The sequence below is a fragment of the Carettochelys insculpta genome, chromosome 13 (assembly GCF_033958435.1).
Source record: "Carettochelys insculpta isolate YL-2023 chromosome 13, ASM3395843v1, whole genome shotgun sequence".
NCBI classification, from domain to species: domain Eukaryota; kingdom Metazoa; phylum Chordata; order Testudines; family Carettochelyidae; genus Carettochelys; species Carettochelys insculpta.
In genome coordinates this window covers 28,333,604-28,597,559 of record NC_134149.1, presented here as the reverse complement: position 1 = coordinate 28,597,559, position 263,956 = coordinate 28,333,604, and the positions used below count along the sequence as shown (strand labels likewise).

The following is a 263,956-nucleotide window of genomic DNA, read 5'->3' as shown; positions in this document are numbered from 1 at the left end:
CGTATCCAGCTAGTTGTGCGCCCGCCGTAGCGTAGCTCCCTCTGAGTTGTATTTGCCTAGTTTATTGGTAAGATCAGGCGCCTCAGGAAAGTGTAGCCAGACCACGTCCCCCACTTCTCCCTTAGCCACAGGGCTTGCTGTCCTCTCAAAGAGCCCATCTTCCCACAGCGTCCAGGACCACGTCTTCCAGAGTGAAGGAAGAGAACAGGCAGTCCTCATCAAGGAGTCCAGACACCTGCTGCCCACTCTCAGCATCGGGCAGCCAGAGATTTAGGCAAAATCCAAACCTTGGAGGTGCATTCCTGCATCACCTTGGCTAATAACTTTTGATGCACCTAACTATTGCCCTAATTTACACTAAAGGCCATTTCTGGACTACAGTCGTATATAAACAATGAGAAGTCCTGTGCCACAGTATAGACTAACAGATTTATAGGAGCGTAAGCTTTCATGGGCAAAGACCGGCTTCCTCAGATGCAGAGAGTGGACATTCCAGAGGCACATATAAAATACAGGCACGTGAAGATGAGGGAGTACCAATGAAGAGGAAGGCCAGAGTTAATGAGGTCAATTCAGTCAGGGAGGATTCTAGCTGCTGGTGAGGAGGTGTGAACACCAAGGCTAGGGCCACACTTGGCCAAATTGAAGAATACTAATGAGGTGCTGAAATGAATATTCAGCATCTCATTAGCATGACGGCTGCAGCGCTTCAAAAGTGCTGCTTTTGATGGCGCATGTCTCGGCTACACGGGGCTCCATTTTAAAATGACCCCCTCACATTCTGAAATTGCCTTATTCCTGTCAGCACCTCATTAGTATTCATCAATTTGGCCATTAGCATGGCCATTTCAAAGTTTTGGCCAAGTGTGGCCACAGCCCAAGAGAGGAGAAACTGCTTTGGTAGTTGGCCAACCATTCCGAGTCTTTGTTCAATCCTTAATTGATGGTTTCAAATTTGCAAATGAATTGTAGCTCTGCAGTTTCTCTTTGGAGTCTGTTTTTGAAGTGTTTTTGTTATAGGAGGGCTACTTTTAAATCTGCTATTGAGTGTCCAGGGAGATTGAAGTGTTCTCCTACAGGTTTTTGTATATTACTATTCCTGATTTCGTGTGCATTTATTCTTTCACGTAAGAGTTAGTCCTGTTTGCCCAATCTATATGGCAGAAGGGCATTTCTGGCACAAGATAACATATATTATATTAGATGGGCAGCTGAATGATCATGTGGCTGATGTGGTTAGCTCCTGTGATGGTGGTGCTGATGTAGATGTGCAGGCAGAGTTGGCACCAAGGTTTGCTGCAGGGATTGGTTCCTGAGTTAGAATTATTATGGTGTGGTATATAGTTGCTGGTGAAAATTCTCCTGTCCCCAGCCATGGGGAGGTGAGGGTACACATCTGTCTGTGGGGGCGGGGCAATGGGGCCGCACATCTGTACACAGGGGGGAGATGTCTGTAGGCAAGGACTGGCCTGCCTCACAAGGTCACTCTCACAGACCTGGGGAGGCAGGCCAGTCAACAACTGAAAGCAAGTTCTCACCAGCAATTATATACCAATCCATATTTCTACTCCGTGCATCTGACAAAGTGTTGTTGCCCACAAAAGCTTATGCTCCAATAAATCTGTTAGTCTATTAGGTGCCTGATGACTTCTGATTTTTCTGGATACAGACTAACATGGCTACCCCTCTGATACTCGATACTCATATGTATGTTATTAAGTGCCACTACTGGATTAAAAAAAAAGACCTAGTTTCAAGCACACACACTCATACCTTCCTGCACTCAGTATGCACAAGCAAACTCACACAGGTAAAGAGTTCCATAGGCAAAGCAGAGGAAGCCCAGACATAGTGGGTTTGAGTGTCTGGCTGCAGATGATGGAGTACCAGCTTTGGGCCAAAGAAACAAGCTCCAGCTGGTGGGATTGTATCATAATGCTGGTTTTGTAGCAAATTAGCTGATAGTGGACTTTTAGTGCTGCACCTGCCAGCTTCTTGACACTCGCTGGCAGTGTGACACTCATCACTCCAGAGCCTGGAAGAGAAAAGTTTTTCACAGTGCATAACTAGTGAAAGGGTGCAGGAAATTCTCAACTATCATTGTGAGGCGACTGCCAGGATGGGGATGTTGGGCTGCACTTTCACAACTGCTGGATGTGATTCTGGGGACAGACCCAGCCACTTCACACAAAAAAAAGTCTAAATTCCTCCATAAACACTGCTCTGCAGTCCCCTTGCAGCAGCAAGGAGGACAGAACACGGGATGAGGTGGTGGATAAGGAAGAGGTGGATGAAAGCGGTCCGCAGGCCAGTGGAGAAGCTGATCCTGGAAACAGTCAGGAGCTATTTTAAACTTTGGAGCCTGTCCCTTTATCCCAGGAGGTTTTGGAGCCAAACTGTAATGCTGGAGAGGGCACTTGCAGTGCGTATGCTTTTTAATACTGCTAATAACATGGTGCAAGCATGGTGGGGTGGATCTATGAGCATTTCCCCTAGAACAGCTTGTTGATATTTCTGGGATGGAGCACTGATCCTGTTTGGACATCTCAATAAAGGTCTCAGATAAGTATTCTTTGGCTGTGTCTACATATGCCACTTCTTCTGGAAGCAGCATGCTATTGAGCTGTCTGGAAGATGCTAATGAGGCACGGAGGTAAATTTTCCGTGCCTCATTAGCCTATGGGCACATGGTTCAGAGTCCAGAAGAAGCTCTTCCAGACTCCAAAATACACATGCAGATGCGTGGCCCACAGGGATCTTCCAGAAGGAAACCCTCCTTCTGGAAGCCCCTTCTTCCTCAAAAGAGTGAGAGGGGACCAAGTGGGAGCCTGTAATCCAACCCTGATTTAAAAGGCACTGGCATACAGCAAGAACATTTCTCAGTGGTAGCCTTGATTTCACAGGGATTTTAAACACCCTACACTTGGAATCAGTGTGAGAACTTTAAGGGGACATGCACAATGTTGCTTTGCTCTCTCCCCATCCCACTAGCTCTGTATGGCAAAACAGAGTGTACTAATATATGCAGTGACTCATGATATTTGCCATGCTTGTTCTAGATTGCCAAAAGAGACATCAGCCTTCTCAGAGTAAGAAGAAGGGATAAGGAATGTACGCTTGTTCTGTGTTGATACAAGGCTGAGAAATTTGCAAGAAATGCTCTGTGGTGCCATGATTCCAGATTACTTACTGGTAGCTTGGCATGGCAAAGTGCCTTATCATGGAAGCATGTCACTTTTTTCTAGGTACCTAGCACTAAGAAACAATCTTGTTGCATGACTGTCCCTTTGTCATAGCAAGGGTGATTGGATATCACACAGCCCTCACCCCCAATCCCTTGGGGCTGGTGATTGATCCAGAGCTTGTCTGGGCTCATACATGGGGGTGAGTTACACTGAACCAAACTGCTTGCAGCAGTATGCAAATAGAAGGTTTGGAAAATGCAAATATACGCTCATTTGCATATCCACTCCCCAGGAGAGGCTGCTGTCATCAGAAAAAAAAGCAGTGTAAACCTGGTTCTGCCAGCAACACCCCGCCTTTGTCAGAAGCCTTATTCCTGATTTTTTCCAGGCATAAGAGGCTGCCGACAAAGGGGGTGTTTCACTGACAGAACCACGTTTACACAGCTTTTTTTGTGCCGGTGGCAGCATTTACCGGTGAGCGAATATGCAAATGAGCACCCAGTTGCAGACTCCTGCCGTTGGTTTGGATCAGTGTAACCATAGCCAGGGCTACAGTTATTTTTCAATCAATTTTTCCTAGGTACCTAGCTCTGAGAAACCCACAGCCACTTGTGGCACATTTTTGTCCCTTTAAACATTGGCGCAGAAACCCAGAATGCAACAGGACTGCCGGAACTGCAGGTACAGTTGAAGTCAGCACATTTAATGGGAGCACACTGCGTTGACTTTCTGAGCAAGTGTGTACATTCACTATCAACTTTATAAAATTTAGTGCTATAAAGACAACTTTAATAAATTCAATTTTATTCATGGTATACACATACTACTGCGCTTGGCAGCAGCATTAAGATTAAAATGGGGTGGAAAGAACTAGGGACACCAGCCAGGGAGAGGTTACAGAAGCTGAGATGAGAGAACCAAAGAATGGATGAGAATTTCAGCAGGAGGAATGGAAAAGAAAGTGAGGATTTTTCAGATGTTGCTGAGGAAGAAACAACAGGAGCTGCACCTAGTAAGTGCTTAATTTTTAAAGGCATCCCAGTGTGAGAGTATATTTTAAATTAATAGAATTGCGCCTAATCAAAAATACACAGCTACTTGCATATTTACCAAAAAGTTAAAAGGCTCTCATCCTTAAGCTACTGAGTTATATGAATGCAATTTATACACAATTAAATAGCAGTACAAGACATATCAGTACCAATAAAACAATCACCCTCTGGAAAAAATACATCAGGCAAATGAACAAAGTTTTGTATAAACAGTTTTCAGATGATACAATGGCAATCTAAACAATTGCACTACAAAGGAATTAATTCTCTTTCTTTACAGCCATCCCTAGGGCCTCTAAGCAAACAGCTGCTCTGTGGAGTTTTTGGCAATCACTTAACACCAAAGTTCAAGAGAACACATATCACAGGTTCTCTAGCTGTTCTTTTACATTCTAAGAGCTGTATGTTAATTATTATAATTTCTTATTATTAATCAATAGTTTATATATTACCATCCAGTACCATGCTGATTTACTAGGACTCTAGAAACTGTGACTTATTTATTAAGATTGCAGGTATACTCAAAGCCCCAATGCAAATAAAAGCCCCATTGTGAATGGATCTGTGCAAATACATCTGAAGAAACATTCCCTGACATACATCCTCCAATCTCCTTGAATCAAAACTGTTCCTTTTATAAACTAGAGGGTAGAAACTACACCAGTTATTTCTGTTTAACTTCTAAATTCCTCAGACCATGTCTCTTGGCTAAAAGAGTTTACAGGCTACACAGGCAGTACCTGTACCACTTGTTTGTGGAATTTCAAGTATCTACAAACTTTCAAGTGGGCAAGGTCCTGATCCAATCAGCGGTGCAGAGCCCCAGATAAAGTGGTTGTGACCCTTCATTGTAAATGCTGCATAGTCAGCGTAGTCTCAACAGATTCAGAGTAACTCCAAAATTCTTCACAACACTGTACACTAGACCTTTTTTGTGGACAAATAAAATAAATATGGTGGTTTTAGTTCATGAGTTTTTGAGATCACATCATACTATTCCAAACAAAACCACCAATAACAGCAACCTTGGAAGGCTTTCCTAAAACATGAAAGTCCTCTCTGTTTCAAGTTTCAGGGGGTTAGCCCCAGCCTTAGGACAAGACAAGCATCATCTGATGAAGCGAGTCTCTGCCCACGAAAGCTTATGCTCCAAAATATCTGTTAGTCTATAAGGTGCCACAGGTCTTCTGGGGTCAGCAAGTCTTCCTGAATTGTCAGAATGGGTCCCTGTCTGGAAAAAAGTTGGGACCTGCTGATCTATTCCCATGTTACTTATCTACAATCCATGCTATTTTTGTTTTCGTGGTGAAACAGTCATTGAAGTGCTTACTTATCCTCCTCACTGCAACCCAAAACCACATCAAAACAAGGGAATCAGTATTTCCATTCTGGGGGGGAAGTAAATATTTCATGCTGCCCCCAAAGTAACATCTATTTGACCTACGCAACATGCTCAGAGCTCTTTGATTTCTCTGGGCTGCTAATTCTGTGTATATACATATGGGGTCTTCATGTTAGCTTATTTCCCTCCCTTCATTATTTACTATCTAGTTGATAACAAACACAGACACAAAATAAAGGAAAATTAAATAACTGCATTCAGTTTTAGTTTATGTTATATTGGCCATGTCTACACTAGCCCCAAATTTGAAATGGCCATGCAAATGGCCATTTCAAAGTTTACTAATGAAGCGCTGAAATACATATTCAGCGCTTCATTAGCATGCGGGCGGCCGCGGCACTTCGAAATTGACACGCCTAGCCGCCGCGCGGCTCATCCCAGCCGTGACTACACATGCATGCTACTTCGAAGTAGCGGCACTAACTTCGAAATAGCGCCCGTCACGGCTACACGCGTCGGGCGCTATTTTGAAGTTAACTTCGACGTTAGGCGGCGAGACGTCGAAGCCGTTAACCCCAGGAGGGGATAGGAATAGCGCCCTACTTCGACGTTCAACGTCGAAGTAGGGACCGTGTAGTCGTTGTGCGTTCCGCAACGTCGAAATTGCGGGGTCCTCCATGGCGGCCATCAGCTGAGGGGTTGAGAGATGCTCTCTCTGTGTGTGCAGGCCGCAGGTAGAGGCTAGGCGAAGGGAGAGCTGGAAGGCAGCCAGCCTGAGGAGGGGGAAAGCTACACCCCAGAGGGGCACCCCTTGGGATCTTCTCCCCAGGACAGGTTGGAAGGACTGTCTCTTCTGACAGCTCATGCTGTCACTCCTGGGAGAAACTGGGCATCTGTGGCCTAAGAAACCTCTCCTGTCAGACCCTGCGGAGTGAAGCGAGAGTCGCTCCCACCAGGGGACGGGATGCAGCGCAGGGGGACCCCTGAACCCCATCCATCACAGCAGCATCTGACGGGGATGGGGAACCTGCAGCACAGGGCTGGGGGGACAAAGGCCATGGCTCGGGGCCCACACTAACGCCTGTCTCCATTCTTCTTCCCCCCCTCCTCTCCTGTGTCCCGCAGCTGCACCATCGGAAGGACCGGAAGAGAGCGCTGGCGAGGCATCAGTGGTCCCGGAGACCCCTCCGGGGCCATCGCTCCAGGCAAGCCCCTCGGCCGAGGACCGACCGGCCCCACGGTGGGCTAGACGGCGGACCCTGCCCCACCACCAGCCAACGGCGACGGACCCCCAGCTGCTGGCCATCCACCATCGGCAGCTGGAGGTCGCGGAGCAGCACCTGCAGGTGGAGCAACGCCACCTGCACCTGCAGGAGCAGGCGCTGGCCTGGCGCCAAGAGGCATGGGGGGCCTACATGGAGACTTTCAACCGCCTGGTGGACTACCTGGCCCCTCATGCCGCGCTGGCCGCCGCAGCGCCCGCCCTGCCTGCTCCACCCGCCGCACCGCCAGCTGCTCCGCACGTCGCCGTCCCGTCCGCCGTCACCGCGCCACCCACCACCGAGGGCCGGAGCGCTGAGGGACCCCTGGAGCCAGCCGAGACTCGCCCCCAGCCAGCCCCGGACAGGGCTGCAGCCGCGGCGGGGCTCCCGGCCGCCCACGCCCAATGCCGGACTTTAGGGGCGAGGGGCCCGGGACGTGCCCCCGCCCCTTGTATATAGTTGTGACATTAATTTGTGCCCCATGTTTGCCCCGTCCCCCCCATGTAAATAGTTCTCCCCTTTATCATCCCTGGTTTTCTTTTTATTACTGAACAAACTTTTTTATTACTATTGTTTTATTTGTACACATTACTTTTGTTCCACACGTTGTATATAGTTTGTTCTTGTTTTATTTATAGTTAAAAAAAAAGTTCTAAAAGAAAAAGCAGTTTAAGTTCAGCCACACGTGCGTGCTGTCATTTGTCCAGGAAAAGTGGGAGGGGGGTGCGGTTGGGTGCTCTATGGTGTGGGCGTTGGGGCAGGGAGTGTTGTGGAGGAAGGGGTGGGCAGTGGGGGGCCTGGCAGAGTTCACCCCGTGGCCTCATCATCGAAGTGGGCCCGCAGGGCCTCCCAGACCCAGGTCCGTTCGGGGTCCACCTGCCGACTGGGGGCAGCGGGTGGCTGCACGTCAGCCCTGCCGGCCTCCACAGCCCAGCCCTGGAAAAAGGCCTCCCCCTTGCTCTCCACCAAATTGTGCAGGGCGCAGCAGGCACCCACAATCAGGGGGATGTTGTTGGGGCCCGCATCCAGGCGGGTCAGGAGACATCTCCAGCATCCTTTCAGGCGGCCAAATGAGCGCTCCACCACCTTGCGCGCGTGGTTCAGGGGCTGGTTGAAGCGCTCCTGGCTAGCGGAGAGCTGGCCCGTGTACGGGTGCATGAGCCAGGGCTGGAGGGGGTATGCCGCATCTGCGATGACGCAGAGGGGCATGGTGGTGTCCCCCACAGGGATCTCCCGCTGGGGGATGTAGGTCCCCGCCTCCAGCCGGCGGCACAGGCCCGAGTTCCGGAAAACCCGGGCGTCATGGGTGCTGCTAGGCTAGCCCACATAAATGTCCTGGAAACGGCACCGGCTGTCCACCAAGGCCTGGAGGACCACAGAACGGTAGCCCTTGCGATTGATGTAGCGTCCTCCACTGTGATGCGGGATGCGGATGGGGATGTGAGTCCCATCCAGAGCCACGAAGCAATTGGGGAAGCCCAGCGTGGCAAAGGCCACAATGGTGGCATCTGGGTCCCCCAGCCTCACGAGCCTGTGCAGGAGCATGGCATTGATGGCACGCACAACCTGCAGGGAAAGCATATGGGAGAGCACCAATGAGGGGTGAGCAGTGTGTGCGTGGCCCTGCCCTCCCCTCCCCTCCCCTCCCCTGCCCTCCTCTGCCTGGGCCCACCTCCCCTGCCCTGCCCTCCCCCCGTGGGTTCTCTTACCTCCATGAGGACAGCCCCGACGGCGGCCTTGCCAACACCAAACTGCTGTTCCACGGATCGGTAGCTGTCTGGAGTGGCCAGCTTCCAATCAGCGATGCCGACCCGTTTCTCCACAGGGAGGGCACGCCGCATGGCAGTGTCCTGGTGCCTGAGTGCGGGGGTGAGCCACTGGCACAGCTCCATAAATGTCTGCCGGCTCATCCTGAAGTTCCTGAGCCAGCGGTCATCATCCCACTCAAGCACCAGCCGCTCCCACCAGTCGGTGCTGGTGGGGTAGCTCCACAGCCGCCGGCGTGCTGCAGGGTTGGGGGTTGAGCCCTGCTGCCCTGGGGGCAGCTCCTCCTCCGGTGTAGCAAGGAGGTGCTCAGCTGCCTCCCGCATGGCATGGATCAGGGCAAGCCCTGCTCCTGCCGGGAGGGCTGGGTGGACCTCTGGCTGCTGCTGCTGCTGCTGCTGCTGCTGAGGGTCCATGCCTGCGTCGCCCGGGGTCTGTGTGCCTATGGCTCCTCAGACCGCGTGCTGTGCAGGCTGTGTGTGTCTGGGAGGGGCCCTTTAAGGGAGCGGCTAGCTGGTGCCCCGGAAGCGCTAGTCCGCCCTGTGACCCTGTCTGCAGCTGTGCCTGGCATCCCTATTTCGATGTGTGCTACTTTGGCGTGTAGACGTTCCCTCGCAGCGCCTACGTCAATGTTGTGCTGCGCAACGTCAAAGTTGAACATCGACGTTGCCAGCCCTGGAGGACGTGTAGATGTTATTCATCGAAATAGCCTATTTCGATGTTGCTACATCGAAATAAGCTATTTCGATATAGGCTTCACGTGTAGACGTAGCCCCTGATGGGGCTTCTTTTCGAAAGGACCCCGCCTACTTCGAAGTCCCCTTATTACCCCTACTTCGAAGTCCCCTTATTCCCTAGATGAGGACTTCGAAGTAGGGGGAATAAGGGGACTTCGAAGTAGGCGGGGTCCTTTCGAAAAGGAGCCCCGTTGGGATGAGCCGTGCGGCAGCTAGGCGCGTCAATTTCGAAGTGCCGCGGCCGCCCGCATGCTAATAAAGCGCTGAATATGTATTTCAGCGCTTCATTAGTAAACTTCGAAATCGAAGTTTGGGGCTAGTGTAGACACGGCCATTTAGGTATATAATCATAAACCAAGGGCTTTATCTTATTTCCATAAATTATAATTATATTTATATTTTTATTTTACATTATATAGTTATAGCTCTTCAGCATTATAGTGGCAACACTCCCATTGCCTTCTGTGGGAGCAGGAGTGGTTTTAAGCGTGCCTTGGATCTTAATGTAAATATTTTATTCTTCCGTATGGTTTGGTGTGTGAATCTACATGTCCGATTTCCATGGCAACTTAGGTGTTTAGCTCTCAGTGACTTCAAAGGCAGTTAAGTGCCTAAGTAGGTTTGTAACTCTAGACGAGCCTCAGAGAAGAATTTTGCTTCTAGTGAGAGAAAAAAAAATCTTCCCTTTTCCAAAGCTGGTGTGGTGATGGTCTCTGAGCACAGACCAGTTACACTACTTCTCTATGTAAGAAACAGCTATATTATGATCTAGAAACTAAATGTTTGATTGAACACTAATGGATTTCATCTTGTACAAAATATTAGGCTCCCTTCCCTGCACTGCTATCTACATTTCATGGAACTGGAGCAAATAAATCAGGAAGTGCTTGTGCCCCCATAATCCTTTGTGTGGCTATGGAAGACAGCTCACAGCATGTTTTTATAGGAAGATGGGAACCATAAAGAACAGAGAGCTAGCTTTCAATTTATGTTTCCTTGTCTCGAATAATTTTGCAATCATGGATCAAAATGATTACATAGCCCTGTTTACAGTGGATCTGAATTTGACTCTTTAAAATATAAAGCTGCATTTAGATGTGACATAAAACCAAGAGAGTACCATAAAAATATCTACTTGTGTTACCTGAGCTAGTGTGAATTTATATAACAAGTTTACTGTGCCAAATTCATCTCTCCACTGAAGGCAGTGATACCTTCCCTGAAGCTATGTCTACACGACGAGCACCATTTCGTAATATGGCAGTATTGGGGGATACGTCCTGAAATAGCTGCCTGCGTCTAAGAAACATGCCCATTGTCTTGAAACACTTTTTGAGATAACAGGAGTGCTATTCCAGCATCCTTGTATGCTTCATCACAGGAGGAGTACAGGGATGCCTCAAAATAGTGCTTTCTTTCGGCATGTAGTGCTGTTTAGACACATGCCAAAATAGCCTATTTCAAAATCTATTCAAAGTAAGTTACACAACTTGCATAGTGCAAATTGCATAGTGTATTTTGAGCTTAGGCTGTTGTGTAAACATAGCCTAAGAGTTTTAAGGGGGAGGCCAATATCAGACACTTTTGCAAAAGTCGGTCACTTCTAAACAGAAGGAAATTCTTACTTTGGAAATACAGCAGATCACAGGAGAAAAAATGTTGGAGAAATCACTTTTTGTGGCTTTTGTGACAATTCCATTTTCTTCTCAAAACAAGTTAATTCCAAACACTGATGAGAACTGCATTGACCCAGTCTGAATACTTTAGATAATTAGGAATTTATTACATAAATCAGATCAAATTAATTTTCAAATCAGTTTTGAGATGCCCCTTCTACTGTTTCAGACCTCTACAAATATGTTGGTTCTCTCAGCAGCAGCTGTCACTTCTGAGCAAACTCTGCTGGCGTCGGGGCAGAACTCAGGGAATGCAGAACATGCTGGCATGATAGAGAATTTTAAAGTATGTTCAAATTTTATTAAACTTTAATAAACTGGAGTCACTGGTGAAAACAGCTAATATGGAAAGCTAACAGAAATGCTGAGGTACGCTAATGTAGTTCCTTTGACGTTGATGGCCCCATGCTAATTTATACGTCTCTCTCTAACTGTAACAAAGCAAAAGGATCTTTGTACTGTTATTATAAGCAGGCAGGTTAATAGATGAGGTAAGCAGAATGAAGTTTTCCTCTATTGTAAATCTTTTAAAGGGATTATAGAGAAAGGTTAAAGGTTTTTCACACCTCAAGGTGAAAATCAGGCCACAGTATCTAGTTTGGAGCAAAATTAAATTCTGAATAGTTGATATCAGAAATTTGTGAAGTAATTCTTCGACTCTACTCTGAGCTGAATGATTAGGCATCATCTGGAGTATTGTGTCCAGTTCAGGGTGCCACATTTCAGGAAAGAGGCAAAGAAAGTGGAGAAGGTCCATCGATAATCAACAAAAATGACTGAAGTTCTAGAAAACATGACCTATGAGAGAAGACTAAAAGAAATGGGTTTGTTTAGTTTGGAAAAGAGAAGACTAAGAGGGGGCATAGTAACAGGACCTAGGGTGGCTGTGAAATCTCCATCGGAGATATTTGCAAGCAGGTCAGACAAACGTCTGGGGGACAATGTAGATGGTGCTTGGTCCTGCTGTGGATGCAGGGGTCAGGACTTGACCTCTGGAGTTCACTTCCAGTTCTAGTGTTCTATAATTATTTGTTTCCATGATCACAAGAGCAATGTTTCCCAAAGTTTGGTACAAGTACCACTGGTGGTATGGAAAAGGCTTTCAAGGGGTACGCGGCAGAAAATAAATTACTCAAAATCAGAAGATAAGTACTGGGAAAAGGAGTATGCCAATAAGGCCGAAGTCCCGAAAGGGGTGTGTGAATGTTTTAAGTTTGGGAAACACTGAAGTAGAGGAAGAACATCATAACTAAACAGAGACACCTACTGGACCAGTTAGAGACCTTCACAAACATCTAGGGAAAGAACACAGTTCCGAATATATTTTGAGGGAACACTTTCATTCAAAATATAAAATCTAGGTAACATACTCTTAAAAGGTGATGAGTTTTCATTGCAACAAGTATCAAACCATCACCATGCTAGCTCGGATCAACTTCAGTCCATCCCAAGTTCCTGCAAACAGTTATGTGAATTTTCAGTGTGCTGCACGAGATTTCAGCTAGGCAGCTAGCACTAAACGTGAATTGCAAAGACTTTAATAAAGAAAAGAAAGACAAATAAAATCCCACACATTTATTAGACTGGGCATGCCAAGGTAAAAATTACTAAGACATTTAAAATATATTCAGAAAGTACTTCCTCCTTTACTTACTTACCAAGAACTGAGTTCATCCTTGATGCAATCACAATGGGAGGTAATTTGTCCAGTATTCGGTATGGACATTCTTTTGCCTTCCAGGCCAACAGCTGGGCACGTTTTATCCTTGGATGTCCAGGAAGGAAAAGCAGTTGTTCACCCTTGCTGTTCACCTCTAATGGTAATAGGAGTAACATGACTGCATATAGTAACTGTGGTGAAAATTCATATGCCTTATTATTAATGTAAGCTCATGAGCTTCAGATGTGCTGATAATGTTGTTTTGCAGGGTAGCCACTTTCACTCCAGGTACGCCAACTTGAGAGCATATGATTGGCCCATAACAGAATACAGGCCAAACTGCTTCCATGTATAATTGCACCATAGCTGAATTTGGTACTAAACTATGACTGATTATATTTTTTAAAAAATGAAAAAATAATCTATTTCTGTATTACTTGCCTGACAAGATACAGGTTCAAGAATTTGTGCGTATCCTTCATCCCTCCTCTGACAATATTCAGTGTACTGTTTTTGTAATTGTGGTGTTACTAATTGCTGTAAGTTCAAAGACTTCTTTTAATTCTATTTAAAATGTATAAATTATTAGGAGCAAAGTGAATATTGCAAATTCTACAAATATTTGTTCTATATGTACACGATTTATTCCAAATGTTTGTTCCCCTTTTGGCTTCAATCTCCACAAAATATGCAGATTAGTTTACTAACAGGAATTGTAGATTGGTTATGGCATTCGTGATCAACTACAGTAGCTAAAGATGACATCTTCTATAGTTACTGAAGAGGGTTGGGTGGGGGTTAAGTGGGGGGTGGAGAGAGGGGTTTAAGAAACCAAGGCACTAGTTGAGGGAACTCTCAGATTGCTGCTTAAAGCATGGTTCGTTCTGTCTATGGCTGCATACTATATGAAATCAGAGTGCAAAAGTGGGAGCATGGTTTGGAGGACTAATCAGACCCACTCAAGGACTCAGTAAGAAAACCCAGTATAAACGTTTGTAAGGAATTTGAAGTTTATTTTGAATGGTTGTGTTATATATATTGGCTTATAATTTAAGTTTAAATATTTTATTATGAGCAGATACGTGTACGAGGCACAGCTCAGTTTTGTAACTGAAGTAATTCTTTTAAATAAATGAAAAATGCATATGCTTTATTTCAATGATTGTATTTTTTCAAAAATGAAGGAAAATAAAGGCTGGACTGAGGGTTCAAGGGTCAGGAGGGAAAGAGGATGGGTAATTTAGGTCAGAGGCTTGGGAATTGTAGGTGGCACAGATGTCAATGCAGGTGAAAAGTGGTTCAGGATTCAGGGCAGGGGGCTCAGTGGGAATGGAAGGTGGTACTGCTGGGGTGGTGGCTCCTCCCAGCAGGCCAGGGCAGTCCTCCTGACCATTGGCTCCTCCTGAGAGGCCAGGACTGCACATCCCAGATGGTGGCTCACCACCCTCCAAGAGGAGAGGATCTGGAGTTGGGCATTTGCTGCTGCTGACCTCCCTACCTCCAGCTGCTCCATGAGGCATGATTAGGGCAGTGGCACCCTCACGCTGCAGCCTGTGGGTTGACCCCAGCTTCCAGCTGCCCCCCAATTGGCTTAGGGGGGCTACTGGTCTCCACTGACCCCCTCTGTCCTGCAGCCTTGTGGGGGTACTCTAAAGGGCTGGCCAAGCTCCTGGGGTTGCACCCACAACCTGCAGGCTGTCAGAGGGGCAAGGTTCCAATGGCTGCCCCCACCCTCTTCTCCCCACAACATTCAGGCTGCCTGGGGAGGGAGGAGGGCTAGGCTCCAGTTGCTCCCCATGGCCTGCAGGCTATGTGCAGTGGGCCAAGACCCAAAGGGCAGCCCCTCTCCAGTGGCCTCTCCACAGGCTGCAGGTCATTGCGGGGCCAGGCTTCAGGGGCTGCCCCCAACATCAAGCAGCATCCCCTAAGGCCTGTAGGCTGTCTTGGAGGTGAGCCAGCCTCCAGGGGCTGCCTCTGCCTTCCAACAGCAATCCACATCCGACAAGCTACCTCAGTGGGGCAAGACTGAGTGCTGCCACATCCTCCAGAGCCCCTGCCCCCCATGGCCGCAGGCTGTTTATGCAGGGTAAGGCTCTGGGGGCTGTCCTCAGCCTGTCTGAGAAGCCACACTTATGGCCTGCAGGGTATTTGACAGAGGGTGAGACCCTCTCTGCCAATGCCCCACTGCCCAGCCTGCAGGCTCTCCATGATGGAGGCAGGCTCTGGGTTTGGAGGAGGTGGGTATGACAGGGCAGTTGCCCTACACTGATACAGAAAGGGTTAAAACAGCTCTGGGAGAGGTGCTAGGTGCCAACTGCAGGGAGGACTGTGGTGGCCACTCAGAGCACAGGAGCTCTGTATAAAAGAGATGCTGACCAGACTTAACACACTCTTAATTCAGCTCTGAAGGGAAAAGGACACAACTACGTGTTAGAGTAGTGCATCATGGACAGACCGGTGCTGGGGAAAAGTCAGGGTGAGCCAACGGAGCTCTAGCCAGGCAAGACCTAGCCTGCAGGGCTTGAGACAACGCCTTAGTATAACAGGGCAGCTCCTCGTCAATGATGAACAGCCATTTCAGAGTGTAGTTTGCCTCTGAGGTTAAATTTAGCCCTGAGGCTAAATGAAGACTGGCAGTGGATCACTAAGGCAAGGAACGCATAGGGGAGCTTGGGATTCCCTGGGAGGACCAGAGACTGTGGGACACTGTGGCAGGGCAGTAGCCTGAGGGAAGAGTTCCATGGTTAGGAAGGGACATGGGTCCAGATCTAAGGTGGAGAACAAACAAATAAGCAACAGTGGGTGAGATGCTGGCCAGAAGAGGGTGCCCCACACACTAGAAAAGTTAATTCACGTGTGACCAGCAGGAGGCACCATGGCAGTGAGTCATGCCCATTACACGGGCTACTTACCTTGTATTTGTGGCGGGCAAGAGGGTGAAGCCCCAGCCCTGCTGGCCACACTGTTGGTGCCCAGTGACCACGCTCAGTATTGTGTCCTTCTTGTCTGTGCTCCTTCCTTTCTGTGTTCTAGAAAACAGCCCCTACCCAGCACTTCCCTTTTTCTAGGTACAACCAAACGCTGGCCTTAAGTTAAGATAAGAGGAAGCTGAATACCAAATTTGGTGGCCCTAGGACTTATGATTTAGAAGTTCTTGAACAAATGGATTCACAGAAATACATTTAGAAAAAGAAAGCAACAGGATTTTTTGGCTACAATTATCAATGAGGAAAAACCATGATGCATTGCAGCACAGAGCTTAATAAATGCAGGAAAATTTTGGTTTGGAAGGTCTCTGCTTGCTGCTTAAAGCATGTGTCTCCTTTGTGTTTATGTCCTCAAATGACAGGAATTATCAGGGAAACAATTTGTTATGAGCCACTATCAGCAAATATTCACCAAAAGGGAACGATGAATTCATAAACACAAGGATCCTGATTTTCAGAGATAAGATCATCTATTCTGGGAACAGCAATATGCTATGCCCAACTAATGACTAATCAACACAGCTCAGATTTTGACTACTTATAATGAACTGTCAAAAAAAGCAGTCTTGCAGCACTTTAAAGATTAACAACATTTATTAGGTGATGAACTTTTGTGGGACAGACCGACTTCGTCAGATCATAGCCTTACCAGAACAGACTCAGTATATGAAGCACAGAGGTCCAAAAATGTTATCAAGGTTGGCAAATCAGATAGAAGAGCAGAAAGAGGTGGGTGATGAGTGGGGAAGTTAAGTGTTAGGTGAAACATCCAAGTATGTGAAAGAGTCCTTACAGAGAGAATGTTCAGAATTATTCATATTCAAATTCAACACATTAACACTTGGTATGAACAGGGACAGCAATTACCTGACCCATTATGAGGACTCTTACACATACTGTGGATCACTTTCTCCACTGTGTCTGAGGTCTTCCTTTTTTGCATTTTCCTTGTGGGTTTCATGTGAGAACTTGACGGACTATGGTAGGTGATGGTTTTCTGAGAGTGTGGCCTAACCATCCCCACTTTCTTCTTTTAATTTGAATGTCAAGTGGTTCTTGTCCTGCTCTGCTCAAAAGCTCCTCACGTGTGACCACATTTTGCCATTTGCTGCAAAGGACGTATCTCAGGCATCTGTTTATGAATGTCTGTAGTTTGAGATTTGAAGACTTCTTAGTATATCAGGTCTCGCATCCATATAAAAATACACTTTTCACATTTGTGTTGAAGATCGACAGTTTTGTCTTTGCAGATATTATTTGTGATCTCCATATGGGAGAAAGAGTTTTGAATGCAGCTGTTGCTTTCTCTGTCCTGGCATCGATATCCTTGTCTGTTTTTCTGTCTCTGCTCATAACATTCTCCAAGCAGGTGAACTGCTTCACATCTTCCAGGTCATCCCCTTCCAGTGTGATGGTGTTATTGTTGGACTAGTTGATCCTCATTGTCTTGATCTTTCCCCGTTAATGCTCAGTCCAGTCACTGAGGCAGTTTTGTCTTGCATTCTGACCATGCTTTCATGTGGGTGTGAAAGGAGGGCGACAGCATCAGCAAAAATGTCCTCTAGCTGTTTGAAAAACAACCACTGAATGTGCCGTTGATGGCCATCTGTCGTCCTACTCATAATCCAGTCCATTGTGATCAATAACAGGCAATATGACAAAAGGCACCCTTGTCACACTCCTGAGAGCATGCTGAAGGATTCTGTCAAGACATTGTTATGAACAACTTGGCATGTCAAGGGTTTGTACACTGAATGGATCAGGTTAATAATTTTTGATGGGATGCCAAGGTATTGCAGCAGTTTCCACAAAGCATCTCTATCAACACTGCTGAAGGCTTTTTTTAAGTCTATGAGGTTATATACAGTGGGGAGTTCCACTCAAGTAACTGTTCTACGGTCACTCTGAGAGTTGCTATTTGGTCAGTACAAGATTTCTCGTTTTGGAAGCTGGCCTGTTCTTCCCTGAGCTGTCTATCAATTTCTGTCTTCATTATTTTCAAGACAATTCTATTCAACACTTTTCCTGGAATAGACAGTAATGTGATGCCCCTCCAGTTTTTGTATTCCTTCAGGTTGCCTTTCTTTGGAAGCTTGATAAGGCAGCCATGTTTCCAGTCTTGTGGGATCTCCTCAATGTTCCAAATTTTCCCATACATACATCACGTCTCACTAATTACCTTGATAGCTTCCGCTGGGATGTTGTCTGGGCCAGCTGCTTTTCTGCTTTTCAAATGGGCAATGGCTTTTCTGATTTCTTTTTTGTAGGTCTGTTGCTGTTAATTTGCAGAGGTGTATTTGCAGGAGGTAACTCTGGAGGTTTCATTTGGGCAGGGCAGTTCAGCAGCTCTTCAAAGTGTTTCTTCCATCTATTGAGCTGCTCGCTTGAGTTTGTTAGCAGACGCCCCTTCTTGTCCTGTACTGGCTGATCCACTGTATACTGTGACCCAGCTAGCTTCCTTGTGATGTCATACAGCTCTTTGAAGTTTCTCCGTCATGCAGCTTGTTCTGTTATTGTGCAAGGTTTTCCACAAAGTTCCTCCTGTCCTGTTTTACAGCCTTTTTACCTTCTCTGCTGGCTTCTGAATGAAGTCTCCGAGTTTCCGCCTTAGCTGCTCTTATTTTGCTGTTGTTTACTGTTCTTTTTTGTCCTTTTGTTCCTTCACTTTTCTGAGTTTCAGCTGTGATCAATTCTTTGTGATGCTTTGTCCTCCTTTCCAATGTTTTATCTCAGCTCTCTTTCCAGGCTGTTTTGGTGTGTTCCCAAGTTTGTTCCAAAGTGGCATCTTTTGGGATGAAGTTTGTCAGAAGTGCATAACTGTTGGACAACTCCACTTGGAAACTGGCTCTTGTCTCTATATCCTTCAGCTACTGTGTTGAATCTCAATCCCAGCTTGGTCACTTTTGCAGTGTACCCCTTGAGCTTAAACTTGTTTTAGTATGACCAAATGGTGGTAGTCTGAACCTTCATCTGCTCCTCTTCTAGCACAGGTGTCTTGCATCGATCTTCAAAAAGAACTGCTGATGCAGATGTGATCAATTTGGTTTTCTGATTGGTGGTCCAGTGAAAGCCAAGTGACCTTTTGGATCCTTTTGTGTGGAAAAACATTACCACCTATCACTAATCGGTTGAAGGAACAAAGGTGACTGAAGCAATCTCAATTTTCATTCATGTTGCCTAGGCCTTCTTTTCCCAAGGTCTGTTCTCTGCCTGTATTTATGCTTCCAATTTTTGCGATTAAAGTCACCCATCAAAATATAGATATCCTTTTTTGCTTTCTGGTTCACATCACTTTATAGTTTCTCACAAAAGTCTGTTTTACATTCCTCAGTTGCTTCTTTGGTTGGTGAATAACATTGCACAATTAGTACCTTCTGCACTTTGGTGTTGAATCTGCCTGTGACGATGCGTGATGATGACGCATGCAGTCCACTCCATTAAAGCAGCAGATGTGTCTCTTGATAACATCAAGCCCACCCCTTCTGTGTGTGGTGCACCCTCTTCTTCATATCCTGAATAAGGTAGCTGCCCAGATTGTGTCCATCTTGGCTCTCACAAGCCCGAAAGTGGAAATTTGTACTGTTTCGTCCCCGCTGCAATCTGTGCTATCTTCCCTGCTTGATACATGAGCTGAACGTTCCATGTACCAAAGTATGTGGTAGTCCTGGGTGAGAGAAGGGTCATCTGCGTGGCACCTTCCTTTCGGCTTTCCCTACCACACTTCATGCTCAGTCCATGTGGATTGCCAACTCCTCCCAAGACTTTTATAGTTCTTAGGTTTGTCTGTAGATGTTTCTGTAACTTTTGGTTTTTACAGATAAGGTTGTTAACCCTAAACCAAGCCCTTTTACTTTGGAGACAGGCGATCCAAATTTGTCTGGTTTCTACCCTTTAACCTTTTCAGTGTGGGTGACCCTTCCAGGAGCTGTAGCTCCCACTGGCATAGCTCTCTGGGTCACTGAGACACTGAAGTTACATGACAAGGAATGGACCATGGGGTGGAGGAGGAGAGGTATAATTATGAAAATAAATGATTTAGAATATGTATTTGTTCTGCTCTACAAATGGTAGACTATGACATATACAATGAATGTATAAATTACGGTGAATGTAGACAAAAGATTCCCAATACAGTAAATGTGAAATATACTTAGCAAGTTATTTCTTACGATTTATAATATTTTAAGACTAGTCTCAGAGGGGTAGCCATGTTTGTAGCTTCACAAATAACAAACACTCATGTAGCACCTTAGAGACTAACACATTTATTCAGTGATGAGCTTTCATGGGTAAGACTAGTTCACCTTACTGAATGAGTGGAAAGGCATTTTCAATGTTAACTCCAGCATGAAGAGGCTGGCCAGCCTTGTCATCTATCCATCCCAGTTCCTTGACTTTATCACATAGTCCTTTTCACTTGTCAAACTACTCTCCTGATATTTCTACTTCATGGGCATTGACAAATTCTCTGATGCATTCATCCTCTTTCCCCTTAACCACTACATTCTTCTACATAGCTCAGTTTGCTTGGACTACCCACCATTTTGTGATTTTTTTTCAGTTGCTCCCTCCTGCTTAAGAGCCTATCACCAAGCACAGCATTTTCCTTGTCCTCATTTGCTCTCCACTCCAGGGGTGAAACTAACAAACTTTCTGACTGGTACAAATCATTGCTTGTGCACTGTTCTTAAAATAGGGGTTACAAAAAACCATGGTCTGATGTTATTTACTAAAGACTGTCTGGTATTCACATGCATTGTGGCTCCTGAAGTATTGATGTTGCAACTGAATTTGCAATGATTGCTCTTCTTGCTATTTGGGTTGCAGAGCCTTGCTCTACGTCCATAGAGGCTGCTATTTCCCTGATAATAGGTGACAAGTGACATCAGCTCAGATTGGGAGAAACTAATTCTGCACTGCCACCAAAGAGAAAGTATGGAAAGTTTCCATACAGTTTTTAGGTAAATTTCATTGTGTTCTGAACTGGTAAGGGCTTGTTTAGAATTATCTGTTTACAGAATATAGCTGATCTATGTTTCCTTTTCCTTCGAGAATGGCAGCTAGCTAGTAGGCTGGGAGAGAGAGCAGCAGGAGGAAGTGAAGTGCAGCAGGCTGGGAGAGGGTGGTGGGGTGTGGCAGAGCAGGCTGTCACATGGCTGTGACTTCCACTGCTGCAGTGAATGTGGGAGTGACAATCCCCACTGCTGCCCAGTACCCAGGCTGCCCTGGGCCCCATTGGTTCAATCCATTGGATGGTTGAGATGGCCACCATGCAGCCCCTCAAAGCATGGGGGCTGGGACAGCTGCCCTGACCCATCCCAAGGACAGGATGACTTGGCTTCTGTCACTAGTATCTCCCATTAGGTATCTTAGCTGGCTCCCTCCCAGAAACCTGTGAGTGCCGTGTCCCTTTCCGGTATGCCTCACAACAGTCCTAGGCTACCCCTTCTATGGATGATTCTGTTTTGTATGTTTCAATGAAACATTTAAAACTTTATTAGCTGCTTTCAAAAATTCTCCCTTATTCAAACAGCCACATTTATCAATGTTAGTATTTACCCCACATTGGCTACGTCTACAGTGGCACAAAACTTCGAAATGGCCATGCAGCTGGCCAAATCACAGATTACTAATGAGGTGCTGAAATGCATATTCAGTGCCTCATTAGCATGCCGTCGGCCACGGCTCTTTGAAATTGCTGCCTTTTGCTCTGGCGTGGCTCGTCGGGGGGGGGGGTCCTTTTCGAAAGGACCCCGCCAACTTTGAAATGAGGTGATAGGAATAAGGGGACTTTGAAGTTGGCGGGGTCCTTTTGAAAAGGACGCCCCCTCTGGATGAGCCACACAGGAGCGAAAAGCAGCAATTTCGAAGAACTGTGGCTGGCAGCATGCTAATGAGGCACTGAATATGCATTTCAGCGCCCCATTAGTATTTTTGATTTGGCCATTTGCATGGCCATTTTGAAGTTTTGTGCCAGTGTAGACATGGCCATTTAGTTATAATATGCTAGCTGTATTTTAAAATACATAGATAACACAAACACAATGTAGGAATATCTGTTTCTCAAACCCTTTGCAATTCATCTTTAAATGTCCTTTTTCAGTTAGCGAAGTTGATACCTCTCATTTTATTTTATCAATGAAAATGATACAAGAAGGAATTTCTAAAGGAATTTCACTTTAACTTCTAAAAATATGTCTGACAAGTTCCTAACTGCACCCAACACATGAATATTCTATATTAACCACACGGATAAAGAGGAACAGATCACAAAATTAAAAGCTAGTTGTAGGCAGAGCTTGTCTTAACGGAGGTTTTAAACCAGATCAAATTGTTAATCCAGTTTGAAAACATTTGCGTACACATGATGCATCGCATCATTGTACAATAAGTACAGCTACAATTTAGTCAAAGGTACTTTTAGTAAAGATCATAGGAAATAAAGCAAAAAAGTCATTGCCCATAATCTGTCCATGACTTATTTTATCAATAATTCTAATTAAATCTTGGATGGTGGGTGCTGCTGAGGGACAAGAGGGCCAGTGCTAGTGGCATCAGTTGCTGGGGGCCACCAGGCAATGGCAGCTTCTACTGCCCTAAGCCTGCTGCCAGGAATGCCAACAGTGGCTGGTTCATCCACCTCGGACTGCTGCTCTGGTGATCACTGGGGCCAGCTGCTTGGGACCCCACTCCCCACCAACCAGCAGCTGGTGGTGGGGCCATCCCAGCAGTTGGCTGAGGAACCACTCCAGCAACTGCCATTGTGGCTATTGCTGGAGCCACATTACTAGCTGGCCATGGGATCAGCTACACTGACCATTGTAGAAGACAGAGGTTGTGGAAAATCACAGAATCTGTGATTTTCGTGACAGACACTGAGCCCTAGCAATAGCTCAGCATTTATTACAAACTCTGGAGTCCTCTTGCAAAGTGGTTTGCTGAAAAATGAATTAGTTTGGTCTACTGATCATGGGGACACAATTGCTGTACAACACTTTTTCTATGCTTCGAATGGCTGTTTCATGGTGCTTAACAGTTTGATCTAACTACCTGTGTGCCCTCCCATGCTCTAGGATGACGTCTCTACACCCCTTTAAAACTCACTCAGAGCCACATATTCTCATTTACTTCAAGATCTCAGTGCATCATACTTGCAGTATGACCAAAATTGCACCCTAAAAGCCCTACAACATACTTCTAGCAGCCACTTAGAGCACAGGTAAGAGTCTTCACCTGGGGAGAAGCATCAGTTCATGGACCTCTTGTGGACAGCCACCAGAATCAAGGTCTTTTTGTGCATATTACAAAGTGGATGATGCCCATGAAGGGTCACAGCAGCTTGGAATATCTCAGACCTGCTGCTCTTTCGACAAATCCCATGGAGCACCTACACACAAAATGCATTCTTTCGCTATTTAATTGGAAGAATGCAGCACTTTTCCCGACAGCCCTCTTCCTCTCCCAGATAATCTTTCACCAACAGATTATTTTGGGAAAAAACGTGTGTAGGGGCCCCAAGTGTCCTTTTTTCAAAAGAGCACTCCTCATGGCACCCAATTTTTCAGTCCTTGGCACTGTCTTTCAAAAGAGCGGGGGCTGTGTGGATGCTGTCTATTAAAAGAGCCGACCGATTTTCTTCAATCTGATTTTTTGTGTGTGGACATGCTCTTTTCAAATAAGTTTTTCGGAAGAGAGCTTCCAGAAGAACTTCTTTCAAAGGATTGGTGTAGTATAGACACCGCTCCAATGATCTGTAATGTGATACATGTTTACTACAGGATGTTCACAAATTTTTTACATATTCTATTTGCTCACACTTTACATGTGCATGTTTGTATCTCCCTGACTTTCACTTCCTAATTGTGTCTCTCTCTGGAAGGCAGTAGCTGTCATCTGCTTCTGCCTAATACAGTAAGTATATGGAGACAACAATTATGTTGTTTCAAACAACTACACTGCTTTCTTGCATTTTCAGTATCATGTTTTTTAGGTTCACTGTTACACTCATACTTTGTTCCCTCTTTCAATTGCTTCAGTGACTGGAAATGAACCTGTGTCAATGTCTCTTAAAACTGATGTTTGTTTTCGTTCAAATGAAAGCACCTCTTCTAGATTTTAATAATCACCTCTTCTAGAAGCGAGAGTGCTGTGTTTTCCTTTCCCTGTAACCTTCCAAACTGTTTGCGGACCCTGATCAAAGCCACTTCCAGCCACTGTGTATACTTCATTAAATGAAAGAGGAAACCACAACATAGATTTTTGGGCAGCAATCACTAATATTATTAATATTATAATTTAAAAAAACTGTAACTTTTCAATTTGTTTAAAACTTATTTTCTATGATCATTTTAATTTAGTTTTTATTTTTTTCCACACACCCCCACCCCTGAAATATCCTTGCAGATCCCAGGTTGGAAACCACTATACCAAGATATTGCATACAGTTGCAATGTCTCTTCACCCACCACTGCTTCTCTCTAATATACAAAGATGGGCATAGCAACTACCAATCAATGCTCTCACCCCTGCACTTTGCAAGTAGGCTCAAGGAAACCTATGAGCTTACACTGCTTGACTGGTATCAGAGAGGCAGCCGTGTTATTCTGTAGCTTCGAGAACAACAAGAAGTCTTGTGACACCTTATAGACTAACAGATATTTTGGAGCATACGCTTTCATGGGCAAAGACCCGCTTCAACAGATGCATGAGTGTGGGGGGTGGTGGTTTCAGAGGGGTATTTAAAAAATGGGGTCCCAGAAAAAGGGAGGGCCAGAGCTGACAAGGTCTATTCAGCAAGGTGGAAATGGCCCATTATCAAAAGTAGTTATCAAAAGAGGAAAAAAACAAGTCAGATCAGACAGGGGAATATGAGCCATTGTCAGAATCCAATGGGGAGATCTTAACACCCAGAGCAGAGAAGCTGCCTTTGTAAGCTGTGAGCCACTCCCAGTCTCTGTTTAATCCTTGGTTAATGGACTCAAATTTGCAAATATATTGCAGCTCAGAGATTTCTCTCTCCATTTGATTTCTGAAATGTCTTTGTTTCAAGACTGCCACCCTTAAATCTGCTACTGAGTGTCCAGGGAGATTGAAGCGTTCTCCCAAGGGCTTCTGTACCTTACCATTCCTGATGTCTGATTTATGTCCATTTATTCTTTTACGTAGACTGTCCGGTTTGGCCAATGTAAATTGCAGTGAGGCATTGCTGGCACAAGATGGCATATATTATGTTAGTAGATGTGCAGGTAAAGTCGCCCCTGATGGTATGGGTGATGTTAGGTCCTGTGATGATGTCACTTGAATGCCTGACTGCTTACTTTGCTATGCCGTCCATTGCCTTGAGAGGTGGCTTTTGATTGTTTACAGCTATCATTATAATCAAGGAATATTTGTTGTTTTTGTTTAGTTTGAAAGAAGAATGCTTAGCATATCCATCTGCATTAATGAGGTCTGTGATTGTCTGTAGATCAAAGACCCATTTGATGACAGCCATTAACACATCCCAGCACCACAATATATGGTAGAAGTATCAGGGAAAAGTAATTTCCTAGTGATTATTAAAATCAATTTGTTCCATGAACATTTTCAGAAGAACCAAAATATTTTTGTAAAATAGCAAGGTGGAAAGCGTAGTAAATATAATGGAAAAACGAGCTATGGAATTAATCAAATGTTTTATAATTACCAAAATACTCAACTACACAAAGATATTCACAGGAGGCTTGTATGACCTTAGGTCCCAGTTTAAAATTATTAGTTTGTTCACAAGCTACCCCAGATGGGCTTCTGTGGAAGTCAGGAGCCTAAAGGCCTTTGAGGACCCAAGCCGGCTTGCTTTTACAAGTGAAGGAGGATAGGGTGGAGGAGCAGAAACTCTGAAGTGCTGTCAATTAGCTACTGTGGCATCATCAGTGGAACTTGCTCTTCCACAGCAGCAATCTGCAGGACTTACCTTAAACACCTGGCCATATCATTCCAGAGGTGTGCTTGTAACATGCAGTCCAAATTTCAGTACAGTAGACCTCTGACTCACACGATTTCAACTGGCACATTTCTTGGAATAATGTGAGTCAAGAACAATAATTACTGTCCGGCTGCTGCACCCTTGCAGCACGCCCCAGCCACCCCTCCTGCTCTGCCCTGCTGCTCCCCTGGCCCCCTTGTGTTCGCTGCTACCCATCTGAAAACTTCAGCGGCTCAGCTGGTGCAGCAAAGATGGTGGCTGCTCCATGCAGCCCCTGGCTGGCATGACAGTGCTGCTCGCTGTGCTCACCCTGCTGCTCTCACTGCCCCAGTCCTGCTTTGCAGCTCCATGTGCCCCCCCCCCAGCTTGTAGGGCCACTCATTCTGCTACTCTTGCTATCCCAGTCCCACAGACCAGAGCAGCGACAGCAGCAGGATGAACGCCATGAGCAGGGCTACTGCTCCAGCCAGCAAGCACCCAAAGCTGTGGACAAGGGCGGCAAGACCAGCAGGGTGAGAGTTGCCAGTAGCACCGCCGCACAAGCTGGCAGGCACACAGAGCCGCCACCATCTCTGCTGCGGCTACCAAGCCCCTCTGTCATTTGCATCCCCAGCCTGGGGAGACCTGAAGGTGGCAGGGTGCCCTGCTCCCTTGGCTAGCTCTTTGCCTCTCCCCTGTCCCAACTTACACAAAATTTGACTTATGTGTGGTTGCCCAGGAATGCAACCTGGGCATAAGTTGGGGTTGTACTGTAGTTCAGATTTTAGATGTGTATGGGTCACCAATTGGACAAATTCCTGGTCATTTCATCATGAGACACTTTTAATTAACGTTTAATCTTTAATTCCCGAGACTCCAGCAACATTCACACTGATCCATTACATCCCTATGCAGAATAAATGTTTTATGTGCCCTGAGGCATGTGCCAACATGCACCAACCACAGAAGGCAAAAACCTAGCTGTGAGTCCTCTGCTAATCATCTGGGCAGCACCTGAATCTCTTCTGAGTACCTACACACAGTTTACAGAGAACACTGGACCCTTGGACAACCTTGTAGGGTGGGCAACCCTAGAAGAGGAGTCTGTGAACTGCTTTAAGTCTTGTGGCACCTTATAGACTAACATATTTTGGAGCATAAGCTGATGAAGTGGGTCTTTGCCCACAAAAGCTTATGGTCCAAAATATCTGTTAAGTCTATAACATGCCACAAGACTTCTTGTTCTCAAAGCTACAGACTAACACGGCTACCTCTCTAATACTCGTGAACTGCTTTGGATCCTTAAGGACGAAGCTGCTACCATGCGCTCCAACCTTAGAGAAAGGCGTAGAAAGAGTTTGCATTTGTCAAAGAAAGTGACTGCTGGAGTCAGAGAGGATGCAGGAGACTTGCCACCTCAACTATGGATATTTACTGACTTAACAGCCATTATCTTGTGATTCAGAAAACAACCACCCCTACCACACGCACACCCCTTGGTCATGCAACTGGCACCAGCCCTGGCCTGGGAAGGATTCAGCAGAGCTGCAGGGGGAGGCCGGTATAGCACACCGGGGCTACATACACATTCACCCAGCACTGACATGGCCGGGCAGTGCTTTCCAACAGGTGGGCCGGGACCAGGGACTCTACCCCAGAGGGCACCGTGTGCAAAGCCACAGGCCGCCCGCGGCGGCGCCGCACCGACTCTGACGGGCAGGCCGTGCTGGGTGGTGCAGAATGGCGGGGGGCCCTGCCAAGTGGGGGGGGGCGCAGCCCTCAAACCCGACAGCACGAGGCCGCCCGCCGGCTCCGTTGCCTCACCAAGCCCTCGCGGGGGCGGGCGCCCGGCGGGGCGGGAAGGCGCAGCCGGCGAGGCAGCCATGTTGCTGGGCGCAGGGACGAGCAGTCCTGCTGCCCGCGTAACTTTGAGGGAAGTTTCTGTCACGGCCTCTGGGAGACCTGGGTGGGGAGGCGGGAAGGGGACCCGCAGCGGCTGCCCAGCGCAAGGCGCGCGGCCGGGAGCCCCCTCCCGCTGCCCGGGGGCCCGTCTGTCCGCAGCAAGCGCCCCGTCAGGCCACCACTGCGCTACCTCCCCCGCCGGGCTGGGGCCGAGCGGGCGGGCGCCTTATTCAGCGAGCGCTTTAGGCCGGCTCTTCTGCGCAGACAGCGTAAAGCCAGCAGCTTCCCCCTGCGTGCGCGGCGAGTCTGTCTCGGGCTCCGACTCCAGCCCCGCCTCCTTGGCTTTGGCCTGAGTCTCTCATTGGCCAGCTGGTGCGTCACTCTCAGGCTGGACCCATCTCGCGCTCCCCATTCATGCAGTTTGGTTGCGTGTTGGTGTATTTTACTGTTTGCAATAAAGAGGGGGGGATTTTTTTTTGTTCAGTTTCTGCTGCAATTAACTCTGGGTCCCTTATAATTTTTGGCATTTTTGCAGAACGGTTGAAACAGGTTTTTTTTGTTTTGTGATTGCATTTATTTTTAATATATCTCTATTTTGCAATCAACTTACTAAGGTGCAACTATGCCCAAAAGAAAGGTAAGTACGAAAATAGGCGGGGGGAGAGAAATGGAGAACGAAGGGGAGAGATTAGAGCATTTGCAAAAATATCTATAATTTATGCGTGTGTATGTAGAGTTTTTGCATATTAATTTTTTGTGCATGTCCTAAAGTGGAGCTGGATCTGGAGAGCGATGATTAAAATGTGCGGTCGGGCTCATCTGTGGGAGCAGGGGAACCTCAGAGTTCACTTTGGGCTGTTTTGTTTGCAAGGAGAAGGCTAAGCAGTGTCTCCATGCTGGATTACAAACAGCCATAGTGCTGCTGCTGCCCCTATGGAGAATACAGGCAGGCAGAGCGAGCCACGGCAGGCTGTGCTTCTCCAGGCGCCCCGAAAAGCTCACGGTTGAAGAGCCAGAACCTTCACATTAATTGCCGGGGGCATTTTAGTGTTGATTGGGTCATTGCCTGGGTGGATTTGAGTCTAAACGGCGCCTCTTTCTCCTGCGTTTGCCTTTGTTCTCCCTTTTTTTTCTCCCACTTCTTGTCATACCAGATGGTTGTGCAATGGTAATTTGGAGCCATTAGGCGGCGCAGAGTTTGAAACTGTCCTTGAAAGGAAGAGAGGCTGGGATTCACAACCAGAATTAGTAACTTTGGCTCTGCTCGGCGGCTGCTGTCTTTGCTAGCTCGCGTCTCTTCAGCAAGCTCAGGGTAGTCTGCAAAGGGGCAGCTTGTCTCCTAACGTTGCGAAAGCTAAAATGCAGCTGCCTAGTAGAGGCTAGTGCCACTTTGTCTGTGCGTGCACGTTAGGGGTCAAACACTTGATTAACTCAGCATCTCCTCGTAATTTATCTATGTGGAGTGCTTGCATTTTGAAGGTTTTCTCATTAAGTCAGTGACGGCACGGGCATGTCCTATGAGAAGTACAGTTGCAGGTTGCTAGGGACTCTTATTTTCCTAGGTGTGATGGAATTGGGTGTAGCTTGTGCAATATCTGAACGCCTTCCTCCCTCCCACTTATCTTGAGGGCACTAAAGCAGGTCCCCACCCGTCCGCCGCTGGTTCGTCCCCCTCATATAAGTGGGATGCCTCTGGGCTTAGATAATAGAGTATTGTCCTTGCATGGGTCTAACAACGACCTTGTTGTTGCAGGTAATTTGGCGGGAACTTTTTAAATGTGGGGACGCTTTTACGCAATGACGTGTAACAAAAGTGGGAGACAAAGGGATTGTGGGAGTTGTAGTTTTTTGTGTCTAGGAATGTTAAAGCGAGCTTAGGTTCCTGCACTGAGCTCTCTTGTGAGCACAGCTGCACGTTTATAACTTCGGGAAAGGAGAAGTTACACTACTTTGCAAACCTTATTTGTTGTCGGGGTGTGAGTAAAAAGTGCACAACGTAGAAGAGCAATGAAAAGAACAGGTAATATGAGAAATTACAAGGTTATCAAACCAAGAAGAGGTATTTTAACTGGTGAATTAAGACATGAAGACAAAATTGAGTGTCATAGATTTGGAATTTGTTAGTATGCTTTTTAGAAGGTTTCCCCATGCTGCATGCAGACTTGTTTAGAGAAAATGGCATGTTGTTGTTTTGTATTTTCCAACCTCATGCTGAAAATAGGTCTGACATCAATTCAGTTTTTACAGATTTTCTTATTATAGTCACTATTCTGATAATTCTCTAATGCTTGTTTGCTAGTATTTGGCATAATTTCCTCTTATGATAAAGAATGCAAAAATTTTATATTTTGCTCTTTTTTAAATACAGGCTGCAGCTGAAGGCGAGGTGAAGGAGGAGGTAGGTTTGTTAATAAAATATAATAAAGTGAATTTCTCTTAGAACTTGTGCAGAGGTAAACAGTTTAAAAAAGTTGCTACCTGAGAACCTCCACTTCAATAGAGGAGGAGGGTTGAGCAAACACACACAGCCAAAGATCATCAGTTTCAGGCTAAATGTGGGGCATAGGCTACAGGCCTGGAGGCTGCTCCCCTTAGTAAGGGCGTTACTCTTTATCTGGTTTTGGTGAAAGTGGATGGGGGAAATGGTGAAAGAAATATCAGTTCTGTTTTTTAAATAAAATGGCAAACCCATTACATCCATAGTTGTATAAATTATCTTGCTATTTGATGCAACCATTATTGAAGCATTAAAATAAAGTATATTATAATTGAAACTGTAGGCTCTTTCTTCAAATTTTAGTAACACATTTTTCTCTTCTGCAGCCAAAGAGAAGGTCAGCTAGATTATCAGCTGTGAGTATCTTTTTTTATTTTACTTAAAGCTGAATCTGTAATGTATGTGGTTATGACAATGCAGGAAGATTGAGTAGGAAGAATCTCATGGTGACGAGCAGCATAAAGCTGTATAGGTAGATGTGTTCATACTTGATTTAAAAGTAAAGCTCGTACTCTATGCTCTCTTGGTTTGTGTACCAATATACTACATAATATATTTGTTGATTTTACATATAAAGCCACTATGCTAGTTTGACACAAAACCCATCCCATGCAGGAATGGCTGGATCCTGCATGCCTCATTCACATGTGTAGTTTCATAGATTTCAGCAGCCCAACTCTTGGGAACAAGCACTGCAGATCTGTCATGCAAGATCTGAAAATTCTAAAGACAGCATACAGTTTGAAGACAGGAGCATCAATGCCAAAGTATTCTATAAACCTTGTGTTGTACGTGTTCTGTGTCTGGGAGTCTTCTTTCACATCCAGAACCCTCAAAGGATTGGGATCAATTTATGCTACCAAGGAAGTTACTACAGGAAACAAAGTAAATGCACACTGCCAAATATGTGAAAAGTTGCCTCTCATTTTGGTGAAACAGAAGGTATCTATACATACGGGAAACCTGCAAAGGACAGGGCCATCTCAGACAGCACGAGACTTGAGAAAAGTTTAGTGTCCATTTCCACATCATCTGGTTCTTTACTTAAGATGCTGCCACATGTGCTGTCCCTACACATGTACTTGTTAGAATATTTTAGTGATACCCATTGCCACATATTACCTTTGTCCCCTCAGGTATCTGGATGAAGTGACACATACTAATGCGTATGGTCATATTAATTTCTGGCTCTTTATATTACACAGGGGAGCACTTTTAATTAATATTTTTAGTTTGTTTTAACTCTAGTATACAGAGTATGTATATTGAGGTTGTTAATAAGACACTGTACTGCCCTTCAGATTCCGTATTTCTTATTTTACTATATGCTTTTTGTACAGAAACCTGCTCCACCTAAACCGGAGCCAAAGCCCAAAAAGGCAGCACCTAAGGTAAATATTTAAGTCATTTTTAATACAGCACTTTTCTTTTTCAGAATGTATAGGAATGAAGTACATAGTCAATTGGCTTTTTGATTTTTTTTTTTTAATGAGATTATGCATTTTGCCCATTTTAGAGGAATTTCCATCAGTAGCTTACAAATTACAGGTGGCAAAGAGCCATGAATGTTCTTTTTCACCCTACCACCAGTGCAGGAACATTCCCTGGGGTAAAGTCTCAAGTAATTTGTCTGAGGAAATTTTAAACAAATTGTGATGTTTTATTATGGCTTGCCTAGGGGGACTATTCAAAGCATCCTTTTCCTAACAATATGTGTGGATTAGAGACCAGAGACCCATAACCGTAGGCAGCACTGGCAGCGATGCCTATATGTGAGCATATTTTTGCATATGTGGGAGCAACGGGGGCGTGCCTGGGGGGAGCGCTTCTCTGCAGCATGCAGAACTGCACAGACACACCTGCACAGTCCACCCAGGAGCTGTGCCACGTAGGTGTCTCCCTCCCTTTGACCCCGTGCTTCCTCCTACTCTTGTGCCACCCACCCTGTTCCCTGGCAGCACCCTTCTACACACTGAACGTCTCATTTTTGGCCCCATATAATCTGGTTCTGGGTCTCCAGGGGTGCGTCTACACTAGGCACTTATGTTGAAGTTAACTTCAAAGTTAGGCCCGACTCCAAAGTAGCCAACAGAGAGCGTCCCGTACACACATTTTCCCATACTTCAAAGTTAACTTCCAAGTAAGGGAGCTCAACTTCGAAGTCTTTACTCCATTCCCGGTAAGGGTGTGTGTAGACGCTCAACTTCAAAGTTATATTTGTAGCATAGACACAGCCCAGAAGAGTCAGTTTGATCCTATGTGTAAGCTCTGAGCTTCAGCCCCTCTCTCTGTGGGGCTGGAGCTTCCAGAGGGTGAAGTGAGGTCCTTTTGTTTTCCCCCCTTCTCACTTGGGGGCCAGGTTAGTGAGGGTTGTTTGTTTATTTTCCTTCCCACTTGTGTGTCGTCCTGACTGAATCTTTTCATGAGTCAATGGCCCCTGACCAGAAAATATTTTCCATACCAATATAGTGGCTAATCTACATGGAAGATGAGAGCTTACTGCTACCACAAGTTATCCTTTTATCTGTTTTATGGGTCTAAAGGCCCTGGGTTCGGGCTCTGTTGCTGACTCACGATGCACCTAGGGATTTTTTTGTACGAAAAGCTGTTAATAGAATGTTAGTTGCAAAATTAATCCTTCAACAATTAGGAAATATCACAAGTAAAATTGACTGTCCACATGTTGTTGTGTGCTCTCCCACTACATAGCATCATTATGCGGTTTGAAATCAAATGATCAAGTGCTATTTTTTAATCCCAGAGCAATGCCTCATTCACTGCATAGGGAAGGAAGTCAGGGGCTGCAAGGAAAAAGAGAACGTTCCCTTGTGTGTAAGGCACTGGACTTGAACCGAGAGGAGCAGGGTTTTATTTGTGGCGCTCTCAGGGACTCCTGAGAGATGCTGGGTGAGGCTATTAGTATTTACACACCTGAGGATGCGTGTAGGGTTTACAGGCTGCTAGAATTCTGGCACTGTCCAATATTAAGTGCTCCATTTTGCGTCCTTAACATTCTCTTAAGAGCTTTCTATTTCGTGCTCATCCTCTTAAATATATCCATATGAAACAAAATAGGGCTAGAAAAAAAACACATGATGTATTAATCAGCTGCTGTTGCCATCTGTGTGCCTCACATCCATTTGGGAAAAATTAGGAAAATGATATTGACCCCTCCTCCCAAGCAACAAACTGGGGGACAGAATCTGGGCATGAAAAACTCCTTCCCTGGTGCAGCTTTCCCAGAATTATGCTTAGAGAGAGAGAGAGAGCTATCACACGTGGGTGTTGCACAGTGGCCAGTAATTTTGTTCTCAGAAGCCAGGGATTGTCCCTAATGTCATGGAACCCAGGCCATGGCTTTTTGTGCAGAAGTCCAATCGGATTCCCTGACGTCATGGCCCCATAAAAGTTGTGCTACCAAGGAATCCCCAACCATTGGCTACTTCTAGAACCTCTTAAGGTAATGCTCTTTCAGTAAAGTGGTGGCTGTGGAGTGGTTAATGGTGCTTCATTGGTTTCCTATGAGTGAGAGACAGGAATGGAGTCCCTTCTTCAGCCATTGATCTCTAATCCTATGGAAAGGACTCCACAAGGAAGATGTTATGAAGGGAGGTCACCACTTCCATTCCTTTGTTGGAAAGTGCTGGAAGTGAAAGATACCACAAAGGGGGCCAGTAATACCCCTGTTTCTAGGCATTTCTTCTGGCTCATCCATAATTAAGGTCTCCTGAGGCTTTATACCAATGATCCCATTTGAGCGAGTTTTGTCATGTTAGGTACAAAGTAATTGCCATATACTATTAGCTAAAGGTGTTGGAAAAATCGGTATAGCTGTAGCTATGTCAGTTCCAGGCTACTAGAAAGACAAGGTGGATGGGGTAATTGGAACAATAAAAGGTATTCCCTCACTCACTTTGTCTCTTGAAGAAGTTAAGTACAGTTTTATGAATTGCAGTCCCTGAAACCACAACATCTTTTAAAGGATATGTTTTGAAGAGTAATTTTCTGAGTATTCGTGCTTCCTCTGCTTTTGTAGTGGAAGCAGGCACTAGCATTTGTGTAATAAATTTCAGCACTCAGGTGCAAATCCTTGGAATTTGGAGTCAGTGGGCATCTTGGTATTGCTTTTGTGAAGCTGTGGTTCAATCCAAAAGAATAGAAGGCTTTCAGAGGGCAAATGATACACAGTAATCCCTCAAGTTATGTGAGGTTGCATTCCTATGCACCCTCGCATAACCTGAATTTCGCACAAGTTGGGGGCATCTTTTTTCCCTGGCGGAACGCACGTTCTGCAGTCGGGGAAGCAGCAGGAACACTGGAGGTCCTTGTGAAAGGTAAGTCCTAGGGTTGGGTGGGGCGGGCAGCTGGGGAGAGTTAAGCCTGGCAGTGGGTTGGGGCTGTGGTAGCAGCGGCAGAGGGGTTAAGCATGGGGTGGGTTAGGGCTGCAGGGAGGTAGGGGGTTGGTGAGCCGCAGCCGCCTGCAGGGGTTTGAACTGGGGCAGTAAGGGGTTGAGCTGCAGCCATGTGCAGGGTTTGAACTAGGGCTGGGAGCAGGGTGGCTGCGGGGTGGCAGACTGAGCCAGAGCCACGTGCATGGGATTGAACCTAGGGCTGGGGATGGTAAGACAGAGCTGCGTGCAGATTGGGCCGGTGGGGGGTTGAGCAGGATTCTGAGTTGCACTTAACTCACGTTAATGCGAGTTAAGCGCAACTCAAAGTTGCACATTTCAAGGAATACCTCTGCCGCATTCTTCGATGACTTCAGCTTTCCTGTGCCTCACTCTTCTAATTAATATTGAGAGAATCTCCACAGAATTCTAGTATTTCCTTTGATTATGCATGCTCTTAGATGATCCTTTGTTAATATCTTGGCAGATAGTTCAACAGTCAAAACGCAAGCTCACCAACATTTTTTAGCTAATTTAATAAAATGTGTGTTTGAAATAGGAATTTTTTTAACCCCAGACATAACTTCATTTGCCCTTGTCCCTCTAGACCAGAGTATCCCAAAGTGTGGCCCGCAGCCCAGTACTGGTCCTTGGAAAAGAAAAATATCGGTCCTTAGAATATATACAAATTATCACTGTGTACTATTATTATTGTGAATAAATAATGTGATTTTTTTTTTCATTTTTTTCATATTAATTTATTTTTTTGGGCTGCAAAAAAGGTACTGAAAAAAACGCGTCCCAACTATATAAACTTTGGGAAATCCTGGTCTAGACTATCCTGTCTTTGATATAGCAGTGGCAATGAATAAAGGAAAAGGGATTTCCTGATAGAAATTTTCATCTGGTACACGTCTCTTTTGTTAATTGTATTTCCAACAAGTAGTAGTAAGTTATACAAGTTTTAGACTTGAAAATATTGATGCTTTAGTCAAATCTCTAGTTTTGTGTGCATCTGTTGTACATCTTTGTTCACATGATTATTTTAACAGAAAGAGAAGGCCGCAAATGATAAAAAGGAGGACAAAAAGGCAGCAGCGAAAGGGAAGAAGGGAGCCAAAGGCAAAGATGAAACTAAGCAAGATGATGCTAAAGAAGAAAACCACTCTGAAAATGGAGATACCAAAACTAATGAGGTACCTTAACTGCAGTGAATAGATTAAAAATCATAGTCACATACAGCTGTTTTTCATTGCAGCTGCAGAGACAAAGGATTCCTTTTAACTATGCCACCCTCTGAAAGATAATTGATATCTATTCTGTAAGGGCTGGCTGGAGTAACTGCCCTTTCAGGAAGCAATGAGAGAACTTTTCCTTCAAACACACATTTGCTCTATGGCCTCATGCTTTCCTGTCTCCCACGGGGGCAGGGAAGAACCAGAAGACCTAGATGGTTGCAACTCCCCTCATGGGTTCCCTATTTGACCCTGCACTGGGCTTTGTGCATGGTATGGGCATATTCTGTGTAGCCTCTCTGAATCCTGTTACATTGGTTCCATTCTGTGGGGCCTACTGCCCATGCTGGGGGTGGGGGTGGGGTTGGGGGGCTCAGGTTTATTTCTCTGCAGCAATTTACCCTGGGCTGGTGATGGTGAAGGAGGGGCCATGGAATATATATCATCTGTGAGTGTTTGTTCTCCCTCCTCCTTTCCCATTGCACTGCTTCTAGTATACAAGCTTTCAGTGCAAAAAAACTTTCTCTTTAGGTGTTGAACATCCTTGTATTGTTCAATACCTTTTAAGAAAATGACTTCATGATTCAATAGCCTGTATGACAAAGTGCATATTGGATCAGTATGTGCAGAAGTGTCTCTCAAAGGCAGTGGGTAGTTTTTAAAGGGGGTAGTGGTAGAATCTGTTGGTAGCTAGGTTTGTGCTGCAATACAGAGATTTTTAAAAACCAGCAAAGAACTATATTTGTAAAGCTTAGACAACAAGGAAGCAGATCATTGCAGGTCTACATACAGTTAACTCATATCTGGTGTTCTGTCATCTGGAACCCTCCAATAAGTGGTATTTTAACCTTAAGTAACTTTTTGTTATGTCTTCTATAAGTTCAATATACTGAAAGTAAATACAAATAATACAGCAAATACAGTGTAAGTTTACAGTGTACAGTACTGCTGTTGGTAAATAAAGTACTCTGCATATAATTTTGTTTGTTTTTTAATATCTAATCTTGTTGTTTTTTTTTTTAGTGTAATGCAGTGCTAAGTGTTCCTCTCTATTATACAGAATATTTGAATATGTGGCAACCTCCCAGGGCTGCCGGATAAGAAAAAAATTACTGTATATATTTCTGACCTATAGAAATGAAGTCTTTTTTGTTCTGTCACCAGCCAATGGTTGATATGAATTTCAAAAATATTCCACATCTCCATCTGTTTGGATTTACCTTAATATAGCAGTGTTAACATCAGTCCTATTTTAAAATTTGGAGCATTTGTTAATGATGACCAAGATTCCATTGTGTTCACACACCCTGAGTAGTTTTGTAATCCTTCCTAGTTAAATTGTTCTGCACGCTGACCTGTTCAGCAGGCAGGTCAGAATGTGGCTTTCCTAGAGTGAAAATGTAATATTTCTGTTCTTCCCAAACACTTTTAGGCACCAGCTGCTGAAGCATCCGATGATAAGGAAGCCAAGTCCGAGTAATGTTAATCTTGCCCTATATCTCCATCATCTGGTATCCATACCTCCATGCTGTATTGTTAACAGAGAGGAATATTTTTATCAACTATTTTATAAATGCAGGTTTTTTTAGCATGAATTTAATTATGGAACATCTTCATCTCGGTTACTTGGGAATAAAATCCCTAACAAAACAAAAAAAAAATCATTGTTTTTAAATTTTGTGATTGTAATAGTTTGTATGGTACATGGAAAGAATAAGTGGTGGTAGCTTTCAACTTCTGTCAGTGTGTCCCTTTTTTGTGTAAGTCATGCTTACAGACTTCAGATTTTAATTTTACCCTTGTATGTGTTGTACGATTTCTTAAAGTGGGGAGGTCTCAAAACAAATAACTGCGTTAAACATTCCAGTGGTTCTGTGGGTTGCTTTTATAAAGAAGGTGAGATATTTTCATGAAAATCCTAAGAGCTGAAAATCTGTTTCCCAAATGTAAATTTATTTTGTCAGTTTTGGAAAAAAAAAATAAAGTGTAATCATGTTTTTAAATGAAACACAAACATTTCTTTTAAAAGGTCAGGTTGGTTGTATGTACCCACTGTTAGGAATTTTGCTGGATTTATCTTAATAAAAAAGACTCCTCAAAAGTTGATTGTGGTTTGTTGCTCGTGCTGTAAACTTGTATAGCTGGAGAAGTAATAAGCCTCGTAAAGTATTGTGCTACTGACTACCTTTATCTTGAAAAACGTGTAGGTGATGAGCTTGAATTCACAATCTGATCAGTGCTTGTGCCTCTAAGCTATATTCTCCAGCTATGTAGACAAACACTACTTCCTGGCCCATATCCTCAGTTGGTGAAGCTGATATAGTTACACTGGTTTTATGGAGCTTTGGTGTAAATCACCATATCTGGTTCTATATCTTCAAGTGAAGATTTATGTCCTAGTTCACAAATACTAATTCTTGTGAGCTATTTCCATCATTTAAGCAAAAAGATGGTATACTTGGCATTATTAAAATATAAGGGGTAACAGTTTTAGAAGTTAAGGATGGTTAATCTTCCCAGATATAAAGAGGAGAAGCTAGTTAACTTAGACCTACCTATCCCTTCTGGATGTTTTCTCAGTTTCTTCTTGCTGTAAGATTATTACACAAGCATCTGCATAGAAGCTTAAAGGGCTTAAATCAAACTTTCAACTGAAGAAATTGCTTTCTGTAGTGTTAGTTAAAATTATAAACTTTCAGAATTCTTGTTTGTAATTTACTTATTTTAAAATGTATTGTGTGCTCATGCAAATATTTTATAAGCCCTTTTACTCTCTTCTAATAGGAGGCACACCGGTTCAAAAGTGTTTTCTATTAATGCAACACTTCCTGATCAGTATCAGCCTCATTAAAATGGAAAACAGTATGTAGGCTCAGGGCAAGGGTTTGTATGGAGAAATAATAGTTTTCTACGTAATATCAATGACATTTTAAATTTTCCTCTCAAAGTCTCATTTTATTTAAAAGCCTCATTTCACATTGTTGGCAAAATGACTGGCAGTGCATAATCTAAAACCTTTACTGTGTGAGACAATCTAGCAACAAGAAACATGAAATACTGTGTTTGTGTTGGTTTTTTTTTCTTCCAAATACAAGAAACAGCTTGATATGATACATTTTAGTACAAGCCTTTGAAAAGGCTAGGTGTGGTATAGGAAGCTTCAGCCGAGAAAGACACAAATAAAGCACGCAGCTTATGACAGTAGAATATGTTCTTCACTTTCTGCTAGATTTAGGGGTGGGGAGGACAAAATGAGGATTGTGAACGTTGCCCTTAGTATGCATAGTCGAAACTGCTTATGAACAGATGTGCATTTTAGGTGTGTTCATTAAATAACTAAACTGCTGCACACCAAACAGGGTCTTGATGTTTACATGACAAGCCTGTTTTACTACATGATATATAAATTGTAGAACTTGTTGGCATTTCCCTACTTTCTCCTCATCATCCTTGTACTTAAGGTCCCCTTTTACATTACTACTGTACCCCAATGCCAACTTAGAAGTGGTACACGGGGAAATGGGGCTTGTGATATTTTAAGATCATTTGAACAATTTATTAAAGGTATTTGCCTCTACTGTATCATTAAATTCTCATTACCCAGGAAGACTGACTGACCAGAGAATGAGTGAGATTGTGACACCAACAAAATTATAGACAGGTTCAATTTATTTGTGTTGCCAGGTCACTTGTAACAGTCAGTGCTGTAGACAGAACTTAACTTTGTCCTGTGTGTCATTTCAAATCCTGAAATGTTAAGGATTTTAACTCCTGTATCTAATTATTATTATTTAGTTTGTATTGCACTATTGTCCAAAGGAACTTTACCACACATAGTCTTGACCCTTGCACCAAAGAGCTTTCTAATTGTGTACAAATGTCTTAAAAGAATGGTACCTGGTACTTAAATTCATTAAGTTTCAAGATGAATAGTTGAAATTTCCCCAGCTCACCTTCCAACATTAGTATTTTATTATCTTCCCAATTTTACAGAGGATTCTGAATGTTTTAGAACCTGATCATTTTTCCCATAGGAAAAACTCTCAAGAGAAACTAAAAACACAAGTATTTTAATGCAGCTGGTCTACCACGTTGTTGCCTCAGGTTTTTCTAATGGCACAGGGGAAGAAGCTCACATCTCAGCTGATAGGAGTTTGGACCAATGAGTGACAAAATATTTCCCATTCATTACTGGATAATTTCCAGTTGCTTAGTGAAGGGATATTACTGGAGTTAGTTTACGAAGATCCAAAAGACAACCCTATCTTGATTTTAGTTCAGAAGAACCTATACTACTGGGTACCTATCACATCTCTGGGAAGCCATAAATACACAAAAACCTGACACCACAGGAGTTACCAAATGTCAATCAAAGCTATAGTTCTTCTTCCCTCCACCCTACCACACCTCACCTGGTGATTAGACATGTGACTGATAGGGCTTTAAACAGCAACACCTCACTGGATCCACTCACCACCACACAAATGCCCAGCGAAACAGATGGCCTTTTCATTGTGCACCTGCCAATATATATAGACTCTTCTGGAGCTGACTGAGGAAAGAATGCCGCAAAGGAAAGGAACCTTACAGGGAATGCCTAGTCACCTGTAACCCTAAAGCAGATCCAGCTCAACCATTTTTGCTGATCTCAAATGGAAACTGTAAGACGTAGGAAGGGGGTGAAGATTCCATGCGCCTTAGAGATCAGAAGGTTAGTGCTGAAAGGCGACATAGTGAACTCTTCTAAATTTAAAAAAAAAATCACTTAATGTTTGCCTAAAATGGTGCTGTCTCATTATTTAGACATTTGGGTGAATCACAGAAGCTATAATGTCATGTGGAGGAAATTTAAATAAGCTACTGATTATGCTTTTTGATTTCAAGGAATTGTTTTAGTGATAACGAGTTTGCAAAGTTATTTCAAATTAGTATTTTGTAACTGGCACCCCCATAAACAGCTATGGGGTACATGATCAATACGAGGTAACATAACAGGTTGACATAATAAAAATAAGAGTTCTTTTTGTCATTGAAAGTACATGTTTAAATTTAAGAAGAGATAATCAGAAGATAAGTCCTTATAATTATGCAAATGAAAAATGCTTTCTGAATTTAGCCTATTTTTGAATGAGTAAAATTCTACCACAATTCTAGGAAGCCTATTCTTTGAATGAACCCATGTAACTCTTGTAGGACAAGATCCAAAGACTCCATTCCAAATGGAAAGACTCCCATTGATTTCAGTGGACTTTGGAGCAGGCCCATAATTCCATAAGAGGAATTATTCATTTGTTCTCATGCACATTTAGAAAAAAGTAATACACTACCAAGTATATGAAATATACCCCACAAAGATTATATCTTTAAATTTGAGTTAAAGATATCTGGACTGGATTTGCTAGGAATACAAGATGATTCTTCAAACCAAAACACAAACTTCTCTCTTCACATTTAACCTCTATTTGCTTACAGTGAAGTGCTTTCAAGTCTTGTGATCTAAATAATTGTAGGCATAAATAATTCAGTATTTGCATCCTAGCTTAGAGCCCATTCATATGTCAGGATGTATATGTGCTAGTTATGGTCATTCTATGACAAGTCATATTTTTGCATTTCAATATTCAGACTGTTACAGCGCAATTGTGTGTGTTTGGTATTGTACATTTCCTCCTCTTTGGTGCCAATGTAAGAGTTGTTCTTGGTTCTATAGTAATTGCAAGCATCAGATTCCATGTTTCCAACAAATAAAAAAAATTGCTTGAGAATTTTTACAGAAAAATCTACTTGTGTGTTATTCATGGCTTTGCTATGGAAACTTACACTCTGAGGAGTTGCACAAAGAATACAGATTAATTTTCTCCTAATACATTCTCAACACTGGTAGGTTGAGCCATTTAGATACCGGTTGACTGATTTGAAAAGCAACCACCATTTTGACATCAAGAGCTTTTTCAATTGTTTATGGAATACACAGATCTGGTCCAAAGAAGCAGAAAAATCTTTAAATGGACAACTGGATGGATAGGCATTTTTTATTAGCTGGAAAAGGCTATTGGCAATTAATTCAAGTATGACGGCTCAGCAGGATGCAAGAAGACAATCATTACCTTTTATTGTGATTTTTATCGTTTTTTTTTTTAAACAGTCTTATTTCTGTATGTGTAGAGTACTGTTTAAGTTTGCAATACCAAGAGTGTGAACAATGTGATGTTGCCTCTTTATCATTTGTTATGAAAGTCACAGAGTTGCTAGAAATAATTGAACGTGTGGAAGTTCTGTTATTAAAAATTGTAATGAATGGATGCATGAGGCTACAGACAGTGATCATTCTGAAGCGATGTGGTTATGTTAGCCAGCAGGCTACATTTAAAGTCAGTAATTGGCAGCAATTTACAATGATAAAGTGCCGTTACAGCAACTGAATTTTATACAAGATGTATACAAAAGTAAGTGGGGACTTGGATTTTAAAATGAAACAATAAATGCAGAATAGCAGAAAGTAATATTTTATATATTAATAGTTTAGTTGAAATGGCTTGAGGCATGGTTTGAGAAGAATCAGTTCCTTTTAAACACCAAAACTGGCTGCTTATTGTTGTTTTCATTTAATAAACATAAAAATATTTGAAACAAGGTTGAGATTTAAAGGAAACCTCTGAGTTAAGGCTGCATCACCTGTTTTGTAAATTCTCTTTTGTCTAGGGACTGTAGCATATCTGCATTGTGACTACAAGCTTGTAGAGACGGTATGTGAAGATGAAGAGGTGTCAGTTGAGGTCTACAGAGACAACATTACAGTGTCAAGATGGTGGCCAACTGCTTCCAATTCAAGTCAAAATGAAATCCTGTCAGCACAAATCTAGAGGAAAAAATATATCAAGAGGACAATGCAAGTCTGTAGAGAGTATTAATCATTCAGATTCCCCATCTTATTTTTAGGGAGATCCATCACATGGTTTAGTTTAATAATAATTTTCAGAGCAATGAGGAAAAATTACAGTATCTGTATTTTGGCTTTAAAAAATAATATGAATGTTGATGTAACTGCAGTGTCCTAGTGAATTTACTTCATAGTGATATGATCGTATGGTAGCAGAAAGATTACCTGGGAATTTCCATTCTGAACCTTCCCTAAAAATATTATTTTTAACATAGGTTTCCTTGGTCCCTTTGGAGGCATGCAGCCAGAATGCTACAGAGGGTAGGTGTTGTGCCTCAGCACTGCTCAGAGCTATGGAGGTGGTGTTTTAAAAACAGGAAAAAGGACCACACATTGTCTTCCTGGTGTCTGTTGTTTGGCGACTTCCACAACTCTGCCAAGGGACTAGTTAAGAGAGTAGGGTATGAGCTTCGCGCAAGAGACCAGGTCCATACATTGTGAAATAGATGTCTAACAAGAGTCGTCCTTTTTTACTACAGATTGTACTTCTAATCTGGAACTCTCAACAGCACCCGCTGTAATCCAGCATGATTATAGTTAGCTGGATGACCACTTAACACAGGTGTGGCCAAGTTTCCTATGATCCCATAAGGTTTGTTTACAGCCACCAATCCTGTCTTTGTCTTCTGTGCTCTTATTTAGTTGTAGTTTATTCCTAAATGTCTTTCTAGAGCTCAGTAAGCAGTGAAAATGTTGGTAATGTGCTAAACAATATTGACCTCCCATAGTCCGACAAATTCTCTTTTCCAGCACCAGTCCTGAGGGTGCTGGATAAGAGAGGTTCAACATGTGTAAAAGTCAATTGTAATAACACGCAAGGGATTCTCATGGTGCTTCAGTAACCTTTCATTGAAGTCTTACGGGATGTGTGTTCACTCAGACCATGAGCAGAAAGAAAAATGATTGATTAAAAAAAAGCAGAAAACAAGGACTGCTTTGGGGACAAGCTATATCCTTTGGGTATATTGCCCTCTGCGTGAAAAGACTGCACAGGAGCCAGGAAATTAGACTAGCCTAATGTTGCCTCCTATGGAGGTGCTTAGGCTGTGGACTTGAAACCTGCAGGAGGATTGAGACCAACAAGACTATTCTACAGATCTTGGGACATTTGCTTTCTCTCCAGGAGCCCCACACCTTCATGAGAGTATCATGCCACTATGGTCTTCCTGCTAGCTGTTGTCCTAACCCCCTGAAAGAGAGAGGTGATCAGATCACAACAAGGTAGTTGGGTGGATGAAAGATGCATCAGTATCTTACCCTATGGTAATGCCCTGGGTTTGAAGCGTGGAGTAAGTACAATGTGAAGAAGAGTGTCAGTCTCAGCTGAGCCCCTACAGTCCTGGCCCCATTACCCTACACAACAGTGGACCTTGACCTTACAAAACTGGCAGAATTATGCAGTATGTTGTTCAACCCCTTCTAGATCCGTTTATAGTTCTTCTCATCTGCTAGAAATGGAAGATGACAATATGGCACTTCAGGAAGAGAGCCTACAAGAATTAGTTACTGATTTTCCACTGAGCATTGAATGCTATAGGTGGGTAAGCTACTTTAAGCAGTTAGTGTGCCATGGATATTCAGAGGTGCAAGTGATGGTCTGCATTTATGGCTCGGATAACGTTTGACAAATACGTAGTAAAAAAAAAACCAAAAATCACAAGTTAGAAAGTTGTGCTGCAAAAGAATAGAAATCAAGGTGAAACATTACTTACCTGCAGCCCCACCCTGAAGCAAGGGCTGGGCGTCCAAACTGCTTGTGAAACCACTGCCCCGCTCCAAGCCGAGGGACCGGGCCTGTAAGCAGCTGCTTGGCCACTGCCCGGCCCTGGACTGAGGGCTGGACTTCCCAAAACAGCTTGTATGACTACTGCCCTGCCCTGAGTAACGGGCAGGCCTCTGACAGTTTGGCTGACAGCGGCCCCGCCCTGAACTGTAGGCGGTGCTCTCCAGCTGCTGGCCAACCGCCAGCCGGCCCTTAAAGGGGACAAAGCCCTCGGACAGCTAGACCCGGAGGGCAAGCTGTGTTGGCCCGTGCCGCCCAAAGGGGGCGCTGCCGTAGCACAGGGCCTTACACTTGCCTTTTATGATTGTATAGCCCAGGGGTCAGCAACCTTTCTGAGGCGGAGTGTCGCAAGTTAATCTTTCAACCTCTGCACAGTCCCAGTGCGGGTGATACTTTTCGAAGGCACTAGTAGTCCTACGTATAACAGCTTCATTAATGATGAAATAAAGATGCAGAGCTTTCCCGTTTCAGTCATCAAATCTCCACCTGGCCAGGCTTTTAAATATATAAAAATGTCTGGGATTTTAATACAGGGTTGAACCTCTCTTACCCCAGTGGATTAGCAGGCTCCCACAGCCTCCCCTCCCAGGTGACTCTGGCACCTTCTTCTGGGGTGTGCAGACCCAAAACCCCATTACGCTGCTCTACCACCAACCCTTCCTTATTGACTGCTTGGCTCTCCAGACCCAGGTGCTGGCCTGCCATCTGTTTTGGCCAAACTAGAAGCACCCATTCACACACAGGGCTGCTGGACTTGCTTCCTTTGAAGGGGCCAGCCACTCTGATATATATATGGTTTCACACCAAAGCCCTGATCCTGAAAACGTTTATGCACATGCCTAACTTTAGGAGGGAGGTCAGTGAGGCTACTCACTTGGTTAAAATAAAACACAAGTGTCAGCACATGTGGGCTCAAGGTTGTGAAGGATATTTATTGTAACTGAACCAAAAAAAGATGAGCCAAATCTCAGCTCTCACTCCCTGGCAGCCTGGTGGAGTAAAGCCGCTGCCGGGCTGGGGTGCGGAGCTTGGACTGGATACAACTAGGACCACCACCCAGAGCTGAAGCTGAAGCTCAAAGGGGAGGGAGGTGAGAGGCCCCCCCTGCCTGAGGCTGAAGCCCTGGAGCTTTGGTCTTCAAACCACGCCCCCTTCAGGGCAGTAGGCTCAGACTTTGATTTTGGTCCCTCACCTGGGGCAGCCGGGCTCAGGCTTCAGTCCCCACTCCTGGGGTTCAGTATTTTTGCTTCCAGAAGGGGGCACCATGCAACAAAGTTTGAAACCCCCTGGTCCAACGCATCACCTGGAAAGGCTCCAGTCTGGCTCTGCAGACAGCAGTGATGGCACCTCCACCATGGCCCTCAGGAGACTGATCCAGGGATCCCTCATCAGTGTTCCTGTAAGCTGAGCACTTGGGTGGCCACCCAGGAGAGACTGAGCTGTCACCCAGCTGATTAGCAGAATGCCCGTGGCCACCAATAGCCGGCAACATGTTTTTGTTGGTGGTGCACATCTGCTCATGCCTCAGAGCGCAGGACAAAATTTATTCTGCACATGGATGGGAAAAAAGTAGGGGCATCACTGGTCCTCACATGTGCTGATGTTTGTGCACCACAATGAATGCCTCTGGCACTGAGGACAGCCTTGGAGACCATGGCCTCCCACCTCGCACCGGCGTCAATGCCCACACTTGATGACCCAACTCATGGTGCGCTCTGGCAGACCCCTTAGAGGGTTCTCAGCTCTTTACCCTCTTTGGGGACTGGCCCCATTCATTCCTCTTTTTCTTGCAAGGCACCGGGGACTGACTTCTGTGTTGTCCTGTAGCGCTAGGCACCGACACCTGGTCCCGACTTTGGGAGCTTTCTGATGGTACTGATGGTGCCAGAGTGCTCTGCACTGATGATGCACTGCTCTGAGCTCCCACAGGGGAGATGTCCAGGCACAAGACCACTTCCAGCAGCAGGACTTTGAAACGTTATGCTCTATCCTTTGGAGTCCTAGGCTTAAAGGCCGTACAGATGGGGCAATGTTCACGAGGGCGTGTCTCACCGAGGCAACTCGAACAAGTCTTGTGTGGGTCACTTCTGGGCATCCGTTTGCCACATTTTGAGCAGGTTTTGAAAGCTGGAAAGCCAGGCATCCCCTGGCACCGAATTGCCCGAGAGGTGTTAAAATCCCGCCTTGGCTTTCTGACAACTAACAGAAACTATTTACAAGTGATAAGAACCATTTACAACCATTAACTATTTACAACTATTTACAACCATTAACAATTACTAATTCACAGGTAATGGCTACCAGCCCAACTATGAGAAAAGAGAGAGCTCCAGCAGCTGACAGCGAGGTGGAAAGGAACTGAGTGGGGGGTGGGTCAGGCGGTGCATATATTCATTGCCGTACAGGCACCACTCCAGGGGGTGCTGCACCAACCCTATGGCTACTGGCTAGGGCAAAAATCTTCCAGCAATTGGGCATGCACCAGCGCACACCCAAATTGGAATGCACACGAGCAATCACTCGAAGAAGAATCACATATGCCTGCCTGTGCCTAACTGCATCACAGCCCAGGCCAATGGAGACTGCTCCTCATAATGGGACAGGCCTGTAGACATGTTATGTGCCTTGCTGGGTGAGGACACTTGCTCCTTTCTCACGGCTAGGCTGGGACAGAGGGAAATTACCAAGGAGACCCAAGCACTGTGGGGGTGGGGGACATTAAACAGACCCTCTGGAAGCTTGGGCGAGAGGCAGGAAGGAGGCTGCAGATGGCCATGTGAGAGGAACTGGGCTGTTGAGGAGTGTGGGGGCCAGGAAGCCTCAACCAGTCCAGGCAGGCAGCCCCCAGCAGCCAGCGATGCGGAGCCCGGGCAGACCTCAGGACAGCCCCCAGCCAGTCCTGAGTGCAGAGCCACCAGTGGCATGGGGTGCACAGCCCTGGCTGGTCCCAAGAGGACAGCCCCGGTGGCCCAGGGTGCAGAACCCCAGCCAGCCTGGGCAGGCAGCCCCCCAGCAGCCAGGGGTGGGGAGCACCTGCAGGCCCCAGGAGGCTAGCTCCTGGCCAGCCCCAGAGCGGCGAGCTCCAGCTGACCCTGGGGCACAGAGTCCCAGCCAGCAGCACCGTGGAGCCCTGGCTGGGCCAGGTGGGCAGGCACCGCCGGCTTCAACAGGGAGACTGAAGTGAGCTGCATGGGGGGAAGGAGAGGCAGGCCTGAGCTCCCAATGTGTGCCAAGGGAAGTGGCTTTGTGTGCCACTGTTGGCATGCGTGCTGGGGGTGGCCAACCCCTGGTACAGCCAAATAAAGAAATGTTTAGTGCATCCTACTCAGGTGTGTACGTTCATCAAAAACGTAAGTACTGCACATGTTGAGTTCATGACTGTTTTGACTGTCGAGAGGGAGGGAGGTGGGACAGAGAGAGAATACTACAGTCCAGTGGTTAGGGCACTTATTTGGGAGCAGTCACGCTTTCACTATTTATCCACAGTGAAATAGCTTCAACCTATAGGTTCCCAACACACATCATTTAGTCTTACTTCTTTTACTCTTGAACTCCATATTACATCTTTTCTTGACAGATAAACTAATCACGAAATTATAAACTAATGGCAACTTAGGTATAAATGATCATGACTTGATCACATTTATAATGTGCAAACAGACTCAACTTCAGACTTGGTGTTTTAAAAGGTCTGGTTTCACAAACCTGAAAACCATTATAATACAAATCAACTGAATTTAATCCGAAAAACGTTAATTATAAAAGGTGGCTAGTTTAAGAGCACTTCACTAGATGCCTCAAAAGACACAGCTGAGGAAGAAATCAAGCCTGTTTTTTTTTAAAAAAGACCTAATTTAGTAAGGAAGCGAAGGTAGCCGTAAAATAAATAAACAAAAATCGAAAATGGAAGAAAGTTGACGCTAAGAGCAGTGAATATAAATCAAATGCTAGAAATTACAGATAATTGATAATGGATGCAAAAGAACACAAGGAGAACTGCACTGCGAACAGAGTTAAGAACAATAAGGACTTTTCTTAAGAATGGGAATAGAGAATGACAGTTAAACCAAGGTTTGCACAGCTCTTATATTTCATTTCCCTGACAGATTGTAAAATACTTGGATTGTAAGTTCTTGTGGCAGAAAATATCGTTTTGTTCTGTGTTTATATATTACCTTTTACAATAAGGAGATGCGGCAATACAAATAATAATAGTTAAAGGGGAAAGGAATGTATTAGTGCGTTTTAGAAGCTACAACTGATCACTGGAAACTTGGAAATTGTTGAACGTTGCACATTCCTTGACCTGTCAGTATGAGGTGCACAGATCTCATAGGTCACAGTCAATAGAGTTTAACAATCTTTTGATACATTTGGACCTTTATGTTATCTGATGTTCACTAAAATAAAGCAAGGCAAAACAGAAGTGGATCATGACCAAACTTGCGATTTACACAGTTAGCAGTGGGAATTCCCACAACTGTCTTCTTTATGCCACGGTTATGTACGAAGAGGAGGACAACAATACACTGTCTCTCTCAAAGGTTCTCTCTGAATATAAGGCTTCTGGAGTGACATGTAACCATCCAGTCAACACTGACTGGTGTCGTCCCTTTCCCAGAAGAATTGGTTTGAAGTAAAGTTGCCAAAAATATTCATCTAAGTGTGGGGGTCTCAGCGCCGCAGTGGCTGGCTGTGGCTCCGCAGGCCGAAATGGTTCACAAGTTTGGTTATCTCCACTATAAATCTTTACAGTTTAATTTATGATCTTGCCTCTAGGTGGTGTTCATGTCTGAGTATTCTGGTATAACTGTAGCGTAACTTTCCCCTTGATAATAACGTAGGTCAGTGTTTCCCAAACTTAAAACCTTCACGTACCCCTTTTGGGACTTTGGCCTTATTGGCGTACCCCCTCTCCCAGTGCTTACCCACTGCTTTTCTCCTGAGTTTTAGTAATTTATATTCTGCGGGCACCGTTGAAATCCTTTCGCAGACCACTGGTGGTACAGATACCCCACTTAAAAAATAAATCAATCATCACAGATGGCGTCAGTTAACAGCTGCCTCTAGGCTGATTCTTGGGTGTGAAAGAAGTTTCTTACAATAACTCTGGCACCAGTGCGACCCCACAGGTAACCGCAGCAGAGCGGGAGCACTAGTGTAGAAAGGTCACAGGTGTATTTACCACCATATCATCTGACCCATCCCAATCATGGTAGATAAAACAATGGTAAACACACCCAGGTTCCATCTCCAGTGGCACTGAAACCACTGTAGTTGCACTGATGCTCGGGGATGCCAGTTATAAGGGGGCTAGATGGGTCTGTAGCCTCCTGAAGTTTGACCCCTGTTTTCCATACCTGAGATGTGCTTAAAGCATGTCCTAGCCCCAGAGACAGCTCTTAACTGCAACAAAGATTGTGCTGGTCCAAGCCTTGCCTTTGGGCAGCGGGGTTGTTTAGAAACAGAGGGAGGCAGGGTGAATAAGATAAAATCATTCAAGGATTGGTAGGTGATCATGAAAACACTGGCAGGTACTCCAGGTAAAAGACAGAAAAAAAAGAGTTGTCTGCATTGGGACCAGTGCTGTTCAACTTATTCATAAATGGGCTTAAAAAGGGGTAAATAGTGAGGTGGCAAAATCTGCAGATCATATAAAATTATTCAAAAGAGTGAAGTCCAAAGCTGACTGCAAAGAGTTACCAATGGAGCTCATAAAACTTGGTGACTGGGTAACACCAAAGCAGGTGGAATTCAGTGGTGATAAATGCAAAGTAATGTACATGGAAAAATATAATCCCAACTATACATACAAAAATTATGTTAAACAGGTTACCACTCAAAAAAGTAATCTTGGAATAATTGTGGATAGTTCCCTGAAAATATCTGCTCAACATGCAGTGGTAATCTAAAAAGCTAACAGAGTATTGGGAATCATTAGGAAAAGAATGGATAATACAGAAAATGTCACGTTGCCTCTATGTCACGTCATGGCATGCCTGCATCTTAAATACCGCATGCAGATCTGGTCGCTCTGCCTAAATAAAGATATATTGGCTTTGGAAAATGTACCAAGAAAGATAACAGAAATGATTAGGGGAAAAGAGCAGCTTCCATACGAGGAGAGATTAAAAAAACTGGAACTCTTCAGCTTGGAAGCGAAATTACTGAGCGCGGGGGGTTATGTTAGAGGCCTAGAAAATCATGAATGGTATAGAAAAATTGAACAAGGAAATATTTACTCCTTCATTAACATAACACAAGAAGGTCACCCAATTACCTTTATAGGCAGCTGATTCAAAACAAATAAATTATTTCTTCACTGTCAACATGTGGAACTCTTTACTAAGGGGTGGTGGAAAGACCCTAGCAATAATAGGGTTCTGATAAGTTCAAGGAAGTTAGGTCCATCAATGGCTACTAGCTAGAATGGGCAGAGAGGGTGTCCATAGCCTCTGTTTGGCAGAAGCTGGGAATGGGCAACAGAAGATGGAGCCTTGATCACTGCCTCTGATGTTCATTCCTTCAGAAGCACAGGACATTGGTCACTGTAGGACAACAGGATACGGGGCTAAATGGACTCTTTCTCTTAAGCCAGTATCGCCAGTCTGAACCCAGATGTATCTTCCCCTGCTGTAACCCACTAGGCTCCAATCCCCTTCCAGAGCTGAGATAGACTCCAGGAGCCCTGACAATCTCAATCTCTCTCTCTTTGTCTCTCTCCACACAGAGTTAGTAACAAAGTAAGAATATACACTCAAATTTTAAGCCTAACCAGTGTCCCTTAAGTGATCTGCCACAAAATGTCAGAACGTGTTAATATTAGCCCTGAGTTAGTCTAATATTTAACTCTTTTGTATACATAAGAATTAGATTAGATGCAGCATCCCTGTCAACTAATTGCTAAGTTATCTGCCAAAAAACTAGAGCTTTCAAGTGCCTTAGTAGCTCCTGGAAAGATGGAGGGGGCAGATGGGGTTAATTCCCCCCACATTTGCTGCTGAAGTTCTTGTCCTCAGTCTGGTCACCCCATGCCCTCATTCTGTCGCCCACCACGGCAGCATGCCCAGGTCCCCTCTCTGGCAAATCTGAAATGGTGCCTTTGCTGATGCTAGAAAAGCTGTGGAGATTTCTCTGTAATCAGGGTCACTGAGTGTTTCTACTGCATGAACAGAAGCAAAATACAACTTGGGTGCTTTCCTGCAGATGGCACATGTCATTCTGAAGTGCCAGCACTTCTCTGGAATGTTTTATGCCTCAAAGGAAGACCAGTGCATTTCACTGCTCCAAAGAAGCTGTGTTAAAAACACGGTGAAGAGCGAAATGGTCACACCACATTCTGTATATGATCTGTCCTGCCTTTACTGGTTTTGCTTGTGCCTTTGAATTTTAAGGCCTCTCAGCAGAACCTGTGATCTGTCTGCACTAAACACCTACTACCAGTATAATCAGCAAGGTGCTCCAGGCAAGGCATTTCCACAATGTATCCTCAACCTTTAAATTTAATTTCTTCTTTGATCCATCTGAGTCTGAGTCTGCTGACTAGTGGGGATCCTTATCAGCTTCATCTAGGAGTGGACTAGGAATGGGCAGCAGGTTTTTTTTTTTTTTTTTTTTTTTAAAAAAGATCTGTTTGTATTTACAAATCCAAAGCGGACAGCAGGCAAGGAGAGTTCTGCAGATTGGGATAATCTGAATGATCTCTTTATGTTTTAATGTACAACTGCTTTAAGGCAAGAACTTTCTAAATCCAACTACACACAGTTACACTGAAAGTTGGGCAGTCATCCTTCCTCCCTGCTCTGAGGCTACTGGGTGTGACAACTAGCTTCCATTGCACTTAAAGAAGGTAACAATTAAATGCCCCTTTGATAAGCAATAGTGGAACACCACCATCCAAGGACTAGACCGCATGCCAATCTTGGCAGTGGCTAGGCCATTCAGTCCACTCGGTTTCAAATGGGTCTGATGCTGGGGCAGGAGATTGGTTTGATTGTTTGAGTGGGAGACAAGCAGCAGAAACACCAGAAAGTCAAGGGCATTGTCAGAGATTACTTGTAGCATCATTCTGAGGAAAGCTAAGAGAACTTTTGAATAAAGCACTGCCTGGAAAGAGGCTTTGGACTGTGATAAAATAAATTGTTTCTTAGGCTGCATCTACACAGCCCCCTCCCTTCTGGAAGAGGCATGGTAATGAGCACAGGGGAATATTCAAATGAGGTGTGGATTTAAATATCTTGTGCCTCATTTGCATAGTCCCACAAAATTTCACTTCTGGAAGAGCCCATTGTGGAAGCTACAAAGCCATGTAGACAGGACCTTTCCAGAAAGGGAGGTTCCTTCCAGGAGGGCCCCGTCTACATGGCTCTGTAGCTTCTGGAATGGGCTCTTCTGGAAGCGAAATCTCATGGGACTATGCAAATGAGGTGTGAGATATTTAAATCCATGCCTCATTTGAATATTCCCCTTTGCTCACTACCATGCCCCTTTTGGAAGGGAGGGGACTTTGTAGACACAGCCTTACTGTTTGAAACAGATCTATTCTTTTTTGTAAATACATAGGATTGTATAAAAACCCACCCACACCATCAATTTCTCCTCTAAATAGAAGCCGCCAGCAAGGCCCTGAATTTTGGCTAGTTATTCCGTTTAAAGGGGGTAATGATGTAAATGAAATCCTGCCTCCATTCAGTCAATGGAAGTTTTGCCATTGATTTCTGTATTGTCCAGATTTCACACACTATGTAAAAGCTAGATTGCTGTGTAAGTGAAAATGATTAATAAACCAAAAATTAATAGTTCAATTTTCTTGAAAGACTATTAGGTAGCCTTGCTAGGAATTCACTAAAATCGGTAACTTAGCATAGAACCTGCACGTGAACTTCACAGTGTACAGAGGGTCTATGTACTATATTTATAATCCTGCCTGCAATACCACAGTATTATTAATGTCACCTCAGCCCTAGTTGTTAAGGGACAGTATTGCAATTCCACCATCATTCCATTTTTCCAGAGGTTTGTAATTCAGCTGCTGAAGTTTTCTACAGCTTGAACTCAAAGGTACATATTCTAGCACTGCATCACCTAAAAAAAAAATTATTAAAAAACACAAGGGAGGGGACTGGGTATCGCAGATAAATGGCATCGGAACAGGAGTGCCTGAACAGCAAGTCTTTTGTTCAGTTTGGTAGTATCTGAAAATTGCTCTCCTCTGATGATTGTGCAATGGTCTGTATCAAATCAGTTAATGATCTCAGTCCAGGTATCCACATGGAAACAACCACTGCATCAACTTACACTTATTGAAGCCCTTGGTAGACTTAGCAGAGAAGTAAAGGAACAAATTAACATGAAGACTAAAATACTCTTCCATCGTAGAGCTGGGGGCCCTCCAGTTCCAGACTGAAATACATCTGCTGGGTGGGACTGGGAAGTGACAACTGACAGCGAGTGGGGAAGTTTGCTCTATTGCTACCTACACAATAATTGCTACACACAGATACAAAGAGGACTTCATACTCCAGAGCTGTCTGTCATTCTGTTCTCTTCCAGGACAACCAAATTAATTAAAAAATTAAAATAACAAACAGTCCCTTCCCCCACCCCCTCCCGCAGTATGCTAATTTAAATGCTACATAGCTTCACGTTACAAGAGAGAATTTATTTGCACGTTGATTCCTGAGAAGTCTGTCCTATGGAGTTTCACACTGAGATGAAGCTTTACATCAAATGCAGAAGAGCCAGGTGCGACAAGTCCCTTGTCAGCACCCCCACCCCCCGGGGTCTTGAGATTCCTGGTGGACTCTAGCATGCCTCAGACTCATGGTTGCCCTTGCACTGCCTTGGGTCATTCCAAGGCAAGGGTCCCTGCTTACCGAGCCATTCTCATCACAGGCAAGTCCCAAGTGAGGCGGCAAAGCCCCCTTCAGTAGGTTCAGATATGCCTGTCCTTCCAGTATGGTGGTGCTCCAGGGGAAGAATGGGGGAAGCCCAGGCCTGCCCACAACTCTGGGTTCTGGCCCAGTCACCCTAAGTGGGAGACATCGGGCGGGGCTTTACCCCTGCTCCCAACACAGGTTATCAATTAGCCGTAACTCTTTATTGAGCCCAGCATAACATGAAGGCTTTGTCTACACTCGCATTCCTCTTTCAAAAGAGACATGCAAATGAGGGAAATCAAAAATGCAAATGAGGTGTAGATTTACATAACTGACGCCTTGAAAGAGCTTCTTTTGAAAGAAGAAAAGCTGTGTAGACGCGTCTCTTTCGAAAGTAAATCCCATCTTTGAAGGAACCCTTCTTCCAGTTTTTATGGGAAGAAGGTTTCTTTTGAAAATGGAGTTTACTTTCGAAAGAGCTGTGTCTACACCACTCTTATTCTTTTGAAATAAACTCTTTCTAAAGAAGAATATGAAAATGAGGCATCAGTTATGTAAATGTAAATCTGCACCTCATTTGCATTTTTGATTTCCTTCATTTGCATGCCTCTTTTGAAAAAGGAATGCAAGTGTAGACACAGCCAATATGTTTGTCAAAGATTATGACAGCACTGGAATAAGAGTAACATTACTCAGGTAACCTCTGCTTTGAAGTTTTATTCTTTAGCTGGATTAAATGAACAGTGAATTTCACAGGTGATTTCACTGCATCTTATGTCACTGAAGAGCATATTCACACTATCACAAAAGAATACTAATAAAGAAGTGGGTCTGTCCCATGAAAGCTCACCTAATAAACCATTTTGCTAGTCTTTAAAGTGCTACTTGACTGCTTTTTGTTATCACAAAAGAGAAAGCAGTTCTTTTAGTTGAAACCTTACCCCAACTGAAGTCAATGGAAAAACATCTCAATGAAGCCAGGATTTCACCCGTTGCTACATTGTATGGCATACCTTTGCTGGAAACAGCATACAGCATTCATAAAAACCATTCCTAGCTGACTGGAATGTGGAGGGCCTGTTTTCATGCTAAGCAAGCGCACGGTCCTCTGTGTACCACTCCTGCAGCATATTGTCCACAATTTTTGAATATCTAGAACTAGCTGGGCTGAGCTGCCTTTCATCTTATAGTCTAATTGCTTTAACAATGTCCAACTACAGTTGTAGGTGAAGACAAACACAATGGGCTGATAGATTTCTTTGTTCTTTTGGGCCCCACTCCTGATTGTCAGCTGTAATTACCACCAAGATAAGCCAGAAACCCTGATCCTGTATGAGTAAGAGCTCTATACAGATATCAGCATTTAAACTTTTATAATGTCAGTCACCATCACCACTTTAATCAGTGTTTTATGGACTAGGAAGGATCACAATAACTGATAATCATGGAATCATTGTAACATTTATTTAATCTTTTACTTTTATGTACCTCACTTCTATTCTAGGGTGTATATAAAAGAGGCTTCTTTACTATATTGATAAGTCAGGGTGGCCAAACAAGGGCTATAATACAGATAAATATAATAAAATATATAAATATATTTTAGGGAGTTTGTATGTTTAGTGGATTAAGAACTCCTCCTAAACAGTATACGCCTCCTAGGACCACCACATTTGATAGATAGATTCCTTTTATCATAACTTAAAGCAACATATGTGTTTGGTTGTGCCAGGATAATGAGATGTGCCTAGAACGGGACTGCTTCTCATTAAACCATACAGAAAATAGACACATTCACCAAATCAAGTATAGTCCTCAAAATTGACATAACCGAGTGAATATTGAAAGAGACTGAACCAAAATAAGCCAGAAAATAGGATGGACCTGGAATAGGATTGTTTCTCAACAAACCTTTAAGAAAAGAGATAAAATAGAGAAATTTGGAGTAGTGCTCTGTTTTGGCCCAGCTAAATCAATATCTAACATTTGAAAACTTGAAGAAAATGCTATTGAAAACCACACTGACTGTAGACATTTTTTTGTTGAAACATAGCAAGTGATAAAGTTTACAGGTATGAAAAAAAAAAATACATTTTATGGAATTCCCATTTAAAAACTTACCAAAAAAATGAAACGGACAAATTTCAACAATCCCTTTTACTAAGAAACCCCAAATAAAAATTCATAAATGTAACACTGTATTTTTGAAAAATACAATCATTTACATTAAACATGTACATTTTCCTTCTATTAAAAAAACTTAATTGAGTTAATGACCTGATCAATGCCGGGTAAGTCTGCTCGTCAAGCTTAATAAAGAAAGACTGTTCACAACTTCCCAATGGCAAGCAATATTTCCCCAACTTGCCCAATTAATTGCCCCTATCCCCAGAAAAGGCCTGGAAAAGGTAACGTTCTGGAGTTCACCAAACAAGCTGGTAGATGATAATGTTAAGGACAAAAATACAGATCCCCACAAAACTTGATTCAGCAACCATTTGAAGTCAATGGAAACCCATCCAGCCATTTATTTCAAGGAGCTTTGAGTCAGGCTCCAAGGTATTTTAAAAATATCTGCTGCATAATGAACATTGAACATATATACAGTGTATGACTCTCAACTGCAGCTGCCTGTTTAAATGAAACAAGCACTGTTCTTTCAGAGGAACTATTTATTTGAGACTGGTGGGATTACGCCCTCACACACATCTCTTTTGTGATATCAACAAAAACCTTGGCAGTAACTAGGCAGCTGGTGTGCTGTGACCTCTACTTACCTTGCCAATCAGTACTGACATTCCAATCTTACTCTTCCCCTCTTTGTGGTACCTACCTTTCGTCTCTTGACCTGGATTAAAATGCCATCTTTTTGTTCTGTGTTTGTACAGCACTCAGCAAGGTGGAGACCTGGTCCATGGCAGGGGCCCTAAGTGCTTCTGTAATACAAGTAATAAATAGCCATAATAAATAATTTGCCACAGCAACCAAAAAACTGCCAGTAAGAAAACCTCAAACACTGTATCTTGTAGGAGGTGAGGTGGGTTCTGGCTTTCTGGTTCTCACTTCACTGTTTACTTTCAACGTTGCTCTCTATTCACTTCTTGTCACTCACCATTTTATTACTAGCACTGATAGGAAGCAAAATTCCTATTGGCTCTCATTTGAAATACCACAAAATAAGGGCTACTTTAATTATCTCAACAGAAATATGTAAGGTACAGCAACATCTACCACCTTGAGCCAAGTTTTTATTTGTCTCCTGTTGAGATTTAGAACACTTCCCACTAAACCAGCATTTCTGCAGCGGTAGCACAGACTGTACATAGCACACATAGGAATTTCCTTGCAACATTTAATTGTGTTTCATGGTCACACATTACCACAGATGACTTCCTGTGTTTTATCATAGGTTCAGATTGTCAGAAATAACCAAAAAATCCTCAGACAGCCATGGAACATTTTCTCCCACTGTCTGTTTGTTCAGTTGCAAGATTCAGTAAGCGCCTTTTGGAATGACACACAGCCTCTTACTTGGCAGCTAGAGATCACATGACTTTTTGGGCACCTTGTATAGTACATGTGCAACTTAGCTACACCAAAAAGACACATCTATTGGTTATACAGTATTATTGTTAAGGACTTTCTATTGGCCTGCATGAGGAGCGGTTCCTTTAAATGGGTATGAGATGGACAGGTGAATAAACACTACTTCAGTTCTGTGAATATTACTGCAATTTACACCTTCAAAGTACTGCATAAACATTAATTAATGAATACACTTAAGAGCCAAGAGAACCAACACCTCCCTGTCTGCTATGGGATAAAACAGTAATGGCTTCACTTCTGTTTCACTCTTGTCACAGCAATAGTCCTGCAACACACTTCGCTTCCTACAAGGAAGCCCCCTCTGGTAGCAGCTGCTAGTCCAAAGAACATAAACATAAGCATCTTCCACCTACTGATCTACCAGAGGGTCTTTCTGGGAGCCAGTCTGTACCCAACCGCCAGCTGCACCGGACTGACCAAGGACCAAATGGCTTAATTCAATTACCAGACACAGCTGGGGAAGGGTTAGGTGATTTCCATGGAGTAATGGCAGAGCTCGGTGATGTCCTGTTTGTGACTTGCCTGAAGGGAAAAGGTTGTAGGTCCTTGGGTTGTAAGCTAACCTTCAGGCAAGCAGTCTGGATATAGACAGGAAATAAGGATTTCAGTTTGGGGAGAACTTGATTTGAGGCAAAGTCTCTGGGAAAGTAGCTCTGAGGGTCAGCGGTTTGGATATTTGATAATCACTAGCCAGACTGAGCCTAATTTGCTTCAAAGGGCCAGCCAGCCTGTGACAGATATACCAGAGCTAAGTATTACTCCATCAATTAACAGATGCATAATATGAGGGAGGGTGGGATTTTCTAAAGCACCTGTCTTGTGAGCACAAGGCCCATTGTTGGTCACTTTATAAGAGGAAATGGACTTTCAGTGGGACTGGTGCTCCGAAGTCATTTAGGTACTTCTGAAAATCTCACCCTAAATGACTTGCCCACGGCAGAGAATCAGTAGCAGAGCAGAGATGAGAACGGAGGAGTTCCTGTTTGCACCACCACACTTACTCCTCTAAATCACACTCCATGCTCCTCTCTTGGCTGTTGATAACCTGGCCTCTGCTTTGTCGCTTAACCGTAAATTTGCAGGATGAATGAAAGACTTTGCCAGGCTCAGGGAAAGGTGCGTGAGGGGGCCTCAGGCAGAAGGAGCCAGGCCAGGGGCTAGCTTCCCCAGCCAGCCCTTCAGTGCTGTCTAGGGCTCCAAAGCCAATTTAAAGGACCCCATTCTCTGGCCATGCACACTACTGCCGTAACAGTGGCCGTGGCCAGAGGCTCTGTGTCCTTCTAAACTGCTGGGCCCAGGGACAGCTGCTCCCTTTTCTCCCCCCTCAGAGGACCCACACCTTTGTCATTTCTCAGATTATAGCAACACAATACTCCTGGGCACGAAGCTTTCAGCTCTTTGGAAACTCCAACTGGTACAGAACGCTGTAGCACATCTCAGCAGCATAGGCTGCTGCGAACACATCATCCCCATCCTCTGCTCAACACCTGTGTTCTCCATAGAATTGTGAATCAAGGTCAAGATCCCAGGCCTGGCTCCACAAAGCTTCTCAGGCACTTAACCGCCATACTGGTTTTCGCTGACACTGTGAGCAGGGCTCCCTCTAATTTTTTTCATCCATGGGTGAAATAAATTTTGTTATGTGCACCAAGGCACGTGCAGACACCCACCCCCAAGAGAAACACAGGCTGCTCTGCCAATCAGCTGGCTGGCACCTGAATCTCTCCTGGGTGGCTGCCCAAGCACTCAGCTTACATGGAACACTGACTGTGAGCCACAAAACTGCTGCATGGATGCTGCCCGTCCCCTCTGTAGCTGGACCCCCCCCCACATGGCCGCCAGCTTGCTGGAAGGGGGGGTGGGGAGCCCACAATGGTTAGTCTGGTCCTGGAGGCACTGTAAAGTCCCCATGCAGCTGGGCCCACTGTGTTCTGGGACATCCACGTCGCTTGGCCTGGGGCATATTGGTGGCTGCTCACGGTGAGGGCTGGGCCTTAGGGGCTGCACTGCATGAGTGACTCACTGTCCCTGCTCCTTGCTTTCCTTACAGCGGGACCTACACTGAGTGATGGCTGACCCAGCCCCACCCTGGCACTGGAGTGAGTCAGCCCCAGGGTGGCACCAGGGTGAGCCGACACCCCACCAGTGAGAGAGTGGGCCTGTGGCCAGAGGGGAAATTGCAGGGCAGAGGACAACATCCAGAGAGCCCACTGTTGCCCTCTGGAGGCTGACTGACCTCCTCAAGCGAGGACTGTGGGACAATCAGGAGCAGAGGTCCTGGGACTGGGAGTGGCGATCATGGGCCTGGGACCAACTGATAACCTACTTTGATGCCACCACCAGCGTCTAGTGGAACCTGTTGGCCCAGCCACCCGTGGCTGTTGCCCCTACTCCCCCTGCTGCTGCTGATCCCCCCCAGCCCTGCCCTGCCCCCGCTTGTCATCCTGCAGAGCATGTTCAACCTGCTGCAGTGGGTCATGGCCACAGCTGGCCCTCACCCCCACCATACCTGACCTCCCTAGTCCCCAGGCCCCACCTGTTCCTCCTGCTGCACCAGACCCCACTGCAGCTCCATGGCCTCCATACTGCCACATACTACCAGCTCCAACCCAGCCCTGACAGGCACCCTGACCCCATGGTGGGAGGGGACCCCAAGTATGATGTCTCTTGGGGTCCTGCTCCCCTGCGGGGTCAAGGCCCCACATCCCTTCCATGGATTGATGCCCCTCCACACCCTGTACCTAGCCCTGCCCCACTGTGCATATTTCACTGGTCTTGCACCTTGTAAACAGTATTTTTCTTACAACATTTATTTTCAAATACTTGGTCTTGGTTCAGGCAAAAAGCTGTTTGCTCACTATCCCCACATTCCTCTTTATTGAGGAAGGGTCAGGGAGGGGTGAGCGGGCAACAAGAGGGTCCATGTTGGGTACAGGGTAGGGCTGCAGGCCTTACCCCCCCCACTGGGGGTGCCATGGGGAAAGTCATTGGGGACCATGGAAGAATCTCTCCCTCAGGGTCTCCTGGATCTGCAGCTCACCCCTATGGGCTTGGCAGATGGGAGCTGTTCTGGCTGGCCATAGCCATGGCCAGCTTCCGCACCCCATCCTGGGAGGAACATCTCCCCCTTCCCCTCCACAATGCTGTGGAGAGCACAACATGCAGCCACAACGTTGGCGATGTTGTACTCCCCCATGCCCAAGTGGGTGAGGAGGCACCTGAAGCATGCCTTGAGGTGTCTGAAGGTGCACTTGGCCTGCATACGTGCACGGTTGAGACAAACATTAAACAGTTTTTTGGCTTGGGTCCAGCTACCTGGTGTAGGGCTTCATAAGCTAGGGCATGAGGGGGTAGGCGGCATCCCCCACAATGTACAGTGGCATTGTGCATGTCCTTGACTGCCAGCTCCCAGCGGGGCATGAAGATGCCCACCTCCGTCCTCTGGCACTGGCTGGAGTTGTGGAATACCTGCATATCATGTGCCTGGACTGAACACCTCACATACATGTTGAGAAACTCTCCATAGTGGTCAACCAGGGCCTACAGCACCATTGAGAAGTATCCCTTCCAGTTTATATATGTGGCCACACTATGCTCCAGGGCATGGATGGGGATGTGGGGCCTACTGAGATCTCTGAAGCAGGTGGGGAACTCCACACTGGCAAATCTGGCCACAGTTCCTTCCATATCTGCGGCTGGATGGTGTTGATGGCTCTCACAACCTGCAAGGGGAGGGGACCAAACACACGTCGTGGGTGACAAGCTTCCAGAGGGAAATGGTGACCCACTTCTCCAGAGGGATGGCAGGCTGCAGCTGGGTGTCCTGTCTCCAGAGGCAGGGTCAAGCCATGCACAGAGCTCCAGAAAGATGTCCTTCTGCACGCGGAAATTCTGGAGTTACTGCCGGTCACCCCACTGCCCCATGAAGAGCTGGTCCCACCAGTCAGAACTGATGCTGTGCCTCCAGATCCACCTGAGGACCCAGGGGGGTGAGTGCAGGTAGGCCTGTACAGCAGCAAGGGAGTGCTCCTTGAAGGTGATGTCTGCGTAGTCCTCCCTGGGGAGGAGGAGGATGGCTGGGAGGAGGTTTGGCAGAAGCTGAAGCACCTCTGGATGGGGTCAGTGCAAGCCCAGGGGCTCCTCTGGCATTACGGCTATCTGACAAGCACTGTCTCTCTCTCAGAAAGCATGTATGCCCTGCTGTAGCAGCTGTGCTGTCCCTTGTGGACAATAGGCAAGCCTCAGAATGGGCAGGAAATATGCTTTGGGGGGCCCTTTAAGGATATGAGTTGTCAGGGCTCCCGAAAGCAATTGCTGGCCATGCAACCCTGTCTGACAGCATTCGGGGGTCAATCTGTCAAGAGAGCAGCTCGGCACTCTGGGCTCAATCTGTCAACAGACATTTTGTCAGAAGATATCAATGGATCACTCTGGTGTCTATCTCCCTAGGAGCAATTTACAAACCAAGGGAAGATGAGTGTTCACCTCCCCGTCTCACGTGTAGGGCCCAGTCTAGTATACACTCTTAAAAGCCACCTAACTCCACACAAAATAGGAGACAGCCCTCCCTTTTAGCCCCAGCAGGTTAGGGCACTCAACCAGGATGCATCAGATCACCATTTCAGGTCTCCTCTCAACCTCATGAGTTTAAACTGTAGTTTTGTAGGAGACCCCAACATCTTAACGCACTATTGCCTTTTCTGTTAACTTGTTAACTTGACTTTTATCGCTATCTACAGATACCAATCTGAATCCCTCTTAGTACTGCTGTTTCCTTTACTGTGTGTGAACTACTTTGTCTCAGTACAAGAAAGCTCACAGTAAGTGGCACGGGGTATTGTGCCTCTGTGAAAATTATAAATCTCAAGCCATATATATGTTTTTAAAAAGTCTCCCTTCCCACTAAGCCTCCAAAAACAAGGGACTTCACTACGTGTCTTTCTAACGCACAGCTACAACATGACAGATATATAAGTGAGTTGCTCAACATGTAGGGCTCTACTAAATTCACAGACTATTTTGGTCAATTTCACAATAACTGGATTTGAAAAAAATTGTGAATTTCACAATTACAGTTTCTTCACTGACATTTCAGTGTTATAATTGTAGGGGTCATGACCCAAAAATAAGTTGGTGGGGTATGGCTCGCAAGATTATTGTGTGTAGGAGGCTGCAGTACTGCCACCCTTACTTCTGCACTGCTGCTGGCAGCTTTGCAGTCTTCAGAGGTGGGCAGCTGGAAAGCAGCAGCTGCTGGCCTGGAGCCCATCTCTGAAGGCAGAGCCACAGCCAGGAGCGTATAAGGAAACAGGACATGGTATGGCATTGCCACCCTTACCTCTGTGCGTCTGCCTGAAGAGCTGGGCCCTGAGCAGCCATCATTCTCTGGTCTCACAGCCTGGAAGGCAGCAGCACAGAAGTAAGGGTGAAATGGTACAACACTGCCATCCTTACATCTGTGCTGCTGATGGCATGCTGTTGCATTCAGAGCTGGGCACCTGATCAACAGCCACCACCCTCCAGCCACTGAGCTCTGAGGGCAGCACAGAAGTAAGGGTGGCAATACCAGGATCCTCTCTAAAATAACCTGCTTCTGGCTGTGGGGCCATGCAGTCTTCCACACAAAGGGCAAGTCGTGAAAGCAACCGTTTATCAGTGAGAACTGGATGGTGAGATTAAGGTCACAGCAGTACACAGGAGTTGCTTGCCTTGACACATAGGTGCCCTGCCCTCACCTGAGTATCCTGGGAATCAAGTCTTCATTTGTCCTCCCCTCACTAGCTCTAGAACTTCACCAACAGAGATTATGCGTCTTATTAGTGGAATTCTTGGGCCATTAATTAGCCTTGTTAGACTCCTTTGCTATTTAACCACCAGCCTCTCTTAAGCTTGCAGTCTGTGAGCAGTTGCCAGTGTTTTTTAAATAAATAATTGTTCTGTCTGTCTGCCTGTCTCTCTCTCTCTGCTTCTCTCCACCTCCACCTCCTGGTTTCTGGGAGGGGTCCTGTATGCGTTCTGTCAGTGATCACAACACTTACTGGTTTCCTGATTTGTTTCCTGGCTCTTTTTCTAGTATTTTGCCTCCTTCTTACTGGAAAGTGTTTATTTAGTCATCTGTTCTCCATCAACCTTTATGGCCTCTGAGGCATAACGCTCAGTTAATTATTTTGGTAAACGCTAATGTTCCTGTCAATATATTACCCAAGCCAATTTTTGGAGGCCAGTCTTTCCTGGCGTAGGCCTGATAGATTTTGTGCTTTAAATAGTTCTTGTAATTCATCCCATCTTGTGCAACGTTTGCTTTATTGTTTTGTTTTTCTTAGCATTTTTATCACTGTCCCCAATTTACAATGGCCCTAAACTCACTCAGCATTTGGATTTCTGCTACTCTCAGTGAACTGCATTATTCCAATATGAGAAAGCTCATAGGGGCTACATCTACACTAGCCCCAAATTTCGAAATGGCCACGCAAATGGCCATTTCGAAGTTTACTAATGAAGTGCTGAAATGCACATTCAGCACTTCATTAGCATGCAGGTGGCCACGGCACTTCGAAATTGACGTGACTCGCTGCCGCGCGGCTCGTCCCGACAGGCTCCTTTTCGAAAGGACCCCACCTACTTCGATGCCCCCTTATTCCCATGAGCAGATGGGAATAAGGGGACTTCGAAGTAGGCGGGGTCCTTTCAAAAAGAAGCCCCGTCGGGACGAGCCACGTGACAGTGAGCCGTGTCAATTTCGAAGTGCTGCAGCCGCCCGCATGCTAATGAAGTGCTGAATATGCATTTCAGCGCTTCATTAGTAAACTTTGAAATGGTCATTTGCATGGCCATTTCAAAGTTTGGGGCTAGTGTAGACACGGCCAGTAAGTGGCAGTGCAGAGACAAACTACATCAGCCTGGAGGGATTGTAGCACATTGATACACACTGGACGGGAGGGCTAAGAGCAGCTATACTAGCTTGTACCAGCACTTATGCTCAGGACTGTGCAAGGATGGCCATTGTACTTGGCCCTTGCAAGTGTGTAGGGGGGAAGGAGCCACCCGTAATCCAACCATCATTTGAACATCTAACAAGGGCCAGTAAAAACCCTGCTCTATATTTTCTTCCCTGTTGAGCTCTTGCACCCCAGGCTATATTATAATTTTTACAAGTAATCTTTCTTACCAGTTCTCCCATCTGCTTATAAAGAGTGTCTGTTTCAAAACTTTTTGCTGCTGCTCTACAAATTGCTGTCATCTTTGCCCCTCCGTCCTTGTTACATGCTGGTTTGCATTAAGGCCGAATGAAAATTTTCCATCATAATTTGCTCTTTAGTCAGAAAATTGAGCTTTCATTAAAAAATACTTTTTTTTTTTAACTGGAAGTGTTTTCACTCTTCAGAGAAATTCAGTTTGTTCAGTTGAAAATTTCCAGGGAAACAGCCCCTCTCCATCCCGTGCCTAGCTCTAGATTATGTTCTCTCAGCTGATATTCTGGTGAGCCTATTGGTCAGATATAGGGCACCCCACCAGTCTGAAATGAGTCTCCTTCAGAGAGAGTATCAGTGCCAGAGGAACTGACAAATCTTCTGCCTGCATCTTTTTAGTCACATATCCAAGTTCCTACTCTGCCATTGTGATTCTTGGCCATGAGGATTTACGACACTGATATCACCCTTTAAGGTCTACTCTGTGGCTATCCATGTGTCTTGCTGCAGCGAGGCAGGTAGTGACCCCTGGTGCTGCCCCTTGCCAAGCCCCTCTCCCAGGTAACCCCCTGTGATGCCCTGGGACCCATCCATAGGATGGTTCCAGGCAGCTGCTGTGGGAGCCCCAAAGTGTGGGGACTGGGGTGGCCATCCCAAGCCGTCTGATGGACAGAGTGGCTCTGTCCTTATGATAAACATCCACAGAAACAATAAAAAAGGACACATGTAAAGATATCCCACCTCATTTTGCGATCAGACCCTGTTTTTGAGTGGGACAGTGGAGTTCCACTGGTGGGGACGGTATCTCAAAGAATTAGGAAGTTTGTGTTTGCTACTGTGGAGTCAAAGGCATTCACTTAGCTTTCTCTAGCTAGCCAAGCACTTGTGCAGCCTATGGCCTTACACTCCGCTGGGGAGAAAAACCAAAATCAAAGAAACCAAGAAATGCAAATGCTATTTCAAACCATTTCACTTCTTACCCAGCTGTGAAGCTGTGCCTTTAACTTTAGGTACTACATTTGAAAACATAAGTACTTATGAACAGGCACCTTGACGTCATGCTCCCTCTGCTACCATTGAGGCTGGACATTAATAGGAACTAACAGATCTAGAGTCAAGAACAACGAGTGCGTTACTGCATGTTGTATGTGTAACATCCTTGAGCTGTTGCACAGTTCAGATTCAGACACAAGATTCACTGTCAGTGCTGGGAGCAACACTAAGCTGAGGGGGAAACACTGTTTTTATCTCTCTCACCTGGCTGGGAAGGAGTATGGGGTTTTCATCCCCCTCTCACACAAATACGCACACCTCTGCCTGGCAGGGGTCAAGCTTGGAAACTCAGCCTGGGGCAGACTATGCTGCTCAGCTACTGCTAAATCCTGGCTTGCTGTATCAGCTGCTGGCTCTGGAGCCCAAACTGCAGCTTGTTCAGAGTTTCATTTCAGAGTTATGGACAACCACCATTCCCAAGGCGTCCGTAACACCAATGTTCCACTGTCCACCACATGCCAAACCTCTATTGCTTCCCTATTCACTGACTGCATTTTACACCCCACTTGCCCAGGTGTCGGTAACCAGTGAACAAAGCACAGAAGAGAACAGCAAAAAATCATGTGCAGGACTGTGGATGCAATGGAAGGAATGACAAGAGGAGTTTGAAGGGGAAAGGACTGGAACTTTATCACAGGAAGGGTGCTTATTAATGAGGGGTGATCTGCCTGGTCAAACCTCCTTGCCAGCAATTGGACTTTGTCTGCGGCCTCCTATCGTGCTCTGGGAGCTGCTGTTTCCTCTTTCTGTCTCAGCCCTCTGGCCAGCTCACTAAGGCTATGGCTACCCTATAGTTGCCATTTTGGGATACAAGTGTATCCTGCAACACCAACCACAAGGCTAAACACCATGCTCAAAATAATAGTGCTATTTCAAGCACGGAGTCCTGGTTCTGGCACCCCTCGTTGTATGAGGGGTAGCGGAAACTTTGCAATAGCTGCTTATTTCGAAATCGGTGCTGTATGGATGGCACCAAGTTTGAGATAAGTTAGTTCAAGTTACGGCTATGGTGTAGTTGTAGCTTAAGTCTTTCCCCCTTCCTAAGCAGAAATCTTTCTGAGTCTCTCTGGACAAGCAGTATTCAACAGTCCTTATGCTCACTATGCTGACTCAGCCAGTCCGCTGCGTCTGTGATATCATTCAGCAGTGGCTGAAAGGGGAACCCAAGCCTGTTCTTTACTCTGGGTTCTAGTCTAGGGCCCTTTACCAAGCAATCATAGTTGCACAGCTTCCCTCACTTCATTGCTCTTACCCCTACACTATAACCTATTGTTGCCATTCCATTCCATTTCTGCCTACTAGGCCCATTCTTCCCAGTCAGACCCCTCTCCTCAGGTCTCAGGGATTCCTCGCCCACCTTCCCTCATAGAAGGTAACCACCACTCTTCAACCATCCTCTGTGGCTGTTCTCTTGTGTTTATGTAAACCCCACCTGGTTCCACACAGGTGCACTTACTTCCAGTTAGCAACATCCTCACAGCCTACATCTCACCCTGGCTGCTGCTTAATTGGGCCTGCCTGTCCTATTTCAACTTCTCAGAGTTAGCTGCCAGGTGCCACCCCAATGTCATGGACCAGAAGGAACAGTGAAGAACTGTGGTGACCTCAGACCCCATATCAATGAGAAATAGTGGAGAAGTTGCATAGGTGTCAATAATTATGCATGGTGTAAGGCAGAATCAAGCCTTGAGGATTTGTATCATGGAAGAAATCACGTGAAGATAGGGCTAAAGGAGGGTATTTTCTTTCCTTTGCTTTTTTGCAGTTAAAATGATACACCTGTTTAGCACTAAAAGAGGAAGCTGTAATTTCTCATCTGAGATTCAGGGATCTAACCTCCCTCATACGCCTCCCTTCCCTTTCAGCGTTCACCCAGAATGTAATGAAAGGGCAGAACAGAGGAAGAAGTGAGAGAAGCTGTGTTTAGTTCCCTTTGGCTTTTCATGTTGGACTCTTTTGAGACTTCCTCCATGGGGGTGGAAAACGCTGTGGTGCTGCTTGGTGCAGTTAGGTGGGGCTAATGCTCCTTAACTAAGGCTTTTATTGGTTGATCTGGTTGTACAAGTTGAACCACATCAATTAGCATTCTGGAAAAACAAGGTGCTTAATAAGGGTGCTTTATGACTCTGTTAGGAAGGAAAATGCAGAGATTTGGCAGATCCTATCATGGATATCATGTGACTCCAACAGATGCTGTTGTTGCAGTGGCAAGAAGGAAGCCAAGGAAATGTTGAGCCAGCAGAGTCAGTTAGCTGTTGCTTTGAATTTGGTTAATTCTTAGACATACTTTGACATGAGTGCACTGAAGGTTTCTGGGCATGCTCACAAGGGAAAACGGTCAGTAGCAAAGGGTCTGCATAATTATTTGCCCAGCAGCCTTAAGCTATAGTCCTTCACTATAGCCTGAAGAACAGCTGTACAAGCTGCCAGCCTGTGAGGTTCACGCCTGGCAAAGGGCCTGTCTCTTGCTATCCAAGCCAGTGATAATTGCATAGGTTTGTGTAGCTAAGCAGTGTGAGAACAGAAAGCTAGTTAGGGGAATAGTAACAGTGTCATACATTCCCTCTGCCTAATTCTCATTGTGTTGCATTTTGAATGTAATTATATGCTGTACTCTAACTGTAAAGAACAATAACCTTCCCCGTAGGGCCTCCCTCCACACAGGGGACAAGAATCTGAGTTTCTCCATGGGTAGATTCCTTCATGTTCTTTCCTCAGGTCTGTGTAGTTTGCTCTTCACGTGTTAGAAATGGGGACAGGAGGGAGCTGGCCTCCAAAACCAACAGATGTCAGGGTCTGTGCTCATGCCAATTACATGCCCCCCAATCCACTTCAGTCTACTGTAGCAGGACTCCTTGGAGAAGTTGTGCTGCCTTGTGTTCCTCAAACAGTCACTCACCCTTGGTATCCCTCTCAGTGGAATTTCCACACTGGAGAAGGGAAAACAGGTGTCAAATCAGCAAAACATTTATGCAGTAAACCCTTGAGTTACATGGGGGTTGCATTTCTGCAATCCCCACATAACTCACATTTTCATGCAAGTTGAGGGGAGACTGGAACCAGGCTACTACTTGGTTCATGGCTCCCCTGTGCTTGCAGGAGCCGCAAAACTGAGCAGCACAGTAGGGGTGGTCAGTTTCCTGTCTCCCAGAGTGGCAGGGAGCTGGGAACCAGGAGGCAGACTGGTTCCCTTCTTCCCACTGCTTGCCAGATCAGGAAACTGACCAGTTGGCTCCCAGCTCCCCTCCACTTGCAGAGGGAAAACTGAGCAGGGCAGCAGGCATGCTCAGTTTCCTGGCTCTAGCTCCCTGGTCCTCTTCACTCTTTGGAGCCAGGAAACTAACAAGGGCTACTGCCCTACTCAGTTTCCCAGCTCAGCAAGCGGAGGGGAGGTGGGAGCCAGGCTGCTGATCTGGTGACCAGGAAACTGCTCCTGTCAGAGGCGGCAAGAGTCAGGCTGCTACCCCGATGGGAGCAGTTTCCCCACTACTGTCAGGGACGGCAGTCATGTTAATCCGAGATGCGCAACTTGATTGTGTGTATCTTGAAGGCTTACTGTGCACAGGATAACCTGTAAGCATGGAAGTCTACAAGGCTATTTGTGCTTCAGATTAAACGGGAGTCTAAGTACCTCACTGACCTCAGACCCTAAAGCTGATATTGCTCTATTCATCTTAGAACCTAATATGGCCCCACACCCCCACTGCTATACCTGAGTGCCTCGCAATCTTCAATGTATTATCCTCACAAGAGCTGATGAGAAAGGGCATTGTTACTGCTATTTTACAGATGGGGAATGGATGTAAAACAGACTAAGTGACTAGCCCACAACATCACAGAAAATTTATGTCAAAGCAGGGAGCTGGGTTTTCCAAATGCCAAGCAATCACTCCAACCACTACACCGTGCTCCCTATCGATTTCCTCTGGGAAGAGAGAGCCGCTCTCAGTCTCATCCTCTTGCACACAGTGAAATCCAATGCCCACTGACACATCTTGTAGGAACTTCTATGGGAGGGGTGTTTTGTCACATAGATCCTGCTGGGTTTTCATCTTTTCTGACTTCAGAGGAGGAGGGGAAAATTTGGTTTGATTAGACAAGTTTATAGTGAATTACCACTGCAAAACCCAGTTTCAGTGCAGCTGGGCAGGGGATGGGGAAAGTCTCCTTACATTTCTTGTCCCTATGAGGAAACGTTTTGTTGTGAAAGTAGAATTTCTGGTCTTTCACCCATGCTGTTACAACAAAAATGAATGAGGCTGCAGTACTGTGAGCATGTTGGGGAAAACCAAAGTGCGGAAGCTTAAATAAGCAAATCTCCCCGTGATGGTATAATGTCTATGTCAGAGGGAAGTTTTCACCGATAGACCTAGTGAGGGGAACCACAGCTACTGTGGCATTGGCTGGAAGTAGAGGAAAGCAGATATAAGTTGACCATCCACCCCATTTTGGCCAGGACAGCCCCGTATTTTGAGTTTAAGTAAGGTGTCCTGATTTATTTTAACAAAGGGGCTAATTGCCCTGTATTTTCATGGGAAAGCGGCTGCCGCCCCTTTCCTGGCTCCCCACTGGTCAGGGGAGCCAGGAGCTGGACTGACATGGCTGCTGCTTGGCTCCCTGTGGTTGGGGGAGACAGAAGCCAGACTGGCATCACTGCGCTTGGCTCCCAGCCACTCAGGGGAGCCAGGAGGAGCACCAACAGGGCTGCCACCCCTTTCTTGGCTCCCCAGTCCTACAGGTGCACCACCAGCATCCTCAGAGGTAGAGGGATACCTTTGAAACCTGTAATTAGCTGGCATGGTTACCTCTTAGCGATCACAGACATCACTTGTCTCCAGCAGGTGAACAGGTGCCTCCAAACTAACATCAACAGCTGCTGGCTAAGCTACTGATACTAGGGCAAATATCTCAGGGGAGCACTGCAGCACCAGGTCACTGGGCTACCCCAGGGTTATGCTTATCATTCCTAGCTGATTATTTAAAAAAAATGAATCCTGCAACAACTATCCTGTTTGTAACGCAGAAAAGTGCTGGCACATAACCAAAATACTGAAAACTTCAGGATCCATTACCTCCTACGGCTGACAATGTTATCATCTAAATATGAGTAAACATATACCCGCATGTATACAACTTAACAGTGACTTTGTTCTTTGACCTGCATGTTTTATGTTTAATGATTTGTTTGCAAACAAAACAGACACCCAGATTTATGTATAAATCATCCATATTTTCTATGTATGTTATACAGCTGTTGTGTATGAATGTGTATCTGTCTGGGCATTCTATGCCATTCAACCAGAAAGATTTTTAATTTAATGAATTTACTATCTCTTCTTTAGTCTACATATCTTATAATGCTTATTTGCATACCACAGTTCCTCTCTTCACCCCTCAACAATGTGATAACAGTATACAAAAACCTCAGTATTGCCATGACAGGAAATATGTAATGAGAATACATTAATGCATAAAGTTGACAGTGGCAGATTTTGGTTATATGGCATAGCATGCATGATTTCTCTTTCACTCTGTGAGACTGGCTGAACAGATAAACAATGGAACACATAGCCACTTTAATTGTTACCCGATAAAAGAGTTTTAAGCTTTGTTTCAGTAAAACCAAGAACTGCACTATAGAACTGTAAGCTCAACTCCATTTTAGTGATCACTTACACTAGAAAGCTTATGAGTTTTATCAAAAATTGGGATGATTTTACAGTCTCAGTTTTTATTCATTAAAGCATTGGCTGACAAAACCCATTACATCATTCATTTGGAAGAGAAATTCTCTGCAGCTGCTTGTGTTGTGTGATGGGTTTTGTTTAAAAAATAAGACTGATCTTTGGTTTCTTTCTTGCAGGGCAATTTTCCTTTAAATTGCTGAAAACTGTATGCTAAAAGGCTTAAAAGGAAGTGAAAAGGAAAAGGGCAGCACACAGCAGTTTTACCCATTCATTTTTTTATTTCCCTTCCAAAAAGACCTAGGGAGAAAAATAACCCCATTACCCCGCATAGCCAGTGAATCTGGTGAAGCATGAAAAGCAAAGCACAGTGTCATGGCAATGGCAGATGGCACAAAGAAGGAGGGGAGGGGTCAAGCTTGGAAACATTTGTTCAATTTCTGACCTCAGAATAGACCACAGTATTAATTGGCTGAGTAATTAAATTGGAGGTACGGAAAACACTTACTTTTTGTGAATGAGGAGAGGCACCACACTATCAGTTTTTACAGAGAAAAGCCACAGAGAACTGGAGTGTCAGTGCTTCACATCCTGTTTCCTTTCCTTAAATATCCCTGGCTTTGTGCACATGAATGGTCTGCACTTGAGGCAGAGGGGTTTTTATTGTGCCAGCCAGTCCAAATGCTTTTCATAGCACATGGCTGATACAGCCACACATCTGATTCTGAGATATCTTTTTAATTACACCCAAGAACTCCTGCCCTCTTGGGGAACAACCAAACGAAAAAAGGCAATTTTGTTCTATAAATGAACACAGGCTTTATATTATGGAATAACAGACTACAGCAAAGGAATTGTGATGACATGAAAATAGGTAGTGTCTGGCTTCTATAGTTGACATTAGAACATGTTAAAAATTAACATGTTACAGTTCTAAAGCATTTAGCTTTGCTACGGTTTCTAGCTTTTTAATGTATTTGCTTAAATCACCCTCAGTTTTAGCCCTCTTTTCTGATCATCCTGTCACGCAGAACACATCCATTTTTGAGCTAGTTCCCACTGGTTTTGATAGGAACAGAGAGATAGCTGCGCTAGTCTATATACTATCAAAACAAAAAAGTAGTCCAGTAGCACTTTAAAGACCAACAAAATAATTTATTAGGTGATGAGTTTTTGTGGGACAGCCCAATGAAATTTGATAGGAAATTGAATGATTTGAACTAAATTTTTGGTTGCCTTTGCACTAGTTAGAGACCCCTCTTCCACATACCTAACTGTAATTTGCTGTTGATTATTAATTATTATTTCAATAGCCCTCACAGGCTTCACTCAGGATTAGTGCTAAGCACTGTACTAACATATGAAGACATGAGGCAGGTCCTCAACTGGTATGAACTGGGAAGCAATGATGACAGACACCTGCTGAGGATCTGACCTATAGACTGTGCCCTGAAAAAATTCTCCTGTTTTAAACACCTCACTTTTGATTGCCAGCAGACTGAAAAGTTATAATATCTAATCCAGCCAGGAAAATCCAAGTGTCCCTCAGCTCAAACATCTTTGCTGGCAGCAGACTCACAGACACTTACAGAGTGCTTCCTCTAATTTTTCCATCCATGGGCATAATAAACTTTATATGCACCTAGGCATGTGCAAATGTGCACCGCCCATGATGCCTGCTGTGAGTGTTCTGCTAATCAGCTGGGCAGCACTTCAGTCTTTCCTGGGTGGCTGCCCAAATGCTCATCTTACAGGGAACGTTAGTTACAGTGGTACCCTAGCTGACCTGTACCCTACCTGTAATCCACTGCAGCCCAGAGAATGACTGGGACTTTGCTCCTTTGGTGTATTTAGCCTGGCAATACCTTTTCTTTCTTCTTGGACAGAAAGAAAATAGGCAAAAAAATGTCAGTGCTTTCCCATGACGGAGCAGTGTGGGTGTGTCTGTGATAGCCCACATTGCTTCTACCTTCCCTAGATATTGCTCTTACTCTCTTTACAATGGCTATGTCTACACGTGCCCCAAACTTCGAAATGGCCATGCAAATGGCCATTTCGAAGTTTACTAATGAAGCGCTGAAATGCATATTCAGCGCTTCATTAGCATGCGGGCGGCAGCGGCGCTTCGAAATTGACGAGCCTTGCCGCCGCGCGTCGTGTCCAGACGGGGCTCCTTTTCGAAAGGGCCCCGCCTACTTCGAAGTACCCTTATTCCCATGAGCTCATGGGAATAAGGGGACTTCGAAGTAGGCGGGGTCCTTTCGAAAAGGAGTCCCGTCTGGACGCGCCGCGCGGCGGCAAGGAGCGTCAATTTCGAAGCGCGGCTGCCGCCCGCATGCTAATGAAGCGCTGAATATGCATTTCAGCGCTTCATTAGTAAACTTCGAAATGGCCATTTGCATGGCCATTTCGAAGTTTGGGGCACGTGTAGACACAGCCAATGCCTGCAAGGTCACACAAGTCAAAACCAGCAGTTCACCTCTATTTCTGAAGGTGCCTTGTAACAGGGCACAACACCTTGAAGAGAAGGCATCCACCCGGCTTTTTAAAAAATGAACCACATCTTATAAAATAAAATGAATTTGCCAAATACTCCCATAATTCAAAAGTCATGAGCACAGCACTAACATGCAACATACAGAAGAATGTTACAATTCCATATATCCTATATAACACTGAAAAACCTATGCTGTAAGAATGCTAAAGTTGCAAAGTCAAGCACTCAGAAGTAAGGGTATGCCAGAATTGTTGCGTTGTGCATGTGTAATTGAACTCCCTTGTGCATATGCATTATGATAATTACATCATTACATGATACTTTTTTTTCCTAAGACTCCAGTCTCATTCTACAGGACTCACATTGATTTCACCTTTGAAGATCTGAACCTTACAACCCAGTCCTGAAAGATGCAGAATGTGTTTTGTTGCCATTAAGCTGAACGGCTATTGAAAGTGCTAAGAATCTTATTCAGTACACACTTAATGAGTTAGAGAAGCTATTTACAATTTTTGTTTTCTCATTGTTCAGTGTGTGGCTCTAGGCCATATTTACTGCACACTATTCCAACCCTGCTGTGAATACAGAATTAATTTCCTTATGGGCTTTTTTATGGTGCTCTTCATTATAATATGACTTGAGTGCTTCCAAACATTACTGAATATACCTTCAAAACACCACTGCTTTTATTCCTGTTTTACAGATGTGGAAAGGAGGCATATAGTGGACATCTTTGAAATTAAACCCTAATCTCTGACTTCAGGTGCCCAATTTGAGGTGGCTAGGACCTAATCTTTCAGAATATTTTGCTTTATATTGCAACATCAGTTGCAGCTCTGAAGGCACAGCCTTAGAGTCTCAAACTGGCCGCCCTTTTAACAGTGAACATAGAGCCTCCTGTGAACAGCCTCCTTACTTTCCCAAGGATTGCAAGGGAATTCTATGCCAAAGGAAGGAACGGAATCCAGCTAATTAGGACAGCATTTCACTGCTTTAATCCTGAGACCATCCATTCTCTTTTTGCAGTCCCCTGCCTCTTTCATTACACATCCTCCAACCCTGGCAAGAAATGACACAGCGCTTCTATGGACACAAGCCTCCTTCACTGCACCCTCCTGATTCATCCTTTACTTTGTCTGTCATGTTCTGAGACACAGCAACTGCCATGATTACGTTAAAAAGAAAAGGGACTAGTTCTGCAAATTTCCAATTTAGTCCACCGCTAATCAGAATATGTAAGATTGTCATACAGCATACAACAGTACCACATCTGAATTATACTGTAACCCTTCTATTAATGCCAGGTGACTGTCAGAAGCGCCAGGTCCAGTTCCTAGAGGATTTCATCAATAATGCAAACAAACCACCTCAAGCCCCCACCCAGTGACCTGGGACAATCTCCCCCTACCTGATGGGTGTCTGTAAAGGCAGTTCTTCCCCTCTCACAAGCACTGAGTCTGAGATAGAAACAGCTTGTTTAATAACAGTAGCCTACCATACGTTTACACAGCCACACATGCAGTATTCCTAAACAAAGGAAAGGAAAACCCCATTAAGCAAGGCACTGTCCTCCGAGCCTGAGACAAGTCTCTTGCTTAGAGCTCTTTATCTGCATACCCCCCACTAATCAAGTGTAGCTCCGCCTCAACTCTCCACTCACAGTGCAGTCTGGTCCATACCAACCCAGACTTCACAGGTACATCAGCATGGTGACTCTTGTCACACGGGAACAGCATCACTTGCCGGCCGCCCCTTGCCCGCTGTGCTCTGCTGGCTGCTTGCCTGCTGCACTCTGCCAGCCACCTTGCTGCTTTGTGGGTTTGGCTCTGGGCAAAACCCTGTGATTTCAGCTCTCCACGGCTTCAGCTGCCAGCGATTTCAGCTCTTAATGGCTTCACCTCTGGGCCTAGCCACAAGAATCTCAGTATCTTCTCACAGAATAACTACAGACACCAGCATTGGTCTGGGTTTTAGCTCTGTCTTTGAACAGTGGAAGGGAGGCATGGTTTGAGACTTATGGCTGCAGGGCCTGAAGGCTCCTAGCTAGTTCAACCAGCACTATTTCCCCTCTTCTGCTCCACAATGCTCAGCTAAGGGGAGCCCTGTGTGATCCACATTTTACACTTAAGTTGTAACTTTACAACAACACTTTGTCTACAATACACGTAATACCTGCTACCCAACAGGTCTCGCAAATAAAGCAACTATTTATACAGACCACCCTGAAACTTTTCCCCTTCCATGTAAGCAATCTGTAAGGAACATATTCCTCAAATTCCTGCTTCTACATTCCTCACATCTTATTCTCAACAGTAATTTAGTCTTCTTAAGGCTCCTCGCCTTTGGTTTAGTTTCAGTTTTTTGAGCTGTGTGTGGAACGTCCACACACACGCGAAATGCATTTTGCTGACAGTTTATCAACAAAACTCAGCGCTTTCGCCAGCAGTATTCTGCCTCTCAACCATGAGACATTACACTGCTGTCAACAAGAAAGCTGTGCGGGGCCTTCTGGGGGGTCCTTCTCTCAACAGATGAGGCATCCAGGGCAGTCCTGTCTGCTGTGCTTCTGGGTGCCTATTTTGTTGAGAGAGTGTCTGGGCAGTCCAGCTGCTCTGTTGACAGAGCCGAGAGCTCTTCTGATTAGCTTTTGTGTATGGCCACAATCTCTCGACAGAAGTTTTGTTGGGAAATCTCTGACAGTGACTTTTGTCAACAGAGTGCTGCACTGTAACTGTAGCCTGGTTGTATTCAGTTTTTATCCCATCTCGAAAGCCAGAACCACTAAAAATGAAAGCTCTTCTGTTGTTCTCAACTAAACCACTTGACTCCAGGAGCTGGGGCTTTCACACCAGATAGCAAAAGACCTAATTCTGAGAATGGGCCACATCACACACCCTCTTGAAACAGTAGTGTTGGAATCTCCCAAAAGTTTGTGGGGAGTGGGATAGGGGAGGGACTGGAATTCAGCATCTTACAAGAATATTCCTTGTCCCAGGACATTAAACAAAATGCCCTGCCCAAATATAAAAGATAGTCCGTTAGGCTACATCTACACAGAGCTGTGCTGCTGGTAGCATGATGCAAAGGAGGGGTCTCAAAAATGCAAACGGCCACTTCTTTGCATATTTATGCAGCTAATTTGCATAGTCATATCAGATCGCCCTGCTGGCAGAAAACAAGCTGTGTAGGTGTGGATCTGCCAGTGAAACCGCACCCTTTGTCAGCAGCCCTTTTATCCCTGATTTGTTCCAGGCATAAGGGGCTGCTAACAAATGGTTTTTTTGCCAGCAGAACCACGTCTACATGGCTAGTTTTCTGCTGGCAGCAGCCTCTGCCCGCAGGGCAATCTCGCATGACTATGCAAATCAGCCATGCGACTATGCAAAGGGGGAGCCATTTGCATTTTTGAAACCACTCCTTTCCATCATGCTGCTGGTAGCATGGCTTTCTAAGGGTTTTAGAAAACCAAAATGGAGGTTAAAAGACTACATTCGATTAAAGATGAGAGGGATGCAAATTCTCCATCTCATTGTTTTCGAGGATTTCAAAATGACCTAAATACCAGAGGAACATATTTTAAAATTGCTTGATCTTGCCTCCAAAGATTTATTAGTTATCAAAGGCCCCAAACCACCCCTTCCACTGAGGCCCTGTCCCCTCACTAACACTTGTTCACACTGCCACCCCCATTGTTCACACTTACGGCTGGTAAAAGGTGACAGCCCCCGGCTCCTTGTGTTCTGGTGCTTCTGAACTGACACAACCATTATCAGATCATGTCCCACACACTGTTGCCACCATGACTGCAGACCTGAGAAACAGCTGTTAGGTAAAGGAACCACAGACAAAATTATCACGTGTAATGGGAAAGGAGATATACAGTTAGTTGAACAGAGTTAGAAGGATTGATGGATTTTCAAGAAAGAGATTTATTCTTTAAGGATGGTGGGGACACATGGAATTAATGGCAGGTGAGGAAAATATTAATTTGGAGGACATCTTGGGGCAAGAACATCTTACTATTTTTTCCAGGGAATGGCTCGCTCTGAAAGTAAAAGATTCAGGGATCCACTTGTTATGCTGCCAGAAAAGAGTGGTGTTCAAAAAAAAATGTGTCTAGTCTTATTTACATAATTGCACCTGTTACTGTTACTGCTGGAAATTCCTGCCGGGTGTTACAGCTGCTGAACTAGCATGATTGTGCACTTTGATGAAAGCATATGAAAATCCTGCTCCTCTGAACACAAGCCGTGAACACTTATCCCTCTACTGTTTGTCATTTATAGCCCCCAACCCCCAAATGATTGCCTTTATGCAAGTTAATGTCCGGTTGTTTGGCTTGAACTAGAGATAGCTCTGGACCGCTCAACACCTGCAGTGCACTGTGTACGTGTCTTTATCTTAATTGTTTATCAAAGGATAAATCCAACAGATTTCAACGTACCTGGAGTATCCTTCAGCATATCAGAATGATCAGGAAATCAAATCCACACAGCTCTCTCTTCCATTTAGAACACCCAGCAAATCTTGTTTAAAGCCTGAATGGATTTATTTGGAACAGAAACTTACCACAGAGTAATCTTGGTTTCTACTGTACCATACCATGCATGCTGTTTACAGGGTGCATTTTAGCTACAAACATATACCCCTGAAAATCGGAGCACAGAAATGTAGAATAAAATAAACTTCCCTTCTGAGTATTTGATTCACAAGGTGTGGTACACTCACTTCAGCACTGACCCATCAAAGTAAGTTAGTATACGCTTAATGTTCAGCATATGCATCATCCCACTGAAGTTGATGGCAGCATGGTGATTAGTGTAATTAGAGCTAGTACAAGCCAAATGTAGCACTGCTCAGTGCTCCATCAGACAGGTTGTGTTTTTGGTGGATGGGTGAGTGGAGAGTTTCAGGAATGGGGGAGGGTATGTGTCTGAGCAGCGGTAAATGCGTGGTTGTGTAGCTGGTGTAGCAGGGAAGGATTTGGTTTCTTTGACCATGGGATTCTGTTTTGTGAACAGGGATTGCTGAGAAGAGACAGGATCCACCTCACTAAAAGAGGAAAGAGCATCTTCGCGGGCAGGCTTGCAAACCTAGTGAGGAGGGCTTTAAACTAGGTTTGTCAGGGGAAGGTGACACAAGCCTGGAGGTAAGTGGGGAAGGAGGAGGGAACAATCAAGTGGGTTTCCTGAGTGAAGAGGAGAAAGTGGGCCAATCGGCCCCTTCTCTAAGATGCTTGTACACTAATGCCAGAAGCCTGGGAAACAAACAGGAAGAATTAGAGGTCCTGGCACAGTCACACAAGTATGAGGTGATTGGAATAACGGACACTTGGTGGGACGATTTGCATAACAGGAGCACGGTCATGGAAGGTTATAAATTGTTTAGGAAGGACAGACAGGGGAGAAAAGGAGGAGGAGTTGCGCTCTATGTGAGGGAGCAGTATGATTGCTAAGAGCTCCAGTATGAGGAAGGAGAAAATCCAGTTGAGTGTCTTTGGGTTAAGTTTAGAGGTGGAAGTAACAGAGGTGATGTTGTAGTTGGTGTCTGTTATAGACCACCAGATCAGGGAGAGGAGATAGATGAGGCTTTCTTTAGGCAGCTTAGTGAAGCTTCCAAATCACAGGCCCTGGTTCTCATGGGAGACTTTAATCATCCGGACATTTGTTGGGAGACCAGTACATCAGCACACAGACAATCCAGGAAGTTTTTGGAGAATGTTGGGGATAACTTCTTGGTACAAGTGCTGAAGGAACCGACCAGGGGCCGTGCACAACTTGACCTGCTGCTCACAAACAGGGAAGAACTAGTAGAAGAAATAGAAGTGGGAGGGAACTTGGGCTGCAGCGACCAGATCGTAGATTTCAGGATCTGGACAAAAGGAAGAAGGGTGAGCAGTAACATACAGACCCTTGATTTCAGAAGAGCAGACTTTGACTCCCTAAGAGACTGGATGAGCAGGATCCCTTGGGAAACGAAGATGAAGGGGAAAAGAGTTGAAGAGAACTGGAAGTATTTTAAAGAAGTCTTACTGAAGGCACAGGAACAAACAATCCCACTGAGTAGTAAGAAATGCAAACATGGTAGGCAACCAGCTTGGCTTAACAGGGAAATCCTTAGTCAGCTTAAATTAAAAAAGGATGCATACAAGATATGGAAACTTGGACAGTTGACTAAGGAGGAGTATAAACATATGGCTGGAGAATGCCAGGCAGTAATCAAGAAAGCGAAAGCACAACTGGAACTGCGGCTGGCCAGGGATGTGAAGAGTAACAAGAAGGGTTTCTACAGGCATGTGAACAATAAACGGGTTATCAGAGGTGGTGTGGGGCCATTACTGGATGAGGGAGGTAACCTAGTGACAGATGGCTAGGAAAATGACAGATGATGCAGGAAAAGCTGAAGTACTCAATGCTTTTTTTGCCTCAGTCTTCATGGACATAGTCAACTTTCCCATGATGGTCCTAGACGATGCAGTATGGGAAGGTGGAGGGCAGCCATCAGTGCGGAAGGAACAAGTTCTGAGCTATCTAGAAAAACTAGATGTGCACAAGTCCATGGGTCTGGATTTAATGCACCCCAGGGTACTGAGGGAATTGGCAGAGGTCATTGCCGAACCTTTGGCCATTATCCTTGAAGACTCTTGGAGATCGGGGGAGATACCAGATGACTGGAAGAAGGCAAACGTAGTGCCCATCTTTAAAAAAGGAAAGAAAGACAATCCAGAGAACTATAGACCCGTCAGCCTTTCCTCAATCCCTGGGAAAATAATGGAGGGAATCCTCAAGGAATCCATTTTGGAGCAACTGGAAGAGGGGAAAGTGATCAAAAGTAGCCAACATGGATTCACCAGGTGCAAGTCCTGCCTGACCAATCTGATTAGCTTCTGTGATGAGGTAACAAGCTCTGCGGACATGGGGAAGTCAGTGGATGTGATATACCCTGACTTCAGCAAGGCTTTTGATACGGTCTCCCACAACATTCTTGTCCATAAGTTAAGGAAATATGGATTGGATCCTTGGACTATAAGATGGATAGAAAGCTGGCTTGATGGTCGGGCCCAATGGGTAGTGGTCAATGGCTCAATATCTGGATGGCGGTCAGTTTCAAGCGGAGTGCCGCAAGGCTCGGTTCTGGGGCCGGTGTTATTCAACATCTTTATTAATGACCTGGATGAGGGACTGGATTGTACCCTCAGCAAGTTTGCAGATGACACAAAACTAGGGGGAGAGGTAGATACGTTGGAGGGTAGAGACAGAATCCAGAGGGACCTGGATAAATTGGAAGACTGGGCCAAAAGAAATCTGATGCGGTTCAATAAGGAGAAGTGTAGAGTCCTGCACCTGGGGTGGAAGAATCCCAAGCGTTGTTACAGGCTGGGGACCGACTGGCTCAGCAGCAGTATGATGGAAAGGGACATAGGGGTTATGGTGGATGAAAGGCTGGGTATGAGTAAACAGTGTGCCCTTGTAGCCAAGAAGGCTAACAGCATAGTAGGGTGCATTAGGAGGAGCATTTGGAGCAGATCTAGAGAAGTAGTTATTCCTCTTTATTCGGCACTGGTGAGGCCACATCTGGAATATTGTGTCCAGTTTTGGGCCCCCCAGTATAAAAAGATGTGGATTTGCTGGAGCAGGTTCAGCAAAGGGCAACAAAAATGATTAAAGGGACTGGAGCACAAGACCTATGAGGATAGGCTGAGGGACTTGGGCTTGTTTAGTTTACAGTAGAGAAGACTTAGAGGTGATTTAATAGCAGCCTTCCACTGCCTGAAGGGGAGCTCTAAAAAGGAGGGTGAGAAACTGTTCTCAGTGATGTCAGATGGCCAAACAAGGAGTAATGGTCAGAAGTTGAAGAGGGAAAGCTGTAGGTTAGATATTAGGAAAAACTACTTCACCAGGCTGGTGGTGAAGCACTGGAATGCACTGTCTAGAAAGGTGGTGGATTCTCCATCCCTTGCGGTTTTTAAGTTCCAGCTGGACACGGTCCTGGCTGGGATGACTTAGTGGGGGGTGATCCTGCTTGAAGCAGGGGGCTGGACTAGATGACCTCCTGAGGTCCCTTCCAGCCCTGTGATTCTGTGATTCTGTGTTTGAACATAAAACAATATCTGTTGCAGGCTAGGATTATGATACTGCATGAGCTCCCTAACAACCAGATCTCTGATTTAGACGACAAAGGTGCAATCCTGTGAAATGCTGGGCACTTTCAACTTAATTGGAGTATGGTGTGTTTGTAGGATCCAGATCCTCAAAGGTGAAATCAACGCCTAGGTGCCTAAAAACGTTTAAAGAGCTGATCTTATGTTATCAGTTGTGCTATGAATTTGCCCATCTACACGCACTTTGCTAGCAACAGAGGAAATGACCACTTGAAAGAGTTGAGTGCTCTCTCATTCAGCAGTAATTATTTCCCTCTCGTCTATTACCAGCTTGAACTGCAGGTATTCTCTCTCAAACTCAGACTTTAAGACCAGAACGGATCATCATGATCATGTTGTCTGACCTCTTGCATATTGCTTCACGCACCCAGTCCTGTAACCTATGGCTGACTTACTGACCTATCACAGAAGTCCTCAAATCATGATGTAGACTTCATGTTACAGACAAACTGACATTTATGCTATAGGTTGGGCTTCTATAAACTGGACTTCCCTTGTCAGACAACATCCCTGGTTTGGGATCCATGGATACCCCAGGACTGGCGTGCTCTTTGGAAAAGCCTGGGCCCCCATGCTCAGTAATACCTCCCCCAGTCTTCCAGAGCTTTCAGAGCACTGCAAACAGCACCTTTGCAGCATCCAAGCTCAGGGAAGGGAAGGGAGGAACAGGGACTGAGGATGGGTGTGCTTAGGGGACGAGGCAGGCTGTTGAGGCGGAGCCAGGAGCAGCCCCACAGCTCTGGGGCTCCACTGCTTCTCTCTAGCTTGACAACTCACCATTGAGTATGATCCATTGTAGTGTCTTCTTTAACCCATTCCTTATCCACCCTTCAATTCTCATCTTAATCCCGATCTTCTCCAATTTAAACCCTTTTTGAATTCCAAACAGATTGGACCTCCTACATTGTTTTTGTCATAAACAGAATCTGTGATCTACTCAAAGAAAGATCAGGCTGGTCTGGCACAACCTACCTTTTGTAACAGTGTTGGACTTTATCCCAATTACTGCTCCCCTTTGTGTCCTCAGCTACTTTTAATAATTTTTCTATGATCTTGCGTACAACGGAGGTGAAACAGTCTGTAGTTTTCTGGATCACTTTTCCCCAACACTTCTTGGAAATATTACATTAACCATCCTCCAGTCACAGGGTATGATCTCCAAATTTACAGATTCATTTAAAATCCCTGCTATAGGGTGTGCAGTTTCTTGGTCTAGTTCCTTAATATTTTCATATAGAAATTATCTGGGCCCCAAATGGTCCCATTAAGCTATTGGAGTTTGGCTTCCACCTCCGATATATTGATTTCTACTTCCATAGTGTAATTCCCATTAGTCCTACCCCTAAAATCCTCATGGACTTTATTAAAAACAGTGGCAAGATATTCATTTTGGTATTGGGTTATGCCTAGACCAACTTTAACCTTAACATTTAATAGTCTCACTTCTTTCTTGGTTTTAATTTCCCTGCAATGGTTCTGATAGCTGTCAGTTTCTCTCTCCAAGAGGTAGCACTCCTTGTTGACCCTTCCCATCTTACATTCCTTGTTGGCTTTCCACTTAACAACCTGTGTGAAAGGGTGCTCTACTCGCTGCTGGAGAGCACTTCTTCCTGGCACTTCTGGAGATTATTAGCTCTGGCTACGTCTACACTATGAAATAAAGTTGAATTTGTTACGCCAACTTTGTAACACTGGGTTTTATAAAGTCAGAGTTGTTTTCACACCTTCCCATAAAGTCTACTTGGTGTATGCCCACTAAATCACCAAAGTTCAATTGTTGCTGCAATGTGTTGTGGGAACCTATTACACAGTTTCCTCAGCCCCATGGCATTCTGGGTTTTCTTGCTGGTGCATTATGGGAAAAAATGCCCCGCCAGTGGCTGTGGGTGTGTGATGTCATTTTCCAGAATACATTGCCTTTATTCCCCTCCCGTTAAAAACAAACAGCTATTTTTCTGATGTCTGTTTCCCTGATGAGAGAAATTGTTTGATTCATCCACAATACGAAGAAAAAGAAGGAATTCGCAGGGGAAAGAAAACCTAACAGTTAGTGGGCTTCAGAGGCTGAATCACCCTTAAGAAATGAGCTCAGGGAGCACACAGCTGACTGTACCATGTCAACAGGTTGTTCAACTACTTTTTCTTTGGTGAAAACACACCACACAGGCCACTGCTGGGACTGTAGCTCCTCTGAGCCATGCGCTTTGGGAAGAGAGAGTACTGGCATGTGTTGCCTCTGAGGGGCCAGCCCCCAAAAACTCAGCTGACACAGGCCAACTGAGTAAACTGTTGACATGGTTTAATCAGTTGTGTGCCCAGAAGCCTGGGGCGGGGAGGGACAACCCAGAAAATAACTGCTGCCCTCTAAGGGGCCAGCCCCCAAAAATATTTGCTGCTGGGGCACAGCCCCCTGGCACTTCGTGAGCCGCGCCGGGAAAATGTAGAGTAGAGAATTAGCTTCTCTCAAGAAAGAAGCCTTCACCCCACACAGGGCAGGACATGCTGATGTCTGGAAATCCTGCCCACACTGCACAGCTGCCACATCGTGTGTTGGGGCAGGGGCTAGCCACACGGTGTGCAGGGGGCAGGAGCTAGCTATGTGGTGTGGTAGGGTGGAGGGCTAACCTGCCAGCTGCTTGGCACCTGTGGGGGGAAGGGAGGCTGCCCCGTACAACCACAAACCACAGAAATGAAGTTTCTTGGCCTCTCCTGCTAAATCACCAGGGTGGCCAGAAAGAAAATGAATTCAAACAGCTGGGCTTCCTGTTTCCTACTTCCTACACACCTGGGGAGCAGCGGAGGTGAAAGCAGTCAGAACGGACACATTCTGGGTATTGTGGGATACTTCTGGAGGCCAATAAAATCAATTTAAAGTAATGCTCTTTCCACAATAGCATTAATTCAACATTTTAAATTCCAACTTGATGTTACACTGCATCAGAGGGTTGAGGTGAGAAAGTTGACCTTAGCACCCCTTAAAATCAACCTACTGGTATCTGAGGTGAAGACTGTTACAATGTGAAATCCAGGTAAGTGCCTTAAAATTTACTTACGCTGTAGTGTAGACATAGCCTGTGTCAGGGTGACACCCCTTCCTGCAGTTGCCACTCAGGGTGCAGCCTCTTACTCCAAGAGCTGCTGCTTCTGCCTCTTCATGACTTAGCTTTCCAGCCAGGTCACAAAGTGGCCTTCCCTTCCAGGATAGTCTTTTAGAGGCTCTTGCCACTTGCAGCACAGGGCAGCCCTGAAGCCCATTGCCCTGACTCATCCCATTCATTGCCCCAGTGGTGCTACTTCCCCAGTAGCTGGTTGGGAAAGCTAGGTCTGCTCTCTTGTCCAGCTTCCAACTCTGAAACCCTCCACCCAGCAGCCAATATCTATTGCCTCCTTGACCTCACTGGTACTTTCCATGACCCTTTTCTATCTGGATGAGGGGCTGGCTTCTCCCCACTACTGGGTCTAGCAACACCCCATCTCCCAGAGACTAGTTATAGACTATGTGCTTCTGTAGCCTCTGAACACATCTTCTTTTTCCCAGAAAGTGACTGCAGATTGCCTCCCTCTTGTGCTATCAGTTTCCTTCCTTCTAGAAATCCTGCCCACTTCAGTCAGCAGATTACTCCAGTCATCTGATCATCTTCATCTGTGGCCTGATAATTGTCTCCCTTCTTAGCACACATTAACCCTTTCAGGGCAAGGGTGGGGCATTAGGTTATTAAACTTCCAATGGCACAAAACGAAATACCATTGACCTGCCCCCACACCTATGCTGAGGCCCCATCCACCCCCATCTCTCCCTCACTTTCCCCAGACTGAGCCAAGGGCTTGCAGTGTGCAAGGGGATGAGGGCTCCAGACGGGAGTGCAAGCTCTGGGATGGGGCTAGGACTGAAGAGACTGAAGTGCAGGAAGGGGTGTGGGCTCTGAGAGGGAATTTGCCCCAGTCCTGAGCTTCCTCCTGCGCTCAAAGTGTTGAGTAGGGATGGGGTAGGGCAGGGGACGAGGCATTTGGAATGCAGAAGTTCTGGGCAGGAGCCAAGTGGTTGAGGTTGTGGAAAGGTACTTATGGTTGGCACAGAGGGTAGGGGTGTGGGAAAGACTGCAGGGTCTGGGTAGTGCTTACTTAAGGCATTTCCGAGGAAATAGCTAGCAAGTTCCGACAGCTCCTAAGTGGGGGACAAGGGAGGCTCCATGCACTGCCCTTAGCCACAGGCACTGCTTCCACAACTCCCATTGGTTGCAGTTCCTGGCAAATGGGAACTGCAAAACTAATGCTCAGGGCTGGGCCAGTGTGCCAAGCCTCCCTGATCCCCCATAGACTAGGGATCTACTGGCCACTTCCTTCGAGCTGTGTGGTGCCAGAGAAAGAGGGAAGCCTGCCTGAGCCCTGCTGCACTGCTGATGGCACTTTTAATGGCCTGGCCTTTGACTTGATGGCTGAACACCTCATCCCAATCTGTTTGAGATTCTTGCTCAATCACATTCATCTACACCACTTCCCTTTTTTTTTCCTCCTTGATTGGATGGAGGGTTCAGAAAGGTTCTGCAGCTTTGACTCATTCAGACCCTTGAATTCTTCAGTCCTGTCCACTTCCCTGACTCCCTTAATATTTAAAAGTTTTGCCCTTCACATCTGTCAGAACTGTGATTTTATTCTAGCTACTAGTAGCATACCGCTTTTGTACAGTATTTTCCTAATTCTGAAATGAATACATTTTAAATTCTGTCCTGAGCAGTATTTATTTGTTCTTATTAAAAGAGAACAAAGACAAGAGAGAAAAGAAATAAAGAAAGAGAGAGCTAAATGAATAATAACTGAACAAACTGAATTTAATATAGCAAATGGAAGGGTAATGTATGGGCAAGTCTTTGGTATTTGTAAAGCTGCATATATCTCCTGCTAATGTTATTAGTCTGATTTATTACAGTTGCTAAAATTAAGAATGTTAGTAAGTTAACTCAGCTGAGTGGGCTCTTTCTTTTCCAGCTGAATAATACCCACCCTCCTACCAACCCGGCGATAAACCCATTGAGTATACAAAAGAGATTTAACACAAGATTGTGAGCATAATTGAAGGCTAATGGCAAACATAAAAGTGTAAAAATTGCACCATCTTTACAGCATGAAAAAGTGGGTGAGAAATGCATCAAATAAAATCTTTCAACAATTATTTTATAACAAACGAAAGAGAAAGCTAAAGGACATTAGAGCTGTCAACGTGAATCTTATGTTCAGCGTTATCCCTGGGGATGCAATGAGGAGAGATTAGCTGTACTTTGTGGTGAACATGGGCAGAATCTATTATCTGAAATGTCCATGAATAAAGAAAGAAAAGAGGCTGATGGGTTCAGACGACAGGTAAGTGGATGGCCTCTGAAACACTCCTGTGCCTCTAATGCCTTTCCTGTTATGATTCTCTCCCTTCTTGCACCAAAAAAAGCACAATTTTGGTTTCAGTGTTTTGTGATGTAATGCCATTACCCTCACTTCTGAATTTCTTGGTCTGTGAATTTTTAATGACTTTTTTTAAGGGAGTGAGACACTCATAGCATCAAATGCCCAATAAGCATTATAGGCTAAAGTGCATTTTCTGTACATCCTTGTATAACTGGTCCAGGAGACACTCATTGTACTCTGTGTGGGGAAGTAATTTGCTAAAGCTTGCTTGATGATGATGATGATGATGGTGTGTACTTCCCTGGCACATAACCAGTAGCTCCCCATGCGTCCCACAGACCTGGGAAACCCTGCTCTGCCTCCTACTGCCTGCATTCATGAGTTAGGGCTTTGCACAATCTAGACCTATAAACACAGTAGTTGACTGTATTACTCCTCCCACTAAACACAATGGCTGCTTTGGTTATCATTTCTCAGAGGCTGAAATTAGAAAAATTCCTTGATGCAATCTGACATGCTCCTTTTTTCAACATATAAAAATCTAAGACAAAAGGTGAGTTGCTCAAGATCAAACCATAAATCAGCAGACTGAGGCTCAGAACCCAGAGTCTTCATTCCAGTGCCATTAAGCATAAGAACATAAGAATGGCCATTACTGGGTCAGACTAAAGGTCCCTCTAGCCCAGCATCCCATCTGCCAATAGTGGCCAGTGCCAAGTGCCCCAGAGCGTGTGGACTGAAGACAATGATCAAGTGACTTGTCTCCTGCTATCCATCTCCAGCCTCTGACAAACAGAGGCCAGGGACACCATTCCTACCCCGCTGACTAACAGCCTTTTACAGACCTAACCTCCATGAATTTATCTTCACAGCTTCCTCTGGCAAGGAGTTCCACAGGTTGACTGTGTGCTGCGTGAAAAAAGAACTTTTATTAGTTTTAAACCTTCTACCCATTAATTTCATTTGGTGTCCTCTTGTTCTTATATTATTGGAACAAGTAAATGACTTTTCTTTATTCACCCTCTCCACACCACTCATGATTTTATATACATCTATCATATCCCCGCTCAGTCTCTTTTCTAAACTGAAAAGTCCCAGTTTCTTTAGCCTCTCCTCATATGAGACCTGTTACAAACCCCTAGTCATTTTAGTTGCCCTTTTCTGAACCTTTTCTCATGCCAAAATATCTTTTTTGAGGTGAGGAGACCACATCTGTACACAGTATTCAAGATGGGGGCGTACCATAATTTTATAAAGGGGCAGTAAAATATTCTTTGTCTTATTTTCTATCCTTTTTTAAATAATTCCTCACATCGTATTTGCTTTTTTGACTGCTGCTGCACGCTGTGTGGATGTTTTCAGAGAACTATCCACTTTCCTGATTAGCTGTAGCTAAATTAGCCCCCATCATATGGAATGTATACTTGGGATTATTTTTTCCAATGTGCATTACTTTACATTTATCCACATTAAATTTCATTTGCCATTTTGTTGCCCAAACACTGAGTTTGGTGAGATCCTTTTGAAGTTCTTCACAGTCTGCTTTCGTCTTGACTATTTTGAACAGTTTAGTATCATTCGCAAGCTCTCCCACCTTGCTACTTACCCCTTTCTCTAGACCATTTATGAATAAGTTCAATAGGACTGGTCCTAGGACTGACTCTTGGGGAACACCACTCGTTACCCATCTCCATTCAGAAAATTTACCATTTATTCCTAACATTTGTTTCCCTTCTTTTAACCAGTTTTCAATCCATGAAAGAATCTTCCCTCTTATCCCATGACAACCTAATTTACACAAGATTCTTTGGTGAGGGATTTTGTCAAAGGCTTTCTGGAAATCTAAGTATACTATATCTAATGGATCCCCCTTGTCTGCATGTTTGTCAACCCCTTCAAAGAATTCTAATAGATTAGTAAGACATGATTTCCCTTTACAGAAACCATGTTGACTTTTGCCCAGCAAACTGTGCTCCTCTATGTGTCTGACAATTTTATTCTTTATTACTGTTTCAATTAATTTGCCCGGTACTGACGTTAGACTTACAGGTCTGTAATTGCCAGGGTCGCCTTTTTAAATATTGGTGTTATGTTGGCTGTCTTCCAGTTCTTGGGTACAGAAGCTGATTTAAAGGACAGGTTACAAATCACAGTTAATAATTCTGTAACTTCACATCTGAATTCTTTCAGAACCCTTAGGTGAATACCATCTGGTCCCGGTGATTTGCTACTGTTAAATTTTTCCCTTTGTTCCAAAGCCTCCTCTAATGACACTTCAATCCAGGACAGTTCCTCAGATTCATCACCCACAAAGGACAGTGCAGGTTTGAGAATCTCCCTAACATCCTCAGCCATGAAGACTGAAGCAAAGAAATCATTTAGTCTCTCTGCAAATGTCTTTATCATCCTTGATTGCTTCTTTTGTATCTCGATTGTCTACGGGCCCCACTGGCTGTTTAGCAGGCTTCCTGTTTCTAATGTACTTAAACACATTTTGCTATTGCTTTTTGAGTTTTTGGCTAGCTGTTCCTCAAAATCTTTTTTGGCTTTTCTTATTACATTTTTACACTTAATTTGGCAGTGTTTATGTTCCTTCTTATTTACCGCACTAGGACTGGACTTCCACTGTGTAAAAGATGCCTTTTTATCTCTCATTGTTTTTTTTTTACATGGTTGTTAAGTCACAGTGTCTCTTTTTTAGGTCTCTTACTGTGTTTTTTAATTTGGGGTATACATTTAAGTTGAGCCTCTATTATGGTGTCCTTGAAAATTTTCTATGTAGCTTACAGGGATTTTACTCTAGTCACCGTACCTTTTAATTCCTGTTTAACTAACCTCCTCATTTTTGTGTAATTCCACTTTTTGAAATTAAATGCCAGATAGCTGGACGGCTGAGGTGTTCTTTCCACCACAGGAATATTAAATGTTATTACATTATCATCACTATTCCCAACCAGTCCTGTAATAGTTACCTTCTAGACCAGATCCTGTGGATCACTCAGTACTAAATCGAGAACTGCCTCTCCTGTGGTGTGTTCCTGTACTAGCTGTTCCAAGAAGCAGTCATTTAAGGCATTGAGAAAATTTACCTCTGCCTCTCATCCTGAGGTGACATGCGCCCAGTCAATATGGGGTAATTGAAATCCCCTATTATTATTATTGAGTTTTTTATTTTGATCGCCATTCTAATATCTCCCTTAACATTTGAAAGTCACTCTCACTGTCCTGGTCAGGTGGTCGATAATATATCCCTACTGCTATATTCTTTTCAGAAAATGGAATTACTATCCATAATGATTCTATGGAAAATGTTGATTCATTTAAGATTTTTACTTCATTTGATTCTACATTATCTTTCACATACAGTACCACTCCACCACTCGCATGACCTATTCTGTCCTTCTGATATATTTTATATCCCAGTATGATTGTGTCCCACTGATAGTCCTTGTTCCACCAGGTTTCTGTGATGCCTATTATGTCAATCTTCTACTTTAATATGAGGTACTCTAGTTCACCCATCTTATTAGTTAGACTTCTAGCATTTGTGTAGAAGCACTTTAAAAAATTGCCACTGTTTATTTGTCTGCCCTTCCCTCATGTATTAGATTCTTTTATATGTGAGTGTTTCCTGTCTGATCTGGTGCATATTATATCATCTCCCCTCTTCTCTTTCTGACTAAAACCTAAAGAATCTCCATCAATCTACTCTCCTCTAAGAGAAGACTCTGTCCGATCCATGCGCTCCTCTTCACCGATCGGCTTTCCCCCAGCTCTTAGTTTAAAAACTGCTCTATGACCTTTTTAATGTTTACTGCCAGAAGTCTGGATACACCTTGGTTTAGGTGGAGCCCATCCTTCCTGTACAGACTCCCCCTATCTGAAAAGTGTCCCTAGTTCCTAATAAAACTAAACCCCTCCTCCCTATACCATCGTCTCATCCACTCATTGAGACTCTGAAGTTCTGCCTCCCTACCTGGCCCTGTGTGTGGAACAGGAAGCATTTCCAAGAATGCCACCGTAGCCATCCTGGATTTCAGTCTCTTTCTTAGCAGCCTAAATTTGGCCTCCAGGACGTCTCCTACCCCTCCCTACGTCACTGGCACCTACATGTACCATGACCACCAGCTACTCTCCAGCACTACACATAGTCTACCTAGATGCCTCAAGAGATCTGCAACCTTCACACCAGGCAGGCAAGTTGCCATAGGGTTCTCTTGGTCATCACAAATCCAACTATCTATGTTTCTAATTATTGAATCACCCACTACTAACACCTGCCTCTTCCTAACAACTGGCGTTTCCTCCCCCAGAGAGATATCCTCAGTGCAAGAGGATACCATAACGTCCTTTGGAAGGAGGGTCCCACCTATGGGATGATTTCCCTCTGCTTAAATTGACTGCTTTCTTCCGCTGAGCATTTCACCCTCCTTAACAGTGTGGAGGCTGTCAGACTGGAGGTGGGACAGTACTACAGTGTCCTGGAAAGCTTCACCAACAAATCTCTTTGCCTCCCTTAGCTCCTCCAGTTCAGCCAGCTGGCCTCCAAAGCCTGAACTTGGTCTCTGAGGGTCAGGAGCTCCTTGCACCGGGTGCACACACACACCACCTGTCCACAGGTGATCATGTGTTACCCTCAACGCAATAAACAGGATAGCCCCCACTTTGCTGCTGGGCTTCTGCCTGCATTTTCTCCTAAGAATAAATCTGATTATATACAGGGCTTTTATTTAAATGTTTCAGATATAGTTTTACAAAATTTTACATCTAAAGGTGGTCAGAAGTAACTAGCGCCCTCTAAACTCCCCTCTCAAAACTCCCTCTTGTTTGCAAATGCCCTGGTCACTTGCTAGCAGGGTTTATAAAGCTCTGGCTTTCCTGATAGTCCCTCCCTCTGGCTACAGCTCGACCAATGAGCAGAGAGTTTTTGATTTCAAATCCTAATAAAGGCTCACACCTTCCAACTGCCAGCCTGAGCACATGACCTTTCAAATAAACAAACAAACAAACACAGCTAAGCACTCAAAACTCCATACAAACAAACAAACTCAATCCCTGAACCCCCACACGAACACCCACACACTCCAGACAGCCACTTACCCCAAGATGCTGTAAATTACTCCCTCCTTCACCAGAAGAGTTCCTCTCAAAACTCCCTCTTGTTCACAATGCTCTTTCTAACTGCACTTAGGGAACAAAACATCTTTTATGGGCAAAAAACTGGATTTAAAGCAAGATGTTCCAAAGTGTGTGAAATTCAGATGCATATGCACAAACACAAACACAAGCTTGCATGCATCAGTATACCAATATAGGCTCAGTCTGGAGTGAGTCTATTTGAAATATGGCCCTAGTTTATTCATGTTTAGGTAACTCAGTTTTTGCATATACTCAATGACTAGGACAACATATGTTGGCACAAATCTTCACTTAAAATGATCTCTTGTGAGGAAAGTTACATTGATGTATTAGCACATGGTGTCCCACGCTGGGGGGGAGGGGAGAAATTCCGGGGGGAGGGCGCAAGCTGACCCAGTCCCCCCCTCATCATTCTCCCAACCCCAAGAAAGAGCTGGCCCCTGCCATTTCACGTGGGAAGCCTGGTACAGCCGCTATAAAAAGCAGGCAGCCGGCAAAGGCCCACGTGGAGCTAGCTGCCTCCTGCAAAGGTGTGAGTGTGGGCTAGCGGGGGAAAGAAGAGGATGGGGTTAGATGGGTGGCTGGCGGTGCTTGGCTTTGGCAAAAGGAGGGGCTTGTCTGGGTGGCTCACAGGCGGCTGAGGTGGCTAGCCCGTGGCTCGGGAGGGCGGCTGGCCCTGGCAGTGCTAGGGCTTGGACAGGAAGCTTGGGCTGCTGGTCTCAGCATGGGGGCTTGGGTGGCTGGCCCCAGCAGCATGGGGCTCAGGCAGGCAGCTCAGGCAGTGGCTGGTGGGCAGGCGGCTGGTCCCGGCAGCATGGAGGCTTGGGCAGCTGGGCTTAGCAGTGCGGGGCTCGGGTGGCTGGCCCTGGCAGCCTTGGGGCTTGGATGGGTGGCTAGGGTGGCTGGCCCATGGCTGGTGGGTGGGCAGCTAGCCCCAGCAGCGTGGGGGCTCAGGTGGGCAGCTGGCCCCAGGAGCATGGGGGGCTCAGGCGGGCAGCTTGTGTGGCTCACTTGTGGCTGGCAGGTGGGCAGTTTGGGTGGCTGGTGGGCAGCCAGGCAGCTGGCCCCAGCAGCACGGGGGCTCGGGCAGACAGCCCTTGCAGCACTGGGGCTTGGGTAGGTGGTTGTCCCTGGCAGCACAGGGACTTGGGCAGCTGGCCCACAGCTTGGGTGGGCATCTCCGGCAGTGTGGGGCTTGGGTGGGCAGCCCTTGCAACATAGGGCTTGGGCAGCTTGCCAGCTTGGGCTGCGCCAGGCACCCACAAGGTGGGGCCTGTGCTATTAGCCTGGATGGTCCCTAATCAGTCTCCTAGGATTTCCCATCTTATGAAGAAAATGCAGCACCATCTTTCACATTAAAGTCATTTGCTTGTGCTGTTAAATTACATTTTTTAATAAATTTTGGGCCAAGAAAAGCCATTGTGCTTATTTTTAATTTTAAATATATTTGTCAATATTTTGTGTTTATTTTAATTTATGAATTTTTGTTAAAATGGGAGTTGGATGATGGTAAAGAAGAGATGGGGGGGGTCTGAGGGTTTTTCAACAATCAAAAGGAGGTGTGTGATGCCGAAAAGTTTTTGAACCACTGTATTAGAGACTGAAACAGGAGAAAATTTGCTAGTGCCCGATGTAAGGCAGGGAATCAAATGGGTCTCTGTGCATTGAGATCTCAACATGTGTAAAACAACATGTTCCATTGACGTCAATGGGACAATGGTGCTTTATACAACCTGAGAATCTCTACATGGAAACTTTTAAAATATTTTTAAATAAATCCAAACCTACCCTGTTATTTGATTCAGATTTTTATTACTAGATTCTGGGTGTTCAGTGACCCCTGTGGAATGTGCTAGCGGCCTTGATTCAGTACTTAGTCTATATCACAAAACTTGCATTAACTCTTTGTTAACTATTTGTTAAAACCTGCACTAACTCTTTGTTAACTAACTATTTTGTTAGCACTGAGACCAAGAATCGGGTGGATGAAGAGACTAAATTATTTCATCTGAGACACAGCCTTCCTCCACCAGTTCAGAGCCAAGGCAATTTTGTGAAGTGCGTGGGGGGGGGGTGGGCGGGGGGGTGATCATTGTGCACATTTCTCTAGTACATATTTGCCATGCAGAAAAAAGCACTGTTCCTCTCAGTACTAGATTCTCGCTCTCACCCATGCCTTTAGTTATCTATTCACTTCCCTTTCTAGTTATCAAATAAAATAACCACTAAAGTTCTTCTATTTTGGGGGTTGCAATTTACAAGAATTGTTGCTACATTACCTCTGATTTCCCCCTGCACCTCCACCAGTCTTTGTGATGAACTTACCTAATTTTCTTCTGGAGCTCCTCTTCTGACTGTGTATTTTCTGACAGGGACAAACCCTTTGTACAGCACATACCAACCGTCAGGTAGCATCCAGTAAAAATTTGGCACTTCCTTAAAAGGAGTTTATGTAGAGCTCAATTTGTGCATCAAAGGCAGCCAAACTAATTAGCAAAACTGAGAGCAATACTAAGATCTCCTGCAAATGCAGAAGAAAATCAGAGTGTTTTTTAAAGTAGGAGAAATATTACAGATAGTTTGCACGATTACTATTATTGATGCTATACTTAACTGATATTAATACTAGGAGTTAGGTACAGTAAGTATTGACCAAATATGGCCATGCTGCCTGGGGATGGGAAATTAGAGAGGAAACAGCATAAACTAGAGGGTCATGCATTTTGTTGCTTACATAGGCCGAGCTGTATTTCCAGTGAGAGCAGTATATTATCCTGTGTAGGCAGCAGTGGGGTGGAGCATGGGGGAGGGGGGAGGGGGAGGAAATCCAGAGAGATCACTTTCCCTACAGCAGCAAATGGGCATTCTAGGGACTTGATTTTTCACTCTTATATCAGTGGAATTCAGCCTTTTCTGATTCTCCAATTTTCATCAACATCAATACAATTACATCCACTGATATTTAAAACATTCTTTGCAATTTCGTAATTGATTGGCTTTGGCCTTCAAAAGTTATTATGTTGCCAACAGACTAAAATAGCATCAGATGAGTGTAAAAATTTGCTCTGCTCTGCCAGTCAGGCACCCACCACTATGATGCTGGTGATCACTTCTTGCCAACTCTGATCATCTTCCATGAGAGCTGGGTATCCTCTGGTGGCTGATAAGGCCTACCCTTGAACCACAAGCTCTATTACAGTGAGGACAGATGATGAACATGTCTGACAGCCAGTCTCTCATTCCTCCTGTCCTCCACAGCTTGTCAATGGATAAGTTCAAATTGCAGGGTACCATTGTGTAGGATTTCTCTCCATTTTGAGTGATCCCAGGAGAGTGTCTTCCAAGTGTCAACGTCAACGTTGCACTCCTTTACTTTATTCTTCAGCAAGTCCTTATAATGCTTCCATTGTCCACCTATGTTATGGTACCCTTCTGTTAGCTGAGAGAACAGAATCTGTTTTGGGATGAGATGATCTGGCATCCAGACAAAGTGACCAGTACAGCAGAGCTGACAAATGATTATTGCCTTGATACTTGTGATCTTTGCCTCTTCCAGAACACTACTGTTGGTTCAGCTGTCTTCCCATTTGATGGCCAAGATCTTACGGAGGCAGCACTGGTGATGCTTTTTAAGTGATGTCTATAGGTTGCCCAGATTTCAGACCTATACAACAATGTTCAGAAGATGACAGATTGATAAACAAGAAGGTTGGTGTCTGGCAGAATGTTGTGATCTCAGAAAATCTGTGCCGTAAATGAGCAAAGGTTGCACTGGCACAGCTCTGATGGTGTTGGATTTCTCCATCAATATCTGCCTTGGATGAGAGATAACTTCCAAGATGGAGTGTGCGGTACCTCATTCGGAGAGGGCTGATAGAGAACTTTGATGATCTTAATGTTCAGGATAGTTTGAAGAGTAACAAGGCAGCAGGTCCAGATGAAATCTTTAAAGATGGTGGACCACAGCTAATTCAGTATTTTTACTTCCTCATCCTTAAATCCTGAACAAAGGAGGAGATACCCAGTGAAACGATAGATGCTCTGATTGTCACATCCTTCAAGAAGAGGGTGAAGTTGGACCCACCATTAGACTGTCAGCCTACTAGTTAATTAATGCTTTTGTTAAATTCTAGTTTGCTTGGCTGAAGCTAAAGGAGGAGAGAAACTGTGCCATTTCTCTCCCTTTTGTCTCCTGTAACACGAGCCAGATATCTCATTGTTTGGTGAAGATACATACAGATGAATCTCACTGCTGCTTAAGTTACATGTAGATATTTTCATGTCATTGTAGCTTACTTGAGAGAGAATGGAGCCTGAGTGCTCTGAGTACTCCATCATTAAAATGTTTCCTGGTAGTCTGTGAATGCTTCATGAGCTTCCATATGCTATTTTCACTCCATTGTAATTAAACATTAAACTGATGGAAACTTTATTTGATTTCAGTAATCTTCCTAATTTGAATAAAAATGCAAGTTTATTTCTTTGATGGTCTTCACAGCCTGGCCACTTCTGCATATTGTCAGTTGAGGGAAATACACATTGATCCATAAGAGGTGGCCTGCATCATCAAGCTATGTTCTACGAAATGTCTGAGAGAATGCTTTGATGGTTGTCCTTCCTGCTCAATAGATAGAGAGAAGGATTATGGTGGTGCAGAGGGACTGCTGGGTTTCCAAAGGAGACCTAAGGAAGTGCATGCCCCACCTTTAACACAATCACACCTCCAGACCTTGACATGAAGAGGAAGCCTCCCTTTAAATCACCTCACATCTCTAAGTGAAGAAAGTAGATTTGTCTCTCATGGCCTTGTTGCTTCACCCTTGCTGAAACACAGTAAGAGACCTAAAAAAGAGCCACCATGGCTTAACAACCATGTAAAAGAGGCAGTGAAAGATAAAAAGGCATCTTTTAAAAAGTGGAAGTCCAATCCTAGTGACGAAAATAGAAAGGAACATAAACACTGCCAAATTAAATGTAAAAATGTAATAAGAAAATCCAAAAAAGATTTTGAGGAACAGTTAGCCATAAATTCAAAAAACAATAGTAAAATGTTTTTTAAGTACATTAGAAGCAGGAAGCCTGCTAAAAAAGCAGTGGGGCCCCCGGACTTTAGAGACATAAAAGGAGCAATTGAGGAAGATAATGCCATTGTGGAAAAACTAAATGATTTCTTTGCTTCTGTTTCATGGCTGAGGATGTTAGAGAGATTCCCAAATCTGAGCCGTCCTTTATAGGTGACAAATCTGACGAACTGTCCCAGATTGAAGTGTCATTAGAGGAGGTTTTGGAACTAATTGATAAGCTAAACAGTCACAAGACTCCGGGACCAGACGGTATTCACCCAAAGGTTCTGAAAGAATTCAAATGTGAAATTGCAGAATGATTAACGGTGGTTTGTAACCTATCCTTTAAATCAGCTTCAGTACCCAATGATTGGAAGACAGCTAATATAACACCAATATTCAAAAAGGGCTCTAAAGGAGACCCTACCAATCATAGACCAGTAAGTCTAACGTCAGTACCGGGCAAATCAGTAGAAACAATAGTAAAGAATAAAATTGTCAGACACGTAGAGGAACATGATTTGTTGAGCAAAAGTCAACATGGTTTCTGTAAAGGGAAGTTGTGTCTTACTAATCTATTAGAGTTCTTTGAAGGGGTTAACAAGCATGCAAATGGGGGGATCCAGTAGACATAGTATACTTAGATTTCCAGAAAGCCTTTGACACGGTCCCTCACCAAAGGATCTTATGTAAATTAGGTGGTCATGGGATTGGAAGAAAGATCCTTTCATGGATTGGGAACTGGTTAAAAGACAGAAAACAAAGGGTAGGAATAAATGGTAAATTTTCACAATGAAAGGGGGTAACTAGTGGCATTCCGCAAGGGTCAGTCCTGGGACCAATCTTGTTCGACTTATTCGTCAATGATCTAGAGAAAGGGGTAAGCAGTGAGGTGGCAAAGTTTGCAGATGACACCAAACTGTTCAGGATAGTCAAAACCAAAGCAGACTGTGAAGAACTTCAAAAAGATCTCAGCAAACTGAGTGACTGGGCAGCAAAATGGCAAATGAAATTTAATGTGGGTAAGTGTAAGGTAATGCACATTGGAAAAAATAACCCCAATTATACATACAATATGATGGGGGCAAATTTAGCTACAACAGATCAGGAAAGGGATGTTGGAATTATAGTGGATAGTTCTCTGAAAACATCCACGCGGTGTGCAGCGGCAGTCAGTTAAGCAAATAGGATCTTAGGAATAATTAAAAAAGGGATAGAGAATAAGACAAAGAATATCTTACTTCCCCTATATAAAACTATGGTATGCCCACATCTTGAGCACTGCGTGCAGATGTGGTCTCCTCACCTCAAAAAAGATATATTGGCGTTAGTAAACGTTCAGAAAACGGCACCTAAAATGATTAAGGGTTTGGAATGGGTCCCATATGAGGAGAGGCTGGAGAGACTGGGAGTTTTCAGTCTAGAAAAGAGGAGACTGAGGGGCGATATGATAGAGGTATATAAAATCATGAATGGTGTGGAGAAAGTGAATACAGAAAAGTTATTTACTTGTTCCCATAATATAAGAACTAGAGGACACCAATTGAGATTAATGGGTAGCAGGTTCAAAACTAATAAAAGAAAGTTTTTCTTCACACAGCACACAGTCAACCTGTGGAACTCCTTGCCAGAGGATGCTGTGAAGGCCAGGACTCTAACAGAGTTTAAAAAAGAGCTCGATAAACATTTGGAGGTTAAGTCCATAGATGGCTATTAGCAAGGGGTAAGTTATGGTGCCTAGCCTTTTGTCGAAGGCGGGAGATGGATGGCAGGAGACAAATCGCTTGATCATTGTCTTCGGTTCACCTCCTCTGGGGTACCTAGGATTGGCTACTGTTGGCAGACAGGATGCTGGGCTAGATGGACCTTTGGTCTGACCCAGTATGGCCGTTCTTATGCTGAAGAGAATGCTTGCCCTTTATGCTTCCCTGTACACAAAGAAAGCATTCTTTAGCCTCAGTGGCTTTTATTTCAGATTACAGAAAAAAAAGGAGGATTAAATATAAAATCTTCATGAAAAAGAAACTAAAGGGATTCCGTTCCTTTCTGAACAAAACACAGATACAGTAGCTGTCACATCGCTGCCTCTGTGTCAGGGGCAGAGATTTCTGTAGAATATTTTCATTTGCTTCAACTCTTAATAAGGGTAGTTTAAAAAACAATTTGTTTTCTATATTCTTCAATTCTATATTTACATATAGAGCAGAAGAGTGGCCTTTCCTATTTTGACTCCATCTTTATCACCTGATAACAAAGGTCCTCAGAAATAAATGCCCCAGGCAGTGCAGATAAAAACTGAGATCCTCACTCAGCCTGATTCACTTTCCCCACAATAAGAAGGGCTCTTTTGGACTCAGTGTAAATCAGGAGTAACTCCAGTGTAGACAAGACAGACAACAGTGGCCATGGCTGATGACAGTAAAACTCATGAGGTTAGATCCAAGTCCCATAGCTTAGTTTTAAACAAATGACTTTTTGGATTGTAGTTAGGCATGAGAATGCTAATAAACTCCAACTATATTGTATACATGTGCTCGAGCTGAGATTCTAATAACAACTCTGGCCTGAGCAGAACCAGGGGATGTGACTGAGACCCACAGTATATAGCTAGCAATAGCTGTGTGAAAGAATTTCACAAGGCTTAAAATTTTAGTCAAAACACTAAAATCACAATTAAAGGAAACAGAAGAAGGCTGAATATTTACCGTAATTTTATGCACTGTAACTGGTTTTGATTATAACTTTCTATCAAAATATATACTCCTAAAAGCTACAAAGCTAAGATCCTTTGGGGAAAAAAACCACTATTTCCTTAGTATCACCTTGTTTAAAGAGTCGCTGAGACAACAAGTTGTCCAGAAGGAATTAAAGGTTTAGGCAACATACTACAGAAAATAAAAAAGGCCCTAGGCTGAACATCATGGGCCTGACACGGCGTCAGACCTGTAAAAACGACCCACTATTCAGGAAGTACATTTAGATTTTGTTTTCTAGACAATATGTCATACTTAAAGAGTCTCAATAGCCTTCTACAGACTGGAGGCCATGAGTTGTATGTTTTGGACTTAGGAACCAAGTTAGCAACAAGTTTGTAAAGGGAGGGAGAAGTCTGTGGTATGTCATCAAGACAGGCGCGCACACTCCGTGAACTGGGTACCAGTATACCAGTCAGAGTGAGCACAGCTGATGGCTTCATACCAAGCACGGTGTAGTGAAGTTTCCACATCTAGTTCAATCCTGTGAATTCACCAGTCTCTGAGGAAACCCTACAGGCAATACTAGGTAGGACCTTCTGTGTGTTGGAGAGTTTGAGATTATGGAATGCTGGGTGCTTCTTTGCATCATGCCAACATGGCTGAAGAACATAAGCAACACCACTTTTGATTACAATGAGCAACTGCAGGCAGTCCAGATAATTGTGACATTTCACCCAAAGGCAAAACACTTTATGCTCAGGATTCGGCACTGATAGCATATACAGGAGTGCTTCTAGATGTTGCAAGTCTGCCTGGAAGAGGGACCTGGTTTCTGACCCATATAGAAATCCTTTTTACATGCACACAGAGACAAACTGAAGTCATAATTTTGTTTCTGTTATAGAGATTCTATTTTCTCTAAACTACGTCTATAATTGCCTGACACAGTGATGATTTTGGAAGCAAGGTCAGTGATGAAATCAGCTTGAAACTTTATCTGGTAACTTGTAGTTATTTCAAAAATAGCAGCAGTATGCACAGGTCATTTCTGTTAATTCAAATAACTGGCTTCCAGAGGCCTCTCTCAGCTGAAGCCTTGAGTGATCTTGCCACAACAGGCAACTCTACTGCTCTCCTCCCTGTGGAGCTACATAAGGCATGCAGGGGAAGCAGGGCTGCTTGCATGTGGTTAGCTGTGACAGCCAAGTGGGGCACACCACTATCTGAGGCCAGCATGCGTGACCCCAGAGCAGCCATTGATCCTTTGATGGCTGCCAGCACTCCACTGCCCAGGGACATAGAAGAGCCCTGGCCTGGACTGGTGCGCAGACACAGGACCTCATGGAGGTCTGTGGGGAGGAAACCAACCTCCAGGTTCCCCCCTCACACTCCTCAGAGACTGCGGGGGCTCCTGAATATGTCAGCCAATGCCTCCCAACATCCTGGAGGCAGGTGCCACTCCTAGCCCCACCCCTGAGCTACTCTCACTGCTCCAAGGTTCTCTTCCTATTTCCTCCCCTGTTGAACGTCCCCCCAATAAAGAGCCCTTTTTATTCAAAATGTGCTGGCTTTGTTTGCTCTGAGGAAGAAGGGAGGGCATGGGGTGGACTATGACAGGTGCACACACAAGGAATGCAAGGGCCCATTGTAGAGTGGCATGGGGAGAATCTCAGAACTGGCCTTGCATGAAATCTTCCCTCAAGGCCTCTCTTATGAGCACAGCCCTTTGATGTGCTCTCTGGATGGCAATGGTGTCCAGCTGCTCATACTCCCTGGCCAGATGTTGAGCCTCAGCCTCCTACCTTGGCAGGAATGCCTCCCCCTTACTCTCACAGATGTTGTGGCACACATAACAGGCTGCCACTATGAAGGGGATGTTGTGCTTGCTGTGAATCCAGGTGGGTGAGCAGATTCCTGAACCTCCCATTCAAATAGCCAAATGCAAATTCCACCACCATGAGACACTTGCTCAGCCTGGTGTTAAAGTGCACCTTGCTGAGGTCCGGGCTGCCCACATAGGACTTCATGAGCCTGGGAGCAAAGGGTAGGGTAGGGCAGCCAGGATGCTGATGGATATGTCCTCCTCCCCAACTTTTAAGGTGCAGTTGGAGAAAAAGGTACCGGCATGCATCCTTTGGTAAAGGCAGGAGTTGCAAAAGAGGCAAGCGTTGTGTGCCATTCCCGACCACCTGACATTGATGTTGGTAAGCGTCCTTTGTGATCCATGAGGTTCCACAGGACCATGGAAAAGTACCTCTTTCTGTTGATATAGTCTGTGGTGTGGTAGTCTGGGGCCAGGATGCGGATGCGTGTGCTGTCGATGGCCCCCGAACAGCTGGGGAAGTCCATGGCAGCAAAGCCGTCCACAAGAGCATCCACATTTATCAGAGTGATGACCCTCCATAGCAGCATGTAGTTGATGGTGACAGCCACCTGCAGGAACATGCCCCTGACCGTGGATTTCCCCATGCTTAACTGGTTCGCAGCTGAGTGGTAGCTGTCTGGTGTGGCAAGCTTCCACCACATGATGGCCACACCCTTTGGCAAAGGGATGGTGGGTCTCATATAGATGTCCTGTCACCTGAGGGTAGGGCTAAACCACTTGCAGGGCTCCAGGAAGATGACCTTCCACATTTGGAAGTTGAGCAGCTGCTGATCATCCTGTTCCTGCAGGATGATGAAGTCCCATCAGTTTAAGCTCTTCTTGCACCATCAGAAGCAGCACTCCACGGTGTCCAAGCAATGTCCTGTACGGGAGGCAGTGGTGAAGTGGCTTGTGACACGTGGCCATGAACAGGACCTCCTGGAAACGCGCACTGCAGCTTGCCTGACCCAGTGGCCACAAGAAGTATCTGCCCTCCTGGTATCTTCCCCAGAGTGCTTCTGGGGGGATTCTAATTCCAGGTCAGGCTCTCTGCCTTGACATGTAGGACATGCTATTTTGGAACAGTTTTGCTTTATTTCAATTCCTCTCCATGGAGTGGACAGATATTTCAGTTTAGTTATTCTGGGAGTTAACTAAGTTTTAGTTATTTTGGAATAGCTGCTGAGTGTAGATGTGCCCTGCATTACTGGATTATACAAACTTTCCCATAGTGTCTAAGTTCCCAGGCAAGGAGAAGCTCTACACAAATAATAAAGTGAGTTGCTCCCCCTAAAGAAATTGCAATATGAATAAATATAGTTAATATTAATAAGAGGCCTTCCTACTGTTCCCCAGTCTACTGGCTGGAGCTAGCTGGAGTCATAAATGTATTTTTATTATTGAGAGAATTGGTCTAAAAATAGTTTTTAAAACACCTCACCACAGATTGCTATAGGAAGACACAATAATAATACCAAGAAACACCAGGCTGTATTTGAGTGTGGGGAAATCCCTGGTTAGAACTACTTCTGTACCCATTTAAGTAAGAAGTATTATTTTTGATTTTTCTGTACAATATTTCATTTAACTTAAAACACTTTTGCCACTGATTTCAATATTAAAAGTATGTTACATAATATCTTGAAAGATTGTGTGCACATAGCCTATTATGGCTGCGTCTACACGTGCACGCTACTTCGAAGTAGCGGCAGTAACTTCGAAATAGCGCCCGTCACGTCTACACGTGTTGGGCGCTATTTCGAAGTTGAAATCGACGTTAGGCGGCGAGACGTCGAAGTCGCTAACCCCATGAGCGGATGGGAATAGCGCCCTACTTCGACGTTCAACATCGAAGTAGGGACGTGTAGACGATCCGCGTCCCGCAACATCGAAATAGCGGGGTCCTCCATGGCAGCCATCAGCTGGGGGGTTGAGAGATACTCTCTCTCCAGCCCTTGCGGGGCTCTGTGGTCACCGTGGGCAGCAGCCCTTAGCCCAGGGCTTCTGGCTGCTGCTGCTGCAGCTGGGGGTCCGTGCTGCATATACAGGGTCTGCAACTAGTTGTTGGCTCTGTGTATCTTGCACTGTTTAATGAAAGTGTGTCTGGGAGGGGCCCTTTAAGGGAGCGACGTGCTGTTGAGTCCGCCCCGTGACCCTGTCTGCAGCTGTGCCTGGCTCCCTTATTTCGATGTGTGCTACTTTGGCGTGTAGACGTTCCCTCGCTGTGCCTATTTCGATGTTGGGCTGAGCAACGTCGAAGTTGAACATCGACGTTGGCAGCCCTGGAGGACGTGTAGACGTTATTCATCGAAATAGCCTATTTCGATGTTGCTACATCGAAATAAGCTATTTCGATGTTGGGTGCACGTGTAGACGTAGCCTATATGATCAGATCACCGTGCACTTATGCCAGTTGTTTCACTGAACAATCAGACCTGATTAATGTAAATTAGTTTGGGATGTCTATTTTTTAAAATTTTGGAATAAAACATTTTCAGAATAAGAAATCAAAGATACACGCACACAGCAGAACATGGGTATCCATTTAAGCCTTTCAGATATTCAGATCTGTGGATAAATCCAGCATAGATTAATCAAGTCTGACTCTATAGCTTTTATTACCCAAACTCTCACTGAAATGAACAGGATGCTTGCAACATTGCTCTCACTGTGAAATTATATAGTTAAGTACAATGGATAGCAACACTGAGTAGGAAACTAATACGGAATAAGAGTAGTTCAATGATTAAAGCCTCAAGGCAACACTACTGGTCTGCAAACAGTTCTGTTGCAAAATTAAAAAAAGGAATTAAATACACATAGCTATTAAAATAACATTACCAGCACTGCAGTTTATATGGTACATAAGACTATCCACAGTTTGTATGTAGTCTCTTGTAGAGGATATATAATAGAAAATGCTGTGTCTGAACACAATAGGAGTCCAGAATAAAGCCATAGTCTTACCACTGAGTTTCTTTGCTTTTATATGTTTTAGTCAAATCCTTTGTGTTATTTTAACACACCTTTTTGTATTTAAATTTCTAATTTTTTTGATTAGGAAAGGGTAAAATGGGGCAACCAATTTAATTCCATAATCCTCTTAAGCCTGCCTTAATACAATCTCTCTATCTTTTGCCTGTGAATTTCATAATGGTGCTCAGTGAGTTGCAGCTCTTCATGGAAAAGGTCCCATCATTTATTTTGCAGACATTCAGGGCAAATTATGTATTGTGCTAAGCTCCCTGTTCACATAATTCATGTTGGCAAAAAACAAACCACAAATGCAACGGATATTTTTGATATTTTAGTCAGACCTCATTGCTGCTGTAATAGTTTATGACTAAGGAAGCTTGTATGCTATTTGCAAGACAATATAACAACAAATTATAAAGAGGAGCATTTCTCAGAATGAGCAACTTCCACATTCATTTGAGGTTCCTCAGTGATCAGATGGAAGGGACTCCCAGGATCCAGTTGTTTAAAATAATACCATACAGTCAAAAGATGGTTAAGAGGATTTCCATTACTCCAGTGAAGCTTGCCTCCCTTCTGAACGCTGCTAAACCACCCCTGCCAAACAGGACTTATTGCTAGAGCTCATAAAATGTGACTGAAGAGCAAACTTATTGCCTTTAGATAGACAATTGAAATAACAGCTAGTTAAGGGAAAAAATAAAACCTCAAGGGAGAAAAGACTTCTGACAAGAACTTTGTCTGCAGCTCCTTCCAAAAATTACTCAAATGGTATACTGCCTTATGCTATTAATGTACACAGAGCAGTTAGCACAGGGTATGGTGTAAGCTACTCATGAGCAAAAGTCCTACAGAAGTCAATGGGATTTGAGGGTGGCAGCTTTGAAAGCACCTGTCTTAGCAACTTGTGCTCCTAAACCACTTGGATGCTTCTGAAAAGCATACCCACTGTGTTTTCCAAGAACAAGATACAAATATTTCCAGCAAAATACAGCTTAACAGAATATGTTGTCTCCTTTATATGATTGTGGTTATGATGAACACTATTATTTAAATGAGGACATAGATGAACAGGCCCTCTCAGTTAGCTATTTGACAGCTATTATCAACTAAAACCAACCTATAGTCCATGGCCACAGGCAGTCTATCAGAGCATTTCAATAAAGTATGTTGCCAATGTCATGCTAATGTCTGATTTATTAGCATATTGTCATCATGCTTATACAATCTTAGTTTACACAAGTGTGCAAAAAGACAATATTGTGCACAGAAACAAAACAAACAAAAGAAGTATCAGGGGGGAGCCGTGTTAGTCTGTATTCACAAAAACAACGAGAAGTCCTGTGGCACCTTATATGCTCCAAAATGAAACAAGCTGAACTTAAAATATAAATCAAGACAGATAATTTTAAATCTCATTAAGTAACATCAGTTTTGTCTGTAAAAGATTGTGCTTAAGTTTACGTGGCCTTCCTGTGTTATAAGACAGGGCACCACTTAACTAGGCCCTTGATAGTATTTGACAAAATGGACACTGTGTCAAGGCAGAAGAAAGCAAAAAATTGTCAGTGCTGCAATTTATGCTATGCAATCACAGTTCTCCATGGACAGAATCCACACACTTCTGATGTTCTCCCTCCATTTCTCTGAGGATCATCTAAACTACCAGATGGAAATTCTATATGTGACAAAATTTTATTCAGCCACCTATGAATTAGCATAAACCCTTTTAATAATAAAATGTGATGAGAGGTTGGGTTTATTGAAAGGAGCTTATCATAGAATTGGAAGGGACTGCTAGAGGTCATCAAATGCAGTCTCCTACAGTCATAGCACAACCAAGCATCACCTAGACCATCCCTAACATGCGTTTGTCTAATTTGCTCTTTAATCTCCAGTTCTGGAGATTCTATAACCTCCCTAGATAATTAATTCCAGTGCTTAACCACCCTGACAGTCATAAGTTTTTCCTCAAGTCCAAACTTAACCTCCCTTCCTGCAATATAAGCCTATTGCTTCTTATCCTATCCTTAGAGGTTAAGGAGAATAATTTTTCTCTGTCCTCCTTGTCAACCTTTTATGTACATTATGTCCCCTCTGTCTTCCCTTTTTCAGATTAAACAAACCCAATTCTTTCACTCTTCCTTCATAGATCACATTTTCTAGATCTTTACTCATTTTGTAGCTCTTCTCTAGACCTTCTCCAATTTGTCCACATATTTCCTGAAACGTGGTACTCATAACAGGACACAGTAATCCCTAGATTCATTTCCACAGGACTTCTTCCTAGGGAGACATTTTGCTTGTGTGTGATTGATTGCTCCTTCCTACACAGAGAATTTTGCATTTGTCCTTGTTGAATTTCATCCTCAGAACACTTCTTCAGTTTTTACAGATTATTTTAAATTTTCATCTCATCTTCCAAAGCATTTGCAATCCCTCCCAGATTTGTATCATCCACAAACTTTAGAAGTGTACTCCCCATGCCATTACCTGAATAATTGATGAAAATATTGAACAAAACTGGACCCAGATATGATCCTGGCAGAATCCACTTGTTATGCCCTTCCGGCATGACTGTGAACCACAGTCAACTGGTAGGATAACTACTTTCTGGAAAGAGTTATTCACCCACTTTGTAATAGCTTCTTCGAGAGTTGTGTTTAGTTTCCTAGTGAGATAGTCATGTGAGACTACATCAAATGCCTTACTAAAGTCTAGATACACCTCTCCTCCCTTATCTACAAGGCTTGTTACCGTGTCAAAAACAACAACCACAACAAAAAAAACTCAAAAACAAAAAACATGCTATTAGGTTGGTTTGACAGAATTTGTTCTTGACAAATCCATGTTATTATCATCTTTAACTTATAGTTGTTTGCAAATTAGCAACGTCTTTCCTGGTACAGAAGTTAAGCTGACTAGTCTGCAACTTCCTGGGTTGTCCATATTTCCTTTTTTATATATTTATCTAGCCTTCTGGAATCTCTCCTGAATTCCAGGCCTTTTCAAAGATAATAGCTAATGGGTCATATTTCCTCAGCTGGTTTCCTGAGTATGCTAGGATGCAATTCATCAGGCCCTTGTGACTTGAAGACTCCTAACTCTAAATAATTTTAACTTGTTCTTTCTCTATTTTTGCCCCTGAACCTACTGCATTTTCACTTGCATTCACTATGCTAGGCATCCAATTAGCACCAACCTTCTTGATAAAAACTGAATGCCTCTCTTACAGCTAGACTGCATCCCATAAGTACAGCCCATAGCAAAGGATGCTGCTGCATTGCTGTATTACTCCAGGACCATCCCTTGAAAGAAGCTGTGGGAAGGACAAGAAGTTCAGACTTAACATGTAGGGGTGGATTTGGGGGCTGACTCCATCTGAATAATGCAGCACAGTGACAAAGGATGAAGAGGAGGAGATCTGGAGATCAGCTCAATAATGCAGTTCGGTTGCTTTAATTTTAAGTTGCCAGTGGAACAGCCAAATTTCATAGACAATCTGATGTTCAAGAGACATACTGGAATGCACGATCGGATGACAAGAGTTAAACAGGAAACAAAGATGGCAGTCAAACTTGTGAGAGCAGATGAAATCATCCAGAGAGAGAACATGAAAGGAGAAAAGGAAAAGACAAAAAAGGGGTTCAAGGAGAGAGCCCTGTGGAATCCTCACAAAAGGTGGGTGGAACAGAACTCTCCAAGTGGACAGAGGGGTAGGAGGAGAACCTGAAGAAAACAATGTCAGGAGGGAGAGGAAGCGATTGACAGCACTGGAAGTAACGGGGAAATCAAGAAGAATGAGGTTGAAGAAGAGGAACCAAGATCTGGCTAAAAAGAGGGTGTCAGAAACCTTGGTGAGAACAGTTAAAGGTGCACAGTGGGCAGGCACCCAGGAGATCCAGCATGGAGGTGGAGAGCCTTTAAAAGTAATGCTTTCAGTACACTTATCAGTGAATGGGGACGGGGCATGGCAAGTGCAGCATTTTATTTCAGTAAATGACGATAACACATTTTAGGTAACCACTATAACACCGTATTAGACAAGTAATCATGAAGGCCTCTCAGCAACTTAACAAAGAGCTGCTTGTATCACTGTGGTACAACTGATACATAAACTAAAAGATTATTTTAAAATCCCCATTTAAGGAAGGAAAATATACAGGCAATATTAACGTAACAGATATTTATTAGCTACAACCTAATTCTATAAAAAAACTGTACATAGTGACATAGCTACCGAGACACTGAGTCACATATTCAGGCGCTAAGGATGCAATATGGGAAAGTACTGAGTGCCTTCACCTCCTATTTACTGCAGTGGAATTGAGGGAATATAGGATTAGGTTTTTAAAAAGGATCCACTTTTTTAAGGTTTGCAGTTGCTGAAGTAGCATATCAAGAAAATGTTAAATATTATTTTTAGGAACAGAAGCCCTTCTGTGTACTGTTAGCTTCCTAGAATTGGAGCTATAGCTATAATGGTAGCCATTTGCATGAGAAGAAATGTGTTAACTAATTAGAGGATGTAAACACTTATGGCACAATCCAAAGCTCACTGAAACCAACTGAAGGATTCCTGACGATGGACCAAGTCCCTAAATCTGGATGTATAAAAGGAGAATTCTAATGCCAAGAAGAGTAAAAATTAGACTGTCAGGACCTACTCTCCTTTTTTCCTACTTATGAAAAGAACTGGATCGCTTGTTAGTTCTCCTGTATAAATTTTGTCTCAGCAATGTTGTGATACACATATAAAATGGTAAAATTATTTATCTTGGTCTCTAATATATATACTTCCATATCTGTGTACATATATGAATACACATTATCATTATTATTAGAACTACAAGTTTTCTTACATACACAGGAGCAAGTGTTAATTGGCTGTCGTGTATTACATATCTAGAGAATCATAACGTGTGATCGGTGTAAATAAAAATAAACACAATTAAATCAATGACATACATACCATCTAGCAGCTTTACAGGACACTGAACAGCTCACACCACTTAATGGCTGCCATAACAGATATGAGATATGGATCAGTCCACAGCGTGACAGATGATATTATTCCACACAATTGGCATTTTGTGCTATATGCATCGGTTTTAAGATTTGCAAGAGCAATAAAAATGTATTTCTATTTTACTGAATCAGAAGTCTGTAATTTACTGTACGGATGAAATTATTATAATACAGAATACAGAGACAAAAGAGAGTGTCCCCTTGACTAAGACTATCTCTCTGAAGTCTTTAGAATGGGGAAAGTATGAAATGCAATTCTTGATTACGGAGCACCATCTAGAGGAACATATGTATGGCACACAAGCAAAACAAAATTATGTGACAGCAAAATGCAAACTAAGATTCTCCCAAATATCTAATAGCTTTTAACTTAATAGCCACCAAGTCAGCACTTAACACAGTGTAGGTTAAGAAATACCTTTAGTATGTGGCATCACACTGGTCTACATGAAGTACATATATTTGTTTTCCCCTGAAATTCAGGCAAAATATAAGCTTTGAGTATTTATCAGTTGCTAAATATTCATGTTAAATTGTGATGTGTGGTGTACACTTCAAGGAAGCCCTACACATTTTTATATACATGCACTGGACCATCATTGTATAATACAAATCTTAAGTTCCACTTTAGTTCAGCATTTGTTCAGAAAAATGACCTGCAAGTGTAACAACTTTTATTCTGCTATGACTTAAACCATCTGTAATTTTTACATTCATATCAATTAAATTAAAAACAGGTTTTCACTTTTTAAGTATAGTTGTATAGGAATTTTCCCAGCTTATTTGATCATATCTGCAAGACAGACATGTACAAAGGAGGTAAGGATGTAAAATCCCGTTTAGTTAACCCGTTAAATGCCAGGTGAAACAGGTGGGGGTGGGCAAGGTCTGCAGGAGGCTGCTCTCGCTCAGCAGGTCTGTAGTGGCCCCCACTGACACAGACAGGGGCTGTTCAGGCCAGGCTTATTTTTAGAGTAAAATAAGACAAGAAAATAATGTTACATGTACTCTGACTAGAGACATGTTGGAGCCATGCCACCCCTCTGAAACTTGTCTCCATCTTGGTTATATTTCCCTCGTTTGCTAATGAGAAAACAATGACCAGGGGTGACTGTATCAAAAGTTTTACTAATGTTCCTATCCACAAGACTTGTTGTCCTGTCAAAGAAAGCTACCAGACTGGTTTGATATGATTTGCTCTTGATAAATTCATGCTGTAATTTATCACTTACCTTCTAGATATTTGCAAATTGATTCCTTAATTATTTGCTTCATTATCTTACCTGGTACATAAGTTAAATTGACTGGTCTGTAATTCCCTGGTTTACCTTATTTCCCTTTTTATAGCTGGGCACTTCCTTTTCCAGTCTTCTGGAATCTCCTGACTTCTTCCAGGACTTTACAAAGATGACAGCTTATGGTTCACATATCACCTCTCTCAGTTCCTTGACTATTCTAGGATGCATTTGATCAGGCTCTGGTGACATGAAGACATCTAACTTGATTAAGTAATTTTTAACTTGTTCATTTCCTATTTTGACTTCTGAACCTACCTCATTTCCTCCAGCGTTCATTATGCTAGGTGTCCAATCAACCCCAACTTTCTTGGTCAAAAGCAAAACAAACACACACCTCTGCCATTTCCAGATTTTCTGTAATTATTCTTCCTTCTTCACGGATTAATGGGCCTCCCTTGTCCTTGACTCTCCTCATGCTTCTAATATATTAGAATATTGTTTTCTTGTTACTCTTTATTGTGTCTAACAAGTTTGAGCTCCTTTTGTGCCTTTAGCTTTCTAATTTTACCCCGACATACTAGTGTTGTCTGTTTTTAATAATCTTTTGTAAATTGACCTAGTTTCCACTTTTTGTAGGACTTCTTTTTGATTTTTAAATCACTTAACTTCATTTCGTTACACCAGGGTGGTCTCTTGCCATACAGCCTATCTTTCCTGTGAATTGGAATAGCTTCCTCTTGTGCCCTTAATATCCTTTTGAAAAGCCGTCAGCTGTCTTCAACTGTTTTTCCTCTTAGTCTCGCTTCCCATTGTAGCTGGATAGCTTCATCAGCCTTGGATATCTCCACATGAATACCCTCCAGGAATTCCTCTTTGGGATAGATGCTTCTCAGTCTCTCCCACCTGCTTCTCTGAGAGATTCCACCACCTTGTACTGGATGGTTTCCCCAACCTTGTTTCCATGAGTGGGAAATGCAGTCCTAAGTCTCTGCAAAACCATACCAGGATCTGGGTAGAGGCATCCAGAGTCAGGTGATCTGTCTGGCTACAGGCCCAGGTGGAAGAGACAACAGTGTTGACACGGGTTATCTGGTCCTTCCTAACCACAGTGACTATCTCAGGAGTCCCTTCTACAAACTCTCTCACAAGCTCTCATGTTTTCAGTCTCCTGGTCACTTACCCCAGTGGGTTTCAAGCACTGTGCCATGAGCACTGTCCGAGTGTGCTGTGAAATCATGTCCACTTTGCCTCATGGCAGCTCTTTGCTGACCTCCACAGGACCCTGTTCACACTGGGAGGCAGTTGAAATGCTACCTCCTGGCTCGAACAAGCTGGCCAGAGCCCACCCCCACTCCCTGCTGTTGCAAAGAAGAGGGAGGGAGGATGGGAGCCTGTTGGAGCTGGGATGCAATTTAAATGCTGCATCCTGTCTGCAACAGGCTGGCGGCGGGGAGCAGAGCTGCTTTCAGTGGTTACTCATTTGCTCAATAGCCCTAGCAGGGCATTTAACAGATTTGGAAAATGTGTCTGTGCTCCCCGTCTAAGGCGGTGTATTCTGTGATGGATCTGAAGCATTAGTACATTTGATCCTTTTTAGCTTGTTGTATGCACAGCTATGTTGCAAGCCTCTCTAGTAAGACTGTAACCATATTACATGTAAGTAAAAGGGGTACTTATGAGCAATCAATTCAGCTGAAAAAAGTGGGTGTGCTGTGGAATTGTTTGTCTCATTGAAGTGTGCCGTGCTGCTGAAAAGGTTGGGAACCACTGGCTTAGCCTGTGGCTTTTTAACCACACAGGTGGAGGGTGATCACAAGGTTGACTGAGTTTGAGTGAGGATAATCAAGGGAACAATGGCTCTAATACAGGGGTTCCCAAACTTTTTGGCATCACACCCCTTCTTTTGATTTTTGAGAAACCCTCACGCCCCCTGCCTCTTCTTTATCATCATCCAATCCCCCTTAAAAAAATTAATTTGTAATTTAAAATAAACACAAAAACTTGATATAAAAATGTTATTTAAAATTAAAAACAAGCACAGATAGTTTTTCTGGCCCCTTGCAGGCCACCAGAGCTGACCGCAACAGCCACCTGCCCACCTGACACCTGCACTGCCAGAGCCACCCACTTGAGCCCCGCACTGCTAGGGCCAGCCAGCCATCCAGCCACCCACCTGGGCCAGCCAACCGCCTACCTGCTGGCTGCCTGAGCCATGCCCTGCTCGGACCAGCTGTCCACCCACCAGCTGCATGCCCCAGCCATGGGCAAGCTGCCCGAACCGCCCATCCAAGCCCCACGCTGCCAGGCCCAGCTGCTCACCTGCCATCCCAAGCCACCTGAGCCCCACATTGCTGGGGCCAGCCACCTGCCTGCCAGCCCAGGCTGCCCAAGCCCCACACTGCCTGAGCCACCCAAGCCCCATGCTGCCATGGCCAGCTGCCAGCCCAAGCCACCAGAACCAGCTGCCCAAGCACTGCAAGTCCCACTAGCCAGCCTGCCACCTGAGCCCCTTGAGCTGCCTGCCTGAGCCCCTCCCATCCCACAAAGTCAGGCACCACCAGCCCCCCTCTATTACCCCACCCCTCACCTCAGCCAGGCACCCCCAGCCTCTCATCTAATCCCATCCTCCTTCTCCCTCACCCAACCCACACTCACTCATCTTTGCAGAAGGCAGCTAGCTCCACGTGGGTCTTCACCAGCTGCCTGCTTTTATAGCAGCTGTGCCAGGTCATCCACATAAAATAGCAGAGGCTGAGAGCTGGAAGCAAAGGTCAGCTCTTTCTTCAGGTGGGGACAATGATGGTGGGGGGTTGCCTCACACCCCCCCAGTTTGGGAAACCATGCTCTAACAGTTCCTTTCCCTGTCCCTAGCAACTACAGATAGAGCATAGTTTATATATAACAGGACTGTAAGTTTCCACATACAACTTCCATGGGTCAGTTCTATGTGAATACAAAAGACTGCCGTATATATCACTTATTATGTACTGCTTTCCAGACCATGACTCATAAGCACTTTTCCAAGAGGATCACTGACCCATTTGTCTTTGACTGTAATGATTCTTATTGCAAAGTGTATTACAACCAGAAAAGTTAAATCTTCCTTGTATTTAAAAGAATGCTACCACACCTCTGTCTGAGGAGGATGCCATAAAAAGTAGAAGGCTCTTGGATGCTGTAGAAGAGTGACTGCTATTGATTGTAGGGAGTACCTGCTGGCATTTTCCTGACTACCACCCAAATAAGCTATACACTATATGGGATACCGACACAAGACAGTGATGGATGCACTTTCTCTCTGTTTTTGTTGGTTGCCATATTTGCTGTCCCTCATTTTCTTATTTCTGTTCACATTTCTTTCTTTCCTTCTCTTTCTGTTGACATTTCCGTCCCACATTTCTTATTTCCATTCCTTCCAATTGTTTCCTTACACGCTTTACCTTTTTACTTTCATCTTCTGCTTCTCAAGTGTTTTTCTCACTGACCCCTATGAAATGTGGCTTTTAAATAATGTATATTTCATTAATTCATAGATTCTCAGATCAGAAGAGACCATTGTGATCATCTAATCAGATCTACTGCATACAGGCTAAAAACCTTCCCCAACATATTTCCTTTTGAACTAAGGCTTATCTTACAAAAAAAAAATCAATATTACTCTTCCCTGGCCCTCACCCAGCCTAGCCTGGACCTGTCCTGGCTAGGGAACAGGTTCCCCTCACCTAGCTGTGGCTGTGGAGAGGTACCTCTCACTTGACTCTAATCTGCCCAAGGAAGAGGGCTGGGGACAGTCCTCTCTCTCCAGGGCAGCTTGCATTCCAAATCCCTCATCCCTGGCCCCATCCCAGAGCTCGCACCAGCAACCTGCACCCTAACACTGTTGCCCCAGCCCCAAGTCCCCTCCTGCACACCCACCCCTCGGTTCCGCTCCTGCCACACACTGTCCATGTGTGGAATGCTTTTTGTTATGTGGTACATCACTTCCATATTGGTGCACATAAAAAAGTCATTCCACACAGATGAAAAACTGGGGGGAACCCTGCTCAGGAGGTAGTCTTTTTCACAACCACGATCAACAGAAGTTTTACTGACAAAAGTGATAGTGCAGAAAAAGCCTTAAAAATGTGCTTTGACTTTCTGTATTAAGTATGATGAACAGGGACTTGTCTTTTGAAGATGGGACTGTTGAGCTTATACAGTAAAGGGTTTAATGAGAGAATTCTGAAGGTGTTCTGTTTCTTCCCAAATATTTTTATTTGACATACCACTAATAAATAAAGACATGGTATGTCAGGCCAGGCAGATCAAAGATGAAGTGTGCAAAAGTAAAGGAAACACACTAACATGGATATGTGAAAAATGCATATAGAGTGAACACATGGAAACATCATAAATCAACCCCAAACTTGAAACATCACGTAAATATCAATGTGTTTTCCTTTTTCACAGTAACCTAGTTTCAGAACACGTGTAAAGGCTTATTACCTACCATCCTTACATTGCATTTACCTAGGCAATTACTAACTGATCAAGGATCTACACACTCTTATTATCATTTTACTTGGACAATGATGGAGACAGCAGAGTATAGAGATTAAGTCGCTATATCAGCAGTCTCAACAATTTGATGTTAGCAGAAGGAAGTTGGTTTTAATATATTATAAGATTTGTGGATATGTCAGCTTGTCTTTAAAATGTGATCACAAGAGAAGCAATTGTGGGGAGCTATCCTTAAGTATAGCAAACTGGCAACTTTTGATCATAAAGGAGAAAGGAGGTGTGCAGCGGCAGTCAGTAAAGCAAATAGAATGTTAGGAATAATCAAAAAAGGGATAGGGAATAAGACAAAGAATATCTTACTTCCCCTATATAAAACTATGGTATGCCCACATCTTCAGTATTGCGTGCAGATGTGGTCTCCTCACCTCAAAAAAGATATATTGGCGTTAGAAAAGGTTCAGAAAATGGCAACTAAAATGATTAAGGGTTTGGAACGGGTCCCATATGAGAAGCTAGAGAGACTGGGACTTTTCAGTCTAGAAAAGAGGAGACTGAGGGGCAATATGATAGAGGTACATAAAATCATGAATGGTGTGGAGAAAGTGAATACAGAAAAGTTATTTACTTGTTCCCATAATATAAGAACTAGAGGACACCAAATGAAACTAATGGGTAGCAAGTTCAAAACTAATAAAAGAAAGTTTTTCTTCACACAGCGCATAGTCAACCTGTGGAACTCCTGCCAGAAGACGCTGTGAAGGCCAGGACTCTAACAGAGTTTAAAAAAGAGCTCGATAAATATTTGGAGGTTAGGTCCACAGATGGCTATTAGCACGGGGTAAGGTATGGTGCCTGGCCTTCTGTCGAAGGCAGGAGATGGATGGCAGAAGACAAATCGCTTGATCATTGTCTTCGGTTCACCTCCTCTGGGGCACCAGGCATTGGCTACTGTCGGCAGACAGGATACTGGGCTAGATGGACCTTTGGTCTGACCCAGTATGGCTGTTCTTATGAGGATGCTGCACAGACCTTTTTGACTCAGCCTTTAAAGCTAAGGTGCAGAAAGATGTATAAATCCAGGGCTGTCTTCCTCTTCTTGCTATTCGAAAACATTAACAAACCAGGCAAGTAACATTTCCCCCACACTTCTTTCATGTGATTTCCATATTATTTGATTCCAGGATTAAATAAATTGAGGTAACCCATTGTCCCAAGCTAAACTTGGTCACAGGGGGTTATGTGCCTTTCTCTGACCTTTTCCTCACCTTGTCAAAGTGATCCTGTAGATATCACTGCACTTCCATTTTCACCATCTCTTTCTAGCTGCTAAAGAATCAGCTGATTCCAACATTCCATCTCTCCTCCTTTCAAAGGTGACACACCAGACACTTTACAACTGAAAACTGCATAGAAAAATAAAGGAGAATGTAATGCATACTGAGAGGGGTACAGTTCAGCCAGTTTCTTTCAATCTCTCCCTCCCCTTTGACAATTTTGCTATCTCCTGATTAATAGCAAAAATCATTGTGCTAATATTTATGTTCTTCTTTACCATTCCATACTCTCATCTCATCTCTATCCCATGACCCCTTTTGAGGGTCGTTGGGGCACTGCAGATGACTTCCTGATCAACTCACTACACCTCATCAGCTGTGTCTACACGTGCACGCTACTTCGAAGTAGCGGCACTAACTTCGAAATAGCGCCCGTCGCGGCTACACGCGTCGGGCGCTATTTCGAAGTTAACTTCGACGTTAGGCGGCGAGACGTCGAAGTCGCTAACCTCATGAGGGGATCGGAATAGCGCCCTACTTCGACGTTCAACGTCAAAGTAGGGAACGTGTAGACGATCTGCGTCCCGCAACGTCGAAATTGCCGGGTCCTCCATGGCGGCCATAAGCTGGGGGGTTGAGAGATGCTCTCTCTCCAGCCCCTGAGGGGCTCTATGGTCACCGTGGGCAGCAGCCCTTAGCCCAGGGCTTCTGGCTGCTGCTGCGGCAGCTGGGGATCCATGCTGCAGGCACAGGGTCTGCAACCAGTTGTCGGCTCTGCGGATCTTGTGTTGTTTAGTGCAACTGTGTCTGGGAGGGGCCCTTTAAGGGAGTGGCTTGCTGTTGAGTCCGCCCTGTGACCCTGTCTGCAGCTGTGCCTGGCACCCTTATTTCGATGTGTGCTACTTTGGCGTGTAGACGTACCCTCGCAGCACCTATTTCAATGTGGTGCCGCGCAACGTCGAAGTTGAACATCGACGTTGCCAGCCCTGGAGGACGTGTAGACGTTATTAATCGAAATAAGCTATTTCGATGTTGGCTTCACGTGTAGACGTAGCCATCCTGTCCTGTGCAGCTCTCTGTGACTCGCTCACATTCAGGTTTGTCCACTCTTTGATATTATCTTCCCATCTCTTCTTTTGCCTGCCTTTCCTTCTACCACCAGGTACTGTGCCTTGCAAGATGGTCCTTGAAAGGCCCCATGATCTGATGATGTGGCTGTACCATCTGAGCTTGCGCTTCTGCACCACAGTGAGCAGGTCGTCATGTGGGCCTATGACATGCCTGATCCTATGTTGTACTTCTTCATTCGTGACATGCTCAATATAAGAGATGCCCAAAAGCCTCCTATAGCATCTCATCTCCATGCTTTGGATCTTTTCTGCAGTTCTGCTGTAAGGGTCCACGTTTCGCAAGCATACAAGAACACTGAGATGACCAGTGAGCGCATCAATCTTACTTTCGATCTCAGACTGATGTTCTTGTTCCTCCAGATGGGTCTAAGTTGTGTAAGCACTGCTGTTGTTTGCGCTATTCTGGAGAGGACTTCTGGTCTGGACCTCTCAGCTGACACGATTGCACCTAAGTACTTGAAGCTGGACACACACTGAAGAGCTTTGTCCATTCACCATTATATCCCTACTGATGCCATTGGTGTTATTGGTCATCAGTTTTGTCTTTTCTGCATTTATCTCCATTCCACAGGCTTTTGAGGCGGTATCCAGCCATTCTACCAATCTGGCAAGTTCCTCTTCTCCTCCAGCTAATCCGTCTATATCGTCAGCGAAGCGAAGGTTGGTGATTATTCTGCCCCCTATGCTGACAGTTCCTTCATGGTCTTCCAAGGCATCAACCATGATGTGCTCCAGAAAGATGTTGAAAAGCGTGGGGGAGAGCAGACAACCCTGACGGACGCCCACTGTCGTTCTGAACCAGCTTCCAATGGTACCGTTGTGGAAAACTGCACTGGTGGCATTGTCATACAGGTGTTCAACAACTCGGACAAGGTTGGGGCTGATGTTTTACTTTCTCATGGTGGCCCATAATGCTGCCTGCCAAACTCTGACAAAGGCCTTTCTGAAGTCCACAAAAACATGGTACAGGTGCTGTTGGTGCTGCAGATATTTCTCGCAGAGAATTCTCAGGTTGAATATTTGTTCGGTGGTACTCTGCCCTGCCCTAAAGCCGGCTTGTTCCTCAGCAATAATCATCTCGGCTTGGGGCTTCAACCTGTTCAATATTACTTTTAGTAAGACTTTACTTGGGTGGCTAATGAGGCTTATCGTACAATAGTTTCAGCACTGTTGGAGGTTGCCCTTTTTGGGAAGTGCGCTCACTAGCGACTGGGTCCATGACGTAGGCCATTTTCCCGTCTGCCAGATCTTATTGCATATGTTGGTAAGGGCACTGATCATGGCTTCTCTCCCTGCTTGTATCAATTCTGCTGGGATATGGTCCACCCCAGCTGACTTTCCTTTCTTCAGTGATCGCACTGCTGCCTCTACTTCTTCCTGAAGGATTGGGAGGCTGTCCTCTTCGGTAGCATATGGACATTTCAGTATTTCTCGGTCTCCATCAACCTTATCATTGTACAGCTCAGAACAGTATTCTGTCCACCTGCCAAGGATCTCTTTCTCTTCAGTGAGGCAGTTCCCTGCCTTGCTCTGGATTATGGAAACAATAGGTTGTCTAATGTTTGTCAGCTCTCGTACTGTCTGGTATACCTTCTTGCTGTTATTTTTGTTAAGGCTGTCTTCTGTTTCCTTGCACTGGTCTTCTACCCAATTCTGTTTTGCTGCCTTCATGCCTTTCCTGACTGTCTTGTTGATTTCTCTGTATTTCTCAGTCCCACCAGCTTCATCTTTCTTCTTTTTCAGTTCTCGCCGTTTGTCACAGAGGTCAAGCAGATCAGCAGTAACCCAAGGTTTCTTCTTTGGGTGGTGCTTACCAAGAATCTCAGTAGCTGTTTCTACTGCTTTATTAAAGATGTAGGCCATTATGTCCTCATCTGCTTCTTCAGCACCAAGGATGAGCAGTGGTGCGAGTCTCCCTGTTATACCATTGCTCCCATTAGTTCATTTGTATAGCAAAATTGTAATATGGAGCAATTTGCATAACAGGACACTGGCATGGCATATAGCTGTGGCGATGAGAGACCCTCTGGTACTCCAAAAAGTGGTGTTTTTTAGATGAGGAGGTGCCAGGAAGAAGTGGATCATGGAGCTGCACACAGGGCATTAGTGGGATAATGGTTTTAGTATGCCTGGAGAAATGGGGCTCCTGTGGCACAACTGACAAACCTGCAAGCAGACATCAGTCATCAGAAAGCAAAGACCTCTTAGGATGAGATCCATGGGCCCGTATAAAGCAGTACTGTTTAGTAAAGGGCCTAATAAATCTGAAGGATAATAGAAGGTGGCTGACAGAATGGGAGCAATGTGAAGATGTAGTACCTTAGAACTGCCACATGAAAGAAAAGATTCCAAGTGCTGGAGGCTGCCCACTAATAGTAAATGCAGCAATAATCTCATGGATTGGAGACTAGCCAGGGGTGGCAAAGCCTTGCAGCTGCCAGTAGGGATGTGACTAATGATCTATTTGCATTTGATTTGTACACAGTCATGTTCCAAATATCTGTGCTCTGTGAACAATAATTAACAGTCACACAGTTATTAAGATGATCCTTTCTTGCTAATATGTTATTAAATCTAAACATTATAAAAATTATAGTGTCACATTACAGGTTTGTAAGTACAGTGGCTGGGAATCCTGTGAAACCATGAACAGGTTGAATCTCCCTGATCCGGCATGTGCAGGACCTTAGCAGTCCCAGACCAGGGATTTGCTGGACCAGGGGTGGTCAATGTCCTCCTGGGCTCTCCTCTCAGCTGTCACCCAGGCCACTTCCTGGATCCCACCAGCTGCCTGGCCTCAGATGCAGCTCTCCAGTCGCCAGCTTCCCGTTCCCATCAGCTTCCCAGCCTCAGTTGCCCTCCCTAGCTGCCTGCTTTTCAGCCCTGGACACGTCTCCCCAGATGCCAGTTTTTCTGATGGCTTCTCAAACCCAGCCATGCCTTTCCAGCCCCAGCCACCAACTCCCCTGTTGTCAGCTTCCTGGCCCCAGCTGCCTGCTCCCTAGCTGCAACTCCCCAGCTGCTGGCTTCCAGCTCCCCTGCCACAGCCGTGTCTTTTCAGCTCTGGCCACCCACTCGCCTTGCCTGCCAGCTTCCCACCCCTGACCATGCACCCCTTGGTCCCAGCTGCTGCCTACTGGCTCCAGCTGCCACTCCCTGGCCCCAGCCCTGAGCCAAGGCTTTCCCATTCAAGCTGCTAATCCAGGGCTATGACTCTCTCACCACTTTTGGGCCTCCCTGACACCACTCAGGTTGCAGCTGCCCCAGCTGGGGCTCCCGTCCACCCCAACTGCCCCCTCACCTTAATCACAGGGATTCTCTGGTCCAGCAACATTCATGGTGTGAACAGACCAGAGAATCCTGGATTTCAGAGGAGCAACCAGTAGCATTTGGCAAGAGACCTCCATTTTGAAGCATATGAACTAGGAAAGGAGGCCCAGTATGGGCATTTTTTTCAACCTGTATTAGGATTTCAGTCTAAAGTCCACTGACATTAATGTAATTCCCATTGGCTTCAGCGGACTTTGAAACAGAAGTAAGAATACTTGTGCCAAAGCTAAACATAGAAATGGCAAAACCACTCTCTATTGTGATGGTGTAATTTAAGGGTATGTTACATTTGCCATGTTGAAGTAAGTGCAGGTCAGGCCTTCAGAAACATTAAGACCAACATTACAATCATTTTATTGCCAAGGAAACCTCTCATGTTCAGAATGAAACATGATGGATGACTGCTAACACTCAGAAGGAGGTGTAGATCATGAAAGGACATAGTGCTACATAATATGCTTGGTGAGATATTTTAACTTCATGCAGATCTTTGGAAGACAAGGAATTTATTATACTGCTGAGTATTCTTAAATCACATTATCAAATCTCATCTGAGTTTCTGTTCAAATTCCTGAACAAATATGCTTACTACTTTTCATGCTGGGGGGTGAGGGAACTATGTTCCTTACCGGTGCCACAGAGCACAATAAGGTTCTTTATTTGTTTTCCTCTCCTACATTAACAGAGAGGAAGCCGTGTTAGTCTGTATTCTAACAAAACAAAACAGCAGTCATGTAGCTCTTTAAAGAGTAACAAAGGCTACGTCTACATGTGCACGCTACATCGAAATAGCTTATTTTGATGTAGCGACATTGAAATAAACTATTTCGATGAATAGAGTCTACACGTCCTCCAGGGCTGGCAACGTCGACGTTGAACGTCAACGTTGGGCAGCACCACATCGAAATAGGCGCTGCAAGGGAACGTCTACACACCAAAGTAGCACACATCGAAATAAGGGTGCCAGGAACAGCTGCAGACAGGGTCACAGGGCAGACTCAACAGCAAGCCGCTCCCTTAAAGGGCCCCTCCCAGACACACTTGCACTAAACAGCACAAGATCCACAGAGCCGACAACTGGGAACAGACCCTGTGCATGCAGCATGGATCCCCAGCCGCAGCAGCAGCAGCAGCCAGAAGCCCTGGGCTAAGGGCTGCTGCACACGGTGACCATAGAGCCCCACAGGGGCTGGAGAGAGCGTCTCTCAACCCCTCAGCTGATGGCCACCATGGAGGACCCCGCTATTTCGATGTTGCAGGACGCGGATCGTCTACACGTTCCCTACTTCGACGTTGAACGTCGAAGTAGGGCGCTATTCCCATCCCCTCATGGGGTTAGCGACTTCGACGTCTTGCCGCCTAACGTCGAAGTTAACTTCGAAATAGCGCCCAACACGTGTAGCCGTGACGGGCGCTATTTCGAAGTTGGTGCCGCTACTTCGAAGTAGCGTGCACATGTAGACGCGGCTAAAGTGATTTATTAGGCAATAAGCTTTCATGGGACAGACCCAATTCTTCTGTCCCATGAAAGCTCATCACCTAATAATTTATTTTGTTAGTCTTTAAAGTGCTACCTAACTGCTTTTTTGTTTTGACAGAACACAGACTAACACAGCAACCTCTGTTACTATTTGATATCTGTTATCAGGAGCTGCTGGTCTGGTAACTTCTTGTTATTTTATTCCCCAGCATTAGCAATTTCTATACTAACACAAATACAGAAAAGACTATGCCTGCCCATCAATCAGTAACTTCAAAATACTATCACAACTACTATGTTAAAATGTCTCCTATAAACAAACCAGTTTGGAATGTGAACTGTGCAGCAGAGCAACTAAATGCCATAAGTCTGATTCCTTCCCAATGACTTTTGCTGGAACTAGGTCAGAAATCATCTGAAAATTCACCAGAAAAAACATAACGTAGGCTAGGATGCATCTCTGTAGTAACAGCATGGAGGGCTTTGAAATGTCACAAAAGTTTTAAAACTATACATAAATCTTACGAAAGCAGGAACAATTGAATTGCATCTCATGTTTCAGCCATGCTGAATCAGAACACTGGGAGTCAGCTGTTTGTGTATCAGATCTATGCTCTATTTTTTCAGCTTGGATGGCAGCTTCTCTAATCCCAAAGCAGCTGTTCAAACTATTGTTAAACACATACTGCTACAGAATGCCAACTATTTTATGTCAAAATAAAACTTCAAAATAAAGAAATATTAATAAGTAAACAAAGGGCTATTGACTCACTCATCAAGAACCACGTTTTAAGAAGGTAAGACTACGGTGATGATCCCACTAAAGATATGAAGGATCTGTACTGAATAGCTATCATCTCATCTGACAGAAAAATAGCTTTATATTTTTATAGGGTTGTCAAAATGTATTAGGTTTTGGCATTTTTGGTACGGCACAGGCATTTTCTAAAGTGTTGCCAAGACATGCTTCACATGAGAACTTATTTGCTGTCTTTGTGGATTTCCAAGTCTGTGCACCCTTCTTCCTCAGCAGGATATAAGCAATTTTTAAAAAAATGTGATTTACCAATAATGTCTGTTTTCTTTGTCACCGTGCATAAACTACCTTTTTACTTGGATGTACATAAGAATGGCCAGACTGAGTCAGACCAAAGGTCCATCTAGCCCAGTATCTTGTCTTCTAACAGTGGCCAATGCCAGATGCTCCAGAGGGAGTGAACAGAAGAGGTAGTCGTCGAGGGTGTGTCTACACTAGGAACTAACTTTGATGTTAAGCACCACATTGAAGTAGCCAGCAGAGAGTATACATGCATTTTCCCTTACTTCAAAGTTAACTTTGAAGTCCTTACTCCATTCCCAGGAATGGAGTAGCATCCTACTTTGAAGTTTAACTTCGAAGTAGGGTGTGTGTAGACAATCTACTTCGAAGTTGCTTACTTGAAAATTACTTTTGTAGTGTAGACACAGCCTGAGTTATCCATTTCCTGTCACCCATTTCCAGCTTCTGACAAACAGAGGACAGGGATACCATTCCAACTCATCCTGGCTAATAGCCACTGAAGTACCTAACCTCCATTAATTTATATAATTCTTTTTTGAACTCTGTTAAGGTCTCTGTCTTCATAACATCCTCTGGCAAGGAGTTCCCCAGGACTACTGTGCACTGAATGAAAAACAACAACTTTCTTTTGTTAACTTTAAACCTGCTGCCCATTAATTTCATTTGGTGATCCCTAGTTCTTATGTTATGGAACAAGTAAATAAAATTTCCTTATTCACTTTTCCTTACCGGTCATGCTTTTATAGACCTCTATCATATCCCCTCTTGGTATCCTCTCTTCTAATGTGAAAAGTCCAAGTTTTTTAAATCTTTCTTCATATGTCAGTGACTAAAGTTAACCTAAATCAACCTGAACTGGATTAAGTTATGTGGACCCCGGGGCCTCACTGACTTCAGGGATTGGTCCACATTTATCTGACTGATCTTCAGAACTACTGAGAACTAGCAGGTTCAGGTCCTGTTTACTTCAATGGAAGGAATAAGTGCTCAGCACCTCTGATGATCAGATTATTTATTTAGGTACTTATCATTAGACTTCCAAATTTGAACATTTTGAGTTAAAGATTGAACAGTCATAGCAAACAGTATCTCACTAAAAACATATATTGATATTACTTACAGGTCTATTTACGGTTGCTATACATGATTAGAAAACACTTAACATGCGCATTGTTGTATATCTTAGTTTAAGAAAACTTTGAATCATGAACAACAGACTTTTAAAAACAAATAATGCTTATTTCCAAATGGCTGCTCTATTCATGCTATCAAATGATCAGATACTTTCTTCAAAGCACTATTTATGTCTAGCAACTGTTTGGTAACCAGTCAAACAAAAATAAGCACAACAAGGTGGGTGAGGTAATATCTTTTATTGGATCAACTTCTGCTGGCAAGGAAGACAACATGTAAAGCTCAAAAACTTGTCTCACTCGCCAACAAAAGTTGGTTCAATAAAAGATATTACCTTTCCCACCTTACCTAATGCTTTGGGACCAACACGGTTACACCATGACATACAACAATACACATCACATCCCTACTAGTTTGCAACTGCTGTTACTTCTCAGCTAAGGCCCCTCTTTTTGGGATGAATAGACTAGAAAACCAAACACTCTTTTCCCACCTCTAATTTACACAATAATAAAGTAGAATAGGTGGGTCTCATGAATTTCAACGTTATGTGATAAGAGAGGAGTAAAATTTGTTCTTGGCCTTCCCCTTTCGTAACTACTTTCTTTTGTGGGCAGGAGGATTGTAATGTACTTCTACAATCACATTTCACCTGTACTCCTACCCAGGGTTGTGAGTTCAATCCCTGAAGGGGCCTTCTAGGGCAGGTTAGATTGCAAAAAAAAAAAACTTTGAGGGATGGTGATAGGTCCTGTTGTGAATGCAGGGGACTGGACTTGATGACCTCTTGAAGTCCCTCCCAGCTGTATGAGATGGGTATAAGGTGCTTAAAATACTTACAGTTCATCTCAGAGGTGCTTGAAATATTATATGTACTTCATAAAATGCTTACAGATGAACAGATATTCCTACTTGTGTGTAAAACATTGCTCAAAAAGGAACAATTTAACTTCCTTAAAATTTAAGTGTACGTGTGTATATATGTAAATACCATTTCTGGTCAAAATACTACAAATAAACAAACCGCAGTGCAGGCTCCTTTAACTCAAGCAGTTCTGACATTAGGCAAAAGCAGACTAAACAATTGCTTAAGGCTCAAGCAGGACAGGGGTCCCAGTTTAGCACTACTTCCCAAATTGCCATTCATCTCAGTTAATACAGGTGGTTTAATGTGTGTACTTGAGTCCTGTGCTGATGGATTATCTGACCTGTAGAAATAATATAATTAAGTGGCTGTCTGGGCTGCACTAATGGTGGAGTTTATATAACTTGAAATCAGCCAAAGTTATGGGCCTCCTGCGGAGAGATGATCAGGCTTGTCCTCTCTGCCCTATGTTTAGGAGGTAGTGAGGCAGTGGCCCTGCATATGGCTCCCAGTGGGCAGGAACCGCCTCTGACCTTAAAGGCTTCTTCACAGTAAAGGCTTCTTCACAGTTGAAAGCAGCCGCTCCCCGGGCTGCGAACAGGGGTTTCACTGACCCGCTCGGTCAGTCTGCAGCTACCGCCGGCTTTGCCAGGCCGCGGCGGAGACGGCCCAGTGACGACAGCCAGCCACGGGGACCAGAACCTGCATCGCGGGGCAGCCAGCGGGCAGGGGGCGCTGTGGGCCGAGGGTTACACGGCAGGCCTCAGCACGGCCCCCAGTGCGGGGGGAAGGGAGCGAGTCACAGGACGCAGACCCGGAAGCCGCCTAGGGCTGCGGCACCACGGAGTTTCCGGAAGCTGCGTGCCAGAGCGTCGTCCAGTTGTCCAAGCACGTCCCCGCAGTCCGTCCAGCCTTCCTTCCGCTTGGGGGTTTCCCTTGCCTGGGCGGCCGCCCCCGAGTGGCAGGCGGCGGCGCTGCACCCTGCTCGGCGGCTGCCTCGGGCCGGGATATCTATGGGGCGAAACGCGATGCAATGAACCCGAGAGCGAGCGAGACAGCGACGAGCGCGGCGGACACGTACCGGGGCCGCTCCATGGGGGCTCGGCCGCAGTAGGAGCGGCTCCCTCCGGGTACGATCCGCCCCCACCCCCCTCGGGCCTCCGGAGGAGGATGGCGACAGCGGCCGCCCCGACCCAGCTGGAAGCCGGTAGGTATCGCTGGCGGGGGAGGCGGGCGGCGCTCCCCGCCTGGTGTCCCCCTTGTAACCGCTTCCCCTTGCCCTCCGCAGAACTCTACTACCTGATCGCCCGGTTCCTGCAGTCCGGACCCTGCAAGAAATCTGCCCAGGTGAGCGGCCAGCGCGGGGCTCCGGCCGGGCCGGCCCCACCGCCGGGGCCAGCGGGGGACGGCGCTGGGCGGCTGAGCCGCCGCTCGCTCGGTGGGTGCCAGACTCACGTCCTTTGTGTCTCCCCCCAGGTGCTGGTGGAGGAGCTGGAGGCGCACCAGGTAGGAGCTGCAGGCTGGGGTGCCCCGGGGGGGATGTCGCCCGGCACCGAAGCGGGAACCCCGCCGGATCTCGGAGAGCCTTCGGGCAGGAGCGCGGAGCGTTAGGGGGTGCCCCGCGACTGGCGGCGCTCCAGCTACTACCCGCGCGGGGGGGCGAGCAGGGCCCGAGAGTGGGTTACGGGTCATCCCTTCGCGGCCCCCGCCTGGGACCGGGCCGCGGAGCAGCCGGGGCGCGGCAGGGGCTGGCTGGGAAGGGGCTGGGGGAGGTGCGGCAGTGGCCGTGCCTGCGCTGACTGTCCCCTCCCCTGCCGCAGCTGATCCCCCGCCGCCTGGACTGGCAGGGCAAGGAGCACCGCAGGAGCTTCGAGGATCTGGTGAGTGAAGTTTCGCTCCAACTTCCCCGCAAGTTCCCCCGCCCGTCCGCCCGCCGCTCCCCACCGTGGGGCGAGCGCTGAGGTCGGGGGGGTGGGGATCGGGGGGGCGCCCGCCTAGCTGGTCACGGGCGGGGGGCGGGGAGGGTTACTGCCCCGGACGCGTGTGTGCGGGAGGCTGCCAGCGAGGTGCTTGTTGTGGAGGGTTATCTGAGGGCACGAGAAGAAGCTGAGGGGAGGGGGCTTGGCGAATGGCACGGCGCTTAACAAGCTGTATTTCCGTGTTTGGTAATGGAAGCTGCCTTCTGATTGGCTGCAGCGCCGAAATACGGGAACTGAGGACAGGGCCGGTGTTCCTGCGTGGGGGGTGGGGAGACTCCGTGGCCCTGGCACAGGGGGAGGCTGGGGGTGGAGGGGCAGCCACGGGGGCAGTTGGAGACCAGGGGTTACATTCTGCTGCTTAGTAATAATCCTGAGAGCCCCTTGCCAGTTATGGTGACAATACCAGCAGCCTTCCTTTGGCCTTCTGGGGTTTCAAAGCACTGAGCGCTGTCACCTTTAGAAGGCTTCTCCTCTTAGCAAACCTACCACCCACGGTAATACTTCCACCTTTTCAAACAATTTAAATACCCCCCCACCGCAAGTGTTTGAAATCCAGCCCTGTCAGCCAACACTAATAACTAGTAAGTGAAACCATCAGTAAACAAAATGATGCTCTCTGCCTTGATTGCTCTTGTCCAAGATACAAGGAAATGCCAAATGTAAACAAAGTATAGAGACAAGAGAATAGATTTTTTTGAACTGAAAGAACTTCCCAGAAATCCAATGTTACTGGTGAGATAAAGGGAGTTTACAATAGAAGGTGCTTGCAATAGCTTTTTGACATCCAAAGAATGTCCCCTGTGAGGTAAGAGAGAGGCACCCCCAGTTTACAAGAGGAGAACTGAAAGGCAGAGAAGTTAATTGTTAAAGTGATACATAGGAAATTATTGGACAAAGACAGGATTATGATTCAAGGGTTTCTGGTTCTTGGCCTATGCTCAATCTATCACACCACACGGGTGTAACTGACTTCCCTATTTAAGCAATAAATCCTGCACAAGGTCTCTAAAATGTTTTAGAAATATGTCATAAAAATATGAAATGTTGCATGTTCTAGTTATCAAGTCCACAGAATCCATATGCAGAAATACAAGGGAATCAGAGAGAGTGACTGGTTATTAGAGGCATATTGGCTCCCCTCTGCAATGAAGCCATTTATGGCCTTTAGGACACTGGTAGCACCTGAAGCTCTTGTTGACTACAGATGAAATACTTGGTCAGTAGGTCCCTAGAGCAGGGGTGGGGAGCCAGATCATGGCTTGTCTGGATCTGAACACCAAGGCTCACGGCTCCCCTCCATGGCATCTGGCCTGTGGTGGGGGGGAGGGTTTGGAGTCCTGAGCCTCATGGGCTGAATCCACTCTGTGGCTTGAGCTGGAGGTTGGGGAGGGCGGGAAGGAAATGGCTCTGGGCTCCGCTGCCACTTGCTGCTGTTTTCCCAGCTGGGAGAAGAAGAGGGAGCAGAAGTGGTCTCAGCAGCCTGCCCAGAGTTTTCCTACCTCCTACCAGGATTCTGGCCAATCAGAACAGTGGAGGGCGGTGCCTGGGAGCAATGGGGACGGCATGCAGAGCCACATGCTTCTAGGGGTGCTGCACCCCCATTGTCTAGAGCTCACGGAAGCAATTCTTACACCTCCTTTCATTCAGACATTCAATCCGCCCCTCTTTCTGTACTCTCTCTCCCAAGCTGCTCACCCTAACTGACCCTTCTCTTCCAGACCCCACACCCTCTTACACTCTTCTTCTTACCTAGAGCCACACCCATAGCCCACTCCTGCACCCTTCTTCCTGCCTGGACACCAGAGCCCATAGCTGGGAAGCACATCAGTGAGGAGCTTTTTTTTTTTCCCTTCCTGTTCACTTGTGTGGCCCTGGACTGATTTGTCTGTAAGTCAGTTGCTCCAACCCAAAAAAGGTTCCCTGCTTTGCCCTAGAGATTCTGTAGGTCTGATTTTCAGATGTGGCAGGCATCTGGTGACAATACGTGAAACTGTAGTGGCTCTGCATGGAAGCAGCAAAGACTGAAAGAAATGAGTTTTCATTCTCTTCAGGAGTACAAGTGTTCCCAATCCTTTTATAGTTACCAGCCGTTACTTAAAATAAAGCTTGTCACCTATATACAGCTTGCAATTCAGAATGATGCAAAATCATTCTAATTAATTTTCACAACCTCCCTGTTTTGCACACATATAGTCTTGTCCTGTCCTGCTAATCTATCAGACGATGAAGATAAGTGCCTGTTTCCCCTCCCACCCAACAAATTATAATGATGGTGTGGATGTATTGGACACGTTATTGATCAAACTTCATTACATGGTTACTGACTGAAATAAGTTTTCATGTGACACTGTTCCCTGGAACAACATTTTTGAAGTTGAACTAGAAAATGGAAAGTCTGGTTTAAAGAGAAGGACTTGTGGCATCTGTGCCTTGCAGCTTTTCTTTTCCCTAAGCTTATGGAGAGTCAAAGGAAAATATCATGTTCTTCTGTTAGATGGTAGCCCAGCCTGACATTTAAACTGAAAGGGAGTAAGTACTTTGAATATAACTTCAGTTCAATATTTTCTTTCCTAGGGAGCTCAATGTCTAGCTACTAGTTTATTTCATGTTTGCTCTGTGCTTTGTATCTTATCAGCTGAGACGAATGCGAGTAGTAGGGGAGACTGAATCTGATTCCAGGCATACACGGTGTTTGTTTCAACAGTAACTGCAATCTTTACATTTTGTTTCTCTACATTATTAAGTCCATCCACGTTTTTGGAGCATGTTTGGGGCATCTCTGGATTGTCATTTGTTCATCAAAGGTGTGTCTACACTAGCCCCTTCCTTTTGGAAGGGGCATGATAATGAGTGAGATCAGAAGATGCTAATGAGGTGCTTCCATGAATATGCAGCACCTCATTAGCATAATAGTGGCTGCAGCAAGTCGAAAGTGCCACTTTCAAATCCTGCGCCACCTGTGTAGATGGGGCCTTTTGAAAGGACCCCGTAGTCTTTGAAAGCCCCTTTTTCCTAACTCCTCTTCCTACTAGACTTTTTTCTGTCAGTTCCTAGAATAAAATTTTATCTCAGCTTAGAATGCTGGAGGAATGGCTTGTCTGACCATCATCTTTCAGGGTTTGATATTATTGAAGTCTGGATTCTTGAATGTATGTGTATTTGGGCTACCTATCTGGCCCCAAATACTTTGGAGAGTAAGATGAGTGTATTGTACAGAACAGTGCCATCAGTATGAAGTGCCCTGGCCACAATGAACTTCATTTTATTAGTCTTTCTTGGAACTGTAACTGGGGATCTTGGAAATGCAGGTTTTTCCTATCTCTTGCTGCTTACTGATCACTAACACTCTTGACTAAATACAGTAAACTCTTTCATATCTGGCATTCTATCATCCAGAACTCTCAAATAACCAGCAGTAAATTTTAGTTACATTTTCCATAAGTACAGTATAGTGAAAGTAAATTTGAATAAAATAGGGCAAACGCAGTTTGGTTATGGTTACACTACAGCACTGTATTGACAGAAGTCACTGTCAGAAGAGATTTCCCATCAAAACTTGTGGGCCATTTCTACTCATGCCACTGTTTTCAAAAGTGGCATGCTATTAAATGGCCTGAATAATGCTAATGAGGCACAGATGTAAATTTCCAGCACCTTATTAGCATACAGTCACATGATTTGGAGTCTGGAAGAAGCTCTTCCGGACTCCAAAACAGCATGTAGAGGCGCGGCCCCCGGGGGATCTCCAGGAAGGAAAATCCTCCTTCTGGAAGCCCCTTCTTCCTGAAAATTTTCCTGTATCATTAGTGGGACCAAGAGAAATCTGGTTAACTTTTACCTCCCATCTGCTCAAACCTGTGTGTTATATCCAAAATCTTCAGGAAAATTTTCAGGAAGAAGGGGCTTCTAGAAGGAGGATTTTCCTTCCTGGAGATCCCCCGGAGGCCACGCCTCTACACGCTGTTTTGTAGTCCGGAAGAGCTTCTTCCAGACTCCGAATCATGTGACTGTATGCTAATGACACACCGGAAATTTACATCTGCGCCTCATTAGCATTTTTCGGGCCGTTTATTGTGGCATGTGTAGAAAGGCCCTGGTGACAGAGTGCAGCCACATACAAAAGCCAATCGGGAGAGTCGCCACTCTGGCAACAGAGCAACCGTACTGCCTGGCTGCTGTCTTGACAAAACATGTGCCAGGAAGCACAGTAGTCAGGGCTGCCCATTGTTCTGGATGCCCATTCTGCCAAGAGAAGGCCCCCCACAGTGTCCACACAGCCTGCAGCATTATGCCTCAAAGCTTTGAGACAGAAAGCTGCCAGCAGAAGTTCTGAGTTTTGCCCAGATACAAACCCTATTTTATATATGCGTGATCCATGACCTTTGTCAACAAAATCAGGGTTTTGCTGACAAAATTCACTAGTGTAACTGTACCCTATAAGTTTCCAGTGTACAATACTACTGTTGTTGGTAAATAAAGTACTCTTCAGACCTTTTTGTTTCTCAATATCTAATCTTGTTTTTCTTCAGTGTTCTGCGGGGCCCGGTGTATACCTCTCTATTATCCAAAATATTTGAATATCTAGCAATCTCCCGGTTGCCAGGCTACCGGATATGAAAGAGTTTACCGTATTTAGCTTTTGGGAATTGACCAGGGATGTAACTAAAAACCTGCTTTGTAAACTTTTCCTCTGTTTGTAATTTTATTCTAAGGGTAGCTACAAGCAGTTTTCAAAAGTACATAGTTAGAAAGAAAGTTTTCTTTGTTCAATCTTAGGAAAAAATGTTTGCTCTTTGATTCTGTATCATTAATGGGACCAAGAGAAATTTGGTTAATTTTTGCCTCCCATCTGCTCAAACCTGTGTGTTATATCCAAAATCTTGAATTTCTATGAAGATTTTTCTATATTTCTGTTCTGTTTGGACCTTTTACTTAAACATGAGAAGAGTCATTAAAAATATGCTTAAGAGCAATTAAGAATTCTAAACATGTAGTAAACTCCTGAAATATGCTGCTCCAAGTTGTGCGTAACTTGCTTTAACATGAGTTAAGCACAGCTTGAAGCTGCTCTGCAGCTGTCAGCCTGCCTAGCTGCCGGCAGCTGTGGGCAGATAGACAAGCTGAGTCCCTTTTCCCTGCCTTCTCCCAGTGTGTGGCTGTGGGAAGGCAGGGAGAAGTAGCCAGTAACTGACCAGGCCTGCTGGGCTGTTTAGTTTCCTGGGTTCTGCAAGTGGCAGGGAGCTGGGAACCAAGCGGCAGCCTAGTTCCTGGCTCCCTGCTCCGACTTCCACGAGAATTTGAGTTATGCATTCCTGCAATCTCCGTGTAACTCAGAGTTTTACTGTACTGAACAAAAACTTCAGAGATTTCTGGCCAATTGTGTGTGTGTACTGCCCTTCATTGCAAAGATGAGTGGTGGAAACAACAATTTTGGGCATTTTTAAATAAGTTATGTGGCTAATATTTCATATCTGCTTGTATATGCGACATGAGCAACTAAGAGAACTCTAAAGCAGAGTTAGTTAATAGGCAGACTGTGGACCAGATCTGCACTTCCACATGCTTTTGAATGGACCACAAAGCTTTTTTTATTTACTTATGATCATTATATTGCAGGTTTTTCTTTCCACTGCAGTGTGGACCTTGACTATACCTTAACCAGCAAATATGGACTTTGGCAAAAATAATTGACTACTCTATTCTCAAGGCTTGTCTTCACTAGACTTCTTTTCAACCTTGAGTTAGTGATAATTATGAAATTTTGTGGTACCTGTTGCGTTTTGTAAAAGCTAATGTGGACACTCCATGTGTTTGTTACATCCTGTGCCCACACTAGCCTTTATAAAAACAATCTTAAGTACTCAGAAATGATTGTCAATCAACAATTTGAAGCTGTGGGGAGATTGGGGGAGGGGTCTAGTGAACATACCTGCTTTGTCAGTGCCTTAGGCTAATTATTCCAGCTGTAATACCTCGAGCTGACTGCTCGTACAGGTGTTGTCCATTGCATTTGAAATAGATTGGCAGTGGCTTGGTTTCTGTTTGCTGTCTTATTTGGTTAGGGCCATCTTGGTCTGTGCGCTGTAGATGTGGACTTGGTTTTCTGAGTTCTCTGAGACTTACTGGTTTTAGGTATTGATCTGGCAATCTGATCTATGTAGGCATTCAGTGGGATTTCAGAGCATACCAGCGTACATCGACTGGTATGAAAAAGATTGTAGGATTTGGGCCAAATTCTTACCCTGTCCATCTAAGTTACTTAAAACTAGTTGTGAGACTGTGGGACCATTTTTGATAGACCCTGTCAATGCCTATCCTAACAAGGAGCAAAGGTATTGGAAATCCTTGAACATAAGTCAGTTTGCTTCATCTCAATATAATATTGCTTGACAATAGGGTGTGTAAAACTCATTCTCAAACCTTTTATTTTAAGTAAAGATGGTTGAGCAGATGCTAGCTTTCCAACCACAGGCGCATTCAAATGCCAATGACATCCTGGGTGAGTTTGAGATTCTGAACTTCCGTTTGAGCTGAGACACCACTCATCAGGTTCCTGCTTACCTTATACAACGGTGATTTAGGTTATTTTTATACTTCTGAACTTAGTTCCTTTTTGATACAGTTAACCATTAGTCATTTCTTTGGCAGGCAAGGGAAACTGGGTTTGCACAAAAGTCATATCCATTGGCAGAAATCTGTTATTGATGACAACTAGCCATTGACAGAGAATTTGTTGTACAGGGTATCTCAATATTCTACGCTGTCTTCTGTATTGAATGCCTATTGGAGTACAGGTTGAATCTCTCTTGTCTGACGCCCTTGGGACCTGATTGCTGCCAAACCAGAGAATTTGCCAAACCAATGGAGTTGAATATTGTCTAGCCCCATTACCAATACTTTGGCTGCTCACTGTGTTCTTGGAAGGTATTTAGGGGGTAAATTAGAGCTAAATAACAGCACAGGATGCTGAGAGTTAGGACTGGCAAGTAAGTGCTGTCTGTGCGCATATAGTTTCTTTCCAATGGATGCAGTTCTAGAACTTAAAAGACATAATTAGGTCTGCTGTCTTGGTAAAGTGAAAAAGACATATTAAGTGTAGCCAGGCCAGGTGAATGAGGTGGTACTTTTTTTTTATTGGCCTAATGTCATTTGGTGTGAGAGACAAGCTTTTGAGGTCACACATAGCTTTTCTTCCATAGACTCATTTTAGCTGTTGAAAATTTCTTCCCACCATCAGAGTACATGGAATGTAACATACATTGGCTTGCATGTTGTACTAGTAATGTTGGTCTCTAGTATGTTAATGAGATGAGGTGGGCAAGGTGATTATCTTTTACTAGACCAGCTTTTGCTGGTGAAAGAGAGAAGCTTACACAGAGCTCTTTCTCAGACCTGGGAAAGATTCTCTGAGGGTAAGATACATTGTATCACTAGTTGCTATTTTCTAGTTTGCATGTCTGTAGTATTAAATTGTGAGTGACCCTTTGATCATAAATAAGAGGTGAAAAGACAGCTGTGTTCTTTGCTGGAAGAATAATTTTTAAACCAAAAATCTAACATTAAATTTCGAGTGCTGTGTATTAGAAATTAGTAAAAGTAAGGCTGGTTTGGGAATTTCCAGATGACCATATGCTGTTGGTTGTATTCATACTGGCTAATGAAGAAGCTATTTGCTTTTTTTTGTATGGGGAAATAGGCTATCTTTATACAGGAAAGGGCAATACTGCAGAAAAAAGCAGATGATTTCCTTAGGATGGTATACCTCAGTTAATGTCAGATCTTAATGGCACCCATTCACAACAGCTGAAAACAGAGCAGATGGACCTTGCAGCTATTGTAATGTTTTCAGGCTTTTTCCTGCTATTGTTTGGGCTTTAAATGGAACATGTAAGGCATTTGATATGGTCTTGCATGATATTCTTATCAAGAAACTAGGCACATACAACTTAGGTGGGGCTACTATAAGGTGGGTGCAAAACTGGCTGGATAACTGCACTCAGAGAGTAGTTATTAATGGATCTCAATCCTGCTAGAAAGGTATAACAAGTGGAGTTCCACAGGGGTCTGTAGTGTGACTGGTTCTGTTCAATCTCTTCTTCAGCAATTTAGATATTGGCATAGAAAGTAAGCTTATTAAGTTTGCAGATGATACCAAGTTAGGAGGGGCTGCAACTGCTTCGGAGGATAAGTTCAAAATTCAAAATGATCTGAACAAATTGGAGAAATGGTCTGAAGTAAACAGGATGAAGTTTAATAAAGACAAATGCAAAGTGCTCCACTTAGGAAGGAACAATCAGTTTCACATATACAGAATGGGAAGCGACTGTCTAGGAAGGAGTATGGCAGAAAGGGATCTAGAGGTTATAGTGGACCACAAGTTAAATATGAGTCAAGAGTGTGATGCTGTGCAAAAAAAGCAAACATGATTTTGGGGTGCATTAACAGGTGTGTTGTGAACAAGACACGAGAAGTCATTCTTCCTCTCTACTCTGCGCTGGTTAGGCCTCAGTTGGAGTATTGTGTCCAGTTCCGGGTGCCTCATTTCAAGAAAGATGTGGAGAAATTGGAAAGGGTCCAGAGAAGAGCAACAAGAATGATCAAAGGTCTAGAGAACATGACGTATGAAGAAAGGCTGAAAGAATTGGGCTTTTTTAGTTTGGAAAAAAGAAGACTGGGGGGACATGATAGTTGCTTTCAGGTATCTAAAAGGGTGTCATGAGGAGGGAGAAAACTTGTTCGTCTTGGCCTCTGAGGATAGAACAAGAGGCAATGGACTTAAACTGAAGCAAGGGAGGTTTAGGTTGGACATTAGGAAAAAGTTCCTAACTGTCAGGGTGATCAAACGCTGGAATACGTTGCCTAGGGAGGTTGTGGAATCTCCATCTCTGGAGATATTTAAGAACAGGTTAGATAAATGTCTATCAGGGATGGTCTAGACAGTACTTGGTCTTGCCATGAGGGCAGGGGGCTGGACTCAATGACCTCTCAAGGTTCCTTACAGTCCTAGCATTCTATGATTCTATGTTTGCAACAACAGTATTGGGTGAAAATGTGGCAGAGGAGTAAGGCCACTGTTTCTTCGCTGGGTAAGAGATACTTTACATGAAAAGAAAAAACTGATGTGGCACAGTAAAAAATCTGATTCCCCAACGTGCATACTGCTTACTCAGAGTACTGCTTTGAAAACTCTGAGGTTTGGGGTATGTTTGTTTCTTTCTCTCTGGCTTTCAGAATTTCAAAGTCATCATGTAATAATAGTTTATATTTTAATTTTAAGTGAGTTGGCAATTGGTATGATCTTACTGATCATTTTTTCTTAATGTCCAAGGTGTTTACAAGTCTCTTACATATACTGGCTGTAATTCATATTGTTTTAAAACATTTTGTTCTTGCTTGTCTGTGTACTTATTCAGTTTGTATTTAAATATCTAATATGTTAAATAATAAAAAGCTCTGATAAAAAGGAAAGAAATATTTTTCTACCCCCCCGAAAGAAAAAATAAAAATGGTGTTGGTATTTCATGTGTTTAGGTGGCAGCCAATGCACACATCCCTCCAGACTATCTCCTGAAAATCTGTGAGAGAATTGGACCCCTCTTAGACAAAGAGATCCCACAAAGTGTTCTTGGAGTGCAGACTTTACTAGGGGTGGGACGGCAGTCATTGCTGAGGGCAGCAAAAGGTAAGATTTCAAGTACATATGATCACAACTAATGTAAACAAGTAAAAATAATTAATATTTAATGTAAAGTATCTTCTCAGTGGTAGTCTGAGGCCTTTGCATACTTGTGTCAGCTCTCTTGTGCTGCTTAGCATCATCAGTTTCTACTTTCTAGTTACAAAATTGCTAAAACACAACTACTAGGACAAAGCATATCCTTCTCTGTTGCCAAAGATATACTAGAAAAGGTTTTCTGTTATAGTTGTACTGGCAGACTCTCCAAGTTTAGACAAAGCTTATAATGACAAAATGGTGCATTTGCTGATGACGCTTATTCTGATTGTAAAAGCCAAATAAGCTCTATTGGCAAAAGCCTTTTGATGTTTATACTTGAATTTCTGCCAGTGCAATGTTGCAAAAAACCCATTGCCCTTAAACATGCCAAAGGGTTACTAGCCTGAGGTTATGTCTTCATAGCAAGTTGGTCTGTCAAGTGTATAAGAAAAAAAACCCCAAAACCCCATACAGTGAAATAAGTTCACTAGCAATTTTATCAGTGAAACTAATGTCTGGGGGGTGTCATAGTTTTGTTAATTTTAACACCTCTGACCAACAAAAAATTTACCATCAAAAGAGCTAATATAGACAGTGTTGTGTCAGCGTACAGTGGCTGCATGGGAGATCATACAGCATCACAGATGTGCTAATGGAAGGTCTGTAGTATAAATATAGCTTGATGATGGTACGAGGTGCGGAAGAGTGGTGTGCATAATACCCAAACTGTACACATAAAGGCCATTTCTTTGCTTGTAAACAATCAGATATTTTTTCATCCGGAGGACTGGGAGTCTTGAAATTTGCTAGCAATGTTTTGATTATATCCCAGACTCTGGGTTCTTCACAAAATGTTGAAGTAACCTAATTCATAAACTCAGCATCCAAATCTCAGTATATACTACAAATAACCAGTCAAACTGGTTAACACCCCCTCCCCCACCAAGTCTTAGGGTACGTCTGCACTAGGAGATTAGGTTGAATTTGTTAAGGTCAATATTTTAGCACCAGATTTTGTTAAGTCTAGGGTGCATGTCCACTCTGGCACATTATGTTGGTGTAGTGTGTCCCATTTAGGGTTAGCAGTTTTGACTTATCAGTTATGCACTGTGAGGACCTATTCCCGAGTTCCTCATGTCCCCTTGCATTATGAGTTAAACTCCCAGTGTCTGATGGGACAAAAAACTGCTGTGGGTAGTTCTGGGTGTGTTATGAGCTTCCTGTAGTGCACTTTTCCAACTTCTCCTTTTGGAAAGCAACGGCAAAAAGTGTTTTCGTGCCCTTTTTCGCTGGGTATCAACGCAGATGTCATTGCAAGGTGAGCATGGAACCCATCCGGCTTCAAACTGTTGTGGCAAGTAATAAGAGTACCTCACCCATTGTGCTGCCGTATGTGCAGAGCCTAAGCAGCCTTCGGAGCAATGAAGACCCTGAGAAGGAAATGGACATACATGAAAGTGAAACACTGGAGTAGACGACTGAGGAGATACTGGACTTCTGTATGTAGTGGAGCACTGGTTCTGGTGCCATGAAACAAGATCAGACTGGTGGAACTGCATTATTCTGCAGGTATTGGAGGATCAACAGTGGCTACAAAACTTCCACAGGCATAAGGCTGCTGTGATCCAGACAGCCAAGGCAGTCAATATTCTTCTCCTACAAAGAATGGTGACTCTGGGAAATGTGCAGAACATAGTGGATGGTTTTGACATAGTGGGGTTCCCTAACTGCAGCAGAGCAATAGATGGAACACACACCTCTATATTGAAACCAGACCACCTTGCCAGAGTGTGTAAACCGCAAATGATACTTCTCCATGGTGTTTGCCGCTATTGGTGGATCACGAGGTTCATTTCACTGACGTCAAAGTGGGATGGTTGGGAAAAGTGCATGGCACGTGCAAGTTTAGGAACTCTGGTCTGTTCAGAAAGCTGCAGAATAGGACTTTCTTCCTAGGCCAGAAAATCACCATTGGAAGTATAGAGATGCCAAATAGTGATCCTGGGAGATCCAGCTTACCCGTTGCACCTGTGGCTTATGAACCCGTACACAGGCAGCCTGGGCCACAGTAAGGAAGAGTTCAACTACAGGCTGAGCAAGTGAAGAATGGTAGTAGAATGTGCATTGAAAAGCCAGGTTCAGCAGCTTCCTGATTCAGTTACAGCTCACCGTGAGCAACGTTCCCTTTGTGGTGGCAGCCTGTTGTATACTCCATAACTGATGTGAAAGTAAGAGGGGCAATTTACGTGCCAGGTTAGAGGCCTGAATCTGATCACCTGGCCACTCCTTATGAGCAGCCAGACCCCAAAGCAATAAGGGGAACACAACAAGGGGCACTGCTAATCAAGCAGGCTTTGAAACACAGCTGTATGAATGACCAGACAGTGACATGACAGTCATGTCTATTGCTCTACAGAAGGTCTCCCTGTATGATGTGTGCTGACCTTTAAACCTCCCCCTCTCCCTGGTGCAACACAAGCAATAAAGACACTGTTTGCAAACTTAATTGTTTTTATTCAGGGGACAGTAAAGGAGTTTGTTCAGGGGCTTCAGAGGTGGGTAAGCAAGGGCAAGAGTCATTTTGCCATCACAGGTAGAGGAATGTCAGCTTTCTAGAATGGGATCAAGGTGCAGCAAACTACAAAATAGCAAGACTTCATGAAGGGTCATTCCTAGGGTGGCATGGGGTCTGGGGCAACCCCACCCTTTGTGCCCCAGGAGCATGGCCCAGGGAAACCTTCGCAACCCTAACACCCCTTCCTCAAGTCTTGTCCTGTGTAATATGACTGGGTTGTGGGCAGAGCTGAGGGAAGCAGCCCAGGGCATATTGATTAAAACCAGCTACTTACAGCCCAGGCTGTGATTTCCTTCCCACTAAGGCAAATCAAACCAGTCACAAAAGTACCTCTGCCAGCTCCACTGGCCAGTGAGAAGCTGCACAAGCAAACCCGCAGATTCTCCCTAACCCATTTCACCAAATCCACACAGATTCTTCCAGACCCCAAAGGGTCCAGCCACTGGGATGGGGCAGCCACCACTAGCCGTCCTATGAATGGGATGGAGCTGGCCGTACTCGCAGTCTTGTCCCTTGTAAATTGAAGGGACTGTAGCTCAGTCAGTCAGTCACATGAGAGAGAAGTTTTCATAGGAAAGGATACACATTGCCATTCATGAATTATGCAGGTCATCCCAAACAAGTGTTAATAAAATTTTATATCACAGCAGCATTTATTCTGTCTAAGCCATATGTGGTACAGAAAAATTACTTTAGAAATATTCAGTTATTTTAAAAGATGTTCCTGAGGTAGTGTTTGATATCCCTTTTCCTATAAAGCTAGCTTTACATTAGTAAGGGAATGTGACTGTACAACACATAGAAGGAGAAGTGAATAAATATAAGACAGCTGTAAAAATAACCTCTTATATCTTTTCTGTATCTAAAAAATGTCAGAATATGAAGAGTTTGAGTTCCTTCCATAGCTGCACCTGAGTATTAGGTCACACTGGGAATCTGGGCGTCTCCTGTTCTATTCAGATTATGTGCTTGCTAAACCATGGGATATTGCTTAAATTGTGCCATTTTTAAGTACAGAAACGGTAACACTGGGCCGCGACTTAATCTTGCTGGTGTTGGGCCTTGGGCAGGTGTAATGTGGTGGAGAAATTCCACCTGTGTAGGGAGAAGAAAACCTTTTTGTGGCAGGTTGATAAACAAAAATATTGGCTGTTTGAAATTGCAAAACAGGTTTGCAGTGTTAGAATAAATCCCACAGCATGTGATTATTGGACAGAGCTCAGATGAGTCACTCAAAAAGATAGGATAACTTAAAAACCCATGTGATGAATTCATTTATTGCAGGGAGATTTCTTCCAAATAATTTGACTTTCTGCATAGAGACAGCATGTTGGTCTTGTGCCATTTGTTGCATAAACAGTATTTTCACTCTGAGAAGCAGTTGTTCTTTCTCAGAATGACAGTCTTATGGATCTTCTAAAGTTGCATTTAAGTAGTGTAGGTCTGTGTTTCTTAAACTTTTTGAGACCATGGAACACCAAGCAATAATATTTTTGTGCAAAACACCTATGAAAATTTTCTTCAGGGAAAAAAAAAAGGTTGCCAGATCTAAAACAAAACAAAACAGTCCCCCCCACCCCAAACGAGCATATACAGCAAAAACAAAATGACATAATTTAATCAGGTATCATAGCAATGAGGAAGTAACATTGTATCTGGTTTTAATAACAGAAAAATATACCATTAGTGTATGTTTCCAAACACTCACAGTTCATGGAACATGGTTTAAGGAACACTGGTATAGATAGTGACAGCAAGTAGAAAGCTTACACCTTTGCTATAGAAAGCTTAAGATAGATCTATATCTATATAGCTATATGTAAAATTATTAGAAGATTTACCTGGTGTTGCTCAAGTATTTAATTAAATTAATGTTTGTTTTTTGCAAAATAAAACTAAAAGGAACATGCTTTATTTAAATTATTGCTCTGGGGTGGGGCTGGGTATGAGGGGGTTCAGAATGTATGCTGCTCTGGGGAGAGAGGTCTACCCCATCTCTTTCTCACTGCAGCAGTGTGGGGCCAGATGAGACATGCTCCTCTGTGGCCACTGCTATGCCAGTGGGCAGAGCCTGGGGAAGGATGCATGTCTTCTGTCTGGGACAGGTTCAGGTTCATCTACCCCATGCACTTCCCAGCCAGGTTGAGGAATTCAGGAATGCAGTAAACTGTACACTTTCTCCAGGCTCCCTGAGGAAGTGAAACAGGCAGCAACATCTCCATATGAATTGGGGGCACTGCAGCCCCTTTTACCTGCCTCGTGTTTTTTGTCTCTTTTCTTCATGGTTTTATGAGAAGCAGTCCCATTCTAGGCACAGCCCATTTTCCTGGCACAACCAACCCCTTCCCTTGTTTAAAGTTATGGTAAGAAGACGCTGTATTCCAAATTTGGTGGTCCTAGCTCTTACTGTTTGAGCAGGAGTTCTTAAGCAGACAGATATACTCATAGAGTAACTTTCTCAAATATATGGTAGATTACAATAATAGAAATCTACAGTGAAATGAGGGTTATACTTAAACATTTTGTTAGGGTTCTGTCTGGATTGAATATTCAGTGAATTCAAATAGTGATGCATGAGTCCATCCATTGGTGGCATTTGACTTCTGCTCCACAGCCCTTGCTCATCACAGAAGCTAATTTTTTCTCCTTCCAGAGGGCCACCCATGCAAAATTCCCAGCTGTGATCTCCAAGACACTATGCTGAGCGCACTCAGAAAATGCAGTTGTTTCCATTAGAGGGAAGGCTGTCAGAAGCCATTTGGCAGAAAAGTAGCTGGAGAACCTTAAAAGAAAATGGTCTTAATTTAAAAAAAATAATGTTTTAAAGGAGAGACTATGGGGAGAGAGAGAGAGAGAGAATTACTACCAATTGAAAGAAACCAGATGTGTTCAAACAGAAATCTTCCCTGCCCCCCTCCCAAGTAGAATATATGCGTTTGCAATGTCTTCCAAATATATCATACAATGAGACTTTCTATATGCAAATCAAGAGAAAAAGTTGTGGGGGCGGTTTTTAGTGCTTTTTCCTCGTGATGGTTGTGGAGTTATATTATTACACTGGTAATTATAGCTACTGTTACTATCTGCATTTTCCCCCCTCATCATATGTAGACTTCCTGAATCTGAGAAGCCAAGTGAATAAAGAAGAAATGTTGAAAACAATTCTAAGATTTTATCATGTAGCAAATACAAATTTGAGTTTCATCATCACTAAATAGTTTCTGAAATCTGACACTTTAAAATGACTCAGATGCGTGTTATGAGAATGGTGATTCTCTGTAATCAGGACATATTAGGAAGTCAGGAGTTTTTGGTCATGTCAGTGTTCAGACATATAGGTCGGTTGGATGCAGAATGCAGCTCTGCAGCTCATTTTCCTTATCTACTGTTAATTTCACTGATCTAGACTGCAGGCATACGCTATGGAAGGCATCCGCATTTGCAGCTCTTCACAGAGGCCGCCCTCCCGAACTACCTGTAAATTATGGGAAACCACCAAATGTGGGTAAGTAATATCCCACTAAAGTAAAGTGTTTGAGGTATTGTTTGTATATTTATTAGCTTTTTCAGTTGAAACTTTTGTTGTTAATCCAGACACTACATTGAGTTTTCATTTACATGTTTGTGATGAATTTAAAGGTGAACTCCTCCTACAAGTCTGATTTATTCTACAAGTGTTTTGCTTCTTCCATGTCTTTTTAGTATGCTTTCTTGAATGTGTGTTTGTGTGTATCTGAGCCTTGTCAGTTTCCCTTTGCATGGGAAATCAGTTACATAAAATATGGATATGTTCTTGTTTTATTTAACTATATATATATATATATATATATGTACACACACCAGTCAGAAACAGCATACAAGCAGTCGGTACTTTCAGTAATCTTAGCCAGAACATCGGTGCCTGGTTCTGTGGGAAAACTTGTGCGTCAAGAATTGATTAGAGAGATTAAGACAGTGTGAACTGCTCATCACAGCTCCCTCAGAAAGACAGTGAATTACAAAATTAAGAACGCAACCACTATCTCAGTCTGAATGGTACACACATGCTAAGAAAAAAGTACATGTATGACTGTGTATATTAGTGCCAACTGTATCAGAGAGGTAGCCATGTTATCTCTATCTTCGAGAACAACAAGAAGTCCTGTGGCACCTTGTAAACTAACAGATATTTTGGAGTATAAGCTTTCATGGGCAAAAGATCTGCTTTGTCAGATGCATGAGTAGGGCACTGGTGATTCCCATCATAGCTATAAGACTTGCAGGCACTGAACTGTTTATGCCCTTCTCTGTATGGGAGTATTTTATTAGGCATACAGCTGTTACACTGGCACCCTTCCCTCAAAAAATGCTGTTATTCTGCTAGAAACGTTGTAGTTGTTTTTAGATTAAAACCCTTTCCAAATGATTTTTTAAAAAACCTAGAACAACAAAAAGAATACTTATATACAGTATGACTGTCCACATTGAATTTATATTTGTATAACTATTGAATTTAAATTCACACCTTAGGGTGCTGAAAATACTTTCCCCTGTAGTCAGAAACTAAAACTATCACTAGCCATGGATACAACAGAGTAACCAACTTGATGGCTTGCCAGAGAAAAAGCAGATGCCCTCTGCTCATATCTTTGTTTGACAATTATTATTTAATTTTTTAAGATGTGCACACCCATGCTGATTTTGCTTTTGTCTACTGGGGAATCTTGTTTGCTGTCACCCTCACTTCTCTTAAACAGACTAATGAAAAAGGGAAGGGTTTCTGAGTTTCGTTAGCATCCAGTCCAATTATTGTTGTTAATTTAAAATATCCACTCAAAAATTCTGTGTTTTTTTGTTTGTCTGTTTCTTTTGCTATCCCTGTCATAGCCTTTTTGGAAATTTCTCCCTTTGCTGCCTTAATGGGTTTCTCTCTCCTCTACCTAAAGCTAAGTCCCTCCTGTCTGGGATTATTTTGAGTCTCTTCTTCATGTATACTGTGATGATAGTTTTATGTTCCTACTGTCACCATCCCATTTTTTCTGTACTTCTGGCCTTCTTGCCAACCTCTTGACTCCTTCACTCCATAAGCTCAACATTTTCTAAGAACGAAACTGACATAACTTACCTGGTTCAACATTGTGACTGAAATGCAGTCAGTGACATTCTGCTTATAGGCAATGGAATGACAGGATATTAATGAAACAAGATGGGTGAGATGATATCTTCTGTTGAGCTCAAATGCTTTTCTCTCCCACCTATGGAAGCTGGTCCAGTCACAAATATTTCACCGACCGTGCCTCTCTTATATCTTGACACAGCTACAGTGGCACTACGCATAGTAATATTAATGTTGTTTGTTGTATATAGAAGGTAAACAGATGGTTGTCTAGAAATCTGTTGGAAAGAGTATGATTTTATATGACATGTAAATTGCATTTCCTATGGATATTAACTCATGTGAGCCTGAGAGAGGTCACAAAGTGGTTATGGCTTTGTATTACATCATTACTTCTTTTACGCTAGTCTAGTACTCTAACAGATATTTTGGAGCATAAGCACCAGAATATCTTATGCTTATGCTGCAAAATATCTGTTAGTCTATAAGATGCCACAGGACTTCTTGTTGTTTTTGAAGATACATACTAACATGGCTACCTCTCTGACACTAGTCTAGTAACGATATGCCAACAGTTGTGTGAATAGGCAGTTAATGGACCCGATTGTGTCATTGTCATGTCACTCATATTGATGTAAATAGAAGTTAAACATATGTAAAGGCTTCTGGATCACACCCTTAATTAGGTGATTCAGCTAAACAACATAGTTTGTTTTTGACAAGTTGTATTGCCGTTGGTTAATTATAGTTAACATGTCAAACTTTTGAGCCTTCTTCTTGGCTGTAAGAGCTATATTTTACCTCTGTGACATAACAGTTGTAAACTGACTCTAAGGGGGTAAAGAGCAGAGTAGTTTTCTGTTTTTCATGGATAATAATTTTATGCGTCCTTTGTGACTTCTTTTTACTTCTGAATCCTTCTTGGTAACACTTATGGTAGAGGTATTTATACATATGTTCACGTAGACATAATGTGTGTATATATGTATATTGATATACGCAGAGCCTTTTTTGTTTAAAAAAATGGTGCTGGTACTCAGCCAGCTCCCCTCACCCCTCTCCCTCCAGCCAATCCCCTGGCTAGGACTGCTGAGGTGCCTGTATTCAGTACGGGCAAGTTACAGCACAAAAAAAGCATTGGATGTATGTGGCTACCACGTAAAGGGTCTTTTCTGCATTCTGTAAGTATACGTATCTTCTGTTAGGTGAGATCAGGAACTTAGAGTACAACAGTGGTTCACAAACAGCGATATATATGTATTTCTTTGGAGTACATGGAGAACTTCTTGAGGTGCATCAACTCATCTAGATATTTATCTAGTTTTACAACAGGCTACAAAGCAGTACAAAGTTGATACAAAATTAAAATTTCATACAATGATTTGTTAACACTGTACTACATATTACACACTGATAGGAAAGTACAGTGTTTATGTTCTGGTTGATTTGTTATATGATTTTATTTATATATATAATTATATGGTATAAATGAGAAGATAAGCAACTTTTCAGTAGTATTGTGCTGTGATGCTTCTGAATTTTTCCATCTGATTTTGTAAGCAAGTAATTTTTAAGAACTTGGGGTATGTAAATCAAAGAAAGACTACTGAAAAGGGTACAGTAGTGTGGAAAAGGTGAGAAAGATGTACATAAAAACAAACTCACTGAAACTTGGTAAGAGTTGGACTATGTGCTCGCTTTGGGACATGATTCCAGAATACCACCTTCTCTTGCCCTTCCTGAACTGTTGTCCAAAGTTTCTTCTTGTATAAAATGTGTTGCCTTGGTTATGAAAGGTTGTAAGGTTTTTAAAAGTGTCTTACTGTATGTTTAAGTATCAGGCGAACTTATAATGATGTATTTGGAATATTCATTGAATAATTTACCATTATTGATAGTTAAATAATTAAAGGTCTTGTTGCTTAGAAAGCAAGGCAAGTGTCAGATTGGCATATATTTTGGTGAACAAACAAGTTAATGTCAAACTCCTTACTGCCTCTGTGACAGATGGAAATGTTGCAGAATAAACATTCCATCTTGAAATGAACAGATTTCCACCCACCCCCCAACAAAAATAAATTGTAGCTGGTATGCTTGAGAAGAGAGCCTTCCAAATGTGAACTCATGTATTCCTGGCTTAGACCACTAGAAACAGAAGTGAGCTAGAGTAATTCACAGATCTTTTAAATAGTCAATTCTGAAACCAAATGTTGCTTTAAATGTCAGATTTTCAGTAAGAGAAGCTCGTAATTATTAGGTTCATTCATGAAATTATTGCAGATATACATACAAAATATTTACACTTGAAGATAGATAAATGTAAAAGTGTCCAGGGGAAACTACCAATTAAAGGAATCATGCTGCCAGATTCTAGCTAGCAGCTTATACCACAGGGATATGGCACTTCCTTGTTAATTCTCTAGGACTTGTGCTGATATCTCCTCCCCTACTAACAGAATAATTGGAATGAAATTTTCATAAGGACAGTTTTATAGCTGTAAATGCTCTTTAGTCTGCTTCCCGAGAAGGGGGAAATTGCAGAATTCTTTGTGCCTTCACAATTGGAAGGTGGAGAAGGAGCCACAAACTTTCTAGATCTCCTGGGGGAATGTTGGTGGAGGGAGGATTGGGAGTTCTGACAGGCATCTGAGGCTGCGTATACACTACAAGGTAAATTCAAATTTATTTACATCAATTTCCTAATTCTGGAATTTGTAAGTTCAATTTTGACTGTCCTCTCTTCCCACTGTGCTCCCCACAAAGTCAAGTCATTGCTGCCACACACACATTGGCTAACATTGACTGTTGCAGTAGTGCATTGTGAGAAGCTACCCCACAGTTCCGTCATCCCCATAGCATTTTGGGTATGCGCGCTGGTCTTGACATCATCTTCCTTTACTGCATTTTCATCATTCCCCTCCTGATCCCTGAAAATATGTCGATCCATTGCAAATAATGCAGAAGATGCTCAAAATTAATTTTTGGTTTCCCCACACATTACATTGCCAACAAAAATGCAGCAACTGTGTTCACAAAGGACCATCCATCCCACCTCCCATCATTGCCGAAATGTGATCCTTGAAAATAATGCAGGAGGAAGAATGCAGGAAGAAAGGAATGTTGTTAATGGGAAGGGTTTTTGGTTTTCCAGTGCACTATAAGGCTTCTGTGCAACGACTGTGTTATTAACTGGCCGTCCAGTGAGTATTCCACCTCCTATCACTGCCAAAATGTTATCCCTGAAAAAAATGCAGGGGCCTGGAATGTTTCTTACATTGAGAAGAATGTAGGAAGAAAGAGAATTTTTGGGTTCCCCATACACTATATGGCTATGTCTACACATGAATGCTACATCGAAATAGCTTATTTCGATGTAGTGACATCGAAATAGGCTATTTCGATTAATAATGTCTACACGTCCTCCAGGGCTGGCAATGTCGACGTTCAACATCGACGTTGCGCAGCACCACATCGAAATAGGCGCTGCGAGGGAACGTCTACACGCCACAGTAGCACACATCGAAATAAGGGTGCCAGGCACAGCTGCAGACAGGGTCACAGGGCGGACTCAACAGCAAGCCGCTCCCTAAAAGGGCCCCTCCCAGACACAGTTGCGCTAAACAACACAAGGTCCACAGAGCCGACAACTGGTTGCAGACCCTGTGCATGCAGCATGGATCCCCAGCCGCAGCAGCAGTAGCAGCCAGAAGCCCTGGGCTAAGGGCTGCTGCACACGGTGACCATACAGCCCCACAGGGGCTGGAGAGAGAGCATCTCTCAACCCTTCAGCTGATGGCTGCCATGGAGGACCCCGCAATTTCGATGTTGCGGGACGCGCAACGACTACACGGTCCCTACTTCGACGTTGAACGTCGAAGTAGGGCGCCATTCCTATCCCCTCATGGGGTTAGCGGCTTTGACGTCTCGCTGCTTAACGTCGATGTTAACATCGAAATAGCGCCCAACACGTATAGCCGTGATGGGCGCTATTTCGAAGTTAGTGCCGCTACTTCGAAGTAGTGTGCACGTGTAGACACGGCTTATATGTGGAGAGTCTTAATGTGGGGTCCCGGACTGTGCAGGAAAAGAAGAATTGTTGGTTTTCCCCTGGTGGCAGCAAGCCCAGGTATGCTCAAGGGGGTGGGGAGTGTTGCTGGATGACCAGTTGAGCTGATCCTTCCCCACGGCGGCAGCAAACCCCTGAGGTGCTGGGGAAGATTTTTCGCCAGCAGCAGCAGCAAGCCCAGGTATGGGCGAAGCAGGAGGGGGTCAATGGATAACCAGTTTAGCTGTTCGTTCCCCAGAGCAGCAGCAAAGCCCCCAGTATCTTAACTGCCAGGGGAGACTTCTTCACAGTGTCAGCAAAGCCGTCAACATTGTAACTGCTGTGGGGGGGGCGGGGAGACTTCCCCACGGCAGCAGCGAAGCCCCCAGTATCTTAACTGCTGGGGGAGACTTCCCCTCAGCAGTAGAAAAGCCCTCTCTTTTCCTCATGACTAGCGGAGTTGTCAGCACCAAACAGTAGGCACATCATTTGGTTGGGTTGGGTTGGGTTGGGTATGGGGCTACCCACGTGATGTGGCTCAGTGTGGGAAAGACCCAGACTGTGTGGCACCTGTGGGGGAGGGAAGAGGGTTTGCAAACAAGTGTAAACCGCTGAGAAGTTTCTTCACATGTGATGCGAGCACAATCCCCAACACAGCCTCGTTGACATGTGGTATGGCGTGGCAGGGGCTGGCACCAGCAGCACAGAAAAAAAATAGCAAGTGTGCAGACAGAACCGTGAACTCCCTGCAGGGGCTATTTGAATGAGTAGATGCATGCATCCTGCAAACAGCATGGAAAAAAATAAGCCATTTCTCAGGCTGTTACAAACTAACATGAGCCTACAGCTAAAGGCTTGCTGCTCCTGCTTGGAAATTCAGGCTCTTCCTGCTACTGGAGAGCAGCGGTCAGAGCAAAGCACTGAGAGGGGCATTATGGGTTACATGCAGGACACCTCTGGAGGCTAATAAATTCGCTTTTAAGACATGGCGCTTCCACACTTACATTTAATCGAACTTCTAAATTTGCGCTTGATGCTATACCTGTCAGGTAACTGCAATTTTGTAATCTTGAGATTCTTCTTCGAGTGTCCCCGTGGGTGCTCCACAATAGGTGTCGGGCTTGCCCGGCGCCGCAGATCGGATCTTCCAAGCAGTTTCTTCCGGACCGCACATGCGCCGGCGCGCGCCGCTCCCTTGCGCGCTCCTGGCCATGTGCGCGATCCGATCCCCGCCAGTTCCTCTTAACCGCCGTCGGCTGCAGACGGAAACCGAACTAGGCTAAGGCCAAGTAGCGTATTCAATGACTTTAACTGTTTTTCTTTAAAGTTTTTCAAGTACTTAGGCTACTGCAAGTTAGCCGGTTGTTATTTTTGCAAAAAAAACAAAAAAAACCAAAAGCAACAAACAAACTACAAGCGGGACAGCTTCAATCCAGTCCCAGTAACAAGTGCCGGAGGCCAGGAGCATAGGACCATCAGCCCTCCTGCTGCGGCAGGCCATCGGAAGGGAAAAACAGCACAGAGAAGGTGCTAAGTACCCGTTTAACAACTGAAAGACTCACCAACAATGTCCTCTTCAGGATTTAAAAAATGTGAGTCCTGCCGAGAGGCGATGCCAGCGTCCGATGGGCACAGTCTATGCATAAGGTGCCTTGGGGAGTCCCATGTTGCACAGAAATGCTCCTTCTGTGCTAAATTAACAGCCAGAGCAAGGAGAGACAGGGAGATGCGGCTTAAAATGCTGCTTTTTGATAAGGCCCTCCAGCCAGACGTGCCGGAGCGGCCGCAGCAGGAGGGACCCTCCGGGGCCCATAAAAGGAAAGCTGCCTCCCTCACCCCATCAGCGCAAAAACGGAGGAAAGCCTCCCCAGCCCGATCCCTGCCGGCAGCAACAGCCAGCGGGACGGGAGGAGCGAGCAGCCCTCAGCCGCAGCAACAGCTGATCGGCGGCGGCACGGAGAGCCACGTGGAAGCGGCTCAGCCTCCGATAATCAGCCAGCCGCCCCGCACCGCAGGCAGGCTGGCGGCTAAACAAGTGCCGGTACCGGCGGCACCGCAGGCAGCGGCACCGACCCCCGGGGAACTGGCGGTGCAGAGCGTGCAGGCACGCAGCCTGCAGGCACCGAAGGACACCGCACGTGCGGCACCGCCTTCGAGTGTGCCGAGCATGGTGCCGACGGGACCGGGATCCCCTGTGCGTCAGGGGGCGGAGTTACCTCCTCCAGGGAGGGGGAAGGCTGCACATGAGGAGGCATTGCAGCCCCTCTCCGGACAGGGCTGTGGAGTTGCTTTCTCACAGCCCTCCGCTTATGTTGCAGACTCCAACCAGAAGGCAGGGGTCCCCCCCAGCCTACCCGGAGCCCCCTTCTCCATTTTTGCAACCAGCCTCACCCTGGCTGGGACCACCTTCACCCTTCCTGGGGTTTGAACCGCTGGACTATTATGCAAAATCGCTCTCTCCAGTGTCTCGACGATCTCCCTCCCCCAGACGCAGAGGGTATGCACCAAGGGAGTGGTCTAGGTCACCTTCCCAAGAACAGTGCCTATACTGCCATGGTCGCCCCTACCACGCGGGGCATAGACACCATCGGCAATCTACTAGGGAAAGATCCCCACAGACGATCTCGTACCCCCGAGGGCAATTGCGACCGGGGACAGAGACTCAAGCATCTCAGGGGGGACTGGTTATGGAACCCCGAGATTTTCCCTCGCAAACCTCTAGCGAGAGGGTGTACCATCACCAGCAGGAACCGGAAGGGTCCAGAGAGACGTACCCCAGTGGTTCCTCGCTCTCCTCCCCGGACGAGGCTACGGCCCCGGGGGACGTCCATCCTCCGGACGATCTCAAACAGTTTCAAGAGCTGTTTAAGAGGGTGGCCTTCACACAAGGCATCCAGACAGCAGAGGTGCAAGAGAAACACCATAAGCTCCTCAAAAATTTGAGACCTCCGGCCTCCTCCAGAGTAGCAATACCGCTTGATGAAGCGATCTTAGAGTCCGCCACTATGATATGGCAGACCCCTGCGACTATTCCGCCTGTCCAAAAGAGAGCAGATAAGAAATACTTCGTGCCGGCGAAGGGCATGGAGTTCCTGTTCAGCCACCCACAGCCAAATTCCTTGGTGGTGGAGTCGTCGCAACAAAGATCAAAGACATCTCAATTCAGGACAGGGGGAACAGACAAAGATGCCAAGAAGCTAGAGCTGTTCGGCAGAAAGGTCTACTCCTCCTCCACTTTAACGTTGCGAATGGCAAATTACGCAGCGCACTCTAGCGAACCATAATTTCGACAACTATTCCAGGTTAACCTCCCTCATGGACTCGCTTCCAGAGGACAAAAAGCCGGTGCTTAAGGCCATAGTGCAAGAAGGCTACGCTGCCTCGAGGACGGGAGTTCAGATCGCCCTGGACGTTGCGGACACAGCAGCACGTTCCACAGCAATGGCAGTGGTGATGCGAAGGGAGTCCTGGCTCCAGACTTCGGGTATACCGAGGGATCTGCAGGCGAAGATAGTTGACCTTCCCTTCGACTCGCAGAAGCTGTTTGCTGAATTAACTGACTCGGTCCTTCATTCCAGTAAAGATTCAAGAGCCACACTCAGGACCCTGGGGATTTACACCCCTCCATACACAAAGAAAAGGTACTACCCTCAACAAAGACGGTACCAGTACCAGCAACAGCGCCCCCAGTACCACAGGGGTTACGAGCAAGGGCGACATCAACAGCACCAGCAGTACAGAACTCCCAGGCGACGTTCACAACAGAGCTGTGCGTCCTCGGGGCGGGGCCAAAGGCCACAAGTTTGACATACAGATCCAGGGCTGCGCCATCACTACCATCGCACAAGGTCATCCGAAGCGACTATTCCACCATCGCCTCCGACCATTCTACGACCAGTGGCAAAGGATCACCACAGACAAATGGGTGCTGGAGATCATAGCCACGGGGTACGCCATCCCCTTCCAATCGCTCCCACCGTCACGACCTCCACCCAAGCCCCACCTCCAGGAGGCCTCCCATGTAGCGAGGCTGAGGCAGGAGGTGGACCATCTCATGCTCATAGGGGCAGTGGAAAGAGTGCCGGAGCAACTGCAAGGGAAAGGGTTCTACTCCAGGTACTTCCTCACGGAGAAAAAGACAGGAGGCTGGAGGCCCATCTTAGACCTTCGCGGCCTCAACAGGTACCTGCGCAAGCAACGTTTTTGGATGACCACAATCGCCTCCATCCTTACAGCACTGGACGATGGAGACTGGTTCGCAGCCCTCGATTTACAAGACGCGTACTTCCACATAACTATCCATCCGGCTCACCGGCGATTCCTCCGGTTCATGGTAGGCAACGAACACTTCCAATACAAGGTCCTACCGTTTGGCCTCTCCTCGGCCCCCAGAGTCTTCACCAAGACCTTGGCAGTGGTGTCAGCCTACCTGCACAGACAGGGGGTATTTATTTTCCCGTATCTGGACAACTGCCTGCTCAAAGGGGCCTCGAAGGGGGAGGTTCTGCGCATGATACGCGTCACAGCAAACACGTTCTCTTCACTCGGCCTGGTTATCAATCTGGCAAAATCAAAAATAGACCCCACACAGGACATAGAGTTCATAGGGGCTCGCATAAACTCGGTTACAGCGAGAGTATATCTACCAGAGGCTCGCTTTCGGGCCATCGGTTCCCTCATGCAGGTCATCACCTTCAGCCCTACGGTGCCGGTCTTGACGTGCTTGCAGCTGCTGGGCCACATGGCAGCGGCGACGTTCGTAGTACAGAACACCAGGTTACACATGCGCAGTATGCAGCACTGGCTGGCGAGTGTATACAAACCGGCAGTACACACCGTTCACAGGGTGGTGTCGCCCACAGCCGGGGTGCGCAAATCCCTACAATGGTGGGTAAACCCCAGGAACCTGCTAACAGGGGTACCCTTCCACCAGCCGCAAATATCGGTTTTTCTCACTACAGATGCCTCCCTCATAGGGTGGGGAGCGCACATGGGCGAAGAGGTGACTCAAGGACTGTGGTCACCCACGGAACAGTCACTACACATAAATATACTGGAGCTCAGAGCAGTGTTCAACGCCTGCAGACACTTTCGAGACCACATACAAGGCAAAGTCGTTGGGATCAGTACAGACAATACCTCCACCATGTTTTATATGAACAGGCAAGGAGGAGCTCGATCCTGTGCCTTATGCGCGGAAGCAATCCGCTTATGGAACTGGTGCATCGCCAACAATATAATCTTGAAAGCCTCATACTTGCCGGGTGCACACAATGTGAAGGCAGACCAGCTGAGCAGGCGTTTTGCACTCACACACGAGTGGCAGATCCGTCCCGATCTGCTACGGCCGATTTTCCATGCATGGGGTTTTCCCCAAATAGACCTGTTTGCCACTCAGCACAACAAGAAGTGCCCACGATTCTGCTCCAGGGCAGGACTGGGATGGGGGTCCCTGGGGGACGCGTTCGCGATCCCGTGGAGGGGCCCCTTGCTTTATGCGTTTCCTCCCACAGTGCTGATGCACAAAGTCTTGCAGAAAGCCAGGAGGGAAAGGGCCCGGATGATCCTGATAGTCCCAATGTGGGATCGACAACAATGGTTCCCCCTACTCCTGCGCATGTCGGACCGTCCACCGATGCCCCTTCCGGTGGCGCCGGATCTGCTCACGCAAGCCCAGGGGTCCATAGTGCACCCGCACCCCGAAAGCCTGCGACTGCAAGCGTAGTTAATCCATGGCTCAGCTCCCTAGAGAGCACATGCACAGTGGAAGTACAGCAAGTCCTAGAAAGTAGCAGGTGGACTTCCACCAGGAAGACCTACAAGCAAAAATGGACTCGCTTCACGGCTTGGTGTTCTACCAAACAGCTGGCCCCCCTTTTGGTGCCTATTCCTACAATACTAGAGTATTTACTGGACCTCAAGAGAGGAGGACTCTCGCTATCCTCGTTGAAGGTCCACCTTGCCTCCATCTCGGCGTTCAGACACGAGGAGGAAGGGCACACGGTGTTCGCCCACCCTATGGTTACCAGGTTCCTCAAAGGGTTGGTAAACCTATACCCGCCTCGGAAACCGATTCCACCTTCGTGGAACTTGGACCTGGTGCTTACCACGCTAATGGGACCACCATTTGAGCCCTTGGCCACGGTTCCCCTCCACCTCCTTACAATAAAGACGACCTTTCTTCTTGCAATTACGTCAGCTCGTAGGGTGAGCGAGCTCGCGGCAGTCATGGCAACGCCACCCTGCACTGTTTTTTCCAAGGAGGCGGTAACCATACGGCTGCATCCAGCCTTTGTTCCCAAAGTTTCTTCCGAGTTTCACATTAACGAACCTATTGTTCTACCCTCGTTTTATCCAAAGCCTCATAACTCCAACGAAGAGGCGCGCCTACACCTCCTGGATGTGAGGAGGGCGCTAGCCTTCTACGTAGACAGGACCAAGTCCTTCCGGAAAACGGATAGACTCCTAGTCTCCCTCGCTCCCAAATCGAAAGGAGAAGGTCTCTCCTCGCAGAGAATCTCAAAGCACATTGTATCCTGCATAAAAATGTGCTACGAGCTCAAAAAGACTCCTTTATCGGCCACTCCCAGGGCTCATTCCACTAGGGCGGTGGCGGCATCAACAGCCTTTTTCAAGGGCGTTGCGTTAAAAGACATTTGCAGAGCGGCGACCTGGTCATCCTACGACACCTTCGCCAAACATTACACCCTTCACAGGGTATTCCAAGAGGATACCCGTCTCTCTGCAGCGGTCCTCTCGGGGACAAGCTGCACATAATCCGATTACCCACCTCCTATCTTGGGTTACTGCTGGGTAGTCACCTATTGTGGAGCACCCACGGGGACACTCGAAGAAGAAGGAGAAGTTACTCACCGTAGTAACGGTGGTTCTTCGATATGTGTCCCCGTGGGTGCTCCACTACCCGCCCATCCTCCCCGCTTCGGATCTCTGTTAGTGTTTTGCAGGGGCACCCGAGGCGGTTGGTCGAGGAACTGGCGGGGACCGGATCGCGCACATGGCCAGGAGCGCGCAAGGGAGCGGCGCGCACCGGCGCATGCACGGTCCGGCAGAAACTGCTTGGAAGATCCGATCTGCGGCGCCGGGCCAGCCCGACACCTATTGTGGAGCACCCACGGGGACACATCTCGAAGAACCACCGTTACTACGGTGAGTAACTTCTCTTTACTGCACCCAAAACTGAGCTAATGGTTTTACAGTGAAGAAAGTGAAGTGGTAAATTTGAGTTAATTGAATTTGACTTTATCTCGTAAGGTAGATGCAGACTTAGTGGGTGGCATAAACCTATTCCTAAACATTCTTATATCCTACAGGAGATACAAGAAGTCCTGTGGCACCTTATACACTAACAGATTTTTTGGAGCATAAACTTTCATGGGCAAAGACCCACTTCGCCAGATGAATACTACAGTTTATAAGGTGCCACAGGACTTGTTGTTTTTGCAGATAAGACTAAAGCGGCTACCCCATGATACTTGTCACCTACAGGAGATAAGCATCCTTTGTCCGGATAGAAGGAGACAAGTAGACAGGCTTCCCATTTCTGTCCCATGTTAACATGTTCTTTTAAAAAAAGTTAGTGTTGAGCCTAAGGATCAGTAACTTAAAGAGTGAACATTTGTACACAATCACTGTAGGTAGTACAAGTTGAACCTCTTTAATCCATAACTCTTGTCTGGCAAACTCAGTTATCCGGTATGATTTTAGTTAGTCGTCTGTCCACTTGTCATGGGTGTGGCCAAGTTTCCCATGGTCCCATAAAATTTATTTACAGCCATTAGTCCTGGCTCTCAGTGTTCTGTGCTATTATTTAGCTGTAATTTACCACTAATTGTCTCCTGAGAGCCAAGTAAGCAGTGGAAACGTTGATAGTGTGCTAGTAAATATTCATTTCCCATTGCCCAGCAAATTCCCTCATTAAGCACCAGTTAGGTCCCAAGAGTGCTGGATGAGAGAGGTTCAAACTGTTCAAAAAATCAAACCACAAAGTTCATATTTTACCATCAATGTACAAGAAACTCAGTTGACTGTATGGAAATTTATTGTTGAGGTATCCAGACAACTTTAAGTTTTCCCACACAGCAAGTCTCTGGGAAAAACAAAACAAAAAACCGAAAAATCAAAATTCTGAAGATTTACTTGTCCTCCCCCCCCTCCCCCCCCCAAAAAAAAAGCTTTATCAGTGACCACGAAAGTTGCAGTGCTCTATGCTTGCAGCTTTTGTGCCAAGCTCTGCTCCTTTTTTGACCATATTCATACTCCACAAAGAATTTTTAAAAATAATTCACTAGATAAACAACATACTGAAGACAGCTATTTTCCACTAATTAAGAACCCACTCCAGTGATGTGTGAGGGTCCTACTCTCCTTACTCAATCAAGCCTTCTGATTGTGCTAGCTAATCACGGAAGTTTCATGTATCCCTATAAAACACCATATGCCCAGATTGTGAAATTACAGTGCTTACATGAAAAGAGCAAATATTAATGTGATGACAAAGCACCACACCTTTCTATAGAAGAACGCATATACAATGCTGATATTGTCATTAATGTTCTGTGGCTCATATTTTCAGTTCTCCACCCATAAGGAACTAATTCACAGTACTAACGTAATTCAAGCACTTGTAAATCTGAGCAACTGTGTACTTCTCTATTTTCAGATTTTGGGGTTCCTTTTCTGCTTCAACAGTTAACTCTCAATTTCTTGCTTTGTTTTGTTTTCTTAATGGTGTTTATTCCAATAACATTCTTGTAGGGAATTTTGCACTTACTGATGTGTCTAGGTCAAGAATACAGTAGTTCACGTATTTTTGTTTGGGAACTGGAGTACAGGTTGAACCTCTCTAATCTGGAATTTTCTTGTCTGGCAACATCACAAATCCAGTATTATTTTATTTTCCTTAGCTGGATGACAATTTATCATGGGTGTGGCCAAGTCTCCCAGGATCATGTACAGTTTGCTTACAGCCACCAGTCCTGGCTCTCAGTGTTCTGTGCTGGTATTGAGCGGTAATTTACCCCTAAATGTCTTCTACGATCCCAGTAAGCAGAAGTGTTGGTAATGCTGCTAGACAATGCTTGCCATGGTCTGGCAAGTGTTCATGTTTGGAATGGTCAGGTCCTGAGAGTGTCAGACTAAAGAGGTTCAACCTGTGCTGTATGATTCTGTGTGTGTTTGCATTGAGGGGGTGTAGCTAGCTGTCAGGGAAAAGCAGGAGAGCAGCCACATGTAAAGCATGCTTCTTCAGTTTGTTTACAGGTAGATTTTTCAGATGGAAAATCCGTCCAAAATTACCATTGCCCCTTAATAAGGTGAAGAGTGTTAGTATGCTCTGCAGATCAGGGAATTCAGTTTAAACACAGCCACAGAGCTAGCTGTCCTGCCTTTGAGTGCGAGAGGAGAGCCTGGATATTCAACAGATTGGCTTCTTTGGCAATGTCTCAACATCTTTGAGTTGGAATATGCATTTCCTGTGGATCTACACGTTCCATGCACAAGATAAGCTATGTTCTCAGTTCCTTCTCTGAGAACAGAATGCTCTCCTTCCTGATGGGAGCATAACTCAGGTTATCTGTGGCAACAAAGAAGTAATATTTTTGAAACATGGATTCCAACATGTAAATTAATATTATAGCTACAAATGGCAGTAAATAACAAGATTTGCAGACACCTATATGTCTAAGTGATGACCATTTAGGCAACTAGAAATTAAGCCCTGACCCAGGAAGGCTTTTACTATATTCTAAGGAAGCACTTTATTTTATGAAAGAAGAGAGAACTGAATGGGCTTGTGTTCTGTCCATCTTGTCATCTACGCTTACAGCCCATCCGATGAGGCAGGTATTACATGCAAACATAGTTTATGAACGTCCTCTCATGAGAAGAAAATTGTAGTCAGATTAACTTTTTGTCTGTGGTTATGCCCAATGTATTATGAAGTAAAGCAGCCATTTAAATTTGTTGCAGAAATTTCTTAGGGGTGGTGCATTGCTGATTCTCTGTGTGGGAGACCCAGTTCTAAAGCTTTATGCCCTATTAACTCTAGTAAAAAGCTATTATCAATTTCAAAGGCAAATATGTTGTTGTCAATCATATTGTTTACAAAACCCAAACACTGAAAAATTAGAGTGTTCATTGTTAAAGGACTGCACTTTTAAGTTGATACGACAGTATCCACATTAGGGGATTGTATTGCTTTAACTATGTAGGTTTAGAAACAAATATAGTTAAAATGATTCAAAACTGTGTAAAGGCAAGCTCTTCTTATGAATGTACAGCATCTAACACAATACAAGCTCTGTGCGCTACTGCAGTGGAAAAACAAATACACGTTAAGGGCATTATTATGTAGGCAATATTAAAATTAACACAGTGTTCTCTGGTACAGTTAAATGGAAAATATCAGTTAATTATTTTGTCAGTTAGCAGAATATTTTGGTATAGTACTAACAGTTTCCTGATTTAGAAAGTTGAATGTGCATTTTAACTGGTAATTTTATTATCCGTCAACTTACACTTTATGCTCCTTATATTGCAGACTTGTACTTGGGGCCAATCATTTTGTGTAATGTCCACTTAGATAACTTGGAAATAAAGCAAATGTCATTTTTCATCTTTAATGTCAAAACACTGTCCCTCTGGAAAAAAAATTGTGTGGTATGAAATAAATACAAGTGTTTAAACTTTAAAACAAAATTGTTGCTGTTTGGACAGTTTACCTTTGTTTATTACCTTACTGCTATGTGTGGTGGATTTGTATATGGTGTGTGCACGTATGTGTGTGCACATGCACAAGCACACGCAGTGTTGTAGCTTTGTTGGGCCCAGGGTATAGGTGGGTGAGGAGTATCTTTTGTTGGACCAAATAGTCAGCAACCTTAACTGGTTTCTGAAATAATGCTGTTTTCCCAGCTTTCCTCAAAATCCTTCATAATCTTTTGTGAAGGCAGATAAAGGATAAAATTAAAATGATAAAATTAAAAACATATTATAAATGGAACAAACAGTTCACTAGATTGTTTAAACTAAAGGAGTGAGAGATGCTAGTGGTGGCTACAGCAGAGACCTCCATCCTTGATTTGATCTGATAAGGTTACATTCATAGAATATGTCTGTGCTTCAGTTAAAAATCCATGGCTGGCCTAGGCCAGCTGTTGCACACTTGTAGGGCTCAGGCTCGTAGGGCTTGTGGTTTCACTGAAATTTAGATGTTTGATCTTTGTCTGGGTCCTGAGCTCTGGCAGCCTCCCACCTTGCAATGTGCTAGAACTCAGGCTCTAGCCCAGCTGTGGGCAGCCACCAGTTGTGAGTGGGCCACATAAGTGGCCCTCTTTCACTCAGTGGGCTGCAGCAGCTGGTTTGTGGCTTTCAAGCTCTGGGAGTGGGAGGGACAGGGAGGAATGGGGATGGAGCACAACTCAGGCAATTTGCAACACTCCAAAAATGCTGGGAGACAGATGGGTGGCGTAGGAAGTGCAGAACTCCTGTGCCTCAGTGCCCAAAGTGCATGGGGTGGAGAGCAACCAGGGGTCCACAGGCCACATTGGGCTGCAAATTGCCCACCACAGTTCTAGCCTGGGACTGAACATGTACATTATAATTAAACAGCCCCTTGGCCTGAGCTAGGTGACACAGACCCAAACATAGGTTTTTAGTTGCAGTGTAGACCACAGATTCCAAGGCTGGAAGGGACCAATGTAATCATGTAGTCTGATATATATAACACAGGCCTTAAACTCCCTCAAAATAATTACTAAAAGAGCATATCTTTTAGATTTTAAAAATTGTCAGTGATGGAGCATTCACAGTTGGTAAATTTGTTCCAATCGGTGATTAGTCACTGTTAAAAATGTGTGTCTTATTCCCAGTCTGAATTTTTCTAGATTCTACTTCTAGCCATTGGATCATGTTATGCCTTTCTCTACTAGTTTGAAAATCCATTGTCAAATATTTGTTCCCTATATAATTGTCATCTTCTAAACTCCTTGAGTCTCTCACTATGTCATGTTTTCTAATCTTTTAATTATTTTTGTGGCTGTTCTTTGAACACTTGCCAACTCATCTGCATCCTTGAATTGTGAATCCCAGAACTGGACACAGTAGTCTAGAGCAGTTGTGTAACCACCTGCAGGCAGACTTGAACTTGGGACCTCTGGAGCTCAATGCAGAGACTGCTACAGTGTGAGCTAAAAGCCAGCAGGACCTCAGCTACAGCTGTACAGGAGACTTCTTTCTTTCTTTCCTCCATCCTTTTTTTTCATAAAGTTGCCCTTTAAAAAAATTATAAGTAACTGCAGACTTCTCTGACATACCCCTAAGTGTATGCATACCACTGGTTGAGAAACATGGTCCTAAAGTAATCTGAGGTTTTGAAACAGGTGCCATTCAATCTTTCCAGATTACTGTATCCTTTTCAGGAATCACATTTGTTTTGCATACCACCAAGTTACACCTCACTTAAAAATACTTACAAAAACAGAAGACTACTACTGAAAACTTGCTGACTTTCCACCATCTTCTTATCAAATAAATGAATTAGAATAGAAATATTGTACTTATATTTCAGAATAAGGCACAAAAGCATTAAAATCAAGTAATTGTCTGAATCAACTTTTAGATTGTACTGACTTTACTAGTGTTTTTATGTAGTGTGTTATAAAACTAGGCAAATCTCTTGATGAGTTGATGTACCCCCTGGAAGACCTCGGTGTACCCCCAAGGGTGGTACATGTACCCGAGGTTGAGAAACACAGGTCTATAAATGGGCCAGCGTGGTGCGTGGGTTACAGTTGCACCACTGCCAAATATAGAGATAAAATAACCTCTCTGCTTCTACTTAAGATTCAGAGATTTATGCACCCAAGGATACATTTGCCCTTTTGGCCACAGCATCCTGTGGGGAGCTCTTTAAAAAAAGCATTATCCCCGTATGCACAACAAAACATACCAGTGCTATGATGGCCACATCGGTACCTGGTGTAAGTTTGCCTATGCTGATAGACACCAATTGAGTGGTCTTGAATGTTAGTTTAAAAATATACTGAAAACAATAACAAATTAACTGCCAAACTCAAGATTAGACCTCTTATTCCTGGTTGGTTCTACAGCTGGTGCCTTTTCCATTGGACTGTAATGGTTTGCAACCAAGTCACTTGCCCTCTTGTTCCTTTGATACTTCATTTGAGAAAAACAAGGTTAACAATAGTGCATTTTACTTATTTAGCATTTTGTGTAAGTAGAACATACGGTATTCTACCAAAGTTTTATTAGATGATCTAAGAAAAGAGAGATTTGAAGTAATTTTGTGAGTGAGGCTCTAATCTGGGGCAGTGTTCTAAACCTTTCCAGACTAAAGTTCCCTTTACATGAGTCTGCTTTGTCATGCATTCCTCACATTTCAACTTATTTGCAAAATCAAACATAAAAATACAAAAGTGTCAGTCACATTACTGAAAACTTGCTTACTAGTCCATTTTTATCATATAATTATAAAATAAATCAATGGGAATATATGTATTTTACCAAGGTTTCAGTGGATAATATATAAAGCTGTATAAACAATTCATTGTCAATATATAAAATTTTAATTTTATACTGAGTTCATTAATGCTTTCTGTGTAGCTTGTTGTAAAGCTAAGAAAATATCCTGATGAGTTGATGTGTCCAGTAGAAGACCTCTTTGTCTCCTTAGGGGTACATATATATACCTTGAGTTGAGAACCATTAATTTAGGGCATACGCTGTGGGACTAATGTCTCTCAAATCCAGTTATGTCACAGATTTCCCAGTTTTTTAAAAATCACTTTAGGAAACTGAGGAACAGAGATTCCACCTGGAAAATGGTCCTGTGCTCCTTCTCTGTGGGCTGTGGGAATGTATGTGGAGAGGCCATTTGATTGTGGAGATAGTTCTTTTCACTTGTGATACGAGGATACTTACGATAAGTGTTCTTTGTCACCATGTTCTTTTATTCTCCATCAAGTACTTCAATTACATCAAATCATTCCTTATTTTTAAATAATGGAAAACACTTTGAACGTTGCTTCTTTCTGCTGTTTTGGTGTTTGTGTTAAAAGTGATTTCCTGAATGTGGTAATTTTAATAATTAAAAATGGGAGCACCCAATCCACTTCAAAGTGGTAGCTTCCAACAGTGAGCGGGAGATGCATTGTAAGTGCTCCTGTCTGCAAGTTAGGGTTCCCTCTAACCCTGATAACTGTGCACAGATATGCCATGGGCAGGGTTGACTCTGGAAAAGCATGCCTCTCTTCTGGCCCCAGCAGGGAACTGCCATGGTGGGGGAAGAGGTGCCTTCTCAGAGTTCTTCCTCTGTCCCCAGAGGCATGTACCTACCATAGCTGGCAGAGAGGCAACCCTCCCCTAGCTTAACCCAGACTCCCTGGAGCTGTTATGGCTGACAGAGAGGCATCTTTCACCTCGCCCTGAGCTGCTGTGGTGAGAGGACTGGGGAAGAGCCCTATCTCCCATGGGATCCTATATCCAAAACTCCTCATCACCAGCCTGGAGCTCCCTCCTATATCCCAAATCCCTCATCCACAGCCCCACCCCAGGGCGGGTATTCTAGCCAGACTAAAAGGAAAAACAACGAAAGGGGGTAGGCAGTTTTTCAAAGGGGCGTTATTAAGGGCCCAAAAGCAAGCTCTTCTACTGCTGTGTAGAAACAATAGAAAATATGGTAAAAGGCTGCCTTGGCTTAGCCAGGTGATCTTGCTCCAAAAAGGAGTCATATAAAAAGTGAAAATTAGGACAAATTACAAAGGATGAATATAAGCAAACAATGTATGTATGCAGGGGCAAGATTAGAAAGGCAAAGGCACAAAACAAGCTCAAACGTGCTAGAGACAGAAAGAATAACAAGAAGACATTCTATAAATATATTAGAAGTAAGAGAAGACCAAGGACAGGTTAGGCCCACTGCCCAATGAGGAGGGAGAAACAATATCAGGAAACTTGGAAATGGCAGAGGTACTTAATGACCTCTTTGTTTCAGTCTTCACCAAGAAGTGTGATGATGAAGGAAGGCCAAACATAGAATGCTAGTGGGAAGTGGACAGGTTTAGAAGATTAAAATAAAAAAATAACAAGTTAAAAATTAGTTGGAAGACTTTTGTGTCTGCAAGTCACCAGGGCCTGATGAAATATACTTAAGGAGGAGGTATCTGAGTCTTTAGCTATCATCTTTGAAAACTTCTGGAAATCAGGAGAGATTCCAGAAGACTGGAAAAGGGCAGATACAGTACCTGTCTACAACCCAGGAAACTATAGACCCGTCAGTTTAACTTCTGTGCCAGGAAAGATAATGGAGCAAGTAATTAAGGAATTCATCTGCAAACATCTCAAATAAGGTGATAGATAACAGCCATCGTGGATTTGTAAAGAATATATGTTAAACCAATCTAATAACTTTATTTGATAGGATAACAAACCTTGTGGATAAGGGAGAAGTGGTGGATGTGGTATATCTAGACTTTAATAAGGCATTTGATATGGTATCTCATGATCGTCTGATCAATAAACTAGGTCAATAAACTTAGATGGGGCTACTATAAGATGGGTGCATAATATCTGGATAAATGTTCTCAGAGAGTTCATAGTTAACAGTTCACAATCATGCTGGAAGGACATGTCAAGTGGGATTCTGCCAGGGTCTGAAATGGGACTAGTTCTATTCAATGTTTTCATCAACGGTTTAGATATTGGCATAGAGAGTGTGCTTACTAGGTTTGCAGATGATACCAAGTTGAGGTAGGGCGGGGGGAGTTGCAGCTGCTTTGGAGGTCATAATTCAAAATGATCTGGACAAATTGGAGAAATGGTCTGAGGTAAATACTTACCTAAACCCTTGCACTCTGAGTAGAGCATAGGTCATCTACAAGTCTTCTCCATTTCACTCTGTCTTGGGACAAAACTTCTAGCTGACTCTAGGATATTCCCAGTTGTTGTCCTTCAATCTCAGTAGATCTTCTTCATGTTGTTCAAGGTCTTCCTCTTTTACATTTCCTTGTGGGTTCCATTTGAGGGCTTGATGGACTATTCTGGATGATGGTTCTATGAGAGTGTGGCCTAGTCATCCCTGCTTTCTCCTCTTGATTTGAATGTCAAATAGTTCTTGTCCTGTTCTGTTCCAAAGCTCCTCATTTGTGACAAAGTCTTGCCAGTTGATGCGAAGGATGAGCCTCAGGCATCTGTTTATGAATGTCTGTAGCTTGTGACTTGAAGACTTTTTAGTACGCCAGGTCTCAGATCCATAAAAGTGCACTCGCTTCACATTTGTTTTGAAGATCCACAGTTTCATCTTCACAGATGCTATTTGTGAACCCTATATGAGACGATGAGTCTTGAATGCAGCTGTTGCTTTCCCTATCCTGGCACTGATACCCTTGTTTGTTCTTCCATCTCTGTCCATAATACTCCCCAAGTATGTGAACTGCTCCACATCTTCCAGGTTATTCCCTCCCAGTGTGATGGTGGTGGCGTTGGATTGGCTGATCCTCCTTGCGCTTTTCTTTGTTAACGCTCAGTCCGGTCACTGAGGCAGTTTTGTCTAGTGTTGTAACCTTTTCCTCCATGCTTTCGTGTTGGTGTGAACGAAGGGTGTCATCGTCAGCAAAATCAACGTCTTCTAGCTGTTTGAAAAATGTCTACTAAATGCCTCATTGATGGTCACCTGTTGTCCTGCTCATAATCCAGTACATTGTGATCAAGAACAGGAAAGGTGACACTTGTTGCACTCTTGAGAGTATGCTGAAGGATTCCATCAAGATACTGTTGTGAACAACTTGGCATGTCAAGGGTTCATACGTTGAACAGACCAGGTTAATAATTTTGCATGGGATGCCACAGTGTTGCAGTAGTTTCCACAGTGTCTCTATCAATGCTGTTGAAAGCTTTTTCCAGAGTCTACGAAGGTTATGTACAGAGGGGAGTTCCACTCAAGCAACTGTTCTATGATCACTCTGAGAGTTGCTATTTGGTCAGTGCAAGATCTCTCATTTTGGAAGCTGGCCAGTTCTCCCCTGAGTTGTCTATTGATTTCTGTCTTTGTTATCTCCAAGAGAATTCTATTCAACACCTTTCCTGGAATAGACAGTAATGTGATGCCCCTCCAGTTCTTGCATTCCTTCATGTTGCCTTTCTTTGGAAGCTTGATAAGGTAACCATATTTCCAGTCTTGTGGGATCCCCTCAGTGTCCCAGATTTTTCCAAACAGATTGTGCGATGTCTCACTACGTGCCTTGATTGCTTCTGCAGGGATGTTGTCTGGAACAGGTACTTTTTCCCCTTTTCAGGTGGGCGATGGCTTTTCTGATTTCTTCTTTCGTAGCTGTGTTGCTGTTAATTTGCAGGAGGTAATTCTGGAGGTTCCATGCAGGGCAGTTCAGTAGTTCTTCAGAGTGTTCCTTCCATTTACTGAGGTGTTTGCTTCTGTTTGTTAGCACCCTCCTTCTCCTGTTCTGGCTGATCCACTGTATGCCACAGCCCAGCTAGCTTCCATGTAATATCATACAACTCTTTCAGGTTTCTCTGTCTTGAAGCTTATTCTGCTTGTTTGTGCAAGATTTTCCACAAAGAGGTTGTGGAATCCTAATCACTGGAGATATTTAAAAGCAGGATAGATAGATACCTATCAGGGATGGTCTAGAGAGTGTTTTGTACTGCTGTGAAGGCAGAGGACTGGACTCGATGACCTCTTGAGGTCCCTTCCAGTTCTAGTGTTTTTGAGTCTATGATACTCCTAGCCAGAGCTCTTATCCCCTTACACACTTGACCCCCTCAGCCCGACTACCACCAATATTGGAGCTGATGTGTGAAATTCATCATAGACATAAAAAATAGAGGGAGCAATGCTGCACATGCATAAAGAACCATTTTGCTCTCTCTTGCTCTTCAGGATTTTTTTTTCTCTTTTTTACAAAATTCATGTTACGGGTAGGGGTATTCGCCTACGTTTGTTTCTTTTGTGGTGTACTTCTTTATTTAATGAATTACACATTGACTTGCACGTAACCTAACACACAGATGCTTCAAGAATCCTACTACTGACAGAGACCTCTGACGGCTATGCCAATGCAGATAATAAGAACAGCAGCTCACATTGGCAATAATTAAGGCAGCCCCGTTACCCACCCCACTCCCATATAATCAAGTCAGTGTCTTTTTAAATCCTACCGTAGGTGGAAAAAGAAAAAAACTGCAGATCTTTCTATGCTTCTCATATTTAACCATCCGTCTAAGAAACAGTTTAATCATGTTATTAAACAAAAAACAAATCTTATAGAAATATCATACAGAAATAAGAATGAACAAAATCTCACCTAGTCAAATAGAAAGTAGAGAAATGAGAGGAAGAACTGAAGATAATGCTTCATCACCATGGGCTTTCTGAGAAGAATAAGAAAAGGTCCCCGGTGAAAATGAAAGATCTCGTGTTAGGCTACATGTAAGTCAAAATTATCTGTATTAGCAAAACTCGCAGAGGTCTCAATCAGAATTAGGGTTCTGTAGTATTAAACGATGTACAGATGTATGTTAGGAATGGGAGAGTCTGTCTTTAAAAGGTGTTGAATCCCACTTTACTACTAACCATGATAAGTTTGAAGTAACTTGAACCCTTGGACAAACAAAGTCATAACAGATGATTATTTTTTTTCCCAGTAAATATAATTTCTGCCAAGCAATTAACTGGATATGGACGTTTCAGCCATTTGTTCCCATCATCCAGCTATCAACATATGAAGATGCATAAGAGGATACTGGGGCACTTATCATCTGTGTATTGTGTAGCATTTGACCGCAGTGGGAGACGAATTTTCACAGTGAGTTAAAGAATTATATCATCTTGGAACACGAGATGTTTGTTTCATTCTTTTTTCTCCTGATGTCCTAAACAGCTTCACTTCCTGGCTTACAAAGAGTGAACTTGTCATCCAAGAAGAAATAAAAAAACAAAGGTTATGAAAGGCTTCGAAATTCAATTCTTTCTGCACTACCTTTCTCAAAATTTCCGCCTTCCCTATCACAGAGTCCATGTAATATACTTAGTTTGTCTTTGTCTTTGTGTTTTTTAGAACAGCTCACTGCGTCAGTGGACAGACAACTAAAACTATTAGTCAACTATCCACTTCCCCACACACAGTTGTAGGGAAGTTGTTACAGCCCAAAGCTCTGTGACTTGTGTAAATAAGTGTGTTATATTTACCAGCTTTCTTGCTCAGTGGTTCCAGTTAGAAATACTTCACATGAGTCCCACTTGAGTGAGTCTGGTTTTGTTTTTTAACTGTCCCCGCAAGTCCCTAACTAATCTGCATTTTGCTAAGATACATGCTTTGAAAAACTGTCAGCGTTTCCCTAATACCTTATTGAAAATGGGACAACTGATAATGTAGCCAGGTCTCCTGCTACTAAATTTTCGTTATTAAGAATTATGAATTTCTTTAAAATATCTGCTCCCATGCATTTATTATAAAGTATTAAAATTAAAATGCAACAATCAAAATAAATGAACAAAATATATTCCTAACCTTCATTGAGTATTCACTTACTATTTACAAGAGTTGCAAATTCAGTTTATTTTGCAGGTAAATTAATGTGAGTTTGTGAGGTTTTTATTGTACTTCCATTTTCAAAGGCAGCTTTTTCCCCCCACCATAGAAAAAATATAAATTATCGATACGAATCCTTCTCTTTTTTCTTTAATCTTCTTTCTCTTCCCTGCCTGTATTTCCACCTACAATTACATGCAGTCATGTAATAAAGTTATCTCTGAAATTGTATTCACTTAAATGGAATTAAATGTAAATCCACATTAAACTTCACATTATATTTAATTGTGCTGGCATATTGGGTTACGTTTTTAAAAACGTGCTGGCAAGATTCTTTTCGATTCTGAGCAGAGCTCTGGGATGACAGAAGCATAGACCTGGATCCAATACAGTAATGCCTAGCAGAGAATTTTCCTGCACCAGGACTAGATTATGTTGTTTGAGAGGCGTACAATTGAGGACATAGCCCTACGTGTTTGGTTGTGTTATGCTTATTATCACAATTGTTTTTGAGTGTAAAGGCATAGTCAGTAGAATATGTAATGGTATTTGTTTATTAATCTGGTTAAGAAAGTGTTTAACAAGTTCAAAATATGTGGGATTCAATGTATCTACATGCTGGAAGGATGAAAAGAAGAGAAATGCTAATCACACTACCTTAATGACCAGATTCAGTCCTGGTAAGCAGCTTTTTCTCTATTAGCTTTCATGGAGCTACACTTGCTTATTCTAGGACTGCATTTGGGCCACTATTTCAAAGTTTGTGCGTGTAAAACATGTCATATACAGAGATGTGGTTTGACTAAAGGCTTCATTGGCATGAGATTGGGATAGCCATGTCGTTCCTTGATGGTGAGGCCATGAACATATTGTGTCACAATACGTTTCATAGAAGACAACATTACCTCCTTAAAGGAGTTTTTAAAATACCTTGTTTTGGCTGGATTGTTTTGTATTGTTGCATCTCTAAATGCTGGGGAGGGGTGTCAGTTAATGCTGAAAGTCCATTTTATGTGGGGGTTTCCTGTATTCTCCCTAGCACACGCCCCCACCCCGGCCAGGCTTCCTCAGACACATCTCCCTCCTTCCCCCCTCCAAAAAAGGACAACTTACCAGAACCGCTGGAGCCACCGCTGCCAGAAGAGCTACGGCTGGAGGAGCCACCTGCTGCAGCTGCGGCCAGAGCCTCCATAGTGGCAGGAGCTGCCTGCCATGGCTGGAGGAGCCACCTGCTGCAGCCAGTGCTGCTTGCAGCTGGAGCTGCCTGCTTGCTGTGCAGCTTCAGGGAACTGCGAGTCGCACGGCTGAAGCTGCCCCCATGTCGCACGGTTGCAGGGAGCCCCGAGCCGTACAGCTGGAGCTTTCAGAGCCCGCTACATAGCTATAGGAGCTGCCACACACTCCTCCCACCAGGGGCAGGGGGCATACTTGAGTGCTGTCTGCCCACGTATGTGCCTCACCCCTGGTGGGAGGAGCACATGGCGGCTCTGGCAGCAACAACTGTCCAGGCAGTGGTAGCTCTGGCGGCTGGGTAAGTGCTTTATTTTTTTTGGAGTCGGGGGGCAGGATTTAGGATTTTACGGGCCTCAATTAAGCAGACTTCAAGAACAACAGGGTTCTGGTGGGCATCCATTGTTCTCAAAGCCCCTAAGTCAGGGTCCGTAAAATCAAGGGTTTACCATATAGACCGGGTATCAGCAATCCCTGGCACATGTGCCAAGAGTGGCACATAAGTAGATTTTCATTGGCACACAAGGCAGGAGCTCAGCCCTGCCCTTGCTCAAAGCCATGCTGCCTGTGGATTAACCAAAGACCAGCTATTGCTATCTACCACCACCTAAACGGTAAAGCTCTGCATCTTAATTTATTTGTTAATGAAGCTGTTGAAGTAGGACTGTTAGTGACTTTAAAAAGTATCACCAGCACTCAGACAATACATAGAGGTCAAAAGGTTACATTCCACCTCAGAAAGATTTCTGACCTCGGATGTCGACAGTCTAAATGACTTGAAAATATGTGGTAGGTTCCTGTATGTATCTGTTATTGCTGACTTAATAATATTGTCGACAGTAATATTAACATTAGTAGCCTTTGTTTTATAGTCCATGTTTAGATATTTTTGTCATTTTAAGAAATATTTAGAGTCCTGATCCTGCTAAAATATCCTCAAGTTAAGACTCCTATGTTCTTTGAAGCCCTCTTGAAGTCATTTCTTGTGTTTAGGACCCAGTGACTTGTTTTTTTTTGTTTTTGTTTTTCGATGCTTGTATGTCTAAAATGTGGAAATGTATGTGTCTAATCCTTCTGTTTGCGTTACATTAGGGCTCAGATGATTGTTTAGTGAAAATTTGGGCTACAGATGATGGTCGTCTGCTCTCGACGTTGCGAGGACACTCGGCTGAAATTTCTGACATGGCTGTTAACTATGAAAACACATTGCTGGCTGCAGGTAGCTGTGATAAGGTAGTCAGAGTATGGTGTCTTCGAACCTGTGCACCAGTTGCAGTGCTGCAGGGCCATACAGCTTCCATTACTTCCATACAGGTAAGGGATAACACTTGTTCCATATTCCCAAGTGTCTTTTAAATGATGGGAAAAGGTGTGGAGCAGCAAGGGAAGCAGAACTATTCACATCTTTAGTTATCTCTTCAGATCTGCCCTGGGTTGATAGTGACCTGAGGTGTTTGCCATCTAACTCCTTTACTGTGGTTTGTGTAAAATCCATCAGTGAGCAGGCATCTCAGAGGCTGTCATCACAACTGGCACCCTTTTTTGCGGTCTGAATAAAGCTCATGGAGGTTTATTTACGTACTTTTCCAAAATATTTTTTTGTAGAAAACTTTTATTGCAGGTCGCTTGCATTTGATTTGCACATATCTTACCCTGAACTTTAGGAAGCAGGCTGGAAACTGTGGCATATGGAAGCAGAGGCCAGGGTATCTGCAGTGGATGCAAATGTGGATAAGGGGCATAGCTGAACCAGCGTCGTCACTTGAGTACAGACTGGTCTAATACTACTTACATGATTACATCCTCAGTTACATTGCCAGCATTTCTGTTCTGGAGTGGCGAAGTAGTCTGTAATAACTGATGAAATCATGTCAAACTGTTGTAGTTGGCACCATGTTTAAACCAAGTTTGAACACATTTCCCTAATAAGGGAGAAGGTGCAGGACAGACTGAGCCTTATGCTGTTGGGTTATTAATGGAAACAGCTAATTTACACTGATACAGTTTCATGTAGGTGGATGTTATAAGGAGCACATAAATATGAGCATAATTTGAAAACTGGAATTTATTCAGCAGTTTATTTAGTAACTGATATTTCAGAGCTCTGTATCCAAGGAAAGGCAGTTTTACTTCTATGTTAATGTTTCTGATTTAGAATTTTTAGCTTTTCCCCTCAATTTTACAACAAATCATAAAATATGTAATTCCTTTGGAGGTTTACATTCACGTACAGAATGCGAAGAGTGGTTGTTGGAACTTTTTATGAAATACTTATATAAGTTTACAATTCTTTTTAAAGCAATTATGCTGTTTTAAATTGGCTTTATTATTTATATGTGGAACCTAATCAATTTACCAGATACCTAGTTGCCAAAGCACTAAAGGTCCTACCTACACTCCCACAAAGGATGAACCCATAGCCACAGGGTGAACAGTACCATTCGTCCCTCGCCCCCTGCAACAGACCAACTATCCAGCTAACCTCCTGGGAAGTGGGAAGGTGATCGTATTCCTGCTCAAGGCAGTATCCTGGATCATGCTGGGTGCATGTGTCCAGGTTTATACCAGTATCAGCTAATGTATGTCAGGTAACGCCCAGCTGCAAGAAAGGTGCACTTTGTTCTGTAAGAAAGGAAAGTGTAGGCCAGTTGTGGGTGACCTGCAGCCCATTGGGGTTCTATGTGTAGCCCACAAGGCATTTTATTTATCATTGCCCATGCACAGTATTGCCAAATTTTGCTGATTTTCATCCACAAAGTTTTTTTTCCTAGTGGTATTACAAAAGTGACATGCACTTAAAGCAAGGGCCTGGGAGGTGAAGTGTGTGCTGATTGCACATAACATTGACTGTAAGAGCAGTTCACTCCTTCTATGGTTCAGTCATCACACTCCACAAATTCCAGGTATACAAGAGAGTAGTTGGCAAAACTACCCTATCCCAGGAGACCATGTTGGTTCCCACAATCTTGCAACACACTGAGATGAAGGAGGGCCACTTGTGGCCCATTCAGTAGCCTAGGTTGCCCCTCATTGATGTAGGCCTTGCTTCTGCAGGGCAGAGTGAGTGCCTTTGCTACCCAAAACACACACGTTTGCACTTCCTTTGATTTGTATGGAAGCTTAGGTTCTGAAGAAATGTATGTTAGTCTTTTTAGCTATTCATAATTTCAGCAGCAAGTTGGTTCTTTCCAAGTCTCAAGTGTAAGATACCATCTAAGAGTGCATGGAATGTGGCTGATTTAACTGCCATAATTGTATTTTTAGTTTTCTCCAGCAAGAAAAGGAACAACCCGATACCTCACTTCTACTGGTGCTGATGGAGCAATCTGTTTCTGGCAATGGCATGCCAACACAGTTAAATTTAAGTAAGCTGATTTTGGTACTATAATCACTCAACTAAAGAAGTAATTTGTTTTAACTTCCTATAGAAGATGTTGAGATGTGTGGAGTTAGACGTGGGGAGGGAGCAGAGTTGTGTTTTCCTGTTGGGGCAGATAAATGAAAAAAGGGTCTTTTCCCTTTGCTGTTTATTCCATTGCATGATGCTTTCAGTGAAGAGCTCACTCTGCAGGTGGGTCCTTTGATACTCTTCCCCAGAGCTCAGTTGCTATATGCAGGGCCCTGTCAAACACACAGCCATGAAAATGAATTTTGGACTGTGAAATCTGGTCCCCCCCCATGAAATCTGGTCTTTTGTGTGCTTTTATTCTATACTATACAGATTTAATGAGGCAGACCAGTGTTTCTCATGTTGGGAGTGTTAACCCAAAAGGAAGTTGCGGGGGGAGTCACAAGGTTATAGAGTGGGTAGTTGTGGTGTTGCCACTCTTACATCAGTGCTGCCTTCCGCGTTGGCCTCCTGCACAGCAATTGGCTCTTTCCAGCTACCTGGCCCTGAAGGTATAACTGCTGTAAGCAGCAGTGCAAAAATAAGCGTAGCAGTGCCACAATTCCCACTAGAAGAACTGGATGGCACCCTCCGCCACACACACACCAATGCCTTTTGGGGTCAGGAACTTCACAGTTAAACTAATGTGATATTTCAGATTTGAATAGCTGAAATCATGATATTTACAATGTTTAAAATTCTAAGACCAAAATTGAGCAAAAGGGCTGTGAATTTGGTAGAGCTCTAGCTATACTGGTCTATGGAGGAATGGTGCAGCCACATAAGCCTTTGCAGCTGTCTTAGATGGCATTCTGTGACTTTCACAGAGCTGCAATGGATTGCATTCTGAGCCCTATACTTTGTGAGTATTAGTTGTGAGATGTCTTCCTCACTTTGGGCCTCTACATTTAGGCCCAAATTCTTATCTAAAATGTACAGGTATGCAAATTCCATCAACGTTAATTGTAGACGTACCTATCTTTAGACAGTATTTCATCCCTAAAAAGTGTAGGTCTGATGATGTGCTACAAGCTGTTTGCTTACTAGTTTCTGTTTTAAGTATGTTTGGATGGTTTGTTTGCAAACAAAGAAACTTCAATGGGTGAAAAGACACATTTACTCTCAAATGGAGAAAGCAAGAGTAGCTTTTTCAAAATTAAACTGATAATAAGAGTATCTAACTGGTGACAAACATCAAGTTACAAACTCTGAAATAAAAAAAACTTAAAATGAAAATATTCACCCTTAACTTTACTCACAGATCAGATTTCCATGACCAGCATCTGATGAAGTGAGTCTGTGCTCACGAAAGCTCATGCTCAAAACTTTTCTGTTAGTCTATAAGGTGCCACAGGACCCTTCGTTGCTGTTTACTCACAGAATTACTCTGATAATATTGTTCTTAGAGAACATGAAAATAAGGTTATAAAATTAAAATGTGTCATGTAATTTTCTTGCATTTAGGGATCGTCCTGTGAAATTTGCTGAGAGATCCAGGCCTGGGGTTCAGATATCTTGTTCATCTTTTAGCTCTGGTACGTATAGAAGTCAAGAAATAGTACTCAGTTTTCTGTGTATGTGTTTATACACAGAAAAATAAAAATGAAGGTCAGCTTTAAAACAATCTCTAGTCCTCTGTAGCAGCTGAGAAATAATGGAGATAATATATTTGGGAATATATTGATATTCTGTAGAGGAAAATTTGTTAATGATTTGAGATTTTTTTGGAAACAAGATGGTTTAAATTAAATGCTCTGTGGCATTTTGTGCTTTTAAGTTGGCTAATTTTTCAATAGGGTAGATCATTAGTTTACTATTGCGTGCATGCGGAAAGTGGGTAAACCTATAATTGGGAAGCATTAATCTTTCATGTGGTCATATCATGAAGTCCATATTTAGACATAACTCCTGTTGACCTCAGAGGGAGTTTTGCTTCAACATGGTGGCTAATAGAAAGGAAGTGCCATGTCCTTTTAAACTTATCTTAATATTAACTCTTTATCTCAGTATTGTGTAAAGGAATTACTATTTAGATCCTTTCTGTGACATTGCCAGTGTTGTAGATCTTGTAATCTCTTTCTAACTCATGCCTGGAATTAGAGTCTACTGTTTTCTAACTTTTTAATAAGATCTGTTTTCAAACTGGGAAGTCACGTTGATCTCGACCTGTATTTCCTGTCACATTTGTGTTCATGACTTTGTCCAACTGTTTGTGTTTCCCAAGAAAATTGTGTGGTTTTTTACCTTTCTTTCTCTTTTAGAAATATTTATACTTCTAAAGAGTTAAAATATTGAGTTCTATAAACTTAAAATTGGATGGAAAATAATTTGATATTGAAAAGATCTGGAGTTCCTTGTGATAGATATTATAAGCAGAGTAAGGGATGCTGCTTTGCTATTACTGTAGTCTTACATTTCCCATTGTAAGATCTTATTTTCTGTTGTTTATAACTTTCCTAAATTTTAATTTTTCTGTCCTTTGGCATGTGTCTCCAGGCAGTTTATTTTTATTTATTTTTTTTTTCATTTTCAGTCAAAATAGTTTAATCCATTTCTGAGAATGAGAATGGGGGAAAATACGCTCTTTTGGCATGTAAATGAATTCTGGTGACATTTTTTGTTTAAAAACTCTCATGTTTTCCCATACTTTGGAGCACAGTCTTGAAATTTCACGGTGGGTATGGCCTCTGTCAGAGCTGTTCATTTTGCTGTCCTTATGAAAATCTGCCCAAATTGGAAAAAGTATATGATTTGGGTAACTGGACTGTGTCGTCATGCAGAAGCACAAGGGGCTGAATTAAAGTTGTACAAGTGTCCTTAATTTGGGGATTTTCTAATTTTTGAATACTGTACTTGACTTGCATCCTGAATAATGGTCTTTTGACTTGTTTGTGTGTAATAGATTGTCATCTAACACTATTGATACATTATGAGTAACAACTAATCCCAAAATATTGGGATCTTGGTTCAATAATATGCCAGTCATAGGACCATTTTTGTGGTCATGTATCTTTGAAGGTATGTGGTCTGTTTCCTAGTTTTGCTTGAGTCTTGTTGTCTGCAAGAGGGAAGATATCTTATTGCAGAAATTATCTACAAAGTGAAACAAAATAATTTGCCTCTGATTATCTAAAATGGCTAGCCTGTTTCAGAGTCACGCTATCTGTGCCATTTCCCACCTTGCTATTTAGGATTTCAGAAATTACTCAAGCACTTTGACAGATAGGCATCCTGTAGTGAATAATTACCCTGTGTAATTAAGTCATCAGAGGACAATTATTACAGGACAATAGTGTGAAATGTGAGGCCCTGGTTCAATTTAGTCCCTTCAGGAAGAACTTGCCTGCATCCTAAGTGCTTTGCTGAATTTGGGCCTACAGATTTGCAAACCATTCTTTGCCTTTTATTTTTGTGATTTGGTCTGGCTGGTGAAACTGGGGTAGACTTTCAGTAACTGAATGCTGTGTTTTGAAATGTTATCCTTGTTTGTTCAGTATCAGTTTCAGTAATTTCAACCCTCCTTTAGCCATTGGGGGATACATTGAAGTGTAAAGGTTCTCAGAAGGTGCAGATCAGGAAAAGATCAATGTTTATGAAGAAGTTTTAATTCCACTGAATATCCTCAATTTAAAAGTGAATTATGTTGCTGTGGCAGTAATACCATGCTCACAAAGTTTGTAGTTCCATTTATGGCTTTTCTTCTCACGGAAAATACTGTCTTTCTCAGGTGGCATGTTCATTGCAACAGGTAGCACTGACCATGTGATAAGAATATATTATTTGGGCTTGGAATCACCAGAGAAAATTGCTGAGTTAGAGTCCCATACGGTAAGAGCTGAAAGAGAAATTAAATTGCATTCCATTTTATAACTGACCCTGAATATTTAGGTTTGGTCTTATGCATCCAGTTGGATTAATTTACTTTTTGTTTTTGATGATTGCGGGAGGACATTATATTAGTACAGGAATATCTGAGTACCTGACAGTTTGTGTTGTAAAGATTAAACTTATGAGATAGAGTGCTGTTAGATAAACTCCTGCTGTGGGTGATAATATTTAGTCATGCTGCTGAGTGCACTAGAAGACATCTTGAGGTAGCATCCAGTGTTATTATTCTGTTATTCCCATCCTACAGATGAGCACAGCGAGGCACAAAAAGGCAAAGTGACCTACCCTATATCACAGAGGTCAGTGGCAGGGCAGGGAACCAAACCTGGACCCCTACACTTGTGCCTCAAGTCTCTGACTACATCCCCATCCCTTAATTTTATTTTTAAGTGTTTGACTTTAATATTGATATAAATCAGAAACTCCTGTGATGAGAGAGAACGAGAGTGTTTTGGTTTTAGGATGTGAAATGAAGCAGAGCATTCTCATGTGGCTTCATTTTGAAAGAAAAAAATGATCCATGAGCATCTTTTTTATTTCATGTTCTAATAAATAGCATTCTTTTGAAAAATGTACATGTGATAGTTCTTCTAAGTACCAATCTCTAGCAAAATTTTGAGTCTCACAGACTTTTGTTATAACTATTGAATTTCTTAAATACATTTTGATGAAGGCTGATAGCCAAAATAGTAATTGATAAACCCAGCATTAAAACATTTCTTCATGTTTGTTGCTGAGTACTTATTGGTTTGATGGCACATGTTAACGTTACATGTTCTTTATATAGTTACTGTTGGCTGCTTTATATCATCATTGATGTAGCTGTTAATCATGCAGAATTTGAAATATTCATGTGTGAAGGCTGAGTACCTCTGTCATCACTTTTAACAGTACTAGAAGAGTTACAGTCAGAACTTTCAAAGAGTCATGAGGAAATTAGATGCCCAGCCTCAGGCCTGGTCTACACTAGGGATCAAAGTCTATGCCAGGTACTCAATTCTAGCCACACCATTAACATAGCTAGAATCGCTACATCAGGATCGACTTTGTATCCTGGTGTAGCTCAAAGGTCTACAGGCTCTCACTGAGGTCCCTTACTTCATGTGGCAGCATGGAGTACCAGGGTTAACGACTGAGCCCAGAAAGACTGATTTTTTTTTACCACGTCTTCACTGACGCAGCAGAATTGAACTCTGGTGGATCAATCATGGCATGTCGAACCTACAATATGTGTAGACACACCCTCACTGAGTTGGGTACCTAGCTTTCTTAGGTGCCATTGAAATCTCATCTTAATCTAATAAAGTTATTTGTAAACTAATGGTCAGACTTAAAAATGTGACACTAAAATTACATTATAGCATACTGGTGACTTCCTTTTTCATATTTGCTAGTTTACAAGTTGTGATTTTTTCTAACTGTAATTTCTTTAGTGTTCCCAACCCTGCTTTTCCTAACAAAACAAACTGCTGTCAGCATGTTTCTGAAAGTATGAAGCATCGGGGACTTACTCAAAAGAAAAATAATAATGGAGCTTTCTCCTAATTACAGTCATCCAGTGTGGGAATAGAATCAAAACCATATGGCAAATCAGGAATAGCTAATGAAAAAGGCACATGGCCAATATAGTATGTGAGCAATCCATAAGCTGATGTGTTTGCATGCATTATTAATGAAAATATGAGTAGTGAATAAATTTCTAATAAAGTTTCTGTATTTGAACAATTAAAATGGTACAGCATTTGAAATTTGATGAATAAATAGATCTCAGATCCTGAAAATTGGTCTAAAACACAGCATCACCTAATAGTTTTGAGCTAAAATACGATCTTTCCCAAGCTCTTCACTGGCCCTCAGAAGCTGAGAAGGGTTTTTTTCTTCCTAGCAACTCTACAGTTACGGTGTGGTCATAAAATCAAGGCTGAGAGCCCATATATTTTACCTCATGCTCATGGCCGTGTAAGCATATCAACACATCTGGGAGTGACGGATATAAAATCATTGTAGGACACCCTCTCAGAAGAACAGCTGGGAGATTAGTAGAGAGATGTGACTTGCCAAGCCAGTTTCTGTCCCAGGCTACTCCACAGCCAGTGCAATAATTAACAAATACTTATTAATTGTGTATATCTGTTTTTGAACCCCAAATATTTCTATTTCTGTATTCTGAAATTGTATAGGAAGTGTGTGGCAAGATCTAATTTGACTGTTTTTTCAAAAGACTGAAAAGAATTTCAGACTTTAAAAAGTATTTCCTTCTCTTTTTAGGACAAAGTGGTCGCTGTTCAATGCTGTAACAATGGTGACAGGTAAGCATGTATTCTGGTCTCTTTCTAGTCTGATAAGTTGTATTTAATTTTCCAAATAACTTTTTGAGAGAGATTTTTGTTTTTTATCTGTACTTAACACAAGGTCATTTTATTTTAATTGACTTGTCCAAGGTTATACAGTGACCCAGTGGCACAGCTAAGTCTGGGTTCCATATCTCCTAGTATAACCACTACTCCCAGGGAATTTTGTGCCTAAAAATTGAGCTCACAGTATTTTAAAATTCTGCATCATTCTCTATATTTTGTCAAAATAACAATCATTTCAGTTATTTAGGTAACTTATTTCAAAATGCCTGTCAACAATTAGGTCTGCAACAGTACTGGTAGCAATAAAGATTCCCCTATGAGTAAATACTTAAAGAAACCCCTGTGACTTTAGAGTTTGTTATACTTCAGTCAGGTGCCTCTGTCTGGGAGTGAGACTCTCTCTCTAGGGGGAGAACTCTATTAGTCCTGGCTTCAGTCAGTTCTCGTATTTTTGCCCTAGTGGTTACCATATTTCAAGTTCCCAAAGAAAGGAAGCTGCTGAGGAGCGGGATCTCGTGTGGGGTTGGTACGGCTGGAGGACAGTGTAGGAGGTATTTCAGGTCTGTGTACTGGAAGAGGGCTGCATGGGGCCCCTCAGCTCAGACTCTGCATCCTCCTTCCTCCTGGAGCTCAGCTTCAGACTGCACTCCATGTAGCTTCTTCATTGTCCTGCAAGTGGGCAGACATGATGAGGCCCTACCCTTCCTCACCCTTTGCCAGAGCTGGGTCTTCCAGGCCCGCTCCTGTTCTTGGGCAGACTAGGGTCAAGCCTCATATCCAGAGTGTGCAGAGTAGGGTGACCAGATGTCCTGCTTTTATAGGGACAGTCCTAATATTTGGGCCTTTTCTTATATAGACATTTCCCTTCCCTCACCCTGCCCAGTTTTTGTTTTCTTTTCATCTACTTGCTGTCTGATCACCCTAGCTCACAATTTATGTTGCTGCCAAGCCTGGTGTTCCACTCACTGAAAGCTGGGCTCTGCTGGGTTTAGTGGCCCCTAGTGGTAATCAGCAGCTCTGCAGCACCAATTCTGCTGGGAAGAATGAAATTCTACACAGAATTCCCCTATGAGTAAACCACTAACAATACTAAGTTCTTTTTTTTAAAGTTTGGAAAAAAAAGATGATAAATTCTGGATCATTACTCATGTTTAGTACATTTGTACTCCTAAAGTAGTAGTATTGAGTACAGTGGGATTACGTAAGACAATAGGAATGGTTTTGGTGGGTCGAAACAATAGTCCATCTGGCTCAGTATCCTGACTTTTGACAGCGTCTGGTTGCCAGATGCTTCAGAAGGAATGAACAGAACAAGGCAATTATCCAGTGATCCATCCCCTGTTGTTTAGTTCCAGCTTCTGTGAATCATAAGATCAGGGACACCCAAAACAAAGGATTGTGTCCCTGACCATCCTGGCTAGTAGCCATTAAGGGGTCTGTACTACATGAATTTACCTCATTCTTTTTCTTTTCTTTTTCTTTTCTTTTCTTTTCAACCCTGTTGTACTTTTGGCCTTCACACATCCCTGGCAACTAGTTCCACAGGTTGCCCACACTGTGTAAAGAAATACTTTCTTATGTTTATTTTTAAACTTGCTGTCTGTTAAGTTGATTGGGTGACACCTGGGCCTTGTGTTATGCAAAGGGATAAGTAACACCTGATTCAAGTATCGGAGGGGTAGCCATGTTAGTTTGGATCTGTAACAGCAACGAAGGGTCCTGTGGCACCTTATAGACTAACAGAAAAGTTTTGAGTCTGTGCTTTCGTGAGCACAGACTCACTTGAAGTGAGTCTGTGCTCACGAAAGCTCATGCTCAAAACTTTTCTGTTAGTCTGTAAGGTGCCACAGGACCCTTCGTTGCTGTTACTTCCCTGATTGAAACAAAAAGCAGTCAAGTAGCATTTTAAAGACTAGCAAAATAGTTCATTAGGTGAGCTTTCGTGGGACAGACCCACTTCTCCAGACCGTAGCCATACCAGAACAGACTCAATATATAAGGCACAGAGAACCAAAATTACTGTTGGAAGGGTCCCTTCAGCAGATTGCTCTGATGGTGGGGCACACTACAAGGCTAGCCACGTTAAGTGGTTGGGTACGAGATAAATCCTGACTGCATGGTGCCTGTGGGGGAGGGGGAGCTGGCACTGTACAAATGTGAACTGCAGAGAAATTTCTGGGCCTGTCATACAAGCATGACCCCCACAGTCTAGCCGCCACGTGGTACGGTGGGGCAGGGGCTGGCGCCAGCACTGGAAAAAAAAATCTCGGCCTTTCCTGCTGTATCCTGTGGAGGGAAGAAGCCACCACACCATGCTAGGGCTATTTTTTCATGGGTTGATGTGCTTGCCATGCTGATGATTAAGAAAGAAGTTTCTCGGCCTCTCATACAAGCATGACCCCCCACAGCCTAACCACTATGGGCTTCGTGGTACCTAATTCAAATTCACTGGCTTCCTGTTACCTAATTCCTGCACACCTGGAGAGCAGCAGAGATGGAAGTGGCCAGAGCAGACAACCAGGGGCACTGTGGGATAAATACAGGATACCTCTGGAGGCTAAGAAAGTCGATTTAAAGACATGGTGTTTCCACACTAGCTTTAATTTGAACTTTTAAATGCGAAATTGACACTATGCCCAGTCACTTTCACTGGTGTTATAATATTGACCTTAATGCTCCCTAAAATCAATCTAATGGTAATTACAATGAAGACAGTGTCATTGTAAAATTGAGCTAACTGCTTTAAAATCAACTTTATCACGTAGTGTAGACATAGCCTAAAATGAACATTGTGCTCTAGTCCACATGACTGAGGGTATTTGAATCTGGCCTTAAATGAAAGATTAACAAGTGTAGAATTATTATGGATACACAGATGGCCCAGCCAAGTAAACTCATTATATTTTAATGGGTGATCCCACAGAGTACTTAGCACCCCATCTTCATTAATTGTAACAGGAATTTAGAGTTCTGAGCACCTTGCAGAAGGTGTTCTGTGTCTTGTAGGGTAGAGGGTCACTTTGATCAGTATGTCTTTGTTTTTTAATTCTGGTTAGACCAACTGTGCCAGTAATCCTAGGTTTCTGTTTATCTCCTAACAGTAGAACTTCTCTATTGTATACTCCAGAAGGTTAAAACATGGCATCTAGATTGTTAGCTCTGTGACCTTAGTCACATTAGATCAAGATATTAAAATTATATAGGCTGTGTGGGGTTTTGTTTGCTTTAGTGCAGACTAATACCTTCAGAGTAACCAGATTGCTTACAGAAAGCAAGTGTAGTGCCTCCTGGAACTCCAGGGAGCTGAGGGAGAGTGGTTACACTACTGGTCTTGCAAAGCTCAGCCAGCCCTTAAGGCTCCATTTAGAAGAGGTGAGGTCCTGACCACGGCCCCAAACTGATAAAGCTACTACTGGCAGTAGTGCTTTGTTAATGTAGTTCCTGACCTCAGAGGAGCTGTGTTTCCCCCATGCCCTACATTGAGATACAACAGAGGAGGATAATTGTGTGTTCCTCCCCCACCAATTGCACAATCTTCTCTTTGCAATTGGGTACAATGCAAAATTCTTTGATTTCAGAAGCAATTTTATGCTTGGATCAACATCCTAGTGATGCAATCAGTAGTACAGCTGGCCAAAAGGGCCCATGAACACAATGTGATATTGAATGAAAAGACAGTTTTATTTCCCCTTTTTGCTGTTGTTGATTGTTATTTAAAGGTGGGATAGGAAGACAATTAGTTTAATTTAGAGTTTTTTAAAAAAATTAGTATGTCATATTTAAAAAAAGCAAGGAAATTAAAAACCAAGGGTCCCTTTTTGGAGAAATTAAAAACTAAGGCTCCCTTTTTGTCCTGACCCCATCATGTGCTGCTTTTATTTCTATGAGAGAGAGAGTGGGATTAAGAGGGTTATTTGGCTTTTAGATCTGAGTTAATAGAAAAACAAGCCCCCATTTCATAGGCTTCTGGGTGCATTTCTATCATTATTTAAAAAAAAACACACAACCATAGTTGGTATATTTTGAAATACTTTCCAAATAGTATAAAACTGCTGATACGCTGCTGCAAGACAAGAACAGCAGTTCCTAGTATCTGTGTGATCTAATTCCTTGACATCTGGTTTCTTCTGTCAGCCTGTCTTGGGCAATGGCTTGAGTAAGCAAATAGTTTTTTTTCTCATGCCCTGAAGTTAAGGAAAGCAGAATTCTGGAAAACAAGTCATAGGAACACATTTTTTAGTCAGAATGTGCTACCTCCAATCCTCACATATTCAGACATAAGTGTTGTTAGATGAAGCACTGTTGCTGATCCCAACTATCGGGAGGTTCTGTCAGGAAGGATGTGCTGTGTATCTGCAGGCAGAAACCCCTCCACCCCTGATTTGGACTCTGTGATTTGTGTTGGTTTGTACGTAAAGGAGAAAGTGGAGGACCACTCCTTAAGAGAAGTGGGAGATGCAGTTTATTGATTACATTTGTTTATAAAATAGATAACAATTAATTTAAAGAAAAGCCTATTTCCTTCCTCCCATTTCAATGTATTGAACATACCTAAAAACACTTAATTGCCCTTGTAACCAGCTGTAGAGAGCGCTACAGTCCAGTTTTTTCCCCTCAAGAATACAAATGTACCATGTATTGCTTAATAGTCTCTCTTCATTTTTTGGATGATTTGTGTAAACTCCCCCTACACTGTCAAGTTCCCATCACTGTGGAAGAACTGTATCAACAGAGTTTTATGTTGTATAGCAGTCTTACTATTTCCTTCATTGAAATACCTCTCTCAGTGTCTGGCATGAATTAATACGAACAATGATACCAATTTTTAGTAGGACTATTAACACTGTATTTTCTGTTGTGGATCCACATTACAGTAAGTGAGGTAGTTAATATACATGTTCAGCAACTACTGTCTAAACCCTTAGCCTTCTACTGGTGCCAGTTTTACAGGATTTAAAACCTTAATGTCTTAGCTATCAGTCCATTGGTTTGTTTTATTCACACTTGTTTGCTGATCTTTGACAATGTGGCTGGCACTATGCACAAAACTAATATACATACTACTGTTACCTGCCAGGCAATTTGATCTAGAAGGTAAACACTGAATTAGAGGAGAACACCAAAAGGCCAGTACTATAATTTTCCAAAGTTCCTGAGGCCAGCTCTGCACTACTGGCATAGCTCTGTCATTCAGAGATGTGAAGAAGTGTGATTTCTAACAAACATAACTGGACCAGCAAAAGTTCTCACTGTAGTTTATATTGGCAAAACGGTGCCCTTATCATCAATATAAGCTGTATAGACAACAGGAGTGCTTCGTCTGTGTAGTGTGCTGGTATAGCTACACCAACAGAGAGCTCCAAATGCAGACCTAGTCTAAAGCTAGAGCTATACTGCTGCAGAAGATCGACTCACTGAGGATGGATCTTCCAGGGTTTCATTTCGCACATGTGAAATGACACTCTCAGGGTCAATGTCAACCCCTGTCCTCCCTGCAGGAGGTGAGGAAATGCTCCCATTGACCTACCTCTATGTGGACAGGCAAGGAAGTTGACCACACATAATTCGATTTTTAGATACGCAATTGGCGTATCAGTAGTTGACTTCTATGTCTAGTATAGTGATGTAGGCATACAAGTCCCACTGACAGACTAAGTCCCTTAGACAGATGAAAATTACCCTTTCAGACTGTTATATTGATACATTTAATATTAAATCCACAACTCCCTTTTTGGGTTACAGGAGTAAGTAAGGAAGTCCTTGAAGAAAATAAAATCACTGTAAAGCAAGAATCTAGCATAATCATATTTGGAAGTGTGAGTTTCTGTCTTGTTCCATAAGAATAAAAAATTTAAAAAAATGAAACTATCTCTTATTAAAATTTAAATTGTGTAGGTTTGGACTTTTACAAGGGAAGCTTTAGGAGATTTTTTTCAAGAGTAAAAATGTTATTGGATATTCTTGAATTAAACGTACTATACTTGGGGCATTTCCCTATTACCAGACAAATTAAATTTTGTTCATTGATGACCAGGATAGTTTTTATGTAGGTGAGTGTCATTTTTTTTGAACCTTTAACTTTTTAATCTAAAGGAGTTTGACAAATGAAGTTATGTACATTCATCTTAACACAGAGGACTATTCATTTGCAGATTTGGGCACAATTTTCCACAAATTTTAATTTAGCATAATTTATAGGAAAACCTAGTTATATATTTTCTTCTCTGCAGCATTTATAAGCTGTTTCAAGGGATTTGCTGATGTCATTGTAAAGAGAATGCAGCAGTTTATATGGAGTACAACACTGAATTCATTCCAAGGCCATCTGCTAGCTCTAACTGTAATTAATCTTATGTATAGTATCGAATAGAAAAATATAAACTCATTTTTTCTCATTATGCTCTGGAACAGAGATGTGTTAATAAAATGGAAAGAAAGATTAAATAATCTCTGGTTTGGATGCTGTCAAATTACATTATTTTTTCATATTTGCCTACAGTTTAAGATTTGTCAGTGGGAGCAGAGATGGAACAGCAAGAATATGGCAGTACCAGCAGCAAGAATGGAAGAGTTTGGTCTTGGATATGGCTACTAAAATGACAGGGTAAAAGAAAAAAGCCAATTTATATTGTGCCATCATCTGTGTATACGAACAAAACCTTTCCAGCAACGAATTTGAAAAATGTATTTTCTTATATTTTAAATTAATCCCAGCACAGTGGATTTGGCATGTATTGAAAGTGCTGGGTCCTTATCCATTAAGTGACACTGTTCTTTTGAACATTTTAGTTAATCTTGAAATTAATCTACCTATTCAGCAGTTTCATTACTCCAATGGATGGCACATTCTTCCAAATTTACATAAGAAATGACAATGTTAAACAGTCTCCATTTTGAAAAGAAGATGTTCTGGAACTTCACCTATGTGGAGCTTGAGCTACCCGTTTTGTAATATGTGCAAAGAAATATGATCTCTATCTCTTTCCTTTCAGTGAAGATTTAATTGTAGTTGTGGTAGTGTGGCCTTAAGTTCCAAAGTTTTCTTTATTTTTATTATATTTAAAACTAAATTTAAAATTGACAGAAGTAAACAAAAGTACATCTTGTGATTCTTTATCTGGGGTGTTGAATTTGAACTGTATGAATGTTGAACTATGTGAATTCACTAACTTTCCATGGGTTATGTTGTCATTTAATGTATAGTGAAGATTTTCTGCAATTACAGTTACAATGCTAATGAATTAATATTTTTAGTAAAAGGATGTGAAGTCATTCTAGAAATTGGCTTGTCTAGTTGAAAACAAATGGCAATGAGCAGACAGGCGCTAAAAAGGACTGAACTTTGTTAATTTATTTTTTCCTATATTCTGTCTTCTTAAACTATACTCTGGAATTTCTTAATTGGTTCATCTCTAGGTCTAATATGTTTATAAGGTGTTTACCTTAATGTTTTCATAGTGTTTCTTGACATAATTTTTTCCTTATTAGAGATGCAACATCATGTAACATTTGATATATTGGTTGAGTTTTTATTTTTGTAGGGTTTGTTTATCTTTGGTATGTTAAAATGATTTCAGTTAATGGCCCAGAATTATAAAAAACACAGGTCTGAAAAAAGATGGAAAAGACATGCTAACAACCATTTCCCTGTGCTTTTCCTAAAAATACATGTCTGGCATGAAACACCTTTAAGTTGGCAATCTAATTTTAATTTAGATTCATTTAACTAGTAGCTATTAATGGTGGAGTTTAGTATAGCACATAACTGTAGATGAGAAGAAAAGTGCCTACTAAAAAATTAGGGAAAATGATTAATTTTGAAAGGAAGAGTTGAAAAAATTATTACAGGAATTGAAACTACTTCAGCTTTTCAAAGAGATTGAAGATCTTTCAGTATAAACAAACTTTTCCATAGTTTTCTAAATACCTTATGGTTATGAATTCCAAGTGTTTGTACATTACATAGATGTACATTCATGTCACAAATTTCCACAGTTTCAAAACATTTTTTTTAAGACTAAAGAGAGAAAATTTTTTCACGGCTCAACTGTGTGAAGTCCTTGGGGCAAGAACTATCATTCATTCTATGTTTGTACAGCACCTAACACAATGGAGCTGAAATTCATTGTAGCCTTTACCTGCTGTTGTAATGTAAATGTAAATAGTTGGTTTTACTCACATGGATAAGTAAAATACATTTACTATTTCATGTATCTTGCTTCCATCACAAGAAAATACATACTGGAGTTGTATGGACCATTATTTTCAAATTCAAACGTCACTGTGTTGTTATATCCAATGGTATATAGCATTTGCTTTCAAACTATGGTTTGGGATCCCAAAATATGTCACAGGCCCATTTGAATTGGGTAACCAGAGCTGGCATTAGACTTGCTGAAGTCCAACCCCCACGACTCAGAGCTAAAGTTAAAGCTTGAGGCCTTTGGCACTGTGTCGTGTAGCTGAAGTTATGGGCTTTCCTCCCCTCGACACCCTCCACTGAGGGCAATGGGGCTTGGCCTTTGTTCCTCCCCTATGTGGGGCAGCAGAGTTTGGGTGAGCACAGACTTTGATCTCCCATCCTGGGGTCATGTAGTAATTTCTGTTATCAGAAGGGGGTCTCTGTGCAATAATGTTTGAGAACCCTGATACACAGTATAGGGGGACAGCCAAATGTCTGCTGATTTCCAATTAAATTGCTCCTGAGAAGTTCTGCTGTATAGTTATCAAGGTGTGATTTATTCTTTTCAAATATGACTTTCCGCAGTAACAACTTGGCATCTGGGGAGGACAAAGTAACTAAACTGAAGGTTACTATGGTGGCTTGGGACCGATATGATACCACGGTCATCACTGCAGTCAACAACTTTCTTTTGAAAGTATGGAACTCAGCCACAGGACAGCTTCTTCATAGTTTGTCTGTGAGTAAAACTCTAGTGTATGTTTCAAAATCCTAGATTTGGCCACCCTAACAAATCCTAAGGGCTTGTCTCCACTACACCAGGTATCAGGATGCTGGAGCAATCAATTTACCTGCCAATGATTTATCATGTCTGCTCAGAGATGATAAATCAATCTCCGAGCGCTCTCCTGTCAATACCAATGTGGCATCAAGATGAGAACAGTAGCTGGCATTGACAGGAAAGCAGCTCCTGCCAGCCTTACTATACACAGGGTGCCATTGATAAGTGTGTCACCTTCAGCTATGTTATTTGCGTAGCTGAAGTCATGAAGATTAGATCAGCTGTGGGGGTCAGTGTAAATAAGGCCTAAGTAATACCTTATTCTTGAAGGTAGGCCAGCTGTGTGCATCTCTTGAGTCCTGGTGTAAAGAATGTGTATGATGGGGAAATGATCAAAGTGCTACTGCTCTCCATTAATTACTGGCAGACATAAGAGACTCTTAAGGTCTTAGCCAGGTAGTAGTGGCTACAAGCTCAGGGAGCTGCATATCTCCTCTCTGATGGGTCCCCTCACCTCACCTGTGACCAGCCACAAGTCTGGGCTGTTAGCGGAAGATTGTAAATGGAACATAAAATCCTTGAAACACTGACTGAAGAGTGATTTAGTTCTAATCTGATTTGCTCACGTATCACTGACCTAAAAATAAATATTTAGATATGCACTGAGCGTGTACGTGGAAATATTACGTTCCTTCCCTACTTTGCTTCCATCACAGGGCCACGATGATGAAGTTTTTGTTTTGGAAGCCCATCCATTTGACCAAAGGATCATGCTTTCTGCAGGTCATGACGGGAACATTTTTGTTTGGGACCTTGACAAAGGAACAAAAATTCGCAATTACTTTAACATGGTAAGTATTGTCAGGGAATATTTTCATATGAAATTGGGCCTTAGGAAATAAGGAAGGATTTTTAAAAATTGATTATTTCAAGAATAATACCAAGTCTTCTGGTAATCTGTCAAGTACAGCTTTGAAAATCAGCAGAATGTTTTTGACCAGTTGTTTCAGAATGGAGCTTAAGAGAGTTGGCCTTAAAATTTAGGAGAGATGGAATATTAAGTGTAAACCTTAAAAAATAGGTAAATATGGGGGAGGTGGAATTAATCGTGAATGATAGATGTTTATAGTAAACTGGAATTTACCAACAGAGAGTATGTGCAGTTATATAATGATACTTGCAAAGTCTGAAGTAGGACCAATTAAACCTTCATCTTGAAGCTAGTGTAGAAAATAAATGATTTAAAATGGATATGCTGTGTTTATATATTACAGATTGAAGGCCAAGGCCATGGTGCTGTTTTTGATTGCAAATTCTCACCAGATGGACAGCATTTTGCCTGCACAGACTCACATGGGCATTTGCTGCTGTTTGGTTTTGGATGCAATAGATATTATGAAAAGGTGGGTTGACTGAATCAGATTTCTGCATCTTGGGCTGCTTTTATTTCGGAAGTGTTGTTTATAGTACTTATCTTATGATGAGCTCTAGGTTGTACTTTGATTACGTGGCAGTCTGTGATTATAGAAATCAAAATTTGAATGTGTTTAAATATCTCATAGTCAGTACTCTCTTGGTAGTGGGAATCAAGGATGTTTGCGGATCTTGAGGCGAGTATGACTTGAAGATAACATTTGGTGTAGTCTTATATATTTAACTTAATGTGGCAAGGAGAGGTGTCACTTTTTGAAAAATTCCAGGTCTATAGGCCTCTTAAGGAAGAGAGAAGGATTTTATTTGATCAAAATGTGCTGCTGCTGTTCTTTCAAATTTTACATAAGTTCTTTTCTCCAACGCAGGCCTGTGTCGTGTTCTGCTAGATCTGATAAAAATCTTTTTTTGATGCAAGAGTTTCCTAAGCATAAGAAGAACAAAAAATTGAATAATTTTTTTTCAGTGATTTCTCCTTTTTACATCAAAGAAAGGAATGAGATTAATTTATATATCGTAAATTCCCAAATTTCTTTACTTTTGTAAAACCTGCAAATATGAAGGTGTAATGTACAGGCACTCCTGAAATTTAGTCTTAGCTCTGTCCTCTGGAGTTTGTAGTAGCTACTGGGAATGGTTCAGTAGGCTGGAGCCATAAACAGACATGAAGAACACATATGAGAATATGCCGTTTTTTTGTGTTCAGTTGTAAGTAGCTATTGTGGCACTTATCTGCACTCATTTCGATTGCATTTAATGTGTTAGATACACCTCTATCGAATGGAGCAAGAATCAGTTGGAGCAGGTTGGAAGAGCTTCACTGTGATATGAAGAAAGGTGCAAGTGTATCTTGAGAGATGAATTACCTGATTTTAGAACTCAGCAATGTCAGTATCAGTGCAAGGGATCTTTTGGCATAGAGGTTGTTAGCCAGTTGCTGGCATGTCTGATTTTGGTCTCCACAGCTTAGTGGGGGATACACAAAGGCAGCCTCCCAGCCGTAATCCTTAGGGTGGGGATAAAGCAGTCTTTACTGTTAAGTTAGGATAAGTGTTTGAGGTAGGTCAGGTGCAAGTAACCCCTCTTTGCTAAACCTTACCTTAATTGGAGTTTTGCTTTAGCAAAGAGAAGCTGTTAGACTTTGTCCTACACTAGACCCAAAGAAACAAAGTTGTTAATGTGTCCATGAAGCTGTCCAACATGAGAAAGAGTGAAACAAGTGTTGAAGTTTGGTATGTAGGGGCCTGACCCTGCTTAGTATCATGAGCAGACATATAATTAAGTTAATTATAATTAACCCTTTTATAAACTTTTATTAAGGATACAGAAAAGAAAAACAACATTTTTACACATGAGGTTTTAGGTAAGGATTTCATTGTAATCCTGTTCCCTTTCTCTTTAGATAAAGATTCTAGAAGGAAATTTCTTTATCTTGACAGTTATTTAGATGATGTTAAAGGCAGTGGAGAACTGTCTGGAGAAAAGAGAAGAATTTTTAGTTGAGATGGGCTGGAGATGCAATTCTTGTTTCTGTTTTTGAAATCTAATCCCATTTCCGGGAGAACAAAACAAGAAAAGCTCACACCAGGATGGGGGTGGGGAAAGAACAGCAAAGATTAGGAAATGCTGTTTCTGTCTCTTTTCATTGCTTTGTTCACCAGTTAGGCCTAATCTGTGAGATACCCAATATCGGTTCACTGATTTTTGAGTCCACATTTCATATGTTTACCAGGCGTGGACTTAAGACAGTCCTTGAAGTATATTTGTAAGCCTTCTTGTTTGAACTTAATTCCGTGGTTTTTTGTCTTCTTTTCTCATTTTTCCCATCAAAATATGTTTTATAGGTTATTGTGACATTTTATCAATTTTTGTTAACTTTTTTCACAGCTGATGTACCGATTAGGGTAAATTAGTAAGACCAGTTATTACAGCTGTACCCATGTTCTCTCTTCCTAGAGTGTTGTGTCGAATCTGTGATGGCAGGGTGCTAATAGGGGTGTTATCAGGGCATTGGGAAACCATTCAAAGAAGGCAGAGTTAGGGTTGAATTTTGAATTAAGCATGTATTTTAATGTTGTAAATCCCCCAGATTTTCTGAAGTTTCAGTGTAGCCACTCTCCACATTTTGGAAGGTCATGAGGAAACCCTTGTTAACCTTTACTCTGTGGGAAGAAATTTTTTGGACATTTAATGTTTTTGAGATTTTCTGTAAATAATTTTATGCATCCCCTTGTGCTACAGCCAAGCTTTTTCCTTCTACTGCCTCAGGCTTCTTGGAGTGATTACTCTAACCACAGAATGGACTGGCTTCATGTTAGTTCCCTCGCTACCTCCTGTCATAATACTTGCCTCTGCTTCACCACCACAACTCTGTTCTCCCTCTTCAGCCCTTCTCTGTGAAGAGGCAGATTTTGCAATGGGACCCATAGATAATGAGGATCTAGGCTGGGGCGGGCAACTCTTCCGTGATAGTGATGGAGATTGGGTGTAGAAGGGAGCTTGAAGGAGGTGAAGGAGGGGGTGTGGGATCTGGGAGGGGGTTTGGGCAAAGGAGGGGGTTGTGATCTGAAGCAGGGGACTGGGGTGCAGGAGGGAGTGCAGGGGTTTGGGTTGTGACCTGGGGCAGGCAACTGGGGTACAGAGTCAGGGAGGTGGTATGGGTGCAAGGGGTGGGACAGAGGGTTTGGGTTATATAATGTATGGGCGGTGGGAGTGATGGGGAAGAGGGTTGGTAGGAGATAGGGGCTGTGCTGCCAGAGGTAGATCTGGGCAGAAGCCGCTCACCTGGGTCCAGTCTGTTCCCTACTTTTCATGCCCTGTCAGGGAGCTTAGAGCAGCCAGCTGTGGAGCTCAGTGTATCAGTGAACAGCTGTGAGACTGAGGGGAGGAGGGATGCTGTTCTTCAAACAGGCAGCTCCCATTGGCTGGAAACTAGCCAATGGGAGCTGCAAGATTGTGCAGGAGACTGGGGCAGCATACAAAACCTCTCCCCCGCTGCTCCTGGGCTCATTGCTGTTCAGACAAATAGGGTCCTGCAGCTGGCTTTTCTGAGCAGTGTGCAGGGGTGGGACAGGCAGGGAGCCTGACTCAGGTTCCCACCATGCCCCGGGGCTGGATCCAGTGGCTTGGTGGGCCAGATGAGGCCCACAGGCTGTATTTGCCTAGTCCTGATCAAGGCAGGTGATCCATACAAGTTCAGGAACTAATATGGAGTCACTGGTGACTTTTCTGTAGTAAGTGGGGGCAAGTATTTGTGGGCTTTTGGTGGGACATTGCTGAAGCCCCCAAAATCCCCACTGTTCAGGCAGCTGATACCTCACTCTTCCCTACTTTAGTCCAGCACCCTCCCCTGATGTTTTCCCACTCCATTGTTCTGGTGCTCTCTCCATTGTGCGCATTTCTGACCACTCCTGTGCCCCATACCAGCTCCTTTCAAGGGCACTCCATATACCCACCTGCTCCTCCCCCTACCTTGCTGTTCTGTCCATGGGCCTGGTGAGCTTGGAAGGGCTGTGGGGGGTGCCCTGCAAGATGGAGGCAAAAAGGGACAGGAGCCCCTTCCCCTGGTGGAGGCAGCATCCAAAATGTAGTTGGTTCCAGATTCCTTCCCCCTCATTGGGGAGCTTCTGTGCCCCACTCCTTTCACAGGGAGCTGGGCAGGGAGGGTGCAGTTGTACTTCAGAAGGAGGAAACTGGAGCCATCACTGAAGCTGAATTACAGTTTCCACTACTTGTTCTGCTCCATCAGTGCTTCTGAGCTCTCTGAGTGGAAAGGTGCCATTGAGAACGATCCTTTATTCATTGAAGGATCATAAAAAAACTATTTTTGGAGCCCTAGATCTTTGTCAAAGCGCTAACCCTTGAACTAGATTTTGAAAAACATAGGCTGTGTCTAGACTAGCCCCGAACTTCAAAGGGGGCATGGTAATTAGGATGTCAGGAGATTACTAATGAAGTGCTCTGGTGCATAGCACTTCATTAGGCTAAATCTCCCCCGCGGCAACTTGGAAGTGTGCAACTTCGAAGTGCCGGCTTGCATGTAGCCGCAGGTCAGCCGCGGGTACTTCGAAGTGCTCGTGCTCCTTCAAAGTCCCTTTAATCCTCAAAATTTTGGCCTGCAGCTACATGCAAGCCAGCACTTCGAAGCTACACACTGCGAAGTTGCCGCAGGGGAGATTTAGCATAATGAAGTGCTGCATATGCACTGCAGCACTTCATTAGTAATCTCCCGACACCCTAATTACCGTGCCCCCTTGGGAAGGTGGGGGCTAGTCTAGACACACCCATAGTGTTGGGATTTTCCCTTCAGCTAATAAGGGTCATTATCAAGAAGTGCTCAGTAGCTGTGTAAGAGCTCAGCTTTAAGGTGTGAAGGTTGGTAAAGGGCAGAGCCCCATTCTCTCATGCGCTGTTCTAGCACAGCCCTGCCTTTCCCGACTCGGCTCTCACCTGCCCGTGTTCCGTAGCTCTGCACCCAAATAGTTACGAGAATCAGAAGATGTTATGATAAGCTTTTCTTTTCTCTCACTCAGTCTCATTGCTTAGAAGCTAGAGGCTGTTATCTTAACGGCTTATTATCTTTCATCTTTATCTCTTTTTAATTAACACTAATTTCCTTGACAACACTTCTCCAGTGGAATCAACGTCTGCTTGTGGAGTTTAGAGGTCTGTAAACTAGAAATGTTGATCTCAGTGTCAAAAATCCAAAAGGTGCCTTTGCAGAATGCAGGCAATGAGTAAGGCACATGACCAGGGCACTCTTGGGAGCTGCCCCTGCAGTACATAGATATAGCTCAGGTGCAGTGACCACAGCTTGTCATCTGTTAGCCTCTGTAATAACTGCCTGCAAGCCCTCTGGTTTCACCAGTGCCCTGGCCTCGCTTAACTCAGGCCGACCTAGGGGTCTGAACTTTACTCTCGATAGTTTTTGAAATGTGCTTCCCCAAAGGGGCAGAGGATCCAGTCTCTATGTAAATTCTAATTTTGATACCAGCTTGGGAAGGATCAGTGTTATAGTCTGAGCACCATGTGTCCAAAAAGAATTAGAACCACCAGATGATTTTGTAAACGCCATTTTTAGGTGGGGGCTGAATCTCAGATACCTGTAGTGCACCGGACCCTGAATTTGGACCTCTCATCCTATCCCCTGTAATCATGAGGTGTAGTCGGCCTGTGGTTTTCAAGATATTCTGAGTCAGCACGTCAATTTTAGTGTGCTTAAAATAGTTGTCTTTCAGACAATGACTGAACCTTAAATAGGACAGCACTGCTACTCTGCCATAATAAAAACGAAACAAGGACTTTACAGCTATAGTCTGGGATATGAGTAGGAGGGACCAGTAGTGGTTTGGGCTTTTGGATTTCTTTTCTAAGCCTGTAACAGAAGTATGTTTAGTTTACAGGAATGTGAAACTTTTCTTCTGAGCTCCTGTTGGCTCCTGGTTACCTCATCCTTGCTCTCCTCTCCACCTGCTTACTCCATTATATTGATTTCTTTTCTTTTTTTCTTTCTTTTTTTTTTTTTTTACTATTTTTATAACTTCACAATTTTTTATTAAACATTTTTACATGTTTATCTTTGTTTTAATTTCTCCCTCTGTTCTGTATGGCCAGTGGAGGACTGAACCCTTCATTAAAGAATCCAGTTGCATTATTCTTTAGCCTGTCCAGGGAGAATCGTTAGAAGGGGTCATGCAGCACTTACCACATAGCATATTATGCTGCTGAAGTTTGACTTGTCTGTGGTGTCCGAATTTTCAGGCCTTGGGTGTAAACAGCATTTGTGTTCTTCATCATGTAACTGTCTCTGCAGACCCCCAGTGTAGTAGTTGTGTTCTGTAGGTCCAGAAACCATCCCAGTGCAGACTGCTGTTAGTGAATACTAACCTAATACTAAATTTTCTTCTTGTAGATTCCAGATCAAATGTTCTTCCATACAGATTATCGGCCACTGATCCGTGATGCTAATAACTATGTGCTGGATGAACAGACCCAACAGGCTCCACATCTCATGCCTCCCCCATTTCTAGTGGATGTGGATGGAAATCCACATCCCACAAAATACCAACGTCTTGTACCAGGCCGGGAAAATTGTAAGGATGAGCAACTTATTCCTCAACTGGGATACGTGGCTAATGGTATGTTACCTAGAACTCTTGTTTTATAGACATTGCAGTAAGGTTATTAATGCTAATTAACGAAGGTAAAACTAGAGAGAATAATCTGTGTCACACTTTGGAAGCCAGGCAGTGATCTTTACTGCAGTTTTAATATGTGGGGGAATGTACTACAACATTAATGAATCAATGGGAAGGTACAGGTTGGACTGTTTTAAAAACAGAGACCAGATTATTGTAGAGAATCTGTAGCACTCAAACATCAGTGAGCCTTATTTGGCGAGCTAGCCAGTCAACAAGTAGACCCATTAGTTTCAGTGGGGCTGTGTGCAAGGTAATGTGCCACACAGTCTGAGTAAAGCTGGCAGAACAGGACCTTGCACTTTGTCAGCACTGTAGTTATAAAATAAAGCAGTCTTTGAAAAAGCAGAGGGCTTTTTGGTTTGGGAAGCAAATACAAGTAGAACCTCTCTTACCCAGCAGCACCTGTAACTTGTCATGATTTTAGTTAACCTGAGGACTACATATCGTGGGTGTGGCCAAGTTTCCCAGGGTCACATAAAGTTTGTTTACAGGCAACAGTCCTGGCTCTCAGTGTTCTGTGCTGTTATTGAGCTGTTCTTTACCCCTACATGTCTTCTAAGAGCCCAGTGAGCAGTGGAAGTCTTGGTAATGCTGCTAGACAATATTGACCTCCTGTGGTCCTCTTGCTTGGCACTGGTCAGGTCCCGAGGGTAGCAGATTAGAGAGGTTCAACCTGTATGTTCTTCATAATAAAATCTTTGCTGCATGAGGCTCTCCGTAAGAGATCTGACATGTAGTGTCAAATTGACATATTAGTACATTATTTGTCTTTTCCACTGCTAAATGTGGCTTTCAGCTTGAGACTTGGAATGGGTGGGGGCGTATCTTTTTAATTTTGGACACTTTGTATAAATAAGTAGTTCCCTGTGTAGCAAGAGATATTTGGGTAGGCAAATTACATGAGTTACAAGAATCCAAAAAAATGAAGACTTTTTGTGATTGTTTTGTTAGTATATGCTTTCATACAGACTGATAGCCTTTGGCTTTTGCTGCAGTTCATGTGAATGATAAAATGATTTTAACACCTGTAGTAGCAAGAGTGGAGTGTTAAACAGCTAGAACTGAGCTCAAAGGGGAAATATTCAGAGGAGGAGCTAGATATCTCCTGGAAATCTTTGTTGTAGTCTCCCATTGTTGGAATAGTTGGTGGTATTTTGCTTAAACAGTAGAGAGAAATGATAGCAGGATCAACTTTTAAAATTATTAGGTATGTGCATTGAAGGTAAGAAAGCACTCAGTTGATTGTCAGTTTGCTCTGCATCCCATATCATCTTATACGTTACTAAGTTTCAAAAGAAAAAAGCAGTAAAGTAGCACTTTAAAGACTAACAAAATAATTTATTAGGTGAGCTCACCTAATAAATTATTTTATTAGTCTTTAAAGTGCTATTTTACTGCTTTTTTGTTTTGATAGTATATAGACTAGCACGGCTCCCTCTCTGTTACTGAGTTGGAGAGTGTTGGGGTTGTTAATAAAACTGAAGCTGATTGTTTCGTGCCACTGTTCTCACTAAGGTGATGGTGAAGTGATTGAACAGGTGATTGGGCAGCAAACCAATGACCAGGATGAGAGTATTCTGGATGGAATGATTAGGGAGCTGCAGAGAGAACAAGACCTGAGGCGAATGAGTGAAGGAGAAGCTATCCCAAATCCTCCATATAATAGATCACACTCCGTTAATGGTGGTAAGTGTTGTCTTGTGTCAGTTCCTTAGTTAGTCATATTTCTAGGAAAGTACTTTGAGCTGTTGTAGCCAGGTGCTTGGATTGACCACACTGAGAATTTGACTGTTTGTTTCTGCAAATTTGACCTCAATGTTTCAGCTGGGGAAATGTTTTTCAGGGCCAAATTCAGAAACGCATATATGCTTTCCTGTGTCCATCCAGATTCAGATCTTCTCTCCTCCCCCTGACTCAGAGGAGGCATTTGAATCTACATCTCCTATCTGGCAGATGAATGCCTTGATCACCAGGCTAGGAGACCAAAAAATTAAAAATCCTGCGCACAATATTGTAAAATTCTGCAAGTTTTGTTTGCCAAATAAATTTGGCAGTTCCAACTTGGCCCTGGGGAGCACAGGGAGGATTGCAGTCTGCACTTGTGGGTTCCCTTTGCTTCTCTGTCAGAAAGTCATTTTTCTGTGGGGAAGCAAACAACTCTGGGGGGGACATAAATCCTCATGTGTGCAGAATTCCCCCAGGAAAAGTGGAACATCTTTGACAAAAGAGATTCAGAGCAGACTAATCTGCAGTCTGTTGGTTAGGACACTTACCTGCAAAGGGAGAGAAATGAATGTGAAGTGCAGTTCTAACCTGGGTCTCCCACATCTGAGATCAGAGCATTTAACCTCTGGCTAAAGGTTATTAAGGATTGCAACACAGTCTCCTTCACAATCTGTTGCTCTCCATCCTGCCCTCCTCCCACTCTCATCAACTTGCAGAAATTGACCTTCTTGTTTTTTTGGCAAATATGTAACATTTCCAGAATCAAACCAAATATTGTCTCTGATTTTGCAATTTGCTGATTGCACCAAAATAAAACTTTGCCCATTTCTGCCAAGATTATGTCTTGTGTGTGCTTTCTTTTGCCATTCGTTTAAGCTTTAGTAGCTCATCTGGAGGTCTTTGGAGCTTGTGGTGATTGACTAGAATTAAAGGTGTGAGGTGCAGCTGAGACCACTTGATGATCTAGGTGGGCAGTGCCTGATTGCTTAAGATAATTAGACCACAATTCTCTTACAAATGCTTTCTAAAAATAAACTTTTTCTGTATTACCTTAGTATCATTTATTCTCTGCAGGGATGATGCTTTCTAACTTTTTATATCTTAATGTCACCATAATGGTGTATAATAAGTAAGCAAAGCTATGAGAACACAAAGCTGTGAAAGGCTAGTGCTCTCTTGCTTCTACCTGTGTGCACCAGGGTTCGTAAAATATACAAACATATCTGTTTTTCCCAGGCTTTCATTTCAAAGTGGTGTGTTTCAGTGACTTATTGTTTTCTTGACCACGATTAAAAGCTAAAATCAAACCCAATTGGATCTGACCAGCTGATCACAAAGCAGCTTATTGTCTGTTGTAACAGATGCTGTGGATATGTGCTTGAGTCAATCACAAATCAGTTTATTCTTAGAATCGAAAGCTCTTACAAAGTTTACTGTACATTTGCTAGTAATCTGGCTTTAGGTTTTAAATGACTGACTTTTTCATGCTTAAACTGTCAGTTATTGGTACAGATTTGTGGGATGCATAGAACTGTGTTTCATTAAACCAAAGAAGTGATAGGAAAAAAGTACCAGTAGAATATCTAATTTCATTGTGACCTAAATCAGTGGTTTCAAGCACGTGGCTCACAAGCCAGGTCCAGGTTGCTTCAGTTTTTTGTCTGGTCCTTTTGATAGATTTAAATTTTGTGCTGTACAAGCTCTATTTTTTAAAAAAAATCTGGTTCATATGGTTCAAACCATGAACTGAGTATAAAGTTGTGCAAAGTCTATGTCCTGTTGTTTTCCAGAGTTTGTAGGCTACCTCAAACAGTAGCCGTGAGATACACAAACTGCCTTTATTCACCTCAGTGAGGTGTTTACACATAAGCTTACCCGGCAATTTAATAACCAGATTGTCACACAGCTTTCCACAATTACAAGCATACTTTATGTATAGCCATATTGTGCATATGGAAATTAAATAATTTCACTTCTAAATGGCCAAGTAAACTGAAGAGGGGATAGCTGTGGTATTAGTATTGCTGAGCATCCTATTATCCTCACTTGACCAAGTAAAGGAAAGAATCAGACTTGGACAGTACATAGCTGTGCTGTAATGGAATCAGCTGTGGGACAGAGTTGTGTGTTAGACACATCAGGATAAGTTTATAGAAACAGTACAAGTGAATGTTTTGATGCCTACAGCAATTTCATCTGCTTTTGGAGCAGTACATTTTCAACAGCTCACAAGTAAAATCCCTCTCCCCACCCTCCAAGTGACAACTCTGTAGCTTCTATTGGCTAGGAACTGTGGCCAATGGGAGCTGCATGCGTGGAGCTTGCAGACAGAGACAGCGTATGGAACCGCCTGGCCTCCCTTGCCTAGGGGCCATAGGAAGGCTGTGCCTGCCACTTCAGGGATTGGTGCGGGGCCAGGGCAGGCACCCTAAGCTCTTACCCCAGGCTCAGCCCTGGCCTCCTCCCACACCAAACCATTTGGCCCAAGTCTGGAGCCCACAGTCCTTCCTACTCTCCAATACCTTGTTGCATCCCTATGAAAGTGAGTGAGGGTGGGAAGAGTGAATAATAAATAGAGGGAGGAGGGCTGGAGTGAGCAGGAGCCAGGCCTTCAAAGAGTGGGGCAGGGGTGGGGCTTCAGGAAGTATGCAGGGCAAGGGGTGCGGTGTGTTTAGGTTTGTGTGATAAGATCATTGGAAATCCTGTAATAGTAACTGATTTTCAATTGATCAGTAATTGTGATAAAGCTGCCCTCTCTGGACCAGTACAACTAGGTTCTACCATTTGCAGAGGACTGAGGACAAACTTTTGTCTCCCTCTTAATTTTTATACATGGAAATAAGAGGGAAAAAGATCTTTGCTTTTGTGTTTTAGCTCTTAGAAGTCCAAGTTTGGACTCTCCACCAAACGTTGGTCTCAGACGCAGCGGTCAGATTGAGGGGGTCCGTCAAATGCATCACAATGCTCCTCGTAGTCAGATGGCCACAGAGAGAGATCTCATGGCGTGGAGCAGAAGAGTAGTGGTGAATGAGCTGCATCCAGGAGTTAGCAGGTAAGAAGAAACCATTAATACTGAACTTCTTTTGGAACCATCCTCATTCCTTTGCAGTACAAGAATACTAAAATGTGTTGCATTAATTTTTAATATTTTTTACAAATGCAGTACATGCAGTTCATTTGGAACCAATAGTACAAACATTATGAACTATCTAAAATAGTAAAGATCATATTATAACTTTAGAGAGTACATTTTTTTCCTTGGTATGCATGTATAATATTCCAAAGCATATTTGGGGGAGGAAGAATACATCTGTAGTGTTTCAATGATGTCCTTTTCAAAAAGGAGGGAATTGGTTATTAATTCACTGATTTTTTCTGTATTATATTTTCTTCAGATTTAGAGTTGAAAATAATAGTTATATTTTACTTTGGAATTTGGAGAATGGTAATTTCTTACATCTATGGTTGTCCTTCCTTGCTGGTTCAGATATTCTGTATTTTCCTTATTGGGGCCAGTTTTATTTTGATTGTTTTTTTTTTTTTCACCTTGGAACTTTTTTCCCCTATGCAGTTTCCTTGTAATGAGCCAGCCAGCCAGCTTCCCTTTTATAGGGATATAACTAGTGACATTACAAGCGTTTTCTGCTTTGTTTTTCAAAATACTACTCTCTGCTAGAAACTACTTGTGCCCATTAGTTGGTAGCAAGGAAGCAAATACTGTTTTAAACACATTTAGTAAATAGATTGTCAGTCTTTTCAATGTTTTAGTGAGTAAGTTGAATGTCTGCCATATGTTCTCAGGGTTCAGGAAGAATGCAGAGCTGCCAAAGGTGAGATGGAAATTAGTCTTTACACTGTTGAAAAGAAGAGAAAACCATCCCATACCTTGCAAAGGGTAAGTAATTTTCACTAGAACAGGGAAAAATAAGAGTGGAGACTAAGCACGATGTAATAGAAGTCCAAAAATAATTTTTCTAGGTTTTAATATCTTTGCTACTTAATCTTTCTAATTTTTGCCACATTTAGGTCCATTTTTAATTTAGTCTGTGCTGCAGAACAGTTTGCTGTTAGCTGTTTAAACAGTCATCGCAGGGAGGGGATGAAGTATGTGATTTAAGTGAGTGAAGGCTCATCTTAGATCACAAGAATGTGTTAATACCAAGATTTAGATCGTGGCTGAACAATAATTTTTGATGGAGGGCCACTCCCAGAATTTGGAAAGTGGTCAAGGGCTTTACTCTTCCATGATATTAATGGAGGAGTTGCAGGGTCTGGGATGGAGGTTGGGTGCAGAAGAAAGCTTGGGTAAGGGATTGGGGTGCAGTAGGGGGTGTGATGTCTGGGAGAGGATTTGGCTGAAGGAGGGAGTTGTGAGCTGGGCAGGGGACTGGAATGCAGGGGTTTGGTTTGTGACCTAAGCCAGGAGGGGGTTATCACACAGAATCATAGAATCCTAGGGCTGGAAGGGACCTCAGGAGGTCATCAAGTCCAGCCCCCAGCCTAAAGCAGGATCAGTCCTAACTAAATCATCCAGCCAGGCCTTTGTCAAGCCAGGATCTAAAAATCTCTAGAGATGGAGACTCCACAAACTCTCTAAGTAACGCATTCCAGCGCTTCACCACCCTCCTAGTGAAACAGTTTTCCTACACCTCCAGCTCTGTAACTTGAGACCATTGCTCCTTGTCCTGCCACTGAAATCAACCTCTTTCCATCCTCTTTAGAATCCCCTTTCAGAAGGTTGAAGGTTGCTATCAAATCACCTGTCATTCTAAGTAGTAATGCAGCAGAAAAGGGCCTGGGAATTACAGTGGATGAGAGACTGGATATGAGTCAACAGTGTTCCCTTGTAGCCAAGAAGGCTAACGGCATATTGGGGTACATGCAGCACTCATCTAGAGTATTGCGTCCAGTTCTGGGCCCCCAAGTATAGAAAGGATATGGATGCATTGGAGAGGGTCCAGCAGAAGGCAGCCAAAATGATTATGAGACTGGGGCACATGATCTATCAGGAGAGGTTCAGGTATTTGGGCTTATTTATTTGCAGAATAGAAGAGAGAGGCCATTTGATAGCAGCCTCCAACCTCCTGAAGGAAGGCTCTAAAGAGGATGGAGAGAAGCAATTCTCAGTACTGACAGATAGCAGAACAAGAAGAAATGGTCTCAAGTTTCAGAGGGAGAGGAGTGGGTTGGATATTAGGAAAAACTTCTTCACCGGGGGATGGTGCAGCACTGGAATGCATTGCCTAGAGAGGTGGTGGACTCTCCACCCTTAGAGGTTTTAAAGTCCTAGCTTGACAAGGTCCTGGATGGGATGATTTAGTGAGGGTTGATCCTGCTTTAGGCTGGGGACTAGACTCGATGACCTCCTGAGGTCCCATCCAACCCTAGGAGTCTATGATTCTATAATAGGATCCTTTTTCAGGGACTTTCAGTCTTTAATGTCTTCCTCTTTATTATGACTTGGATTACCATAGTGCCTAGATGCTCACTGTGCTAGATCCTGTACAAATACAGAATAAAAAGGCTATCCCTGCTAAAGGGGCTTTCAGTGATGGATGCCTTAACTTGAATATGGCACATTCATTTTTGTTACAAATAAGAAAGATGAGATTCTTCTTCCAAGTGCCAGTTCTGCCAATTCAGTCTGAAATCGGAAAGCCAGGCTGGCTTCATTGCTACTAATGCGTAATCAGTAACCTCCTATGTTTTAATTTGGAGTCAGGAAGGGCTAATATAGAGTAGGTTTTCCATTCTTGAGTCTCTCTTGAGTTGTTATGGAAGGACTATTTGAATGTCTTGGGCTTTAATGCCACCAAGCTACAACCACGCTAGTACTAAAATGCTGTTGGTTGAATCAGTATTTAGAGTAGTGTTGAAAGCCAGTCATAGAATCATAGAATCCTAGGGCTGGAAGGGACCTCACGAACTTATCAAGTACAGCCCCAGCTTCAAGCAGGATCAACCCCAACTAAGTCATCCCAGCCAGGACTCTGTCAAGCCAGGACATAAAAAACCTCTAGGGATGGGAATTCCACCACCTCTCTAGGCAACTCATTCTGCTGCTTCAGCACCCTCATGGTGAAGTCATTTTTCCTGATATCCAACCTACTCCTCTCCTTCTGTAACTTCAGACCATTGCTCATCGTTCTGCCATCTGTCACCACTGAGAACAGTTTTTCTCCACCCTCTTTAGAGCTCCTTTCAGGAAATTGAAGGCTGCTATTAAATCACCCCTCAGTCTTCTCTTCTGCAAACTAAATAAGCCCAAATCCCTCAGCCTCACCTCATACATCATGTGCTTCAGCTCCTTAATCATTTTCGTTGCCCTCCACTTAACCTACTCCAGCACATCCACATCCTTTGTATACTGAGGAGCCCAAAACTGGACACAGTACTCCAGGTGTGGCCTCACCTGTGCCAAATAGAAGGAACAAAAACTTCTCTAGATCTGTTGGAAATGCTCCTCCTAATGCACCCCAATATGCTGTTAGCCTTCTTGGCTACCAGGGCACACTGTTTACTCATATCCAGCCTTTCATCCACCATAACCCCTAGATCTCTTTCCGTGGTACTGCTGCTTAGCCAGTCAGTCCCCAGCCTATAACAATTTTTGGGGTTCTTTCATCCCAAGTGCAGGACTCTACACTTTTCCTTGTTGAACCACATCAGATTTCTTTTGGTCCAATCCTCCAATTTGTTTAGGTCACTCTGGATCTTATCTTTACTCTCCAATGTATCTGCCTGTCCCCCTAGCTTGGTGTCATCCACAAACTTGGTGAGGGTGCAATCCAGGTTGTCATCTAGGTCATTAATAAAGATGTTGAACAACATTGGTACCAGAACCGAGCCTTGGGGCACTCTGCTTGAAACCAACCACCATCCAGATATTGAGCCATTGACCACTACCTGTTGGGCCCTACCTTCAGTCCAGCTTTCTATCCATCTTATAGTCGAGGTATCCAGTCCATACTTCCTTAACATATGGGCAAGAATGTTGTGGAAGAGTGTATCAAAAACTTTGCTAAGTCAAGGTATATCACATCCACTGACTTCCTCATGTCCACAGAGCCTGTTACATCACACAGAAACTAATCAGATAGATCAGGCGTGACTTGCCGTTGGTGAATCCATGTTGACTACTTTTGATCACTTTCCCCTCTTCCAAGTGCTCCAATTTAATCTCAGTTTGATTTGTAGCATTTGTAAACATGCATTTTAGAAGTATGGTAGAGGAACCACACAGTTCTTGAGAATGGTAAATTTTTACCTTGTAGTCAAAACCACAGAATACATCTGTTTGGGAAGTAAGTGGTGTTTTTTGTATAACTGATTTTCAAGATGGAATCCCTTACTAAAACAATAGGCATGATTTTTTCTAGAGTACGTTGGGGATGGCATTTCATTCCAAACTCCAGATAGTCTGGTTTTCTGTTGAGATTTTGACAGCATCCAGTCCTTTTAATAAAGTATATTTTGTAGTATATACATTTAACTTCTAAAAGTTCTTACCTTTGTCTTTTTCCCCCATACTGAAAGAGTGAGTATCAACCTGGCAGTGGACGATCTTTGAGGAGAAACCAACGCAAACGCCAGCATGCCTACCAAACACGCTCCACCATTGAACACAGCCAACAAGGAGCAAGTCAAAATGCACGTGCACAGGAAGAATCTGAAAGCTCCTCCGAGGTATGACGCTTCAAGTGATTATTTCAATATATTTCTTGTTCCTAGATTGTGTGGTTCAACTGCAGATCTTCTCAACATAGTGTTATCAGTAATTCAGCATTAATAATAGCAAGAGTCCTTAAAAATATACATCACGTTATTTTCTTCCTTCATGGAGAAGGATTTGATCTTTATGTTTTTTTAAGGACTCAGCCTATGATTTTATTAAATCATTCTGGAAAAGAAATGACCCATTTATCTCTGTGTCTAAAGTGGCAGAAATATAAAAATATTCAAATCTAGTTCAAAATGGATTGATTTATGGGCATCATCTGCCGGGAGGTCTTGAGGTATAGTCAAGTTAATTTAATTAGGCATTACTTTATAATATTTGCTATTCTGGTATTTCATGCAGATAGTAGAGTTCATATTGCACATGCATTGTGGATGTCACTAGTGGGTTGGTTTCATATAGATCTGTGCAGCAGCTTTTATGAATAACATATTTTGGCATGAGTGGTTGATTATTGGCGAGAGTAAGGATTCAAAGTTTCACAGATTTTCTCTCGGCAAGGAAAGGGCAGTATGTAAAATAAGAAGATACATTTTATGTGTTCTGTCTATATGCTGATTTCCCATGCTCTGTAACTTAACAGTAAAATTAATGTGAATTAAATGTTTAGTTAAAAGCTCGTCATAGTTATCAGAACTTTGACATAAAGGTAAAGCATAGTATTAAATCAATTAATAGCCATATTTGTGATTACATGTGTTTCAAATATACATATGTTTCAAATATTAGAAATTAATTCCTTTTTTAAGCTTTTAAGCAGCATTTTTGTTGCTGTTGTTTTTACATCAGATGACACAAAGGCCTTGCTCATACATCTGCTTTTTCAGCAATCCATTGTAGGAGCTATTTGCTTTGCTGGCCACTATCCTTCTGTAGCAGCAAAAGCCATAAAAGTCTAAGTTTATCAGCCCTTCCTCCCCCACAAAAATCAGACTGTTCTTACAGCACCTGTTCTGCAGAGGCAACCTTGTGAAGGAGAAATGATGGTTACATACTAGACATTCTAGACATACTAGACCAGCATCTGATGAAGTGAGTCTGTGCTCACGAAAGCTCATGCTCAAAACTTTTCTGTTAGTCTATAAGGTGCCACAGGACCCTTCGTTGCTGTATACTAGACATTGAAATTCTCTGAATATAATTTGGGCCAACAGATCTGACATGATCACATCCAGCCTCTACTTTTCGTGTGGATTTTGCGTCAGGTTTTCTGAGGTTGAAAGACCTAACAGGCAGTTTTATAGGGATGTGGAATTATGTATATTGTTTATAGAATGCCTCCAGTGTGGGTGATATTCCAGGTGTTTAGTAACTCATGCTGCTATTTAAGGTGCAGTGGCTTGTCATGAGGGGAGTAATGTCTTGTAATTCCCACTACATCACTCTGGAAAGACTTTTTAGGTTTTGTTTTTGTTTCTGCTTTTGTTTTTTGTTTTTTTTTTAATAAGAACTTGGGCTAGCAGCAAATAGCATTACTATGTGTCATCTGAGTGTTTTCATCATGATATTCTCGGGTGACCACAGCAGAACTTCAGAGTTATAAATACGTTGAGAATGGAGAGTAGTAGAGTTTTGAAATGTTCATAATTCTGAATAAAACATTATGTTTCTGAAATTTTGAACAACTGAGTATTGACCTAATACAGCTTTGAAACTACTATGCAGAAGAAAAATTCTGCTTTGAACCATCTTAATTTGAACAGGCACAGAAACAGTTTCCTTACTCCATCAAATCTTTTTTATACTTTCCCTTTTCATAGTACAGTAGACCCCAATTTACACAGGGGTTGTGTTCTAGTGTAAGTCAAATTTCCTGCACAAGGCAGGGGAAGCCAGGAAACTGACCATGGCTAGTTTCCTGGCTCCAGCAAGTGGAGGGGAGTCTTTCTCCTTTGGTGCAGCTATCTTTCTCCCTGGCTTCCCCAAGCTAGGAGAAGCCACACTGCCCACCCATATGGGGGAAGCCAGAGGACAGACAGACATGACAGCACAGCTGTCTGTCCACCCTGCTTCGCCCAGCTGGAGGAGACGGTTGGGCAGACATCTGCAGAGCGGCTTCAAGTTAACTTTAACTCACGTTAATGCAAGTTAAGCACAACTCAGTCATGCATTTCGGGGGGTTTACTGTAGTCTGTGTTTAACGTGATACTGTACTGTACATATTTTAAATTTCTCTGCCTTTGCCGGATTTGCGTATTTCTGGTTCCAAATGTTTGTGATTCGTAACTCTGTGTTTGTAACTCTAAGGTTCTACTGTATATATAAAGTGAAAGAGAAACTATTTGGTGAAGGTGTGGCTACAGGAATAACTATGTAGCTGTTTTGTTTTTAATGCAGGAAGATGAAACAGTTGGCACAAGCGATGCCTCTGTGGATGATGCTGTGGCTGCATGGCAAAGTGAAAGCAGTTCCAGGTAGCTTTTCCTGTCCTCCTAAATATTGCTTCTTTGATTTGTGATTAGGTGGTCTTAGAAAGCTATACTGTGGCGGATGAGATTTCTGAAGCCATGACTGCAGCCTAGAAATAAGTATTCAAAACTCATTTCACTATAAAATAAGTAAATCTGTTACTTGCGTGAGAGATTAAGATAAGAATTTAGTAGATTTTAGAGGTCTGCGCTGCTCACCATTGACGTTCAAAGACTCCATCATCCTGGACAGAATATTTGTGCATCTGGTGAAACTGACCAAGTAATAATAAAAGTGCTAGCAAAAGCACTTACTTTTTTTTAAGCACTGTGAAAGATCTGTACTTTCAAATGTTGTGTAGTCTGAAGGCTTTCTTCCTATCTTTTCTTACAGTTTGTCATATTCTTTGCACAAGATTAGCAGCTAGTATAAATAGAGCCCTTCATGGATACCATCTGCATCTATAGCTGCAAAAATGAATCTGCGGATGCAGATGTCAGCAGACATAAGGCTGATATCTGTGGATTTGTGCAGCATTTTGTATAAAGTAGATCAGCAAATGAAGTGCTTTAATTTTGGCGAGTCAGGTAGCCAAAGCACAAATGTTAGTTGATTAATTTGAGAGGGGAAGTAGCAGTATTGACACAGGATGATGAAGTGGCCAAATCCTGTTCTGGTCTCTGAAAAGTATTTGTCAAAATTCAGTTGTGCATAATTTTTAGAATTGTTTGAAAAATACAGTGCTTCAGTGTTTGCGGGGACAAGAGCTAATACCAAATCAGAAATCATGTGGCCATTACTGTAATGTTATGGAGGTCACCAGTATATGTTTTAAGACTGCACTACTATTGGCTAAAACTCTTGCAAATTGCAGAAATAAATCTATTAAGAATTGATGTGAAAACACATGGGTAATAACAGATCTTTACAGACTTCTATGAAAGTGTAGAATCATTACTATGATGCAAATATTGAACATAATGCTGGCTTGAATATGTATTTGCAGCTGAAATTGTATGATGAAATGTCTAAATTCTGCACCATTTAGGCTTTCTATAGACTTCAAGTGACTGGGAAGCCACTTGCGTGGACCATCTTGCAGGATCAGGCCTAGAAATGTATTGTGTGAAAGCCAGAGTTATGGTTTTCTTGACCTATTGTTTCTTAGCTTCTTACTTTGTAATATTTACAGTGATTCTTCAAGTGAATATTCTGACTGGACAGCAGATGCTGGAATTAATCTCCAGCCTCCAAAGAGACAAACCAGACAGGCAGCTCGGAAGATCTGTAGCAGCTCTGAAGATGAAAATATGAAGAAAGCTAAAGGATTGGAAGAGAAACGAAGGAAACCCAAACAGACTAGAAAAAAAGTAGGGTTTCTTTTTATTTAAAGGGCTTTTTAGCTTTATAGACAAATGTTTCATAAATGGTTGTCTTCAAGTTAAATTTTTTCATTAACACAAATGCTTGAAGGATGAGTGAGTGATAACACAATGATCACAAATCACCTTAAAATTGAATAGAATAAGATTCAGGACGTGTAACTTTATTATGCTATTGTTACGTAGTGGTAATTTTGATATTTTAGTAATCTGTCATTAGGATTCTGAAAAAAAATACGTTTTTATAGAAAAGCTAGCCTAATGAGAGAGGCCTTTCTATTTATACCCTACAGACCAAATTATTATGTTCTCTGAATAACTTTACCCAGAACCAAGCCTCCATGAAGGCCATTTTTTTGACTAAGGATTTCCCTGGCTTGTGCGAAGCCAGCTTGATATGCTCTATGTATACAAGGAGGGTTATAATAGTTTGGGAATTGGAAAAGCAGGGTCAGAACTTACTATGCTCCAGAAGTCCCCACTGGTGCAGTGTCATTTGGAATCACTACAAACAAGTAAATCAGAGCAGCCATTAATAGGCTTTAATTTGCATCAGCGGCCAATTCATCTTCTAGACGGCCTAAGGATCTTTGCCACAGAGGTGAGTTGGAGCTACTTTTGTCTCACCTCAGCTGTGCCAAGCTGTCTTCTGCAACAGCTGAGGATTTAGTTTGGGTTTCAAATTTTCCAGCTGTCTATTTTAACTTTATTTTTATATATAGCTTTGTGCATAGAGGGTGGAAAAGAAAAAAAACCCAAATGATTAGTAGCTTTACTTTTGTATAATTTCATCTCAGCAGGCCAATGCAAGGGGTCAGATTCAAACGTGAGGTGAGCCTACTGATTTTGAATTGTGTCCCAAGGAGACAGAACTACAAATGGGTAGTGAAAGCAGTTATTAATGGATAGCGAAAGCAATGTGACATTAAAGCAGTTATATTAATTCCATATTTTTAATTTATTTTCTTACATGCTTCTCTTGAAGCATGTTTGTGGGGTTTTGTTGAAACAAATATTTAGCAGGCTGTTAGGCCTGTTATAGCTTAAATGAATTCTTTGTTTAGTCTGGTATTATATTGATGATGATGGGTGATAAGTAAAAGTGTGATGGAGACTTGGCATTTCATGGTTTAGTTTACCTGTAATATTTAATCAGCTTTGCTCTGTATAATGAGTTGCTCACATACCTTGCCAATAATAGTTACACCTTGTTCCCTAAATGTAATGTAATTTAAGAAACCAAGTGGATTACTTTCGATGGAGGGTGAACCCAGTGAAGAATGGTTTGCACCCCAGTGGATCTTGGACACCATACCGCGTCGTTCACCCTTTGTCCCTCAAATGGGAGATGAGGTAACTTATGTAATGTTTGTGTGCTCCTTGAAAGCAGATGAAATTGCCTCAACTAGGAGTAATAAAGCTGCTTCAGATGCCTACCTATAAATACCATGTGGCTTAGAAGGTGGAATAGGGGTGTTTTCCAAAAACAAAATCCTTATGGAACTATCCTGTAGAATTTAAGAGGGATGGTCTTTATTTGTAGATTTTTATTTTTTGAGGGGGGGAGGTGGTTGAAATATAACCTGATGGCTTAATATTATGTATAGAATGAAATCTACACATTCTCTCTTCTCTTCTTTAAGATTATATATTTTAGGCAAGGCCACGAAGCTTATGTGCGGGCAGTAAGGAAGGCAAAAATTTACAATGTTAACATGCAAAAACAACCATGGAACAAAATGGAACTCAGGGTAAGTTAACTTTATTTAAAAAAAAAAAAAAAAAGATAGTTCCCCAGTCTGTGAATCATTCAATTAAGTTCTGTATTTAATTCAGAAGTGAACAACTAAAAGAAAAATGCTGTTTAAAAACGTTTCTTTGCAAACCAAACTTGTAAATATTTTCTTAAGACATGCACCAATCAGTCAGTCACTGATGGTAAGAAGTCAGAAGGAGATTCAAGCTGAAGGAAGATGTTTACTTAGAATGGTGTTCTTCATTAACAAAAATTATACAACTCAAATTTAAAATATTAACTTTTCTTGTATTCCAACTCATAGAATTAGCAACTCTCAAGTTGTTAATATGGTCACATAAGCATTCTTAGAATGTATGAATGAACTTTTAGTGACTGCTCATTATTTCAGAATCTGAGAATAACAAGTAGGATCTCCAACTATATATCTATATCTATCTATCTATCTATATCTATATCTATATCTATATCTATATCTATATCTATATATATATATATATATCAGTGATGGCTGTTTGGGGCCAGCTATGCATCTTCTGAGTTGCCTTTAGATTGAAGTGCATGAGAAAGAACTACTCCTCCTAAGTTACATCCGCACTTGGAGCTAGGATGTGTTTTCTAGTTCAAATAGACATCACTGAGGTAGTGCACTAACAATAGTATTGTATCTGCAGTGTTATAGTCAAGCTGCCCCGAAATCATTCACATGGGCTGCAGGTTGGCTTGTGCTCTGGAGTAGTTAGCTTGTGCCACTGCTGCTGCCTGTGCTGCCACAACTACGCTTCTAGTTTCGACATACTCATTGAGTGAGAGCTAGCACAAGCATGTCTGTGCAAGCTGGGACTCACACGTCTAATTCCAAGTGCAGACATAGCCTTGGAGAAACATAATGCTTCCAAGTATTGCCACTTAAGTCCTACCACTTCCAGAGGCACTCTTTTAGCTCATGCGAAATCTTCTTTCTAAAAGGCCATACCTTTGCTTTCCCATAGATGCCACCTCCAGAACCACTAATGCTTCTGCAAGAAGAAATGCATCACCTCCAATATGCTCTCAAGTGTAGTCAACTGAGTGATGACCTGCCTTGTGGACTATGTTAGCGGGGAGGAGTACAATGTACCCCCCCTTTGTCCTTCTTTGTTAGAGTGGTCTTTAGGTTCTTGGATTTTTAGGAACAAATCATACAACTCATAGAAGTCCCTTCAGCTGGAAGAAGGAAGTTATCTATAAATACACTTTTACTTTTAGTGAGATAAAATAATTTAAATACTGACTCTCACTGTGTTTTGATAATCAGGAACAAGAACTTGTGAAGACTGTAGGAATTAAATATGAAGTTGGACCTCCTACACTTTGCTGCTTGAAGCTTGCATTTCTAGATCCAATCTCAGGCAAAATGACAGGAGAATCTTTTTCCATTAAGTGAGTAACTGACTAAATCATTTCTCCAAACAAACCAAATATTCTTACAAATACTCCAGAATGCCTTTTTTCTGATCTTGCAGTTGAAGGCCTCACGTAAACACTTGTTACTGCTGCAATGAGCATGAAATAGTATTGAAGATCAAAAAGATTCCTCCCACAGCCACAGGCAATATCTTGCTCAGGAGTAAGATTGTTTTCTGTTATTTGTAGGTATCATGATATGCCAGATGTTATTGATTTCCTTGTACTGCATCAGTTTTATAACGAAGCCAAAGAAAGGAATTGGCAGATTGGTAAGTACCGTTTTACCAAACCCAGGTGTTTAGTATGCTGGGCACCAGTATTGAACATGCTGCAGTTCATTATCTCTTTATTATAAGTATAAAAGATATTATAAGTATAGAAGACCCTTCAGGAGGGTAAGATGAGGATCAGACAGCTAGCAGAGGAGAAGCAAGCCCACAGAAAGCACAGTAAGGACCTGCCAGACAACCATTACACATGAAACAGATGCAGCAAGGACTGTCACTCTCGTGTGGGCCTTCACAGTCACAGTCAACGCTGCAAATGATGATCCCAAATGGAACTACAAAGGGTGCGATCCACAGTCTACGTAGACTGAAGGATGCTACTACTAAAAGATAATATTTGCTCAGTTTCAATGAAATAGGCATTTGTAAGTCATCGATAGTGCACTTTTAAATTTACTATCAAAACAAAAAGCAGTCAAGTAGCACTTTAAAGACTAGCAAAATGTTTATTAGGTGAGGTTTCGTGGGACAGACCCACTTCTTCAGACCGTAGCCAGACCAGAACAGACTCAATATTTAAGACACAGAGAACCAAAAACTGTAAGCAAGGAGGACAAATCAGAAAAAGATAATCAAGGTGAGCAAATCACCCACCCACCCCTCCACTCTCTGATTTGCTCACCTTGATTATCTTTTTCTGATTTGTCCTCCTTGCTTACAGTTTTTGGTTCTCTGTGTCTTAAATATTGAGTCTGTTCTGGTCTGGCTACGGTCTGAAGAAGTGGGTCTGTCCCACGAAAGCTCACCTAATAAACTATTTTGCTAGTCTTTAAAGTGCTACTTGTCTGCTTTTTGTTTTGATAGTGTATAGACTAGCACGGCTTCCTCTCTTTTAAATTTACTGATTAGCTTTCAAGTGTCGTCTTCTCTTTGAAAGCATTCTAGCTCACCTCTTGATGTAACTTAACCTATCAAGACCTTACGTTTTATTTTCTTGCATTTAAACATTCTTTGAAATATCATAGTCTGTCACTTCTGCAATTTGCATATTATCAATATATGATATCTGATCCTGACTCATATGTTTTAAGCCAGAACACTCAGATATGCTACTAATAGGACCTGTGTAAATACCCCAACAAAACAGAGTTGTGACTTTCAGAGAGAAAGTCTGTATATGTGATCTACCATCACCAAATTGGCAGAGGCTTGTGCTCTGGTAAGATCAGTTTCAAATTATGTAAATTTATACTGAATTGTCTAATTTGTACTAGAGGATTGAATCTTTATGGCATCGCCGAAAACTGTACTTTTTCTGTCCAGCAGCAAGGGGACTAGGAGAGTAAGAGTAGTTTACAGAACATTGGAGGAGAAAGTCAGTAAGTCCATAAAGCCCAGAAGAATTTAAGACTAGGGTGTGAACCTAGGTGAAAGCTGCTGTCCATCTCCAGAAATATAAAGTTGCTCTCCTTGGGTCTTTTTTTGGTCCCTGTTTGCTACTGTGATGCTTAGGGTAGACATACAGATTCCTGTTTATTATTTTATTCCAACTGTTACGTAAGACATGGATAGATTGTTATCTTCATTACTCAGTTGTTAAATTTAACTTTTTTTCATTACAGGGGATAGGTTTCGGAGTATAATAGATGATGCTTGGTGGTTTGGAACAGTGGAGAGTCAGCAACCTTTCCAGGCAGAATATCCTGATAGTTCCTTCCAGTGCTACAGCGTTCAGTAAGGATTACAGTAATTGCAGTATATCAGGCATATTTAAGCACTCACAGGTCTCTTTTCATATTTATATGTAACTAACATGCATCAAGGGAAAAATATAGATGGACAAACAGCCCACCTTTCTTCGTGACCTACCTAACTCCAAAACTCTAATTTTGGGCTTGCTTGTTATGAATTAGAGTTCCCGTTCTTGATGTATTAGAATTGCCTTGCCAGATCAGACTGTGGTCTTTCTTGTCAAGTATCCTATGTCTGTTTCAGAAGACAGTGCAAGCAATCATGTAGTGGGAGTTATGAAATAAACTACTTCATTCTTATTCTGGTCAGCAGTTGTCTTTTATGCTCTGGAGCATGAGGCTTTCAATGTTTGTTTGTTTTTTAAATAATGCTGTCTAATGTACTTGTGATGTTCTTGTTGTCTGCATAAATGTATCAAATGGGTAGCTGTGTTAGTCTGTATCTGCAAAAACAACAAGAAGGCCTGTGGCACCTTACAGACTAACAGATATTTTGGAGCATAAGCTTTCACAGGCAAAGACCATCAGATGAAGCGGGTCTTTGCCCATGAAATCTTATGCTCCAAAATATCTGTTAGTCAACAAGGTGCCACAGCACTTCTTATTGTTGCATAAATGTAGAATTTCTTTTCAGAATCTTGCTCGGTTTTAGTTTAACTTAACAGTTTGAGATGTCTTTTTAAGTGTGTTTCTTTTAAACCCAACCCTTTAATGGGAATAGCTACAGAAAATTTGAAACCCAGCAAGATGTGGGAATAACTCAGATGACTCCTCCTTGCAGATATCAACATTAAGTTTCATTTAATGTTGTGCTGTCCATTGGGCTGGTTCTGTTGGATCCTTCTAGTGTTGATTTCAGCTACAATCATTTTGAGTCCACTGAAATTTGTGCTACCACATTGTTTCCTCCCTTTTTCAGACCATTGCTAAATATATGTGCAAAAGAGCCATCTTAGTATGGGCAGTGTGGTAATCCTACTGTTAGTGTTTTGTCATATTGAAAAACAAGGATTGTCCCTATGGTGGATTTTTTTTCAGAGCATGGTGGGTGTTATTTTTATAGTATTAGGTAAATTGCTAGCGTGTGGCAGGACTGTGCCTCATCCCCTGACAAAATAGTTCCTTAATAGCTTCCTGTTCAATCAAAGTGGTTTTGGGTTTTTTTTTTGTTTTTTGTTTTTTAAAATCCAAAGGAATAAAGTCAACCATTTCTTCCATGATCTTGTTGACTTGTTCAAACAGTGCACCCAAATTGGGGAAGCACGGTTTTCTGTTATAGAATCTGTGCAGGTTTCTTCCAGGTGCATTGTTGTTCACATAGTACCAGTAGTAACCGAAATATGGTATTCTGAAGCACTATTAGGATCCTCAAGAGTGACCTGTGGCTATTATATTAGAGTCTCTTATGGCAGATACCATCTGATAAAAACATTTTTTAATTATAATCTAGCCATCACTGATCATTTAAAAAATGTGATTAGTGATTACAAAAAATGTTTTGTTTCCCTAATGGCACTAGTTATTGATCAAGGTAAAATCAGTCTTCCCAGACAGTAGGTTTTATTAATTGTTGTCATGTCTGTGGCAAATATATTTTTGAGATTTGACTACTACTGTGTTTACTAGAGATTGGCTTGAAGAAAAACCCTTTATCTAACAACTCCTAATTCTAAGAGAAGCTGAAATCAACTTGTGACTTGCCTATATGTAATATACTTCTGGGAAGTTCCCACTGCCATTTTATTTCAAGATTCTTTTAGGAGAAATTTTATACCCTACATGCATCAGGGAAGACAGGGAAAAACAAATATTTGCATGATTTTAATACGGTTTTCATTTGTTTTAAATAGTTGGGACAACAACGAAAGAGAAAAGATGAGTCCATGGGACATGGAACCAGTTCCAGAAGGAAGTAAATATGCTTTGGAATTCACTGTAATTTTCATGTCATTACAGTTATATTGATATGGCATTGATGGCCCACTGTTTTTGAATTCTTCACATTTTTTAGCTGCTTATCCAGAGGAGGTTGGTGCTGGTGTTCCTGTTTCCCCTGAGGAACTGACATCTCTGCTGTATAAACCACAAGAAGGAGAATGGGGAGCCCATTCCAGAGATGAGGAATGTGACCGTGTCATTAGGGGGATTGATTATCTTCTGACCCTTGGTATGTTGGGCATGGAATAAATTACAGGGACATCAAGAAAACCATCATGATGCTGAATTTGACTTTGGGAGGAAAGTTTACTTAACAAAAATAGCTGGAAATAGCTTCTTATTCCTTTAGGTATCCTTTGTATGTACATTTTTATCTTTATAGGGCTCGATCCTGCACCCGTTCATGTCTAGTGACAGCAAGGGAGCAAGACTGAGACCCTAATAATCAAAATATTATTAGTTGTAACTAGTCTTGTATGAAACTATTTAATTAAATGAATCTGATTTGCTATTTCTGATATTGGCTCTCCATACTTGAAGGTTTGTCTAGATGGCAGTTTTCAGCAACAGCTTTTGGCCCAGAGTCTCATATGCCATTTTTAACTGAGTGCATTTTTAAATAGTTCATACGAGGGGAGTTTGATTTTCATCCTGTGGGCATTCAGAATGGCTCGTGGGCAACAGGAATGTAGATATATTTGTTGCTGGCCAATGATAGCTGAATTTTCCTTTTTATAATGGACCCAATTCTGTTAAAATCATACTGCCAGTGTTGTCATTTGTGGCATCTAACTGATTCTGATCTCTTTGTTTTCAGATATTTCTAACCCCTTTGCTGTTCCTGTGGACCTTAGTGCCTATCCCATGTATTGCACTGTAGTTGCTTACCCAACAGACCTCACCACAATCAGGAGGAGACTTGAAAACAGATTTTATAGGTCAGTTTGATGTGCATCTAATTTACATTACTGTACATTTTGCTACATATCCTACCAGCATGATCTGCTGAGCTGAATGTAATGCAACTCAATAAATAACTTCAGTTAATATTATCAGAGAGGTAGCCGTGTTAGTCTGTAGCTTCGAGAACAACAAAAGGTCTTGTGGAACCTTATAGACTAACAGATATTTTGGAGCATAAGCTTCCTCTGATGAAGTGGGTCTTTGCCCACGAAACTTTTTGCTTCTAAATATGTTAGTCTATAAGCAGCCACAAGACTTCTTGTTGTTCAGTGAATATTGTCAGTTACAGTAGTCGGTGTCCTCAGGAAGTCTATAGCATAAAATTAGACTCCATGTTACAGCTTCAGAGAATAAATCTGGACTTTGTTAAAAAAAGGTGCTTTTAATAGTCTTGTTGCAAAACAAAACCTGATTTCTGGATTTTGATCTCTTCCAATCTGAGGCATCTGTCCTGCATCTTCTAACCTGCAAATATTGAAGGCAGTTCAGATTTGCTTGATCAAACCTTTCTTTTCTCTCTTTTGCCTGTTTCTGTCTCTCCAGCGAATCAAACCTAGAGGCAGTTCAATATTCCTGCCTTCGTCTAGTAGCATCTTAATTTTTCAAGCTGATTTTAGGGCAGCAGCAAATAATAGCTCTGTTTGCCCCATTTCCTTCCTTCAGAGGATAAGAGTTTACCATTGGGGCACTCAGCCAAGTTCCTTCACTGCGTTTGTTTCCACCTGCTGTAATCCCTTTCATTATTGATAGTGATCTAAGTTTTCTTACCACGTGACAGGCCATGGAACCTTCCACTCCCAGCTTGTTAGGTGCCGGACTTTGGGCTTTGTGTCTTGGTGCTAGGCTACCAGGGACTACCTCTTTTCTCATTGTCCTTTGCTGCCATGAAACTTAGTAACATTCTTACTCCCCTCCTTCTCCTCCCTGCTCAGGAGAATCTCAGCATTGATGTGGGAGGTTCGATACATTGAGCATAATGCTAGGACTTTCAATGAGCCAGACAGTCCTATAGTTAAAGCAGCCAAAATTGTAACGGATGTCTTACTTCGCTATATTGGGTGAGTAATTTTGTGTCTCCTTAGGCCAGTATTTCTGGGTTTGTAAATCAGTTCTGAAATGTATTTTGACTTGTCCTGTTGCTCTGCAGGGATCAGAGTTGTACTGATATATTGGATGTATATAATAAAGTGAAAGCAGAAGATCTAAGCAGTACTGATGAAGAGGAGGAGGTAAGAGCAGTAAGCATGATCATCAGAAGCACAATTGGCTAATTTTTATTCAGTAGATGAAGGGATCTTAAAGATTTTTAATTATATTTATGTGCAATCATTTCAAGTTTTGACACAAGAGGAAAAGTTATGTAATTTGTGTGGCGTGGTATTAGATGGTAAACTGTCTCCAGGGAGTGAGATTTTTTGAGCCTGGCTAGCCATCTTGAGTCTACCTCGAGGGTTTGAGTTGCCCACTTACGTGGAGAGGAAATGTTAAAATGTTGGGGGGAAGGAATTCGTGCAATAATACAACATTATAGCATTCGGTCCAAAGCAACCAGGTGGGCAGTCATCACTCTCCACTCTACCTTCAAAGTGGCACCATAGGGGATTTTATCTATTAAGACGTTACTTTTTTCATTTCTTGGCTTTGCTTTGTCAAGATGATTGACAAACAGAAACTACTCCAAAGTTTAACTATATGCTTTCTTTGCTATGTGAAAAATGCAGTTTCCAAGAATATTACCATGTAGCAGTTTCCATTGTGATTTGGAGACTTACAACTTCTTAGTTTTACCTTAGTTCTGGTCTCTGAGCCATTGACAGTGGGACGTATTTATCACGGGCATTTGCATTTGCCTTCCCCAACCCTTTCTCCCTAATATGTCTTCTAATTAAGTCTTTGAAGGAAAACTGCTTGCTGGATGGACATTGGTACTAAATAAATAAAACATCAAACATAATTCACAGCTTTTTATAACAGGCCAGAACGAATGCAGTGCAACCGTTGTGTTTGAGGGTAAGAGAGAAGAGGTAGTTAATTTGTCCTAATCAGCAGGGTGGTAAATGCAATTTGTTTTTTCTTAAAAAGAACAGGAAGCTAACGCTGTTTAAAGGTCTGCTCCAAACCACATTGAAGGCAAGGAAAAGTCTCACTAGTTAACCTCAGTGAGCCATATCGTTAACATAACAAAGCTCTGATGCTGAATGAAGAGGGCTCGGTGTGAATGCACCCCCAGGTGGCGTCACATAGACTGAAGTCAGCAGTGTGCATTACAGGTTCAGAGTGTGTGCCATTCAGAGTTGGTACCCAAATCTGAAACTTAGTTCTGCTTTAATTAGCTTCCAAGACTGGCTTTTAGGGTCTTTGTTTCCCTTCTAATGTTTGCACTCCCACAAATGTCTTTCAACAGTTTAAGGAATTGAGTTCCATGAGCTGGCCTAGGAAATGGGTGGCCTTGCAGTAGCATATAGTGCCCCTTAAGCTGTGCCATTTCTTTCATCTGTGAGTCCAGGCAGCCACCAAATGGTCCCATACCAGCTGCACCAAGGAGTAGAAACACTGCAGGTTCCCAAAAGAAACTGGTGAAGGAGTGGGATGGTTGAGACTGCCATCAAATAAGCCAAGCCTGGCAGTTCCTTAAAAAGGGAAACAGGCATGGGAGGTGGCTGGAAGAGGGTGCGTTAACTGGCCACTTTCAAACATTCTTATGCTCCAAAAAAGCGGTGTTGATGAATCCTGCAGTTTCCCGTTTTAGTGGTTAGCCCTCAGTGGGGTTGAGAGAAACCCTGAACTTAAATAATTTCCCTCTCCATTTATTCTAATGTTTAAAGGAGAATTATTGTGTGAAACAACTATCGTTTAATATAATTAAATGCTTCTATTTTATAAAAGTGCTGAAGGTAGATCAATAATTTGCTAAGCTGTATAAATAAACCTATGCAGTGCTGTAGCCCAGAATAGAATAAAAGTTTGGTGCAAGTACAGAAGCTTCTCTCTTTCACCAGCACAGGTTTGTCCAATAAAAAAAAATATTACCTCACCCACCTTGTCTTTTGGAATAAATATAGTTTGTTTTTTTTTTAAGTTAAAATGGGGGGTCCTGTAACTTAAAATCCTGATGCTTCCCTTCACAAATCCATTTGAATCACATGGTAGGACTGTACCTCCTAGATCCATGTATGGGTCACCCCATCCCATGTGGTCTGCTGATCAGCAATGTTTGGCATTGTTGTCATGCACTGCTCCCTTTTCCTAGATACCTGTAAACATGAGCAGGTTGAGGGAAGGAGTTGACACAGCTTTCCCCACCCTCTTCCAGAAGAGGGATTTCCTCCGGAAGGACCCCCATTTCCTTCCAAAGGAGCCCCATCTACATGACAGCTTTGCTTCTGGAAGGGGATCGCCCAGAAGCGAGATTGCGCGGGAATATGCTAATGAGGCATGAGGTATTTTAATCCACACTTCATCTGCATCTGCCACTCCGCTCATTACCATGCCCCTTCTGGAAGGGGGTGTGTGCAGGTTTAGACGCAGCCTGAGAATGCTGCCAGAGCCACTGATTCACGCACGAATGCTCGTGGGCTTCCACAGTTACCCTAGGATTTCAACATTTCCTTGGTAAGCTCTGTAGTTTGTTGCTGCTCAGGGAAGCAGCCCTGCCTCTCCTTAGTGGGACAAGGTGGGAATCTATACAAGAGATCTCCACAGCGTTTTCTGTCCCCTGACCTTTCTCCCTTATTTTTTTGTGGAAAGAAAGTCAGGCAATCAGGACATCAGTGTTTAAATGTTTAGCTATATTGAAAAAGCCCAGTCTAAGTGTACTGTACTACTCGGGTCCATTGATAATAGTAATATAAATAGCACAAAACATCTCTGCATTTTCTCTTTCCTCCCAAACGTGGGTTAAATAATTTCAATGTTTTGTTGCATATCTTTGTAGTTACAATAATCTAACATTTTGCCTGTCTAATAAGTTGTTTTCCTCTGTAATTCTGTACTATTTCTTGTTCTGGTTTTAAACTTTCTTAAATGTCACTAAATGAATAGAGACTTCTTTAAAAATATGAGAGCACTGAACATGAATCATATATTTCCTTGAGGTCTTGCTAGACTCAAAGCCATCCATCCACCCATTTTAATTTGTATTGCTATAGATCAGGGGTGGGGAACCCTTTTGTGGGTCGGGAGCCACTGGCCTACAGAAAGATCAATTAGAGGACAACACAAAAGTGAGAAGAAAAAAACTCCAAACTCTCACTGATGTCTCAGTTGGACTGTGATGCATTACTCCCCTCACGACTGCCCCACAGAGGAGGAGAGGCAAGACCAAAATTCATGGCTTCTCCCAGGCCAAATTAACTCTTCTGGGGCACCTGGCTAGCAGCGGCTCTGGGCTGGGGCCAAAAATGAGGGGTTTAGTGGGTAGGAAAGGGCTGCTGGGAAGTGGAATTGGGGAGCAGGGTCTGGGAGGAGAGATGTAGGGGTGTAATGGGGTGGGCTGTATGGTCTGGGAGAGAGGCAGGTGTCAGCAGTGGGCTGGGCTGAAGGTGTGGGGTCTGGGTAGGAGGGAGGACATAGGAGTGGGATGAAGGTGCAGAGTCTGGGCAGCAGGAGAGGATGCAGGAGTGGGCTGGAGATGGGGGTATCTGGGTGGGAGGGGGAATGCATGAAGAGCATGGGGGAGTGTTTGCTTATGCACATCCCCCAGGCCACGTGGCTCTGTGCCTCCTGCTGGTCCCATTGGCCATGATTCTGGTCAGTGAAAGAAGCAAGGGAAAAGCTTTCAGGCCGTCTCTTTCCTGCACTGCCATTACCTCAGCTGTGGGGGAGGGGGAGCAAAAGCACATGGAGCCACTTCCTCCCCAACCAAGCAGAGCCTGCGGGCCAGGTCCAGCCTGTGGCTCACCTGAATCCAGCCCGTGAGGCTCAGGGCTTGCTCCTCCTTGCCACAGCAGGGAGCCATGCAAGGCCCATGGGCCATAGGTTCCCCATCCCCATATAGACAGATACTAAATATAAGAGGTGAAAGTTCTAATAAGAATAGCTCTAGTTTTGCTTGAGTCATTTTTTATTGCAGTAATGTTACACAGAACGTTTAGTCTCACAGGAATAATTTGTTTTTGTTCTTTTCCTTCATACTGACACTTATTTGAGTGTAATCATTACTCTCTCCTTTAGGTGGCAGAAGTAGATGTAGATTCAGATGGGCCTGGAACTTCATCTGGGAAAAGAAGAGTGAGTAAATAACTTATTTAAGTCCAGTGTATGCTGCAGGGGTTGGGGTGGTCTGGGGAATTGCACTCATTTAGGGCTTGATCCTGCAAAGGCTTAACTTTAAACAGGCAGACTGCTCGTGTGTAGTAAGCTAAGTACATATGTTAAGTATTGGCATGGTCAGAATCTGGTATTACTATAGAAAGTAATTTTGATGATTGCTTAGTGTGTATTACTGTTCTGAATACAGTGCACTCGGTTTTTTGCGCTCCTTCAGTGGATAGAAACATAATGAATTTGTTTATTTTATAAGTATGTTCTATTACTAAATTCATGGCCAAGGAGTTCTGCGTATAATTACATTTTACCCATTAAAGTTTAACTTTCAACAGCCTCATTGATGTCTATGGGAAAATAATAAAATAATAAATCATAAAAGCGTAGCCTTTCTGGAATACACAAAGCTTTGGACCAAAGTTCTTGGCTCTAAAATGTGATATGGATAGTGAGTTAGATATTTTTATATTATTAAAAGAGAGAACATACTCTTCAGTCAATTGCATAGTCTATATTGTTACTTGTATTGCATGTTCTTAATTATGGACTTAAACCATTATCTGAGTAAATTGATAGTAACTTAAAACCAAGAACAGTAGATGCAAAAGCCTGTATACTTAAAAAAGCTATTAAAATACAACTTTTATTTTTTCCTTTAAAACCTTCAGGTAAGACGGCCACTAAAGAGGCAGCCCTTCAAAGCAAGTCCTGATGCTTGGAAAGAACAGTGCAAGCAGTTGTTAAGTCTAATATATGAACGTGAGGACTCAGAGCCTTTTAGACAGCCAGTTGATCTCTTCTCCTACCCTGTAAATATATTTCTCCTTTCAGTAATTTAAAAAAAAAATCTTAGACTCTGTCATTCTTTTAAGAGTTCATAAATGCTTCATGCTACCAGATACAGTGCTGAGCTCCTCTTTGTCATTCGCTGTCTGACTTCTTTTATTGGTGCTACATTAATTCCCTCTAAGGCAAGGCCTACACTAAACCGAAAAGTCCATCTAAGTTAGGAAATTCCAGCTATGACAATTGCGTAGCTAGAACTGATGTATCCTAGATCAATTTTTCTGGCCATCCACACAGAGGGAGGTTAACAGGAGAAACTCTCTCATCAACTTCCCTTCTTCCTTGTGAGAATGAGGAGGACCAGCAGACTGAAGAGCCCTGACGGTTCAATTTAGCACATCCCCACTACACATGCTAAATTGAACCTAAGAAGATCAACTCTGAACAAGTCGATCTTCCAGTAAGTGTAGACATACCCTCAAAGCACTTCAGTTTCACTTCACACCCCTCTATTACTACTACGTTAGCATCCCTTCAGCAGAAGTTGTCAGATATGTTCTGGTAGGGCTATTGAATGTGGGAACGTGGGTCATGGATGAGCATTTCAAACTCATTTTCACCTCTAATGGAATGTGAACCTAGGTGTTCCCTTGGAATCTGTAACTAAGAGCCTTGTAGCTAGAAGATTTGAGTACTCTAAACCAGAAGTTATGGAGGAGTTTGATTATTTTGTGGAATAGGATAAATTTGAAAGATATTAGACTGTACAAGGACATAAAGCAAAACATGTCATGTTTATTTCAATGGCTCACATCAGCTAGTTATTAGCTAGTTCTTAAGATTACATATATTGTTTTTGTAGGACTATCGAGATATTGTAGACAGTCCAATGGATTTCAGCACTGTGAAGGAAACTCTAGAAGCCGGAAACTACACCAGTCCTCTAGAATTTTACAAGGATGTTCGCTTAATATTCTGCAACTCTAAAGCTTACACGCCTAATAAAAAGTCACGGGTGAGTGATAAAAACAGGGCAGTGTGACATCTCATGTGATTTCTGCTAAAATCCTCAATCTCACTTTCATACAAGGAATGAATGGCACTTTGAAAGCTCACGTGGAGGTCGTAGTATTAAATTTTTAAATATAAATGAACAGGTGTCATTTTAAGGACCTAAGATGTGATCCTAATCCCATGTGTGAAGCCCTCCCTGAAAATGCAGCAGGTGGCTGTCTCAGTTTCTTGAGAACCTTCGGGCACAACATTCAGAAATAGTGAAGTTATGCTCTTGATCTGTGGTTCTCAACCTACTTGCCATTGTGGACCACATATGTAGCTCTCTGGCTACAGTTATCCCAAAATAGAAGCCCTGCAGCCGAACATCACACGCGAAATAGTAAGGCTATTTTGAGTGTGGTATTTTGCTCATACTACCCCTTGTTGTGAGAGGGATAGCAGGAAGTTTGATGATGTCGTGTGGCTGGCACAGAGTTCGAAATAAGTTACCTCAAAATAACGTATGCGGTTTATGCCGCGTAAAGTACGTAAGTTGTTTTGAGACAGGGCTACACTGTAGCCCTAGCCTCTGTATGTTAAGTGGACCATACCCAGACAATACATGCTACCTGTATGGCCCTCAGGATGTCACATGGGCTGCAGCTGTGTGCTGATTGGGCCATGGTTTGAGAATACCAGGTCTAGATACTATGATTATATCCACACTGCAGGAAAAACCTGTGGCAGTGAGTTGGGAGAACCTGGGACAACCGATTTCGGCTTACACTATGGGTCTAAAAATAACAGTGTTCATTGAAGTTGTATTTGGAATGTTGTAGTAAAATCACCTAGACTGGCAGGTGTAGTTACTGGAACTACTTTTAGTTCAGCTTTTGATACTCTTAGGTTGGAGTTGTTTGTATTCTGGTAACACACGCCAGAGCTGAAACTTAGGTTACTGACAGTCCAGAAGCCAAGCAAAATCAATGTAGGCATGACTTTTAGGAATGCTAGAAAAAATGCATGTTAAAAAGTCCCTTGCCCTGGTACATTCTTTTATGCAGCCATTTAACATACTTGGAAAGAATGCTGGTTACTATTTCAGGTGCTGATGCCATGCAGAAATGGAATGGGCATCAAGTATTAAGACTGAAACATGTTTGGAGCAAGACTGGGCTGATAGGCGCAGCTCTGAATAAGGGTGGCAGGTAGCTGCATTGTCCCACACTGAACATGTGGAAAGAGCTGTGACCCAGTCTGTCCACACAGAGAAAAAGCCCAGAGTAGCTAGAGCATCTTGTGCATCAGCTTAATGTGCTTTGGAGATGTAGTAAGCTAAATCTCTCAAGGGCACATTTGGGGTGTACTATGAGTGTCCGTGTGGGGATTTAGTGTGGAATATCTAGTGCACTTTGAATTCACACCTTATCTTAACATGCAGTAACATCCCAATGTAGACAAGCCCTCCGAATCTCAAGTATTCTCCTCCTATTTTGTTACGGAGAAAACTACTACACCCTTTTTTGAGGGTAAAGCTACCCCCATCCCATCCACCTAGACACAGTTCACTAGCTACCATAAAGCCTTGGCTCCTCTCACTTTCACACTCTTCCTTTCTGTTCTATCACAGCAGGAAAGTATCAGATGTACATCCCCTGCCATAGGGCTAGAGCACCCATGGGAAAAAATTAGCTAATACTCAGTCCCCCACTGACAGCCAAGCTCCCCGCTCCCCCCAGCACCTCCTGCCCACCACAGCTGTGTGGCAGCATTTGGGACACTCGGGGAGGGCGTGAGAGGAGCAGGACTGAACTATGTTCAAGGGCGGAGGCAGGGAAGGGGTGGAATGGGAGTGGTCTGGGGTGGGAAGGAGCAGGATGGAACAGGGGCAGGACTGGGGGGAAGGAGTAGAATGGGGATGTGGCCATGGCAGAAGGGGGGTTGAGAACCCCCCAGCTAGAGAAGTCAATGTCTACAGTCCCTGCCCTTTGCTCTTCATGCCTGAGGCATGATCCAGGCAGCACTAATTTGTCTGTACAGAGGGTGAGATGCTTTGGCTGTACTTACACGGAACTTATCTGGCTTCTCTGTCAGCTGCATTAGTGCTAGTCAGAAATCTGGCCTTTTGTTACACAGGCTAAACTTAACTTTGTGCAAGAAAACAAAGCAATGTTTAACTGTTGTTGTCATGAGACTTCATGATGTTTAATGAATTGTTTTAGTCCTTTCCTGTTAGTGGTACCTGATTAATAACCTGTTCATCCAGTTTGTCATAATTAATTTGTACAATAAATAAAATGAATTATATTAAGAATATAAACTGTGATGTAGTTTTCGTTCTACAGCCAGAATACAGATGATTTCTTTATACTAGTACATGTACTATGGTCATCACAGTTGCCTGTTTGTATGGATATTTTCTTCTGGCATATTGAGGTTCATATATTTCTGTGAATTTTTGCTAACTTCCTTTTCATGGAGTTTGCTGTAACTTTGGAGATCATCCATAAATACAGTCATAACTTCTTTCCCCAGATCTACAGCATGACACTGCGACTCTCTGCCTTATTTGAAAATCATATTAAAAATATCATCTCTGAATATAAATTGGCCATGCAGTGTCAGAAAAGGAAGAGGCCGCGATACCGAAAACGACTAAGAAGCAGTAGTAGTTCACCATCTAGTAGCAGAGCATCCAGGTAACTTAAAGAAGCTCACTGACTGCATGTTTTGAAATCCTCTGTTTTAAAGAGAGGTAAACTTTCGGATAAGAAGGCAGTAACAGTATGGCTTATTTAATAGTATTGTGTCTCCCGGGGGTGGCCAGATCATAAAATAACATTGTAACTTTACCAGTAACCCACAGTAACTCTGGAACTCATGCGTAATTCTTACAAGGGGAAGGATGCTGTGTAAAAATGTGAAAGGAGCTGTATAAAAGCCATATTTATTTCTGTAACACATTTACAAAGCAAACTATATGTTCCTTTTAGACAAATTATTGTTCTTGAATGCTTGCCTTCCTTTAATAAATTCATCAATATTTTTTGTTTTATTATGTATTTTGTTACTAGGGCTATATGTGCTTTGAGACAAAATATCAGATGTTCCATGTTATGTTAAAATATCAAACTTACACTGAAAATCTGATGACAGGGTTTTTCTGTTTTTTAAATCCTTTTGTATTAACATTTGTTTGTTTTTGGGGATGTTTCATAACTTCAGCCCAAAAGGGAAACAGAAACAAGTGAAGATGCAACCTAAAATCAACCAGAATACCTCACTGCCTTTGACTAGGACTAGCTCTTCAGTTTCATCTCATGGTAAGTAGAATAAAAAATGGTGTACATGGCAGAACCAAAGTCTGAAAACAAGAATTCCTGCAGTAATTGCACTTCTGCTTCCTAATAACTGCAGTATGAAGATATTTGTTGTTGACCTTATACTGATTGTATTCAACTGCCAAAGGCTAGAGTCTAATTGTTGTACATGCCAAGATTGTGGTTATGGAAGCATGTTTGGCATAGATTACATGCAAACTAGAGACATCCCTCAGGTTCGTGGTAAGTTACTAGTGTAACAAAAGTTTGTTTTCCCTGACATTAATTAAAGGATATATTGCGCCATTTCACACCTATGAAATCTCATTGTTTGGTTAGTGTCCTAGAACTTCAGTATATGGAGAGATTCAGGAAGGCATGTGAATTCATGATGTCCTGTTTTCAGTTTCAGATACTACCGAGGAGGCTCCGGGTTCAGCAATAGGTGAAGAAACTGAGGGCCAACCATCCTCATCCGGGTTAAATACACAGAATCGAAGTGGAAATAACATCGATCCAGGGAAAAATAGACTAGTCAGGAATAAATCCACACCAATTAAACAAGGTCAGAAGTTATGTGTTTCCTTTGGATGACTAGTTTTAACAGAAATCTGCTTCTGGTATCTGTTCGGGCCATCAACCTTCTAGTTGCTGAAGATCAGACATCTCTGCCCTGCCTCTTTTCCCAAAGCACCTCCCTCCATCATCCAATCACTTCTCTCCTCCCTCTCTACTCCCCACCCCCTTCTAGGATGGTGCTGATTCATGATATTTATAACAGAATGAGATGGTTAAAAGAGAGGCACGTTTCAACTATGCAAATGAGAATGCCTTGCTAAAACATTATATATCAAGATCATGCAAAGCAAACCTGGCAGCATATTGGAGACTAATACATTCATTAGATCGTAAGCTAGAACTCATGGGTAAAACTCACATCTTCTGATGGAAAATGGAGAGGAAGAACAGAGTCCAGGGTTTATATATTTTTCATCTGAAAAAGTGGGTTGTACCCACAAAAGTTCATGACCTAATATGTTTGTTAGTCTCTAAGGTGTCACAGGACTGCTTGTTGTTTGTGAAGCTACAGACTAACACAGCTCCCCTCTGAGACTGGCAGCCTGTATAATTCTGCTGTAAAATGCAGCAATCCATTTGCCAGGTTGCTGCTTCTAACTACCCAGCCCATTTTCCATAGTCGAAATCATCTTGCTTGTGTTTTAGAATCTCAAAATTTGGTGCAAATTTCACGGTGTCCGGCATATTATGTGTACTAAGATTTGTTTTTTAGAAATAAAGTCTTTTTAGGTGTCTAAATAGCCCTTGGGAAGTGATTTTGGCTGTTTAAGAAAGTATTGTATGTTGAATCAAATTTACTTTAAAAATTGTCACTGGAATAAGCATCAGAGAAAATTGGATGAAGAGAAATCCATTAAGCCACCAGGTTGATAACTCACAAGAGAGTAGCCTTGCCCCCTTCCCAAGTGGTGATGGGGGGAGCAGTAACTGGCATTGAGGAGGAGTGCTGTACGTGGGAGCAGTGAGTGTCACTGAGGGGATCTGGGGGTGTAGAGGGAGCAGTGATTAGCATTGAGGGCATGTGGGAAGGACTACCTGGAACTGAGGAAGATGCTGTGGGTGGGGACATTGAGGCACAGGGAGAGGGTGGTGAAATTTGGGGACTACTAATTGGCAGCCAGATGGGGGGCACAGAGTGTCTGTAAGATGGGGGAAGTGGTAAGGGGCACTGAGGGAGCATGTGCTTTGTGGGCTGGAAGTAGTAGTGAGCAACAGGAGTTGTGTGAGGGTGGGAGGGTGGGTGGGTGGAGAGGGGTTCGTAATGGGCATTGGGGCAGTGCTTTCTTTCTAGCCCCAAACTGCCCCCCCCACCTCCTATCCCCAGGTGGCTTAGTCCCCCTCAGCCCCAAACCGCGCCCCCCCACCAAACCCAGGATTCACTTACCTTACCTAGGAGCTCCGTGTGCTACTGCCCTCAGCTGTTCCTTCTCTAGGCCGTGGCTTGCTCTTCACCATGGCTGCGTGGCTCCCCAGGACACAGTGTGGCAGGGGCAGCATCCTGCACCTTGCCGTGCTGAAATAATAGCACTCAGTTTAATTGGTTTGACAGCCAGATCCCTCCTGCTGGCTGTTAAACCAGTTACATTGAGTCCTCTTTCTTTGCCGCAGTCAGGGAGCCAGAAATGGCTCCTTAGGGCAGCAGTGTCCAATAGTAAATCAAGGTTCGCCACACTTGTGGTTGTCATCCTTGGATATTCACCACAGTCTGTTCCCCCCACTGCTGCTCTAAATAAATGCCCTCCCCCAGAGCCAGGCTCCCCCAGCCCCCTCAGCTGATTGCCCTCACCCTTCTCTGGCAGCCTGGCCCCCCCAAATGAATGCCCTCCCCCTTCCCTAGAGCCAGGTACACCCAGCCGCCCCCCTCCCCCAAAGTGAATGGCAGTGAGTTACAGACCTGGTGCCGCAGGATCCACTCCAACTAGAGCTGCACAAGCACCACACCAGGGCTCCGGGACCATGCTGGGCAGCAGGAGCCACACGGCTCTTGGGTGGAGCTGCAGGAGCCACACCCGGACCAGAGGAGCCATGCAACACCCAGCTGGAGCCACACATGTGGAGCTTAGAGAGCAGCATTCCATGTGTGCAGCTCTACTGAGCTTCATTTCACCGCCTCCTGCTGCCCCAAATGGGGAACGTAGCCCAGCTGCCTTCCAAAATGGTGGCAGTGGGGGAAAAAAATGTGCCAGGTGCCGTTCTGCATCATTCTGGCAGGAAAAGAAAGCCCTGCTGTGCAGGATATGCAGTGTGCAGTGCCAGGGGTGTTCTCCAGGATGAGGGCAGATGGAAGGGCAGACAGGAACACCTTTTGGGTGGCTCTGGTAACTGCCTCTGCATTGGAGAAGCTGGATCTGGGAGCTGGCCAGTTCTCTCCATTCACAGCGGAGCAGCTGCTACCTTTCCACCCTTTTGGTAAGGAGGCTGGTAACTGGATATTTAGTATTCACTCAGTTATGCTGGCCAGACACTACCAGATCCTGTTTTTGACTGGACTTGCCAGTAGAAAGGTGGACTTGTGGCAGTGCTAGCGTGGACCCTGCTGCTATGTACTAAAGCAGTTACCTAAAGGCCTTCAAACTGCTGTTTCAAATAGCAAAGTGTGATCTTGCCACTTGACTGCTGTATTAAATTGAGCTTATTCTCCAGCTCTGTCATGTTTCCTCACACAGTTTTTAGAGTTCTGAAATCTGTTACCTAAACTGTGGGAAAAATATTCTCCAAAGAGTCAAGCGATGCCCTTAAAATTTTGCTCACATGGGAAAACTTGATAATTCTCAAAGAAAGGTAGGAATTTCCCAAAGGCTTTTAAGAAATAGTTGACATTTTATTTGGGCTAGTAAAGCTGAAGAGAAGGGGGAAAATATTTTAAAAGTGGAACAGAAATGTCCTGACTAACTCATGGCTATTTTTAGCTGGGATTACACAGTGGTTAGAATATGCACAAAGCTGTGTTTAGAACAGGTACAAATATTTCAGTTTTTTGTCCATTTTTGACAGTTTTACACTTTTGTCAAAGTGAATATTTTTGTAAATAAAATTGTTGTCATGTTATGGTGCGCTTACAAATACGTGTTATTTATTTTGTGGTAAGTCTTCATTTTTCCAGGATTCATGTGCTTTTCAACTTTCACAAGCAGCTTGTGTTAACTGTGGAAGGAGAAACATTTTAACTCCCAACACAGCAAAGCACTAAAGATTGTGCTGAGTGTTCAGCACCTAGTAATTCCAGTGATTTTAGTTGGACTACTCACTTAATATTAAGTATGTGTTGAAATGCTGGCTGGGGCCTTAGAGAACAAACAGGTGTTTAAAGAGGACTGATAGTACAAGCTATTTGAGAGAAATATATATTTTAACAAAAAATCCTTTTTATATTTTAAAAGATTTTTTTCCTTTGAACTGTTACAGTTCAGATTTAACTCTGATATCACGCGGTTAACAAGTGATTATTTTTGTGTTTGTTTAGATCAGTCTCTTGATGGACCACTTACAAATGGTGATGGCAGAGAGCCTCGGGTAGCAGTCAAGAGAAAATTAGTAAGTGCCTCAGAAGAGGAGGGAACCCTGGAGGAAGAGGAAAAGAAGCGAGAATTAAAAGAAGAACCTGGTTTATCGTCATCAGAGAGTGGGGAGTCAGGATCCAGTTCAAGTTCTGAAAGCAGATGTGGCTCGGATTCAGATTCCGAATCAACCTCAAGAACAGATCAGGATTACATTGATGGAGATCACGACTACAGTAAAGCTGTGCAGACTAAACCCAAAAGGAAAATTAAAAAGAAAATTGCTGGTGGGAAAAGAAATTGGCAGGGAAGGGGGACAGGGAGGAGGGGTAGATGGGGCAGATGGGGTAGATGGAGCAGAGGGGGAAGAGGTGGCAGAGGAGGAAGAGGAGGCTGTGGCAGAGGAAGAAGAGGCGGCAGGGGTGGAAGAAGAGGCAGAGGAGGTAGAGGCGCTTCACGAGGAGCAACCAGAGCCAAACGTGCACGAATGGCAGATGATGAATTTGAGAATCTGTTTGGAGGCCGATTTGGTGAGACTGTGTTTGGAAGCAGGTTCAGTAGGCCACCACGAATTAAAACAAGAAATGAGGGTAGGAGAACTGTTTTGTATAATGACGATTCAGATAATGACAACTTTGTGCACAGCGAGGATCCTCTGAACCTTGGTACTTCCAGGTCAGGCAGGGTGAGGAAAATGACCGAAAAAGCCAGGGTCAGCCATCTCATGGGATGGAATTATTGACAGATAGAAATCTTGGAAAGTTTTCAAATGAACTTCAATGGCCTTCTACTGCAGGGATTTTACCAGAAAATCTACCAAGCAAGTTGTGGGGGGACTCCACTCACTTTCTACAGTGGTGCTTTTCCATTATGCCAGTAGACATTTGTTTTAAGACTTCAGATCGCCACACTTCATTGGTCAAAAAAGCCTTACTCATCAGGCCTTAAATTACAGAAATTCTTCCCCACACACTACAAGTTTATTTTGTTTCAAAGAGCTTCTCGATAATAGCATGTCATTTTCAATCATGATTATGAAATCTCTCCATTGTTCTGATTTTTTTTTGTATTATAGAAATAGCACCTTCTTACAGAGTTTTTATATGGTTTGTCCTAAACCCTTATACACAGTAATAATTGTAACTTTTGCACAATACACCAATCCTAAAGGCAGCTATAAAATGTTTACCATTTTCATTTTGTAAGAAGGATCTGGATTACTTTAATCTTCCCAGGCCAAACTTTCATGAATTGTGCTGAACTGAAGTATGTTTATGCTACAGTTTAGGGGAGGTCTTGAAATGCTTTCTGTTGGTTTGTAATTCATGTAAAAAGTGAGAAAGGGTTGGTGCCTTGTAAATATGTAGCAAACCTTTGATGTGGTGTGTCCTAATATGTGCATTAACTTTATTAAAAAGAAAAATACTTGAGAAGTATGAATATCTAGACAGAAGGTGCCAAATGCAAAAGTTACTTGCATCTATTTTCTTTTTGTCCTCTCATATTTTAATAGCATTAACGGTGATTGTGCAGCGGAGGGTTGATTTCAACATTTGAAAGGTTCCTCCTCTTCAAAGCATTACATGTCTTAATAGTAGCTCCGCTACCTCTGTTTACAACTACTGGAAACTTAAAAGAAAATAGATGCTATTCTGCAGTGCTTAATGAAGAAGAGGCAGGAATGAGTATAGCAGGGATGGAATTGCTCGAATTTTGAAGTAACCATTTCTTCATATTGACTCTCTGAAACAAACCTTAGTAGTTACTCAAGTTTTCACAAGCTTAATATGCTTTTAGCAGCTGGTAATTTGTTGGCCAAACAGCCAATGGGCTCTCACATATTTCTGGTATCCTTTGTTCAAAGAGAATCTGTGTTTCTGTTTTTAATTTGATCACTGAAATGTTCAAAGAAACCTAAATTGAGCTATGGAGTCTCTACTGGCTACTCGTATTTAGTGTCATTACTTGATAAGTTTCCACTCATACCATTGACCAGAGTCCCTATAGCTCAAGCTTCCAGCAAAAAAATCACATTGTACTGTACTCTTACCATGTAAACATTGCATTGAAAAATATCTTGCACACTGAGGCCATTCTGTGTGTATAATACAGTATGCGATGCAAAGAGGGAAAATGTAGGGTTAGGAGATTATTCTGTCTTGCTCCTTGGATTGAATGATTGGCTGTGTTTTATTAATTGGAACATGCCATTCTTGTGGAGCCTTCTGTTTTGTAGGGTTCATTTAAAAGATTTGTTAGACCCTGTTATGTCAGACCAAGGAAGAGACATCGAGCTGTCGTCTCTAGCTGAGTTGAGATAGTAACTTACTGATTACATGTTGAGAAAAAGGGATGAGGAAAGGTGGTTTAGAAACCAAAAGAAATGAGTGATGAAATTCTAAATTTCTTCTTCAATGTGCAACTTTTATCACTTGGTCTGTATAATTCTGGTAAGTGTTGCAGGGAGGATATTCTTATCTATAAATGAATTTGGTTATGGTCTTTTTTTTCTGACAGCATTACTATGATCTCTCTTTGCAACAATTCCAGTCTGGTGCGAGATAACTTGAACCAATGCTGTGAGAGTCATCAGGTTTGAGAGAGAGGAGAAAAGAGCATTCTAAATAGTATATCCTATTGATCTGAATTTATGGTACAGTAAAAATCTCAAAACTTTTTGTTAGTTGCTCTCTTGATTATGCCAAAACTAATATCTGGGCATGACTCAGATGCTCCTCTAAAAAAGAGGTGGTTGTAGAGGATTTCCTAGCTCTTGTATTGGACTTTAAAATACAAACACCTATTCTATTATCTATTACAGTGTATATTCAGACAAAAATGTACTCTTCCCTAGAGCTATTGGTTCTCATATCCATGCTTTTTCTTACATAGATGTCATTTCCTAAATATAACCATACGCCTTTTAGATCAAAGTCCTTTTCAACCAATATAAATGCTGATTCCTATGCTAAAGTCCTGAGATGCTGAAGAAATGCTATTCATATGTTTCTTGCTGGCTAAAGCTGTAATTATTAATTTATTTGGGGATGGGGGCAGAAGAAAAATGTGGATTCCTGAAAAAGTCATGATTTCCTAAGTTTAAATGTATTTTTAGCAACAATTAGAATAAGATTAAATATGTTCTTAAATGTATCTTTTATATGTAACAAAATACTGTGAAGATAACAGTAAAACAGCACTTTGCTGTGGTGTAAGTATTAATCTACAATGTGTTCTGTGAGTAAAAGGCAGACAGCAGGGTGTGCTAGAACAACAGAGCTATTGCTTATTGTAAAGAATCTGAGAATTTTGACTTTATTTTGTGCATGAAAACCTTTTTATAAGCATGAAAGAACATATTTTTGAATGCTCTTTTTACTTGGTTTTGTATCTCTTTTGATTTCCAATTTAGACATTTGATTTCACTCATAGCCTCATTCTGTGGTTGAAAAACTTCATAAGTTGGGCACTTTTTTCCCCCCTCAGATGTTAAATTTGATTAGAAGTCACTTACGTAAAGCTGCGTGACACTTGGTTTCACCCTGATAGCGGCAGCGGGAGAAATAAAACAGGATAGTCCTTGCACCAAAAGGATTGCAACCCAGTCCTTTGGACCCCAGTCTAAAACTTCTGGGCCCATGTATTATTTAATTGAAATCAGAAAGGTTCCATGCAGGCGTGCACGCAAAGTGTCCCCTGAGAATCACCCACATTTTCTTTATTTGTATGGTTTTAGCAAAGAGTAGCTTCTGTTTGGGCCCTCTCTTTAACATTTGCCTATGGTGCTGTTATGATCTTATATTTAAGATACTAATGGTTAACAAAATCCATAATTGGGTTGTAAAATTGTTTAATATTCAAGTACCAGCACTTCAAAGTTTTCTTCCAAAACGGTATGAGTATCTGTGGAAGTTGTGAATAGTCTCTCTCCCTAGTGTCAGCCATTCAGGGGCATTCCATTACCAGTGTTGGGAAACAGGCCTGCAGGTAGTGCTACCAGCCAGCAGTCATATTTGATTTGTGGAGTTAGAGAGTTCCTTTGGCCCACACCACTTCACACTTTCAAGAGGAGGGGGCCAAACACTTTGAGTGTGTGTCTGACTCTTGTGTGCTATGAACACAAATTTACTACCTCTGCAGCATCCCAGCTCCTGCTGGCACAGGGCACGAGGGCCCAAGCTTGGTTCTGATCACCGATATGCTCTCACTAGGCCTTCAGCCAAGCCACAGACATCCATTTCGCCTGCCCCCATTTTACATTTGTCTGCTCCATCCTTTTCTGATTGAACTCTGATGCTCATGCTGGGCAAATAAGAATACTTTAGGTTCTTTCACAGCTCTCTGCCTCGAGTCAATTGAGGGTAAATTCAAGTAATTTTTTTTCTCCTTGCTCTATTTTACTTACTAATATACCTTCTAAAAGAGCTAGTAGTAAATGAATAGACACATAGAAAGTTCTTGGACCTGATACTCCATTGTCTTTATTTACACCCGTGTAAACACTTTAATCAGACCAAGCAGTGTTTGTAATCACTCTGAGGTAAAATTACATACCAAAAGAGAAATGCATCTTGCCAGTTCTGATCATTTGAATTAAAAATTTAGGTCTCCCCTGACCTCCTACATATATTGTTTTATACTATTATTTCAATTATTACATTTTTTATGTGAACATGAGTTGATGTAACAGTTGTGAAGCTCATGTGTTTCCTTTCCAGTGTCTGAGATAATGGATTGGCATATAAATTTGCCTGTGTTTTGGAATATTCAGTTACAGCTCAGCATCACAAATACCAGTCAGGATGGTCTATTCTGAAGGTTTGTTACCTTTCTGCTTCATCTGAGGCATGGAAAAGATATTAATACTCAAAACCTAAAATTCTTCATGGTACATGAAGTATTCTGAAATGCTGAAAATAGCTGACTAGTATCAGGCAATTAATCTAAACAGTGTTTTCTCCATTGCTCTCAGAGGAGGTGTGTTTCTGATGGGAATAAATCTGAGATTTACATGAGATCTTTCAATTCAAAGCAACCTATACTATATTTAGGTTTTTAAATAGCATGCATCATTGTAGTATCTGGTTTAAGTTTCTCACTTTTTTTATTATTTTTTTTTGTGTTCATGGGAAGGACATTCATGCCTTTTTACTGGTTGTCCTACTTAGAGTGTGAGGTGTACTCAGACTTCCCAAAGAGGTATCTCTTTTCTATCTCAATATTATTCCAGGCTGGTGTCATACCTATCATCACTTGTACTCTTTAAAACAGGTGACCAATATCCTGAATGGCTGACTATGTCCACTAAAAAGATGTTCAGGACTAAGGGCTCAATTCTGTAAAGACTTACTCAAGAAACAAGCAATGGGACTTTTTATGCACATAAAATTGCTCATAGCTGTGGCCTGTGCAGGCTGAGCCCTACAACAGCAAGTAAAGCGTCACACTAACTGAACAGTTGTGGTGGGGAAGGTAGCTCAGACTTATGCGTATTTATATTGGGCTCAAGTCTGCAGTTATCCCTTACTTTCAAACCTACCAACTTCACAAACTGGAAAGCAAGATTAAAAAGGAGCGAGATGGCAGTGTGTTTTCTTTAAAAAAGAGATGTGTTAGAGGAGTAATTCACCTGAAGAGCAAGCCACGCAGGAAAATTATCTGTCATACCTGTACTGATCCCAATTCTCATATTATAAATAAGAGGAGGCCGAAACATTTACAGTTAGGAAACCAACTTGTGGGTGATTTCAGCTTGAGTTCTTTATACTGCTGTTTATTTTAACCAACTTTCCTTATCAGATAAAAATAAAAGTAGACCTATCTGATTCTACTGCATATAAATATGAAAACTGCATAGTGTACAAAGCACTGAAGGGAATTGAAGTCAGCTGTGTGGTGGGTAAAATATCCATGTGTACAAATTAAAAATTTAGGGAAGACAAACTAAAATGTATTCTTTCAGACAGTGTTTTTGAGGAGCTAACAGCTAAAAGTGAGATGAACTTGGCAAATATTGGAAAATATGGCTCTTACTTGGCTACAGAATGTGTCTGATGAACATTCCAAATCATGCGGTATTAAAATGAGATGCATTTAGTAACTCACTTATGATTCGTAATTCACCCTTAACCTGTGCAAATGATGACAAAGTAAACAAATCAATTTTGGGCTAAGAATGTTGTCAGCCTTAACTTAGTGTGTCCTACTATGGTTGGTCTGTATCACAGCTGTAATATTTTTAAAATGTATTTATATGTTTACATTTCTTGGGTTCTTTTAGCTGTCATGGAAAATTTTTATAAAATGCTAATTATTTACTTGATAGACTGAAGGAGCAGTTAACAATCTACCGATAAATTTATATTTAGTAATGTAGGAAGCTGTTGGGTTCTTACAAGTATGTATTACAGAAAAATTACTGCACATGTGCGGTAGTTAACATTCAAATATTAGTATATCAAAAGTTTACACGTTTTTTAAAGAAAACCCTCCTTTATGTACAGTAATAGCCTGCAAAATTTTGGTCTAAAAAGTTGTCTTTTTTTGGTAATATAAACACAAAGACCTGTTGGAACCTTGTACATTTTTACTTCGTTTTATCTTAGCCTAGAGCAAATTTCTGCAACTGTGCTATGAATCCCTGAAAAAATAGATTTCCAGTGGAATTGCTGTCACAGCCTTAACTCTAGTATGAAAATGGTGCTTAAATACATATATATGCATGGATGTGGGTACCTCAGATCTGCTAAGAGTGTTTAAATGAGAACTTCTAAGTTGCTGAAAATGCAAACAAACTAATACTCCTGTTAGATATCAATCATGTTTGTGAATTCATCATAAAATATTTAAACTTACAGATTTATTAGAACAATTTCCCAGTTTCTTATAAATAAGATGATTCATACCTTCCTGGTTTCTGTGTATGTTAAACATTTGTGAAGCTAAGGGCAGGGCAGAAGAACACTTGAAATGTTAGGGAACGAGAAGGTCTGTTGGAATGCAAGATAAATTGGTATTTCTGTGCTATGTGTTGTTACCATTCATAATGGTTTTACAGTTTTCTTCCGACGGACAAATGCCCCATTTAGTTTTTCACAATGCTTTCTCAGTAAGTGGTGTTCATCCAACATATTCATCTGCTTAAAGCTGATTTTTTAATTTTCCCTAGGAATATTGATAGTTATCTATTCTTTACATAACTCATTACAGCCGGTTTCATTTAGAAATATCAGTTTTTACAATTGAGGGTCTTAGAACAATGAAACGGTGCTTTTGATAGCCTTGCACATTTCAGTGTGTTCTTAACAGTGTAAAATTTTCCACCAAAAATACACAGAACTGATATGTCTAGTTTCTGTATTGATTTTTTTCAAGGGGATATTTATGCCCATATCTTCACATCTGCTATCTCAGGTCCCTTTAAATGAATACTTCAGGGATTTTTAATGCCACTTGATGGCAGACCAAATGTAATATTTATATGCAACAAGCTGTTAGTTTTTGTATTGTAAAAATGTAAATTTGTAAAGATTATTTCTAGAGTTTTTTTGAAGTCACTTATGTAATTTAGGATGTTTCATTTTTCCAGCTGTGGGATTGTCTTAATAAAAAACATAAATCTTACTTTGATTTTGCATTACTTATTAAGTAGTTTAGACATTATAAAGACAAGTGAACTAGCTAGAACTTTAACTAAGCATGCTGAAAATTCACATTTTGATTTTGCTCTGGATAATTCTGCACTGAAGGAGGAGAAAATTGTTCTTTTTATACTGCAGTAATCATTGGAACATCCATTGATGGAAAGTGCCCTCATCCATTATTTGAGATATTTGAGATGTACAGGATAAGCCGGGAGGGCAAAGGAAATATAATCAGTTCCCACTCATGGAGTGTCCACCAAATTTTGTCAGCTGGAGGGGAGCAGACTATGGCATTGAAATGGCAGAGAAGACCCTGGAAATCTGTGCTTCCCCACAGCGTATTCTGCCCAGGTACTAATGGCAACTGCCTCCTCCAAGTCACCGCTGTGGAAATGTTCCACTGTGGCAGATCTCCTGGTACCATCCCCCGCCTTACTATGCAGCTTACAACCTTAGCCAGCATTTCCCTTCATTTAGGAGTGGAGAGTAAAGTCAATCAGCTTGTTCCCTGTGGTGCATTTTCTTAGTGGCATCCATCAGCTCAGAGAGAGAGAGAGGGAGCATTACTACAGAGCTGACCCAGCTTGGGAATGTTAGTTCTGGGTCACCCATCTTTATGGGAATGGAAGGGATAATCCAGCACTTTATAATACACTTAATTTGCAAATTGTTAGGGTGAAATTTATTGCATAACTCTTGAGTTATTTGGCTTCCTGTGTAGAAGAATGAAAGAACTTGTACAGATTAAATTCACCCACCTCTACACAGCAGAAACCATGGCTCAGGTGGCTGCATTACAAACCACACCAGAGAGCAGCCGTAACACCTCTGTATGCTTAAGCCATTTGTGGGGGAACCACAGAATCCACATATATTAGAGCTGACAAATTCCAGTCACAGTTGCTGTCAATTTCTGTGCCAGGTGGTGGCAATTAGTACAGGTATATGGGGCCTGAGGAAGACACCTACCTTCTTCTGCAGCCGCAGCAAGTTGTTACATGAAGAGCATAGCTTTGTGTTCCTTCTCAGCCCCGGGGCACATGTCACTTAATAGAATATTATTTTGAGGAATAAAGTGAGTAGAGGCCTGATAGTGGTTTGCCCAAGTACTTTAGGAAGATATTTAGTATTAGTGACAATTTAAAGCAAAATTCTGTAAACTGCCTAGTTAGCAAACCACACGGTCTTTGCAAGGAACAAGTGATTTTAAGGGTAAAGCCTATTCTAAAAAAAATGCTGGTGGACTCCAATTGACTCTTCCAGCTGATCTCAAATGTCTGCAGGATGGCCAGCAGGCTAATAAATCCAAGATTATTTGGGACATTGCAGCCCTTCTCCAAGTTCTGTACATATGGGAGAAACAGATGCTGTCCTTATTCTCAATCTTTCCCCTGTAATTTTGTATAAAGTTCCCATCCACCTTTGAAGCATCTCCCAAACCCATCCTTCTCTGGCCACTTGACTGGCACTATTTATGAAAATGGATCCCTATGGGTGGTTCTCTTGCTCACATGGGAGTGATGGAATTTCACAAGTAGATTTCTAAGAGTTTTTTCTTGGACTCGGCAATGATTGGTTTGGGTGTCTGGAGTCAGAGGTCAAAGCTAGACAAGTCAACTTTAGAGTACCCATATCTGTCGAACTTGCTGTGTAATATGTTTTTGTGGTGCTGGAGAACCATGGACCGAAAATGAGGAGTGAGCAGCTGGCTTTCTGTGCTGAAAGGGAAAAGGAAAGATGGGGACAAGATTGCTGGAGTGATGGGAAGAGTTGGGAGGTTGTGTGATGGGGTGACTGCCTAACACAGGACTAAACAGCACTAAATCAAAGGTTTTCGCACTGAGTTACAGCTCATCAGGATAATCCACTGGTAGGTTGTGAGACCATTCATTTACTTGAGCATCCCTGCTCACAGATCCCAGTGACTGTTCCCAGCCAATGGGGACTGTGAGCAATGTTCCCTCTAACCTTTTTTATCCATATATGGAATCATGTTTATGTGCACTGAGGCCTGAACAAATGTGGACCACCAGTAGAAAAAAAAACCTAGCTGTGGGCACCCTGATAATCAGCTGTGCAGCATTTGAATCTCTTCTGAGCAGCTGCCCAAGCACCAAGCCTGCAGGGAATGCTGGCTGTGAGTGGCCATGCCTAGGGAGGTCCAGGTCAATGAAGTGTAGAGCAGCCCGCCAGCAGCAAACCCTGACAAGTCACAATCCAGAGTTTGAAAAGCCTGGGGTTAAGGTAGCCAATCAAGCCAGTCTGCTCCACAGGGTGCACCTGGAGGAAGTGGCAGGCTCAGGGAACTAATTAGAAACAGGTTCAGTGTGCAAGTACAAGTAGGGCCTATGTAAAGCCAGGGAACTGACAACAGACCAGAGCTTCTGGGAAAGACAGAAGAAAAAGCAGGCAGCAGTCACTTGCTATGAAGAGGGGAGGGTAGGACATGGGGAAGTCAATGGATGTGATATACCCTGACTTTGGCAAAACTTTTGCTAAACTGTCTCCCACAATATTCTTGCCCACAAGTTAAAGGAAGTATGGATTAGATACGTGGTCTGTAAGGTGGATAGAAAGCTGGTTAAACGGCTGGGACCAACTGGTAGTTATCAATGGCTCAATGTCTGGTTGGCAGTCAGTTTCAAGTGGAGTGCCCCAAGGATCTGTTCTTGGCCTGGTATTGTTCAACACATTTAGTAATGACCTGGATGAGGGGATGGATTGCACCCTCAGCAAACTTGTGGATGACGTTAAATTGGGTAGAGAGAGAAATATGCTGGAGGGTGGGGATAGGATCCAGAATGACCTAGACAAATTGGAGGATTGGGCCAAAAGAAACATGATGAGGTTCAATAAGGACAAATGCAGAGTCCTGCACTTGGGATGGAAAAATCCCAAGCACTGTTACAGGCTGTGGACTGACTGGCTAAGTAGCAGTGCAACAGAAAAGGACCTGGGGATTACAATGGATGAGTCTGGATATGAGTCAACAGTGTGCCCTTGTAGCCAAGAAGGCTAGTGGCAAAGTCCTGTCTGGGATGATTTAGTGAGTGCTGATCCTGCTTTGGGCAGGGGGCTGGACTCTGACCTCCTGAGGTCCCTTCCACCCCTAGAATTCTATGATTCTAAGAGGGAGGAGATTGGGGGGGGGGGCTGGTACACCCACAGAAAGAAAGGGGGTGAGCTGTGTGAGGAATAGCCCAGGAAGGGGCAGTAAGGGTTGAGAGGGGCAGCTCAGAACTGCTGATCAGAGGGTCCCTGGACTGGAACCTGGAGTAGAGGGGTTCCCCCACCAGCTACTGAAGCTGTGGAAGGGAAAATTTCCTGGAACTTCTAGGGAGAAAGGGCTTTTCCACCCCAGAAAGGGGTAATTCTGCCTGACGGCTGAGTCATACAAAATACACGCTACTTCCTGGGGCTGAAAAAGGGGCTGCAGAAAGCAGTGGTGTGCAGATTGCAAGGGGGTCATTGACCGCAAGAGGTGCCAGACTGGCAGTGCATGGTGCAATCTGTGAGAGAGGAAAGAGTGGGGGCGGTGGTGGGGAGGAAGAGAGACAGATAAAGGGGAATTTTATAATAGTGGAGAAGTGATGTGATGAAGAAAGCCTGGAGTGAGCAGAAAGGAAAGTGGCCGAGAGAGAACCCCTGCCCTGAATTTGTGGAGTTTGGCAAGTCAGAGAATGACAAAGGGAAAAAGAAGAAAGAGGGGATGAAAATACTATACATATAGAGGAAAAGAAACGACAATTGATGAGGTCCAATGGTATGAAACTGAACCAGGAAAAGGTCAAAGAATCCCAGCAGCATACTGCAAGTTTGTTTTTCCTATCTCCCTTCTTCACATAAAAGTTGAAGGAAAATCTACAGAGGTAATGATTAAAAAGAGGAGCAAAGACTCTTGTATACATTCAACAATTTAGCTGTTTTATTATATTTTACTAAGGTAGGTACCAATTTATGTATTTGGAATAAGGTGCAGGCCCATTTTCTAGAGTTTTATCAGATAGACACGTCACCAAATTTGGCCAAGAGGAAAGTACTATTTGGACTCCCCTGGGGTTCTTTTATGCAGAAAATATCCACATTTCTTGCAGTGAACATACTGTATTATGGTGACCCCTAAAGGGAGGGCAATGGGAGGTTTCCATATTTTTCCCCAGAGTTTTAGCATAATAAATCCTTTTGTGCAGTTCACAGGCGCATAATTGCTGTTTGTATTTCAAATAGATCATAACAATGCCTGTTATTAAGTTATCATATAATAGCCTCCCCTTGTTGCTACCGAAAAGAGTTGGCACCAAATTATATGCATGACCCTGAGTAGCATTCCAAGATGATTACAAGCCCATAGAAGTCAGCAAGAAAAGTTAAAAGATGTGTGACAATGCTCCTTCCTGAAGAGCACTAGTGGGGGATGCAAGGATTTCATGTGAAAAGGTTGCATCTAAGTAGTAGTAGGCATCCTTCAGTCTACGTAGACTATGGATCGCGCCCTTTATAGTTTCAATTGAGGACTTCATTTACAGCGTCTACTGTGACTATGAAGACCCACACGAGAGTAACAGTCCTTGCTGGCACCTCATAGACTAACAGATATTTTGGAGCATAAGCTTTTGTGGTTAACGATCTAACAAAGCGAGTCTACCCACAAAAGCTTATGCTCCAAAATAGCTGTTAGTTTGTAAGATGCCACAGGACTTCTTGTTGTTCCAGTTACCAGATAGGGTAGCTAGTGACCTCACAGGATGACCTAGGGCCGAAATGTAGCAGCTTTATGGGCAGTTGTTCCTTCCTTGCAGCTTCCCAAAGCAGGAATGAGTGGGCAGACTACCCGCACCCCAGAACACTTGTTATTTCAGAAGCAGGGAGCCTATTTGCCTTCATTAAGGAAGTTAGATGAAGGAGTGGGTCAACAAGCTTCCAGATGTCTTGAGGTGCCACAAGACTTCTTGTTGTTCTCAAAGATACAGACTAACACAGCTACCTCTCTGATATCTGGTAACTAAAGTTTCTGTTTCACTATCCTGACAAGTCTGGCAAGTCCTTATTGTGCTTTCTGTGCGCTCGCTTCTCCTCTGCTAGCTGTCTGATCCTCATCTTGCCCTTCTGAAGGCCCTTGTGTAACCCCTGCCTCCATCTGCTGCGGTCGTCTGCTAGTTCTTCCCAGTTGTCCAGCTCGATGTCTACCTCTCTGAGGTCTCTCTTGCAGACATCTTTGTAGTGCAACTGAGGGCGTCCAGGAGGTCTTTTGCCAGAGGCTAGCTCACCATACAGGATGTCTTTTGGAATCCTTCCATCATTCATCCTGTGGACATGGCCAAGCCAGCAGAGCCATCGCTGCCTGAGGAGGGTGTGCATGGTTGGGATTCCAGCTTGCTCGAGGATGGTGGTGTTGGTCACTCTGTCCTTCCATGATATTCGAAGGATGCGCCTGAGGCAGCGCAAGTGGAAGACGTTCAGCCTCTTTTCCTGGCGGGCATACAGGGTCCAAGTCTCGCTGCCATAAAGGAGGGTGCTGAGGATGCAGGCAAAGGCAAAGATGATAACCAGTTGCAGACCTGAAGTTGTCACAGCAGCATTCTTGAGCACCATGGTGTCGAGTGACTGTGGTGAAGAGGCTGAATCCTAAAGACATCAGTAACTGCCTGGGGTTTCTGTAAGGACCAAAGCTGGGTGCAGTTCCTGCAGTTAAGGATCTTGACCTGGCAATGGATGTGTGAATCCAGATGTGAATTCCCAGGCCTGGCTAGTTCTACTCTACACTGTGTAACGTGGTCTCTGTGTGTACCTAAACACCCAGGGTAGTTAAACAAATTTCCTTCAGGAAAATGTTCAGAACTACTCTTAGAGTGCAGTTTTTGAGTACTATAAACCAACTACCTGACCACAAATGTGAAGGGTGTGCTTTTTTATGGATTCAAGACCTGGTGTACTAAAAAGTCTTCAAATCACAAGCTACAGACATTCATAAACAGATGCCTGAGGTATATCCTTCACATGAAATGGCAAGACTTAAATGAGGAGCTTTGGACCAGAGCAGGACAAAAGCCCCTTGATGTTCAAATCAAGAGAAGAAAGTGGGGATGGCTAGGTCACACTCTCAGAAAGCCATCATCCAGCATAGTCTTTCAAGCTCTCAAGTGGAGCCTGCAAAGAAAACACAAAAGAGGAAGACCTCAGACAACATGGAGAAGATCTACTGAGACTGAAGGACAACTGAGGTACTCCTGGAGTCAGCCAGAAGTTTTGTCTTGAGACAGAGTGAAGTGGAGGAGACGTGTACATGACCTATACTCTAGTAGGAGAACAAGGGCTTAAGTCAAGTAAGTCAGGTGCCTAGGGTCACCAGTCATGGGGCAGGGCAGTGCTGTAAGATGGCCCTGCTCCTGACATATGGAGCAATTGATGATTTTTATCTGGATACGTAGCCCCACACTTGGTAGTTGAACAGTAGCAAAGCCCCAAGGATGCTTTGTAAGATCCCAAATGTTCCAGCAATATTGCCTTTAAAGAGGCATCTTTGAGTGCTAAACAGAATCCATGCACTTAATTGTTGCTTTTATTTTCTTCTGTTCTGTCCACTGAACCTCTTTTTCACATCTTTGATTTGGCCCAGCCACCAGCTAGAGTCAGAACAAGAATGCTCAAGCAGTCATTCCTTTATATTTGTATTTTTTGTTTTACTGAGATCAAGCTGAGCTTATTTCTGAGTGGAGAATTGTTTGAGTAGAAGACATTTCAGAAGAGGGAAAGGGACTCTGCATCTAGGATGGGATCTGTTTGTCATTGAGTCTCCTTACAATGGTCTGATGTGTACGGTAATGTACCAGTGGGGTAGTTCTGTATTCGTCCAGCACCTGGCAGAATGGACTCCTGGTCCATAACTAGCCTATCTAGGTGCTACCATAATAAAGAAAAATTGTACTAGGGGGTGGAAGTGCTGTGCCCACAGCAAGAGGAGGAAGTGGTCAGTGAATTTCCTTGAAGGGATGTTTTTGAGGGGGAGGAAGATGCTGAGGCTCATGTGGGAAGCAGGATATCATAGAAGTCTTTGGACGATGGACAGAACCTTTCTTTCCAGGGAGATGTGTAACTCACACACCAACTGGGTAGGGTTACTGTCCCATGTAGTGGCACTTACACCAGCAGCATTGAGAGATGCCATATGCCTGGGGGAAGACGGGAGAGGGCCAGCTCTGCATGGCCAAGAAGCAGCAGGATCAAAGGTGGAAGGAGCAGGTCTTAGGGCAGTCAGCTCTGACCCCCACCCCCCGGTGTTGAGCTCTGTGGCATTTCAAAGAGGTCTGGGGGCAACTGCCTGCTTTGTCTCCCCCGCCCGATGCACCCATCAGCAGGCCTGACATACACCACTTACAGAGAGGAAGTATGAGTCTCTACAGTCTTAGCTGAGAGCTGCCTGGCTTTTAGCTAAAGTAGTAGGGGCTCACACACTAAACTCCATAGGTCCCAGGTTTGATTCTGCCTGTCGGTGTTACAGATTTACCATACCTGGGCCAAGAGGACTTCTGCCTACAGAGTCTGAGGATGACTGGTGCTGTGAGTAACTCTGTACTTATTCTGTAGGCTTGGTTACTGCAACATACTCTGGAGGCCAAGGTTTGGGCTGTGTGTTAACCCCTCCACAGTTTCTGAAATACAACCCTGCCTAATAGTTAGGCTGTTCATGGTACTGTGCTTTGTCCCACTAGTTACTCCGATAGCTGAAGGATAAGAGATCTGTGTAGTGCCTCTGCACCTTCACATTCTGCTGACGATTGACATGGGAATGAAAAAAACATATACCACCCCATTTACCAAGTTAAGATGTGGAGAAATTGGCGAAGGGCCAAAGAAGAGCAACAAGAATGATTCAAGAACTAGAGAACATGAGCTATGAGGGAAGACTGAAAGGTCTGGGCTTGTTTAGTTTCAGAAAGAAAAGACTTAGAGGGCACATGGTAGAGGTCTTCAGTACTTAAAAGAGTGTTTTAAGGAGGAGGGAGAAAATTGTTCTCCTTGGCCTCTGAAGATAGAACAAGGAGCAATGGGCTTAAACTGTAGCAAGAGAGGTTTAGTTTGGACAATAGGAAAAACTTCCTGTCAGGGAGGCTAAACTCTGAAATAATTTGCCAAGGAAGGTTGTCGAACCTCCATCACTGGAGATATTTAACAACAGGTTAGATAGGCACCTACTGGGGATGGTGTAGAGACTCTGGACTGTGCTTTGTCCTGCCTTGAGGGCAGAGAGCTGGACTTTGTGACTTCTCAAGGTCCCTTCCAGTTGTGTTCTATGAGGCTACGATTCTACGATGTTAGTGTAAGGGCCATGATGTAATTGTTGGGGAGCTTTTGTGTGGCAGATCGTTGTATTGAGTAATCAGTTTGACTGGTGTTAATGTTGTGTTGTTTTCAGTGTACTGTTCGCACTTCGATACCTGTTTGTTGGCCATCTAAGAAGAGATTAGCTGGCTGGGTCTGTGTGTGGAACTCTGAGTGGCAAGTGGGAAATTTCACCTGTGGGTCTGGAGAGTGGGGGACACTCTACCTGGGTAAGCTCCAAAAGGTCAGAATTGTATCTGATATAAATGTATCTTTCTAGCAAGCAGCTTCCTTCTCTAAATTGCTGCATTAGTGCTTCCCTGGGTGACTGGGTGCATCGGGAGGTTGTTGATGAGGTAAAGAGCCTTACATCCTTACAGTTGTCCATTTGAACCCAGCACAGCTCAGTAGAGATGCTCCAGGCTAGATGAAGCCCAATAGTCCCTATGTGAGTGAAAGTTCATGGGTCCCAATTCCAGCTTGAATGCTGCACGACTTCACTCTACTTAGCACTAGTTGTCGTTCCCTCTGTGCAAGTTTGTACAGTGCCGGGCACAATACAGACCCATCTCAGTTGGGTGCCCTGTCTCACAAGAGCCCCTACAAGGAGGACCAAAATTGCCTTTTTGCTATGGCTATGTCTACACTACAGAGATCTTTCCAAAGAAGCCCTTCTGGAAGATCTCTTCTGAAAGAGCTTCCTTCAAAAGAGTGCGCCCGCACACAAAAAGGTGGCTCAAAAGAGTGATCTGATCTTTCAAAAGAGAGCGTCCACACAGCCCCTGCTCTTTCAAAAGAATGGGCCAGGGATGGAAAAATCAGGTGCCATGAGGACTGCTCTTTTGAAAGAACTGCCCTGTGGAGCATCTACACGCATTTTCTTTCGAAACAAGCTTTTGAAAGCGGCACTCTTCCTGAAATGGGAGTGGAAGAGCGCTTTCAAAAGGAGAGCCACGTTCTTTCGATTCACTTTTGAAAGAACGCTTTTTGTGTGTCGATGCTCCATGGGATCTTTCAAAAGAGCCCCCTTCTTTCAAAAAGTCTTTCGGAAGAACTTGCTAGTGTAAAGATGACCTATATGTTTGTGATGGTTGGCAACTCTGCAATAGTCACACACATATCGGGAGTTGGCAAAAGGAGTTATCAAATCAGCAAACCTCCACTTGTCCCCACACCCCATGATTTAAATGTTCTTGACTTTTTTTCCAGATAACTTCCATTTTTTTCAACCTTTGGGGTAGTTTGATCAGTGTTACTGGGTAGACTAAAGCAGATGGTTCTTTACAGCTTCCTGGGATGTTGCTAAACCAGATTACAATAATTTTACGTTGATGGTCACAGGAGCTTCATCTGAAAGTCCCATGTGTATCTTCACCCCTTTTGTAAAACAAGCACTATGTGACGATTGGCAGATACGCAAGCATAGAAAAGTTGGCTCTTAATATTAACCTGTCTTGTGTGCTGATGTACTCCTTGAATTAGGGCTTAACTTCAGCCGGAGCCCTTCAGAGCAGAGCTCCAGTGAATATTTTCCACCCCTCTGGAGTTTTCAAATTGTGTTGGGGGTGGGTGGAGGTGTGGGGGCTTGTGGGAAACATTCTGAGGACTTATCCCCCCAGGAGAATAATCTCACTGGAATTGCTACATCACAGAAAACATGCAGTTATCTAATGATGCCATTTCAGAGTGTATGGAGGAAACCAAAGCAGACATCCTTTCCCACATTTCATTTCTTTGCACCTGAAACAGTGATCTCCTTCTGTTTTAGCTTGGCTGGTGGCCTGTGTGCTTGGAAAGGATATTTTATAGTCGGAATTTTAATTTTGTCTCTTTAGCAAACTTAAGAAAGAATTTTAATGTTGCATTTCTGGAAACATTGACACAAATTAATCCCTTGAGCTGAGCTCTGCCAGTGATGAAATAGGCCCATGTATATATTCCTGTCACTTCAATTTTGAATTATTCAAGTCGACTCTGAATCTAGCTATAGTGTAGGTAGTCCGTTGTGTCCGACGATGACGTCTTGAGCTTGCACAGGCTCATCGGTTGTGGACTCGCATGTGGCTGAGGAGACCAAGCTTTCAATGGCATGGGCATTCACAATGGGGGCAAGGGAATTGTCCTGGCTCTGTTGGTGCAGCTTCTGCTCTTGCTTTCTTCCTCTCATGAGCATCAATGAGGCACATGCATTGTTGCTCTTCAAAGTTGTCATAAGCGTGGCGTACGAGAGCACGCCAGCCTCTTCGGTCTTTTGCATGCTGCTCTAGCTGATCTGGTTTTAAACCAGCATGAACAATGTTGGCCTTCATGCAGTCTTTATTATCTTTTGCAAGGCCTACCTTGATTCCTGTCACTTCTATTTTGAATTATTCAAGTCAGCTCTGAATCCAGCTATACCGGTGAGTTGTTAAAGGGACCTCTCAGACTGTGCACAACTTTAAAATATGCTATCATTCACCTGCTGTTAGTTTTCCATGCTCTCTGACTAAATATTAAACTTCTTATTGTTTCAATAAGCACTTTCTCCTATGCAGCTAGGATTCCCCTCCTTGTAAGTTTTGATGGTGGCATCACAAACCGTGTATTGTGAATTCTCTGCAGGAAAACTTCCTTGGTGACACACAGTGAATCTGTAAACACAGGATTATAGCTTCAGTGCAGAAGCAGGAACATTAGGGGAAAATGAACTTGATGGTCTTATGGGAAATCCACGCTGGAGCATTACCCATCCAAGAAACACATTTTGACTCTGGCTTTAGCTATGTTGGACATAATGGGAGACCAAGTGTTTAGACAGGATCAGAGGAGCTCTGTCCCAGACCCCACATCCCCTCCATAGAAAAGTGCAGTCCTTGAACACTTACCAGAATCTCAGAGTGCCCCCCCATCAAACTTAGTGCCCACCCTGGCTATAGACACTCACTGGTGCCTGTACAGACAGGGAGTGTAGAGAGACTCTTAGCAACCTTCCTTTGTAGGACCCACTTCTCTTTGCATCTCTAACTGTACATACTTCCTGCAAATATGAAATCTGTGTTTGTGATCTCTATCTCTCACTGTTCACTGATTCTGCTGTTTCTATTAATCAAGAATATTACAACCAACTTGTCCTACTTTTGTTACATTCCGTATGTCATCTGCAATAAGAGAGCTTTGCTAGTCTCCGTGCATTCATTGTATACAACTAGTTGATTATAATCAGGAAAATTTATTGTGCACCTGTGACAAGACAAAAAGCCTTTTTTAGATGCATCTCATAAGCCCTTCTCAGCCACAGAGATTATCTCTCATGTTTGCTACCAGATTGTCATTCATTATCACTGTATTTTTAATAAGTCAAATTAATTAGTCTCATCATGACCAAAGCTGAGTGTTTGTCATGACCATGTCTGTCTCCGGTTGAGCAAGATGTGTTGATGAGTTATAAACTCTTCTTCTCTACACCTGTTGAGCAAAGAGCAGTACTGGAAGGAAAGACCTTTTCTTTCTAGGTTTAAACTTTAAAAAACAATGGATGCAACCCTGCAAGGCCCAAAGGTTGGCTAATCACTCAAAGAGGTGGCAATGGCCGATAATAACCTCACACCCAAACAAAATGTCACAGAGAATTTAAATGGAACATTCTACATGTAACTGTCAGAAGTCTAACACAGAGACCCTGAGAGATTCTGGGACTCTGTGTCCATATTATTAGAATTTTTTTCCAAAGGTGTCAATTGTCGTTTGTGTTGGCATTTAATCTCAGTGTCTACCCTAGCTAAAAGCAGGTCTACATTAAAAATTGCTACTTAGACTTGGGGGACATGGAGCATCTTTTTTGTTCTCTTTGCACAGTGCCCAGTAGAAAGACACTCTGATCCAAGACTAGGACTCCTAGGTGCTACTGCAATGCAAACAATCAATAACGGTAATGGAAACTGCTGGATGAGGGGAGATGTCCATCTGTCTGGGATAATTACACAGATCCCATTTCTGTAGCATCTGAGTGCCTCCCAGTCATTGATGTATATTTCCTCACAACGCTCCTGTGCTATTGTCTCCATTTTACAGATGGTGAATGAAGACACAGAGAGACATACGACTTGTCCAAGGTGACACAGGTAAGTCTATGGGTCAGCTGATAAATGAGGTCTCCCAAGTCTCAGGCATACCATAACCACTCCACTCCGATTATCCTTTCTCTCTACTAGCCTTGTCTACACTCAGGCTTTCCCCACAGTTGTCATTATGTGAGCTGAATAGTAACAGAGAGAAAGCCATGCTAGTCTATATACTATCAAAAAAGCAGTCAAGTAGCACTTTAAAGACTAACCAAAAAATTTATTAGGTGAGCTTTCATGGGACAGACCCACTTCTTCAGACCATAGCCATACCAGAACAGACTCAACATTTAAGGCACAAAGAACCAAAAATAGTAATCAAGGTGGACAAATCAGAAAAAAAATGATCAAGGTGAGCTCTCCAACACCACATTTTACAGACCTCTCTCCTCTGATCCCACTCTGGAATTCCAAAAGAAACTATGACAACTACTTAAGGAACTCCCTGCTGCTCCTTGGGACCTTATTCACTCAGACACACCATCTGAGCCCCAGCCCAGATTATTCTATTTACTTCCCAAAATCCACAGACCTGGGAACCCTGGATGCCCTATCATTTTGGGTATTGGCACCCTTACCACCGGACTATCCAGTTATGTGGACTACCTCCTCAAACTCTATGCCACCAACACTCCCAGCTACCTCCAAGATACCACAGACTTCCTGAGGAAATTACAAAACTTTGGAAAAGGTCCTGACAACACCATCCTTGCCAGCATGGATGTAGAGGCTCTGTACACTAACATTCCACATGAAGACGGATTACAAGCAATCAGGAATATCATCCCTGATGTCACCACAGCCATTCTGGTGTCTGACCTCTGTAACTTTGTTCTCATCCACAATTATTTTTGATTTGGGGACAATTTATACCTCCAGATTAGTGGAACTGCTATGGGCAGCCGCACGGCCCCACAATATGCTAATATATTTATGGCTGACCTGGAACAACGATTCCTCAGCTCTCGTCCCCTATTACCCCTTCTCTACTTAAGATACATCAATGACATCTTTATGGTTTGGACCCATGATACAGAGACTTTAACAGTCTGCACCCCACCATCAATTTATGCCTTGATAACTCCACGCGAGAGATACATGTCCTGGACACTACAGTACAAATCAAGGATGGCCTGATTGGTACCACACTGTACTGGAAACCCACTGATCGCTATACTTACCTACACACTTCTAGCTTCCATCCTGCTCACATAACTAGTTCCATTGTTTACAGTCAAGCCCTTAGGTACAATCACATTTGCTCTGATCCTACTGACAGAGACCAAAAACTCCAAGATCTTTATGAAATATTCATAAACCTGCATTACCCATCAGGAGAAATAAAAAAAACAAATTGACAGGGCCAGACAAATACCAGCTACTCCAAGATAGGCCCAAAAAAGCCAAAAACAACACCACTGGTCATTACCTACAGCCCCCAACTCAAAGCACTGCAATGCATTATTAAAGTCCTACAACCTATCTTTAATCAGGATGCCACACTCCAGAAGGCCCTAGGTGACAGGCTGGTTCTCTCCTACAGACAACCTCCCAACCTGATGAGGATTCTCACCCACAGCCGCGGTCTGTACTGCGGGAACACCAGTCCGGGAACTTTTCCTTGCAGCAGGGCCTGTTGTCAGCTTTGTCCACATGCCTATTCTGGAGATGCCATCACTGGACCTAACCAGGTTGTTCACAGAGTCGTGGGCGCATTCTCATGTTCCTTGGTTGACATCATGTGTGTCGTTGTGTGCCAGTGATGCCTGGATGCTATGTGTATTGGACGGACTTCAAACTCTCTTGGATGAAGGGTTGATGGGCACAGGACAGACATAGAAATGCTCCTGATCCACAAACTGGTCAGCCAGTGTTTTGGTGGAGTGGGCCATTCTGTTGATGACTTAAGCATTTGCGTCTTGCTGAGGAGGAATTTTCACGGCACTCTTGGAGGAGAGGCTGCTGAACTCTCTTTTGTGTTCCGGTTCGACACATTAACATTGGTTTGAACCGGGATGGGAATTTTCTGGCTCATTATAGGGACTCGTTTGCATACTTGGCTTAATCTAATTCTTGACATCCCCTTCCCCCCTTCTGCCCCTCTACCCTCTGATTTGCTCACCTTGGTAATTTTTTTCCTGATTTGTCAACCTTGATTACTATTTTTGGTTCTCTGCGCCTTAAATATTGAGTCTGTTCTGGTGTGGCTATGGTCTGCAGAAGTGGGTCTGTCCCATGAAAGCTCACCTAATCCATTATTTTGTTAGTTTTTACAGTGCTATTTGACTGCTCTTGTGTATCTGAGCTGAATGTGCATTTGCAGTGGTGGGAATATGTTTGTAAAGAAACCCTTTTGTAGACCAGGTCTGAGGGAAACAGCAAGTAGCTGTAAGGGTTACAGACCTTACCAAGGAGCCATCTTGCTTGAACTAATACCCTGTAATTATGAGATCCAGTCTAGCCATGGTTCCAGTGTAGTCTGTGCCTTGTTATGATTACAGACACCTCAACTTTCATTTCCTGCACAACACATATTATTGTAAGGCAGCTGGAACTGGTGGTCGATACATTATGAGACAGTTGTTATTGTGTACCTGCCAGGGATAAAGTGCCAGGTTTTGAAAAGAGTTCCTCTCCCTTAAGCACAGGAATAAATGGTTGGGTTTTCAAAAGAAGCTCTTCAGTATTTCTATTTATTTTAACTGTGCTCTAAATACTTAATAGAATGAATAGATTTGGAACCTCTGCCCTGAAGAAACCTGTGGCCCATCCATGTGACCTGGAGAGAGAGGAAAAGGAAGGCGGCATGGCCACCCTGGGGGTAACTGCAGGTCTGAGTCCCAAAAGGTGCTTCAGTGGTTCTGGGAGACCACAGGGAAAGCTTAAATATCAGGAGGAGAGCTCAATATAGCTGGTGCACCTGGTGCATGTCTCTTTCTGCACTGGGAGCTTTCCCATCCCATCTGGTAATGCTTGTGTCTAGGAAACTGATCACAAGTCTCACAAAGGGGAAGAGAGTCATCTTGGTGAAATCAGTGGCAGGTATTGGGACGCTGTAAAATCGACTCTACAGGATGATTCAGTGCAGTGGCAGGTCCTGAGAACTATGCCAATGTGTTGTGTACCTGCATAACGCTTGCTAGTAACAGCCTGGCCACCTGCGAGGGCTCTCTCATTCACATGCGCTCACTTTAAAAACAGTAATTGTAGCACATCCACTAGCTTGCCAAGCAATGTCAACTGTAATGGGTAGCAATCACTCTCGTGTGTAAGCTATTTAAATGATCGCCAGGCTGTACCTGATCCCCCTGTTAACAAGTAGATCTTCTTGTATAAAACAAAGTAAAATATCCAATATCTCCATAAACGCTTTGTGGAGAAAGTAAGAAAACTAGATCTTAGTTAACAGCTGTGCTGCGCTGTTGCCACCTGGGCTTTGCAAACCTTAATTAATTAATCCTTCCACAGCACCAGTGAGACAGGTACATGTAATTATCCTAATTTAACAGATGGAGGAACTGCGAAACAGATACTGCGTTCGCCTTGATTTTTGCACAGGTAGTTTGCAATTAATGGAACTTTTAGTGAGAACGAGCAGTGGGGCCCCAGGCCATGGCGGGAGGGGAGCCTGGTTCCATGCTGCGGAAGGGATGGGGCCACGAGTGGACGGAGCAGGGTTGAGGGCAGTCAGCCCTTCGCACCACTCAGACCATAGTGCTGGCTCCCTCCCTCGGAGCTCCACAAAGCAGTGGCACTTCAAAGGGTCTGGAGCAACTGCTCCCTTACCTTCCCTGCAGCGGTGGGCTTGACAACAAGGCTTTGAATGGAACCAACAAATCAGAAGAAACAGGCTGCTCAGGGGTGAGCGGGGCGGAGTTTGTGAAGTAAAATAATCTATTCAATATATTGACAATGTGCCGGTATTTTTTGTACTATTGCTGTTGAAGTACCCTTCTTACGGGGCCGCAGCTAAGTTAAGTGAACTGTAAAGTTGTCTATGGTTATCAGTCACAGGGTGCTGCATCCATCTTGGTGTTTACCATCCTTCAGTAATATGCAGGGTACCCAGATATAGTGCAGAGGGCTGGCTTAGCTGGAAGCTTCTTGACACACTCCTTCATCTAACTTCCTTAATGAAGGCAAATAGGCTCCCTGCTTCTGAAATAACAAGTGTTCTGGGGTGCGGGTAGTCTGCCCACTCATTCCTGCTTTGGGAAGCTGCAAGGAAGGAACAACTCCTGCCCATAAAGCTGCTACATTTCAGCCCTAGGTCATCCTGTGAGGTCACTAGCTACCCTATCTGGTAACTGGAACAACAAGAAGTCTTGTGACACCTTATAGACTAACAGCTATTTTGGAGCATAAGCTTTTGTGGGTAGACTCGCTTTGTTAGATCGTTAACCACAAAAGCTTATGCTCCAAAATATCTGTTAGTCTATAAGGTGTCACAAGACTTCTTGTTGTTCTCAAAGATACAGACTAACACAGCTACCTCTCTGATATCTGGTAACTAAAGTTTCTGTTTCACTATCCTGACAGGAAGTTTTCCTAATGCCCATTGTAAATTTCCCATGCTGCAGTTTAAACCAGTTGCTTTTTGTCTTCTCCTTAGAGGCTAAGGAGAACAATTTTTCAGCCTCTTCCTTTTAACAACCTTCTATGTACTTGAAAACTGTTATCATGTCCCCTCTGACTACTCTTTTCTAGACTATATAAGCCCATTTTTTTCAGTCTTTCTTCACAGATCACGTTTTCCTAAACTTTTCCTCACTTTTGCTCTTTAATCATTGTTGAAGAAAAGGATAGAGCCGTGTGCAAAGGCTCGGCCCAGCAGCCATTCATGTCTGCAGAGGCCCATAGCTAGAAATGAGTGTTGAAAGTGCAGGGTTTTTTATTTCACTTTCACTCACTCTTGTACAATTAAAGTGAAAAGACAACACATGGATTATATGGTGGTGGTCAGTCTGGCAGTTCGCAGTGGAACCATGTCAGTCTGAGACAGAACTGAAGAACTGTGGTAGTCTTTGGAAGAGGTAATGACAGAAAGGGTAAGCAAGGCACATGACCTCAGGCTCAAAGCCATCGTCCATTGAACTCTTCCAGCACATTGGATAAGCAGACATATTATCATTGGTCTTGCTCAGTAAGGGCAACTCAGTACGTCGCCTTTTGATGTAATAGTTCTGCTCTCTTCATTTTTACATTCAAATATTTTCTTCTGAAGATGGTTAAGTGGGAAATATCAGTGGCTATATTTATCAGCTGACCACAGTGGGTTTTGGCTAAATATTTATGTGGCTGTTTAAGGAGAATAATGTACATGTAGTTTAATGGGAAAAAGTATAATTGATTTATGATAAAATTATGCCTGGGGTCTTATTTTTGAGGCTGCTTACTGTGCGCATGTATAATCGTGATGTTTCTTTTTCAGAAAGTTTTTTATTGAGTTTGATATTTTGAAATTACTGATGAAAAATAGTGTGGGAGGAAGGCTGGTAAAAGATTCTGTTGAGATTAAACATTTCTTTACAATTGAGGAGAATGCTTATATCGGTATGTGTGGGACTTAGGATGTTCTATTCTCTACCATGCTGTGACGGGCTTGGATTTGAAAGTGTTGTGGTAGTTGACTGCATTGCTGTCACTAATAAAACTTACCTTTTTTTTTTTAAAAAAGGGGGATTTTGTGTTTGGAAGGTATTAATTCTGGTTCCTGGATTTGCTGGAGACCAACTCAAATGATCAAGACAGTTTTGGCTTTATGTCTCTAAGGAAGCAGCTGCAGTTATGCTTTTATGATGAGATAATAAAAATATGCTGGTTTTTTTACAATCAAAACAGTGTGGGAACGGATCAGTGATTTGTTTGGCAGTGTCTATGGCATTTTCCTCACAATTACATAATGCACTCTGCTCCTTCCTGGCACATTGCAAGCCTGGAATCCAGCCTCTTGTGTTCTGGTGCTTCTGGAACACAAGCTGTATGGTTTTCTGCTGAGGTACATGTCACAAGAGCCAGTACTCTCTCATGGGAGGAATCTATTATGCTCTTGTTTTCTCAGTGTCACTGGAGAGTGTGCTAAGTTCCAGGGTGCTGCCAAAATTTAAACAAAAAAATGTTACAGGACCCAACCACGAGGCAGACAGGGTTAGTGGCTGTAAATTGCCAAGTATGTTGCAGAACCTTTGTAATGCTTAGTGAAGTGCTCTTATCAAATATTGAACTCAAATACCGGTGGTGGTGTGGCATGTGTATAGCACAATTTTCAGTACTCAAGCTCAGTGGGACCAGACGCTTTGAAGACTGAAAGGCAAAAACTGTGATGTTCAAATATTAAATAATTGAAACCTTTGGGATAGATGCTGGCTTGGTCCAGGAGATTGGGATGGCAACGAAGGGTCCTGTGGCACCTTGTAGACTAACAGAAAAGTTTTGAGCATGAGCTTTCGTGAGCACAGACTCACTTCTGGTATCAGACTACCAGTTGCAGTTGTTTGAGTCTCTGGGCTGCACCTTAAGAAACAATCTAGCCCTAAACCTTTAAGAGGGTTTTAGAGTATTCAGGTTGTCTGTGTACATGATAATCCAGGCGTGCTCTTCTGTGATACCATCTGGGGAGAGAGACTATAACCTTCTCCATGAGTTAAAGGCCTTTGAGCTGAAGCTCTTAATTATTCCTGGCACTGCCTCCGTTGAAGGTCTTGATTTTGCTCTCTTAAAGGTGACCATCAATAACCATCTTTGTTCCTCCCCTTTTGGCTGTACCTAACAATCAGACTCAATACACACAATATACTCTTACTTCCACTGATACCACTAAATTCCTATCAACAAACAGGGGACAAAGTAAGAAGAGGCTAAACATGTAACATCTTTACTTCCTGTTTGGAAAGCCCAGCCTGTACAGCAAGAACAGAACAAAGTGCATTAAAGAATGGTATCTCTGCTCCCATGTATGAGGAACTGTAGCTGTGATAAATCTCAGGATAGTAGAGACATAAGGGAGGTGAGGTAATATTTTTATAGAATCAACTCCCATTGATGAGAGAGAGTCTTTCAAGCGTACATACAATTCTCCAGAGGATCTCTACTCCCTTCAGTTAGGCTTCAGCTACAAGGGCACTTTTAACAAACTTTTGTGCATCATATACTTTCTGCTCCTCAAGAGACTATCCTAATTCCACAATATGTTCTGAATCTTAAAAGGAGAGCACCAGCTGTTCAAATTCATTGAGTACTACAATGGCCTGCTGTGTCGGAAGCCTTTCTGAAGCCTTGCTCTAGAGCACTACACAAGAATGGAGCCATTGTCTCTTGGATTCTGTCTTCCCAGTACTGAGGAAGTAGATAATAAAGCTGACTCATAGTACAAGAAAAACTCCTGCATGAATCTGCTAATGCATTGAAACACACTAGCCTGCACTTTGTAAAATGTACCTCTAATCTACTCCTTTCATTCCCCAGCTTGTCTCTCCCATCTCATTTTCATGTTTTCTTATGTTTATTTCCACCCTTTTGTATAATATATTTTTGCAGCAATTTTCATCTTTTTATATTCTTTCTGCATTGCAGTCGCATCTGCAGATGTTCAGCCAGTGACTTACTTGTGTTATATCACATGGTGTGGAGGGAAAAGCCCTGTTGGACACACCTATATCTCTGAGAGCTACATCCTGTCACCCTAACTTGCGTTGGCTATGTCTCCACTACAGCAATCTGTCGACCAGAATTTACTGTCAGAAGATATCTTCTGACAAAACTCTTGTCAACAGATCGTGGCCACACGCAAAAGGGGATCACTCTGTTGATGCTCTCTGTCAACAGAGAGTGGCTGGACTTCCTGGCCCCTCTCTTGACAGAATGGCCAATCAGAAGCCCAGCAGACAGGGCTGCCCAGTGACCCGGAAACCTGTCTGTCAACAGAGGGCCCCATTGGAGCTTCCATGCAGCTTTTTTGTTGACAGATTATGTCGAGAAAAGCGCTCTGCCTTGTGGGGGAGAAGCAGAAGTCTGTTGACACAAGTGTTGACTTCTGTTGACAGTATGTTGACAGAATGCATTTTTAATGTGGACACTTCGCGGGTTTTGTCAACAAAATGCCAGTTTTGTCAACAAAACTCTCGAGTGTAGATGTAGCCACTGAGTAGTAACTTCCTCCAGGAGCCATTTCCTTTAATTTTAATATTTATAGTAATTGAGTAAAGTATTCTGTGCTTTTGTCTGCTTCTAAATGTGAATGTCATGTGATGGTGTATATTACTATGTTGCAGCTGGATGCATGTTCCCATGAAATGATTGTAAGTTGATACGCACACCGTCTGACAAATGAATACTCATAAGCAAGTGGAAAATGATCCAATATCACAGTATCGAAGTCATGCCATTTGAAAATATCAAAAGCTGACTTAGGGGCACATTGATTTCATATTCTGCTACCCTGTATTCTGGCTTTATTTTCCCGGCTCACTGAGTGGGTTTCCTGTGGAATCTAGAATCCCTGTGGGTGGAGAATGAATACAGATCTCTAATTCCGGTTCTGCAGATATCCAGCTCACTGGCTACGTCTACACTTAGGAAACACTTTACAATGGCCATGCTAATGGCCAAATTGAAGAATACTAATGAGGTGCTGAAATGAATATTTTGAAAAGGACCCCCAGGTAGCCAAGCCACATGTGAGCGAATTGCGGCGCTTTCGAAGTGCCGTGGCCAGCAGCATGCTAATGAGGCACTGAAAATTCATTTCAGCACCTCATAAGTATTCTTCAATTTGGCCATTAGCATGGCCATTTTGAAGTTTTTCCTAAGTGTAGACGTGGCCATTGTGGTTTTGCCATCTGGGGAACAGGGCAGCCACTGCTGCATCCCCTGAATACTGGAGATTATGGTAATTCTGGGACTGGTGTGACCCCCAAACCTGCTGGTATGACCACAGTCAGGGCATGTCAGTGGGGGTGGGGCAGCCTAGTTGCATAAAATTAACAGATTTATTCTACTCCCACTACACTCAATTCTTCAGTCAAAATTCTTCTCTTGTTTTGTTAGTGGCTAAGTCATGCATAAAATCATCGTAATTCAGAGAGCTGATGATTTCATTTTCAATTCTCAAGACAGTCAAAGCATTAAGGTAGTCTTGTGCTGTTGTAGATTAGAGGGGATTTTTGACCCTTGTTTGAATAGAGAAGGAACATTTTCCATTGCAGTTAGTGATCACGGTGACAAGTACAACCATAGTGCATTTTCAATATTTGGGATATTTTCAGTCACATTGGATTCAGCAATAACTCAGTGCATTGAAATAGGTGAGCTTTTGTCATCTTTTTGGTATTGAAGAGCGATGTGAATCCAACAAATCAAAGAAATTATTTAGTAAAATCTACCAAGAGGCCATCTGGGTATTTCTCATATGGATGACTGATAAGGCCTCTAGGTGGGGACTCTGCCTACCACCAGATGGCTTTTGATTAATGAGCTAGTGAGCCAGAGTGATCTACTACAGTGCTTTGGCTTTAGCCAGAATGCTCCAAAATAAATACATGCCCCTCTCTATTCATTAGCTCTTCCGCAATTAGTGTCATACTAACCATAGGATTGGAAGGGGCCTCCAGAAGTCATCCAGTCTAGCCCCCTGCACTCAGGCAGGTGGACAATCAGCAGCAGCTCTGACATGACATGGGGCATAAGCATGGCTTCTGTAGGTGCAGTGCCCCAGCTGCAGTTTGCATTTGTTAAGCTTTCTGTAAGGAAAAGGTAACAGCCAGAAGTGACACCTCTTTAGATGGTTGTCCAGCATTTTGGTACTATGTTAGTTCTTCAGAATCAGTGTACAAGCATTCAGGGGTTACTGCTGATGAGGAACACAGGCTGCGCCAGCCACATGATCATCCCTACTATGTGGCTTCTCTCTGCCCTGCTTCTAGCCCAGGGGAGAGCTGGGATCCCCAACTGTCACCCCGCCTCTTCTCCCACGTGCCCTCCTCTGAGCGATGCAGGCTGGGGGGCAGGTGCTGGCAGCAAGGCTCAACCCCCGACCCCCCCAACTCACTGGCAGGAGCAGGGGAAGTAATGATACATGGAGCTAACTCTGTTCCTCTGGCTCCTGGTGCATTGCTTGGGGGTGCAGGGGAAGCACAGGTCCCCTGAACTCACTGGCAGGAAGTGGAGTCAGGGGAGCAGAGCAAGGTAGGGCTGTGTAGGCCTGCATTCCCAGCTGCTGATGGTGAGCACTGGGGTGGGTGACTTCTGCTGTGGGCACCAGGCCCCTCTGCTGGTTGAGTGGCGCTGGTCCCTTGCTACTCCCACCGACAGCATTTTGGGGGAGCACATGACTCCTCATGCCCACCCATGCGTCTCCCTCAGAAACATTAAACAAATGTAATCTAAAACCTTTCTGCTTTGGAATCAGTAGGGCCAAACATCAGAGAGGCAGCCGTGTTGGTCTGTAGCTTCGAGAACAAGAAGTCGTCATGTGGCACCTTATAGACTAACAGATATTTTGGAGCATAAGCTTCCGTGGGCAAAGACCCACTTCATCAGATGCATGAATGTGGGTGGTGGTTTCAGAGGGGTATTTAAAAAATGGGGTCCCAGAAAAAGGGAGGGCCAGAGCTGACAAGGTCTATTTGGCAAAGTGGAAATGGCCCATTATCAATAGCAGGTATCAAAAGATAAAAACAAGTCAGATCAGACACGCGGATATGAGCCATTGTCAGAGTCTAATGGGGAGCTCTTAACACCCAGGGCAGAGAAGCTGCCCTTGTAAACTGTGAGCCACTCCCAGTCTCTGTTTAATCCTGGGTTAATGGAGTCAAATTTGCAAATAAATTGCAGCTCAGAGATTTCTCTCTCCATTTGATTTCTGAAATGTCTTTGTTTCAGGACTGCCACCATTAAATCTGCTACTGAGTGTCCAGGGAGATTGAAGTGTTCTCCCAAGGGCTTCTGTACATTACCGTTCCTGATGTCTGATTTATGTCCATTTATTCTTTTACGTAGAGACTGTCCAGTTTGGCTAATGTAAATTGCAGTGGGGCATTGCTGGCACATGATGGCATATATTATATTAGTA

The 263,956-nt window shown here is 43.3% G+C and overlaps 2 protein-coding genes and 1 long non-coding RNA gene across 4 annotated transcripts; 2 read left to right on the top strand and 1 right to left on the bottom strand.

Moving 5' to 3' along the window:
• Window positions 1-27,892: 27,892 nt before the first annotated feature.
• On the top strand, window positions 27,893-37,734 carry HMGN5 (high mobility group nucleosome binding domain 5). The gene is made up of 6 exons (XM_075008048.1): window positions 27,893-28,147; window positions 29,879-29,908; window positions 30,334-30,363; window positions 31,348-31,398; window positions 35,448-35,591; window positions 37,063-37,734. Exons 1-6 carry the CDS (start codon window positions 28,133-28,135, stop codon window positions 37,108-37,110), a joined length of 318 nt encoding a protein of 105 aa, XP_074864149.1. The 5' UTR covers window positions 27,893-28,132; the 3' UTR covers window positions 37,111-37,734.
• An 87,858-nt stretch (window positions 37,735-125,592) lies between these two features.
• Window positions 125,593-128,036, bottom strand: LOC142020396 (uncharacterized). Its single transcript, XR_012647382.1, has 2 exons — window positions 127,896-128,036; window positions 125,593-127,607 (listed from the first exon to the last, which is right to left on the bottom strand). It is a non-coding gene; the product is annotated as an uncharacterized LOC142020396 (long non-coding RNA).
• On the top strand, window positions 127,621-240,443 carry BRWD3 (bromodomain and WD repeat domain containing 3). Of its 2 annotated transcripts, XM_075008158.1 has the most exons (40): window positions 127,621-127,803; window positions 127,885-127,943; window positions 128,073-128,102; window positions 128,417-128,476; window positions 138,107-138,257; window positions 144,272-144,370; window positions 168,702-168,862; window positions 171,911-172,132; window positions 174,083-174,183; window positions 175,671-175,741; window positions 177,934-178,034; window positions 180,363-180,403; window positions 186,951-187,055; window positions 189,219-189,372; window positions 190,131-190,265; window positions 190,689-190,817; window positions 196,757-196,982; window positions 198,561-198,731; window positions 201,645-201,822; window positions 202,572-202,665; window positions 206,307-206,456; window positions 208,846-208,922; window positions 210,110-210,287; window positions 211,536-211,652; window positions 211,943-212,050; window positions 213,353-213,477; window positions 213,691-213,773; window positions 215,354-215,465; window positions 217,333-217,394; window positions 217,494-217,649; window positions 218,238-218,358; window positions 219,316-219,441; window positions 219,531-219,612; window positions 223,556-223,612; window positions 224,317-224,457; window positions 225,297-225,449; window positions 227,966-228,129; window positions 228,656-228,753; window positions 229,157-229,315; window positions 232,793-240,443. In XM_075008158.1, exons 1-40 carry the CDS (start codon window positions 127,767-127,769, stop codon window positions 233,566-233,568), a joined length of 5,370 nt encoding a protein of 1,789 aa, XP_074864259.1. In that variant the 5' UTR covers window positions 127,621-127,766; the 3' UTR covers window positions 233,569-240,443. The 2 variants fall into 2 exon arrangements, with proteins under 2 accessions (XP_074864259.1, XP_074864258.1); XM_075008157.1 differs by having other exon boundaries at window positions 127,885-128,102.
• The last annotated feature ends 23,513 nt before the right edge of the window (window positions 240,444-263,956 follow it).

What these genes read in the sequence shown, in the direction of transcription:
- BRWD3 (XM_075008157.1), top strand. Translation starts at nt 127,767, where the DNA reads ATGGCGACAGCGGCCGCCCCGACCCAGCTGGAAGCCG. An exon ending in GCAGGAGCTTCGAGGATCTG is followed by an intron (nt 128,477 to 138,106) that starts GTGAGTGAAGTT and finishes TCATGTGTTTAG; the next exon opens with GTGGCAGCCAATGCACACAT. An exon ending in TGATTATCTTCTGACCCTTG is followed by an intron (nt 217,650 to 218,237) that starts GTATGTTGGGCA and finishes CTTTGTTTTCAG; the next exon opens with ATATTTCTAACCCCTTTGCT.
- HMGN5 (XM_075008048.1), top strand. An exon ending in AAGGCGAGGTGAAGGAGGAG is followed by an intron (nt 29,909 to 30,333) that starts GTAGGTTTGTTA and finishes TCTCTTCTGCAG; the next exon opens with CCAAAGAGAAGGTCAGCTAG. An exon ending in CCAAAAAGGCAGCACCTAAG is followed by an intron (nt 31,399 to 35,447) that starts GTAAATATTTAA and finishes TTATTTTAACAG; the next exon opens with AAAGAGAAGGCCGCAAATGA.